This window comes from Nannobrachium achirus (genome assembly GCF_963921795.1).
Source record: "Nannobrachium achirus genome assembly, chromosome: 11".
Lineage (NCBI taxonomy): Eukaryota > Metazoa > Chordata > Actinopteri > Myctophiformes > Myctophidae > Nannobrachium > Nannobrachium achirus.
In genome coordinates this window covers 52,308,944-52,533,943 of record NC_137820.1, presented here as the reverse complement: position 1 = coordinate 52,533,943, position 225,000 = coordinate 52,308,944, and the positions used below count along the sequence as shown (strand labels likewise).

The following is a 225,000-nucleotide window of genomic DNA, read 5'->3' as shown; positions in this document are numbered from 1 at the left end:
TCATCAATGTGTCCGCCCTCTTCATCAAGCACCCCTGGCATAGTGTATCTAATTAAGGGGCAATGAATCACTTCCAGACAAATTATACGGATGAAAACCATCTGCGAGACTGAGTGTCATATTGGATAGGAATATGGTGCTTATTTTTGGAGGAGGTTGGAAGGAGAATCAGACAGGGAGAGCTCCATTTATCTCATCCATACTTTAATTTTAATTTTCTGTGCTTATGGTGCTTTTCTCGATAGATCCTGAACATCGGACTTCCATGGTTCTTTAGTTTGCTTCCCCTAGACTTGCACAAGCCCGTCTTTAAACACTTAACCCTTTCTAGAGACTGGTCAGACTCAAACAGAATCAAAGTTCTCCAGTTCACAGAGGGGCACAAAAACAACATAGGCCTACACAAGTTCAAAAGAAACAAAATGCACATAAACATGCATATGAGCAATGAGCATGGAATATGACAAAAGCATGGTTGTACAAGCATGTGTGCACTGTAAAATCTGGAGTAAACTCTATAAAAGTGTACAAATGTAACCAAATGTAACACTGAGGACTTTACTGTGCGGAATCACACTTGCTTAAGTACTCAGACGTCTCTGAGCAATAAGAGCCTAGGAACAACATCATTGATTTCTCTATTTCTGTACATTCCTATCGACCACACTGCTCTAAAGGGGAAATATGACACTGTTGGGACATCAAACTGATAGCATTGGGTTACATATCTGTCATCACAACGTTATATCACAGTAAACCCCTGTGTTGTACCTGCATTACGTCTGTCATTATTGTCATTAATGCAGACAGAGCCACTGATACCATATGTCCTACATTAAGTCCTAACCAATATCTGGCCATATTGTCAGGCTTTAGCTTGCACCGATTAGCCAGCTGCTTGCACATCTCGATACTGTGTATATGGATAGTATATCGATGCCACGTTCAATATAAGCCTTTAGGTAGCACATGATGGATAGTTGGAACACTGGATTAGTGATCCTATTCTCCAAATGCATGAGCACAGAATATGAATATAATGAGTAGACTTTCAGAGCATGATGCTCTCTGCAGGGATCCTAATAAATCGCATTGGTACTAATGAGTCCCTGTGACATACTAGCATCGTGTCCAGGGGCTGTACTTGTTAGAAGTCAAAAATGAGCACGCACATCTTACAAAAAACCTTCCGGGTGCTGAGTAAAAATACGTACAAGAGATCAAGAAGAAGGCCCGCACACCGACTGTAGCTCCCAGGGGGATTTTATTAGGCAACGTTTCGACCCGTAAAAGGGTTGAAACTTCTTGATCTCAGGGGCTGTACTTGTACATCATGGCTGGGGTATGTACTGTACTTGTACATCAAGCAGCCTCACGCTCCAGAAACTGGACCACATGGCTCGCTCGGGACCCTGTTCGTTGGTTGGACTAACGAGTTAATAATGAGGTTTGTGACTTTGCAGACTGTGTAAGACATCTCTTCCGTATTAACCAGGGGTGTAGTTGTCCCGATTTAAAATGAAGCAAACACGGAACTGAAAGTAACGATGATTGGCCGCTAGTTGTGCTGTTCTGGCACCAGAAGCAACATGTTCTCCATAGGATTCCATTCATTTCCCCTGAACTTTTACATTTGATTTTCTTACCTTAATAAACATTGTCATAAATACTTTATGGTTCCTGTCGCTAGTTTAAAGCCTCGTTTCAATCACCATGAAATGCGTTTTGTGAAAATATGGTCCATTTTATGTTATATTTGATGATAGCAGGCCCGGTCGATTCACACCGTCATAAGGAGCCTAACTAATTTCGGTTCGGCAGTGTCCAGACCCAAATATGGGTTTCCCCTCCCGCTTCGGAGGGGCGTCAACCGACTTTAGTCGGCTCCACGGTGCTGCCAAAATGTTGTGACCTCCCGACTTAATTTCGGTACTTAGCGGTGTCTTCTCATTCATTCAGCCCGGCTTCAAGTGCATATTCTCGGCTGTGAATCCAAGGAAACAGCGGTCGTTTGGTTTGGGAGGGAGACACGCCGACTTCCAAATGATTGTGGACGCCGTGTATTGAGTGTTTCATAGCGAATACAGACAGCAGCTGGGTCTCGCTCTGAGTGATGGCAGGCAGGCGTGCGCGTGACACACACACACACACACACACACACACACACACACACACACACACACACACACACCCACCGACCGTTTTAAAGAGAAAAGAAAAGCATAGACACAACTTTGCTAATGTTCCGTGTTGATAGGTTTTCCACGACGAGTTGTGACTGCGTGATGATATGCATGCAGCAAATGAGGTGGCCGCGGCACGTCTATAATGTGAGCTTGTAGATTAAATGTTTTCGAAGCGTTTGTGAGAGTGAGTGAGAGAGAGAGAGAAGAGACCCCGTGTCCCCGTCACTGGTGCTGCTGCCTGCTGGAGCTGCTACTCAATGGACTTCCAGTCATTCAGCTTGCAGCTCGAGGGTCAGTCAGATATGTATCCGCCCTGCAACGATCATGTATCGGCCAGTGGGCCACAAATTTCGTCATGCCATGGACCTCCAATATTTACAAGCGACTAAGGCACTAGCCGTTAAGAAAGTATGGATGAACTCCCCCCGAACCTAAATAATTTCGGGTCGGGGAGCCCTCCCGAACCGAAATTAGTTAGGTTCCTTATTAGAGTGTGAAACGACCCCTAGTATGCTGTAGGAGGGGCTTGTGATGAGATGTGAGTAGTGGAATGAGAGGCCAGTAGGGTGGCTAGGGTGGTACCAGGTCTTGAACCAGATGTGTTGTGCACTGTGCACTAACTACCAGCTGTGTCGTGGCTGTTTAGGAAGAGTCCATGCAGGGAATATTTGGGTGTGAGGGCCTGGGAGGTGTATTATAGAAGGGCTGGTTGAGAAAGGTGACAATATTAGCAATGTACCACAATATTGCATTATCCAGGGGTTTAGAGATGGATGACCGTTGAAATAATCTTTTCCCCACTTTCGCGTTCCCAGTCGTGTCTGGGCCTGGGGCCATGAGCCTAGACAACAGCATGGGATGCTTTCCCTTCACTTAGTCCATAAGCTGTTACACCTGAAGGATATTTAAATGGTGACAGGTTCATACGACAGTGAGATAATGGCTGGCTGGAAGCCACGTTCTCTCTTTTGTGTGTTTCTCGCTGTCTACAAGCATCTGTTTGAATGTGTCCCGCAGTCTCTCTGATGAAGAATCAGCTGAGAAACTATCGTATGTAAATCCATTCCCTAGGGACAACAGGCTGGTGCTCACCGATTGTCCATATATCCTATATTGCTTCTTCTTCTCACATCTCTGAGGACTGCTGGGAAATATATACGGTTCTGTCCTATTTCAAAGCAAGGCTGCATTATGATTTATCCTTGACGTACTGTAGGTTGCTGGCCTGACTTACTGTTTATATAACACTTTTCTTAAAGGTCCAGCGCAATGAGAATTTCACTGTATAATTTAACAAAGCACAATTATTATTATTTGTGAATTGAATAACGAACACCCTTCTAGAAACTCTCCCTCTGGTTGTCAACAGAATGAAACATATTTTGGAATCCAAACTACATTTACATATAAGATTGGTGGACAGTACTGTTTGCTGTCTGATTTTAATTACACAATAAAGTGACACTCATCATTTTAGCAATCAATATCCTTTCCTGACTGAGTTCAAATGAATGCACTGGATCCTTATAAGTCACTCACTTTGCTTGAACCACTTTTCTGTATGGTAAGCTATTGAAAAACAATGTGAGTACACTATAATGTTATGGCAGTACCCCAGTAAGTGTATAGTATATGTCAGTACATTTGAATATGAATACATTTCAATGTACCCACAACTTTCCAACGTCCCATAGTGCATTGCGCAGAAGGTGTGCGGCAGCTTACGGTGTCGCAGCCGAGTGTGATCTACAAGTTCACAATGGTTGCATCTGCGACGCGACATGAGCTTGTATGTCAGCTGTTCTCCGGAAGTGTCCCACAGATGATGCTACAGTAAATTCTCGCGGAAACAGGTGGATAGGCTACTACTTAGACCTGTCCCCCCCCCCCCCCCCCCCGTGCTGCTCCTCAAGTGCATCAGCTCAGAAACATCACCCAGCTATTGTATCATCCATAAAATGCAGAGGTACTGTAAGTCACGGATTGTAGCCTTGTGCTGAAATGTCTGTCTTGACTCTTGAGACATCTTTAACATCTTTGATGCATCAAAATAGACATCTCCACTTTTCTCAAGATGCACCCTAAAGGGCTGTCCATACTGTCTCCGACCCCCGACCTTTTCCTGCAGCTTTCCAAACTCAAATTCCGGTTAATGCTTTTCAGAAGTTCCGAGTGACGTCATTTTGTAGTTGAACCGGACCTTTCCGACTAAAAGTTTGGTGGTTGGAGACAGTATGGACAGCCCTTTGGATGGTAATAGACTTGCAATAGGCTTGCATTTTAATCCATATCATAACATGTTATATCTGCTGTAAACAAGACATTTCTTGGCTGTGTACACCAGGGGTCAGCAACCTTTTTGAAATGAAGTGCCATGTTTTTATTTTCTAGACAGTCAGTGTGCCATGTCAACATTTCTTTTTTTTTTATGACACCCCATCATAATTTGGACATATTTAGATTGTCAGGACCTTGTTATAACGATCATTAGACTCAGAGCAATAACCTACCTATCTCCCCGACATTCGCCCTAGTCAAAGTTCAGAATTCTAATAAATGTAGAATTGTGTGCAGGATGTAATTTGCTGCAAATTGGGTGACTCAATATTTGATTTTAAAATATAAATCTTCTCTCTCACATTTCTGCCAGTGATCACCCTCCCCTGTGCCAATGTTGGCACCCGTGCCTAAGGTTGCCTACCCCTGGTGTACACAAAGGTCCAGTTTACAGATGAATGGCATGAATCCTCTTGGGTTAAGATTTCCCTTCAGTATAAATGTCTAGCTCATATTTAATACAATAAACTTAAGTAAAATCTTTAGCAGGACAACTAAGGAGGTTTGTGATGGTAGCACAGCTCTCCTAACGAATATAGATTGCGACGGTGTAGCTACATGGGCCCAAAGTGCAAAAGCATTTCGTGCATCAGATTGAAGCTAATATAGTTTAATGTGGTTGGCTCAGTACAAACAAGGCACTGACAAAGAGTTCTGTCTCTTTGACCTCAGCCTCTCAAGCATTCTGTACATTGTGTATTATCTCTGAGAAGCGATTACACACTCATAGCGTTAGAGTATTTTGTGTTCTGTGGCGTGATCTATTATGGTTGACATGCTGTATCGATTGGCAGATCCATTGAGTACAGAGGCAAAGCATCTCTCTCCATTGTGATGGAGAGAGATGGCCACATCGTTGTTCGATGTTGCCATTTGTAGTAGCAGCACATGCAGTTGAAAGTAATTGCGTTATGTCCGATTCTTATCAATACAATGAATTCTCCATTGGACAGAAAGTGCTCTAGGGTTGATGGATGCAGAAGGGCAAAGGCTTTCTATTTATCAAACTCTGAATGTTTACGCACTATTACTGCAAATGGCACATTACGGATTACAATGGAAGCCAATCACTGACTTAACTTTGAGTTTGTGTCGTGTTTCACTGATTTGTTTTGGAATTGTATGATTTCATAATAGTTTGCCTCCAGGAGCGACGTTTTCATTGAATTATTGTCCTTGTCAAACCCAACCCAATTAGCTATTTTCTTTCAGTCTTTGACTCTTTTCTCTCTTTTTGCTATGCAACATTTTCTTTACCATATACAATGGAACACAAAATAGACAACAACTGTATTGTGCTGTGTGAAAGTCATAAACGCGTTCGCTGAGAGTGCTCCGAAAACATTCACCAGACCGTGGGGGGAGCATGACAATAACCTGGTAGCAGACATTTAATTTTTGGCGGAACAAATTAAAATGTTTGTCGGAATTAAAACAGTGAGCAGGGACACTCGACAGTAACAACGGATGTCGTGTAGGCTAATCCATTTACTGACAAATATAATTTCTCAGCTGTCTCAGAACGGCCAACCAGACACTCTTCAAAAACAGGGCTTAATTGAATTTGCCTGTGTCTGGTTTTCTGTGGTAATAATTGCCCTAACCACTGGAGAGACAGCTCAGTCAAGGTCCAGCCCCACAGACATGATATCTTTCTTTAACATCCCAGGGACCATACTTGAGCTGCTGGTTAGGTAAGCACATTGTGTTAAGACTAGAGTCCTTGCTCCATTTTCCATGCTCTTCCTATTCAGGACACTTTAGCTTGTTCATGCTACTAATGCTCTAGGACAAGGGTCTTCAACAGGGGGTCCGGGACCCCTAGGGGGTCCTCAGAGTTACTACAGGGGGTCCTCCAAATCTTTGTCTCTTTTTTGTTTTTTAATTAACCACTTGAACCTTAGTGTCAATATTCTGAGAACTGTGGCCAAACATATAGCAGATCTACAAGCTAAATCGGCTATTTTCGGCAAAGAAGTTCGGTGTAGGGGAAAAAGAGCAGACTAAGTACAGAGTGAAAGGTCAAGTTTATTATTAATAAACTTGACCTTTCACTCTGTACTTTACTTAAAGTATTGACGTTTCAAGTGGTTAAATATCTGAAAACACAAATTGACATGTATCCAAAATACGCTGATGATTGTGTTGTCAAACAATTAAACTATATTTAAGGTTGTGTGGGGTCTCTGCTTTATCTCTCTCTCTCTCTCTCAACTAAGGGGTCCTTGGACTGAAAACGTTGAAGACCCCTGCTCTATAGAACCATGTAAGAGAATATGCTTGTTTTGGATGGCTATTAGATGTTTCTATCAGTGTAACTTTCTCCATGTTGTGCAGTTTTGTAAGCCTAGAAGACAGTGTGGCGCCACTGCATTCAGTCAGTGAAAAACTCTCTCTTCTGTAGACCGAGCCACTTACCGGACTATGAAAATAGGCTCTGTTTCCATAGAGAGATGGTATAGTATGACGATTGATGGTGGATATACGAGGCTTCTGACTGATATGCTTTTCATAGGATTGTTGGGGTTTGTGCTGTAGGATTGTCATAGCATCTCCTGAAAGTTGATACTTTTTCAATGGAGATGAGCTAATGGTTCCCTTGTGTGTCTCTTAATTTGGAGACTTTGGTCATTTTGATAAGGTTGGCAAACATAGTTAATCCATAGACATGGAGACCCCTTGTACCCATATATGGAGATCCATTTACTGTATATGAAGATATGCTGTGAGAGCCCAAACATGCTACTCAGTTATTTGTTATGTGAAAGTCATATGATGTCTATGACGGGAAAATCCCAGTTGTCCGACGTCCCAGTTGGGCGAACAGACTGTAATTATTGTCCACGACATTGCGAGCGCCGCAGGCGCGAGTTCCCGCGAAGAGCGGGCCGCAGGGCGGCGGAGCGCCGCGCGAGTTACGAAGCCGTGGTGAATGCAATCGTTAAACGCATGAATGGGATGAAGATCGCTTGCTTTACAGTCTGTTCGCCCAACTGGAACGTCGGACAACTGGGACTAGCCCGTCTATGACATCTGGCATCATACCCTTATATGCCCATACATGGAGATCCCTGTCTGTAGAACCAGCCACACAGATGTGGGCTGTCTTGGCCATATGGATTCTGTTAGTGTGGTATGTGGCCGATGTGGCCTCCATATATGGGCATTCCCATATGAAGTCCTGTTAGGGCTTAATATTGATGACATCAGGGAACTCCATAATGGGCATAAAAGTGATTCTGTTAGTGTGACATCACAGTGAGCCAGAGCGTGAAGCCAGAGCGTGATGTCAGAGTGGCAACTGGCAAACCCATTCTGTTAAGAGTGGTTCCCCTGACATCACAGTGACATCGGAGCATGATGTCAGAGCGACAAACCCATAGAACCACAGTATAAGGCGTGACAGAGATACAGTACATACATACATGCATACGGACAAGCTGTGACTGTTTACATACTAATTATGTATTACTAGAGGTTCGCGGCGCTATGCGCCGCTCACATCTACGTCCCCTCGCCTCGTTGTTAACGTGAAAAGCTCATATGGCTAAAAAAAAAATTAAAAAAAAAAAGTTTTTTGAAAAAAAAAAAGTTTTTTGAAAAAAAAAAAAGTTTTTTGAAAAAAAAAAAGTTTTTCTGAAAAAAAAAATTTGTGGGGGGGGGGGGGGGGGGGGACTATTGTGGCGGAACTATTGTGCCGCAGCACGTTTCCGGTCGGACATATTTGACGGCCGGACGCACTTCCGGTTAAGAACTCCGCGAATTAAAAAGACTAACGTTACGTTGCTGTAATGGGATGTACATACATGAAGATTATGTAAATGTGATCGGGACTCGTGCCTAAATCATGGAATGTACTGGAATGTGGACAGTAGTGCTATTGACTATGCAAACGTGAGTACATCATTTGTTTAGCTAACTGTTAGCCTTGTGTTGACTTCCCTCTCCTACTCCGTGAGGCTGTCCTCTCTCTCTCTGTCAAGCGAATCAGCGGACGGCATAGGGTTATGGGCGGTATTCCGTGAGTTCTACCGACATACATCTGATCTACATCTGATCTAGCTATGAGTTGAAGTCGACGTGAAGTGGGCGTGAATGGGCTTGGAAGTGGGATGCGGCTCTAGGAGGTATGTAATAATAGATTATTGTATTATGTGTTAAAATGTATTAATAAGGAGTGTACAAATGGACCAGGATTTGCGTATAATTAGTATTGGTGTAATAATAATGACTTGTTATAATAGTAATCAAGTATCATTTAATAGAAAACATTGGCTTGTTCCCACTCTTACAGTGCTGAAAACAATGAAGCAACATGTCTGCAGGCTTTCGAATTTCATTGTCCAGTGTACTTGAAGCCACCAGCCCTGTTTTATAGTCAATATTTCCCATGGACAGGTCACACTGACAGATCCATGCAGACTGAATAATTACACCTGCCTGGACCACCGGAGGACATCTGTCCACGATTATGAATTGGACTCCTCTGCTGTAGTTCAAACTCCTTGACCAACGACCCCGCCCTATTAACCCCCTTACACTTTGATATGAACGTGGCCAGCCAGAGAATGTTAGAGAGGCAGGGGCTGAAATCTCTGAAAGGGCCTTTTGCTGAAAATATCAAAAATAGCAGACCTCCAGCTCACAACGCGTCGCGCTACGACGCGTTGTGAGCTTCGAGGTCGGCTATTTTTTCAAGTGAATACTGTTGATGTGGCGTACGGCAACAGAGAGGGCAATTCTTTCAACATAACATGCTGCATTCAAGTTCAGGAGAGTTTGGACAATTCTCTTGAACGCTGCCTTCAGGTATGGCATGGAATTTCTTTCACCATAATAAAAACTACATTCATGGTCTGGAGAGGTGCACTTTTTACAGATGGGTAAAAGGGCAGGGGCTCAAGCCCCCTTTGATGTCTATGTGTGCACGTGCACATTATTGGCTGTTGCAGGAGAGTAACCTGTAGCGTGATGTGATGTGATGTGATGTGAGTGGCAAAATAGGACTGGGGTTCCCAAACCTTTCTAAAGAGCCCCAGATAGCCATGGCATCTGGCTATTGTGAAAAGAAAAGAAAACAAAAGAGCAAAAATAGCTAATTTACAAGCTCACATGGCATCAACACACATTGTGAGGTTGTAGATCTGATATTTTTCAAACGCTTCAAAATAATGATGTGCCCAAATGATGTGCCCAAAATATGGTTAAACTGGCACAATAAACTCAAGAATAGAATTTGAACACACACACACACGCACACGCACGCACGCACGCACGCACGCACACACACACACACACACACACACACACACACACACACACACACACACACACACACACACACACACATCTGCTTAGGGAATTCCTTCAGATCAACGCCTCCGGACAGCCTGCCAGCAATGCCGGATGTGTCACTGGGTTGGGTGATCAATAGTGGCGACATCAGGGGTACGTGGCAGGCGGTACAACCTCCGTGAAGTTAGCACCCCATGAATACAAATTGTGTCAAAACATGAATACAAAAATGTTGTCATTCTTTAGTGCTGGATTTGTGCTGAATTGTGCCGTAAATCTTATACTGGTAATGTGTGCTGGTATCATAACACAATTGATGATTTAAACGGCACAAATTAGAGCACATCTTGCACTAAAGAACGAGACAATTTATTTTCCATTTGGAGCCAAAAAAATCAGGGGTGCAAGGCTCAGCAATCCTATAACTTAAAATATCTAAAAAATTATACCAGCACAAATTATGAAATTTATGGCACAATTCAGCACAAATCCAGCACTAAAACTATTCATGGGGTGCGCACTTCACGAAGGTGGCGGACAACACCTTGACGGGTGGCAAAGCTAAAACCAGTGAACTCACCTGCCTCCCTCTCCAATGAACTGTACACCTACTACTGCTGGTTCGAAACCAGTTCCAAGCGGGACCTTCAGCAGCAGCACCAGCAGAGGAGACCAGCCCTCTAACTATCTCGGAGTGCGCACAGCCAGAAGGCGGCGGGACCTGATGGGATTCCAGGCCGGGTCCTAAAAGCATGCGTAGACCGGCTGGCAGGTGTTTTTGCTGACATCTTCAAACTCTCCCTCTCCCAGGCTGTGGTCCCTGCAGTCTTCAAAATGTCAACATTATTGTGCCCATCCCCCAAAAGGCCAAAGTGACATGCTTGAACGACTGGAGACCTGTCTGTCACTCTCACTCCGATAGTCAACAAAAAATGCTTTGAGAAGCTGATGAGGGAATACATCTGACGCTATTGCCTTAGGCTCTCTACACCATCCTCTCGCACATGGAAAACAAGCTGCTGAAGGAAAAATATGTACTGTATGTAAGCTGTTCGTGGACTACAGCTCTGCATTCAACACTATTATCCCAGCAAAACATGACACAAAGCTCCGAGACCTAGGGCTTCAACCAGGCGTGTGCGAATGGACATTGAATGGACTGACATCAGGTGGTGAGAATGGGCCTTATCACATCAGACCCCCTGACCCTCAACACTGGAGCACCCCAGGGATGTGTGCTGAGCCTTCTCTTCTACTCCCTGTACACGTACAGAATGACTGCACAGCCACACATGACTCCAACACCATCATAAAGTACGTGGACGACACAACGTGACTATAGAGACGAGATCAACTCGCTGGCACTTTGGTGTCGACGTCGACAAGATTAACGAGCTGATCGTGGACAAGGCTCATGAGCCTTGTTCAGCAGCTTGGGGGCAGGCGGTGGAGTCAGGCAGGTCTGAGAACTTAATTTGGAGCCATGGAACACCGTCTCCTATGCGTGTTTGCGTGTGTAACTATGTATGTAACTTTGTTTGTAGCATGAGCTGTGCAATACCACTGGTGACCAAGTGGCGCTGTTGAGCAGCCCAAGCACACCTCATAATATGGGGTCGTGGTGGTCGCAGTTTGAGAGCTTAATGAAATGAACTGCTCACTTCAAACTGAGTTTGATTTTTTACTTACTTTTTACTCAAAATTATCATCATTATGATTATACCAGGAGGATTTTTTTATCCTTTCTAATAAGTGTAGGCCTACAGAAAGTGTACATTTTTAAATTATGTTTTTATGTGGCCACCTGTTCATTAACTTGGTTTTCACTGTACCACCCACTTGAAGTAAGCCACGCCATTGACGCCAACAGCTGTTGATAAGGGGAGGGGATGATGTTGTGTCACTATAAAGCGGTGTATTTTGATTTGGCTTTTTGACTCGAATTGTATTTGCATATGACTCCATAGACACATACAAAACAGGAAAAGTACAAAACTATGGCACCACCTCTTTAAGTAGCCATATAATAAGTGGGATAATTGTGAGTGCACTGGTCGTTGTTTTAAAATAACCCACAGATGAAGTCGAGGTGTTTAATGATCCTGTCAGGGGTTATTTTTCAACAACGACTGTCGACCATACTGACAATTATCCCTTGCTTATTATATTGCACTAGCTCTTCAGTGGAAATCATTTAGAGTTGCTCTGAAACAGTTGGTTTTCTGTTGTACATATGGTATGGGTGGTTGCCGAATTACAATTATGTATAGACAGGTACAGTTCTATTTTGTTATTTCTTTCTGTTCGTAGCTGTTAGAAAGTTAGTGTGGATCTGGTTGGTATAGGACCAGTTGTGTTTCGTTTGTATATTCGTTTTTGTGCCAGTCTATTAGCTCTAGCCCTTTTTTTCATTTACTTACAAGCTCTCATTCACATGTACTGGTATGTGTTCAGTTGATGTGCCAAGGCTTGTAACTTCTACTTTATTCCACCATTAAACATTTTAAAATGTTATTGATTGCTTGACTTATTTCCTTACCCCTAAACAAGTTATGGGTGACAACAACATAGGCCTACACGTACGCACGCACGCACGCACGCACGCACGCACGCACACACACACACACACACACACACAGTAAGACATTTTCTGGACCACACAACTCCTCCACATAACACCCATAAATGTGGTAGATTGAACGACACTGGTCTATATAGGGATACTTCAGGATATTTCAAGCTTGCAGGAGGAGATAGGATGACAATAACTATGGTCTCCTCAGTGTCTTTCAGAGGCCACTGGACCACATCACTCACCTTCAGATATATAGGACACATACGCATGTAGAAACACCTTGTCATCTTTATGTGCCTTGGACAACAGGCCGCCTCTTCATAATTTGATGTTGAGAGAGAGATGAAGATTTGCGATTAGAACACCAGATGCACTAACCTTGTCTCCAGCTGCCGTCCTGGAAATGACTTGGTGTATAGGCCAATATCCATTACCCTTTACCCAGACCAAAGTAGGCGTTAGAGATAAGGAGGAGAGCTGGATTTATCTGCTGGGAATAGCGTACATCTCAAAAATGCCACAACTGCCAATGATAATTTAGTTTTTCTAGTTATAGCAGCAGCCCCTGGGCAGTAAACACTGTCATTATGAGCCCCGGCAGCTTGGCTTAGATTTATTTAAAACATTTTATCTTTATTTTAACAGGAACTCCACTGAGATCAGAAATCTCCTTTATGAGAGAGACATGGCCACGGTATCAGCTGTATAAAACCATAACATATTAAAAGACCACATGATAAAATGCATATAATGAATCCTCAGTGCATGGCCCCACAAGAAAAAACGACCACATGCCTCTACCACCACATCCTGTATGGTGCCCTTAAAGTTAAATGAATAATTGTGTATATCTTTTGTAGATTATTCCATGCCTAAGGTGGTGACTCAGAGCGTGAACAGAGAAGGGTACAGAGGTAAGCGAGTTGGAAACCACCATCACTTTATAATTTAGACGCATTCGCATTATGCACCCAGATTGCCTGGTGCTAACAGCTGCCATTGCTGTTCTTTACTGGCATTGATTAGACCATCAGTTTGGCACGATGTCCTTTCAGCGCCAATATAGCAGGGAAGTGGGCAGTTGCCATATGGAGCCAGACCACTGTGGCAGGTCAGTAACACCACATGGCCTGTCTTGACCACTTCTACTACTTAAAATACATTTTGTTGACCCAACAGGGAAGGGGTCTATAGTCTATACTTGCCCCTCCCCCTTTCTCCCTCTCCTCGCTGAAAATAGCTAAAACTTTTGAGCGGTGGTGGTCACACCGTCTCCAATGCGTGACTGCGTGTGTAGGTAACTACATGTAACTTTGTAGCAAGAGCTGCAATACTGCTGGGTGACACACACACACACACACACACACAAACACACACACACACACACACACACACACACACACACACACACACACACACACACACACACACACACGCCCGGGGGTGCGCGATGAGGGATTGAATGTAGCCCCAGAAGTAATGTTGAAGAACCCAGACTGTGCCTGTTGGGCAGAATAGTCACCATCGATGTCCAGTTGTGCAATACCCGTTGTATCCGTCTGTCTGGCTGGCTCCAAATTTGGGCACTGTAGTGATGTCAGTCAGTGATGTCAGTTTGGCTTTGTTGATGTCAGTTGGGCATTGTTACTATGGTGGCGACACAGTTTAGTATCAGTGATGTCAGCATGCAGACAGACGGTTAGACGGACAGACATTTGGTAAATTAATAGTTAGATGAGAGTAATTTTACCCAAATCGAATATGAGAGGTGTAACTTGGTGGTTAACACAATATAACAACTCACTAACGTAAGAATCAAGAAGAGGGATTTGTCACTCACTTTTAACAGGTAGCCTACAGTATACAAACAGTGAAATATTGGATACGTTTACTCAAATGTTTTGTTCTTATGATCAACAAATACATATATTCAGTGAGTTGGAATATCAATTTTAAACTCTTGTTGAAAGGAAGACCCATCTGTTGTTCTCCTCAACAGATGGGTTGTCTTGAACAAATGCTGTATGCTTTGGTATGGATGGTTTACAAGGTTCAACTCGGACAGACAACAGTACATAGTAGGAAGGAATGAGGTCAGTCCGTAGTCTCCCCAGGCACGGCAGAGGGAGAGCAGAGCCAAGGATTGCATAGGCAATTGGCACTGGGTGGGAAAATGGGTTACAAAATCTGAAAAGGATTTTTATGGTGGGGAACCTTTAAGAAGTAGTGAAAATAGCTTAGATTTGCTGCTGTCACTAGATTGGGTCCCGGGCAAATGTCTAATTTCTCTTCTGGGTCTCGACCTAAAATGTTTGGCAACCAGAAAGAAGCGATCTGACTAAACAAAATGTGAAAGGCCGCCACAGGCATATTTGGCTTCCAAACAAAACAGACTGTGCACACACTGCACACAAAATGTGTTGGAAACTGAGCTACACTTTCTAACTACCTCTACCTGCCCAGTGCCCACTGTACCAAGAAAACAGATACACATGCATGCATCCACAGATTATACCAGCATTAACAAGTCTCTGTGAGGTTAATCAGTGTTTCCCAACACGGGCGCCGTGCTAAGCCAAAGCTCACAAGGGGGTGGGGATCGTTTTGCTTCAGTCAGCGTCATATAGACCTATGTGCAATTTGAGAGTGAAACAGGTTCTCCCTTTCCCATCCCTTTGGCCCATCCAATCTGGCCACCCCAGAGCATTATGATTGAATGCTCTCTGGTTGGTGTCAAGCATGCTTATTTGTCTTTTCTGGTCTGATGGGAAATTCAAAGAAATGTCAATTCCACGTTACTGTGACACTAAAAATATTAGAAATTTGAAACACTTTAATAAATGATGAATGTGTGAGATTAAGAAATTGAGGGCTACAAAAATGATTTTCTTTATGTAATGGAGGTTGGCGGTTTAACCCCTGTTGTGCAGGGATACAGGACTAATCTAGCCTACTAATAGTGAAATTACATCATGTGGTTGGATTTTAGTACTGCATGCTATAAAGCTAAAATTAATCTGTCATGATGTTGACAAACCCAGGCCTAATAGCCTGATTGTCTCACGTGTCTATTGCTCTGACTGGTGCCATCTTTACTGTAGGCTATTGATTGATTGAAGACTTTATCAGAAGTTTGCATAGGAAAAGGTACAGTTTCATGACAATACAGTTCACTGGTACAAGGTTAACTAAAAGGAGATCCTAGTAAGCTTTTCGGCCTATTTACACAGGAAACCTTTATGTATCTCATCATATAACATTGAATGACAGACGGATAGAACACAGTACTATGCAGAGGGTATCATTTCCACAAATGTGTCCTGTGTATGCTATATTTCGAAATCGGTCGATTATTTAATATATTAATCGGATTATTTATGGCACTTATTATTACCTATTATTACTATTGCCTTATTAATTAGATTTGAGGTTCTTTTAGACATGTTCTAACAAAAAGATTAGTCTACAGAGGACAACAAAGTTATTGCGACCGTAGGTCGCACTTACTATCAAAACCTGCACAAACTGTGAGTGAGTCCGTCAGTCTGTCAGTCTGTCTGTCACACCTCACACGTCACACTCTTGCCCTGCTCATATCTCCGCAACCGTTGCCCCGATCCATGCCACATTTTGCACACACGTTCCTCGCCTGCCAAACTACAACCTCCAAGGACCCCCGGAGCTCCAGGGACCCCCAGGTCCCTGGGGGACCCCCAGATGTAAAACATGACCAAATGTGCAAACATGACCAAATGACCACCCCAACGGGGCTGCTCACGGGGAATTCCCGGGGACCACCCACTCCTGGTGCTCCAGAACAGATGCAAAAGTGGTGGCGCCCCCAGTGGAGGACCTCCGGGAGAGCCGGGGCCGGTACCTATTCGTCCGTCAACGCAACGCGGAGACCCCACCCCTCATTTCTCACATGGCCCTCTTCTAGCGCCACCATGAGGCCGATTCTTGCAAAACACATTTTTGGACACTGCTCCTACAATTTTTGCCCTAAAATCACGCAAATCGGTACACAGTATGTCTACACTCATCCCATCAACATGAATCTCTCCCATATAGCGCCACCTCCAGGCCGATTTTTAAAAACACATTTTTGGACACTGCTCCTACAGATTTTGCCCTAAAATCACGAAAATCACTACACAGTATGTCTACACTCATGTCATCAACATGGATCAGGAAGATTTTGGCAAAACACATTTTTGCCCTATTTGTGGAGATAAGTGACCTACGGTCGCTTATCTCCCGATTAGGGAGTCTTACTGGTTAATCTCATAGGATTCACAAGCCTAAGCTTTCTTTTCATAATTTCAAAGTTTTCTTTTCCTTTTAGGTGGACAGTGAAAGACAGAAAATGTTCATAAAGGTGTCAAAAGAAATACATTTTTGCCCCTCTGGATTTAATATGGCTCTATAGCACAGAGGAAAGAACTTTGCCTAGAGAACCGAAGATTGGTGGTGCAAGACCAGTGAAAAGCATTTTCTGTCTTTCACTGTCTGTTTTGTATTGTCTTGTATGTCATGACTTTTGAATAAAGATTTATTAAAAAAATATATAAATAAAATAAAAAACTTGACCAAGTTGAAAAAATCCAACACATTTTCCTCCTCTGAGGAAATGGCACAGCGCAGAGGCTTCCCACCTATGTTTTCCACAAAGGAGGAAAGCGGTGGTGAAAAAAGAAAAGTGATAGCAACCTATTACCGGCCGAGCCGCACGTTTTTATGTATATATTGCAGGGTGGCGTAAATTGTGCGGAAGTTATTACGTGCAGAAATTTGCAAGAACATTAATTACTTACTTAAGTATGGCGGATTACAATAAGTGTTTTGCCATTGCATGGCAGGCACACTTAATAACTATTTGGAGCACAGTAGCCAACCCCTGCAAAATGAGAGTTCAACACCAAATGCACCCAAATGTTGTAAACAAATACAGATTAACGAATACACCAGTAAGACTCCCTAATCGGGAGATAAGCGACCGTTGGTCTCTTATCTCCACAAATAGGCCAAAAAAAGTTTTTTTCCAAAATCGGCCTGATGGTGGCACTATATGGGACAGATCCATGTTGATGAGATGAGTGTAGACATACTGTGTACCGATTTGCGTGATTTTAGGCCAAAATGTGTAGGAGCAGTGTCCAAAAATGTGTTTTAAAAAATCGGCCTGAAGGTGGCGCTAAATGGGACAGATCCATGTTGATGAGATGAGTGTAGACATACTGTGTACCGATTTGCGTGATTTTAGGCCAAAATGTGTAGGAGCAGTGTCCAAAAATGTGTTTTAAAAAATCGGCCTGAAGGTGGCGCTAAATGGGACAGATCCATGTTGATGAGATAAGTGTAGACATACTGTGTACCGACTTGCGTGATTTTAGGGCAAAATCTGTAGGAGCAGTGTCCAAAAATGTGTTTGAAAAAATCGGCCTGATGGTGGCGCTATATGGGACAGATCCATGTTGATGACATGAGTGTAGACATACTGTGTAGCGATTTGCGTGATTTTAGGGCAAAAATTGTAGGAGCAGTGTCCAAAAATGTGTTTGAAAAAATCGGCCTGAAGGTGGCGCTAAATGGGACAGATCCATGTTGATGAGATGAGTGTAGACATACTGTGTACCGATTTGCGTGATTTTAGGCCAAAATGTGTAGGAGCAGTGTCCAAAAATGTGTTTTCAAAAATCGGCCTGAAGGTGGCGCTAAATGGGACAGATCCATGTTGATGAGATAAGTGTAGACATACTGTGTAGCGATTTGCGTGATTTTAGGGCAAAAATTGTAGGAGCAGTGTCCAAAAATGTGTTTTGCAAGAATCGGCCTCATGGTGGCGCTAGAAGAGGGCCATGTGAGAATTGATTGATTGAGGTTGTGGTTTGGCAGGCAAGGAGTGTGTGTGCAAAATCTGGCATGGATCGGGGCAACGGTTGCGGAGATATGAGCAGGGCAAAAGTGTGACGTGTGACGTGTGACTGACAGACTGACGGAGGGACGGACGGACGGACGGACGGACGGAGGGACTTTCAAAGTATGATGTAGTAGGTCTATTGTTATTTCATTTTTACTAATCAACTATATTCACAATTATAGCAAAGCAATCCTTCTACAGAATCTACACATTGTCTGTCTGTCTGTCTCAATAATATGCACTCATCAACGGGCTGCTCTTTACATTATGATGCTCCTAAATATTGTCATGCACGCACCAGTTACAGTTACTTTTTCCATAACCCACACTCTTCACATATTTTGGAGCATACATCTTCAAACGGGTAAGGTCTAGTTATTGTTGATTGGTGAAAACAACTTGAGGTCTGCAACGTGTTTTTCACTTGAAAATGTGTTATTTCCAGTGTAATTTATTATTTGTGCTTGGCAAAAGCAACTCATTTGACTGCATCGTGTTTTTCATAAATGTTTTTATTTTCAATGAGAAACAAAGTTCAGCCTTTAAACTTCATGTTGTTTTGTTCTCTAGACGTGATACTTTATGCCTGTTTTACCATTGTTTATGTAACAGGGCTGCTAAGTTTTCTGAAAAACGTGGAGTGAGATGTGTGGGTATGAGCACAGCAAAAGTTTCATAACTTTTAATTAGAACAGAAATAAAACCACTTTTGGACAGAGAGATCATCCTTTTGAGAGAGCGATATCACTGTCCTCACCTTTTGTGATTGAGCCATTGTTTTATTATATCTCTGCCAGGACAGAATGGTCTGTTCTGCTCATACTCATTCTGTTCTTTTCCATGTCTCATATCTTCTGGTTGTGTCCAGTGCTATATACGTTATATTCTCTATGTCCGAAATAAACGTTTCATGTGATACTGCCTGGTGTCTCCGAACCATCACTCACCACCCTTAGTTAGAGGGAGACTCTTAGGACCACATGGAGGGTCAACTAAATTCACAACAGGTATACTTACATATTCATGGAAGTTAATCTCCCTATGTAAGCTACATACTGAGCCTAACTCCATGTGATCTTTAAAGAAGTAGTTCACCCCCCAAATTACCTTTTTTCTGTTGATTACTCACGCCATGGAGACTTGAGTTCAATAATATAAGTCCTAAGAAAGAAATTCTAATAAAGATTTGGGTCAAAGAAAGTTAGGAACATTGAGCAGATACAGTAACCCTTGTACCACTGGCTGGTAAATGTGAATCACATTCACACACAGAAGGCAGAGATCCAATACAAGGCACCGATCTGCTCATTAAGAGCATTTAAGGGTTCAGTGTCTTGCCCAAGGACACTTAGACACAAAGCCAAGAGGAGCCGGGGATGGAACATTTCGATTCACAACCCTTAGCTGCTCAACAGCAATTACTGTCTGTCTCAAAGATAAAATGGTGGACTGTCTGTTCTCCTTTAAAACAATTTAAACAACAGTTACAATATATATATTTTTTGTTTGTTTGTTGGGAAGAATTGAACTACACATATTCATCACCACCCATGCATGCACTGAACCGATCAGCGCCAAAGTTCTTGCACGCGTTGCCAGTAGGTCAAGATTAAACACACAGACGCACGCACAATACAGTGGCACATAAAATGGCATAAATTAAAAATTCTCCACTGTCATGTCAGTGTTCCACCATCGATCTTTTGATGATATCACAAACACCTTGCAGAAAGGAGGCAGTTAAAGCCAATAAAGGAAACCAAACCGGTAATTTCATCTAGCTTCATCGACCCCAGCAAACAACGGGACCCATGACATTATGACTATAAAACCTACTACAAATACAGAAAATGAACAGCACAAATAAAGATGACAATAAAACTACGTGTCAGGCAGCACAAAGGGGGGGTCACTGACATCATAGTGCGTGAGTGCTCACAGGGGTCAATACTAGGAAACCTACATAAGGCCAAAACTGTGAAATGAGGACATCAACTGTCCCTCTGTCACTGAGTGATCTTCTCTAGTGTGCACACAGCTCTGGTGAGTTACTACTACTGTAGGCTGTAGTCTCTTTGTTAGATCTGCTGATATATTGTATTTTTAAGTTAATTATTGACCCTCATTGACTGCGGGTGTTCCGATTTATATCTTCAGGCAGATTATCTTTTTTAATATCTTTGAAAAACAACAACTTTACAGTTTATTATTATTATTTGTATTATTGTTGTTGATGCCAAGATATAGGGCTCTGGCCTAAAACTGCTGATAGTAGTGCCTGTAACAAACTATAGTGAGACTGAAAATATAAAATGAAAAAACAAAATCATAGTTTAACAGAGAACAGGTCTCCTTGGTCACATAACTGTATATATTATTTTCTATTTAGTCCTTTAAGATAAAAAAAAATCTTTAACTTTTGTCGGTCAGTCATGTAGTTTGATTACATTGCTGTTGTAATTTCGGCAGACTTGTCTGAGGGAGAGCGATAATAGGAAAGAGCTTTAATTGCCTAAAAGTCTTTTGTCCCCTGCAGGGAACAATCATGGCCTTCATCAGCTGCTTTTTGCAGGTAGTTCTGCTATCAACTGTCCTCCAGCTCACAGCATCGCTACCTCCATGGGACAGGTACAGTACAGTGTGCCTTGTAGATCACTTATCACAAATATATTGTTGAAAACATATTGTTGCTTTGAATCAATAATGATTGATAGTAATGTTAGATCAAAACAAATGTCAATTCTTCTTAAAGATTGGTAGTCCTCCATTGACTGACTGATGAGACACTTAGTCATTCTAAATGAGTGTATTTGTTTTACCTTTTTTTGTTGCAAAGAATGATTTATTGTCTGTGATATGTTGCCCCTTGCATTCTGTCTTCTTGTATTGCCCTACTCCAAGGCAATGAGGGGGTTTGTCTTCTTTTCTATTGATCTATTGACTTTCAATGGCCTTGTAACTGCAGATCAGTGTGACTATAGGGACCAATTTCAACCCTATTTTGGGTTAATTTATCAAAAGAATGTTTTCAAAGATTTCAAAAAATCTAGCAATCAAGCAGTGTAACACAGTTTGAGCTTGTAGATTGCCTATTACGGAACATTTTTTGCATAGGGCTCAACTAGTTAACCAGACCATATAAAACATCTCTATGAAAATGCCCACATTCATTTGAGCATTTTCTGAAGTCTTTCTTGCCTGGAAAACCTGTGATGGTCGTGGTTTATTCTGCAGCTTCTCTCCTGACATTTACTACTACTGTTGATCAAATACAATGAATTACCTCTTCATCTACCTCACTTGGCGCTCTTACAGCTGGTTCTCAAATCTTTTCCAATAGTTTGGCTCACAACAGAAGTATAAATAGGGTTTAGTTTAGTTTAGTTTAGTTTAGTTTATTTGATCATCACATTTTACAGGTCATACATTCATATAATCAGTGTTACAGGTGATCAAAAGGAATAGGCTGAAGCTGAAAGCTTGTGAATGCCTATCCTACGTATTCATGAATTAAGACATTTATTAGTTATAAGAGGGTTAAAGCGATTAAACAGATTTCTATGCTATTTTTACCCACTTTGAGAACCACTGTCTTACAGAACAGTTTTCCGTCGCTTCCTGCATTTTTCTCTCGCTGACGTGTAGCGATTTTGGCACAAAATCCTCAAATTTCACTACTGTCCACATTTCTCTGTTTCATGTGTCCTTCTTCCCATGTCGCAACAGGAATCGAGATGATCTGGAGGGAGTAACAAGCAGTGAACCCAGCTATGTCAACACACAGTCCTTGATTGCTAGGAACTATGTGGATGCTCTAATTGAGGCAAAGCTGAGGTAGGTTGTTCTCTTCAGGGCTTAACCCTCCTTATACAACTTCAGTTATTTACACAAAAATATATTTTCTATTCTTTGTGAGTAAGTTCATACAGAACTCAAATATTCTGCGGCAAGGCAACATCATTTTTATTTGGGTAGAGGTCAATTCTTCACTGCGGATGATCTGTCTACACTGCAGTATCACTAGTGTCTAACTCTATCTATCTGTGTATCTATCTTCCAATCTATCTTTCCAGACAAACCAGGGTCCCTGGCCTTGAGAGACGGAGGCAGCTGGGAGACATTGAGTTCTCCAACAGATATGCTGAGTACTTAAGGTCCAAAGCAAAGCACAGCTCCATCTGTGCCTACCTCACACGCATGCAGAACGTTAAGAAAAGGTACGGGTGTTGTTTTGTTCTGTGCAACTACATGTGCCATCTGGCTTTGAGCACTCAGACAGGAGCAGACGTGTTTTGATGAGCTCTGGACTTATCTCCCTCAAGGACGGAGAATGAGTTGATAAAATAAGTGTACAAAGTTTTTACACATATTTTATTGTTTGCTTCAATTGGAGTATATTCTTCTGATCTGACCTGTGTTTCATAACTGTGGAACTGCCATGATCAATAAATGTGTGTTTGAGCATGCTGGTTTTCAATTACACAGACAAACTAGAAGCAGTGCTCTTCCGAGCACAGGTCTCCACCAGGCCACACAAATCGGCCTGTTATAGCGCCACCATGAGGCTGATTTGAAAAATGTGGGGCAGAGGTTCTGATTTGGTATCCAGGGAGTGTGTGTGCTCAGTTTGGCAGCGATCGGGCCAACGGCGCCGGAGATTAGCTGGTAACAACCAGGCCACACAAATCGGCCTGTTATAGCGCCACCATGAGGCTGATTTGAAAAATGTGGGGCAGAGGTTCTAGATTGCCATGCAGGGAGTGTGTGTGCTCACTTTGGCAGCGTCCGGGCCAACGGCGACTGAGATTAGGTGCTCACAAACTGCGAGGACGCACGCACGGACGCACGGACGGACGGACGGACGGACGGACGGACGGACGGACACACGGACGGACGGAGGGGAAAACATACTCTCCCTCAGCCTTCGGCTGGTGGAGACAACAAGAGAGCAAGTGCATCGATTCAATAAAGTGCCAGGTGCAGGACAGAAGCCAACAGCTAAAAAACTATAAAGTCTGCACACTGGATCATGCTCCAAAAGTTTTAAAATGTATTGGTTTCGTGCCTCAGCGGCCCTTGACGAAGGACCATTGAGGTGCGAAACGTCACCCGCTATATGGTGGAAACCAATACATTTAAAAACTCTTAGTGCATGTTCCAGTTTGCAGACTTTATTGTCTCCACCAGCCGAAGGCATGGGGGAGAGTATGTTTTCCCCTTCGTCCGTCCGTGTGCCCGTGCGTGCGTGCATCCGTGCGTCCTCGCAGTTTGTGACCACTTAATCTCAGTCGCCGTTGGCCTGGTCGCTGCCAAAGTGAGCACACACATTCCCTGGATGCCAATCTAGAACCTCTGCCCTAAGTTTTTCAAATGGGCCTTTTCTAGCGCCACCTAGTGGCCGATGTTCGCAAAACACATTTCTGTGCACTACTCTTACAGATTTTGTCCAAAAATCCTATAAATCGGTAGGCACTAGGCAGTATCTCGACAGTCATGTGATCGACACAGATCTGTCCGATTTTGCATATTCCATCCTGATTGGCTAAGATTGGCTTCCAAAGTTTGTAGGATTGAGCCGTTTTGAACCAAATGCTTCAAATCACAAATGCAAAGTGCAATTATAATGAAATCGCGCACACACGTTCCCACTAGGCCGAGGAAGAAATGCCACTTAATTTTTTTTAAATCAGCCTCATGGTGGCGCTATAACAGGCCGATTTGTGGTTTTACCTATAACTCCACCGATCAGTTTCAAACTTTGTAAGCGCACTCCCTAGAGGCTAATGATAAAACTTTGCCCTGCATTTTTAACATCAGCCTTTTATAGCGCCACCTTTGGGCCGACTTATGTAAAACACATTTTTGGATATTACTCCTTGAGATTTTATCCAAAAATCACGCAAATCGGTACACAGTATCTCTATAGTCATGTGATCAAGTCCGATCCGTCTGATATTTCATATTCCATCCTGATTGGCTAATATTAGCTTCCAAAGTTTGCAGGATTGCTCAGTTTTTTAACAAAATGCCTCAAATCATCAACGCATCTTGCGATTACCGTGAAATTTGCCACACATATTCCCACTAGGTCAAGGAACAAATGCTACCTTTTTCACATTGGCCTGTTATAGCGCCACCAGCAGGTAGACTTTAGCAAAACACATTTTTGGAACACAATGCTTCAAATCATGCATGCAGCGTCCGATTGCCATGAAAGATTTAAGGTGAAGAACATATGCCACCCTTTTTACATTGGCTTATTATACAGTAGCACCACCAGGACGCACGGCCTGGTGGAGACCTGTGTTCGGAAGAGCACTGCTTCTAGTTTTTTTTTTTTGGTTTTCAGTAACACGTAACACCAACAATGGTTGGTTGCCGAGTGCCTTGCTCAATGGAGCCAGCTTAGCAATAGCAGCTATACCTAAGATCAGCAACAAACTCAAACAAATTCAATCCTCTCTTTTTGTCTTTTACCAATTTGTATAATGATAAATGGTGCATTCATGCAGCGCCTTTAAGTGCAAAATGTATATTACATTCACACTGATCATGGAGGACACCATGAAAGGCACCAACCTGCTAATCAAGAGCCTTGCTAAGGGACATTTTAACACTAACCCAGGAGGAACCATGGATCAAACAGGGAATCTTCCATTTCCCAAGCAGCCGCACTACCTCCTGAGCTACTGCTGCCACTTGTACTTAGTTACACGCCAAGTCGCCCACCAAAAATAGCTTGTGAGCTTTCGATCAGCCCTTAACTCAAAATGTGTCCATACCCAACCAACCTATGTCTCTGTCTCTCCACAGCGGGTTAGGGGGGGACACAGAAAGGGTGAACGTGCTGTTGAACCAATACATGTGTCCCAATGTCTACTCCTGGACATCTGACTCACTGGGTGCCGAAGCCATGAATCTCTGAAGCCGCAGCAAGAAAACCTCTAGATGATTTTCATCATCACAGTTTCAAGCAAGCATGTTTTGAAGTATGTCACTTAAATGTATGGATTAGGAAAGGCCTGGGTGTGTATTTCACTCTGTAGAACCAGTAAAAGCACATCCTTCTAAAGATTAATGGGAGCATCATTTCCAAAAACACATGTCATGGTAATTGAAAGAAGACCTTTTTATGAATTGTGTATTTATGAAAATGTTTACTAAGTTAATAAAACCGTGTGTAAAGTCTGGTCAAATACCCATAGATTTGGAATTAATGTCTGCAACCAGGAGGGGAAATAGCGACACCTTTAATTAATGAGAACTGCATTTCATTTCATTATTTCCGCATTGCCTTAATTTTCAGCAGAGGATACTTATCGCCTGAAAGGGACACTAGGGTTCCTGTGGTTAATTATGTGCTGTACACAAACGTGCATGTTTTTGTTATTAGCAAAGACTACAACTGTTTTGAATACAATTGCTTATGGTAACATTGGAAAAAATAATAAATTATATTTTACAGAACAAGAATGAATGGCCGAGTCCTTTATTGAATTGCGAAGGCAACAGTTGTGTTGCCAAAGTCTTAATTTTTTTGTTATTTATTCATTGCCTTTTATCAAAATTAAACATAAAACAGCAGTAGGCCTACTGCCAATGAGCTAAATCATTCATATGGAAGTCTTCTTTGAAGATAAAGCTTACTTCACTGCAACAAAACAACATACGTTCGCACCTGTGCAAAGTGAACGGTGCTCATTTCGCATGGTATCAAACACGACACATGTGCATATCTCCTTGCATGGGCTGTTCTGTTTGTGACGTCCTCTCCATACATGGAGTTCCATGCTCATACGGACACTGATACGAACACTTATACGGACTCATACTGCACATACAAACAAAGCCAGAGGTAGGAGAGGTTAGCACCGCTCAAAAATACAGTTACATTTCCACATTATTGGCTTTGCATTTTTAATTAGGCTATTCAAAGTGAAAATGTGTGGACTGCTGCCATCAGGACCCGAGGAAGCTGCGGGGGAAATAGCTGTAAACAAAGCCTCTCCCACTGAAGCCAGTTACAGATAAACACTATGGAAAATAAAAAACTGTATGAAAATGGTTGGCATTTTTATTGTTGTTGTAAAATAGGCTATAGTCCCACAAACTTTGGAATCTAAGTATAGCCATTTGGTTTAGAATATTAAAAGCAGTATCATACATGTTCATCACATGAACCCAGAGCTCATGTGTAGTGATTTAATTGTGTGAGTTTCAGACAAAATCTGTAGGATAGTAGCAAAGAGGAGAAAATCTATCTTATCAGTGTGTTCTCAGAACATGTTTCTTTTAACAATCAATCAAACTGAAAACCGTTTTTTATGGACACATCAGTCGTCTTTCCGATATTATTACTTGCGCCAGCAGAGTGTGCAAGTAAGGGCCTTTAGCCATTAGCCATTGAGGAAGCATCGTTCTTGGTGATGTCACCACCAACAAGTGCGACCTGATGTAAATAACATGGAGCAAGTTGGCGCCTCGACAGAGTCTTATAATATTATATTATATTTATATTATATTATATATTATCATTAAAATCATTGTGATTTTCCAATGAATTGGAGGCCCACTTGCAATACTCTCATAGCCCACCGGTTGGGAATCGCTGCTCTAGCTAACACATACACAAACATTACATAATCTCTGCATTCCAGCCTGGTGGAGATTCTAAACTTGCTGTGGTGTAATGATGATTTCAATATGTTTGAAACTAGTGTGGGTGCAATAACAATGTTTTATTGTAGTACAATAATAGCACATTGACCTCCTATAAATGCAGGACAACAAGGAAGTCGTTGTCCTGCATTTATCGGAACTCAGTGTGCTATTTCCTCCTTGTCCTGCATTTATAGGAACCTCGATGCCCCTCCCACGTCCAAGCATCCAGACTCCACATTGTATTGGTGCATAAATAAATGTAACTTTGTTTGCACACATAAAACATTGTTAACTTATGTGAGTGCTACAGTACAGGACTATTCTCTTTATCAGATTTTTTTTTTGTCTACATTGCTCAGCACACCAACCGTTATGTGTTACTAAACAATAAGTACAAAGTATCTTGCAACTAAAGGTATGAGAGAAAGAATATGGATGGCGTATAGTCATCCAAAATTCCGCTGCACGACTGGTCTTCAACCAGCCAAAGTTCTCACGTCTCCCCCCTTCTCCGCTCCCTCCACTGCCTCCCAGTTGCGCCCGCACTGAATACAAAACACTGATGCTGACCTTCAAAGCAGACAAAGGTATGGCTCCTCCATACCTCCAAAACCTGATCAACCCCTACACCCCCACCCGTTCACTTAGATCAGCCAACACAGGGATGCTGACAGAACCCTCGCTAAAAACCCCAGGACAAAAATCCTCTCTTCCTAGACAGTTTGCCCTCCTGGCCCCCAAACTGTGGAGTTAACTCCCTGTCGCACTACAGACTCACTCCCTAGCTTCCGCTGTGGACTGAAGACTCACCTCTTCAGACTCCACCTAAACCCATAGCACTACTGTAACACTCCCCCTTCCCTCAATGACCATCAATGACCATACATGAAGCTAGATAGCATTTATTTTAGGTTTTAGAAGTTTTTTTACTAATTAGGTGTGTGGTCTACCTATGTTATTGTTTTTCTAGATTGATATTCCTATGCTTTTGTTATATTGTTATATTGTTGTTAATGTACTGACATATTATCTTGTGCTTATTATAGTGATGTATTACCTGCTTATTGTAAGTCGCTTTGGTTTAAAAGCGTCTGCTAAATGCTTAACCTGTAAACTGTCATAGTAACCCACCAGGGAGGGTCAGGGTTCAACATCTACTTCTTGCAACTTCTGACAGTGCAAGGAACTCCCAGTAGTTAACTGGGGTGGTTCCCTTCACTCTGCATGTTTAGATTATATGCAAGGCAAGCACATAATAACATAACATCATATTGTGTTATTGCAGGATAACATAGCATCAAACATGTGCCTTAGGGTTCACACAAGGTTTTAAGGATGATCGTCACATGTACATTTTTATTATCCTATGAATGGTTTTCTTGAAATGACATATTATGTGATATTCAACAGAATATATCAGTGCAACAGGTTATTAGCCAATCATTATAATAATTTATCAACCTTACGGGGCACGGTGGCATAGTGGTTAGCGCTTCGCCTCACGGCTAGAAGGTCCTGGGTTCGATTCCCGCCGGGGGATGCTGTGGGCGTGTTCCTCCCTCCGCGTCATCAGCGCCCACACCCTAGGTGGGGTTGGCGATAGGGCCTTTCTGTGTGGAGTTTGCATGTTCTCCCCGTGTCTCCTAGGATAGATGCCCTCACTAAAATATGCAGTAGTCCCAGTTTCTATACTACCTCCCCTTAGCCAGCCAGGTGCTCCCCAATTCCCCTGGTGCGGCAGGGGGAGAGCGGAAACCAGGACTACATGTTAGGTAGTTGGCACTGGGTGAGAAAATGGCTTGCAAAAACTGTGGGATAAAAATATAGGAAAAAAATAATTTATACATCCACCATTTGAAATATATTGATTAATGGGCATAATATACACTATTCTAGTTTTCAAATGTTCTAAAGCCTGAACCATCATAATTTCAATAACCATAAGCATGAATATAATTCATCATTGAGGTCTTATTTATTTCAACTGTTATCCTCATGGTTCTAAAGATGGAAGGGTATAGGGTCGTAAACGGTTCTTGATATAAGCAATATCATCATAATTAAGAATAACCACATCAAAACCAATAATAATCATCACCAAAACACATTAAGGCAGTTAAGAATTTACAAGCGTGGTCATAAGAACACATTATCAAACTGCAGTCTTCATTTTTGGCAGAACTTAACACAGACATTATCATGTCACTTCTCCGAAACAGATGTCTGTTGTTTATGAGGGGGGAAAGTCCACCATGGGCATAACTCCTACGGCCATAAAGCAATAGATAAGCTCAGATCACAAAGGTTGTCTCTTAAATCTTCCTGTGCCTTGTTAAGTCAAGTCTCCCACTTCTCTATGTGAATGACATAGATGGTCAAAAGACCGGCCCTTCTACCTTACTGCATTGATCTGACACATTGGACGGAACAATGGAAAGGATATATCCAGGGTTTACTTCTGGATATTGGCTGAGCTTTCTTCTTGTGTTTTTGCTTCAAAAGTCCACACAGGCACAAAGTAAGTCTATGGTTTGAAACTTGGCCATGTGGTTTGTAACATGGCATGATGAGTGTTGCTATGATGCACTGAAATGACATCTGTAACATGCTCTTCATTGTTAACCTAGCAGTTAGCACAGAATGAATTGAAGTGGCAATACCATTTAGTGAACTGAAGTGAACTTGTTGAGAGTCCTGAGAATCTACGTTTGATTCTGTCTCCTGTAATGTCTATGTCAGCGATTCTCAACCTGTGGGCCAGGACCCACTGGTGGACATTGCAAGTAGGTCCCCAAATAATTGGCAAAACACTACGATTTTAATGATAATATAACATTATTGTTTACAAAATAAAAATATATATCACTGTTGTTTTTTCGTAAATGAATTCCCTACTTACTCATGTGTGTGTGTGTGTGTGTGTGTGTGTGTGTGTGTGTGTGTGTGTGTGTGTGCGTGCGTGCGTGCGTGTGTGTGTGTGTGTGTGTGTGTGTGTTTTTTACTTGATATTTGTATTTTTATTACCAACAAATAGGTATTTTAATTATAAACCTTGACAGAACACAATCGATTGATATTGTGAAAACAAGCATAGGCTCCTCTGAAAATATATACAGCCCATCCATCTGACATGGCAGCCCATACTGTAGGTTGCTGTGTTGAATGGTCAGTGGTGGGTCCAGAAAAGGTTTGAGAACCTCTGGCCTATGCTATCGCTCTTCTTCCCCAACTTTCCTGTCTCTTTCTACTGTGTACATGAAGCTGAAAAGCCCCTCAAAAAAAAAAAAAAATCATAACTGTCCTACATTTGATGTTCAGTATGTAGCGGTCCTGGTCTGGTGAAGATACCAGAGAACAACACCATTGGACAAGTTGTTACCAGTATCAACATTATGGAAGGGGTGACTCTGACTCTCACAAGACCACAGGATCTATTTGAGATCAATGGCACTGATCTAGTTGCAAGAGTTGTGTTGGACTATGAGGTAAGCAAGGCAATATATGAATTAAGGCTACCCACATCCAATGATCAATTTATGTGTAGTAGAATTTCTACCTATACCACTATTGATGAAGTGATTAGACTGTTTTTTAGTTACCTACTGGGTATGCCAGGGTGGGCTACAAGAGTGAGCAATTGAAAACAACCATTATTAACCACTATTGTTTGATGTGCAAAGATAGTCAGAATGTATCTTATTCAAAATTATTCTATGCTTTTTAAAATTCTAATTAGCAATCTATAATAAAACATAAAAGCAGGGCTTGTTTTTACTGTCTGGCACTATCACTCAACCTTGAAAGAAAATGTGCCCGAGGTTGCCCACCCCTTGTTTATGCTGTGCAGTGCTCAATAAATTATTCTCATTTGTATACGATATTCAAAGTTTCAAACTTTACTCTATAGCTGACTTAAAGCAAACCAGGCATATATGTATTTGCATTCTTGTTTTGTTTATAGAACCCAGCATTAGCGAACCCAGTCATCAGTGTTTCCATTTTATGCAACAACACGGTAAGAAGGATTTTAATCACATCAAGCACTGATGTGTGGATCAAAGCACTTGGATATTATTCCACTGTGATTTGTTATGGTTGTAATAATTTGGGTAATATTATTAGATTACCAATATCCTAATGAGCAAAATGTCTGTCCGTCTGTGTACGTCTGTAGTTCACGTATCTGGAGAACCGTGGGATCGGAGTAATATACCTAGAGTGGAAAACGAAATCCCTGCCCATTCATTACAATGGACTTGCTCACCCAGTACATACTCCCATTTACTGCTTCTTCCACGTTTGGTTTGATGACGCGGAGGGGCCAAGCCCCCAGAACCACGATAGAGTATTGAAGAAGCCTTCGCCTGGTGGTCAAACCTGGGATAGCAGTTAAAAGGTTAACGCTAATGCTACGGCGTACCCGGCCTAGTGTACCTGCTCGGTGCTCAACGCTTCCCGCAAAATTGGCCTCCTTTTCAGTGCTAATCGAGGTATTTCCGACTGGTTGCTTAAAATACCACTGAGCAACTTGCATTGAAATCAATAGCTGTGGGCGGGGCAATCCGCCCTCTATTTATATATTATACCTGTATGGGAGGGGCCCCATCACACGTGCAGTATACCGTCGCATGCGTAATAGTGTCCGGCTCAGTGCTCAACGTCGTGCACAGGCTCATGAATCGAGGCCAGTGGTCAAAACCGTTTTCGCTCGTTCATGTAATGGGCCCCTGCTTGGTCAAGTAAAGTTGCATTACCAGAGTCAGCCACCAAGACAGCAGAGCTTCGATCAGAGCTCCCGGTTCTGGGGGCTTGGTCCAGAATCGCCGATCCAAACAAAATGCCCATATATAGGCATATGGAGATCCGGTTGTTCAGAACCAAGCCCCAAGATATTGACAAAACCCCTGTCCTGTTGAATATCCATATACGGGTATAAAGCGGACACAGACAGACGGGCTTAACTAGCTTGTTCTTGACTTTCGTTGTTCCCGTTGGGAACAGGCCTATTTTCACTGACCACTTAAGGTTAAGGAAGTGACTTTCAACTTTCAACATTCTTTGTTCCAGCGTCCACTAACCATTTATGTTGAGGTGACTGCTGTGAATGATAACCCTCCAACATTTAATCAAAGCGAGTACTCTCTCCCTGTCAAAGAAGTGAGTTCATCAGTTTTCAAATCTTCATGTACTTTGGATCACAATCCATCCAACCATCACATTGTAACAGTGTTTACTTGTCCCCACTTTTTAAAAGCTGTTGCCTAAAGACACAGTTGTTGGTACCTACACAGCCACAGATGCAGACCTGTCGCCGGGCTCTCCAATCTACTACCGTCTAACATCAGAGCCTGTAAGACCTGTTTTTGTTGTTTTTTTTTTCCTACTGTACCTGTATGCTCATAGTGTAACCACAGGTTTTTGCAGCCTACCACTGGGAAGATCTCAAAATGATTTGTACTCTGCATTTTCCACAGGAGGGGTTTACCATGCAATCACCCACCAGTGGCAACATTATTGTCACAAAAACCCTCGACTATGACATGATTAAAAAAGCGACACTGATGTTGTATGCTCAGGTGAGTAATGGACCCCAGACCACACTTCAACAGTCTCGATCTCACCTACAGTTTTATTGGGTCTTTCTTAACTTGATAATCTTTTGTTAATATTAATACTCCAACACTTAAGATTTACATTTTCTCAAATGTATTATTGAATTAATTAATCAATTACTTGATTATGTAATACAATTATAGTGGCTTAGATCAAAGCATTGCTTTCTGTTATATCGTAACTATGTATCTCACTTAAATTACAGGATTTTTTCTTTTTTTAATTCCCGAGTTAATTCATCATGGACTTGTTTGGTATTCAAATTCCTCTGGTAATATAAACCTTTATTGATCACCAGAGGGAAATGTAGGTGTTAGAGCAGCAACAACAGTAAGAGAACAACACAGAAGGGTTAGGTATATGGTTCAATAGCCAAACTAAAGTAAAACGTCTTTATAGAATACAGCTAGTTGTGGTGGCGTGCCTTTGATTTCACACTCAACCAAAGTATCTGATTGAGTCAGATGGTGGTTATAATAAGAAGAAAATAATACCAATAATACCAAGTTGTGTGTATTATTTTCCTTTCCTGTATAGGATACTTTATACACGGCCACAGCCACCATCCATGTCACCATCCAGGACATTGACAACCGACCTCCACGGTTCATACCGTGTGACCCATATGAAGGGGGCAAAATATGCTTGGGAACAGGCTACACAGGAAGTGTCAACTTAACCGAACAGGAGGTACATTCCTGTCCCAGCAAAACACCTCACATCTCATGACCACTTCTATAGCGTCACTGTCAGGTGGAATCCTTGTACTGTATGTTCAAAACCATTCAGCCTACTTGTCAGGAAAAGAAGAAAGGAAAAAAATAGAAAGAAAGAAATAAAGAAATAAAGAAATAAAGAAAGAAAGAAAGAAAGAAAGAAAGATGTGTTCCAATGGATCAAATTATTATTTACCCAAAGACACACTTAACTTTTACTTTGAAAGCTTTTCAAAAGTAGCAAAAATAACAGATCTAAAAGCTCACAATACATCGCAATGTGACATGCTGTGAACTTGTTGAAGTTGTAGGTTGACTATTTTTGCTACTTTTGTTGTACATTGAAGTACCGGTAGTAGGGCATACATTTACAAACAAACATAAAAAGTTTAATTATGGAGACAGTGACAATCTGCTTCTTTAGATATCTGACATCTTAAAATTTGTCAGGTATCAAATAAACTAAATGTAATTATGTATTAGCCATGGCAATTACCATGCAATAGAAAGATCTAGTATATTGATTGTGTACTAATTTGCACTCTAATCACGGTCATGTGAACTGTCCCCCAAAAATAATAAAAGCATCTCTGAACTAACTGCTGTCTGCAAGAGCACTGCTGATGTAATATGATAATGTAAAGTTTTGTATTACATCCGAAATCCATAAATACAATTGTAAACCATAAGCGTCTGTAGATGGCATTGACCATAGTCTGATTCTCTTTGCAGGAAGGTGCCTTACCTCTGGATCCAGGACCGCTTTATGCCATTGATGGCGACTCTGGGATAAAGGAAGAGATAGAGTACAAAATTCTAAGTGGTATGTTGCTGCTAGTACAGTACTTTCAGTTCTTTCTTCCCACTGCAGCGTAACATCTTGTAACGACTGATATTCTGTGCATGTTAACCAGGAAACGAAGCAGGCCTGTTTCGAATCGATACCAACAGTGGAAACATAACAATGACAAGAGCGGCAGACGTTGCAGGCCCAATTCAAATGACTGTGTTGGTAAATAAATTATACATTGATTCTACATGCATTCACCAGCCTGTCTTATCACCACTAACCATTATGAGTCAACGGAATCCCACAAAGAATAAAGAATTTATGCTGATTTATACTTTGTTATGCACCAGTGTCACGCACCAAAGATAGTAGATCTAGTAGATCTCATTATAAAAGAGAAGCACATCATTTGAAAACTAAAATCTTACACAGTATGTCTTCAAATTCCAGGCTACACAGAAGGTCAATGTCTTTCAATTTGCCACCACAACGGTCTCTATCAGTGTTCAGACTCTCAACAAGACTCTCAACCCACCGCGGTTTGAGAAAGACCAATACAGCTGTTTCATCCTTGGAGTGGGTACCATGGCTGTGGATCCAGACAATGACAACATTCCGCTCAGGATTCAGGCTAAGGATGCTGATTATGTCGGGGTAAAATACAACGGAATAGAAATACAACATCTTCCTTATTCTGGGTTGAACAGTCTGGAAACACGCGTGATAAATGAGAACTTCGATGTTCATTCTCACAACCACCTGATTTATGTTACAATGCTGTTTTATTTTGTTTCAGGGTGTGAATCCTGACATTAAGTATGACATTGTGGGAACTGGGAGTGCCGATTTCTCCTTGATAGAAGGCTACTTGTTCATGACAAAAGATCTCCCCTCTGGTGTTGTTACCTTCCAAGTGAGTTCACTGTCCACTTTGCATCATGCTAGTTTAACCACTTCCAAGCTGGCGTCCTTATCTTGGACATGACAATATAAGCCAAAATGTAAAACATATATCAGCTTGTGGATTGTCTATTTTCGTTTGAAACGTATGATTTCTTATTTCTAATCAAATCGGACTTAAAGGACCACTTCATACATTTTCAACCTATCTTATAATAGGTCTTCGCTAATACTCATTAAGAGATGGCCTTTTTCTGTCTTTTTTTATTTCATTAATGCAAGAACAATTAATTCTATTTCAGCATGCTAACTTTCCATGAGCATTAGTGAGGAGAGGGCCAATTATATGAAGATAAGGTTGAAAAGATCAACTATACGAAGATAAGAATGAAAATGTATGAAGTGCTCCTTTAAGTGGTTAAGTGTTTACCAGTGTTAACCCATTTCACTTCAGCTCTGAACTCAATTTCACGTTAAGGTGGAGGCAGCGGACCCAGCTACTGGAGAAACAGCTATAGCAGGACTTAGAATAGAAGTCACATCAGGTAGGATGGTAAAGCCTCAATTTATATTGCAATAGAATAAACTGGCATTGCCTGTTTTCCATTTATTTTCAAATAAATACAATGTTTATATTACTGTGATATAGGCTCATGCTCAAGCATGTTTCTAATAGAAAACTTGAATGCCAAAACATTGGTGACAAAGAACACGCAGCTTAAATGATAATCTATGATCACATGCAATATTCTTCTGCTTCCTTATCCATATTTGTCGGCCCCAATGCCTGCTTTGCTATTGCTGAGCCTGCTGATCATGTGTGTGTGACAAATGCTGGGCTGGTGAGGACAGCAAACAAGGAAACCAGGCATAGGCTGTGTCCAAAATCACTCACTCATTCACTACTTCCTGCTGCCTATATAGGGGGGACTAGATAGTGAACAAATCGAGAGAGAAAAAATTACAAATTCTGCATGCCAGAATAAGCATAATTTTTCTTTCAGCGCCACAGTATGTATGATGGTTGTACTGGTTGTACCGTACTTTTCACAATGCTTCCACCAAGAGCCGCTGATTTCCGCGTCCACGGCCGCAGACACGAAAAAAGCGGCCGCAGACGCGGGGCCGCGTCCGCAGATGGGACGCGGCCATGGACGCGAACGCGGAAATCAGCGGCAGTCTCTATAATGAGTAGGTGATTTTGGACACAGCCCTAGACTCAAAACCCCCTGTTCTCCTGCTAGGGATCCCTACCACGAGCGTCAGTCCTGGTACTACAGAATTAACACCTGGTACCACAGAAATAACGCCTGGTACTACACAACTAACTCCTGGTACTACAGAAATAACTCCTGGTACCACAGAAATAACTCCTGGTACTACACAACTAACTCCTGGTACTACGGAATTAACACCTGGTCCAACCGAAATAACTCCTGCTACCACTGACCTCCCAACTCCTGCTACCAGCCTACCCACTGCTAATACAGCCCATCCTCCCACAGGTAGACACACACATCCACCAAGGAGCTTCATGCTGCTTAGGCCACTGCTTCTAGTGCTGCAACTATTGATACTTTTTAGATTAAGCAACTATTTGAGAAATGTGCTTTTTAAATACAAATGTTAATGTATCAATGAATCGACACAAAGGAAACAAATGGAAAATGTATAACTAATCAGTTAGTCTGATTAACCACTTACATCCTATTTTATTATACGTGACAATACGTCACAATGCGCTGCCTAAGAAAGGACACATTTGAGCTTTTAATTTAGATGCTTACTGAATCACAAAGAAAACAATCTGAGTATTTTTTTTGTTTTCTTTTGTTAAACAACTGATTTAATCAATTACTTCAATTAAATGTTGCACCGCACATTTTTGGAATGTTGTCATGAAACAACCAAGTAACCCCAAATGTGTGTATCTCTTTATAAGAACAGAGAACATGTTATTCAAATTCTTTTATTTCTAAACCTAAAACAGGTAAACTGTCCTACGTTTATTAACTCATTAATACCAATTCTACAACTGTCTTCTAAATGCTAAGAGTTTTCTGAAAAACTTATGTTGCTTGATCAGTGGTTCTGGAACTTTTGTCAAATTGTAAATGTCAAGGTAAAAACTGTTACCTTAAAAACTATATATATTCATTTGACAAACTTTCAAGAATTTGTAATATGAGCAGATCTACAAACTCGTGCTAGGAGCTTGTATATCTGCTATATTTGGATAGCTAAGATCTAAAATGGTGGTGTTAATGGCTTAACCCTGCAGAAGGAGTGGTCAACCCGTCGGGTGGGTATGGACCAGAGGACATGGCTGCGCTGGGCGCCAGCCTGGCGGTGCTGCTGTTCATTAGCATGGTGGTCATTGGAGTCCTGGTCTGTCAACTCCAGAAGGGGAAGACAGCCTGGAAGAAGATCACTGAGGCCAGCCTCTTCCGAAGCTCTGTGAGTTCAACTATATCCATTCAGTCACATACCTCACCAACAGATTGAAACAATATTCTATTATAGAATGTGCTAGTACAAGTGCGAATCTAATCTTTTCTCTTGGCGTTCAGTCTCTGTTACATTTTTCTCCCTGCTCAGCACAATTAGACAACCATCATTAACCATTAAGAGCAGGGAGATATACAATAACACAACCCCCCCATGGCCATGGGGAACAGAACTAATTGCAGAGTCCACTGTGGTGGTGCTGGGGTGGCGGTGGGAGCATACCAACAGACCGGGGTCAGAGAGCTTAAATAACCCCCCCAATTGGTTGATTGCCACGTTTTAATAAAAAACATTATTAAAAATAAATGGAAAAAGCATATGAAAAAACACGGCCTGCTCATTTATCCAGGGTTACAAAAATGTTATAATAAATATTAAATAAATAAATACAGTCCTACTCAGGATAACTTCACATTTAGCGAGTTTGACTTCACATTGAGTACCGGTATTAGCCTTTTCTTGCTTTACTTCCAGCTGGGCCAGGGTTCAGGTGGCATGAAGGAGGGTGTTCAGTACACCAACGAGGGCTTCCAGAACGACGAGGATGCCGACAGTGCAGGCTCCCCTGCTCAAGAGGAGGGGACTGGGAAGGACGTCCCTCTGGAGGAGATCATTATGAAGTCCACAGCTCCCCTGCACTCTCTCCTGGACGACAACGTGAGCATGACAGACTCAGACAAAGCTGACAGCGAGAAGGAGGTCAAACCCATCCTGACCAAGGAGAGGCGCAACGAGGAGGGCTACAAATCTGTCTGGTTCAAGGAGGACATCGACCCTGATGCCAAGGACGAGGTGGTCATCATCCCAGATGGCAGAGAGCAAGATGGAGAAGAGGATGATGACGATGATGATGAGGAGGAGGAGTCCTTGAGCGATAGGGAGGACGATGATGAGGACAGCTCGTCCATGTCCATCCCAAAGGCTTCTATAGCAGATATGGACAGTGGAATCGAGGTGAAGATACAGGATCAAGCAGGGGATTCTGGGGATGACAATGGTTTTACAGTTGATCTCTGAACAAAAGTATAGGAAGAATACATTTATGAACCATAGGTATACTTCATTGACCGGGGTCCCCCAGGAGTCTATACTTGGCCCTCTATTATTCCCCTCCACTCCAAATCTTAGTAAAAAATAGCCAATCAGATCGTCTATTTTTGCTGAATTCTGGCCTATTATGACATAATGGCTAGGGTTCATGTGGTTGATTCATTTGATGATTAAAAACATTGCATATAACACTGCAGTCATCAGATGCATTAAAAATGGAGGATGACAAAAAACACAATAAAGCCCCAGGGATAATTTCCATTGTGGTCTTACAGTACTGTAATAATACAAATAATTTACAGTTACAAATAATTAAAGATATTGGTACCATATTGTCAACCATTTTTAAGTGAGCAGCAACATAATATACATTAGATGGTTCTTTTCTCCACTGTCAACGTGTTAAATCTTTTTTTTAAGATATGTAATTGTATAGAACTCATCAATTAAAGTTGAGCTTTTCTTAGTTTTAAAAGCAATAAACTTGCATTTCACTGCACGCACATGCAACCCATAGTTTATCTATAACCTACAGTAAAGAACCGCCCACTATAAAAAAACACAGATGATTATCAGCAAAGAAAAGGATCAGTCATCCCTCCATATAAACTGATTAATCACTAACTCCGTCCTAACTTGCTACAAGAGTGATACATTTCTATCTCTCTCCCCCCCTTTTAAAAGAAATAAAATAAAAGCCCAACATAGGATTGTTTTGAATCTACAGTATACTGTAGAGCAGGGATATGGTCTATGGGTTAGCCTAAATCTACAGTATACTGTAGATTTAGGTATACTGTAGATTTAGGGATATATATATTCTCACTGATTTGTAGATGGAATATATGCTTTATACTTTCTTACTCCACCATAAATCAAAATATAGGTCCGTTTTATTCCAGTGAAATTATTCGTAAAAAGAGAAAAGCGATTAAAATCTTTATCAAAAGCTAGTATTTTGTTATAGGTTTGGTAGTGAGGCTATCCATTCACTTACTTAAAATCTAATTGGAGCTTTAAGTGCAATATTTGTCTTCTTCTTTTTTGCCACGGTATGTTTTATATGGTAAGTGGGATGTACACTACTTTAACATTATATGTTTTATTAGTTATTAGTTGTGTTTTCATTGTTCATGATTTGTAAAATATTGTAACTACTATAAAATAATATGTACTGTAAATATATTATGAGTGCAAGGTCTTGTTTGAATAAAGAGCGTGACATGATTTGACTGAACAATCCTGATGCTTCACTGTGTCTCTAACGAGTTCAAAGTCTGTTGGATCATATCCTGCTGTACAGAAATAAACGGAGCCTGGCTAAGACAAGAGTAGTATTGTTCTAATCTAGAGACTGATTAATTAATAACACTGTCGGAGGTGGGTCAGGTAGCAATGTCCAGAAATTGTGCTTACATCAACGTTTCGAAAGGTTAATTTATGATAAAGCCTTGACGGGGAGTTTTTAATTAATAGGTGTGGAGACTTACATTTCCTATTCCACTGTTGGTCCTGCACCTGCTGTGCCAGTTACGTTGATTCTTTAGTATTGTTTTAGACACACTAGACACATCTATGGTGGAACATATCTGGGAATTTACCAGTTGTATATAAATATATCTAAATATCAAAAACGATGTATTATTGCGACCATAGGTCGCAGTTTAGTATGTGAACGCTCACAGCTTGACCATATCTCTGTCTGTCTGTCTGTCTGTCTGTCTGTCTGTCTGTATGTCTCTAACGCCTGACACTGTGGTTCCCCTGACACATCACTGTGATGTCACTGTGATGTCAGATCTTCAGAGCAGGGATATGGTCTATGGGTTAGCCGCTCTGACATTCATGCCCTGACGTCACTGTGATGTCAGGGGAACCACACTAACAGAATCCCTTTTATGGCCATACATGGAGATCCCTGATTTCATCAATATTAAGAAGAAGCCCATATCTAACAGGACTTCATATGGGAATGCCCATATATGGAGGCCACATCGGCCACATACCACACTAGAATCCATATATGGCCAAGACAGCCCATATCTGTGTGGCTGGTTCTACAGACAGGGATCTCCATGTATGGGCATAAAAGGGATTTTATGTATGATTTCAGATGTCATAGACATCATAGGACTTTCACATAACGAATAACTGAATAAGCATGTTTGGGCTCTCACAGCATATCTCCATATACAGTACATGGATCTCCATATATGGGTACCAGGGGTCTCCATATATGGGTAACTGGTCCGATATACATCACTGGCCAGATGGCCAAGACATCGCAAAGGGCGAGGGCGCATGTCGCCCTGAGGCGTCTTACTAGTTTATATATATTATAAAATATAATAAATGTCAATTTGGTAAAATATTTGATTATAGAAATAAAGTCTTCGGGTATTTCATACAAAATTGAAAATGTTAAATATAGCAAAACCCAATGGCATCTATTACTTGTTTGTGGTAAGAACCACTTTGTTACCAGAAGCAAGAGCTCTAAAAGTATGACAGACTTCTACTTGATGTCCTAAATGAATTAATCCATGCAGCAATGAGATGATAATGTGAAGGGCAGTCCTGTAGTTAATGTGTGGAAACTGTGGGCAATAGAGTGGGAAATTTAATATAAATTATGATCAGTAATTTCCTATATTATAGGATATTATAGCAATTAAATTAAATTATAGTAATTTCCTATATTATAGGAAATTACTGGTTATACTAATTACAATATTTACTGGCACCCAGGCAGCTCACAGCCAATTCATAAAACTATAGGAACAGATGACAAACTGGGCTCAAAAATGGTTCATGACTTATGTCATAGGTTATGTCACTCTACCTAGTCCTTTCTGGCTCTCTGGTCTACACTATTTCATAAAGTACAAATGCTGTACAAAACCCCAATTATTTTCACTTGTCTCATCCATATTTGTGTCTGACTGCATTTAGGCAATTGCAGCTCATGGCACTTTGTCTTGAAGTTTAATACTTCAATACTTAATATACTTCATTGACCACCAGTTACCAAAAGTAGCCTGCCTGCAAACGGCCAACTTGCCCAGGATAGGAATGCTAGGGTGGGTTCTTTTCACTGTAATCATATTACATGTGTAAAGCATGTACAGTTCACAGGTCAATTACCAATGTGTCACAATTGTTGGAATAAGCCACCCACACTGGGAAAAGGTAGACATGTTTTGTCATGGCAACAGTAGAGAGGCATAACAAATACTGATAATCAATCCAGGTTGTCAGTGCTGATCCTCCCACCATAAACAGCCTTCTGAAAGAACAAATAGATTGCTTTTAGAACCCAGTATCGCCGGTGATGTAAAGTAACTACATTTACTTGAGTACTGAACTTAAATGAGTAAATGTTTTATGTATTTGTACTTTACTTGAGTGTTTCAAATTTCCACAACTTTTACTTCTACTCCACTACATCTCAGATCCAAATATTGTACTTTTACTTCACTACATTTATTTGACAACTTTAGTTACTAGTTACTTTGCAGACATAAATTATTATATTATAAAACAAATGTTAACCACTTCAGCCCTATTTTATAAATAAGCTATTTAAAAAAAAGTATAGCTTTAGATAAACCTGAAAAAACAAGTATTTCTTTATTTGCGACCGTAGGTCGCAGTTTAGTATGTGAACCGTCACAGCTTGACTGTATCTCTGTCTGTCTGTCTTTCTATAACACCTGACACTGTGGTTCCCCTGACACATCACTGTGACATCACAGGTATCACAGGTGACATCACTAATAGAATCCCTTTTTATGCCCAAATATGGAGTTCCCTGATGGCATCAATATTAAGCCCATATCTAACAGGACTTCATATTGGAATGATGGAGGCCACATCGGCAACATACCACATTAACAGAATCCATATATGGCCAAGGCAGGGATCTCCATGTTGGGCATAAAAGGGTATGATGTCAGATGTCAAAGACATCATAGGACATTCACATAACGAATAACGGAGTAAGCGTTTGGGCTCTCACAGCCTATCTCCATATACAGTATGGATCTCCATATATGGGTACCAGGGGTCTCCATCACTGGCCAGGTCGCCCTGAGGCGTCTTACTAGTATATTATTGTTCAGACAAAACGTAGACCCAGGTGAAAATAAACAATCCTTTTGACATGAATCCATCAAAAAATAAAAAGGACAAGAGGAGTATCATATCACCATTAACCACTTATGCCATATTCAATTCAATTCAATTCAATTCAATTCAATTCAATTCAAAGGGCTTTATTGGCATGAGAAAACATACGTTTACATTGCCAAAGCAGAAGTGTACACAATACAATACAATCAGAACAAAATATGTACAGGTGAAAACAGTTTTCATGCATCACGGTAACGTGCAGGCATATTTTGTACTTTGTCATACGACGGTTTCGGAAAGCCAATATAGCTGATCTACAAGCTATTATATTTTAGCCTTAAAAAAGGCCCAAGTAATAAAGCAATGTAGAACCTCAGCACTGAGAGGCTGATCTTTAGACCACTAGAGTAGACCATCTCTCATCAGAGGTATTAACTTTATTCCTAGTAGGAATCGGATTAGAACATGGATCCTCTGAACTGAGAGTCCAATCACCAGTCAGCTAAACCATATGCCAATACAGATATTTTGAGAAGTTCTTTTGTATTTTAATGTTGAAAATGCATTACAACAATGTGGGAGGACTGAGATTTGAACATGGGACTTCTACACTGAGAGTCTGATCTTTATACAACTACACCATCTCTCACCATACTTGCCAACCCTCCTGTTTTAGTAAGAAGTCTCCTGTTATTTGACCATGTCTCCTGTTCCAGAATGTACCCCAAAACAGGAGATTATCACCCTTTTTCATATTTGTAAGTAGCCTTAGTAGTAGGTTTTTCTTTTGCTTTTACCATTTCTCATTTCACACTTTTTGTGTGATAAGTAGGCTAATGTGTCAAAGACCCACTGATTTGCAGCCACGGCCATTATACTGTAGTTCCTTGGCTATTTGATATGGGGGGGGGGGTATTTGATTGTTCTTTTTGTTGAAAGGTGTGAGATCTTGCTCTCTCTCTAAAATCAAGGCGAAACACCTGAAAAAAGTGAGTCCCATCAAGGCGAAACACCCGGAGGAAGAAAAACTCATGCAAATGAGGTCCAAGTCAGCCTAGAATCTCTCGATTACAGACAGATTGGCCTTCTAGAGGTCTGACTTGGACCTCATTTTCATGAGGTTTTTTTTCCTCCGGGTGTTTCGCCAGGTTTCGCCTTGATGGGACTCACTTTTCTCCGGGTGTTTCGCCTTGATGGGACTCACTTTAGAGATGAAACCACAAGCCGTAGGCTACGTTTAAATATGTATTAGTTGTCCCGGACAGCAGACAAGTTCTTTGAATGATGCCTTGACACCAATGATTAACAACATCATGCAACCATCATGGCGGTTGCAAAGAGTTGCGTTGGTGCGGTTGACCTTAGAACAGTTTTGTTGCAAGGAGTTGCATGGTGAATCATTAGTGAAAAATTCAATAAAACAGGAAAATATATATATATGTTAAAATTAAGTTCTTGGGGGAGGACCCTCAGACCCCATTTAGGGAATCTCCCCCCTACCCCCTTCAAAAAAATAGAAATAGAAATCTTATTGGTTCTGACATTCAGTTGTTGCCAACCCTGCATAATGGTCTAGTGGACTGATGATTGGTCTCTCAGTTCAGAGCAGCCATGTTCAAATCCCAGTCCTCCCATAGGACATTACTTGGACCTTTTCAAGGTTCAAATACAAAATAATTACTCAAGAGCACTCAAAAGTTAGTGAGAGATTGAGTAGTGGTCTAAAGATCAGACTCTCATTGTTGATGTTCCATGTACAAATCTCAATCCTCCTACATTGATGTTTTACATTGACATATTCATGGGTAAAGTACAAAATAATTACTCAAAAGCACCTGACATTTTTTCGGTTGGAGATGGTGTAGTGGTCTAAAGATCAGACTTTAGATGCAGAGGTTCTGTGTTCAAAACCCAGGCACCCTGCCAATTGCTGCTCTAATACTTGGATCTTTTCAAGGTTAAAATACAAGATAAGTACTCAAAAGCACCAGAACACATTTACAGTGAGAGGTGGCCTACTGGTCTAATACTCAGACTCTCAGTGAAGAGGTTCCATGTTCTAATCCCACTCAACCTACAGTGGAGTACATTGACCTTTTTAAGGCAAAAATTGTCTCAATTTTCTCAAATTCCCCCAGTGCTCTCACAGAATGTAGGTAAGAATTCTTTTCAGTAAAATTTTAGTTGGACAGAGTTCTTTCAGATATAACCCCTCACCTTTAGCTCTCAGGAAACAGGGGGAGGGAGACGCCTCCACAATGGTCCTCCGTGTACCTTGGGCATGGGACTTGAACCTGTCTGAAACCTGCCTGTAACAGGGACAACCGATCAAGCGACCATACCATTGAGCCAAGGCACCTTTGGGCCCTCAACAGGTATCTCCTGGTGCTTTTGAGTTGTTCTCTTCTATTGAAAAGGTCAAAGCACTACAGGAATGGATTTGAACATGTGACCTATGCATTTGGAGTCTGATGTTTAAACCACTACACCATCTCCCACAGCAGACTTTATCTGGTGCTTTGAATAGTTCTTTTGTATTTTAACCTTGAAAAGCAACAACAATGATCTGTACGAGAACTCTGATTTTTAGACCACTAGATGCATTTTCTAGTGCTTTTGACTAACTCTTTTGTATTTTAACCTTGAAAGAAATGTAAAAGTAAAACAGCAACATAGGAGGAGTGAGATTTGAACACAGAAGCTCTGCACCAAGAGTCGAATGTCTAGACCACTACACCATCTCTCAACATAGATAGCTCCTGGTGCTTTTTAGTTGTTCTCTTCTATTTTAGCCTTGAAAAGGTCAAAGCACTACAGGAATGGATTTGAACATGTGACCTCTGCATTTGAAGTCTGATGTTTAAACCACTACACCATCTCCCACAGCAGACTTTATCTGGTGCTTTGAATAGTAGTTTTGTATTTTAACCTTGAAAAGCAACAACAATGATCTGTACGAGAACTCTGATTTTTAGACCACTAGATGCATTTTCTAGTGCTTTTGACTAACTCTTTTGTATTTTAACCTTGAAAGAAATGTAAAAGTAAAACAGCAACATAGGAGGTGTGAGATTTGAAGATAGAAGCTCTGCACCAAGAGTCGAGTGTCTAGACCACTACACCATCTCTCTACATAGATGGCTCTTGGTGCTTTTGAGTAATTATTTTGTATTTTTAGCTTTTAAAGGTTCAAATACAAAAGGATTACTTAAGAGCACTCAAAAGGTAGTGAGAGATGGAGTAGTGGTCTTAAGATCAGACTCTCATTGCTGATGTTCCATGTACAAATCTCAATCCTCCTACATTGCTGTTTTACTTTGACATTTTCATGGGGTAGAGTACAAAATAATTACTCAAAAGCACCTGACATTTTGTAGGTTGGAGATGGTGTAGTGGTCTAACGATCAGACTGAGTACACCTGTGAGCAACTTGATCTGTGTTTGGAGAGCCTTCTGAAGCCAGGAAAATCAGTTTATTTTCGCCTAAAGACTTGATTTTTTTTCGAATAGCAGTTTGTTATCAGTGTTTCTTTAAATCCCCCAGCAGCTTGCTGTTTGGGGGATTTCTTCGTTGGGCCGTTTTGGTTCTTTTGAGGCAACAATGGAGGTCGGGCAGGGACAAGCACCAGAGGGACCGAATGAGAATGTGAAGGAAAGAAAAGGAGGATATGAAAAGGCTTTGACAATAGGAGTCGAGATACAAGGAAAGGATTCTGTTATGATGATGGAAATGTTGGCGGTGGTGAAGAAAGAATGTGGAATTGTTCTGGGGTGCAGGATTAAAGAGGGACGAAGATATGAGCTGACGATGAAGGACAACAAAGGCAAAGCAAGGCTGTTGGACGGATTGAAGGTAAAAAATAGTCGGATTATGGCAAAGGAACTATCAATGAATGAGTTGGTGGTGTCGTTTTTGAACCTGCCGACATACATTGAAGACAGTGCAATTTTAGAGAAGTTGGCCATATGGGGAGTGAGGCCTCTGTCCCCAATGAGAAGGAGGATGTGGCCTGGAACAAGTATTGCAGATGGCACGAGAATGCTCAAGGTACAGTTCACAGATAAAGTGAAATCATTGCCGTACTCTGCCCGATTCGAAACGCTGGAGGGGGTTGAACATTTCCGTGTCATCCATGACCGGCAGGTCAAAGTCTGTAGACTGTGCATCCAGCCTGGTCACATACTTAGGGACTGCCCAGACTTCAAATGCCATAACTGCGGGGGCCAGGGACACTACGCGAGAGAGTGTGGGCGCTGTGGAGGCTGCCGAGCATTGAAAGACAGCTGCATCTGCTATGCTGAAGAGAAAGGGGCTTCTGAGGCTTCTTTTGGTGAGGACAGCAGCGAAGAGGATGAGAAGATCGACGATGTGGAGAACAACGGCAATGAGGAGGGAAACGGTGACGAGGAGGGAAACGGCGATGAGGAGGGAAACGGCGATGAGGAGGAAAACGGCGGCAAGGAGGAAGACGGCGATGAGGGGGAAAGCAGCGAAAGGGGGGCTCAGGAGGAGATGGAGGAGCAGAGAGAGGACAAGGAACCGGAGCCTGGGGCACCAGCCCCAGAGAATGCTGTGGATGGAGATGGGCTTTCTAGTAGTGGAAGCCAGCTGCCCGCCGGGCAGGGCAGGGGCACTGCCAAGGATGGAGATGCTGCTGGAGTGGGAAAGGGCGATCCAAGCAGTAAGCCGGCGGGATACTGGTCGCAGTTCCTGCCGGATATCGGACATAAAGAAGTTGAAAGCGAGATGGCGTGGAGGTATGGAGAGAGTGGACAACAGGGTTTGGGGGGGAAAGGGGAAAAGGGGGCTGGGGAGGAGGGGTTGGCTCAGAGGTTGCGTGCAAAGAGGAAGGCAGAAAAAGACAAGGCATGGGAGAGCAGGGTCAAAGGGCCGCGGAGCGGGATGTAAAATGTGTGCATAATGTCTGGCTTTAATTTCTTTTTTTTGTTTGCTCTCATGGCCACTGTTACTTCTGTAAATGTAAACGAAATGTGGGAATTATAGACTTATTCAAGTCGTTAATGAGGAGAGATGTAGGGTTAATTTGCAAATATGGAGGGGAGGGAGTTAAACAGTTTTTTATGAGTGGGAACACATTTGTTGTTGAAGGAGAGGCAGGGGGCATTAAGTTTGACTGGTGAAGTGTTTGATTGCTGTTCAGAATTGTGTCCACTTGAGGGAGACACAGACCACGGGTTGATTTCAAGGGGTTTCTGGGTGTTTGGTTGCTGTAAGAATTATGTCCACTTGAGGGAGACAAATATCATGAGTGTTCTTTATTTTTTGTTTGTTCCCATGCTGCATAAATGTGATTGTGGACCTGTATATTGAAGATAAATAAAAAGATAAAAAAAAAAAAAAAAAAGATCAGACTTTAGATGCAGAGGTTCTGTGTTCAAAACCCAGGCACCCTGCCAATTGCTGCTCTAATACTTGGATCTTTTCAAGGTTAAAATACAAGATAAGTACTCAAAAGCACCAGAACACATTTACAGTGAGAGGTGGCCTACTGGTCTAATACTCAGACTCTCAGTGAAGAGGTTCCATGTTCTAATCCCACTCAACCTACAGTGGAGTACATTGACCTTTTTAAGGCAAAAATTGTCTCAATTTTCTCAAATTCCCCCAGTGCTCTCACAGAATGTAGGTAAGAATTCTTTTCAGTAAAATTTTAGTTGGACAGAGTTCTTTCAGATATAACCCCTCACCTTTAGCTCTCAGGAAACAGGGGGAGGGAGACCCCTCCACAATGGTCCTCCGTGTACCTTGGGCATGGGACTTGAACCTGTCTGAAACCTGCCTGTAACAGGGACAACCGATCAAGCGACCATACCATTGAGCCAAGGCACCTTTGGGCCCTCAACAGGTATCTCCTGGTGCTTTTGAGTTGTTCTCTTCTATTGAAAAGGTCAAAGCACTACAGGAATGGATTTGAACATGTGACCTATGCATTTGGAGTCTGATGTTTAAACCACTACACCATCTCCCACAGCAGACTTTATCTGGTGCTTTGAATAGTTCTTTTGTATTTTAACCTTGAAAAGCAACAACAATGATCTGTACGAGAACTCTGATTTTTAGACCACTAGATGCATTTTCTAGTGCTTTTGACTAACTCTTTTGTATTTTAACCTTGAAAGAAATGTAAAAGTAAAACAGCAACATAGGAGGAGTGAGATTTGAACACAGAAGCTCTGCACCAAGAGTCGAATGTCTAGACCACTACACCATCTCTCAACATAGATAGCTCCTGGTGCTTTTTAGTTGTTCTCTTCTATTTTAGCCTTGAAAAGGTCAAAGCACTACAGGAATGGATTTGAACATGTGACCTCTGCATTTGAAGTCTGATGTTTAAACCACTACACCATCTCCCACAGCAGACTTTATCTGGTGCTTTGAATAGTTCTTTTGTATTTTAACCTTGAAAAGCAACAACAATGATCTGTACGAGAACTCTGATTTTTAGACCACTAGATGCATTTTCTAGTGCTTTTGACTAACTCTTTTGTATTTTAACCTTGAAAGAAATGTAAAAGTAAAACAGCAACATAGGAGGTGTGAGATTTGAAGATAGAAGCTCTGCACCAAGAGTCGAGTGTCTAGACCACTACACCATCTCTCTACATAGATGGCTCTTGGTGCTTTTGAGTAATTATTTTGTATTTTTAGCTTTTAAAGGTTCAAATACAAAAGGATTACTTAAGAGCACTCAAAAGGTAGTGAGAGATGGAGTAGTGGTCTTAAGATCAGACTCTCATTGCTGATGTTCCATGTACAAATCTCAATCCTCCTACATTGCTGTTTTACTTTGACATTTTCATGGGGTAGAGTACAAAATAATTACTCAAAAGCACCTGACATTTTGTAGGTTGGAGATGGTGTAGTGGTCTAACGATCAGACTGAGTACACCTGTGAGCAACTTGATCTGTGTTTGGAGAGCCTTCTGAAGCCAGGAAAATCAGTTTATTTTCGCCTAAAGACTTGATTTTTTTTCGAATAGCAGTTTGTTATCAGTGTTTCTTTAAATCCCCCAGCAGCTTGCTGTTTGGGGGATTTCTTCGTTGGGCCGTTTTGGTTCTTTTGAGGCAACAATGGAGGTCGGGCAGGGACAAGCACCAGAGGGACCGAATGAGAATGTGAAGGAAAGAAAAGGAGGATATGAAAAGGCTTTGACAATAGGAGTCGAGATACAAGGAAAGGATTCTGTTACGATGATGGAAATGTTGGCGGTGGTGAAGAAAGAATGTGGAATTGTTCTGGGGTGCAGGATTAAAGAGGGACGAAGATATGAGCTGACGATGAAGGACAACAAAGGCAAAGCAAGGCTGTTGGACGGATTGAAGGTAAAAAATAGTCGGATTATGGCAAAGGAACTATCAATGAATGAGTTGGTGGTGTCGTTTTTGAACCTGCCGACATACATTGAAGACAGTGCAATTTTAGAGAAGTTGGCCATATGGGGAGTGAGGCCTCTGTCCCCAATGAGAAGGAGGATGTGGCCTGGAACAAGTATTGCAGATGGCACGAGAATGCTCAAGGTACAGTTCACAGATAAAGTGAAATCATTGCCGTACTCTGCCCGATTCGAAACGCTGGAGGGGGTTGAACATTTCCGTGTCATCCATGACCGGCAGGTCAAAGTCTGTAGACTGTGCATCCAGCCTGGTCACATACTTAGGGACTGCCCAGACTTCAAATGCCATAACTGCGGGGGCCAGGGACACTACGCGAGAGAGTGTGGGCGCTGTGGAGGCTGCCGAGCATTGAAAGACAGCTGCATCTGCTATGCTGAAGAGAAAGGGGCTTCTGAGGCTTCTTTTGGTGAGGACAGCAGCGAAGAGGATGAGAAGATCGACGATGTGGAGAACAACGGCAATGAGGAGGGAAACGGTGACGAGGAGGGAAACGGCGATGAGGAGGGAAACGGCGATGAGGAGGAAAACGGCGGCAAGGAGGAAGACGGCGATGAGGGGGAAAGCAGCGAAAGGGGGGCTCAGGAGGAGATGGAGGAGCAGAGAGAGGACAAGGAACCGGAGCCTGGGGCACCAGCCCCAGAGAATGCTGTGGATGGAGATGGGCTTTCTAGTAGTGGAAGCCAGCTGCCCGCCGGGCAGGGCAGGGGCACTGCCAAGGATGGAGATGCTGCTGGAGTGGGAAAGGGCGATCCAAGCAGTAAGCCGGCGGGATACTGGTCGCAGTTCCTGCCGGATATCGGACATAAAGAAGTTGAAAGCGAGATGGCGTGGAGGTATGGAGAGAGTGGACAACAGGGTTTGGGGGGGAAAGGGGAAAAGGGGGCTGGGGAGGAGGGGTTGGCTCAGAGGTTGCGTGCAAAGAGGAAGGCAGAAAAAGACAAGGCATGGGAGAGCAGGGTCAAAGGGCCGCGGAGCGGGATGTAAAATGTGTGCATAATGTCTGGCTTTAATTTCTTTTTTTTGTTTGCTCTCATGGCCACTGTTACTTCTGTAAATGTAAACGAAATGTGGGAATTATAGACTTATTCAAGTCGTTAATGAGGAGAGATGTAGGGTTAATTTGCAAATATGGAGGGGAGGGAGTTAAACAGTTTTTTATGAGTGGGAACACATTTGTTGTTGAAGGAGAGGCAGGGGGCATTAAGTTTGACTGGTGAAGTGTTTGATTGCTGTTCAGAATTGTGTCCACTTGAGACACAGACCACGGGTTGATTTCAAGGGGTTTCTGGGTGTTTGGTTGCTGTAAGAATTATGTCCACTTGAGGGAGACAAATATCATGAGTGTTCTTTATTTTTTGTTTGTTCCCATGCTGCATAAATGTGATTGTGGACCTGTATATTGAAGATAAATAAAAAGATAAAAAAAAAAAAAAAAAAGATCAGACTTTAGATGCAGAGGTTCTGTGTTCAAAACCCAGGCACCCTGCCAATTGCTGCTCTAATACTTGGATCTTTTCAAGGTTAAAATACAAGATAAGTACTCAAAAGCAGCTGCTCTAATACTTGGATCTTTTCAAGGTCAAGGTTAAAATACAAGATAAGTACTCAAAAGCAGCTGCTCTAATACTTGGATCTTTTCAAGGTTAAAATACAAGATAAGTACTCAAAAGCACCAGAACACATTTACAGTGAGAGGTGGCCTACTGGTCTAATACTCAGACTCTCAGTGAAGAGGTTCCATGTTCTAATCCCACTCAACCTACAGTGGAGTACATTGACCTTTTTAAGGCAAAAATTGTCTCAATTTTCTCAAATTCCCCCAGTGCTCTCACAGAATGTAGGTAAGAATTCTTTTCAGTAAAATTTTAGTTGGACAGAGTTCTTTCAGATATAACCCCTCACCTTTAGCTCTCAGGAAACAGGGGGAGGGAGACCCCTCCACAATGGTCCTCCGTGTACCTTGGGCATGGGACTTGAACCTGTCTGAAACCTGCCTGTAACAGGGACAACCGATCAAGCGACCATACCATTGAGCCAAGGCACCTTTGGGCCCTCAACAGGTATCTCCTGGTGCTTTTGAGTTGTTCTCTTCTATTGAAAAGGTCAAAGCACTACAGGAATGGATTTGAACATGTGACCTATGCATTTGGAGTCTGATGTTTAAACCACTACACCATCTCCCACAGCAGACTTTATCTGGTGCTTTGAATAGTTCTTTTGTATTTTAACCTTGAAAAGCAACAACAATGATCTGTACGAGAACTCTGATTTTTAGACCACTAGATGCATTTTCTAGTGCTTTTGACTAACTCTTTTGTATTTTAACCTTGAAAGAAATGTAAAAGTAAAACAGCAACATAGGAGGAGTGAGATTTGAACACAGAAGCTCTGCACCAAGAGTCAAATGTCTAGACCACTACACCATCTCTCAACATAGATAGCTCCTGGTGCTTTTTAGTTGTTCTCTTCTATTTTAGCCTTGAAAAGGTCAAAGCACTACAGGAATGGATTTGAACATGTGACCTCTGCATTTGAAGTCTGATGTTTAAACCACTACACCATCTCCCACAGCAGACTTTATCTGGTGCTTTGAATAGTTCTTTTGTATTTTAACCTTGAAAAGCAACAACAATGATCTGTACGAGAACTCTGATTTTTAGACCACTAGATGCATTTTCTAGTGCTTTTGACTAACTCTTTTGTATTTTAACCTTGAAAGAAATGTAAAAGTAAAACAGCAACATAGGAGGTGTGAGATTTGAAGATAGAAGCTCTGCACCAAGAGTCGAGTGTCTAGACCACTACACCATCTCTCTACATAGATGGCTCTTGGTGCTTTTGAGTAATTATTTTGTATTTTTAGCTTTTAAAGGTTCAAATACAAAAGGATTACTTAAGAGCACTCAAAAGGTAGTGAGAGATGGAGTAGTGGTCTTAAGATCAGACTCTCATTGCTGATGTTCCATGTACAAATCTCAATCCTCCTACATTGCTGTTTTACTTTGACATTTTCATGGGGTAGAGTACAAAATAATTACTCAAAAGCACCTGACATTTTGTAGGTTGGAGATGGTGTAGTGGTCTAACGATCAGACTGAGTACACCTGTGAGCAACTTGATCTGTGTTTGGAGAGCCTTCTGAAGCCAGGAAAATCAGTTTATTTTCGCCTAAAGACTTGATTTTTTTTCGAATAGCAGTTTGTTATCAGTGTTTCTTTAAATCCCCCAGCAGCTTGCTGTTTGGGGGATTTCTTCGTTGGGCCGTTTTGGTTCTTTTGAGGCAACAATGGAGGTCGGGCAGGGACAAGCACCCGAGGGACCGAATGAGAATGTGAAGGAAAGAAAAGGAGGATATGAAAAGGCTTTGACAATAGGAGTCGAGATACAAGGAAAGGATTCTGTTACGATGATGGAAATGTTGGCGGTGGTGAAGAAAGAATGTGGAATTGTTCTGGGGTGCAGGATTAAAGAGGGACGAAGATATGAGCTGACGATGAAGGACAACAAAGGCAAAGCAAGGCTGTTGGACGGATTGAAGGTAAAAAATAGTCGGATTATGGCAAAGGAACTATCAATGAATGAGTTGGTGGTGTCGTTTTTGAACCTGCCGACATACATTGAAGACAGTGCAATTTTAGAGAAGTTGGCCATATGGGGAGTGAGGCCTCTGTCCCCAATGAGAAGGAGGATGTGGCCTGGAACAAGTATTGCAGATGGCACGAGAATGCTCAAGGTACAGTTCACAGATAAAGTGAAATCATTGCCGTACTCTGCCCGATTCGAAACGCTGGAGGGGGTTGAACATTTCCGTGTCATCCATGACCGGCAGGTCAAAGTCTGTAGACTGTGCATCCAGCCTGGTCACATACTTAGGGACTGCCCAGACTTCAAATGCCATAACTGCGGGGGCCAGGGACACTACGCGAGAGAGTGTGGGCGCTGTGGAGGCTGCCGAGCATTGAAAGACAGCTGCATCTGCTATGCTGAAGAGAAAGGGGCTTCTGAGGCTTCTTTTGGTGAGGACAGCAGCGAAGAGGATGAGAAGATCGACGATGTGGAGAACAACGGCAATGAGGAGGGAAACGGTGACGAGGAGGGAAACGGCGATGAGGAGGGAAACGGCGATGAGGAGGAAAACGGCGGCAAGGAGGAAGACGGCGATGAGGGGGAAAGCAGCGAAAGGGGGGCTCAGGAGGAGATGGAGGAGCAGAGAGAGGACAAGGAACCGGAGCCTGGGGCACCAGCCCCAGAGAATGCTGTGGATGGAGATGGGCTTTCTAGTAGTGGAAGCCAGCTGCCCGCCGGGCAGGGCAGGGGCACTGCCAAGGATGGAGATGCTGCTGGAGTGGGAAAGGGCGATCCAAGCAGTAAGCCGGCGGGATACTGGTCGCAGTTCCTGCCGGATATCGGACATAAAGAAGTTGAAAGCGAGATGGCGTGGAGGTATGGAGAGAGTGGACAACAGGGTTTGGGGGGGAAAGGGGAAAAGGGGGCTGGGGAGGAGGGGTTGGCTCAGAGGTTGCGTGCAAAGAGGAAGGCAGAAAAAGACAAGGCATGGGAGAGCAGGGTCAAAGGGCCGCGGAGCGGGATGTAAAATGTGTGCATAATGTCTGGCTTTAATTTCTTTTTTTTGTTTGCTCTCATGGCCACTGTTACTTCTGTAAATGTAAACGAAATGTGGGAATTATAGACTTATTCAAGTCGTTAATGAGGAGAGATGTAGGGTTAATTTGCAAATATGGAGGGGAGGGAGTTAAACAGTTTTTTATGAGTGGGAACACATTTGTTGTTGAAGGAGAGGCAGGGGGCATTAAGTTTGACTGGTGAAGTGTTTGATTGCTGTTCAGAATTGTGTCCACTTGAGGGAGACACAGACCACGGGTTGATTTCAAGGGGTTTCTGGGTGTTTGGTTGCTGTAAGAATTATGTCCACTTGAGGGAGACAAATATCATGAGTGTTCTTTATTTTTTGTTTGTTCCCATGCTGCATAAATGTGATTGTGGACCTGTATATTGAAGATAAATAAAAAGATAAAAAAAAAAAAAAAAAAGATCAGACTTTAGATGCAGAGGTTCTGTGTTCAAAACCCAGGCACCCTGCCAATTGCTGCTCTAATACTTGGATCTTTTCAAGGTTAAAATACAAGATAAGTACTCAAAAGCACCAGAACACATTTACAGTGAGAGGTGGCCTACTGGTCTAATACTCAGACTCTCAGTGAAGAGGTTCCATGTTCTAATCCCACTCAACCTACAGTGGAGTACATTGACCTTTTTAAGGCAAAAATTGTCTCAATTTTCTCAAATTCCCCCAGTGCTCTCACAGAATGTAGGTAAGAATTCTTTTCAGTAAAATTTTAGTTGGACAGAGTTCTTTCAGATATAACCCCTCACCTTTAGCTCTCAGGAAACAGGGGGAGGGAGACGCCTCCACAATGGTCCTCCGTGTACCTTGGGCATGGGACTTGAACCTGTCTGAAACCTGCCTGTAACAGGGACAACCGATCAAGCGACCATACCATTGAGCCAAGGCACCTTTGGGCCCTCAACAGGTATCTCCTGGTGCTTTTGAGTTGTTCTCTTCTATTGAAAAGGTCAAAGCACTACAGGAATGGATTTGAACATGTGACCTATGCATTTGGAGTCTGATGTTTAAACCACTACACCATCTCCCACAGCAGACTTTATCTGGTGCTTTGAATAGTTCTTTTGTATTTTAACCTTGAAAAGCAACAACAATGATCTGTACGAGAACTCTGATTTTTAGACCACTAGATGCATTTTCTAGTGCTTTTGACTAACTCTTTTGTATTTTAACCTTGAAAGAAATGTAAAAGTAAAACAGCAACATAGGAGGAGTGAGATTTGAACACAGAAGCTCTGCACCAAGAGTCGAATGTCTAGACCACTACACCATCTCTCAACATAGATAGCTCCTGGTGCTTTTTAGTTGTTCTCTTCTATTTTAGCCTTGAAAAGGTCAAAGCACTACAGGAATGGATTTGAACATGTGACCTCTGCATTTGAAGTCTGATGTTTAAACCACTACACCATCTCCCACAGCAGACTTTATCTGGTGCTTTGAATAGTAGTTTTGTATTTTAACCTTGAAAAGCAACAACAATGATCTGTACGAGAACTCTGATTTTTAGACCACTAGATGCATTTTCTAGTGCTTTTGACTAACTCTTTTGTATTTTAACCTTGAAAGAAATGTAAAAGTAAAACAGCAACATAGGAGGTGTGAGATTTGAAGATAGAAGCTCTGCACCAAGAGTCGAGTGTCTAGACCACTACACCATCTCTCTACATAGATGGCTCTTGGTGCTTTTGAGTAATTATTTTGTATTTTTAGCTTTTAAAGGTTCAAATACAAAAGGATTACTTAAGAGCACTCAAAAGGTAGTGAGAGATGGAGTAGTGGTCTTAAGATCAGACTCTCATTGCTGATGTTCCATGTACAAATCTCAATCCTCCTACATTGCTGTTTTACTTTGACATTTTCATGGGGTAGAGTACAAAATAATTACTCAAAAGCACCTGACATTTTGTAGGTTGGAGATGGTGTAGTGGTCTAACGATCAGACTGAGTACACCTGTGAGCAACTTGATCTGTGTTTGGAGAGCCTTCTGAAGCCAGGAAAATCAGTTTATTTTCGCCTAAAGACTTGATTTTTTTTCGAATAGCAGTTTGTTATCAGTGTTTCTTTAAATCCCCCAGCAGCTTGCTGTTTGGGGGATTTCTTCGTTGGGCCGTTTTGGTTCTTTTGAGGCAACAATGGAGGTCGGGCAGGGACAAGCACCAGAGGGACCGAATGAGAATGTGAAGGAAAGAAAAGGAGGATATGAAAAGGCTTTGACAATAGGAGTCGAGATACAAGGAAAGGATTCTGTTATGATGATGGAAATGTTGGCGGTGGTGAAGAAAGAATGTGGAATTGTTCTGGGGTGCAGGATTAAAGAGGGACGAAGATATGAGCTGACGATGAAGGACAACAAAGGCAAAGCAAGGCTGTTGGACGGATTGAAGGTAAAAAATAGTCGGATTATGGCAAAGGAACTATCAATGAATGAGTTGGTGGTGTCGTTTTTGAACCTGCCGACATACATTGAAGACAGTGCAATTTTAGAGAAGTTGGCCATATGGGGAGTGAGGCCTCTGTCCCCAATGAGAAGGAGGATGTGGCCTGGAACAAGTATTGCAGATGGCACGAGAATGCTCAAGGTACAGTTCACAGATAAAGTGAAATCATTGCCGTACTCTGCCCGATTCGAAACGCTGGAGGGGGTTGAACATTTCCGTGTCATCCATGACCGGCAGGTCAAAGTCTGTAGACTGTGCATCCAGCCTGGTCACATACTTAGGGACTGCCCAGACTTCAAATGCCATAACTGCGGGGGCCAGGGACACTACGCGAGAGAGTGTGGGCGCTGTGGAGGCTGCCGAGCATTGAAAGACAGCTGCATCTGCTATGCTGAAGAGAAAGGGGCTTCTGAGGCTTCTTTTGGTGAGGACAGCAGCGAAGAGGATGAGAAGATCGACGATGTGGAGAACAACGGCAATGAGGAGGGAAACGGTGACGAGGAGGGAAACGGCGATGAGGAGGGAAACGGCGATGAGGAGGAAAACGGCGGCAAGGAGGAAGACGGCGATGAGGGGGAAAGCAGCGAAAGGGGGGCTCAGGAGGAGATGGAGGAGCAGAGAGAGGACAAGGAACCGGAGCCTGGGGCACCAGCCCCAGAGAATGCTGTGGATGGAGATGGGCTTTCTAGTAGTGGAAGCCAGCTGCCCGCCGGGCAGGGCAGGGGCACTGCCAAGGATGGAGATGCTGCTGGAGTGGGAAAGGGCGATCCAAGCAGTAAGCCGGCGGGATACTGGTCGCAGTTCCTGCCGGATATCGGACATAAAGAAGTTGAAAGCGAGATGGCGTGGAGGTATGGAGAGAGTGGACAACAGGGTTTGGGGGGGAAAGGGGAAAAGGGGGCTGGGGAGGAGGGGTTGGCTCAGAGGTTGCGTGCAAAGAGGAAGGCAGAAAAAGACAAGGCATGGGAGAGCAGGGTCAAAGGGCCGCGGAGCGGGATGTAAAATGTGTGCATAATGTCTGGCTTTAATTTCTTTTTTTTGTTTGCTCTCATGGCCACTGTTACTTCTGTAAATGTAAACGAAATGTGGGAATTATAGACTTATTCAAGTCGTTAATGAGGAGAGATGTAGGGTTAATTTGCAAATATGGAGGGGAGGGAGTTAAACAGTTTTTTATGAGTGGGAACACATTTGTTGTTGAAGGAGAGGCAGGGGGCATTAAGTTTGACTGGTGAAGTGTTTGATTGCTGTTCAGAATTGTGTCCACTTGAGGGAGACACAGACCACGGGTTGATTTCAAGGGGTTTCTGGGTGTTTGGTTGCTGTAAGAATTATGTCCACTTGAGGGAGACAAATATCATGAGTGTTCTTTATTTTTTGTTTGTTCCCATGCTGCATAAATGTGATTGTGGACCTGTATATTGAAGATAAATAAAAAGATAAAAAAAAAAAAAAAAAAGATCAGACTTTAGATGCAGAGGTTCTGTGTTCAAAACCCAGGCACCCTGCCAATTGCTGCTCTAATACTTGGATCTTTTCAAGGTTAAAATACAAGATAAGTACTCAAAAGCACCAGAACACATTTACAGTGAGAGGTGGCCTACTGGTCTAATACTCAGACTCTCAGTGAAGAGGTTCCATGTTCTAATCCCACTCAACCTACAGTGGAGTACATTGACCTTTTTAAGGCAAAAATTGTCTCAATTTTCTCAAATTCCCCCAGTGCTCTCACAGAATGTAGGTAAGAATTCTTTTCAGTAAAATTTTAGTTGGACAGAGTTCTTTCAGATATAACCCCTCACCTTTAGCTCTCAGGAAACAGGGGGAGGGAGACCCCTCCACAATGGTCCTCCGTGTACCTTGGGCATGGGACTTGAACCTGTCTGAAACCTGCCTGTAACAGGGACAACCGATCAAGCGACCATACCATTGAGCCAAGGCACCTTTGGGCCCTCAACAGGTATCTCCTGGTGCTTTTGAGTTGTTCTCTTCTATTGAAAAGGTCAAAGCACTACAGGAATGGATTTGAACATGTGACCTATGCATTTGGAGTCTGATGTTTAAACCACTACACCATCTCCCACAGCAGACTTTATCTGGTGCTTTGAATAGTTCTTTTGTATTTTAACCTTGAAAAGCAACAACAATGATCTGTACGAGAACTCTGATTTTTAGACCACTAGATGCATTTTCTAGTGCTTTTGACTAACTCTTTTGTATTTTAACCTTGAAAGAAATGTAAAAGTAAAACAGCAACATAGGAGGAGTGAGATTTGAACACAGAAGCTCTGCACCAAGAGTCGAATGTCTAGACCACTACACCATCTCTCAACATAGATAGCTCCTGGTGCTTTTTAGTTGTTCTCTTCTATTTTAGCCTTGAAAAGGTCAAAGCACTACAGGAATGGATTTGAACATGTGACCTCTGCATTTGAAGTCTGATGTTTAAACCACTACACCATCTCCCACAGCAGACTTTATCTGGTGCTTTGAATAGTTCTTTTGTATTTTAACCTTGAAAAGCAACAACAATGATCTGTACGAGAACTCTGATTTTTAGACCACTAGATGCATTTTCTAGTGCTTTTGACTAACTCTTTTGTATTTTAACCTTGAAAGAAATGTAAAAGTAAAACAGCAACATAGGAGGTGTGAGATTTGAAGATAGAAGCTCTGCACCAAGAGTCGAGTGTCTAGACCACTACACCATCTCTCTACATAGATGGCTCTTGGTGCTTTTGAGTAATTATTTTGTATTTTTAGCTTTTAAAGGTTCAAATACAAAAGGATTACTTAAGAGCACTCAAAAGGTAGTGAGAGATGGAGTAGTGGTCTTAAGATCAGACTCTCATTGCTGATGTTCCATGTACAAATCTCAATCCTCCTACATTGCTGTTTTACTTTGACATTTTCATGGGGTAGAGTACAAAATAATTACTCAAAAGCACCTGACATTTTGTAGGTTGGAGATGGTGTAGTGGTCTAACGATCAGACTGAGTACACCTGTGAGCAACTTGATCTGTGTTTGGAGAGCCTTCTGAAGCCAGGAAAATCAGTTTATTTTCGCCTAAAGACTTGATTTTTTTTCGAATAGCAGTTTGTTATCAGTGTTTCTTTAAATCCCCCAGCAGCTTGCTGTTTGGGGGATTTCTTCGTTGGGCCGTTTTGGTTCTTTTGAGGCAACAATGGAGGTCGGGCAGGGACAAGCACCAGAGGGACCGAATGAGAATGTGAAGGAAAGAAAAGGAGGATATGAAAAGGCTTTGACAATAGGAGTCGAGATACAAGGAAAGGATTCTGTTACGATGATGGAAATGTTGGCGGTGGTGAAGAAAGAATGTGGAATTGTTCTGGGGTGCAGGATTAAAGAGGGACGAAGATATGAGCTGACGATGAAGGACAACAAAGGCAAAGCAAGGCTGTTGGACGGATTGAAGGTAAAAAATAGTCGGATTATGGCAAAGGAACTATCAATGAATGAGTTGGTGGTGTCGTTTTTGAACCTGCCGACATACATTGAAGACAGTGCAATTTTAGAGAAGTTGGCCATATGGGGAGTGAGGCCTCTGTCCCCAATGAGAAGGAGGATGTGGCCTGGAACAAGTATTGCAGATGGCACGAGAATGCTCAAGGTACAGTTCACAGATAAAGTGAAATCATTGCCGTACTCTGCCCGATTCGAAACGCTGGAGGGGGTTGAACATTTCCGTGTCATCCATGACCGGCAGGTCAAAGTCTGTAGACTGTGCATCCAGCCTGGTCACATACTTAGGGACTGCCCAGACTTCAAATGCCATAACTGCGGGGGCCAGGGACACTACGCGAGAGAGTGTGGGCGCTGTGGAGGCTGCCGAGCATTGAAAGACAGCTGCATCTGCTATGCTGAAGAGAAAGGGGCTTCTGAGGCTTCTTTTGGTGAGGACAGCAGCGAAGAGGATGAGAAGATCGACGATGTGGAGAACAACGGCAATGAGGAGGGAAACGGTGACGAGGAGGGAAACGGCGATGAGGAGGGAAACGGCGATGAGGAGGAAAACGGCGGCAAGGAGGAAGACGGCGATGAGGGGGAAAGCAGCGAAAGGGGGGCTCAGGAGGAGATGGAGGAGCAGAGAGAGGACAAGGAACCGGAGCCTGGGGCACCAGCCCCAGAGAATGCTGTGGATGGAGATGGGCTTTCTAGTAGTGGAAGCCAGCTGCCCGCCGGGCAGGGCAGGGGCACTGCCAAGGATGGAGATGCTGCTGGAGTGGGAAAGGGCGATCCAAGCAGTAAGCCGGCGGGATACTGGTCGCAGTTCCTGCCGGATATCGGACATAAAGAAGTTGAAAGCGAGATGGCGTGGAGGTATGGAGAGAGTGGACAACAGGGTTTGGGGGGGAAAGGGGAAAAGGGGGCTGGGGAGGAGGGGTTGGCTCAGAGGTTGCGTGCAAAGAGGAAGGCAGAAAAAGACAAGGCATGGGAGAGCAGGGTCAAAGGGCCGCGGAGCGGGATGTAAAATGTGTGCATAATGTCTGGCTTTAATTTCTTTTTTTTGTTTGCTCTCATGGCCACTGTTACTTCTGTAAATGTAAACGAAATGTGGGAATTATAGACTTATTCAAGTCGTTAATGAGGAGAGATGTAGGGTTAATTTGCAAATATGGAGGGGAGGGAGTTAAACAGTTTTTTATGAGTGGGAACACATTTGTTGTTGAAGGAGAGGCAGGGGGCATTAAGTTTGACTGGTGAAGTGTTTGATTGCTGTTCAGAATTGTGTCCACTTGAGACACAGACCACGGGTTGATTTCAAGGGGTTTCTGGGTGTTTGGTTGCTGTAAGAATTATGTCCACTTGAGGGAGACAAATATCATGAGTGTTCTTTATTTTTTGTTTGTTCCCATGCTGCATAAATGTGATTGTGGACCTGTATATTGAAGATAAATAAAAAGATAAAAAAAAAAAAAAAAAAGATCAGACTTTAGATGCAGAGGTTCTGTGTTCAAAACCCAGGCACCCTGCCAATTGCTGCTCTAATACTTGGATCTTTTCAAGGTTAAAATACAAGATAAGTACTCAAAAGCAGCTGCTCTAATACTTGGATCTTTTCAAGGTCAAGGTTAAAATACAAGATAAGTACTCAAAAGCAGCTGCTCTAATACTTGGATCTTTTCAAGGTTAAAATACAAGATAAGTACTCAAAAGCACCAGAACACATTTACAGTGAGAGGTGGCCTACTGGTCTAATACTCAGACTCTCAGTGAAGAGGTTCCATGTTCTAATCCCACTCAACCTACAGTGGAGTACATTGACCTTTTTAAGGCAAAAATTGTCTCAATTTTCTCAAATTCCCCCAGTGCTCTCACAGAATGTAGGTAAGAATTCTTTTCAGTAAAATTTTAGTTGGACAGAGTTCTTTCAGATATAACCCCTCACCTTTAGCTCTCAGGAAACAGGGGGAGGGAGACCCCTCCACAATGGTCCTCCGTGTACCTTGGGCATGGGACTTGAACCTGTCTGAAACCTGCCTGTAACAGGGACAACCGATCAAGCGACCATACCATTGAGCCAAGGCACCTTTGGGCCCTCAACAGGTATCTCCTGGTGCTTTTGAGTTGTTCTCTTCTATTGAAAAGGTCAAAGCACTACAGGAATGGATTTGAACATGTGACCTATGCATTTGGAGTCTGATGTTTAAACCACTACACCATCTCCCACAGCAGACTTTATCTGGTGCTTTGAATAGTTCTTTTGTATTTTAACCTTGAAAAGCAACAACAATGATCTGTACGAGAACTCTGATTTTTAGACCACTAGATGCATTTTCTAGTGCTTTTGACTAACTCTTTTGTATTTTAACCTTGAAAGAAATGTAAAAGTAAAACAGCAACATAGGAGGAGTGAGATTTGAACACAGAAGCTCTGCACCAAGAGTCAAATGTCTAGACCACTACACCATCTCTCAACATAGATAGCTCCTGGTGCTTTTTAGTTGTTCTCTTCTATTTTAGCCTTGAAAAGGTCAAAGCACTACAGGAATGGATTTGAACATGTGACCTCTGCATTTGAAGTCTGATGTTTAAACCACTACACCATCTCCCACAGCAGACTTTATCTGGTGCTTTGAATAGTTCTTTTGTATTTTAACCTTGAAAAGCAACAACAATGATCTGTACGAGAACTCTGATTTTTAGACCACTAGATGCATTTTCTAGTGCTTTTGACTAACTCTTTTGTATTTTAACCTTGAAAGAAATGTAAAAGTAAAACAGCAACATAGGAGGTGTGAGATTTGAAGATAGAAGCTCTGCACCAAGAGTCGAGTGTCTAGACCACTACACCATCTCTCTACATAGATGGCTCTTGGTGCTTTTGAGTAATTATTTTGTATTTTTAGCTTTTAAAGGTTCAAATACAAAAGGATTACTTAAGAGCACTCAAAAGGTAGTGAGAGATGGAGTAGTGGTCTTAAGATCAGACTCTCATTGCTGATGTTCCATGTACAAATCTCAATCCTCCTACATTGCTGTTTTACTTTGACATTTTCATGGGGTAGAGTACAAAATAATTACTCAAAAGCACCTGACATTTTGTAGGTTGGAGATGGTGTAGTGGTCTAACGATCAGACTGAGTACACCTGTGAGCAACTTGATCTGTGTTTGGAGAGCCTTCTGAAGCCAGGAAAATCAGTTTATTTTCGCCTAAAGACTTGATTTTTTTTCGAATAGCAGTTTGTTATCAGTGTTTCTTTAAATCCCCCAGCAGCTTGCTGTTTGGGGGATTTCTTCGTTGGGCCGTTTTGGTTCTTTTGAGGCAACAATGGAGGTCGGGCAGGGACAAGCACCCGAGGGACCGAATGAGAATGTGAAGGAAAGAAAAGGAGGATATGAAAAGGCTTTGACAATAGGAGTCGAGATACAAGGAAAGGATTCTGTTACGATGATGGAAATGTTGGCGGTGGTGAAGAAAGAATGTGGAATTGTTCTGGGGTGCAGGATTAAAGAGGGACGAAGATATGAGCTGACGATGAAGGACAACAAAGGCAAAGCAAGGCTGTTGGACGGATTGAAGGTAAAAAATAGTCGGATTATGGCAAAGGAACTATCAATGAATGAGTTGGTGGTGTCGTTTTTGAACCTGCCGACATACATTGAAGACAGTGCAATTTTAGAGAAGTTGGCCATATGGGGAGTGAGGCCTCTGTCCCCAATGAGAAGGAGGATGTGGCCTGGAACAAGTATTGCAGATGGCACGAGAATGCTCAAGGTACAGTTCACAGATAAAGTGAAATCATTGCCGTACTCTGCCCGATTCGAAACGCTGGAGGGGGTTGAACATTTCCGTGTCATCCATGACCGGCAGGTCAAAGTCTGTAGACTGTGCATCCAGCCTGGTCACATACTTAGGGACTGCCCAGACTTCAAATGCCATAACTGCGGGGGCCAGGGACACTACGCGAGAGAGTGTGGGCGCTGTGGAGGCTGCCGAGCATTGAAAGACAGCTGCATCTGCTATGCTGAAGAGAAAGGGGCTTCTGAGGCTTCTTTTGGTGAGGACAGCAGCGAAGAGGATGAGAAGATCGACGATGTGGAGAACAACGGCAATGAGGAGGGAAACGGTGACGAGGAGGGAAACGGCGATGAGGAGGGAAACGGCGATGAGGAGGAAAACGGCGGCAAGGAGGAAGACGGCGATGAGGGGGAAAGCAGCGAAAGGGGGGCTCAGGAGGAGATGGAGGAGCAGAGAGAGGACAAGGAACCGGAGCCTGGGGCACCAGCCCCAGAGAATGCTGTGGATGGAGATGGGCTTTCTAGTAGTGGAAGCCAGCTGCCCGCCGGGCAGGGCAGGGGCACTGCCAAGGATGGAGATGCTGCTGGAGTGGGAAAGGGCGATCCAAGCAGTAAGCCGGCGGGATACTGGTCGCAGTTCCTGCCGGATATCGGACATAAAGAAGTTGAAAGCGAGATGGCGTGGAGGTATGGAGAGAGTGGACAACAGGGTTTGGGGGGGAAAGGGGAAAAGGGGGCTGGGGAGGAGGGGTTGGCTCAGAGGTTGCGTGCAAAGAGGAAGGCAGAAAAAGACAAGGCATGGGAGAGCAGGGTCAAAGGGCCGCGGAGCGGGATGTAAAATGTGTGCATAATGTCTGGCTTTAATTTCTTTTTTTTGTTTGCTCTCATGGCCACTGTTACTTCTGTAAATGTAAACGAAATGTGGGAATTATAGACTTATTCAAGTCGTTAATGAGGAGAGATGTAGGGTTAATTTGCAAATATGGAGGGGAGGGAGTTAAACAGTTTTTTATGAGTGGGAACACATTTGTTGTTGAAGGAGAGGCAGGGGGCATTAAGTTTGACTGGTGAAGTGTTTGATTGCTGTTCAGAATTGTGTCCACTTGAGGGAGACACAGACCACGGGTTGATTTCAAGGGGTTTCTGGGTGTTTGGTTGCTGTAAGAATTATGTCCACTTGAGGGAGACAAATATCATGAGTGTTCTTTATTTTTTGTTTGTTCCCATGCTGCATAAATGTGATTGTGGACCTGTATATTGAAGATAAATAAAAAGATAAAAAAAAAAAAAAAAAAGATCAGACTTTAGATGCAGAGGTTCTGTGTTCAAAACCCAGGCACCCTGCCAATTGCTGCTCTAATACTTGGATCTTTTCAAGGTTAAAATACAAGATAAGTACTCAAAAGCACCAGAACACATTTACAGTGAGAGGTGGCCTACTGGTCTAATACTCAGACTCTCAGTGAAGAGGTTCCATGTTCTAATCCCACTCAACCTACAGTGGAGTACATTGACCTTTTTAAGGCAAAAATTGTCTCAATTTTCTCAAATTCCCCCAGTGCTCTCACAGAATGTAGGTAAGAATTCTTTTCAGTAAAATTTTAGTTGGACAGAGTTCTTTCAGATATAACCCCTCACCTTTAGCTCTCAGGAAACAGGGGGAGGGAGACCCCTCCACAATGGTCCTCCGTGTACCTTGGGCATGGGACTTGAACCTGTCTGAAACCTGCCTGTAACAGGGACAACCGATCAAGCGACCATACCATTGAGCCAAGGCACCTTTGGGCCCTCAACAGGTATCTCCTGGTGCTTTTGAGTTGTTCTCTTCTATTGAAAAGGTCAAAGCACTACAGGAATGGATTTGAACATGTGACCTATGCATTTGGAGTCTGATGTTTAAACCACTACACCATCTCCCACAGCAGACTTTATCTGGTGCTTTGAATAGTTCTTTTGTATTTTAACCTTGAAAAGCAACAACAATGATCTGTACGAGAACTCTGATTTTTAGACCACTAGATGCATTTTCTAGTGCTTTTGACTAACTCTTTTGTATTTTAACCTTGAAAGAAATGTAAAAGTAAAACAGCAACATAGGAGGAGTGAGATTTGAACACAGAAGCTCTGCACCAAGAGTCGAATGTCTAGACCACTACACCATCTCTCAACATAGATAGCTCCTGGTGCTTTTTAGTTGTTCTCTTCTATTTTAGCCTTGAAAAGGTCAAAGCACTACAGGAATGGATTTGAACATGCGACCTCTGCATTTGAAGTCTGATGTTTAAACCACTACACCATCTCCCACAGCAGACTTTATCTGGTGCTTTGAATAGTTCTTTTGTATTTTAACCTTGAAAAGCAACAACAATGATCTGTACGAGAACTCTGATTTTTAGACCACTAGATGCATTTTCTAGTGCTTTTGACTAACTCTTTTGTATTTTAACCTTGAAAGAAATGTAAAAGTAAAACAGCAACATAGGAGGTGTGAGATTTGAAGATAGAAGCTCTGCACCAAGAGTCGAGTGTCTAGACCACTACACCATCTCTCTACATAGATGGCTCTTGGTGCTTTTGAGTAATTATTTTGTATTTTTAGCTTTTAAAGGTTCAAATACAAAAGGATTACTTAAGAGCACTCAAAAGGTAGTGAGAGATGGAGTAGTGGTCTTAAGATCAGACTCTCATTGCTGATGTTCCATGTACAAATCTCAATCCTCCTACATTGCTGTTTTACTTTGACATTTTCATGGGGTAGAGTACAAAATAATTACTCAAAAGCACCTGACATTTTGTAGGTTGGAGATGGTGTAGTGGTCTAACGATCAGACTGAGTACACCTGTGAGCAACTTGATCTGTGTTTGGAGAGCCTTCTGAAGCCAGGAAAATCAGTTTATTTTCGCCTAAAGACTTGATTTTTTTTCGAATAGCAGTTTGTTATCAGTGTTTCTTTAAATCCCCCAGCAGCTTGCTGTTTGGGGGATTTCTTCGTTGGGCCGTTTTGGTTCTTTTGAGGCAACAATGGAGGTCGGGCAGGGACAAGCACCAGAGGGACCGAATGAGAATGTGAAGGAAAGAAAAGGAGGATATGAAAAGGCTTTGACAATAGGAGTCGAGATACAAGGAAAGGATTCTGTTACGATGATGGAAATGTTGGCGGTGGTGAAGAAAGAATGTGGAATTGTTCTGGGGTGCAGGATTAAAGAGGGACGAAGATATGAGCTGACGATGAAGGACAACAAAGGCAAAGCAAGGCTGTTGGACGGATTGAAGGTAAAAAATAGTCGGATTATGGCAAAGGAACTATCAATGAATGAGTTGGTGGTGTCGTTTTTGAACCTGCCGACATACATTGAAGACAGTGCAATTTTAGAGAAGTTGGCCATATGGGGAGTGAGGCCTCTGTCCCCAATGAGAAGGAGGATGTGGCCTGGAACAAGTATTGCAGATGGCACGAGAATGCTCAAGGTACAGTTCACAGATAAAGTGAAATCATTGCCGTACTCTGCCCGATTCGAAACGCTGGAGGGGGTTGAACATTTCCGTGTCATCCATGACCGGCAGGTCAAAGTCTGTAGACTGTGCATCCAGCCTGGTCACATACTTAGGGACTGCCCAGACTTCAAATGCCATAACTGCGGGGGCCAGGGACACTACGCGAGAGAGTGTGGGCGCTGTGGAGGCTGCCGAGCATTGAAAGACAGCTGCATCTGCTATGCTGAAGAGAAAGGGGCTTCTGAGGCTTCTTTTGGTGAGGACAGCAGCGAAGAGGATGAGAAGATCGACGATGTGGAGAACAACGGCAATGAGGAGGGAAACGGTGACGAGGAGGGAAACGGCGATGAGGAGGGAAACGGCGATGAGGAGGAAAACGGCGGCAAGGAGGAAGACGGCGATGAGGGGGAAAGCAGCGAAAGGGGGGCTCAGGAGGAGATGGAGGAGCAGAGAGAGGACAAGGAACCGGAGCCTGGGGCACCAGCCCCAGAGAATGCTGTGGATGGAGATGGGCTTTCTAGTAGTGGAAGCCAGCTGCCCGCCGGGCAGGGCAGGGGCACTGCCAAGGATGGAGATGCTGCTGGAGTGGGAAAGGGCGATCCAAGCAGTAAGCCGGCGGGATACTGGTCGCAGTTCCTGCCGGATATCGGACATAAAGAAGTTGAAAGCGAGATGGCGTGGAGGTATGGAGAGAGTGGACAACAGGGTTTGGGGGGGAAAGGGGAAAAGGGGGCTGGGGAGGAGGGGTTGGCTCAGAGGTTGCGTGCAAAGAGGAAGGCAGAAAAAGACAAGGCATGGGAGAGCAGGGTCAAAGGGCCGCGGAGCGGGATGTAAAATGTGTGCATAATGTCTGGCTTTAATTTCTTTTTTTTGTTTGCTCTCATGGCCACTGTTACTTCTGTAAATGTAAACGAAATGTGGGAATTATAGACTTATTCAAGTCGTTAATGAGGAGAGATGTAGGGTTAATTTGCAAATATGGAGGGGAGGGAGTTAAACAGTTTTTTATGAGTGGGAACACATTTGTTGTTGAAGGAGAGGCAGGGGGCATTAAGTTTGACTGGTGAAGTGTTTGATTGCTGTTCAGAATTGTGTCCACTTGAGGGAGACACAGACCACGGGTTGATTTCAAGGGGTTTCTGGGTGTTTGGTTGCTGTAAGAATTATGTCCACTTGAGGGAGACAAATATCATGAGTGTTCTTTATTTTTTGTTTGTTCCCATGCTGCATAAATGTGATTGTGGACCTGTATATTGAAGATAAATAAAAAGATAAAAAAAAAAAAAAAAAAGATCAGACTTTAGATGCAGAGGTTCTGTGTTCAAAACCCAGGCACCCTGCCAATTGCTGCTCTAATACTTGGATCTTTTCAAGGTTAAAATACAAGATAAGTACTCAAAAGCACCAGAACACATTTACAGTGAGAGGTGGCCTACTGGTCTAATACTCAGACTCTCAGTGAAGAGGTTCCATGTTCTAATCCCACTCAACCTACAGTGGAGTACATTGACCTTTTTAAGGCAAATATTGTCTCAATTTTCTCAAATTCCCCCAGTGCTCTCACAGAATGTAGGTAAGAATTCTTTTCAGTAAAATTTTAGTTGGACAGAGTTCTTTCAGATATAACCCCTCACCTTTAGCTCTCAGGAAACAGGGGGAGGGAGACCCCTCCACAATGGTCCTCCGTGTACCTTGGGCATGGGACTTGAACCTGTCTGAAACCTGCCTGTAACAGGGACAACCGATCAAGCGACCATACCATTGAGCCAAGGCACCTTTGGGCCCTCAACAGGTATCTCCTGGTGCTTTTGAGTTGTTCTCTTCTATTGAAAAGGTCAAAGCACTACAGGAATGGATTTGAACATGTGACCTATGCATTTGGAGTCTGATGTTTAAACCACTACACCATCTCCCACAGCAGACTTTATCTGGTGCTTTGAATAGTTCTTTTGTATTTTAACCTTGAAAAGCAACAACAATGATCTGTACGAGAACTCTGATTTTTAGACCACTAGATGCATTTTCTAGTGCTTTTGACTAACTCTTTTGTATTTTAACCTTGAAAGAAATGTAAAAGTAAAACAGCAACATAGGAGGAGTGAGATTTGAACACAGAAGCTCTGCACCAAGAGTCGAATGTCTAGACCACTACACCATCTCTCAACATAGATAGCTCCTGGTGCTTTTTAGTTGTTCTCTTCTATTTTAGCCTTGAAAAGGTCAAAGCACTACAGGAATGGATTTGAACATGTGACCTCTGCATTTGAAGTCTGATGTTTAAACCACTACACCATCTCCCACAGCAGACTTTATCTGGTGCTTTGAATAGTTCTTTTGTATTTTAACCTTGAAAAGCAACAACAATGATCTGTACGAGAACTCTGATTTTTAGACCACTAGATGCATTTTCTAGTGCTTTTGACTAACTCTTTTGTATTTTAACCTTGAAAGAAATGTAAAAGTAAAACAGCAACATAGGAGGTGTGAGATTTGAAGATAGAAGCTCTGCACCAAGAGTCGAGTGTCTAGACCACTACACCATCTCTCTACATAGATGGCTCTTGGTGCTTTTGAGTAATTATTTTGTATTTTTAGCTTTTAAAGGTTCAAATACAAAAGGATTACTTAAGAGCACTCAAAAGGTAGTGAGAGATGGAGTAGTGGTCTTAAGATCAGACTCTCATTGCTGATGTTCCATGTACAAATCTCAATCCTCCTACATTGCTGTTTTACTTTGACATTTTCATGGGGTAGAGTACAAAATAATTACTCAAAAGCACCTGACATTTTGTAGGTTGGAGATGGTGTAGTGGTCTAAAGATTAGACTTTAGAAGCAGAGGTTCTGTGTTCAAAACCTAGTCACCTTACTAATTGCTTCTCTAATACTTGGATCTTTTCAAGGTTAAAATACAACATAACTGCTCAAACGCACCAGAAAAGATTTACAGTGAGAGGTGGCCTAATGGTCTAATGCTCAGACTCTCAGCTAAGAGGTTCCATGTTCAAATCCCACTCAACCTACAGTCCATCTCTGGAGTACATTGACCTTTTTAAGGCTAAAATTGTCTCAATTTTGGATCTTTTCAAGGTTAAAATACAACATAAAAGCACCAGAACAGATTTACAGTCAGAGGTGGCCTAATGGTCTAATGCTCAGACTCTCAGCTAAGAGGTTCCATGATCAAATCCCACTCAACCTACAGTCCAACTCTGGAGTACATTGACCTTTTTAAGGCTAAAATTGTCTCAATTTTCATCTTCCAGTGCTATAAAGGCACGATTTTTTTCTGTAAAATTTCTGTTGGACAGAGTTCTTTCAGATATAACCCCCCACCTTTAGCTCTCAGGAAACAGGGGGAGGGACACCCCTCCACGATGGTCCTCCATGTACCTTGGGCATGGGACTTGAACCTGTCTGAAACCTGCCTGAAGCAGGGACAACCGACCATACCATTGAGCCAAGGCACCTTTGGGCCCTCGACAGGTATCTTCTGGTGCTTTTGAGTTGTTCTCTTCTATTTTAGCCTTGAAAAGGTCAATGCACTACAGGAATGGTTTTGAACATGTGACCTCAGGATTTGGAGGCTGATGTTTAAACCACTACACCATCTCCCACAGCAGACCTTATTTGGTGCTTTTGAATACTTCTTTTGTATTTTAACCTTGAAAAGTAACAACAATGACTTGTACGAGAACTCGACTTTGAAAATGAGACCTCTGAACTGAGGGTCTGACCACTAGACGCATTTTCCAGTGCTTTTGACTAACTCTTTTATATTTTAACCTTGAAAGAAATGTAAGTAAGTAAAACAGCAACACAGGAGGAGAGAGATTTGAACACAGAAGCTCTGCTCTGAAAGTCTAATCTTTAGACCACTACACCATCTCTTAATATAGATAGCTCCTGGTGTTTTTTTAGTAATTCTTTAGTATTTTAGCCTTGAAAAAGGTCCAAGTAATAAAGCAATGTAGGAGGACTGAGATTTGAACTTGGAACCTCAGCACTGAGAGGCTGATCTTTTTTTTTTTAATCTTTTTATTTATCTTCAATATACAGGTCCACAATCACATTTATGCAGCATGGGAACAAACAAAAAATAAAGAACACTCATGATATTTGTCTCCCTCAAGTGGACATAATTCTTACAGCAACCAAACACCCAGAAACCCCTTGAAATCAACCCGTGGTCTGTGTCTCCCTCAAGTGGACACAATTCTGAACAGCAATCAAACACTTCACCAGTCAAACTTAATGCCCCCTGCCTCTCCTTCAACAACAAATGTGTTCCCACTCATAAAAAACTGTTTAACTCCCTCCCCTCCATATTTGCAAATTAACCCTACATCTCTCCTCATTAACGACTTGAATAAGTCTATAATTCCCACATTTCGTTTACATTTACAGAAGTAACAGTGGCCATGAGAGCAAACAAAAAAAAGAAATTAAAGCCAGACATTATGCACACATTTTACATCCCGCTCCGCGGCCCTTTGACCCTGCTCTCCCATGCCTTGTCTTTTTCTGCCTTCCTCTTTGCACGCAACCTCTGAGCCAACCCCTCCTCCCCAGCCCCCTTTTCCCCTTTCCCCCCCAAATCCTGTTGTCCCTTGCCATCACTCTCTCCATACCTCCACGCCATCTCGCTTTCAACTTCTTTATGTCCGATATCCGGCAGGAACTGCGACCAGTATCCCGCCGGCTTACTGCTTGGCTCGCCCTTTCCCACTCCAGCAGCATCTCCATCCTTGGCAGTGCCCCTGCCCTGCCCGGCGGGCAGCTGGCTTCCACTACTAGAAAGCCCATCTCCATCCACAGCATTCTCTGGGGCTGGTGCCCCAGGCTCCGGTTCCTTGTCCTCTCTCTGCATCTCCATCTCCTCCTGAGCCCCCCTTTCGCTGCTTTCCCCCTTATCGCCGTCTTCCTCCTTGCCGCCGTTTTCCTCCTCATCGCCGTTTCCCTCCTCATCGCCGTTTCCCTCCTCGTCACCGTTTCCCTCCTCATTGCCGTTGTTCTCCACATCGTCGATCTTCTCATCCTCTTCGCTGCTGTCCTCACCAAAAGAAGCCTCAGAAGCCCCTTTCTCTTCAGCGTAGCAGATGCAGCTGTCTTTCAATGCTCGGCAGCCTCCACAGCGCCCACACTCTCTCGCGTAGTGTCCCTGGCCCCCGCAGTTATGGCATTTGAAGTCTGGGCAGTCCCTAAGTATGTGACCAGGCTGGATGCACAGTCTACAGACTTTGACCTGCCGGTCATGGATGACACGGAAATGTTCAACCCCCTCCAGCGTTTCGAATCGGGCAGAGTACGGCAATGATTTCACTTTATCTGTGAACTGTACCTTGAGCATTCTCGTGCCATCTGCAATACTTGTTCCAGGCCACATCCTCCTTCTCATTGGGGACAGAGGCCTCACTCCCCATATGGCCAACTTCTCTAAAATTGCACTGTCTTCAATGTATGTCGGCAGGTTCAAAAACGACACCACCAACTCATTCATTGATAGTTCCTTTGCCATAATCCGACTATTTTTTACCTTCAATCCGTCCAACAGCCTTGCTTTGCCTTTGTTGTCCTTCATCGTCAGCTCATATCTTCGTCCCTCTTTAATCCTGCACCCCATAACAATTCCACATTCTTTCTTCACCACCGCCAACATTTCCATCATCGTAACAGAATCCTTTCCTTGTATCTCGACTCCTATTGTCAAAGCCTTTTCATATCCTCCTTTTCTTTCCTCCACATTCTCATTCGGTCCCTCTGGTGCTTGTCCCTGCCCGACCTCCATTGTTGCCTCAAAAGAACCAAAACGGCCCAACGAAGAAATCCCCCAAACAGCAAGCTGCTGGGGGATTTAAAGAAACACTGATAACAAACTGCTATTCGAAAAAGAATCAAGTCTTTAGGCGAAAATAAACTGATTTTCCTGGCTTCAGAAGGCTCTCCAAACACAGATCAAGTTGCTCACAGGTGTACTCAGTCTGATCTTTAGACCACTAGGGTAGACCATCTCTCATGAGAGGCATTAACTTTATTCCTAGTAGGAATCGGATTAGAACATGGATCCTCTGAACTGAGAGTCCAATCACCAGTCAGCTAAACCATATGCCAATACAGATATTATGAGAAGTTCTTTTGTATTTTAATGTTGAAAATGTATTACAACAATGTGGGAGGACTGAGATTTGAACATGGGACCTCCTCTGATAGTCTGATTTTTATACAACTACACCATCTCTCACCATACCTGCCAATCCTCCTGTTTTAGCAACAATAGGACATTACTTGGACCTTTTCAAGGTTCAAATACAAAATAATTACTCAAGATCACTCAAAAGTTAGTGAGAGATGGAGTAGTGGTCTAAAGATCAGACTCTCATTGCTGATGTTCCATGTACAAATCTCAATCCTCCTACATTGCTGTTTTACATTGACATTTTCATGGGTAAAGTACAAAATAATTACTCAAAAGCACCTGACATTTTTTCAGTTGGAGATGGTGTAGTGGTCTAAAGATCAGACTTTAGGTGCAGAGGTTCTGTGTTCAAAACCCAATCACCCTACTAATTGCTGCTCTATTACATGGATCTTTTCAAGGTTAAAATCAAGTTAAAAAGCACCAGAAGACATTTGCAGTGAGATATGGCCTAAGGCTCAGTTAAGAGGTTCCATGTTCAAATCCCACTCAACCTACAGTCTGTCTCTGGAGTATATTGCTTTTAACAAACATTAACCACTTCAGCCCTATTTTATAAATAAGCTATTTAAAAAAAAATATCGCTTTAGATAAACCTGAAAAAACAAGTATTTCTTTATTGCGACCGTAGATCGCAGTTTAGTATGTGAAACGTCACAGCTTGACCGTATCTCTGTCTGTCTGTCTTTCTATAACACCTGACACTGTGGTTCCCCCGACACATCACTGTGACATCACAGGTATCACAGGTGACATCACTAACAGAATCCCTTTTATGCACAAATATGGAGTTCCCTGATGGCATCAACATTAAGCCCATATCTAACAGGACTTCATATTGGAATGCCCATATATGGAGGCCACATCGGCAACATACCACACTAACAGAATCCATATATGGCCAAGACAGATGGCCAAGACAGCCCATATCTGTGTGGCTGGTTCTACAGACAGGGATCTCCATGTTGGGCATAAAAGGGTATGATGTCAGATGTCAACATCATAGGACATTCACGTAACGAATAACGGAGTAAGCGTTTGGGCTCTCACAGCCTATCTCCATGTACAGTATGGATCTCCATATATGGGTACCAGGGGTCTCCATCACTGGCCAGGTCGCCCTGAGGCGTCTTACTAGTATATTATTGTTCAGACAAAACGTAGACCCAGGTGAAAATAAACAATCCTTTTGACATGAATCCATCAAAAATAAAAAGGACAAGAGGAGTATCATATCACCATTAACCACTTATGCCATATTTTGTACTTTGTCATACGACGGTTTCGGAAAGCCAATATTGTAGATCAGCTATATTGGCTTTGCATCTGCTATTATTGAAACATTTGGAATGAAAAAGGTTTAGGAAAATGTGGCATACAATGCCCTGGTTTAAAGTGGTTCGATATATCAGGGACAGTATGTGCTTACTGTTGAGTGTTCATTTGACAGAAAATTCTGATTTTAGTGTTAGTCTTTTGAATAACACACCATTTAGTTTTAGTCCATTAGGCATCTCAAATTGTTTAGTCTTAGTCAACTAAATGTCATAATCTTATCATCTTATCATAGTCTCTTGAATAACACCATTTAGTTTTAGTCCTATCTTAGACTGTCGACTTAAAATACCAACATCCTATTCTTTTTTGAATAACACACCTTTCAGTTTTAGTCCTATCTTAGTCGACAAAATATCAAAATGTTAGTAATCTTAGTCAACAAAATTAAAACGGTTAACAGAGTCCAAAAAACAGGACAAAGTTGTATAGTACAATGAAATACCTTTAAAACAAAAGGAGGAAATGCTGCATCGTTCATTGGCTCTATAGACTGGTGCTCTGCTGGCACAACTAAAACATTTGATCAAAGAAAGCCAATTAGTACTGCTTGACTCCCAAGTGATGTGGACTGCAGATTTGCAAAAAAGGAATTCCAATGCACTTTAATGAAAAATATCTTATTTTATTTTGAGCAAGGTCTTCATCAGACCCTTATGAGACATTGTTCTATTAACAATTAAAAAAATAAAGATTCCAAAACCTTAGCCACACATTTGATTTGACACATGCCATCAATGTCACTTTATTTTAAAATGATGTTCCGATTGCCGGCACACTACTGTATGACAAATCCGGTAACTGCATTTAATTGTTTCCTGTGTAATTTGCTGCTTATGACTATTGAACCATAAACATGCAATAAACTAATTTAAAATAACCACTTTAATCGACACAAAAATGTTTCTTTCAAGATAGAGTACAACATTTTGACACCATCTCAAATCTAGATTACCGGATAGCTATCAAGCCTTATTGGTGTAACTTCATTTTAAATAGTCCAGTTAAAAATGAAGGGAATGAGTCAACTTTGTAGATTTTAAAACTGTGCAAAACACACTAGGAAGGTGGTTGTGAAGGTTGATACTACCAATACTGATACTTGATACTTCCAAGTTTAGTTGTTTTGATATGGAATGGCCCGATAGTGACTACATGCTGCCACCTACTGGATATAGTGCAAACTACTACTCTTATATCAGCATCATATGGTGTAAATTGTACAAAAATGGATCAGGGTATCTGGACTCTGTAGGTGTTAAGCAGACTGCATTGTCAATAACTGCAAAAAAGCGTAATAGTGTATATTCTTTACAACCATTATAGTAAACAACCTGATTTGTTTGTGATAAGGCATACTAGTTGAATTTGCATTGTTTTTGAATTTGTTGTATGTTCGCATAAAATAAATGTAACTGTTCCATGGCTCTTTCCTCTTTAAAGAATCAATAGTCATGTAAGCCCTAATAACCGGTGACAGAGACATCTTATCTTACACAAATAAAGGTCAACTGGCTACCGTTTTACAGGCCGTCAGTGAAGACTATGTGTGGTTTGACCAAGGAGAGGATGGGGTCCCTAGGGGCTCCAGCAAGACAGTAAGTTTCATCCACCATAAGACCCCCGGCTCGCAAGGTCCTCAGTGCCCCTGCACACATGTCCCTGGAGGACACTGTTAGCAAACTGGTGCTCATAGGGCTGTCTTCAAAACCAAACTTCTTCCTCATCTCACCAAATAGAGTGGCAAACCTCATAATGGAATCCTGGAAAGGAGGAGATGGTAATGGATTAGTTAACTGGAGGTAGAGGTATGAGGAATTTTACAAGTGCCATGACAGCTTGATATTAAACTACATTTTCATTAATCAAGTACTGTAATTAATTCTCTTATGACACACATAATGATCACATTCAACCAGCAAAATCTTGGTCAATCTGATCTCTGCCCATTAAGTCTATGCAAAAAGCCAATAGTTAATAAGCAATGGATTGTGATCCAGTCCAGAGAACAAAGATGTAATAGTAAATCATTTTGATATAATACACAGGACAAAGTGTGTAACCCCTGAGCTACAAATACCTAGAATACCAAGATTCAAAGAATGTTTCCTTCAACATTACTGAGAAGAACCATAAGGTTGGTAAGAAAGAACCACCGGTAAACTATACCATACCCTGGCAGCTTTGAGGTCGTGGATCTTTGCCTGGCTAAAGCCTTGTTGAGAGTCTTCATCTGAGAATCCAACAAGAGCATCTCCCGAGAACAGCACTCTGAGTTGTTCTGAGGAATGGTCCGCTGTGTGCTGGTTCAGCAACGCAGAAAGCATGCCTGTCCAATGTGACAAACTGGAGCCTTAACTTTAATATATACACCATCGGACCATAACAAAGTCACATGGATACATATCGTCGTTGTCGGATGGAAACCTTGTATGTCCAAAACCGTTTGTTTTGTATTTATCATTTTTATTTAAACTAGTGAAAACAGCCGATCTACAAGTGCGCTTGTAAATCAACCGTTTTCACTACTTTTGTGCGACGGCCTTGTGTGATGAAGCAGTGCTTTATTTTGCGAAAAAAGGAAAAATGTTGAAACTTGGAGATAAAAGGTTTCTGCCCGACAGTGGCGATATGCATCTCATTTAAACTACATTCATCATCAATATTTAATATTAATGGTCTTTTGTCAGGTGTCTGCTCTGAACAAAACACAAATAATTATTTCACATTACTAAATGCAACCAGACATGCAAGGTAAATAAAATACAATAAAATAGCCCTTCTTTGACCCCTTCAGAAATGAGATAGCAGGGAACAATCCTGACAAATCATACTCTGAGAAAATATTCTTGTTTGACTGTGCTGGCATGACGTTTATCATACAATTTAGGAATGAAGCCACGGCGTATAAAATTTGTCCTCTGGCCACATTTGCCCCCAGAGATGTACTTTGGACACCCGTTATAGGAAATTTTATTAAACATTATTTGTCAAACTGGAAAAGCTATTATATAACAATATGAGAGGTAGAGATAAAGTCACTGCTACAATCTCGAAACAAACAGTGTTGCCAGTTGAAATCATGTGGTCACATTCCACTGTGAACACGGCTGCGTTCAACTATTAAGAGTTTTTACCCTGCACCGTATGGTTCTGAGACCGGCTAATAACCGGTCTGTTTGATTTTCCATTTGCAGTTTGGCACTAAACGGTTTCAACCGTGTCCATTCCTAGATTTTCATCAGGGTTTCCTAACAATGCTCGGCCAAAGTGTTCCCATACGAGGGTAATGACGTAGGTATTCATTTCAATGATTGGTTTTAGGGCCTGTGGCGGAACAGCACTAATGATCTGAGAGTCAACACATAAAAGTATGTCTCCTAATCAAAAAGACATATTACCTGGGCACTTCAAAATGACTACCCAGATAAAAAAGATGGAGAACAGGGTGACTGACGTTTCGACGTTTAGTCTTCCTCAGAGTCCTCTGAGGAAGACTAAACGTCGAAACGTCAGTCACCCTGTCGCTCTAATAAATTAACGTGCAGACCAGTTGAGTGCTCCATCTTTTTTATCTGGGTAGTCATTTTTGAAGTGCCCAGGTAATATGTATTTTTGATACATTTCGTCCTTGTTGAGCACCAACGAGTCCTTCTACCTGACTGCTGGCTGAAGCGCGCAGACATCTCCTACTTGTATGTCTCCTAATGTTTGTCAGAATATTTACTACAAATACAGTGGAGGAGAGACAATAACACATTTTCAAATCAACAACTATTCATGTCACCTATAGACACTCAATAGCAGTCTATTCAGGTAAATAGAGGTTATGTGTGAAATACATATGTGGATTGCTACTCAGCCAAGCACTTCCATTCCTTGGAATATGTCAAATCATAATATTAATTACTTATGCCTTGAAATGTCCAAGTTAGATTTGATAATAACATGTTTTGGGTGATCTGCCAACCAGAGGCATGGACACAGTTTATTGCCAGACACTTGCTGAGGTATGTGGGCTGAGACGAATCTCTCTCTCCATCTCTGGGGGTTTGTCACACGCACACACCTGGGGCTCTGGCTGGGGGACTGTCTCACACACTCCTGGGGCTATTTGTTATTCCAAAAATCATAGTTTGTCCGCCACTGATGAATTTCATTATGGATAATAACACAATTACACACCTCTTTGCAATGCCCTCGACACATCTGTTGTGTCCGTGGACAGGAACAGGTTGACTCTATTTGATAGCAGAGTATCTATGGTGTCCTCTTTGCTGCAGAAACAAAATCTGCCAATCTCAAGACCTGTGAGAAAAGTTGGACATGCAAGCTTTGATCAGCGAAAACTGGTAGTTTTATATTAATCCAGCTTTCAGCAATTTTATTAGTAGGTCTATATGTGCAGTACACACCAATGAGAATATGGGTGCTAAATATTCTTTATACAACAGACTGGTCTGAAGATATACTTATGAAATACCATAATGCTTGGTGCTGGCAATGATCTGTGATTGATTCTCCTCACTGTCACTGGAAAGCATGATGACGTCAAACAGCTGTGTTTCCCGAGGATTCTTGTCCAACAGTTGCTTATTTACATTTTGTATTGCCTTGGGATAGTTAATTGTAATTAGTAGATAATAGTAAGAAAAAAATATTAATTCACAATTGCTCAGTCTCATGTAGTGGTGTCAGATTCATATTGTTATAGCCTAATACATGCTTATCAAATGCAATCTCTCAGATGAAACTGAAAATATACAATGTATAAGCTATTGTGAACATTCATAACATTCACACAACAATGCGAAGATTCCTTCTTGTTTTAAGATCATGTAAGGTGGCAAAACAGGTTTTGAAACAGAAAAACAGGCTCACTTGAATGAGAGGGAAGGCAGCACCCCTTCCAAAAGGTTCAGTGTTGCTCTGAATGTTTTGGTCTGACTCTGACCAGAATGCACGTGAAGTTATTGCAATGACCACAGCATTATCCGCATCTCTCTGTAGAAGAGAAAGGTTGTTTTTACAGGCGATTGTGTGTGTATGAATGTAGTCCAAGGCAAGCATATCGTCCCAGACAGTCAGGACAGCTGGCTCAATCTTACCTGGTCTACATGGGTATTTCGCACCATTGAAACCATATCGACTGCCCAGTTGTCTGGTTTAGTTGTAGTACTCCTGGAAGCCGCTGAAAAGAACTCGTCAAACAATTGCTTTACACGATTAGAGGCAGACCAGGACTTTGTCAAAATACATGATCTGTGCTTGGCTTAAAGGCATTGCTATTGTTAGAGCTGTCTGAAATGCAATGCAAACGATTCATTTCTAGCCTGTAAAACCTGCTTGTAAACGGATGTTCCTGAATTGAAGTTCCGGTGTTTTGTTACGCCGAAATGGGTGTCCTATCGAATACTGAGTCACCGCGGTAAGTATGGTAAGTCATTGGTTCAAAAAAGTGGGGTCTGTCTGGGGGACGCCCAGGGGTCCTTGAGGGAGTACCAGGGGGCCCCTCCTCAGCTAAAAGATATATGTCTAATGTAGTTATGAAACAAGTGGACTCTTGTGGGTTGTCTCGGACTGAAAGACCTGCAAAAACACTCTCTCCCCACTGCACTGCTGCTGCTGCTGCTGCAAGACGGATTGCTGCTGCTCACTGCTGACAGCATCATCACTCATCAGGCAGAGGAGCGCACACGCAACGTCAAGGTTGGCAGTTAGATACTAGTCTAGTTGTTCACTTTAATACTTTTTAAGATGAAATATTGTACTTTTAGCATTAGGTCAGTCAGTTCAATGTTCTAAAGTTCAATCAAGTCGATTTAGGTCACTTCATTCAAGGCGGTTGTGTAATGAATAGTGAATACCAATTAGAACTTAAAACGACTCAAGGTCTAATATGAGCTATTCTTTATACAGGCTTTATATTTACACAACAATTTAAAACGCCTGTTTTATATTAAACATTGATTTATTGGCCTTTGGAATTGGGAGAGACTGATAGACGCCATAACCCATTGTAAATGCATCTGTGGACAAAATATGTTTGATTTGATTAATATTCTGAAATATTTAAGGATGTATAATCTGTCATTAGGAAAGGCGCAGACTTAAGCAGTGGTGTAAAGTAACTGAGTACATTTACTCAAGTTCTGTCAGTAGCCTACTTAAGTTTTTAAAAAAAAGTTGACTTCCACCATCTGATTTTGTTGTATCAAACTAGCCTTGGATCAAGACCGCCATAGATATATTTAATCAATGTACAAAAATAAAAATCAGTTTCGATAGTCTTCTTGATCCAAGGCTAATATCAAACATACTTGAAAGGATCTCAAATCCTTCTTTGGTCCACCACAAATTTCAGATAGGTGGAGAATGTAGATACAAATGTAGAAAAAGAAAATAACAGATGCTGGATCACAAAACCTTCCATGGGCAAACTTTATTAAATATCAATTGAGTTTCAAGTTTGTTTTTGTTTAGTCTATTACAATTAACAAGTGGCTCACAGGATGGCATAGAAAAAAATACAAAAAGTAAAAAATTCAATGAGGTAAACAGCTTTGCAGTCTCATGGTTAAAACAGGTTAAACCTTTACATTCACGCTTTCAGCCCTTTTAAAACTTTGGTTTAGAAGCTTGGAAAACAAAAACAAATTACATCAAAAGACATTCTTAGTTGAAGGCGATGGGTTGGGGATGACTGTTATACAGAAGAAATAAATGTAGACCTATAACAACTTTACTTTTAGAGATGAAATGGAATGGATGTTGTGTTTTGTCAGTACGCCTATTATGTAGAGGCGGTTGGTTGAGACTTCTCAACTTCTCTGTACCTTGTTTTCATAATAGATTTGTGACATCTCAAACTTTTTTCTGGAAACAACAGCAACTCTTCCTTTGAAAGTACTCAATGTAATGAATACATGTGTGACATTAAGGCTTAATCTATACTTAAAAGTCTCACAACCCTTTTATCATTGGACTAAAATGACATTATATTCTTAAGTCAAGTCAACACTTTTTTCACTGGGAAATCTGTCATTTTAGTTGTACAGCTGAATAATTTCACAACTTTTTCAAAAAGTGTTTTTCAACAAAAATGTAATTCTTTACCAGCATCAACACTTTTTTCACTTGAAAATCTGTCATTTTAGTTGTGTGACGAAGGAGCATTAACACAACAAGAGGCAGATGTTTTCAGGGGCAAAGAAACACTATAGGATTGTTTGACACCATGCCTTCCTAGGCTGGGACTAAATTCAAAGTGGGTTTCCACTCATTTTCCAGGGCTTTCTGCTGAACGTTATGCAAAAACCTAAGGCTGTTGCTAACCTTGTGTTCATGTTTGGCACATTTAACAGCATTTAAGCTGACCCAAGACCAAACTACTTTGAAATGTAGAATGTGTGATGCTGTCCAAAGAAATGTGGCATTTGAATGTAACATTGCATATTTCGACAAACTTGACTTTGGGGCTTTTTCTAATTGTTTGAGTCTGATGGTAAATCTAGCCTATCCATTCCACGAAGCAGCTCTAATTTCAATGAAATATCAATGACCCCCTGCTGCATGTCACAAAACATGTACTATATTCAATGTTCAGGGTTCCCACTCCTTTTCACCAACGAAACTCCAGTTTTCCATGACCTGTTACCACACTTCAGTGACTGTATTTCTGTATTTATGAGTCACAACTGCTATAATAATGGAAACATTGGCTAAAACTTAAGGAATAACAATGTATACCTGATGGTGTAAGATAACTCTCATAAGCAATGATAAGCTTGCCAGTTAAAGCCTCCCTCATAGGTTCACCATGAGATCACTAAAACAACTGCTGTTTTAGCAGAAGAATTGGGAACAGTAATAATAGCACCATCCATATACCCTCTGACTAGCTGGTTGGTTTAGCCAAGTAGTCTCTTATGTAATGCATGATAATTAATAATTAATATAATTAATAATTAGCCATGATCATTTTGGGTCTCTTTAAAAAATAGCCTCGCGTAGCCAGACAAATCTGCCATTGCAGAGAAAAATTGCCCGCAGTGATATTGTCTGGCTATGCGACACTATTTCCAAAACTATAGATTGTCCAGGATTTTATGGACTGTGGGAACCCTTAACACTTAATTCATAATAATATGAGAGTGTCACATGTCTCTTGCCATTTGAAGCAACATATTGTCTGTCTGTCTGTCTCTCTCCCTCCCATAGGGGAATATATGTTTTAACAGGTGCTGTACATGGTGACTTTCTTGCTGATCTCCTCCAGCAGCTCCGTTACGGCCTTCTCCAGCTCCACGAGCTGGTTAGCCTTCACCTCCATGCTCTTCTGGTTGTCCTCATAGGACTTCTCCAGATCTGAACCAAACAGAACACAGAGTGATTAGAAGGACAATGTACACAGTAAAAATCGTGAGTTTGTTCAACCCCCAAAACAACAACAACAACAAAATGTCAAAATCCTTTTGACAGGTATCTACATATTATATGGTCATGTACAGATTATATGGTCATGTACAGTGTGGCGCAACGCTTTTTTTCTATTTTTTTCTTCTTTGTTGTTATTGGTATTGATGTGTTATTTATGTATTTGTTGTTTTGTTTGTTTTTTCTTAAAAAATCTGAACCATACTAACAGTGCCTAACCGTAATGAAATAAATAAATTGTAATTAGTTAAACCCATGCCTAAATGCCAGACTTCAGTCCTTTGCACTGTAGCCATGTAGTAGGACCCTTGCCCAGTGGCACTAACCTAAATCCAGGTATGTGTTTAAAAGGGTTGTGTAAGCATTCTGTTTGGTGTGGTTAAGCTCATGGCAAAAAAAAAGTCTTTGGGGATATCCCGCAGTCAGCCAATGACATTGTCCAATGTCCATGCTTGGGTCAGGATAATAACATGACCTCAGTGAGATGGCAGTGAGGTGTGAGTACAGTATGTTACCTTTAAGCAGCTTTAGCTTGTCACTGGCCTGTAGAAGCAGATCCTTGGCCTCCTGCTGCAGAGCCTCAGCTCTCTTCCTGGCATCAGCCAGGCCCCCTGCCTTCTGGGAGATCAAGACTTCTGCTCTTCTGTGGTTAACTTTGAGGTCTGTGTCCAGGTCCTGTATATTAATACATGAAAAAAGAATGAAGAACTGATTACAAACACAAATTAGTTCGATGGCACTTTAGCTCAGTGTTTCTCAAACTTTCACATTTCAAGATCTCCCCTTAACTCTGACAGTATACAAATGAAACCAAATGGACCTGTTAAGGTCCATTTGGTTTCATGTGTACACTGTCAGAGTTACAGACTTATATGGGTCAATTTAGACCCCCATAAAGGAACCCACAGAGTCCATGGAATCCACTTTGAGAACCACTTCTTTAGCCTATTATGATTGATTATGATAATGCTTATTGTTATTATCATACAATGCAAGATTATAATGACAAAGCGTGACAATGACAAAGCAGGTAGAACCTTCCTGTCTGCCTGACAATACCACTGCAGTCTCAACAATGAACAAATCAGATTGAACACAGACCTTTTTGATTTTCTCAGCCATCTTGGTGATGTTTTTTGCGTCTCGTTGGGTTTGCTCCACACTCAGCGAGGTGTTCTGGGCGCTCTCTCTCAGCAGTGACACATCTTGCTCCAGCCTCTGTAGCCTCTGGGTGGCGTTGTTCAACTTGAATTCAGAATCCGCTGTCTCAGACTCCACCTGTACACAACAGAGAGGTACAAGATAGTTTTAAAAGATCATGATTATGTGCCATGTTCTTCTTAATTTCTGTGTGTGTGTGTGTGTGTGTGTGTGTGTGTGTGTGTGTGTGTGTGTGTGTGTGTGTGTGTGTGTGTGTGTGTGTGTGTACTACTTTTTGTGACATACTGAGGACTCACAAGCATAGTAGAATTGGACCGGTTGATAGTACAATATGTTATTGTTGTTTAACATGGTATAGATATCATTCTCAGTGTTAAAAGTCAATGCCATGATGTTTTGATCTGATAACTAATGCACGAGACGAGAATCTGCCCCACTCCAGGGACAGAAAGATTGACCGGCGAAATGTCAAAGTGTCCCGGACACTGGATAATGAGAAACCAAAACATTCTACATCCTTGCTTCTGAGTTCACGAGACTCAGTCACAACACCATCTCATGATCCATTGTTATGTTTAATGGTCCAATCATAATGTGACTAATGTATTTTATGCTGTACACATTCAACTATATATGTGGAATCATTATGCTTTGTACTCAGAGAGCTTACGATGGGTGATTTTGCTCTACTGTACTTGGACAGTACTTTGAACTCTGACTAAACTTCAACACAAAAACGCATATTCTCCGGTGTGGTCTCATTCATTGTGTGGAGTATTTTATTATGATTGGGGAAAACTGTTTATCCATATGGAATATGATCCAAAATTCCATCAAATGGTCCATTCGATTGCCGGATTAGCTCCGAGGAGATATTGGTCTCTTCCGCTGCTAGAACCAGCCGGGGATATTATCAGACGTTTCCCCTGACTCCCACGGAAAGGACTATCTCCCACACGTTTTTTCCTCCTGCGCGAGGAGAAATTACCTTGGGACGCCCCGAGCACAGGGAGGCAGAAAACACCTGCCGAAATCTAAACAACCTTTTTACAAACGGAACAATTGCACCATTTTTGAGCTTGAAGCCTCTCTCCAAAGCTTGGGGAATGAACTGATAACAGCTTTAATGGCTAAGATAGACAATGAGGAAATGAAACCGGTTGTTTCTAGGTGCCCCACAATTGCACCATTTTTGCCCATATGGAGAAAGGAATTCGGATATGATGACTCTCTCCCACATCAACATATCGATAAAATCTCACAACGGTCTGAAGAAAGCCGAAATGGAGGCAGCCAGGGTTGGCTCTGGCACAGCGTTCCACACCAGGGACCGGACACAGACAGTTTCTCTCACAGAGACTTGAGAGGCGGGCTTCATTCTCACACACTGTCCTAATTCAACAGAACCCAGGTCATACGTTTATACCTGCTGTCTTAAGAGTCTAGCTAGCTCTTAACACAGCTGCGTTTTTATTGTTTAATGTTTTGTAGTCTATTGTTTTTGTCGCTTTTTGTTACATGTTTTGAGGACATAGCAGCCGTTTGGCCACGGAGATTGCTTGTCTAAGGTTGGGTTGGTATCAGTACGAGACTTCAATATAGATTTCATTTTATGCTCTAGAACGGCTGTTTCAAGAAGTTCTGAGAAGAAATCTTTTTATTTGGGGCCAGAACATATTTTGTTCTGAAGGAATGTCTCTTCGGCCAGTACGATAACCCAATACGGCTGATTAGAGCCACTTAATCACATAAGAAATAGCGTGGTTATTTTAATTAGGAGATTTCACTTTATGCTCTAGAACCGAACGTTCTGACGGAAATCTTCATGCTTTACGCTTACACGTCTTTGTTTTCGTCTCAGTCTTATCTTATTTTATTTTATTTAATTTCCGTCTCAGGCGACTCTGAGATGTTGAATACAGGAGCTTTTTATCTCAGCGCTCCTAAGAACATTTTTAAGAAACATGACCATTCAAGCTAAAAAAGCCCCCTGCTCCGAGAAGCAGTGTTTTTATCGTGTAAAACCTGGACCCACACGGATGAAAGGTTACAATCTAAACCCAGAACCTCTTTTTAACCCGGACCTCAAGTCATTCTGGAAGATCATCGGGGACTCCCAGTTATCAACACTGCCTAAAACTTTTCCTGGAACATGTCAATGGATATGTGCGGAGCTGTGGAGAAATCGGACATTATTTGCCACTGGATGTTCGAACCTCATCAGGAAGGAACAGAGGACGCAAGCAATGTTTTCAAGATGCTGAAGGGCTTGACAGAGCCCCCCCCCCCCCCCCCCCCCCCCCCCCCCCCCCAGCCGAACCTGGCTGGCCTTTCACTCACAACGCGATGGGACGCGTTGTGAGCTTGTCGATCTGCTACGTGACTTTCATGGATTACAATGTCCTGAAAAGAACAAACACTCTTGACCCTTGGGACGCCCCGAGATAATGGTACTATATATTTTGTTTACTTTTGACTAAGAACGACTTCTGGAAAGAAAAAAAAAAGAAAAATCAAGTTCTGACTGACAAACCTGTGTGTTAAATGTTTTTGATAATCTATCTCTGTCTAATCATCTCTAATCCAATTTTCCTCCCCTGGTTACATTTCGGTTTGTCTATTATGAAAGCAAGAAAATCAAACCAAGTATAAAGTGAGCGGTGCTACTTCTGTGTACAATATGGTACAATATGTGCTTGGCTTATGCTGCTTGCTTGCTGCTTGCCCGCGCTCGCTTGACCGATGCTTACATTTTGGTTTATTATTGTTTTATTTTGGAAAAAAACTATGAGGGGATTGCTGGAATTGTTTTTTATTTCATTTTTCTTATTTTTACCTTGAGAGGCCACGAGCCGATTCAGTTTCTGTGTGACCTTGCTCTCTCTCTCTTTCTCTCTCAAAAATGGGTTTCATTCGCTCTTGTTCTGTATAATCTACTGTTTACATTCTAATACAGGGCTTGATAACAATGTGCTGGGGTTATATTTGAATCTGTCTTATTTGAATCTGTCTTGGGTTTTTCTCCCTCTGTATTGTGTTCTAACTCACTTGCCTGGTTTGCAAAACTAGGAATTATTTACACATATGACTGTCTCTCCCTCTCTCTCTCAAAGGGGATCTCATTCGCTCTTGTTATGACTACACTCGTACTGATAACAACCAACGCTTGGGTTTATTTGAATGTTTCTATGTCTTAATAATTTTTTTCTTCCCATCAATGACAGGTGGGCTTTATTTTATTTTAGGGGACAGGACGGACTAATGACATGGCAGAACAGGTATAGTGGAACTAACTCCACTAACTCGCTACCAACTTAACTGACTGATTATCAGTGACTGACTGACTGACTGTTTTATTTCAATTTTATTTTAACCTGTTTAATTTCATGACTGTTTATTTTATTTTAACCAGTTTTCTCCTGTCCTCCTGTTTTGTCGTGAAAAACACTATTTCCTGTGTAACAACTGAACGTTGTTCTTTCAAACCACATCTTATGGACATGAACCAAAAACATTTACTTTTACCATTCTTAACACATAAACTGCAGTATGGGTTAAGGATGGAAGAGGCCTAGCCCTGCTTTACTCAACCTTTAATTTCTCATGTTGGTTTATTTTTGGTAATACTTTATCCTCTTTACTTGAGTAAAAGCAGGCTGAGACGGTTCCAAAAACAATTTAGATGGCTGGGCTCCATTCAAACCCGTTCAGTCAAATTCCACAATTATTACAACCCTACTGGGCTTATACGGGATTACACATTATGGAAAAAAAAAAAAATGACATTATGATTATGTTATGTATTTTTATTATTATTATTTTACTTCTTTAAAGTCTCTCTCTCTGGGACACTTTCAGTAGAGAGCCTTTCAGCAGGCCTCGCTAACTATTGTTTTGGGAAAACCTTATCTTGTTATGATACACTTCCCCCCTCACAGGCCTGGAAGCTCACTAACTCTGACAGTGAGCAGAATCACTGTCCATCCACAAGGTTTACTGTACCTCTGGACCATCTGTTTCTCATTTAACCATATTGCCTCCAAACATCAACAAAACAATTTTTGTCACACCCAATATTTTTGGCTGTGGCAAACGGGAGGGAATGTGTTTGGAGAATTAATATTTAGAATTAATATTTTTTCATTTAATTTTATTTCTTTCATATTTTCATTTTCTGAATTCATATTTCATTTTCTGATTTCATATTTTCATATTTCATTTTGTTTTCATTTCATCCCATTTAAATATATTTCATTTTGTGAAGTTGATTCCAATCAATACAGGGTTAATCTGTTTCCCCTAACAGAACAAACTGACACAACTTGTGTCCTCTTTTGGTGATGTATCTAAACATTTCAATTCAATTTCTATATATAAATACCTTATTGCCTTACATTATGGATTGATTTGTCCCTGTCTTTTCCCTTGTCTTACAGATAAAGATATTTTGAGATGATAATTGAGAATGAGTTGACAGACACATACTTCACTGCATGTCTGTCCAAAGTGGAAATGTCAAAAAGGATGATTGAAAAATCCATATGTATTTCGTGAGTATGAAACTGCATCACACACGTTTTCCCGCTGTAAAGTTTTCTTTAAGACCTTGACTCGGACAAAAGCCAGTAAGGAGGAATAGACAGTTGGCTTTAAGGCGGCTCCGGTTTGACACCTCACTATAAATGTCCCCAACCTGCAGGGACAATTAAGACCACTGATTACCTAAAGGTAACCTCGGAGGTGTACGAATTATGACCGCCAAACGGCTGATTTTCGGATGCTGTCTAAATACATTTTGAATGCTTTTGTCTTTAACCTAAATTATGGTAAAGAGTCAAGTTCGTCTTGTTTTGACTAAAATCGGCCCCAAATTGTAATAACCACCCGGGAGCGTGATGCTGATGTGTTTTTATCTTGCTTGACATGGATAATTTCCAATCAATCTTCGACACATTGAACCTTTGTAAAATACATATATATAATAATTAATAATTAAGACAATAAAAATCTTTTACCTCTACTTAAAAAACAAAAACAAAGTTCAATTATGATATTCTGATTTAAATACCTTTGGAAATATACAGTTCTTTTGACTCTACTCTTCAAAAACTATCGAAATGTTTTTGACTTAAATTGTTCAATTATTATGTTCTGTTTCTAATACCTTAAAAAAAAAGTTTAACCCATGTTTTCTTCCCTTGTTGTTTATGCTGCCTTGACATTTAACACTTCAAATGCTATCTCAGGAGGGAATTGATAGTACAATATGTTATTGTTGTTTAACATGGTATAGATATCATTCTCAGTGTTAAAAGTCAATGCCATGATGTTTTGATCTGATAACTAATGCACGAGACGAGAATCTGCCCCACTCCAGGGACAGAAAGATTGACCGGCGAAATGTCAAAGTGTCCCGGACACTGGATAATGAGAAACCAAAACATTCTACATCCTTGCTTCTGAGTTCACGAGACTCAGTCACAACACCATCTCATGATCCATTGTTATGTTTAATGGTCCAATCATAATGTGACTAATGTATTTTATGCTGTACACATTCAACTATATATGTGGAATCATTATGCTTTGTACTCAGAGAGCTTACGATGGGTGATTTTGCTCTACTGTACTTGGACAGTACTTTGAACTCTGACTAAACTTCAACACAAAAACGCATATTCTCCGGTGTGGTCTCATTCATTGTGTGGAGTATTTTATTATGATTGGGGAAAACTGTTTATCCATATGGAATATGATCCAAAATTCCATCACCGGTCCTCACAAAGTTTAGGGTTAGTGTTAGGGGTTAGGTTAATGTTCAGTGATTCCACAGTCTGTTGACACTTTTAAGAGAGGAAAGACATTCCTTTTTAACAAAGCATTTGTTTAGCTATAGTGTTTTACCTCCTAGAACCTAGATATTATGCTCATTAGATTTAAATGTTCTTCTTTCACTTCTTTTTTTTCTCTCAGAACTTTTTTAGATGTAATATTTCCAGCAAATATTTTTACCCTGTGTAGCACTTTGAGCTTTGTTTTAAATCTAAAGTGCAATATAAATAAAATGTATTACTCTTATTATTATTACTAGTCCTTACCCGTTCAAAGATATGAGCTCCGAAATTATGTGCAGTGTGTGTGTTATGGGGTGTGCACTGTGCACAGTATATGAGGGATGGAAAGTAACTTGTAACTGCTTGCATGATAATATGTAGGAGCATCAATGTAAGAAATACCCGTTTCGTTTAATGGCTACAGAGATACTGTGTACTGATCTGCATGATTTTTGGACAACATCTGTAACAGGGCCAGACAACACCCCCCCCCCCCCCCCCCCCCCCCCCCCACACACACACACACACACACACACACAGCTGGTTAAACATGTTGCCCCATGCTAGATGCAGAATAGATATGCCTCATGCTAGATGCAGAATAGATAGTAGATACACCATAAAAATGCTAATATACAGCATATGATTTGTGAAAGTGACAAACGGGCTTCACAGTTATGTCAGGTGTGTTCATATGCTAATGGTGATGCGATTTCAGATCAATTGCTCCAGCCACGCTGTGACAGACACTCAGACAGACAGACACTCACTCAGACATTCGGAAAATTATAGTATAGATGTTTTTGGGGGGAGGCGGAGGATTTAGTGCTATATGTATATTTACAAATTATATAGCCTACTATAATATGTTTCATATCGCCTTGGCATAGCCTACATCTATGCTTATTTGGGGGTATTTGTCCAGTCCTTAGTTAAGTTAGGCTATTTGATGCTACATTGCATGACGATTCTGCAATTTGGCCTATTTATATTTTTAAAAAACAGAATTAAACCCATTATAAAATGGATTAAAAAACAATAAAAAATATTATTATTTTGTACTTGTACTGTACATTTCAACTGTATTGACTATACTTGTACTGTTCTCCATTTTTGTCTAAGAAAACAATCAATCAATCAATCAATCAATCAATACTGTTCACTGGTGATTCTTCATATGGAGTAGTCATTAGGCATGAAGCCATTAAGTAAGCATAAAGTACTACAATTCAACCAATGTTTCAGTCAGTTGAAAATGTGTCATCTAGCCGCAAATTGATCTTTGGTTAATGGCAGCCTATTACTATGCAAAAGGTTATTCCAAGTTGACTTCCTCCTTGAGTTAATTATTTTGTGGATCGTACGTTTCACTTTGTGTGTATTAGGTGCGATTTCTGTTTTAATTCAAATTAAACAACTTTTTTTGTGGAGATACCGCCATACCACCATACCGTGGTAAACAGTGACTTATTACCGCAACGACAAAAAATCCGTAACGCCCCAGCCCTAATTTCGAGACGTAGCTTTTAACTCTAAACATTAGTAATTCACCTTACAGGTATAGGGTTAGGGCAAACTATTCCGCTTATTATCATATAATTGGCAATTGCAAAACACGGGATAAATGTTAACGATGCAGGACTGGTCCATCTCAGCCAGTTCTCAGTTCATTCAAGTCTTCACATTTGAAGTCATCTCGGCTGGAAGCTCAGAATGTGTTCTCGTCACAGAAAGACATGCAAGTCCTGCATCATTTGCACTATATGGGAAGCCTACACAATACGGGCCTAAGGAGAATAGGATAACCTTTTAATGTTCTAAACCAGGGGTTTTCAAAGTGGGTGACAGGGCACCCTGGGGTGCCGTGACAGCAGTCCAGGGGTGCGACGAGATCATTTGATAATATTTGGAATTTATTTGGACACTTGAAAAAATATTATTTAGCCCACCCTAACCCTAACCCTATAGGCTAGCCAGTGCGTACAAGCTTACACGCATTCTTTTATTCCAAAGCCCCTCTTCTGTGAAACATTTATTTGGGTCTTGAAACTAGCACGTGCATGCATGCATGCATACCACACACACACACACACACACACACACACACACACACACACACACACACACACACACACACACACACACACACACACACACACACACACACACACACACAGAATGTCAGCTAAATCACTGGTGTAATAATCAATATTAGCTTGAGCAATTGCACTGCAGATGTGGGATGGTCCATTATAGTTAACTAGTCCTTACCCGTTCAAAGATATGAGCTCCGAAATGATGTGCAGTGTGTGGGTTATGGGATGTGCACTGTGCACACAGTATATGAGGGATGGAAAGTAACTTTAACTGGTGCTTGCATGATAATATGTAGGAGCATCAATGTAAGAAATACCCGTTTCGTTTAATGGCTACAGAGATACTGTGTACCGATCTGCATGATTTTTGGACAACATAACACCCCCCCCCCCCCCCCCCCCCACACACACACACACACACACACACACACACACACACACACACGGTTAAACATTTTGCCTCATGCTAGATGCAGAATAGACATGCCTCATGCTAGATGCAGAATAGATAGTAGATACACCATAAAAATGCTAATATACAGCATATGATTTGTGAAAGTGACAAACGGGCTTCACAGTTATGTCAGGTGTGTTCATATGCTAATGGTGATGCGATTTCAGATCAATTGCTCCAGCCACTGAGGAGAAACGCTGTGACAGACACTCAGACAGACAGACAGACAGACAGACAGACACTCACTCAGACAGACATTCGGAAAATTATAGTATAGATGGGGTTAGAGGTTGACAATGAAGACAGTGACATTGTGAAATAAAAAGTATAGTATCCACTCACCGAGGAAAGAAGATTGTTGGTGTCCTTGATGTCTGCGTTGGCCTGTTGAATGGCCTCGCTGGCGGTGGCCTGGGCCTTCTGAGCCTCGTCCAGCGCTTGCTTCACCAGCTCTGCCATGTCCCTCACATCAGTCGCCTCTTTACTGTGGGACAGACACAGACATAGATGGTTGTAGCCTGACTATGTTGTCTGATTGCTACTGTTCTGCTCTCGAGGTGCTGACAAAATACTGCCAGCCTACGCAAAACAGCACATTTCACATGGGATGCACTGGCAGCTTGAGCTTTGTCAATCAACTGTCAATGATTCAACATAGAATGTGTGTATTATTTTGTGTCTAGTTGTCTACGTCTGTGAGTGCATCGTTGGGTATTTACAAGCATGGTTGAGTGTGTATCCATTATTTAGTGTGTATCACAGTGTTGATCATGGGTATAGCATCTGCTACAATAACTATAACCTGGCCAACAAAATATACATATTTTCCAAAATTACCTGGCTTTGCGTGCCTGCACTAGCAAGCTCTCGGCCCTCTGTATGTCATCAGCACTCTGGTTGAGTATGTTCTCCACGTGGCCCAGGTCTCCTACCCTCTCCCTAATCTCGTCTGTCAGGTTCTGCAGCTGGGCTGGCGTGGTGGGCATCTGCATGGCCAGAACCTCATTGGCCACAGTCTCAATACTCTCCAAGTCAGCTGCGTCCTCTAGAGGGCGCCACAGGACAAAGTCACAGTTCATTACTACCGGTACTTAATACTTCTGAACCACAGAGGGTCCTTGAGGTTATTTGAAGGGAGTTTCAGTTCAAATGGGGAGACGATTACTTGTTATGTTCAGTAGATGATGAGACACAATGAGAAAATGTATGAGAGCAAGGTTTTATGTTCTTTCAGGCTAGGTGTGGAGTTTTGTACCATATCTCACAATAGAAATGAGGTAACAGCGACATAAAGTCATCAAATGTGGGTACACTAAAGACAAGTCTAATAACTATTACAATACAACAATCAACAGCGCACACACACTACACAGGTAGGTTAGACAGTAGACTAATTTGGTGGATAAAAATTCAAATAAAAAAGTTATTATTTACCAATGTAAGCCAATCTACAGCAGCAAAATAGTAAGTAATAACCTCATTTAAACAGATTTTTTCATCCGTTGCATCATGCAACATATTTCTGTGACCAATAGGAGCAGGTGTGACAGAGAAGATAGTCTAAATGGTTAAGAACTAATGTGGGTGGAGGAGAACAAAGTTTCTATTCTCTGTTTAAAATGTGTCATTACGTACGTGTGAGGAAGTCTCGGATCTGTTTGATGAGGTTGCGGAGTTCCTCGTTGCTCTGATCCACCCTCTGCTTGGTCTGGTTGGTCTTCAGCAGCACCTCCTGGGCACTCAGCTTAGCCTCGTCAGCCTTCACCTTGGCCTCTGACACCTGCACACGTAAAGCATGGTGGTTAGCATCCACTGTAATTAGTGATGAATTCATTAGAGAGCTCCATGAACCTTAATGTTATTTATTCAAATTAATGAATTCGTATATGTTTTTAATTGTATATTTTTTTGGATTTGAGTTATACTTTTTCAAAAACTCACAAATTAACTAGCACGAACAGCAAAAATGAACAATATTAAATGTAGATTGATGTTGATGCCCAGGTTGTTTTCTTCATATATATGAAGAAATGAAGAAAATATATATAAAACTTTAAATGAAAAGAAACAAAGGTTAGAACACGGTGAAGCACAGTCTCAGGTGGTGTTCCATTTCTCACCATCTTTGAGAGCTTCTCCACTTCCTCCATGGCAGAGACGATCTCCTGGTCAAAGTCTGTGGCCTTCTGCCATGCGTTGTGGGCCATGGTGACTAGACCATCGCATCCTTCACCGCCACACTTCCTCTTTCCTTCAGAATCCAGGCAGCTCAGGCCTCCACACGGAGAATCTGAACAGGCCTCCAAGCCCGCTGGACTGCCACAGGTCTGGAGAACAGAGAACAGAGTAAGTGTTACACTACATTACTTAAAGAGGTCACAAATATGCACTCAGTGATTCGTGTATTGTAATAATTGTCATCAGTCTTTTTTTCTTTCTTTTCCTGTCAGAGCGATAACTGTTTTAATCAGATTAAACTTGACAGAAGAATTGCTGGTCAGATCAGGACCTGTGCTATTCTTTTCAACATTCAAAGGTACACAGTACACAGTCAAACCTTAGCCACGTGCCATATCTCTGTCTGCATTTCTAGTTGGTAATGGGAAAACTTCTGGTCAATGTCAAGATGTACTTAATAACAGTATGTGGAGCAATTGGAAGAGCTCTGAGGAATCCCCCAGCATTTCTCACAAATACCTTTCTGTCTCAGAAATATGTGTTATGCTGTGTGACATCTTATTCCTCACCTTCTCACTAAGTTCTGACAGGTCCAGGGTCTCCAGCTCTCCAGCGAGATCATCCAGTCTCTTTGCATGCTCCTTGTGTCTCCTGAGGAACTCTTCTTTGGTGTTGTTCATCTTGTCCTCTGTGGCTTGCCGTAGGGTGGCAGACATCTCCACAGGGCTTCCAGGGTCAGTGGTGGAGGCGTTGGCACGGGCTTCTGCAGCCTCAGATTGATGGTAGTATTTGGTCACGCTGTGTGTTGCTCCTGAGAACAGACCAAAGAAGACATGCATGCATGCATTATTTCTAAACTAAAGCCTGATTTATACTTTGTCGTATTATGGTGTCACATGCTAACAATGATTTGGAATAGTTTGACAGAAGAGATCAAACACAGTAAGAACATTTTACAATTTAAAAAAATACTCAAATAAAATATCCTGGCTAAATACAGCGAAACTTAGTCTTCATTACCATTATCATTTTTACTTATATTTGTTATTATTATTACTTTTATTATCATTTTCTTTTACTATTACTTTGTACCTATGTATTATCATTCTCTAGACGGTAAACGAGTACACTCTTATAACATATCTCTGTTTCTTGAATTGTTATCATATGAAATGGGTACTCTTATCAAGTCCTTTATTTCCATATACATTCTTGTTTTTAAATTACTTTTTTCTTCTTTTTCTTTCTTCTTCCATCTTTTTTTCTTTTCTTTTTTTCTCTCTTTTTTTATATGTTTTCTTTTATGAAAAAAAAAAAAAAAAAAAAAAAAAACTCTTAAAACTAATCAATGTCTTGATTAATGAATACGTAGGACAGGCATTCACAAGCTTTCAGCTTCAGCCTATTCCTTTTGATCACCTGTAACAATGATTTTATGAATGTATGACCTGTAAATGTGTGATGATCAAATAAACTAAACTAAACTAAACAAAATGTCAATTGTATATCTATAGAGGGTAAACTTTATGTTCTGAAAAGATTGTAATTTACAAGTACATTTCATTTAATGACTCTGCCCGCCATTTGTCTAAATGAATTACATATGGTCTTCCTTACCCCTGATATCGGAGTTCTTGATGAACTCGACTTGGTCCAGTAACTCTTTGACAGTACGCTCCAGTTTCTGTGCATCTTCCCTCAGAGCGTCCAGTTTGGTGTCAGTGCTGTTGTCCTCTTTGGTGATCTGGGACAACGTCTCCTCTGTATGGTTCAACTTGTTACTCATCTCAGACATCAGGTCACTGTGGACCAATGAGATATACTTGAAATAAACAATACAAATCACTGACTCTCTATTTTAGCCACTTTACCAGTTAAACCCTATATAATCTCTTCGCTTTGCAAAGAAGCAAAGAAAATTGCAAAGAATGTTCAAGATGACAACAACCAGAGCAGCCAAAACAGACACATGTTCGACAAAAATAACTGATCTATAAGCTTGCATCGTGACATGTTGTGAGCTTGTAAATCGGTTATTCTTTTTAACACGTTTTGAAAACATTCGCCTGTAATGATAAGCTGAAAAAAGGGATGTCAGGTTAAGTGTTATTTCCTGCCAGGGCCGCTGACTTACGTTGCCTGTTCCAGCAGCTCTTGGATCTCAGACAGTGGCTGAGTGGCCGGGTTCTGAGCTAGGATGGTTCGGACTTCCCCGGCACTCTGCTCCATGCTCTGGATGGTCTGCTTGTAGGGGCCAGTGATGCCGCTGGCCTTGATGGTGTTCACCTTACTGACCAGCCGGTGGGTTTGGTTAGTCAGCTGGCTCACAATGATGTCCCAAACGGCAAAGCACTCGTGGCAGCGTTGGCAATTCGGGAATGTTCCGGAGTAGCCGCGGGCGCAGACGTCACAGCGGGGCCCTGAGACGCTCTCCTTGCACACACAGTGGCCAGTGGCTTTGTCACACTGCGGCTCGGCGATGCCCCGATAGTCACAGTCACACGCTGGAAGGCAAACATTGTAAAAAAGAAGGGTTTTATAATTCAAAGTGAGGCGGTGGTTAGATGTAGGAAATGACATTGTAAACACACTTAGACTTTGTAAACGGGTCACAACGGAATGTGACCATAGACAATACTTTTTATAGACATAAGTGGCTTAATAGATGGCATTCTGGGAAGAAACCTCTTTTTATGATTTTATTACAGTGCATTCTTGCAGACTACACAATTTGCATACTGTATCTGCTTGCAGGTCTGAAAATGACTTTGTCATCTGGAGAGTGGATTCAAATGTTGTTTTGGACTTAAACATGCATTTTCCCTGCTTTCCAATGAGAGAAAAGTCTGAAGAAATTCCACATGTAATCCCTTCATCATACTAAAAGACACATCTCATAAACGTGCTGGAGCCTGGGGGTACTGGGATCAGACGAATATCATTTTAAAATCCAGAAATAGAATGGAGGATGGCACATTTAAACCTGAAGTCTGCGGTGAAGTCTAAGGATGGACACCTGATTAATATTAGCTGCATGCCAGTGTCTTGCACTGAAAATAGCAAATCTACCAGCTCGATTCCGGTATAAATCTAGCTCAAGACAATTACACCAGCACAGATTACTGGTTTAAATATTTTACCCAAGCCACAGAGTAAAAATTCACCACTAATTCCTGAAAGGACACAGACACACGTTACCTCCATGACCCTGCATGGGGGTCTGCTTCAGTGAATGGGTGGGATGGAGAGAGGAGGAGGAGGAATGGGATGAAAGAGGATGTTTGCTCAGTTCAAAGCCAGTGTGTGGAGTGTGGGTCAAACAAAAGACTCTACCCTGGGCCCCTGCGGTCTTAACAAACAAAACTCTGAGGAGCATTGGTGACAAGTGTCCATGACATGTGGTCATGTTTGCACATACAAGAGGTGCAGACCTTCTCACAGATACAGACAAAGGACAAACGGATAACTTAATCCATTCCTCATTTGAACAGGACACTGCTGTCTTAAAATGTAGTACTCATCTTAATATCAATGTATGTAAAGGTATAGGACATATTAAATAATGATCATCTTCAGCTAAATGATAAACATTTGGCTACTGATCTTTTTGCTGGCAAAATGTGCACATACACAAACATGCACACACAAAGAGAAGAGACTCAACTCCTTAGAGCAGGCATCAAGTGAAAATATGCAGTGAATTTGACCTCCAGGAACCCGCGCTAGGGTCCTGTTGTCTCCCTCAGGGTGTTCGCTTCGCTCATCATCATCGCTATCAGTCAGGCCCCTTCCTCGGCACACAAGGGCCCCAACAACTCCACCACTTCACCTGAATGTCCCCTTTCAGCGCAACCCCCGCCCCCACAAAACAAACCCCCCCCCCCCACTCTCCTCCAATTTGACAGATTAAAGCACAGGCTGTGTTTGCACTGTGGAAGAGCTTTTGACACACAGAATGACCACAGAGGCCAGGTGCAAAGGTGGGAGGGGGATCTGTGTTTATCCCTCTGCCTCTGTGCTTGACAGCCCAGCTAATGCCCTGAGAGCAGACTAAACACTGTGGCAAGGCAAACGTTACTGAGGTCAAGCACTATAATGAAGACCGGTTTACAGGTTTGATGGGTTAGGGTTTAACATTATCATCTATATAAACTGTGTGAATGAATGAATGACCTTTATTTCCATGCTTACGACCTATCACTTACAGCAGTGGTTCTCAATCTGTGGGTGTTATTTTAGGGGGTCCCCAGATGATTAATTTAATGTGCAACATTGTTTTCTTACTCAACCATAAACAAACCAACATAAAGTATAAGTGTATAGAGGGTTTATGCACCTTTCTAAAGTGACAATTTAAGGACTTTTTAATACCTCTAAAATGACAAATTAAACATTGGCCAAATTGTCAAATATCAGAGGCAGAAATTGTGAAAATAGCCGAGCTATATGCTCACAACGCCTCACATTGCGAGGCGTAGATCAGCTATTTTCACAACAGAACCGTGTTACACAAAATGTAATGCCTCAACTCTTAGTGCTCGTCAGAGTGTGGGGGTCCCCACTTAAAATATGAATTTTTTTTTTTTTGGGGGGGGGGGGGGGGGTCACAGCCAGAAAAGGTTGAGAACCACTGACTTACAGGACTACAAGACGCCAAAAACACTATTATAAAGCATTACATTCATTCATCGAAAATGTACAGTATGTATAACTGTTCTTAGAAATATCTAGTGAAAAGGAAAGTCTCCTTTGTCTTCTTGCCAAACTGAAATTACTTTAAGAACTTTGCTTTTAAATGTTTAATATTTCATGCTTACAAACATAGCATAGTAAGGAACTTTGAACTAGAAATGAAGTTTACAGCTATGTTTGTCTATGATCTTGGGAGTGGAAATACAGTACATTTTTAAAAATGACATGGTTTCCGCACGGCAAACCATCTGGTCTGCATTACAGCAGATAAGTAAGGGAAGGGAGAATTTCAGTCTCTCCGCAACGTCTATCTCCCATCTGGCTTCTATTGGACTGTCTGTGAGGTGGGAGGAGAGGGGGAGTGCAACATCCTTGCTGGTTGTGCAGCTGAAGTCTTTTACAAAGCTCCAAGACATGCAACACTGCTAATGGGGTGGTACTGAGCACTGTCAGTCCACACGCTACAGGCCATGTTGACCTCAGAACACCACAGTTTTGAGGTCAGTGCAGTTTTGAAGATAAAAGACGCTCTGACTTTAAAGACAGAAGACTGTCCTCAAGTGGGGAGTTTCGAACAGCCAGCATGCTTTGCCTGGCTTGCCTTGCCATGCCATACCATGTTGGGGAAAGTCAAATGCACGAAGAAGACACATTTGTGGCTGGTTGAGCAGAAAAACATTATAATGCTGTAATGTCTAGTAGAGTCATGTAATGTAAAAGTACATAACAACCCCCTACCACAATACATTTCTGTGGTTTTAAAATGGGGATGATTTAAATTGTGGTATATCATCAATGGTAGGAGAAAACTCAAATCCATAAAGTGTCCACCAGTTTCCCAGCATTGGAAACAGCAAGTTAACGAAATGAAACCAACACCAGGTCCTCCTCCATGAAGGTTTAGTGTCATGCTTGGCTGTTCCACCGCCACTCATTCAGAGTGGGTCACCACAGGTTGAGAGGAGGGAGGAAACTCGATATTGGGGGAGCAGTCGGGAGACTTCCTGCCCCATCCTGCCATTCCAAACAAACAGTCACGACTTCTGTCAACACAGGCCCCTCTGTCCTCCTCCAGAAAACACAAACCATTTCGTCTTACAACACTCCCTGTTACGAACCAAAAGTCTGGGAAATGTTCACCCTGGAATTTAAGGTTGTTACCGAACGGTTGGATAGATGCAACACTATCTTTAACATATGGGTGATAAGATGAAATTGTGTGAGAAAGGTCAAGTCTCATGCCCTTTAGAATGGGGCATAGAAACATGTGCTATTCTAATTCAAGTACCTGTCAAAATTCCAGTTGCTATATCACAAGACACTAATGTGCACAATGAAATTATCACTCTTTTTTTAGACTATTTATAATCACAATATCTCTAAATGTTTGGAGCTGACTGTTCATGAACTGATATGGAATCCATGCTAAAACTGTGATTTCACACAAACAAATCCACTGAAGAGCGGAGGCATCAACCACAGGCCTCTTGGAGGTAACAAACCCATTCAATCAATCTATAGCCACTTGTACTCATGTGGTTATTTCGGTAGCTGAATGTGGCCTTTGAGATAAATCAGCGAACCGCTCCACTCAGCTAGCCTTCAGATAGCCTTCAGAAAAGAACAGAGGGTCCTTTTTTTACAGCAGGCACTATGCTGGACACCCGTCTCTCATATACAGGAAACCCGCTATCAGAACAAAGGTGCATTGTGGGGGACAGCGTGATATTGGAAGGCTCAGACAGATCCCCTGCCTGGTCACCGTGGCAACGCAGCCAGCGGGTGAAGGAGCACATCTGGCCTCAATATCGCGACGAGCTGCAGATGACTGTCAGATGCCGGGAGTTTCGTCCTCAACAGCTGAAGCTGCCAGGCATTTTCCCACGATAGAGACTGACCGGAGAGGAGGGGAACCACTGCTGATAGGAAAGGTATCTCGCGTAGGCCGAAATGTTATCTGTTAACCATACGCATCCCATAATTATGGGGCAATCATTTGGTGAAAGTAGTAGCAGGTCTACAAGCTCACATGTCAACAAGTTGTGAGCTCGTAAGTATAGAGCCCTGGCAGACCCCAGTCAACTAAGTACAGAATATAGGGTTTGAGCAGTTCACTTTGAGATCCTGCATGCCTGCACAGTCGAGGGTTGCACGAGTCTGCCTGGAACCGAATACCTAGAGTCGAACCGAGAACCGAGATGTTTTGGGTCTAAAATATTTACGTTTACCTCGGGGAAGGGTCGGATAAGGTCCAATTGCCATGGGTCTCGGTCGGGGCATTCCGAAATGCATTTACCCACAAGGAACGTATTTTGAAATAGACATACGTGTTGTAATTACATTCTACAATCCATAGTGTCTTTTCTATGCGAGGGGTGTGTGTCCGAAACACACAGTGCACACACACACACACACACACACGCACACACATACACGTGTGTGACGCAACCGCAACCCTCCGCGGTGGAGGTTCGGTCCAAATACCCTCGGTTCCGTTTATGGACGGGTTTATTTTTTTAGACCCGTGCTACTCTACTGCAGAGGCACACACAGACAGAGTAATGGACAAACATGCACGCACGCACGCACGCACGTACACAAACACACACATACACACAACTCACCGTTGCATTTGACCTCAGGGTCTCCCCAGAACAGCTCTCTGCACTCCCTGCAGGTCCGACCTCCAAATCCTGGCATACAGGAACATTGACCACTTATCTGGAGAGCAGAAAATAAAAATAAAATACTTCAGAATTTACACAAAGGGAGGAACGCTAAGGAAAACACTAGACAAGGAAAAAGTTGCTTAACATACCAGTAAGACACTAAAGCCAGGCAAGCACTAAATGATGTGAGGGGTTAAACCTGTGACGATTTTCTTACAGGATGATGTGTTCTAAACACTAAGCCTTTGATGTTATAAACGCCATCATATGACCACGCCCCCTCCCCAGGGTCCCTTTTACTTTTCCGACAAGCCATACCTCATTACAGGACGTTCCAAAGGAGTGGGCGGGGTCACAGTCGCAGGCGTCGCAGCCCCTCTGGCTGGGTAAGTTCCAGTGGTCAGGGGCACACAGGTCACAGTACTGGCCGACCACGTTGGGAAGACACTGGCACTGCCCACTGCTGCGCTCACAGTGGCACTCGCCCACTGATGGGCAGGTGGCTGGGTTGGTGCCCAGGTGGTTGCATACACATCCTAAGTGGGCAGAATATATATTACAATGCAGGCAGGAATATGTTTCTATGTTGTTGTTTTTTTATTTTCAAAGTGTTTCATTGCAATGTGATGTGGCTTTGTACCCCAAAATATGCCATGGCGTCATCTGCATACTACAACCAAATAACTTACTTCTGCAGTTCTGCACAAGAGCATCTCCGTAGTATCCCAGCTTGCAGCTCTGACAGCCATGTCCCTCGGTGTGGTACAGGCAATTGAGACATTCCCCTGTGGTGGCATCGCAGGAGCCTGGGTCCAACATGTCGATGTTGTTGCTGCACTGACAAGGCTGGCAGTGCCCACCAATCTCATTGGGATTGCCATAGTAACCTGGGGAGCATTCATCACACCTTGCGCCTGCAGAAAGCAAGGAAAGAGAATCAAAGAAAGATACGTTTCATTTAATATATTGATTGGCCTTGTTGGGACCAGCAATGCTATCAAGCACTCCCTGCTGGGTCACAGTCACAGGCCCCCAAAAACATGCTGAATAGGCATACAATTCAATTCAAAGGAGCTTTATTGGCATGAGAAAACATGCTCACATGCACTAACATGCACTCCAACTCATAAACTCTGGGAGGAGCTCTAAATGTTTAGGGTGCTATATGTGGAATAAAGGTCTCCCTTTCACAAAGCAGCTTTGAATTTCCTGATGGAGTCATTGTCTGGTTCTCTTAAATACTTTTAAGAGTATCTATCTTAAGGCCACTTTTAACCGCACAGATTCGGCGACGATTCGGCGGCGGAAAGCGTCTGTTGCCGAACGGGAGCTCATCGTCAGGTTTTCGGCAGCGGGTCGGGAACCTTATCGACCGAAAACTGGAAAACTGGACTTGCTCAGTTTTGTTCAGTCGCCCCTCGCCGTCGGTAAGATTGAGGGAGTTGTAGAATAGTTTACTACTGCTCCAAAACCAAGCCAAAACAAGCCAGAGACATTTTCCCGTCGCATATTTTTACTAAATACCATATTCTCAATTTCAACTCTCAATTCCTATTCCAATCGGATCCAAAGCAAAGCTAGTAGTAGGCTAGTAATAGTCCATCAAGTGCCCTTGTTGTTGTTTTCTTTTTTTTCCTCCTCTGCACGGAGAACAGAGCTGCCTCCGGCCGGGTTAGGGTTGCCAGATTCTGTGAGTGAAATACGCGACCAGGTCTATGAAAATAAGCCCAAAAGCGCGACCAGTTTCACCTCTGAACTCTATTACATTAGTTATTTTATAAAATAATGTTGAAAGCAAGGCCAAATAAGCAACTACACTTCAGAAACAAGCCCAAACAAAAGCAACCCACATCTAGCAACATTATAGGAAAACAGGATCAACGTTGCTTATAAGGAGCAGACCTGGCACCACTGCCATACAGTAACTACAGTCGGCGTCGTCTGAAAAAAATAAAATAAAAAATAAGTGCTTAGTTTTTTGCAGTTCTTTGCAGTCTGTGTACAGTCAGAAGGAGTCTCCTGTAGGCTGTTTGGTGTGTAGACACCTTTACATTTCGCCAGACTACTAACTACACATAACCACTGACTACTACACATTGGCTCTCAACCCATTGGGAAGCCTAAATTCCTCAAGAGATACCGTAATTAGGAGTGAATAAATGAGATTAAGATGTAGGAAGGAATCAGGGCTATAATAATACAATACATACGAACCAGAAGAGTTGACGTGAGAAACAAGAGAGAAAGTGTATTAATGATTCCTTCCACACATCAAACATGTCACTCTCCACACACAGTATTACACCTCGCCCCATACTCTTTCAGTGGAAATAAAGAACAAAGGAGAAAGTACATTAATTATGCAGTTCAAACACAACAAAGACAGCAGGATCAGGTCTCACATCCTACCCATGCAGTAAAATTAACTACTACCTCTACATTTCCTGGCATAATAACACATCTCATCAAATGTAGCCCTATATCGCATTCCACGCTCAACCTCTGTGTGTTTACATCACAGAGGGAAACCACAAAGCCTCCATCAGAACCAACCTCACACTGCATATCCGTTTTCCAGAGCAAACAAGTTCCAGCGTGGCAAAGTGCTGCCAGATATGTAATCATACCCACGATGTGGATATTTAGACTAGAGGGGTGTTGGGTGAATGTGCTTAGCAGCTGTTTGATGCCACGCTTTCAGCTTTACCTCTGTAACCGGCGTTGCAGATGCAGAACACCTGGTCGTGGTAGGAGTCCATGCCGCGGTAGCAGCCTCCGGAAAACTGCCGTCCGCTTCCAGGGCCATCAGGACACATGCACGGGCGGCAGTGGTCACCAGAGCCCAGCACGGGGTCACCGTAATAACCGTCCAGGCACCTGTGAGAAGAGGATTGCATGAGTCATGATGCATAGAAGTAAAATGGCATTCCATTTAATAGGATGTTGAACTTTAATGGAACCTTACATTGTATTGCTACTTGGCCATAATATAAGTCTGAAATATTGTCAATCATCACATTTTAAGTTGTATACTTATTAGCGTATAAGTCAAAAGTCAGTAACCCACTGGGCATGTTACAGTGCAGATCGTTAGTTCTCAAGCAAATGACAAAACCCCTCAACCCATCGTCTGAGTGCATATGTTGACCGACCGTTCACAGTTGTGTCCTGTGGTGTACTCTCTGCAGGCCAGGCACAGTCCGCTGCGCGCGTCACACTCCTCGGTGTGACCGTTACAGGTGCAGGGCCTACAGTGGGGGAAGCCCCAGTATCCCGGGAGGCAGCGATCACATTGGCGGCCGTACGCCCCCGGAACGCACTCACACTGACCGGTGAACTCGTGGCAGAAGGGGTTCTGTGAGCCCTGGGGATCACACTCACAGGCTGTATGGGGAGAGGACAGAAGAATAGAGCGAGAGAGGAAGAAGAGAGAGGAGGTTAAGTTTAATGGGGAAATGATAGAATGCAATATAGAGTGCTACAATGTGTAATTATCTCAACCATGAATTGTGAAGCCATTGTGTGCTTTTTCAAACTTATAGTTGAGGTTCAAAAAATTTTAATTCATGAAGACTATCTTGTAGAACAAAATTTGTGAATATCATAAGCCTTTGAGCTGTCTACACGGTAGACAAAGCTTCATTCCAATTGTAATCACCTCTGCAGCCGCTGGGTCCAAACTGGTATGTAGAAGGAACACATGTGTCACAGTTCCTGCCCACCACGTTGGGACGACACTGGCACTGTCCACCGCTAGGGTCACATACAGTGCTGAGGGATCCTTGGGGGTCACACTGGCATGCTGGGAAATTGAGTCAAAATCAGTTAGAGAACGAAATTACACGATGACATTTTGGGCTAAACTATGTCACAGACTTCACGCAGATTAACCTCTGTCAATCTAATAACAATAAAAGCCTGGTTTAATTACAGAGCAACACAATTACATCAGCAGCAGCTTTATAATCCGTCCCATTGAAAACAGCACAATAGACCCCTATACCTGTCAAAAGAAGTGTGGAAAGCAAGATGGATGAAGAGCAAGAAGAGAGTGGGGGATAACTTTGGAGGAGTGACAGAGGGCCTGCAAGGTCATCGCAGAGGAAGGTTGTTTGAGGCAAGTGTGAGCAAGTTTATAGTAAAAAGAATAGTAAAAAATAGCTCATCACATTATCTTTGCTATTTTTCAAAATATTTTCTCCTAAACAATGCTCACCGGCATGTGTCTACAGGCACGACTATCTTGTGTGTCCTCCTGCATACTACACAAATGGTTCCTCTTTATAGTGTGTGAGTTCTGATGTTTTATCACCATAAACAGCCCCTAAAGCGTCATCCTACCCAACAGGTATTCACATGTAGCTTCTGTATTATGTGTTTGTGTCCTCATGGATATCACAGCTACTGTCTTACTCCAGTGTAGTTAACAATGCTAGGTGTCAGTGCATGTTAATGCATCACTATGATAACCGCTTAAAGGAGTAGTTCACCCCCAAAATGACTTTTTTTCTATTGATTACTCATGCCATGGAGAGTAGAGTTCAATAATATTTTTTGTTTTTTGTCGCATTCCTAAGACAAAAATGTGATAACAATAAATTTACCCCCATTGATTCCGGATGGTGACCCGTTTCGAAACGGGTCACCATCCGGAATCAATGGGGGTAAATTTACTCAAATCACATTTTTGTCTTAGGAATGCGACAAAAACCAAAAAATATTATTGAACTCTACTCTCCATGGCATGAGTAATCAATAGAAAAAAAGTCATTTTGGGGGTGAACTACTCCTTTAAGTTAACATGTACTTTGCTGCACGATAAATAGTGAAAATATACAATATACAAGCTCACAATATGTCGCATGGATATGCGTAACGGATTGATTTGAAAAGGAAAGTAAAAGGAAAGAAAAGTAAAGACTATGAATGGTTCCTGGAAATAGATTGATTCATTGATGAACAAATTAATTAATTAAATTCTTCAATGAACATTCATTCACCAGCATACCTGTAGGTTAAATGAGGACGCACAGGACATGAAACTCATGCAATCAAGGGTCTGTATTATGTGGTTTTAATTATAATTTAAACACAGCTTAAGTTGGTCTAGAAAGGAGACAAAAGGACTCCCTAACCACAAGAGTCTTTGTGATGGCTGTACAGTGATGCCAGATGAATGTGACTGATAAGGATATTCTCAGGAGAACCTCAAAACAAGCCCAAAGCGGCTAATTGAGATAACATGATCTGTGCGGCTGACGGTTTGAACCTGTCCTCTGAGCATTCCTAGACAGTGAATACATCTAATTGGGATTCCAGTAGCACAGTGAGCAGACACAGCAATTTGTTTACTTTACCTGCAGAGAGCGAGACATACCAAAATGAGCTTTAATTTCCTTCTAATGGTCATCTGTGTGCCCTTGAATTAATGAGAACATCTTAAAAGGTTCTATTCAATTCTATTGTATTCGTTTCTGGTGTGTTCTGTTCTACTCTAGTACCATCGCCAGTTCACAGATCTCTATAAGTCCAGTTAAATTACAAGAGGCTATAACACTCCCCTAATAAAACAAACTGCCTCAGGGAAACATCTTTTTCCTCAGTGTGACAAAGCAACGGGACAGATTTATGAGGCAGGCGGATCAAGAGGAAAGTTCCTTGCTGCATCTCAGGAAGAAGAACACACAGCAGTATGTAATCACACCTCAGGCCCTATGCGTGCCCATACATGAAGCACACATACACACAGAGACATGGCGTAAGGGACCCAGGGACCCAGAGTGATGAGTGACATCGGTCGGAAGCCTTTTTGTAAAGAAAGAGCGCATGCCTGAAGACACAGGAAGGGATGGTATGCAGTGGTGTAAAGTAATGAAGTACATTCACTTAAGTACTGTACTTAACATTTGGAGTTATTTGTACTTGTACTTTACTTGAGTATTTACAATTTCCAATACTTTCACATCTACTCCACTACATCTCGGATCCAAATATTTTACTTTTACTCTACTATATTCATTTGAAAGCTTTAGTTACTAATTCATTTGTAGATTGATTAAAACATACATTAACCACTTCAGCCCTATATACCGGTATATTTCGGCCAAAATAGCCGATCTACAAGCTCACAATGCGTCGCTACGCATTGTGAGCTTGTAGATCTGCTATTTATACATTTGAAATGGGACATTCTGCACAATGAGTACTTTATACTTTTGGTACTTTAAGTACATTTTGATGCCAATACTTTTGTACTTTTACTCAAGTACATTTTGAATTCCAGACTTTTACTAGTAACAGACTATTTCTACATTGCAGTACTGATACTTTTACTTGACTAAAGAATGTGAGTACTTTTCCCCCCATTGCCCTAAAGACAGGAGAAGGGGGCCTGGATGGTATTTAATGACATAAGAATGACTGGAGGGGATCATAACACAGACGTAGGAAACAAAAGGACGGAAACAGCTGATGATAACAGACGACTGGAGATGGAAATGGACAGGAGAGGAAAAACATAGGAGGAAGATTGACGTGACAGGTTGACAGGTCAGCGTTGGAATGACATTTCGTCAATTGCAAAACATGTCAACTGTAGTACAACTATTTGTTTATTGAAATGTTCTGATTTATTAGGAAGTAGCCTTTGCAGCAGAGGGAGACGGGGGAGTTAAACCCCCTCCCCCTATAAAGAACATTCATGGGGGCCCCGCAGTGAATCCTTGTACCCAGGGCCCAGAATTTGGTGCGACACCCCTGGGTTCTATCATAAAATGTCAACCAATTATGCTTGCTCCCACGACCCACGTGCAGTATAACAACATAGCACACACACCTTTGGCCCCCTGGTGCAGCAGCGCAGAGATGCTGAAGATGAAGTTGCGACAGATGTCGGTCATGGGGGTTTTGACCACGCTCTGGCTGTTCTCCAGACAGCGGTAACGCTGGAAGGTTTCCCACGCATTGCTGGAGTCTCCTCCCTCTGAGCCTGTGAAGATATCCAGGTTCCTGCAGTGGGGCATCAGGACGATCTGCATGGCAGGGGACATAACGGAGCAGACCATGTTAGCTCACGCTTTGGCGATAATGCATGTGGAGCACTGTTTCCCAAACAGTGGGTCGGGACCCATTTAAAAAATATATATATTATGGCCCAGGACAACACCATTTTCAGTTGCAGTCAGACTCTACCTCACCCCCTGCACTCCCCTCTTGTCCCTTCTTGTCACTTTTGTGGATATATTCTATATACTCTGTATGTTGGCTACTTACATCTACTCACATATGTTAAGTTACTTTGATAGACTTACACTGTTTGCTTGACCAAAATGCTTAGAATGATTACATATGTTTTAACTTGGTATTTTAGTTACTTTGAAGCACTACTTCTTTGCACTCTGCTTATGTGACAATTTAACCTGTCATTTATTGACACAGGTTCTTGCACTTGTCACTCTGGATAAGAACATCTGCTAAATGTCCAAGTTAAGCCCCGTTTTCACTGAGTCAAACTTCTGGAAGTTTTTTCCAAAATTACGGCAAATTTGAAATTCACGGCATGTGAAAACGGCCACTTATTTTGTCTTCCGTGAGTTTTGGTGTCCCAAACGTGACGGGAAAATACCTAGTAATTTTTGATGAAAGTACCGGGAGAGTACACATTTCCCCACAGTGAAAACGGCATACCGTGATTTTTACTTTTTTCGGACAAGCAGGTGCGTGCAAGGAGTCAATATTAACAGTTAAAGCATTGCATTTGGGATTGAAAGCTTCAGAATCCATATTGCATTCGAATGTTATGTAAGCCTGCCAAACACAGAATTATTTGTAGGCTATTCTATAGCCTATTTGTAATTAAGCTGTGTGGGTTTTGATACAAGTCCACTCTGGAGACAGGAGTACAGGACGCGATGCACTCGTAAAAGCTGGAATCTTTACCAACTCAGCCTATTTTTTGTCTGATTGGAACGCAATGCGCTCATTTGGCCTATGCTGTGATGAAAGTTGGAAGCTACCAACTCAAAGAGCGGCATCATTTAGTTAATAGTTTCTCGTCGTAAAGTGTTTTACTGAGTGAGCAGCGAGAGTGGATGACCAGCATCCATCGGTGACGCGTGAAGAAAAAAAAAACAAGCCCACAATCCCACATGTGCAACACGTTGCATAAGCGATCCTTTCTGAACCTTATGTGACACATAAGGTTCACATGTGTTGTTTCATGAAGAATATTTCTTGTAACTTGTTAAATCCATTGGTGAGAGAGAAAAGGAGAGACGAACGACGAGCTGCTGCTTTAGCAAGCGACCAAGCGTCCAGACAGTCAGTGCGCACTGGTTGCCATGTTTGCTAATTATAAGCGACTATGGTCTTGATTTCCGTAAAGTTGCTTGTATATATTGATCGTTTCTGGCTGCGTTTTATTTGTTGTGATCTTTTAGATCGGTAATTGTCAAGTAGCTGATGTGGCGATGCTTATAGTTTTAAATTGCTTGTGTGGCCTAGATAATATCACTTTTTGGGGCTTATTTTCGTACACCTGGTTGCTTATTTCTCTCGCAAAGTCTGGCAACACGGACTTATACCGCGACAATGCTGTAGTGAAAACGAGGTATTTTATTGCTATGCCAGCATTTTTGGTCATGTGAAAACACCCAAAAAACTAAACTCCCGGCAAGTTGAAAATGATTATGCTAATTATTTTGCAGGAAAAATTCCGGAACTGTAGTGAAAACATGCCTTTATACAAATGTAAATTGTAGGCCTACATATTGTTGGTTGTGAAGGGTGAGAGATACGGCCACTACACCATCTCAATTAGAAGTATTTGATGTGGAAAACACTGGGGGGAAATCATGTTGAGCGACACTAGTTGAGAGGCTTGTGTGACTAAATCTAAATAAGCCTCAAAAGTTAAGTCATTTTAACGGTGTGTGTACTCACAGAGTCGATCAGTGTGTACGGGGACTGCACGTCACTGGCAGCAGAGTACAGAGGAAGGCTGAGACGAAGGGTGTAGTTGAGACCCGTCTCAAAACACACAGGTCTGGGAAGAGCCACATAGCTGTGGAGAGACACAGAAAACCATTTAATTTAACACAGACACAAGTTTGACACTGTTTATACGCTAGGGCTACACAGTTGTGTTTATGTAATCTAAACACAGGTGGACGAAAAAGAGCCACTGTGTAGACTCATCATCACACAGTCAAACATTGACAAATATCTACTTGACAAGGCATTAGCTGGAGAGACAGAGAGACAGAGAGCACGTTCTCGTGTTCTCGTACCGTGAGCCAGGGTGGAGGGAGGTCATCTGGTTGTCGTCATCGGGCATGGTGTTGACACAGCGGCTGTCTGCCGTGATGGAGCCTGGACGCATCAATGTCATCAGCACCTCCTCCCACTGCTCTGGCAGCTGCAGACATGATGACACAACCAGTAGGTTACGTGTTAATTTAACTCTGAGTGTACAGATGTGTATTACCTGCTTATGGTAAATCGCTTTGGATTAAAAGCGTCTGTTAAATGCCTAAACTGTAAAATGTAAACTGTACAGATATAAGCAAACCCTTACATTGGTAAATTGGTAAACAACTATGAGGCGTTAGCAAATAAATTATAATCTCGGAATCGCAATGCATTTCCTCGTTTCCCCCGTTTCCTCGTCTCCCGCTGTTGTGCAGTAGCGCTCATTTGGGGAAACGAGGAAATGCAGTGAGATTCCAAGACAAGCTGGAGTAAAACACTTCTTTATTGAATAAAATCACACCCGTGTGAACTGAGCGGTGGTCGTGGAGGCTGCACAACAGCAAAACAAATATATATATATTGTGTGTGTGTGTGTGTGTGTGTGTGTGTGTGTGTGTGTGTGTGTGTGTGTGTGTGTGTGTGTGTGTGTGTGTGTGTGTGTGTGTGTGTGTGTGGGTGTCTGGCCTGGCCTGAACAACAGCGCCCCTCCCTTAACATGTGTGGTCACAAAAGGTACTGTAGGCTACATACAGACACGCATACAGACAGACAGACAGACAGACAGACAGACCCACACACACGGCCACGTATAGGAGCGTTGTGACCACCGCTCAAAAATATGGACTGACATATCCAGAGGAGGTTATGAATAGATAGAGAACACTTGGTCCAAGAAGGGAAGCACTTTATATTTTGGATTTGTGCATGTTTCGAGCGGTTACAGGACCAAACGGCCTCACCGGCCATACTCCCCCTCCTGCCTGTATAACTCTTGTAGAGAGAAACATCTTCAAAATAAAAGTTCTCAACAAGAGTTATAATTTATGGCTAATGGTGACGTAGTGAAGCACAGTAAACTATGGCCTCATGTGGCTTATTGCTTTTTTAAATGTGTTTAATAACAATTTCACAACAATCATTTCCCTGGGACTAATTTCCCTAAAAACTAAGGGCCTGAGACCTTAAACATACTGTATGTACTGGAGCGTCAATATTATAGAAGAGGCTTCATACCTGTGGCTCGTAGCGTATGATGATGTCATACTCCATGGAGTGGGGAATGTTGTCAATGATGAACTCGAGGTAGGCTCCCTCTGGCACGTTGACCAGTCCAGTACCAGTCCAGGTGGGATTACGGTCCTGTGGGTGTGGCCTTGGTACCAGCGTCACTCCCTGAAGGAGAGGAAGAGGAATCAATCAGCTTAGAATTTCAGACAGATAATAATGGAAATTGGGAAAATTATAATGTAAATATCGTCGTTGCCGGGTGGAAACCTTGTATGTCCAAAACCGCTTGTTTTGTATTTATCATTTTTAAAATGATTTAAATTAGTGAAAACAGCCGATCTACAAGCTTGTAGATCAGCTGTTTTCACTACTTTTGTGCGATGGCCTTGTGTGATGAAGCAGTGCTTTACTTTGCGGAAAGAATTACAAATGTGAAACTTGGGAGATACGAGGTTTCTGCCTGACAGTGACGATATATTCCATTATGTGTATAGCTGTAGCTATATGTTACGAAATGCTTTACAGCAGAATAATGAAAGTGGAATAACAGAATAAAACAACAATTATATTGAGTAAAAAAACACATCGCAGTGACCCTGACAACAAAATCCAACTATGGAGGAACTCTGCCCGAGGATCTGAAGCTGCACTCTGACTCATAATAAAAATTATGTCAAGGCGAAAACCATGCACTGCTTTCAAACTTATCAATATATACAACCCTAAAATTAAGTCTAAAACAAACAGTCAGTCAGTGCAAGGAGGCTGAAAGAAGTGTACTATGAAAAGGGAGAAACGGGGTATGGTAAATCATGAAGTTATAACTAAGGATTGCAAATGATTGGTAGATGAACCACTTATTTTGTTGCACAATGGTGTCACATGAAAATAGTCAGATCTACACGCTTTTAAAACAGGGAACTCACAGGTCCAAACTGGGCCAACTCTCCCTCGTAGGTGTAATGGTCCAGAGCGATAAAGTAGAAGCCTGATTGGACCTGGTCGCAGCGCCGGCCAAACATGTGGTCCCTGCACACACACTGACCCGTCTCCTGGGAACAACTGTGAAGAGAGAGAGAGATAAGATTTCCTCCTAGGCAAATCAATGGGTGACATTGTTTTAACCAAGGGCCATCCTTGGGCACGTCATTCTTTTAAATGTTAAACAGGTCCTGTCAACAACTACCTCAGAAGATGCCATTGAAAGAGTTGAAGTATGAACTCACTCATTGTTAACTGCTCCTCCCGCGTCACAGTCACATGGTCTACAGCCATCCATGTCGTTACTCAGACCCCAGTGCTGAGGCTATAGAACACACACACACACACAGACACACAACACACACGCAAACATGTATCGTTAAAAAAACACAGCCTTCAACGATGTCGTTATTGCCGGCCTCCCACCAAGATCCACTTTGAAAAGCTGTGGAAGGATGTTCTTTGAGGTTGGGATGGTTGCTGGGGTGGGGTGGGGTGGAGGGGTTTCATGACCAGAGATTTACAGCTGCAGGGGCGGGACGCTAGCAAGGACAGCCAGCAAACCACTTAGTGGTTGCACCAAGCTGAGGTAAAGCCACACGCCAGGAAAGATGTAATATAGTGTGTGTGTGTGTGCGTGTGCGTGTGTAATCTCTAACCATGGCAAATGAACCAGCTTTACTGTGTTACAATATACTCCTCCATACATATGGATACAATAGTTATTTAATAATACAAAATGAAATCTAACACTCACCAGACATTGGTCACAGTTCCTGCCGGTCACCAGACCTTTGCAGTAGCAGTCTCCTGTCTCTGAGTCACAGGGACTTCCACCCCCTCTGGTTCCCAAAGGATTGCAGGTGCAGGCTGGATGAAACAATGTCAACATTAGTTTCCAATAGGTTGCAATACATTTCAGGCTTACACAGTCATACAGATAAAAATTACAATGTGTCTCCTCACATACTTTGGCATGAAGCACCAAAGAAAATCTTGGACTTATCAATTATACATGAAGATTCCAAGGACATAGGAATATTTGTTATATCTGATCTGTTTCGTTTAGGCATCTGCAATCTTGTTCAAACAGAAATGTATTAACCTCTGGATTTTGCTGTGATTTTGTTGGTTGTGATTCAGGAATTTTGATTATCTGACACACTTATTCAAAACAACTTACAACAGACTACACACATTCATTCATGCACACTTACAACACTTAAGTGTACACTTAGTCATACGTGTATTCCCCCTTACCCTGACAGCCCAGCGGATGGCCACTCAGGCCGTAGAAGGCTGGTTTACACTGGTCGCAGCGCTCGCCCTCCACGTTGGGCTTACAGCGACACTGGCCAGCGATCAGCCCTCTGTGCACGTCAGTCATCCTGTCACAGACGCCGCCATTCTGAGAGCCCTCCGGGTCACAGTTACACCCTACAGACACACAGATTGACAAAGGGTTAGAGCTTTTAACACGGATAGGTGTGAAATATTGTAGTCTGATATGCTATAGTCACATTAAAAACCTACTTATCTATTCCAGTGGTACTCGACCTGTCGGTCGGGACTCCCATGGCGGTCCCCAAATTATTTAACTTAATGTGCAATTATCATTGTTTTCTCACTCAACAGTAAAATAACCAACATAAAGTTTAAGTGTATAGCACATTTCTAATGTGACAATTTAAGGACTTTTTAATACCTCTAAAATGACAAATTAAACATTGCCGATCTACATGCTCACAATACCTCTGCTTTTTTCACAATTGAACAGTGTTATACAAAATGTAATGCCTCAACTCTTAGTGCTCGTAGGGTGGGGGGTCCCCAGTTAAAATATGATTATTTTAGGGGTCGCGGCCCTTGAAAATACAGTATGAACCTGTCTGCCTGTCTGTGGGATAGGACTAAAATCAATGAGTCAATCAATCAATTAGTTAAGAGTATGGTAGGATTCATGGAGTGACAAAAATGTATTGACGAGACAAGGAAAACAAGGTAATGCCCACAATAAACAATAACTAACAAAGAGAACACTCTTGCTGTAGTTGAAAACAAAGGAAAGGAAATATCCAAGGCCCCTACAGAACGTTGCATCTAAACTCAGAAGCAGGAAACACTGTGCGCTCCATTTTAAAATACCTAAATATATATTTTCAAGGCAATCTTTAACGTCACAGGAAAATGCCAAGCGTTCATGTTCGTCCACACACAATAGACGCGGTAACGAATGGTAGTGAGAGCTAGCGAATCACAGAGCAAATGCTACAGGAGGCCAAAGCATGATGATCTGATAAGGATGGCAGGTATGATGGAATATTTACACATGGTGAAAAGTATAAATGCATGGGAGTAATGCAGAGGGCATTAACACAACTCATTCAACATATCGTCGATGTTGGGCAGAAACCTTGTATCTCCATGTTTTATCTGTTTATGTTTTTTCCCTACATGAATTCCCTTTTTCCATATGACTGACTGTGTCACTAAAAGGTAGCTACCGTATAATAGCAAATCTATAAGCTTGTAAAAACACTTTAGAAAATGTTCATCTAAAATAGAGATGCCAGGTCAAAAGTGGTTAATGTCTGTTTCTGGATTTTATAAATATTTAACCACTCAAAAGTATTAACAAAAGCTGTGGGCGCTGGGGGCGTGTTCCTCCACCCGCGTCATCAGCACCCACACCCTAGGTGGGGTTGGCTATATGGCCTTTCTGTGGTGAGTTTGCATGTTCTCCCCGTGTCTCCTTGGGCATAGGCCCTCACACAAAAACATGCAGTAGTCCTGGTTTCTATACTACCTCCCCCTAGCCAGCCGGGTGCTCCCCAATGTCCCCTGGCGTGGCAGGGGGAGAGCGGAAACCAGGACTACAGGTTAGGTAGTCACCGGGTGAGAAAAATGGGTTGCAAAAAAACGTGGGATAAAAAACATTTAAAAAAAAAAAAGAAGAAAATAAAAAGTATTAACAAGAGCTTGTGACTAAATAATAACTACATTGGATCCATTGAAACAGTCTTTCCCCCCCATTTCCAATGTTTTGGACATACAAGGTTTCCACCTGACAGCAGCAACCCCTAACCCAAAACAAAGTGGCGAGCGCCGCCGACACACACACACACACTCCCCTCACCACACATTTGACTGAGGCCCTCGAGGCCTCATTAAGCCCCTTGTGTTTCAACCAATGAAACGCCTGGGGGACGTGAGATGATATATGAGCGCAGCTCAGAGGCGCTGAGGTTAGGGTCGGGATTCACAGGAGAAAAAAAGCTGATAAACGCTTCAAAGCCCAGGTGTTCTCTCTCAACTCCTGACCACAGAGGACTCATCAAAGACTCAGACAGGAGAGGAAAAGAAAATATATGAGATAAGTGCTCAAAAATAAAAGGGTGTTAGTGGTGGGGAGATGAGAGGGTGTGGCTTGAACGGTGTATGAAAGACCTTTATTTCACTCATCATCCACTTCTGCGTGGTTAGACTTAGTATCTGATAATTCTTAGATTTTCATTTCATTTTGTTTAATGTATAGTAGCCCACACTGTTGTCTGTTGTTTGTCTGCAGGGTTTGTCAAAGACATCGTTTCTTTGATTGAATAAAGAAGAGATTTTTCTTTTATCACAAGTTCACAACGTGCATAAAGGCAGGCTGAGTAAGATCTTACACAGTACAATCCTCAAAGTTAAAATCCTTAATGTTAGTTTATCAAAGTGTAACTCTGAGAGTGTACAAATTACAGGTCAATTTGGTTACATTTGTTATACACTCTCAAGAATAAAGACTCTTAAGGCTACTAGAACATCTGCAGTGGTTGGATTTGGCCGCTGGTCACCCTACTCTTCCATTGGGATAATGTAGACTCTGGTGACTCTAGGACACCTAAAGGTTGACAAGTAGTACTGCCACGTGCAATATCTTCCGCAGCCAAGCAGGGACTGCCTCTTGGCCTAGCTGTAGAATTCGGTCTCTCGTGTTGTGTGAGAGACCTAGGTTCAAGTCACAGACTGCAGCTTTAACACTGAAGATTTGACAGTGTAGTAGGTTTTCCCTGGCATCATCAAAAGGTTTGAGCAACATTGTAGAAAACTAAATCACATCAGGCAAGAGCTGTGCACTGGGGGCCACTCACGTTCACAGACGTTGGGGTCCCTGATGTCCCTCTCGGGATGCTGGTAGTAGAAAGGCTTGCACTGTTCACAGTTGTGGCCCATGGTGTTGTTCTGGCAGTCGTCACAGACTCCACCGCTAATGTCGCCTGAATCCACGTACACCGCCATGTCAAAGTGGCAGGAGTGGGAGTGATGGTTACAGTTGCACACTATGGAGAGAAGAGAGAAAGACAGTGTGAGAGAGGGTGGCTGTGGGGTGGACAGGACAACAAAAAAACCTCTCATTCATTGTTTACAGCAGCCAGATGTTGTGCTGTAAACACGGCTAACAGGCAATGTAATTACTCTTGTTTGCTGAACAAATACACAAACCCTGGTGAGCTAAAAGGATTATCCGAGACAATTACACAAGAATCTCTCCTCAGTGACTCAAATCGTTGGATTTACGGAAGACAATTCAATGTCCTGGTTCAGGCCACGATAGGTGAACATTCAACAAAGATTCCTCAGATACAACATACAGTCATACAATGCATCATGTTGTGCGCATGTAGGTCAGTTATTTTCAGTATTTTTACGTACATGGGTGACGTGAATGTCTTTCTTATAAATAATTGGTACTGACTTTTGCAGGCGTTGGTGTTGCGTCCCTCAGCAGGTCTCCAGGGGAGGTCATGGTAGAAGTCCTGGCACTTCTCGCAGTTCAGTCCCATGGTGTTGTGGTTGCACATACAGTGACCGTGGACCTGAGAAAACACAGCACAAAGGTCACACACGTCTGAGTTGTGATCTTGACCAACTCAGTCAAGGAAACAATAGCTGATGGGAATTGCATGCCAAAAACACTTCCTGAAATAAACACATATTCATATCCCTGATCAAAATATAAAGCATAGCTGGAGAGCCCAGAAGAACAATGTCAGAGATATTTTCATTCCAGCCTCATCTGTGTACCGTACATCCCCTCTGAAAGGGAGCAGGAAATGTTTACATTGTCACCCTCATCACATCTGGTCTGTGTTAGTCTACGAGGACAATGGAGGCAATGACTCAGGGATGCTACCAAATGACCACATCTGTTAAACTAGCGTGGACAATGAATGGGTAATAAAAGAGACGCTAGCAGCCTGTATTCCAAATATATTTTGGAAAACACACAAATCATGGAAACAAAGCAACGCCTAACATCCTGGGTTTACATTTCTCTTTGGGATCATTTCATTTTTGGGAAACTTTGGCATGCTGATTTAAGGGGCTGCGGTCAGTAAAACAGAACTGTGTGTGTGTGTGTGTGTGTGTGTGTGTGTGTGTGTGTGTGTGTGTGTGTGTGTGTGTGTGTGCGTGTGCGCGTGCGTGCGTGCGTGCGTGCGTGCGTGTTAGATTATGCTGATTTACTAGTTTCTTTGATCATCAAAGTCCAGAATTCATTTAAAGTTTTTACTAAAATAAGGGTTTAGGTTGAAGTCTGTTGTATGCCGTAACAAGATGCCATAACGGTGTGATGAAAATGCGAGCCCGCCTGTACACCAGTACAAACGACACCAGTACAAACGATTCTGAAACATATTTACTGTACAGACCTTATTTATAAGCTTTATGGTCTGTGGAAAAGGGAGACTGAGTCAAAACAAACAGGGGATAACACAGACTAAACAGGAACTGCATTGTTTGCTTTTCTTCCTTTGCCAATACTCACTCACACATAAGTATGAATAAACAGACACACTTCCAGCTGTCTACACTGTAGACCGCCTGTGTTGTAGACTCTACAACACAGGCTCACAAATTAAAAACAATCTTGGATGATGACTAATGAGACCAATCGTATTTCCTGACAGAGGCCAAACACGCACGCACACGCACGCACAGCGCACACGCACACACACATGCACACACGCACACGCACACACACACACACACACACACACGCACACGCACACGCACACGCACACACACACACACACACGCACACACACACACACACACACACACATACACACACACACAGCTAAAGGCTGTGACACACCAAGCTCAAAAGGGTCGAGTATAAATTAAACGTTAATCTCCATGTCACCAAAGGACATACTGTCAGTGTAGCCCTTTGCCTTGTTAACTGTACCATGACTAAACAATAGAGACAAGCATCCACAGACTCACCATGCCCTCCACTGCTAGTGCCCCGTCAATGGGGGCACACTTGGAGGCGTGACCGTAGCAAAAGCAGTTCCCTCGGACCACCATATCATAGATGGCATAGTAGTACTTCTCCTTGATCTCCACCCGAGAGTCCAGCAGGTTGTCACCCAGTGTGTGGAGCCTGGTGAACTTCACCCTGAGGTTGGTGATTTTCAGCATGTCTAGAGAGAAAACGGCATTTGTTAGCAGTTGTGATCAGTGAGCTTTCAACCATTATACCAAAGAAACCTTTGATCTCCAAATGTCAACTTATTTTTATATTTATATAATGTAATGCCCTATTTCGTCATTCAAGAGTGTCAAGCAAGGGTAGTGAAAATAGCCGATCTACGAGCTCACAATGTGTGGCATCGCAAGTTTCATCACCTCCAAGATCATTTATGTTCTGTACAGAAAACAGAATAGAAACCTGGAACTTCTTGCCAATAAGCTTTACTTGTTACATTTCAAGGACATGCAGCTTCCTTAACTTGGTGTACAGAATTTGTCAAATGCAGATTACTGGGAGCCAGATTCAGATAAGTTGCACTCCTTTTCCTCTTTCAAAATCATTTGATGAAGCTTATTTATGAAGAGACAACACAGCAACCTGAAGTCACCAGTACATACTTTGGATTCTTGGGCTGTACGGGTCGTCAATGTGGAATGCAGGGTCCAAAACGCGGAAAATGACCTGAAACAAGAATAGCATGTCAGTATACTGACAACTGCACACTCAGCCTAAAAGTTACATAAAACTACAAATCAGAAATGACTCCTGGGAACTTCAAGGGTGAAAGCAAACGTACCTCTCCTTCAGTGGACGGCTCAATGTCAGAGTAATGTGAATCGCAAATGACATCGTCCACTTTCTGCATGGGACCCTGGGATATGGTACGGAAGGCTGACTCACAGTCGTAGGCTAAGTAGCGGTATACTTGCCAGTTCTTCCCGAAATCAGAAGACCGCTCAATCGCCATGGCAGCGGGTCGGAAGGTCTGTGGGGAGGGGAGAGAAAACATACTTGTCAGCAACTTAATGTCTCTTAAGGTCCATTTTTAAATGAACACTCATATTTGCACTGTATATATATATATATATATATATATATATATATATATATATATATATATATATATATATATATATTCACCCCCCCCCCCCAGTGAGAAAGTGAGAAAGCTAAGAGATAAGTGGCAAGCATTTGAAATCCACAGGCAATAACAGCAATGGAAAACATATTATCCTATGTTGTGCTGAAAAAGCAATACAAATGATGACATCTGTGTACACGTGATTGTATATCATTCCTCAGCCGGACACATCTGTGGAGCAGAACTAATCACTGTGTTCAATGCCAAATAAAGCAGTGACTACACATGAGAAAAACTGAGTTCCCCCAGCACACAAAATCTGAGCACTAACAGAGGCTTTGACCATTAATACACTATAGAGAACAAACTATTGTTATCCCCTGGTAGGCCTCCACATCACCCCAAAAATCTTTGGGATAGGATAGGATAGGATAGGATTGGATTGACTTAATTGTCAAGAAACGGTGACTGGACATGCTACAAGAGGTTTGTTCAAACGTTCAACAAACAGAGGCGTATCATTGTTGCTGTGTCTGGCTTAATGGTTAGGGTAACACAATAGGACAGTGGTTCTCAACCTTTTCAGGCCGCGACCCCCAGAAATAATCGTTTCTGAACTTGGGGAATGTAGGAGTTGAGTTTTGTTTGACTCGATTGCACAGATAATTATGGTGAAAATAGCAGACCTACAAGCTCACAACGGCACCTTGTACAATCTTACCTCTTTCTTATATTATTTGACAATTTGACCAAGGTTTTACCAGTTTTATACTAGTCAGTGCAATAGGAAATGAATGGTTTGACACAGTGCTGAGCATTTCAATCGTGTGTGCAAGCACAGCAGTTAGTAATCCAATATAAATGTGTTTGTTTGAGTAAACACAGGTGTTCGTTGACTTCAGTGCCAACTGAAATGTGTGGCACTGCCCCTTCATTGCTTATGTAATCTACTATAATCCAAAACAAAATTAGGAGTTTGAGTCAATACAGGTGTTGACGTCTAAACGCCCACTGGCATTTGTCCAGGTACAGCACAGATGTGGTCTTGTGTGTTCAAATATCGCTGATCATCTCGTGAAGACATAAAACATCCATTTGGCCAATACTGTAATTAAATGTCCCAGTCAAAGTGTGCCTGAGCACACAATAAAATCCTCACTATTAATTTATCAATTTGTAACGCAGTGAGTGTACAAATGTACTCGCTAAGTTTAATTAATATTGAGGCATTAAAAGTGTATCACATTCCTCAACTAAAAGCAGTGCTCAAAAGTCAGGTCTGCACGTATTTCTGACTGAATTACAGTCTTGTCTTTGCAGTTCAGTCTTCACTGCACACACTGTATTATACGTGAATGAATTTGCACAGCTGTTAAACTTCCACATGAACTTGATGACTTCAGTTGAGTTGAGCCTGGCAGGATTCTGTGCGTGACTTTGTACATTAAATGAATCTTCGCGCAGCTCTGCTCTTGCTGAGTAAGGCGATACGACCCAGACGTACAGAGATCATAACCTCAGACCGGTTTGCTTTCCCCCCCACACACACACACATTCCAAAAACTCACCCACAGCTGTATGTGTGTGTTGTGATCGTGTGTGGGAGAGTCAAACACATAGACAGAGAGAGAGAGAAAGAGAGGCACAAAGTGCGAAGCAGAGAAAGAAAGAGAATGAGAAAGAATAGACCTCCCAGGGAGAACTAGCTAATCTGAAGCTGGACCAAGCATCCTCTTACGCCCCCCCGGGACCCCCCTGCTGTGGGCCATCCGGCCCCTCGCGCCCCCCTACTGATGGGTGTCCAGACTGCTTCTCATTGGTTGCCTACCTTAAAGGTCATGATAAGGTGGGTGAAATGAAACTCTGCCTCCAGGTCCAACTGGATGGTCACATTCTCCCTGCCTGGGAATGAAAGGGAGCAGGAAGTAGAGGATTTAGTGTGGGCTTTGTAACAACATTGTAAAAAAATAAAGGTTATCCTCATTTTGCTTTGTGCATTTAACTTTCTATTGTTGCTACTTGTTGCACACCTTTTAACTTGTGAATAACTCTTTTTAAGTTACTATAAATCAGATAAATTGCGTAAAATGCTAACTTTAACAATATTCCAATATTCCATGAATTAAATGAACATTAAAGAGACAAAATGAGGACAGAGGGCGAACAGAAAGAAACAAGTGAGAGATGGAAAACAAGAGTAGAACATATGGGGCAAGCGAAGAGAGAGAGAGAGAGAGAGAGAGAGAGAGGGAGAGAGAGAGAGAGAGAGAGAGAGAGATATTGAATTTCAAGAGATAAAGTACTAAAAGGTGGGACATGGTCAAACTATACGGGGAGAGGAAGAGAAGAGAGAGAAATGAAAACATCAACAGCGAGCTGGGTTTTCACCAAGCCAAGAAAAACAAGCCTGATAAATCAGTTATCCACTCATGCTGCTTCACTGTCCCTGCTACACCGCAGGACAATGTAAACTGAAATATTTGTAATAATGAAATACAAAGTAATTGTACATTGTATTAGATAAAGTAGATATATTTCACAACTTGACTCTTATTGCTCCTCTGTTTTCATTTTGCTTTGTCAGCAGGGCTTTTACACAGCTATTAACAAATAATGAGCCACCAAATCTCTTTGTTCCAGTGGTGAGTCTAATGCTGATTTGAAACATCCTCACACGCCAAATAAAAAGCAACAAAGGAGATTGCTGTGTGCATGACTAATGTTCCATGGTGGGATGATATTGGTCTATATCCATCCTTGGATGAACTTTTAATTCCCACAGTAGTGAAGACATTTGTTCAGTTTGTCGAGTTGCAATTTTGAAAACTTCAGTTTCCAGTTGCCAGACAGTACAGAACTGGGGCCTACTAAGTCAGAGTTGGAAACGCTTCTACTACAGGGAAAAAAGGTTCTCCATGAATGAATGAAACATTCCTCTTCTCTATTCCTCATGTCTGTGTGTCTGGCAGCTAGTCCACTGAGAATTAACATCCCTCCTCTTCTTCCGGAGAAATCTTGCAACCGCTCTTTCCCACCCCCGCCCTCCCCCTAAAAGCACAGCAAAGACCTCTAAAATGAATTACTGGAAGACAAGTCATCCTGGATTAACATTTTTTGGGTTAGAAAAACAAAACAACTTCAAATTCATGTCTCTCTCAGTATGGCTCCTATATTTGATTTAGATGTCTTTATGGGATTCAGTGGGTCCGGTTTGATCCAGAAACATACCCGTAATTGCGTCTTTAAAGTAAGTAAGTCAAATTTATTTCCAAACCAGCATGACACACAGCAAAGTCCTGAGCATTAATTTAACTCTGACCCTTAAAAACGGACCCTTGAGGGTCCATTAGACTCTGAGTTAAATGTGTGAGTTTGCAATGTTTGCCATTTGCAGGGGTTTGCACTGCAGTGTAGATCAGTGGTTTCCAAACTTCTTAGCTCGAGACCCAAAAGACAAATTTGCTGTCTGCCCAGGACCCAAGCTAGCATTGTAAGCTTGTAGATTTGCTATTTTCAGGACTTCTTAAAAAATCTTCAAATGTATGAAGACATTTTCTAATTTAATTTATGACATTCTTTTGAAAATGTTTAATTTGTGTTACATAAAAAATGTGTGTGGGATTTATTGAAAATCTCTTGAAATAATAATTATAAACAAAATGTAGGGAACGAAAAATAAAGTGATATTTACTTGCAAACCACAAAGAAATGGGTCCCGGCCCACTGTTTGGGAAACAGCAGTGTAGATAAAATGCCCTGTTCCCGCCTGCCTCTTTGAGCATTAATAACGTTAATAATAGTGTTTTCTAGAGATTTACAAGCCGAGCTACATCCTCCTGACATCATAAAGCTAATCATTCCCAAGGGTCAGCCCTGTAATTCCAACGTTCACAGCCAGGTCATGGTGTCTGGCTGGTCAACCATTGCTGGGCTTTCCCTTTGATGTTATCTGTCCTATAGGCGGATTAGGACCTTTGGTTACGGGCCAAGTAATAGGAGGGGAGAGAGAGAACACGAAAAGGAGTGACATTTGATTGACCTCCTGAAATCTTAGACGGCATTTTCTTGTGTTCCCACCACAACTCACCGTTCTCTGACTGCCACCAGGTCTTCAGTCGGTTGGGACCATACGTGCTGACCACGCTCTCAATACGGTGGCTACTGCTGTGGTTCATTCGTCCGTCGACGTGGTCCCGGGAGTCACACATGAAGCATTTCTTCTCCTCCTGGAGAATGAGGGGGGACAGGGAGAGGACGAGAAAAGAGAAGGAGTATTGTCAAGAGGAATTCCTCTGATGCCGTGCTGATTTCTTCCAGTGAATGGAAGACGACGAGATAAGGATTGGACCTTGAAGAGCTCATTCATGGACATGTTGAGGAGGCTCCTCTGACACAAGTAACTTTTAAATGAAACACATTGTACTCTCCCTATAGTCTACACAGAACATAATATATTTACACACCCTATGGATTTTGATGTGGAGTTCTACCAGGGTAGTCTAATCTGGAGCAGACAATGGATGATTCATTTGCACTGTGTGTGTGTGTGTGTGTGTGTGTGTGTGTGTGTGTGTGTGTGTGTGTGTGTGTGTGTGTGTGTGTGTGTGTGTGTGTGTGTGTGTTGTGTGTGTGCATGCGTGAATCATTATTTATAAGGTTTCTTTAAAAAAAATCACACATTCCTGTCAGGATAAGCAACATAAATGGGTTAGGGGAAAATCCTCCATTAACATGTTTTTCGTTTCAGTGATAACGTTAGGTCAAATTAGAAATTAAGTTCTAAAATTAGAATACTCAAGCCATGCTTCAATTCATACTGATTTAATTTGAGGCTCTACAACACAGATCACTGAAAGGACCAAAGCCTCTCTGTGTATAACTTTCCAGTGCATTCTTGTGTTTTTGTATGAAGCAGATTAGTAACCGAATGGACTAAAGAAATACAACTAAGAAAATAATTTAGTGGGGGGAATTTTACATCTGGGTGCAATTTGTTTAAACCGTAAAAGGGAATTAATCAGAAGAACCGACAAACTGTACAATAAAAGTCTTTTGAAGTTCAGTCCTTAAACCTCTTGAGACGTTTGACTCTGTAAGAACTGTTCAAACATTTCAGCGACCACTTCCATGTTTGTCGGGCGAGAACAATAAACCCTCATGTGTAGAAGATGTTGACAAGACACAAATTCATTTGAAGAAAAGTCTTTTGTTGGTCACCATCAACCTCAACCAGTCTAATAGGGGTGCATTTTGCAGCAGAGGAAACAGTCTAGACAAGTCAGAGGGTCCTGAAACTCAAGAACAATTCTTTGCTCCACTCTTGCTGCACACTCCTACACTGACAAAGCATGCATGGGTTCAAGAAAAGTTTGGAATATATGTTTACTTTATTCATAAATTCCACCTGCAATGAGCTGGACTATAAACCTTTCATTGACTGTAATAATAAATTCATGCCAAAATGTCCACAACAAGAGGCAAGTAGGAAACTGTGACGATTTTTAAGTATAATTAGACTAATACTCCCTGGCTTTCCTGGAACTTTCCTATGGAATTTTGACCAAACATGGGCTGCTGAAATAGGTTAATTTGGAGTGGGCCTAATTGCTGTTATGCTCTATCACATGATCTGAGCCGAGTACACACTTGTGAAATAAAAAACCTTAGAAAGAAGCCTACCTTTCATTACATTATTGTAATTACACTGTTATAATAACAGTGTGATTAAAATAATAACAATGTAATAATAACTTATTATTACATTGTTAATTGAATCAGACAAAATCTCTGGGGGGAAGCTCTTGCTTCAAGGCAACAGCAGTACTGCACAACATTACCTGTAAGTGGCTGACAATGCAGAAGGGTTCAGGCTGGTGGACTCCGCACGTGGAGGTGCTGTGGAGCTGGTGGGATCTGCCGATGAGGAGGTCTCCAGTGGCCGGGTAGCAGCTGCCCTGTGTGCACTGACCCGGGTCTTCCTGCGCAAAGACGCACGACCCCGCCGCTACAAAAGTGGAGGTATTTCATTACTTTCCCCAGGCCCACAACATGTTAGATCATAAGTAGCATAGTAGTTTTATTTGCTAAACAACATAAATTCAGCTGCTAGCTTTGAACGTGTTTCATTGAGCCATACAGAATGCTGGTCAAACTGTGTTTCGGTTCCCCGCGGTTCAAAGAATCAATACCAAAACATCTGCCCTCTCATGTGGGTCCAACAACAAGCATTCCCACGGCCATGTTGTTTGATTTATATCAATGTCACATGGATTCATTCTCCATGGCTGCTAACAAGAACAATATGTTGTAGGCCTAGATCAGAGTGGTTCCAAAACGTTTTGGCTCAAGACCCCAAAGAGAGATTAGACATTTTCCCGGGTCCCAAACTAGTAAAAACAGCAGATCTACAAGCTCACGTTGCTTTGTGAGCTGTAGATCGGATATCTCAGCCCTTCACTACTTCTAAACAAACTTCTAAATATGGAATTTCTTATTCATGAAAATCTTTGAAATATTTTTAAAGTAGGCCTAGGAGGAAACAACACAAAGGGACCCATAAAAATGTGTCCGCGACCCACAAATGGGTCCCGACTCACTGTTTGGGGAACAGTGTTGTAGCATATTGCAAAATATTAGACCTATAAGGCAATACAGCTCCAAGAAAGACCAAACTATTTGTCTAATACGCCAAATAGAATAGCCAAAAGAAAACTAAAAACTAAAAGACACACAATTTCAGTGATACAAATAGTCCAATGCAAATAGGCCTAATACAAATCCTAATAAACAATTCAATATAGGCTACCATTAATTAACAGTCACATGGGAATGTAAAACTCTGTAAAAATGTAACCAAACAGAAACTTACATAGAACGGCGGCTATTAGAAGTAGTGTCATGTTTGTTGTTTGTAGGTATCCTCCACAACCGTGCTTCCTTTCTCCTCCGTGCGTTACCGTTACGTGTAGTCAGCTCCCACTGACTGACTGTCCCAAGCTCACCACACAGACACACTGATGCGAGAGCAGCTTTTCTGTCTTCTCCAGTTGTTGAGCCTGCATGCGCAGATTACGCACATTCTTTGCGCCCTCCCCCCAACGCAAGATCAACCATTTCTCTTGGAAATGTTTCCCGGCATCAGTCTCAAGAGCAGTGGTGGGAAAAGTATAGCCTACTCACATTTAATACTTGAATAAAACTAAGTATCATATCAATACTGCAATATAGAAATACTCTGTTACAAGTAAAAGACCATAATTCAAAATGTAGGATAAAAGTATGAAAGTGTTGGCCTCAAAATGTAGACCTAATTAAAATACCAAAAGTAAAAGTAGTCCTACAAAATGATTGAAAATAGCAGAATACAATGCTTTTTGTGAGCTTAGTTCAGCTATTTTCAAATAGCCTAGGTAGGCCTATAGGGCTAAAGTGGTTAATGTATGTTTTGTGATATTATAATTTATCTGCAAAGTAACCTAACTATAGTAACTAGTTTTAAAATAAATGTAGTGGAGTAAAAGTACAATATTTGGATCCAAGATGTAGTGTAGTATAAGTAAAAGTGTTGGAAATGGGCCTACTTGAGTAAAGTACAAATACCTCAAAAGTGTACTTACGTACAGTAGCCTACTTAAGTAAATGTACTTGGTTACTTTACACCACTGGACATCAGTTATGAGAGTCAATCAATCTATAACCTACACCAAAATGATTGCATCTGATTCATTTAGCCTCTCACTCTCACTCACTCACTATCTGTGTGGATGGTAAAGATTTATCTACAACAAAGAGCTGTAGTTCATTCACGAAAGCACACTTGATGAGATTTCAAAGGAATAGAGGTCAGTGTGTGACTGGTCGCACCAACCCCCCACACCTCTCCCTTCAGGAAACAAAAGACATTCCACCATGCCCCACCAGGGAGAGACCCCATGTCCCAGGGCTCAGGTAAACTCAGAAAATACAGGGGAGGGAAAGGGAACGCCTGCCTAAAGCCCTACTAATTTGCAAAACTCTGGTTAAATTTGGTAAAAGCAGGCTGCATGTTCCACAGTGAATTTTCCCTTCACCTCTAGTTTAAAGAGGGGACCATGCCCTGTTATTGAAGTGAATCAATTCCAAATTGCAGTGCTGTTTTCCTGTGCATGTGTTTGTAATGACAGATCAGCTTCAAAGACTGAACTTACACCTACATCATAGAACCGTGATGTGTGATTGTGTGTGCAAATAACTGGTGTGTGCGTGTGTGTGTGTGTGTGTGTGTGTGTGTGTGTGTGTGTGTGTGTGTGTGTGTGTGTGTGTGTGTGTGTGTGAGTGAGAGAGAGAGAGAGAGAGAGAGGGGGTGTTTGCAATAAGGGCGGAGGTCCTAACTTAATTAACTACAAACCACAGAGGGGGACTCTGAAGACTTGAACTAAAAAGATCTAAAACTAGAAGCAGTGCTCTTCCGAGCACAGGTCTCCACCAGGCCGTGCGTCCTGGTGGTGCTACTGTATAATAGGCCAATGTAAAAAGGGTGGCATATGTTCTTCACCTTAGATCTTTCATGGCAATCGGACGCTGCATGCATGATTTCAAGCATTGTGTTCCAAAAATGTGTTTTTCTAAAGTCTACCTGCTGGTGGCGCTATAACAGGACAATGTTAAAAAGGTAGCATTTGTTCCTTGACCTAGTGGGAATATGTGTGGCAAATGTCACGGTAATCGCAAGCTGCGTTGATGATTTGAGGCATTTTGTTCAAAAACGGAGCAATCCTGCAAACTTTGGAAGCTAATATTAGCCAATCAGGATGGAATGTGAAATATCAGACGGATTGGACTTGATCACATGACTATAGAGATACTGTGTACCGATTTGCATGATTTTTGGATAAAATCTCAAGGAGTAATATCCAAAAATGTGTTTTACATAAGTCAGGCCAAAGGTGGCGCTATAAAAGGCTGATGTGAAGAATGCAGGGCAAAGGTTTATCCTTAGCCTCTAGGGAGTGCGCTTACAAAGTTTGAAACTGATCGGTGGAGTTATAGGTAAAACCACAAATCGGGCTGTTATAGCGCCACCATGAGGCTGATTAAAAAAAAAATAAGTGGCATTTCTTCCTCGGCCTAGTGGGAACGTGTGTGCGCGATTTCATGATAATTGCACTTTGCGTTTGTGATTTGAGGCATTTTGTTCAAAACGGCTCAATCCCACAAACTTTGGAAGCCAATCTTAGCCAATCAGGATGGAATATGCAAAATCGGACAGATCCGTGTCGATCACATGACTGTCGAGATATTGCCTACCGATTTGTAGGATTTTTGGACAAAATCTGTAAGAGTAGTGCACAGAAATGTGTTTAGCAAACATCGGCCACTAGTTGGCGCTAGAAAAGGCCCATTTGAAAAATTTAGGGCAGAGGTTCTAGATTGGCATCCAGGGAATGTGTGTGCTCACTTTGGCAGCGACCGGGCCAACGGTGACTGAGATTTGGCGCTCACAAACTGCGAGGACGCACGGACGGACGGACGGACGGACGCACGGACGCACGCACGGACGGACACACGGACGGAGGGGAAAACATACTCTCCCCTCAGCCTTCGGCTGGTGGAGACAATGATTCATATCTGTGCACAGCCGGCCCATGTGTGTATAATTCAAACTACATCACATACAGCTGACAACTGTATAATTCAACAGCTGTAATTCACACTAATACATTTACAACCCCAACTATAAAACAATGTTGAATTGTTGTTTACACACAACAACCCCCCACCAAGCATTTTCATGCAAGCTCTGACATGAACCCTTTCAAATGTTACTATAAAGCAGCAGTACGTAATCTGACTCCTCCTAATCCATCTGACCACCAATGCCCCACAATCAAACCTAATGCTCAGTGACATGCAGATTACCCCCCCCCCCCCCCCCCCCCCCCACACACACACACACACACACACACACACACACACACACACACACGTAGGTGAGGCTAAAGTCACGTCTGGAGGGCAGGGTGGGAATTTGGAAACCCCCCCTCCCTAGTGTGAAGAAGTCACATTCTTGGGCATTAGTTAGCAAAATGTTGAGATGGAGATCACCATTCTAATAATACATTTTTGTATACTGTATGTATATTAGAGTTCTCAACGGGCCTGAAAATTAAGGCCCGGCCCTAACTGGGTCGGCCCGAGGCCCTAACCGTCCCGACTATTTGGCATACGTTTTAGGCCCTACCCTACCCTAAATGTCGGGTCGGGTTCGGGTATGGTCGGGTTCTCATTACTCTATCACAGAGTAATAGTAATAAAATAATATTTTCTTTTTTCATTGAGCCCGAGGCCCTACCCGGCCCGACTAATTATCATACATTTTAGGCCCTACCTTACCCTAAATGTTGGGTCGGGTTCAGGTATGTACGGGTTCTGGCAGAATTTGAGAACTCTAATGTATATTGTAATAATAATGTGTTTGTCACAAAATGTCAACTGGCCTTGTCTAACCACTGCCCTAGAACCATCTAACACCTGATGTTCTTGTTAGTCCTCAGTCCAATGGATGCATCTTTGTATGTTTACATGATGATCCACATCGATACACAATGTGACATAGCTCTGTTTAAAATAAAAAAACAAAAATCCACTGGCCCCCAAACTGTGGAATAAACTTCCTGTCGCACTTAGAACTACAGACTCACTCCCTAGCTTCCGCCGTGGACTGAAGACGCACCTCTTCAGACTCCACCTAAACCCATAGCACTACTGTAACACTCATTGACCATACATGAAATTAGCATTTTTTAGGGTTTTAGAAACGTTTTTTTACTGATTAGGTGCATGGTCTACCTATGTTATTGTTTTTTTTCTAGATTGATATTCCTATGCATTTGTTATATTGTTGTTGATGTACTGACATATTATCTTGTTTATTATAGTGATGTATTACCTGCTTATTGTAAATCACTTTGGATTAAAAGCTTCTGCTAAATGCCTAAACTGTAAACTGTTTACACAATGCTGTACCAATGCTGTTAATTATATTTTGACACTTGCTTTGGCAATGTAAACGTATGTCATCTCATGCCAATAAAGCTCCTTAGAATTGAAATTTGAATTGAGTGTGTGAATGTTGCCTCTGTTTAGCTCAGTGGGCCATCAAGGCGCCGATGCATACAAGGATAATTTACATTCAGGCTAGGGATTAATGAGTCTCCACTCTCTGAGGCCTTAGATTAAAACAGCATGGTCAGCTAAAACGGTTCAACTTGACCAGCAAAATATCCAAGAACATCCTGGATGTTATCATCTCATTTGAGGGCCGGATGTACACTCATACTGAAAGTGTTCCATATCAAACAAAAGAGGTCCAGCTTGTAGCTGTATGTTTTGCTGACAGTGGAACCACACATCTCACCATTAGCAGTTAAATGGAAAGTCCATTAAGCAGTGTGTTCCCACAGCTATATAGAGGGCAGTGAACTGGAAAACAAAGGCACATGCAGTGGAATTTAACAGGGTACTTTCCTCAGGCTAAAAGGGTTTAGCAAAGGTGGGAAATATTTCGTAAAAACACAGAATTTATGATGATAGATGGAAGCCTTTAGGTAATTTCTGAGTTACATCAAAGTGAGTACAATGTTATTCACAGTACACTTCACACACAGAAGTGATATGGACGGCCAGGAGAATTCCAAGGCAAATGAACAAATGCATGGTGAAATTCCAAGCCCATCAGGGGACCCATTCCTAGACTGAATGAAATGGAATCTTATTACATCCACTTCTATGATTACTTTAACCCATGGGTCTTTAACAGGGGGTCCGGGACCCCTAGGGGGTCCTCAGAGTTACTACAGGGGGTCCTCCGCATCTTTTAGTGATAGAAACTTCTTTTTTACATTAACCACTTGAACCCTAGCGTCCATATTCTGAGAACTTTAGCGAGGCGTTGTGATCTTGTAGATCGGCTATTTTTGGCAAAAAGCTTTGGCGTAGAGGGGAAAAAGAGCAGACTAAGTACAGTCAAAGGTCAAGTCTAAGTATTGACGGTTCAAGTGGTTAAATATCTGAAAACACAAATTGACATGAATCCAAAATATACACTGACGATTGTGCAGTCAAACAATGAAACTATATGGAATCTATGATAAGGTAGTGGTGGTCCCTGCTTCATCTCCCTCTCAACTAAGGTGTCCTTGGCCTGAAAACGGTGAAGACCCCTGCTTTAACCTTTTGATTAAAGGGGGCGATACAACTTTCATCACACAGCCAAATGTCAAAATGATCCAATTTAATATTAAATATTGCATACTTAAGTATGATAGCTGAAGACTGAAATAAAGGAACTCATAAATGTTATAAAGTAACAATCTGTAGCCTGTTAAAACATTCATAATTTGGCATGAAAGTAGACAGCGGTGGCTGCAACAATGAGGAAATCATGCCCCCTTGTGGTAACACTGAAAGATTACAGTCTGGATAATAGCTCAATCAAAATGATATTGGTTTAGAACAAAGAGTTAGGACGGATACATATATAATTATAACCCTGTCCAATATCAAATAAGAATAGAATGTGCCTTTGAAAGCAAAAATGATCCATTATGCCAAACAGGGGGAAAGAAATTCACAAAACTTCTAAAATTCAATGTGTGTTCAATGTTATATGCCTCTTTCACGTATACTAAGTAACAAGTTATCTTCTCTGGGATGGTTTTGCAATATTGAATACATCAAAAGCTTATCTTTGGTATAGTATGGAAAATGTTAACATGATTGGGAATTATTTCATTAATTACTTATTTTCTGAATTCCCCATATTGATTCTAGACACATTATCAGAAAATGCTGACTGAAATACAACACAATCAATATTGTGAATACAAAACATATTTTCTTATATTTGTCAGCTTTTGTCATGATTTCCTCTGACAAACGTACCATTAGAAACTGCAGCCAGTTCAAGATCTCCATGTGTGTAGAGTTTCTAACTCTACACACATTGAGCGTAGCCTTCTGCACGCTTGGCGATCTCCTTCCGCAGGGATTCCACCTCCAACAACATCATCGCAATCTGATTGACAAAGTTTTCTTTCTTCTTGAGTAAATCTTGGATCCCCTTTTCCAAATCTGGTAGACAAGACAAAGGAGGAAAGTAATCCATAAAATAGCCATTCTATACTTTTTAAGATTTTTTTTTTTTTTTTTTTAAGATTTTGAAAATGTTTGCCTATTGACACCAAGTTGAAAGTGGTTAAGTCTGTCTGTGGGCTTTATAATATTTAACAGATGAAAAGTATTAATAATTGTAACTACCGGTACATAGCAGGATCCATTGGAGCAGAGGCTCTCCATTTCCTGACATAAAAGGTTCCACCTAGATGATTACTAATACTAAAATAAATAATAATAACAATAGCTCAAAGCTTTTAAGATGTCTACCTTCAATCTTTTTAAGTTTATCCTCCACTTGTTTCTTTAATTTCTCTGCCTCCATCGTTATATTCTTCAGGCGTTCACTGGCCTCATCCTGAAGGGTCTGATTGCCGTTTTTCTCCTTCAAAATGTCAAGCAGGTTCTTCACATTTTCAAAGTCCTGTTGGAAAGAGATATCAAACATAAGCTGAATACTCAACGGTATCCCTTGTCGACAAGAAATGATTTTCAAGCTTAGCTTGTCGTTGTCATTCAGTAAGCGCTACCATCAAACTACAGAGTAAACATTTGGCTATACTTGTTTGTCGTGAGTTGTGAGGTGAAAATAGTCATTGATTGATTGATTGATTGATTGATTGATTGATTGATTGAAGTATTTATTAGGAGTTTGCAATAGAAAAAAGTACAGTTTCATGACAGTACAAATCACTGGTACAAGGTCAACTAAAAGGAGATCCTAGAAAGCCGAGGCTTATTTCCACAGGAACCACACTAAGTATAACATTGAAAGACAGACGGATAGAACATAGTACTTTATCTAGGTTATATCAGTTTCAAAAGCATAACATCAAATACAAAGGCAGAAAAAAAGGGTGGGGGGAGCATGGGGGCTTAGTCTATTTACAAGTCACGGGTAGCAGCCGCCTGAAGGTGACTTTTCATACCAATTTTGAAGGAGGCTAGGGATTTGCTCTCCTTTAAGGCTTGTGGAAGGGCGTTCCACAAGCGCCCTTCCACAATATCATGGTAATCATTATATAGAGACAAAAAGGTGTATTTGAAAGGGAGAATGAGAGCGGGTGCGTCGCTTACGGTCTGGGCGTCTGTAGCATCAGCCAACGCTGCATCTGCAACCTCTTTGGCCTCCTTGGCCTGCTCTCGATTCATCTCCGTCTTGTTCTTCAGAGCTTCAATCTCATCCAGCAAAGTCTTAGGTCTGCTGCCGTTCAGTTTGTTGTCAATGTCATCAAGCTTCTCCTTAGTCTATGGGACAGAATGGATGGAATCAACCCAAAACATTAAAATGTTTGGATGTGGATGGGTGGATGTCTGTCTCTCTGGATGAATGCATGGATGCAGGGTTTGATTTGTTTTTCTTAACCACTTGCGAACAACAAATCAAACCCTGCATCCAGTGTGAATAATTAGACAACCACTTTGAAAACAGAGACAATGTGCTGAAATACAATGTAAAAATGCATTTACTTCTTTGATTTGATCCTTCGTCATGTCGATGTCGTTACTGGCATCCTCCAGATCGTCGTTGGCCTCGCTCTGGATTTTCTCCGCGTCATAGATAGTGCGCCTGATCTCGGTCACATCAATGTCTTTGGTCCTGTCCCTAAAAAGAAAGTCAGCGACACATTACTTCAGTATTCCATATTATTGGTGAATGGTTAGTGAGCCTGCCTAGGACTCCAGAGGTCTCAGAGGTCCCAGGTACGATTCCAGCTCCAGCAATGTGTCGAAGTGTCCGTGAGCAAGACACCTAACCCCTAACTGCTCCCCTCCCACGTGCTCCTTGTGGACAGCACTCAGCTGGGTTAAGCTGAAACTGTCTCCCGTGGGAGAATATAGGTAATTATTATTATTATTATTATTCCAATATCTACTAAATGTCTTCATTACACAAGATTCGTCACAGAAATTCATTATCTCATTCATATCATATTAATACTATTTGCATTCTGTGTGGATGTGCTCATGACACAAACAGCAGTTTAAATGAATGCAAAATGATAAATGAATTACACAAAATAACACTCCCAGTGTGTAAAGGACCTTAAACATATAAGTTGTTGCGGAGAGACAAAACATTCTTACTTGAGATCCAGCGCTTTCTTCCTCAGGTCTTTAGCAATCTCAGCCTGTTCTTCCAGCTTCTTCAGGTCCACTTTGACGTCGGTGACGTTCACCAGCAGGTCTCTGATTTTGTTGATCATTGAACGGATCTCGTCTGGGGAACCCGGCAGCTGGATGGCCAGCACGGCTTTGGCCATCATCTCAATGTCCTCTGGTGGCACCATCTCATCTGGTTTTTAAATAAGATGCTAGTAATAAGTGACTGGGGCAACAGACTGTGATACTGTTTTCTGTGTTTTCTAACAATAGCTGATCACTTTAAAATTGCCCTGAAAAACCACTTACAGGCAGCAGCCGTTCGCAACTGGTAAAAAAACTAACCTAGCCCATCCCTACCCTCCCCTGCCCCTTCATTGTATATACTTACTGTTTGTTTAGACTCTTTTTTTTGTTCTCTCATTTTTCTTTTCTTTACATATCTACTGCATAGTACTGTGTTCTATTCGTCTGTCATTCAATGTTATATGAGATACTTCAATGGATTCCTGTGGAAATAAGCTTAGTCTTTTCATGGATCTCCTTTTAGTAGACCTTGTACCAGTGAACTGTACCGTCATGAAACTGTACCTTTTCCTATGCAAACTTCTAATAAAGTCTTCAATCAATCAATCAATCAATAGCATGCTATTACTCTACTCATTAAGAGAAAATTGTGAGTTGAAAGAGTTAAATAATGGATAAATAGGAAAAAAAAATCTTCAAGACACTGATTAATATACAGCAATATACAGTAGGTGTAAAGCAAAGATGAGATGAGACACCTTCATTAATCAAGCAAACCCTATATACCCCAGGGGTCTATACTCGGTTCCGTCCTTTAAACAACATCTCTTACAATGCAGTGCATTGTGAGCTTGTAGATCTGCTGTTTTCGTAGAATTTGGCCTACATATCTAGAAAGGGACGCTAGGGTTCATGTGGTTAAGGAGAGAGATTGCAGTTATGTCTGAAGCATTTCTTTCAGTAGACATCTTCCAGTTCATTAAGTGTCCCATAAAATAATGAGGAGTGTACGACCACATACCAACATCATGATTGAAATGGTTATGATACAAACCCCTCAGGTAGTCCTTGACACGTTTGATTAGCTCCTTGGTTTCATTCTTCTCTCTCTCAAACTTGTCCTTCTTGTCATTAATCCTGCCTTGAAGTTTGTCCGCAAGGTCCTTTGTGTCCAGGGCCATTTGTTTGGCATCGCTAATCTGAAAGACAAGCAAGTGGAGAGCTGGCAAGAAAAATCTACTTGCGTTGGCTCGCTAGTGTGTGTGTGTGTGTGTGTGTGTGTGTGTGTGCGTGCGTGCGTGCGTGCGTGCGTGCGTGCGTGCGTGCGTGCGTGCGTGCGTGCGTGCGTGCGTGCGTGTGCGCGTGTGCATGTGTGTGTGTGCGTGTGTGCGTGTGTGTGGGTGTGTGTGTGTGTTCTACTTCTGGAATCGATTTAGCAAACACCTACCTTATTCTTGGAGTCCTTCAGTTTGTTTAGGATATCACTAATACCATCCTCCCCTTTCTTTGCAGTCTCTGTAGCATTGAGGCTTGTAGGGAGGATTCCTTCACAGGTGGGACCGCCGCATATTCCCCAGATCCCCCAGAAGGTTCGACACAGGGCACCCCCACATTTTGACTTGGAACATTCCTCATGGTTTGGTGCTCCGCAGATCTAGATGTGAAGAATTGAAAAGTGTTCTCAACTGTGCTGTAAAATAAATCCATGCCTCTCCTCCTCATCTCTGGACCACGGTTCCCAAAGGGAAACAGATACTAGGGTGGGGCTCCTGTTCAGAGCAGAATGGTTCTACACCACTCACCTTTTCATTGAGATGTTTCACACTCAGGCCTTGGAACTTCTCTTCCAGTTGACTGGAGTTCCCTCTTCTCCCGCAGGTGGCAAGATTCTTCTTCACCTCCTGACGTGTGTCCATGGAATCCTCCAAGGCCTTGTTAGCATTCTTCACTTTCTTCTCATCTGCCATGAACTCTTTATGGACCTTCTTTATCTCATCCATTAGCTCTAAAGGAAGCATGGACCATATGTGCTGTATTTAGATCAAAGTATGGGGAAAGAACTTCAAAGAAGACAACAGTAATTCTAATTTGAGGCAGTGGTGGTACTTGTGGCTTAATTTCAGTTTTAGTGCATGTTGTTTTCTCCAAAAATATTCCATTTAAAAAAGGCAATTAAATGGTGGTATTTCACAGTGCAGGAGATCCAACAGTTCCTGACAACACATACAATAAGTAATGTTAGATTTCAAATGGCCAGACAACAAGGCACTCCCAGCGAGTTTGATATACCTTCAATTTCAGCTTCATCAACGTCTGGTTCTTCAGTGGGCATGTCCCTCAATTTATCCAACAGCTTCTTGAACTCGTTACGAATGTTATCGATGTCATTGTCCAGGAGAGGCGAGGGGTCAATCATGATTAAATTAGGGTCAATGCTGTCTTTGAGCCTCCTGTGTGGGTAGAACAATTCAACAAGAGACATTGAAGAGAAGATTTTAAATGCTTTGAATGAGTTACACAGTGAATGAAAAATGACCTCTAGTACTGTCATAGAGTCTATGTTTTAGCAAAGATGTGTAATTTTATTCTGCCTCTTGACCAGTTCCCACTTGAAAAAGATACTCTGTCTCAATGTGTTTTTACTGGTTAAATAAAGTTTAAAGAAAAAAAGAAATAATGAAGACGCCGACAGTTGAATGAAGCATACCCAATCTTCAGACACAACTTCTCCACACTGTCCATTTTGGGAAAAGACTTCCCTGTCAGGTTAACCATCCAATCCAGTTTATTGTGCAACTCCTCCATCCGTCGCCAGCGGTTCCTGTAGGCAGGTTCCACCTCGTCACCGTACCGAGGGATCAAAGTTTGCATCCTTTGAGCGGCACGCTGGACATCAGTGACATTTCCCAACCAGAGGTTGGAGCAAGGGTGGCAGGGAGCACAGGCCGGGAATTCTGAGTCGTACCCTGGGGCACACTCATCACAGAAGATGCCTGTCACGCCAATGCGACAAAGACACTCGCCAGTTTCGGGATCGCAAGACGGGCGTTCGGTTCCTTCCAAGTTGCAGTCACAAGCTGGGAGTATGATGGAGAAATAATAATTACTAGTGATGTTTACACACGCATGTCAGTGGACAAAGCCTGGCCTATTGCAAAACTGCTCTGTGTGTGCATGCGCGCACGTGTGTGTGTGTGTGTGTGTGTGTGTGTGTGTGTGTGTGTGTGTGTGTGTGTGTGTGTGTGTGTGTGTGTGTGTGTGTGTGTGTGTGTGTGTGTGTGAAAAAATATTCAAAGGTTCAGGTTCATGGCCAATCTGTGTGCGTTCAAGCTATGTCTGTTACACACACACGGACAGTGCTACGTACTCTGGTGTGCATGCTAGAGCGCAACATTGTGGCTTATGTAAGAATTAATAGTCACAACTTACATATACACTGCAGGTCAGGATTCCCAAAGTGATTTTCACCACATTCGTCACACTGTCTTCCTCCAAACTCAATACGGCATTGACACTGTCCACTCACCTAAAGACAGTTTGGCAATTTTCGGTAAGACAATTATCCTTCAGGTCAATACAGGCTACGGTTTAGCTTAAGTGGTTTCTTTAATATGCATGTTTTTCGAGCCTTAGCTGAAGCCCTACGACAAATAGTAAAATAACCGATCTACAAGCCCAGAACATGTCGGATTATGATTGCGAGCTTGTAGTTCAGCTTTTTTTTTTGTTGCATAAATGGTTTGAAAATGTTTGCCATTATAAATCTTTTGTACATATGACATCCCCGAAATAGGGCTGTCAGGATTAATGTGTAAACCTTGTCACATATGTTGTTGAGAGAGTTGGTAGGATCACAGTTGCAGGGCTGACACCCAGACGCCCCTGCAATGTTCCAGTATCCATCATCACACTCATCACAGAGCACGCCCACGGCACCCGTCCTGCAGGGGCACTGTCCAGTCTTTGGGTCACAGAAACATGGGCTCCTCAAGGGGCACTGAGTGACCTCCGTACCGCGACGGTCGCAGGAACACTCTGGTACACACACGTGCGCGCACACAAACGCACACGCACGCGCACACACACGCACACGCGCACGCACACGCGCACGCACACACACACACACACACACACACACACACACACACACACACACACACACACACACACACACACACACACACACACCTTTTTGTATCTGCTGTACTGTTTTCCCAATTGGTGGATAATGTTCATCCCCAGCAAGCACTACAATGTACCATGAAAGCATACCTTTTTACTATTTGGGGCACCCTCTAAATTAGATTGCACTGTACATGATATTTTTATTCACACATTTCTCCTTGATGACAGACATTGTGTTTGTTATTCAAATTCAAACTGTGTGGTAGGAGCGATGTGCAGGTTCAGGTAAGCTTCAGACGCATGGAATCGACTTGAGCTTGTGTACAATGGGTTGCTTATTGTGGGCTCGCTGAAAGCGAGACCAGTATGTTCTCCCAAATCTTTATCGTTATATAGTATAAGGTTATTCTCCTCAAAACTGGCCAACAGTACAAAGGCAGGGCCTTTAGCCAATGAGGGAGCAGTGTTCTTGGTGACATCAAGTGTGACCAGATATAAATACAGGGTTCCCACACATCTTTACCTTTTAATTTCCAAAACTTTTCCAAAACTTTTCAAGAATATTTAAGCCGATTTACAGGACTATATAACAATAATTCAGCTCAATAACGAGTCGCTTACTCCTATGTGCAATGCCCAAAGACAGGTAGTGTATGCCAGTGGTTCTCAACCTTTTCAGGCCGTGACCCCCGAAATAATCATATGTGAACTGGGGACCCCGGCACCCTAACGAGCACTAAGAGTAGAGGAATTTTGTATAACACTGTTTTATTGTGAAAATAGCAGATCTACATGCTCACAACGCCTCGCAACGCGTTTTCACAATTTCTGCCTCTAATATTTGACAATTTGGCCAATGTTTAATTTTGACATTTCAGAGGTATTAATAACAAAATCAATAACCAAAGACAATGCATAGCTATTTTTTCCAGGACCTTCCAGGACCCTTGATCAATTTCCAAAACTTTTCCAGTACTGGAAAAATATTTTTCTAATTTCAAAATATTTCCAGGAATTTCATGACAGTGGGAACCCTGTAAATAACAACAACACCCACATGAAATCTTTTGTAGTATTTGAAATATTTAACTTTAAGCACCCAATGCATTTCCAATGGGAAATGTGTCTGGAGAGACATTCCTGAGGGATTGAATGTAGGAGTCTCAGAAGTAATGTTGTAGTGCCTGTTGGGCAGGTCTTTATGCCCATATATGGTGTTCCATGTTGGAGTGCCCGTTGGGGAGATCTTTATGCCCATACATGGTGTTCCTTGTGAGCCCACACTGTTTCGTAGGAACAGTATTTTCTAGTTTTTATCAAGTTATGTGCAGCTGCGTCTGTCGCTCTCCCCTCCACTCGTTGAAAAACTGTGTCAACAGTTTCTAAAGATCCATTTGTATTTGGCAAGATTTCCACGGTGACCCAGACATGCTTGGTCACATGTGTTGGCCTGTCGCTGTCTATGGTGTTGAACCAATCAGTATAGAATAGATCAATGTGGATATTTTAATGTTCAGTGCAGGGGGGGTTACAACAGTGAAAGTGTGTGTGATTTAAAAGCTGTGGATTACCGGTAATATGCCTTTTCCTTATATTAACATGTTGGGCTTACCTATCTCAAGCAAGTTTCAAGTAACTGCCAGTAGAATCTCCTACCATAGAGTTAAAGCCATGCACTACCCATTGAGCTATAACAGCACCATGGTTAATTTGCTTTTCCCAAGTAAAACAGGAAAAGAAACAACCCTAAAATAACCTCTCTGAAAGCCTCAATGGTTCATCGGCTAATATTGTCAGTCTTGTCATCATCACCCATACCTTTGCAGTCTTGAGCCAGAGCGTCGCCATAGTAGCCAGGCATGCAGTCCTCACAGCGAGCTCCAGTGGTGTTGTGGAGGCAGCGGAGACACTCGCCGGTCATGCTGTCACATGCACCGTGCTCCCCGGGATCTATGTTGTTGTTGCAGGGACACTCCTCACAGCGGGCTCCTGGTACCGTCAGGTTGCCATAGAAACCAGTCACGCATTTGTCACAGCGGGAGTCTGTGAGGTGGACCAGAGGCGGAGAAACGTTCTCATGTCAAGGAAAAGATAAGAGAGGGGTAAAACATTTCTCAATGTTTCTGAAAACAGACGATCTACAAGCTCACAATATGTTGCACCGTGACACAACATGTTGTGAGCTTACACAGTAGGTCGGCTGTTTTCAAATAGATGAAAAATAAAATAGGGCTTAAGTGTTCCTCATTTTGCTGGGGACCCACTGGAACCCTCAAGGGCCCCACTTTGAGAACCACAGGTTTAAATGATGGTTCACAGGCCATCCTGTAAAGAAGTGGTTTCAAACATTTTCATGTCAAGGATCCCCAAATATACTGTATACAGTATGTATCTGGCCACGGACTCCCAATTGAAAATACTTTGTGTTGTTAAAATCTTTCAATCTGTCAAGCTCAGTTGTGAGCTAATAGATCTGCTACTGTACTTTCAAATTGCTGGAGTATAAAATATGAAGTGATTTAAATTCTATATTAAATTGAGTTGGGGACCTTCTGGAACCCCATCAAGGACCACTTTGAGAACCATTGCTGTAAACTAAATGTAGAGAGGATAGATGATTACCAGTGTGTCCGGGTAGACAGTTGCAGGTCAGACCGGGTGATCCTAGGTTCTTGCTGCAAGAGCTGGCAAAGAATAGCCCACTGTTTTTTGTGTCTGGACACAGGCAAGGCTCACAAGGCACTCTGGAGACTGGGTCACCATAGTAATTCTCCTCACACCTGGAGGCAAGGGTTTGTAGTGAGCTTCATACTGACACATATAATACAAGGACAACAAGACTTGACAAGTACAATGTGACATTGTGCATCGTTACCCACACTGCTATGTTTCACATGTTTCATAATAGTGCATCACAGTGATTTACAAGCTTTTTGTACAAGCTTATGGATCAGGGCCCACTTGAAATCTCAGTGTGGTTCACCCATCTGACCACTTATCATGGCAGCCAAATTGGTGCATTCTCAGAGCATGTTTATTTTAACAAATCAAATTGAATCAGATTTTGATAAACATACAGTGCATGCTCATCGTGTTCCGGCTTAGATCAAGGGAACCAACAAAATATACTTTTTTTTTAAAGATTTGTTTTGGGGCTTTTATGCCTTTATTGATAGGAAAGTAGACTGACAGGAACTGGAGAGATGGGGAGTGACACGCAGCAAAGGTCTTCAGGATCGGGACTCAAACCTGCGACACGCTGTCAGGCATTAGAGCCTATGTGGTATGTGCCTGGACCGCTAAGCCAGCAGGCGCCCCCAAAATATACTTTTTAAGTTATTAAAATGAATGTATCTGTATCACACTGATGAGACATCTTTCAAGGCTTTAATAATATATATCATGACATTACTTTAATTAAAATCGTAGCGTTTTGCCAACGATTTGGGGTAATTGTCATTATGCCGCTGGACGACAGGTTGGTTCTGAAAAGACAGATGTGTAATCTAATGTCTTTTAGATGTTATAAAGCATCATTTCATACTCATTCTTTAGCACATGACTGTGTTTATGTAACAAAATGTTACCAAAAACAAGTGTGTACCTCTCACAGTTGGCCCCGGTGGAGTGCCCCCTACAGTTCAGACAGGCTCCGGTCTCCTGGTCGCACAGTTCGGCCTGGCCGTTGCAGTCACAGGGCCGACACAGAGGGAAGCCCCAGTAACCCGGCTGGCAGCGCTCACAGCGGCGGCCAGCAACCTCCCTACGACATGGACACTGACCTCTGACCTGGTCACACAGCTCCGACACAGAACCACGCGAGTCGCAATCACAAGCTGGACGGAGGAGAGAATAGCAGCACACGGAATGGATGGAGGTTTTATCCGAACCCCTGGAAAGACCTAACAAATCCTGTGACCATTTCCGTCTTACACTAATCCACATCATACCCACAATATTTAACATGTACAGTACAACGCTTCTAAGTAACAGTGGGGTACAAACTGTAGGTCGGGACTCAAACTAGGTCATGGGAGATATCTATTGGATCGCAGAATTGTGTGGTAGAGCAACATTAGAATGGCTTTGTAATTACATTGAGCCATGTAATGAATACTTTTTTGTTAACTATTCACTTTTAAACGTAAGTCACTTCTATGCTTTTAAACATAATTTGTTAATAATCCTATGCTGCTACTGGTATGTGTTAACTGCATTTGTGTATGCACTTTTAAGAGAAGGTTGCTTGTGGATTGAAAAACCTTGAGGGAAAATACTAGTTTGACTGAAGAAAACCTCACATTATCCCTTTCTTTAGCTTATAATGATTAAAAAGTTAACATATAAAAACATGCTGTTGTCAGCAGTCAAACAATAATAGCCATTTCATTAATGATTTGGTTGGATCACAACAAGCTCTGATCAATATTTCTACCCCTGCTCTGAAACCATTTGATATCTCAGCTTTCATATAAGGGTAAATAACAGATATAACTCTACTGTAGGCATGGAGCATATTAGAGGTCATGGTAACATACGTTCGCAGCCATCGGGTCCAAAGCCGTAGGTCAGCGGGGCACAGGTGTCGCAGCATCTGCCAATCACATTGGGCTTGCAGTCACACAAACCTCCAAATTTACTACAGGACGGCCCAACCGAGCCCTGGACATTACACCTGCAAGCTGAGAACACAAAACACATACGTAGTCACTGATGCATGGATAACCACGAGCACATAGAGAAGATCATGCGGTGACGGAATTGTACAATGAGTGACAAAAGCAGGGGTCTTCAACGTTTTCAGGCCAAGGACCCCAATGTTGAGAGAGAGATGAAGCGGGGACCCCCACAACCTTTTCATAGATTCCATATAGTTTCATTGTTTGACAGCACAATCATTAGTGTATTTTGGATTCATTTTAATGTGTGTTTTCAGATATTTAACCACTTGAACCGTCAATAATTAGTCTCTCGATTACAGACTTCAAGTGAAAAGAGCAAACAAACTTTTCCTTGACGATGGCTAGCCAGATTGCTACTAATAAACTTGACCTTTCACTATGTACTTAGTCTGCTCTTTTTCCCCTCTACACCAAAGCTCTTTGCCGAGAATAGCCGATCTACAAGCTCACAAAGCCTCGCAGCGCGAGGTGTTGTGAGCTTGTAGATCTGCAATTTTTGGCTAAAGTTCTCAGAATAAGGATGCAGGGTTCAAGTTTCTATCACACAAAGATTTGGAGGACCCCATGTAGTAACTCTGAGGACCCCCTAGGGGTCCCGGACCACCTGTTGAAGACCCTTGGACTAAAGGATGATTTGTTACTTCTTGGTTGGAGGTTTGGTTTCTCCAAAGAACCGCTACTCACCCACGGCTCCGTTGTAGATACGGGCTGACATGCTGCCAACCAGGGTCTCACACACTTCAGGCAGAGTCACCTGCTCAGTCAGGTCAGCTGACAGTCCCAGACAACGGAACCGCCGGAACGAGTCCAGGTCATTCTGAGAACAGAAGTCCTCCACTGACTCTAGACTGGGGATTAGGCCCATCTGTGAAGCAAGGATAGGAGTGAGGATGAGAGCATGGCTTGTGAACTTTGGGCATGAAACTGCCCTTGATTGGGTTTCCTCAACATTTAATGTAATATTCTGTAATTTAGTTACTTTTTATTATAATGTTAAATTCAGAAGAGGATGTAGAAATGTCTAAATAATGACTTACAGAGTCAATCAGGATGTGAGAGCTGGAATCAGGGTTTGGCTCTTTGTTGAACATGATGTCCACAAAGTAGCGTCCTCCTGAATTCAGACAGATGGCTGTATCCAGTACTGCCCCCCTAGGAGTACATGTATTCAATTTGTAACCAAGAGAACAAATCAATTGTAATTTGGGAACAAGAACAATATATAAATTCCACATACAGTACTTGACAGCTTGAACATTAGGTAATCAGTATCAGTTCATGGATTCAAGGATCCGCCTTTAAACAATTCATCACCATTCAAGCAAGTTTATAAAATTGTATTGTCATTGATTACAAACCATAGATCATCTGGAAACAGACGATCTATTGTGAGCTTACACAGTAGGTCGTCTGTTTTCAAATAGATGAAAAATAGAATAGGGCTTTATAAATGTTCCTCATTTTGCTGGGGAACCAATGGAACCCTCCAGGGCCCCACCTTGAGAATCACAGCTTTAAATGATGGTAGGCCATCCTGTAAAGTGGTTTCAAACATTTGCATGTCAAGGATCCCCAAATATATATGTATTTGGCCACGGACTCCCTTTTGAAAATACTTTGTGCCAGCCAGGAACCCCCATAAGATTTGTGTTGTTAAAATCTTTCAAGCTCAGTTGTGAGCTATAGATCTGCTACTGTACTTTCAAATTGCTGAAGTATAAAATATAAAGTGATTTAAATTCTATATTAACCCGTTTAGACCTGAGGCTGATTTGCCTTCTAAATCCTCAACTAAGTTTTCTAGAAAACTGTAGGTTACTGGAGTAACTCTGGTTTTCTGATAATATGAGCGAGGTGACTTGCTATGGGAGAGTGCCCTCTGGTGTTCACGCCAGAGGGTGCTCTCCCATAGTGAGTGAAGATTAGAAATAAAACTTCAAATATTTATTCAATTTTCTTTTTTAAAAAGAATTGCTATATAGTGTACAAACTGTAGCAACAACGACCCCAAAACCGATGCATACCCCACTTTTAGAGAAGATTTTATTTTGGATCGGTTCGGGAGGTCACAAAATCTCGGCAGCACCGAACAGCCAAATTAATGACGATATATATTGTCATTGATTACAAACCATAATTTTCAATGTCAGATAAAGAATAAAGCCAGTAATATCACCTGGCTATAATATTATCAAAATCATACATTATCAGTAATAATAATAATACAACACAATATCCATACTGAAGACCAAGACAACATGTCTTCTTTCTGAGATTAAATTATACAAATCTAGGAAATGTTAAGTGACACATGTTTTTTTTGTTTACATTAAAGCAGGACAGAGTCAGGTTTCTAACCTGGCATTCCCTGGTAGGGAGAGAGTTTTGGTTCCTGTTGGGTCAACAGGACAGTGGTTGTCACCCGGCGACAAAGCGAAGATGGTGATGGTGGCTATCCAGTCATCTGGGGACTGAGAAGGTACACTGTGAGCTACTGCAGTCAGGTGATATGAAGTGATATGCAGCATGTCAAGACGCTTGGCATCCCTAACCCTAACACCTAGGGGCCCTATTATGATCCAGGTCTTATGCCTTATGCCTTAACTTCTTTACCTTTTTTTCACTATTTTGAAAAAGATTTTTAAATACTTCAAATGCTGATCTACATCTGCACATTGTGAACTTGCAGATCAGCTATTTGAAATATTTAAAGAACAAAAACAAAATAGTAAAAAAAGGCAAAGAAGTTAAGGCATAAGGCATAAGACCTGGATCATAATAGGGCCCTCTAGACTCTTATTATCTACTCGTTATAAAACAGGCCAAAAATATTGTATGACTATGCACATACTGTCAAGTAAGTGAGGTTGTTTAATATCCTCGTGGTTGGTGGTCCTTACCTCAGGCTCATAACGAATAACTAGCTGATAAGCAATGGATTTGGGTATGTTGTCAACAGTGAACCGTAGTCCCGCCCTATCCAGGGCCCTGACGAATCCCGGTCCCGTCCAGGTGATTGGCCTGTCTGCTGTCCTCTGCCTGGGGACAATCTGCAATGCTGATCCAGGGTCCAGAGGAATGGTCATCTGCTACATGTAGTAGGCAAGAAAGGACTTAGAAATGATGCACTGTGTCATCGATATGAAGGCCAATTTATCTGTGTCTTTGAACTGTGCAACTTGACCACATGAACTACAGTAGTACCAACCCTATTCTGGGGAGAAAATTCTGCAACATTAGCAGATCTACAGGCCTGCTGCAGATCTAATATTTTTGACAAAGGGGTTGGTGCAGAGGGAGAAAAGCATGGGGCCAAGTATAGACCCCTGGGCGATTCTAGTCAACAAAGTATATAGGGATTAAGTGGTTAATCAAAAGATTATTTATTCACTCATCGCATTCTACCTGTTCTTGTCTCCTCCACCTTGCATGTCTTCTGGTCCTCCGCAACAACACCATACGGCCATTGCTGTACTTGACATCATAGCCCTGCTCCCTGAAGTGCTGCTCACAGTCAGGCAGAAGTCCAGGCTTTACCTAAGAGATTCACATTCAAACAAACATATTCATTCAGTTATTGGAGCAGAGCTGATACAAACGAAGCCAACTCCTCATCAAGGTGGTCCATTTCAGTTTGCTATTTATCTTTATCAAACCATGAGGTGTTACTGTCATGTCAAAACTAATTCTGAACAAGTCTCATAATGTATGGACTACATGACCACAAAAAGCTTAAAATAATGATAAAATAATCATTTTGGCCGTTGTCAGGCTGACTTTATTTATATCCCTCTTCTATTCTTTTATATGGAATCCATATAAAAGAATAGAAGAGGGATGTAAACAAAGTCAGCCTGACAATGGCCAAAATGATTATTTTATCATTATTTTAAGCTTTTTGTGGTCATTTTTGAAAAGAAACACATAAGCTTATTTATTTTTTATATTTTCGAAACATTTCTATTTTAGCATCCGTTTTTCAAGAAAAAGTTGACTAAAACTCCTTTAAATTGCCACTTTATAAATGTGCAGACCCTGTGTACACTTATACTGTATGTTGGTTTGTTTACCGTTGAGTGAGAAAAAGAATTACATTAAGCTAATCATCTGGGGACCCCACAAAATAATTTGGGGACCCCACTTGGGGTCCCGACCCCAAGTTTGGGAACCACTGCTCTATTACCATGTACCAGTAGGCTACCATGAGCTAGTTCCAAGTAACAGTACCATGCTCTGTTACTAGTGCCATGGTAAAGTTACAGTAACATGTACCAGTACCACCATGTTATAGTACGATGCACCACTGCACAAGTACCATGCTCTATTACCCAGCACCAGTATCATGCTCTAGTCTAGTACCATGGACAGTATCATTCAGTACCATGTTATAGTACATGAAACAGGATAATGTAATAGTGGCTCCTCAAACTGTGTATCCTTAATCACTAACCAACCAACTCCTCAAGCCACTGGTTTCCAAGGTATAGAAGGGGTCATAGGTCATGCATGACACACACCTGGGATGCAGCGAATTCATTCCTGTTCATAACATGGACGTCATATGGGTCCACTGGTTCTTGATTCCCTTGATTCACTGGATTCTCTGGAGGCTCCGAGTAGGGAGTCGGCAACCTTTTGAACATGAAGTTACATGCCTTTACATTTTTGCTAGTCAGTGTACCACATCAACATTACATTGAATTATGACACCACATCAAAATGAAATGAATCCAACACAGTGTGCCAGAGATTACCCTCCCCCGTGCCAATGGTGGCACCCATCCCATACCTAAGGTGACCTACCGATGCTCTAGATGATCTGGATTCTCTGGGTCCTCTGGGCGCTCTGGATACTCTGGACGCAGTGGATTCTCTGGATACTCTGGGCGCTCTGGATTCTCTGGATACTCTGTGCGCTCTGGATACTCTGTGCGCTCTGGATACTCTGGGCGCTCTGGATTCTCTGGATACTCTGTGCGCTGTGGATCCTCAGGACGCTGTGGATTCTCTGGATACTCTGGACGCTCTGGATTCTCTGGATACTCTGTGCGCTCTGGATACTCTGTGCGCTCTGGATACTCTGGGCGCTCTGGATTCTCTGGATACTCTGGGCGCTCGGGATATTCTGGATACTCTGGGCGCTGTGGATCCTCGGGACGCTGTGGATTCTCTGGGTGCTCTGGATACTCTGGAGTTGGACGCAGTGGATACTCTGGATACTCTGGAGTCGGACGCAGTGGATACTCTGGATACTCTGGGCGCTCTGTATTCTCTGGATACTCTGGGCGCTCAGGATACTCTGGGTACTCTGGGCGCTCTGGATTCTCTGGATATTCTGGGCGCTCAGGATACTCTGGGTACTCTGGGCGCTCTGGATTCTCTGGATACTCTGGGCGCTCAGGATACTCTGGGTACTCTGGGCGCTCTGGATTCTCTGGATATTCTCGGGGGCGCTCGGGATACTCTGGGTATTCTGGGCGCTCTGGATTCTCTGGATATTCTCGGGGGCGCTCGGGATACTCTGGGTATTCTGGGCGCTCTGTAACCTCTGGACTCTGTGGATCCTCTCGGGGCCGTGGAACTTTTGGGCGCTCTGTAACCTCTGGGAGCTGTGATTCTTCTGGGCGCTCTGGATCCTCGGGACGCTGTGGATTCTCTGGATACTCTGGGTGCTCTGGATCCTCGGGAATCTCGGGAACCTCGGGATCCTCCGGACGCTGTGGATTCTCTGGATACTCTGGGCGCTCCGGATACTCTGGGACCTCTTGAGGGTCTGCTGTACTCTCAATTCTTGGTTGTTGAATTCGTGGAGAAGCAAACTCCGCCTCATACAGGAAGTAGTCCAGGGCAGGCAGGAAATGGCCACGTGTTGGTTCAGAACACCTCCTTCCCACCATGTTGGGCAAGCACTGACACTGTCCGTCATCTGGAGAACACCTGCGGAAATATATCAAAGAGTAGTGGCCACGTCAATTAACAGTGTTTTTACAGTATATGTAGAGTATATGTTTATATCAAGTCTACTTTTGTTGACACAAAAGTAGACGATTCACAGCGTCTGAGTTTTCAGTCTGGGTGTGTGGCCCTAATGGGAATCAAACTGCCATTAGAATGGAGACACACATGACAAACTGTTTCTTTCATGCCCTTTACGTAAATTATACCGGGTGTATGCACGACTAGTATATAGTGAGAAAAAAATAAATCAAAAAAGGAAAGGTGGAAAGCAAATGTAATAATGCATAAGTATGAAATATATAAGGTTGAACTTGCACCTGCACTTTGCATTTTTGTTCAATAACCAAGACTTTCAAAAACAATATAAACATTTTGTCATGCTGTTTAATCGACCATTTCATGGTTTTAATTGGCATCCACGTGCTATTAAATAATTGCATTGTATCTCTATTTAGATGATGTGATAGGACACACCAGGGGGCGCTGTGTGTTCTACATAAGGCAGGTGCTTAGGTGAAGTGAAGTCAAGTCTCCATATCTAGTTGGAGACTCCAGTTTCTCAACTCTACAACGGGTCGTGCAGTAAATTATTTTTTTCCATTTTGTGTATAATAAATAGTGAAAATAGATGCTTTTGTGTACTTTTGGGTTCTTTTGGGCAAAGCGATGTAACACATTGTGAGTTTGTCGCTATGAACTGTATTTCAGCTATTTTCACTTTTTAACATAATCTTCACTAGGGTTGCCTGGTTGAATAGGATTAAGGTGTACAGTACATACATGGTGCCATGTGCGCCTCCCACATCACAGTCACAAGGGGTGCATCTGTGCGCAGTGTTCCCCAAACCCCAGAACCCAGGCTAGAGGAGAACAAAGTGACAAACAGAAAACCAGTCATCAAAATGGTTAAAGGAAAGCCACAATAGTCTTATTGTTACACCTGCTAATACAAGTTCTTCTTATCTTAAAGTACAAAGATGGTAAATAGCTAGTTATTCCTAATAATAATAATAATACAGTTATTTGTATAGCACTTATAAAACATTGTTACAAAGTGCTTCACGCATAAAAGATCAAAACAAAAGCACACAAATTGTGCGATAAACTAAAAAAAATGAAGGATAAAAGTGTACACAAAACAGGATAAGAACTGTAAAGTGAGTTTTATGATAACAGAAAAAGAATAGTAATCCAAGAGTGGAATATCCAACTCAAGTCAAAGTACTTTTACATCAGTAGAAGCAAGGTTACTTGTGTTGGAAGCTACCAAAAAATAAAATAATAGTTAAAATGGCAGTTCTACAAGCTCACATCATGTCGCAATGTAACACGCTGTGAGCTTATAGATCAGTTATTTTCACTATTCACCATGATGAAGTATATACAGTAGGGCAGGGATCTTCAATGTTTTCAGGCCAAGGACCCCTTAGCTGAGAAAGAGATGATGCAGGGACCCCCAGATTCCATATAGTTTCATCGTTTGACAGTACAATCATCAGTGTATTTTGGATTCATGTCAATTTGTGTTATCTATCAGATATGTAACCACTTGAACCGTCAATACTTATTAATCTTGACCTTTCACTCTGTACCTTTTCCCCCTCTACACCAAACCTCTTTACCAAAAATAGCCGATCTACAAGCTCACAACGAGCTTGTAGATCTGCAATTTTTGGCTAAAGTTCTCAGAATATGGACGTTAGGGTTCAAGTGGTTAATATAAAAAAAGAGAAAAAAGTTTCTATCAAAAAAAGATTTGAAGGACCCCCTGTCGTAACTCTGAGGACTCCCTCGGGGTCCCGGACCCTCTGTTGAAGACCCCTGCAGTAGGGTGTAGGTGGTAACTACTCGTTACATTCTTCTACCCCAAGAGAGACCTACCAAACATCTGTCACAGAAGGGTCCAGTCGCCAGACGGTCACAAACACACTCCCCTGTCTCTTGATCACATGCATGAGTACTCTGGATGCTCCCCAAAAGGTTACATCTGCACTCTAAAGCCAGAACACAAGCACATGTGATAGAGCACAAGACACAAATGGAACCAAATGTCATTAAAGCTACAATCCGTAGGGTTGTCGATTCGTATGTCAATTGTTTCCCTCTCCAATGGAGAGAAATTGCAATAATGTCCAAAATAAACTACAGTAAAATGGTGGCACATCATTGTATATGTCCAAATTCCCATCATCCAATTGTTAACTAGTCATGTCCTATCCACAACCAGAGCGAGAAATGTATTTTCAAAGGAAAAGTAGGGAAACCACCACCGTATGGTGGCACCATACCCTATAGATATTCTAGCGATATTGTATTGACATACTCCTAAAATACAGATTGGTTAAAGTAATGTTTTATTTGTAACAATAAATCCAGGATAGGGTGAATTGGTAAACACAGAGCTATTTCAAAGAGCATTTACCAATATTACTTTTGCCACATACTGTAGTCACAAAACCAAAAGAGGTGTGCTCTTTGGAGCACAGGTCTCCCGCCAGGCCGGGTTGCCTACCCAGGGCCCACAAACTCTCACTCACATACATCTTGAATCACATGACCCCAGAGATAATGTGCACTGCTCTGTGTGAGTTCTGGTAAAAATCTGTTGGAGTAGTAGCAAAAAGTGTGTTTTGAAGAAAAGTCACTATGGCAGAACATGTAATCTGGCTAAAACAGGGCCTATAAGTTGCACCATGACCCAAGAAATCAAGGGAAAAGAGATGTTGATTGTACGACCTATGGTTCAAGAGTTATAGGCCAAAACGTGAAGTGTGTTGTAGCGCCACCATGAGTAGATAAAAAAAAAAAAAAAAAAAAAAATAGGATGGATGTTCTTCCTTAACTTAGTGGGAGTTTCCCAGCAATAGGCCACTGCATTCATGACGTGTGGCATTTTGTGCTAAACAGCCACCCCCACAAACTTTTGGAATGGAATGTGACAGATACGTCGTGATTACATGACTACAGAGATGTGTACCAATTTGGGTAGTAGTAGTAGCAAAAACTGTGTTTTACAAAGAAAACGCAAGATGGTGATAAACTTGTCAGGGGTAAATGGGTGTGGCTTATTTAAGGATTTCCGTAATAATCCACATTATGACATACGGTCCAAGAGATATAGGCCAAAAAAATTAAATAGGCCTATATAACGTTTCACAGCAATGCGATGCAGCATTTATTACAAGCCATTCCTGCAAACTTTGGAAGCTAATCTTAGCCAATCAATATAGTCACCCCTTTGGCCTGGCAGAGACAACAAGTGACAAAAAACGTGAGACTTTCAGACGTTTTTACTGTATATGCAAAACTTAATTCCCATCCTTACTTTGGCAGCCAGCAGGGTCCTCTTGCCGGAGCCCAAAAAATCCATATTTACAGCGGTCACACCGCTCTCCCTCCACGTTCTCCTTGCAGACACACTGACCCGTCACAGGGTCACACAAACCGCTGTCTTTAGAGCCCATAGGATCGCAGTCACAGGCTGTCGTAGAGGGAAAATTCATGTTGAATTTTTACACCTTTAAAGAGGCATGAAACCCTATGCTGATTTTGTTTTCCAGTTCAGGTTCAAACCCACAGCAGATTAAAAACATCAGACTAGTAAGCAATGCCGTGGCTAATAACATGAATAATGGGTGGGTGTGTTACATTTATATGTGCCCAGATCCATCGGTGTGCCAATGTTCAGGCAAAGACAACTCTCTCTTGGCTCCTCATAAATCATTGTACTGTTGGACCAAGGAGGTGGAAAAAGAGGATCGGAAATTTGGCAATAGTCAACAAAGACGTCATTGCACATTGACACACCTAAATCTAACATTCTAATTTGATAAAGTATCGCAATACAGTAAGTTTTAACCTGAACTGGAAAACAAACTTCAAAGTCAGCATAGGTTTCACCCCTCTTTAATGACGTTCATGAGACAGTATGCATTCACTTCAATCCAAGAAAGAAAGAAAGAAAGAAAGAAAGAAATCAACGTCTTGGAAACTTACGGATGCACCCACTGGGGTCCTCCACAGAACTCTGGGGGTCTTGGTAGAGATAAGGGCGGCACTGCTCGCACTGTGGCCCCGCGCGGTCATGCTGACAGTTGTCGCACACTCCACCACTCACCTTGCCAGAGGCCTCATAGCGTGCTATGTCGAAGTGACATGTTTCGGAATGGCCGTGACAGTTACATCCTTGAAAGATCAACAAAGACAAACAATAGTATATTGTGAAACAGAATAATTTCATTGATTGTGTTTCAAGATAGTTGGTACATGCCAGACAGGGTAGAGAGATGATAGGGCAGGGAGGCTAATAGTCTTACTTCTGCAGATGTTGGGACCATGTTCTCCGCCTGGCCTCCAGGGGGCATCGTTGTGAAAGTCCTGACATATCTCACAGTTGTCTCCCATTGTGTTGTGTTGGCACAAACAGCGACCATGGACCTATAGAAAAACAATAGTCGATTCATATTCACAGATGGCTTAAAACATTATCACAATTACCCCAAGAGAGACATAAACATTTCTGCAGCATTTACTTTAGTATCTTGCCTCTATATTATTAGAATCAAGATGTTATCAGAAACCCGTAAACTACAGTAGGCTATTTTTGTCTAAATACTATATAGGTGAAATTAATATTTCTGTGTGTTGTGACACTAATATCAGCCAATGAAACTATCAAAATGTCTGTGTTACCATGTGGCATAGTCCTGGAGGGGTGGTTATAATATACGCAGAAGTTAGTTGAGGGAAAAAAAATGGTTCCATGGGTACTGCATAGTACTGTACATTTACAGGTCACAAACAAAAGCATGGTCACACATGTGGTTGATAGTCACACATAAACTCTCATTAACACATTGGCCGCCATTTTAACATTGACTGTATGGCTCTCCTGCCATTTTGTTTAATAAAAAAATTGATATATTTTTTTTATATTGATATTTTTCCTAAATTCTGTATTTTTTCGACAATGTCATACAGAACCTCAAATGAAACAGGACAAACTCTAGTCTCACCGAAAAATAAAATAAATAAATAAAAAGCTTTTTTTTCTATAGTTGCAGCCATCTCAAAATAGCCATTTTTGACCAAAATCCAGCTATAATTGAAAGAACTGGAGATATTGACCTTTTTGTGATTGATGGCTTTTCGAGCGAATAACTCAGTTGATATTTGTATTTATGGCGTCAGGCACTTATCAGATAAGTGTACTAATGTAATTATGTAATAGGAATTATTTTTAGAATTTTCTGTTTAGAAAAATGCAGAGAAAAATATTTTTATATGCTATGTCTGACCAAAAACAGCAAGTTCACATTGATATACTATTACTGCTACAGTATTCTACAAGTCTGCTACAAGTCACTTGGGGGCGCTGTCTCTCTGTTTCTGTGTGTAAATGCTAGTTGCGCTCTGTAGGCCTACAGGTGCACACACACACATTGACATCAAAGGGGGCATGAGTCTTTACAACCAGTAAGACTCCCTAATCGGGAGATAAACGACCGCTTATCTCCACAAATATCACAACCTCCACCTCTCACGTCATACGGGTAGCCATAGGTAACTATGAATCTCCATATATGGAGATAACCTACGCATCACACAAAGTCTGACCTCACCAGCCCATACTTGGGCATGGACGACTTATATCTCCATATACGGAGATGGCCATATATGGAGATACGATGACATCACAGAGTCCACAGCTGATGATGTGGCGTGATGTCATACAATACACAAACAAGCCCTATATAAAGGGGCAATTCTCACCAGGGAAGAGAGCATTGCCTGGAATGTTGAATCTCCATATATTGAGATAACCTACGCATCACACAAAGTCTGACCTCACCAGCCCATACTTGGGCATGGACGACTTATATCTCCATATACGGAGATGGCCATATATGGAGATACGATGACATCACAGAGTCCACAGCTGATGATGTGGCGTGATGTCATACAATAAACAAACAAGCCCTATATACTGATGCGATACGATGACATCACAGAGTCCACAGCTGATGATGTGGCGTGATGTCATACAATAAACAAACAAGCCCTATATACTGATGCGGAGATATGAGCAGGGCAAAGGTGTGACGTGTGACGTGTGACCGACCGACGGACGGCCGGTGGAGGTTTTCATAGTAAACTGCTCCCTGACGGTCGCAATAACACTTCTAGAATACACCTCTAGAATGGATTGCTATGACATTTGTTCAACAAGGTGATCAGCAATCTCTCAACACGTCGCTCTGCGACACTTTGAGAGCTTGTAGAGCTTGTAGATCTGCTATTTTCACATTCTAGCACATGTTAGAAAATGTCTCCCCCTGCCCCTAAAAAATCCTCTGCACTGCCCTGGCAAGAGCAGGGCAGACGCAGTTTGCTAACGAGGCGAGGCTGTAGTTGATGGATGCTTGTTGGCTGTAGTTGATGCTTGTTTTGGTGGAGCGTGGGCCAGGGACCCCCACGCCCACCTGGTTCCCTAAGTGTTGGCTGGAGACCAGGGGACCCCCTTTGTGAGACCCCATCGACAGGGACCACTTGTCCCTGCAACTGGATCATGTGAACTTTATGTAACAAATGATCGGCTTATTGATTGATTTTACAATGTTATGTAACTCCGCACTGCTCTGGGAGGTCGGCGAAGCGTTGGACCCGCGGACCCCTTATTGGTTCCGTTAGAAAGGCGACCAGGGACCCCCACCTTTGCAAAGGCGATCATGGCTTGTTTGTGGACAAAAGTTTGTGGACTAAATACCATTACAAAACTAATATTATAGCCTGGATATATGGATTATAACCCAGGGTGTGGATTCAAATCAACCATCATCATTATCAGGTACGTTTTAGAAGCATTTATATGGCGAATTGGCGATAATTGTGTGTTTTGTGTCTTGAGAGAGAGAGAGAGAGAGAGAGGCAGATCTCACTGATAGCACTGTTTTTTTATGGGACTGAACACCATCAGGGGGTCCAACAGGGACCACTGAAACAGAGATATAGTGGTCCTGGAGGGAAACACACACACACACACACACACACACACACACACACACACACACACACACACACACACACACACACACACACACACACACACACACACACACACACACACACACAGCTGTTCTCACACTTTTTTTTCTTCTCTTTTTTTTTCTGGCAGCCAGCCTTTTGAGCTCAAATGCGTCTTTTGCCAGTTCACTGTGGGTTATGGGGAGATTTATACATTTGTATTGCAATTTATACATTATTACAGTATTTTTTTCAAACACACTTACTTTGATGTGTGATATTTTAGGTTCCCTTTAAGATAAAAGGCTCAGACTTTGTGACGGGCTGTGGAAGAATGTAATTAAACATTACATTATATAAAAGCAAATTCTCGGGACTATCGGGCCTGGCGGGGAACGACATTGGGATTTTCTCGGGACTATCGGGGGAGGCGGGGAATGAGTTAAGTAAACTACAGCCTATGACAGCCAAGTGGGGACAACCACATATACTCTGCTCTTGGTTGACGCCCGGTCAAAGTTCACCAAAGTTGAGCTCCACACGATGGAGAAGAAACCCTTAAGCTTGATAAATCTTTCCATATTTCATGCCCCACTTTGTCGTACAGAGTGTCACGCAAAAATAAAAAGTATAAAAAGTAACTGAGAATTGTGACAAATTATTTTTCCATTTCCGGAAAAGTAATGTTTTTTTGTAAATGTTTCTGCCTGACAGCGAAAAAATACTCCATCGCACAAGGATGACACTTGCCAAAAACAACACATGTACAAGCTAACAATGACATGTTCACTTGTAGAGCTGTTCCTTTTGGCAATCGACAGTAGATGGGGTCTCACCATCCCAGGCTCATTGAAGACATCCCCTCTGCTACCGCCCACGGGCATGCACTGACTGGCATGTCCGTTGCAGAAGCAGCTGCCGCGGACCACCATGTCATAGAGGGCATAGTAGTACTTGTCCTCTGGGTTCCTGCGCTTGCGGACGTCACCCAGGGTGAACAGTCGCGTGAAGTTGATCCGTATGTTGGTCATGGTGATCAGTTCTGTTGATGACAGGAAAGGTAATCGCTTTGCGGCTGTTTCATGACACTTTTGAAAAAAGGAGGGCCCAGATAGATTGCTATAGATCTAGTATAGCAATGATTACTATGTGAATATAGGACAATTTAACACTCATTTGAACATATACAAAAATCACTTACACCCCCTTTAAAGAGGGGGTGCCATGATTTTCTCTCCCTCTAAAACATGATTATCAGGTATTATGATTATACTAGGAGGAAGATTTTTTCAAAAAAAAGTATACAGAAAGAGTTAAAATTGGGTTTTTATGTGGCCACACCCCCCAGTTCATTAAGTATGCATGGATGTCATGGTGGGTGGTGACCCAGCTAAGTTAGCCACACCCCACAGTGTTGGGTGAATGGTAATTAGGGGAGGAGTTGATTCTGTGATGTAATTGTATCTGTGTTTTTTAACTGACACTTTTGACCACAAGGTGGCAGCCTCCAAGAGAAAACAAACAAATACCAAGAGAATACATAATTGCTCATAAAAACCACACCAGGGGGTCTAATGAAGTACTTTCAACCTCCTAGACACATGAAAAACAGAAAAAGTACAAAACTATGGCACACCTCTTTAATGCAAAACTCAATAAACCTCTTAACAAAAAGAGAAGATATTATTCATGGTAATGCAGCATATTGAAAATGGAAAAATACGGAATCAAACCTTGAATATGCGGTGCATATGGGTTGTCTATGTCAAAGGTAGGATCCAAGGCCTTCAGCACAACCTGGTGTGGAAATAAACGAATATATGCTTTTTGTCATAATAAGTTCAGAGTGTGTGTGTGTGTGTGTGTGTGTGTGTGTGTGTGTGTGTGTGTGTGTGTGTGTGTGTGTGTGTGTGTGTGTGTGTGTGTGTGCGCGTGTGTGTGTGTGTGATTAATCACCTCTCCATCAGTTGAGGGATCAGACCCGGAGTATCTGGAGTCACAGACAACGTCGTCCACGCTGTCACCAGGCTTGTCAGACACCCCGGGGAAATGAAGAGCACAGTCCTCTGCAAAATAACGAAATACTTTCCATGTCCGCCCATGGTCTTTGGACCTCTCCACTAGCATAGCAGCTGGACGAAAACTCTACAGGGGAGAAGAATGGGGAATAGTGTCACATATTTAAACAAAGCAATCAAAATCGATCAGCTTTTATTCACTTTCTAATCATAAGTATCATTACTGAAACTGTGGAATCATCGCAATACATTTGAGCTTGTGCTATAGCGTGATATATGGGCAGATTTATAGCCATGGGCCACTTGCCTACGACCACAGCACACCAGTGCCAATAACACTGCATTAGGCATACAGTAGTACTTCATACACTATTGTCAGTAAGCAAGGCTTCAGTGGGTCCTGTGACTGAAACTCTATACAATCACACTGACTGGATGGACAGAGGATTTTGTGAATAAAAACCTTTGACAATATTACCTTAAAAGTGAGAACAAGGTGACTGAACTGGAACAGGGTCTCCAGGTCCAATTTTATGCTGACTCTGTGAACTCCTGTAAAGGATAAGGACATTACTTTTCAAGATGAAACCCTGATACTGTAGTCAATGATGTCGTCTGTGCAAGAATACATCTACAGAAGTAAATTGCTTGTTGTTCCTAATGAGTGTAAATATACTTTATATCAATCTATATTTCTTGAAGTTTCGTTTTCTTGAAACTATTAGGTTTAGATATATCAAACGTGACCACAAAATCTACTGCTGTTTGGGGTGCCTGCGGGCATACCACATAGTCTAGTACATAGAGGGGGTTCTCATGCACCCCCCGGAAATACATTTCTAATCAGTTTTTCCTTGTTGGAAAAAATGTGCTGAAAATGATTAGCTATGTTAAAAAGTTGTCAAAATGTCCCTACTATCCCAAAACCCCCCTTTTGTATATTTCTCTGGTGAAATTGGGTAAAGCCAAATATTAATTCACTAAAATTACATAAATAGACATGGAAGTCTGAAATTGGGCATGGAGTATCCTGACACATAGGGGTAAGTAAGAGAATAGGACTTTGGGGCGTGCTACTATTGTATTTGTAAATATGAACAGCATCATCCCCAGAAACACACAAAAATATACTGTCCGATTGACAAACAACAGCAAAGTTCTGCACTATACCTCAAATCAGAGAAAATTGGATATTTAGTCGGTAGCTTTCCAGAAGCCCTAGAAGTATCATGCAACCCCCGGATATATATTTCTAATCAATGTTTCCTTATTGGAAAAAATATGCTGAAAATGATGAGCTATGTTAAAAAGTTGTCAAGATGTCCCATCTACCATGTTTATGCAAATTAGTGCCGCCATTATTGAAAAGTCAACTGTCACTATGTCTCAGCCAATATTGCACTAAAATGAACAAATAAGGTGTCTAGACCTATGTTTTGAGGGTCAAGGATCTCATTGAAACTATTCATAAAGTGGCCACACCTTGTTGGTGTGAAAATCAGTCCCCCCATTACAATATAATCACATTTCCACCAAGAGATACAGTATAACTTTACAAATAAGGTGTCTAGACAGATGCAGAGTGTTTTAACCAAGCTACTGTAGCTACACACATGCACGTGCGCACACACACACACACACACACACACACACACACACACACACACACACACACACACACACACACACACACACACACACACACACACACACACACACACACACACACACAAGCCTGCCCTATGCAAAACAAAGTTCACACAGTCAACCAATGACATATAGTAGGGGACCACATTAGTGGTCTACAGATGCACTACAGGGGTCTACAGATGCACTGCAGTGGTATACAGATGCACCACAGGGGTCTACAGATGCACTACAGAAGCACTACAGGGGTCTACAGATGCACTACAGTCGTCTACAGATGCACAACAGGGGTCTACATATGCACTAGAGTCGTCTACAGATGCACTACATGGGTCTATAGATGCACTAGAGTCGTCTACAGATGCACTACAGGGGTCTATAGATGCACTAGAGTCGTCTACAGATGCACTACAGGGGTCTACAGATGCACTACAGGGGTCTACAGATGCACTACAGGGTTCTAAAGATGCACTACAGGGGTCTACAGATGCACTACAGGGGTCTACAGATGCACTACAGGGGTCTAAAGATGCACTAGAGTCGTCTACAGATGCATTACAGGGTCTACAGATGCACTGCAGTGGTATACAGATGCACTACAGGGGTCTACAGATGCACTACATGGGTCTACAGATGCACTAGAGACGTCTACAGATGCATTACAGGGGTCTACAGATGCACTAGAGTCTTCTACAGATGCATTACAGGGGTCTACAGATGCACTACAGTGGTTTACAGATCACACCAGTGGTCTATAGACCTCTGTAGTGCATCTGTAGACCCCTGTAGTGCATCTGTAGACCCCTGCAGTGCATCTGTAGACCCCTGCAATGCATCCGTAGACGACTCTACTGCATCTGTAGACCCCTGTAGTGTATCTGTAGACCCCTGTAGTGCATCTGTAGACCCCTGTGCATCCTTATACCATTGCAGTGCATCTGTAGACCCCTGTAAAGCATCTGTAGACGACTCTACTGCAGTTGTAGACCCCTGTAGTGCATCTGTAGACTATACTAATGTGGTCCCCCACTAAATGTGTCATTGGTTGACTGTGTGTGTGTGTGTGTGTGTGTGTGTGTGTGTGTGTGTGTGTGTGTGTGTGTGTGTGTGTGTGTGTGTGCGTGCGTGCGTGCGTGCGTGCGTGCGTGCGTGCGTGCGTGCGTGCGTGCGTGCGTGCGTGCGTGCGTGCGTGCGTGCGTGCGTGCGTGCGTGCGTGCGTGCGTGCGTGCGTGCGTGCGTGCGCGCGCGCGCGTGTGTGTGTGCATGTGCATGTGTGTTGCTACATACAGTAGCTTGGTTAAAACACTCTGCATCTGTCTAGACACCATATTTGTAAAGTTATACAGTATCTCTTACTTGGTGGAAATGTGATTATATTGTAATGGCGGGACTGATTTTCACACCAACAAGATGTGGCTACTTTAAGAATAGTTTCAATGAGATCCTTGACCCTCAAATCATAGGTCTAGACACCTTATTTGTTCATTTTAGTGCAATATTGGCTGAGACATAGTGACAGTTGATTTTTCAATAATGGCGGCACTAATTTGCATAAAATGGTAGATGGGACATCTTGACAACTTTTTAACATAGCTCATCATTTTCAGCATATTTTTTCCAATAAGGAAACATTGATTAGAAATATATATCCAGGGATTGCATGATACTTCTAGGGCTTCTGGAAAGCTACTGAAATATCCAATTTTCTCTGATTTGAGGTATAGTGCAGAACTTTGGCTACAGAACGAGTAATTCTCAAGATAGAAAGGTCATCTTGGGCTCGAATTGAAGCTTAGGGATAGGGGAAGTTTTCTAAAGACAAATGAGGCAGTGATATTCACCATAAAGTGCTGGAAATTAATCATCCTTGCTGTTGTTTGTCAATCGGACAGTATATTTTTGCGTGTTTCTGGGGATGATGCTGTTCATATTTACAAATACAATAGTAGCACGCCCCAAAATCCTATTCTCTTACTTACCCCTATGTGTCAGGATACTCCATGCCCAATTTCAGACTTCCATGTCTATTTATGTAATTTTAGTGAATTAATATTTGGCTTTACCCAATTTCACCAGAGAAATATACAAAAGGGGGGTTTTGAGATAGTAGGGACATTTTGACAACTTTTTAACATAGCTAATCATTTTCAGCACATTTTTTCCAACAAGGAAAAACTGATTAGAAATGTATTTCCGGGGGGTGCATGAGAACCCCCTCTATGTACTAGACTAACATGGACTCTGAGCCTGACAGAGTGTTGTGGGTTTGAATCCCGGTCCCGACGACCTCTACTGCTAGTATTGTAATGCATGAAGCAATACCGTATACAGTACATACTGTAAGCTATATTGGTTCTTCAGTTCTATGCTAGAGACTGCATAATAATACATGTGCCAACATCTTGGGTTATAGGCCTACAGGCTCTGTCTCAGGTTATACAGTAGGATCTGCCAATTATAGCCAACATCTAGCATGTAGCCAAATAAATAGCCTTCATTACATCTACGTATGGTAGGCTACTACAGTACAGTATGTAGGCTGAGCAGCACCATTCTCTGACTGCCACCATTTCATCCTGCGCTCGGGGTCAAATGCCGTGATGACGTTCTCGACGCGGTGGCTGTCTGGGTTGGTGTCACTGTATGGCAGCCTGGAGTCACACGTGAAGCACTTCTGTTCATCCTGAGGAGCATAAAACAAACACACACTTGACACAATGGTTTACCATACAAATTAGCCTCACACCCACGACCACCAGGATGGCAAATTTGCTTTGGAATAATTGGCTTACAATAAGCAGCAAACAACCACACACTTTACTGTATGAGAACAATGATTGGGTATAACGAAACAAACCCAGACTTGTGTAGCCACTAGTCAAATAGAATTAATCACAGTTCAGTGCACGTGAAAGCTCCTCCATGTGCTGCTATCCAAGCATGTGAAGACTTGTAGGCTCATACACAGTATGCTACAGTGCAGTAAATCCTGCTAATGCAATAGGAACTGTAGACCATTGGTTCTCAAAGTGAGGGAGTTCCAGGGGGTCCCCAGCTAAATGATAGTTAGGAACTAACTGGACCCCTGGGTCTGTAACTCTGAGACTGTACAAATGAAACCAAATGGACCTGGTTCCATTTTACACTCTTTGAGTTAAATTAACATTGATTTTACAATATAGATTGGGGTCTCAATCGAAATGCCATAAATGGGGGTGCGTAGCTTAAAAGGCATGTCAAACTGTGTGGGTCCTTGAAATTAAAATGGTTGAGAATCACTGCTAGGGGTCCCTGGCATATCTTTTCAATTGGGGGTCTGCGGGCTAATAAGTGTCAATTTGGGGGTCCTTGACATGAACAGGTTTGAGAAGCCCCCCATACTTTTGCCAAAACCCCCCAAAAAACATACCAGTAGGATAATGTACAAGGCTAAACCTGGATGAAGGGAGGAAATAAATAGGGGAACCGCTGTCGCGTGTGCGGATCATTTGATACTCAACTTTATTTGATCTATAGGCTAGGCCTGCTACTTAGCCCCTTATGGGACTGTATTTTTACCTCTTTTTTTGTATTTTGATGTCAAAATACAAAAAATGGAGGTACCCATGGGGCTACCTGCTACTGTAGGCTACTACAGCCTCGTAGATCTTCGGTGAAGGATGGAAACCTCTATGATGGCATTGGAAACCGGTAGGCTATATGATATCACTGACTTTGACGGGCTGGCAAGAGACAGGGAGAGTGGAGCGGAGAAAGGGGAAGAACGGCAAGGTGGAAAAAGTACTCACATTTCGTAGGCTAGGGCTAGGCTTGGTAGCCATAATAGAGTGCTTTTATTTTGGGACGTTTCCAAAATAAAAGCGCTCTACAAGAGTTATATGTATGGCTAGCTAGGCTAGTGGAGTAAAGTACAATATTTGGATCCGAGACGTATGGTGTGAAAGTAAAAGTATTGGAAATTGGATTGGAAATAGCCTACTCAAGTAAGTAACAAATAACTCAAAATTGTACTTAAGTACAGTAGTAAATGTACTTAGTTACTTTACGTCACTGAGGAAGGGAATGCAGAAAGAATCGCCAAGAGAGCTGGAAAGCATAAATGAGTCCCCCCAAGCGCTGTGAGGGGAAAAGCCAACGTAATGACCTATAAATGAGGCGGATCAAGACTTGTCCAGGGCGAGACAGTGAAATGTCAATCAAAGCCTCGAGGAACTGTTGTAAGAAAGGCTTTATTTTAATCACCTTGTCCTCGCAGTCGCAGCTTAGAGCATTCTATGGCAGTTTGTTGTTTATTTTTAATATTTATACAGGATATCGCCGTGAAATTGACTGTAGCCTACAGTGTAGACCGACACCTTTGCAAGCATGTTATCTTTACACCGGAGACACCTGTCTTCTTTTTCAAAACATGCTCGGCAGATTTGCATAGTTTTGAAGTACAGGAATTCAAAAAGGAACCCTTTGAAGTATTACACAACTACCAAACAATAGCATTTGTTGTCTCCACCAGCCGAAGGCATGGGGGAGAGTATGTTTTCGCCCCTGTCCTCCGTGCGTGCGTGCGTGCGTCCGTCCGTCCCTCCAGTTTGTTACCAGCTAATCTCCGGTGCTGTTGGCCCAGTCGCTGACTCGCTGCCAAAATGAGCACACACACACTCCCTGGATGGATGCCAATTCAGAACCTCTGCCCCACATTTTTCAAATGGCCCTGTTCTAGCGCCACCTTGAGGCCACCAATGTTTGCAAAACACATTTCTGTACACTACTCTTTAATAGAGATTTTGTCCACAAATCCTACAAATCGGTAGACAGTATCTCTGCAGTCATGTGATCATCATGGATATGTCCGGTTTTCCATATTCCATCCAAAGTTTGCAAGATTGCTCCGTTTTGAACAAAATGCCTCAAATCATGAACACAGTGTGCAATCTTGATGAAATTGGGCGCGCACATTCCCACTAGAAGAGGAAGAAATGCCACTTCAAATTTCTCAAATCAGCCTCATGATGGCGCTATAACAGGGCAATTTGTGTTTTTACCTTTAACTCCACCAATAAGTGGAAAACTTTGTATGCGTACTCCCTAGAGCAGGGATGTCAAAGTCAAATACACAGAGGGCCAAAAACAAAATTTGCTACAAGTCGAGGGCCGGACTGGTTCAATATTTATTTTAAACTCACAATGTGTTTGTCGCAGATCGCGGCAATGCGTTGTAAGCATGCAGAGTTTATTTATTTTGATGGGGAAATTACTTTCTTCTCATTGATCTGTACAGCGTTGCTTGTGTTGCTTTGCTTCGACGTGACAATGTGGAGGACAGCACGAGTCACGGCCGCATACACAACACATGAAAGCGCTAATTACATCCTCCATTCTAAATCCAAATTTCCCTTTTTGGTTTGTGATTGGTTGTCTTCAGCTGTCTGTCTAAGGAATGCATGAAATGTGGTTTGTGGTTGGCTGGCCTTATCTGTACATTTAGCATGTTGTGTTACGCTGTTTTGCGTGCGGCTGCGACCTGCGGGCCGGTTCCAATAGTTATTAAATATCATCCCGGGGGCCATAGATAATTCATTCGCGGGCCGGATCTGGCCCCCGGGCCTTGACTTTGACATATTTGCCCTAGAGGCTAAGGATAAACCTTTGCCCTGCATTTTTCACATTTGCCTTTTATAGCGCCACCAGGAGTACAAGTACAACTTATGTAAAACACATTCTTTGCTTTCCGACATGCCTCCATTCAGACACTAACCCTATCTCTTACCCTAACCTTAACCTCTATTATGCCACTCCGACAATAAGAAGTCACTGTCGGAATGGAGACATGTCTGAATGGAGACATGTTCCCTGCTATTACTCCATCAGATTTTCTCCAACAATCATGCAAATCAGTACACAGAATCTCTATAGTCATGTGATCAAGTCCGATCCGTCTGATATTTCATTTTCCATCCTAATTGGCTTATATTGCTCCGTTTTTGAACAAAATGCCTCAAATCATCAACGCAGCTTGTGATTACCGTGAAATTTGCCACACATATTCCACTGCGTCAAGGAAAAAATGCTACCCTTTTCACATTGGCCTGTTATAGCGCCACCAGCAGGTAGACTTTAGGAAAACACATTTTTGGAACACATTGCCTCAAATCATGCATGCAGTGTCCGACTGCCATGAAAGGTCTAAGATTGGTGAAGAACACATGCCACGCTTTTTACATTGGCCTATTATAGCACCACCAGGACGCCTGGCCTGGATTTTGAATGTTTTTTATTTTTTTGTTTGCTATTTTTGTCTCCACCAGCCGAAGGCAGGGAGAGACTATGTTTTCACCTCCGTCCGTCCGTCCGTCCGTCCGTCCGTCCGTCCGTCCGTCCGTTCGTCCATCCGTCCACAAAGTTTGTTACGAGCTAATCTCCGGAGGCGTTGGCCCGGTTGCTGCCAAACTGAGCACACACACTCCCTGGATGCCAATTCAGAACCTCTGCCCCACATTTTTCACATGGGCCTGTTCTAGCCCCACCAGGAGGCCAATTTGTGCAAAACTACCTTTTGGCCAGTACGCCTACAGATAAAAATCACGCAAATCGGTAGACAGTATCTCTACAGTCATGCGATCGACATGGATCTGTCTGATTGTCCATATTCCATCCTGATTGGCTGAGATTGGCTTTCAAAGTTTGTAAGATTGGTCAGTTTTTAACAAAATGCCTCAAATCACGAACACAGCGTGCAATTTTTGTGAAATTGTGCACTCACATTCCCACTAGGCAGAGGAAGAAATGCCACTTCAAACTTTTCAAATCAGCCTCATGGTGGCGCTATAACAGGCCGCCTGGCCTGGTGGAGACCTGTGCTCGGAAGAGCACTGCTTCTAGTTCAACATGAAATCAGACAAATTATAACAAGCAGTGTTCTTCCGAGCACAGTTCTCCAGGTCAGGTAGGTTATTGTGGCCTCCTGGTGGCGCTATAATAGGCAAATGTGAAAAGGGTGCCATGTCATCTGCGGCCTGTCATGATTTGAGGCATTTTGTACAAAAAATGTGTTTTTCAAAAATGTAGCTGCTGATGGCGCTATAACAGACCAAAAATCGCAAGCTGCGTTTATGATTTGAGGCATTTTGTTCCAAACGGACCAGTCCTTCAAACTTTGGAAGCCTATTTAGCCAGTTAGGATGGCATATAAAATATCGGACAGATCACATGACTATAGAGATACTGTGTAGGCTACTGATTTGCGTGATTTTTGGAACAAATCTGAATGAGTAATATCAAAAATGTTGTTTTACAAGTCGGCCTCCTGGTGGTGCTATAAAAAGCAGATGTGAAAAATGCAGGGCAAAGATTTTTCCTTGGCCTCTAGGGAGTGAGCATAGGCCTACAAGGTTTTACACTGATCGGTGGTAAAAACACAAACCGGCCTGTCATAGCGCCACCATGAGGCTGATTTGAACATTTTGAAGTGGCATTTCTTCCTCAGCCTAGTGGGAATGTGTGTGCGTGGCATGTGATTTGAGGCATTTTTTTCAAAAGGGAGCACTCTTGCAAATTTTGGAAGCCAATCTTAGCCAATCAGGATGGAATATGATAAATCTGAAAGACCCTTTTTTATTGACTATAGAGATACTATGTACCGATTTGCGTGATTTTTGGACAAAATCTGTAGGAGTACTGTCCAAATATTTGTTTTGCACAAATCCACCTCCTGGTGGCGCTATAACAGGCCCATGCGAAGAATTGGGGGCAGAGGTTCTGCTCTGGCACCCAAGGGACTATGCATGCACAGTTTCACTGCCATCGTGCCAACAGTGCCGGAGATTAGCTGTCCACAGACGGAAGGACACGCACGCACGTGGACGGACGGATGGACAGGGGCAAAAACATAGTCTCGGCCATGCCTTTCGGCCTGGCGGAGACAATAAGTGTGGGCCAGAACTACACAGTACATTTCTGCTCCATGTTCACCAGAATCAATCCTCTGTTTATATGTAACCCCTGACCTCCAGGTATCCAATGATGCAGTAGTTCTGGGGTCCATCCAGGCCACAGGTGGATGAGGCTGAGAGCTGAGCACCACGGCCCACCATCAAGTCACCGAGCTGTGGGTTGCAGGAACTCCCCTCACACTCGTCCTGCATTAGGGCCCCAGGTGCCATCATAACTACACAGAGGATGAAGAGGGGGAAAAGGTTGTGTAATGACAGCATGTCATCACTGCATGGATGAGAAGGAATAATGTAGCAATGGGAAGCAGGTATGTACTGTATGCTGTGTGTGTGCGCTGCGCACCTGTCTGTCAGTACTGGACTGTTATGTATAGCTTTTCAATGTCTTTGCTTCCATATCGGCAAGAGAATCTCCTCTATACTTTCTATACTTGGTGAATACAGGAAGCACGTATACAGTATAGTGTCAGGAGGAGTCACAGTCAAGTGTACTTGTTTGATTTGTTTTCAAAGCACTGAGCTAAGTATAAATGATGAGCTTTTGGGTAAAATACTGTTCTTCATAAACTGACAAAATGCTATACCCCTCAGTCCTACTCATGTACCCACCATAATCAAACTTTCATTAAAGACTACAGCATATACTCCTTGAGCTTTGAATGCTTCTGATTACATTCAGACACTGTAATCATAACATGGCTAGGTTCTTAAAAAGAATCTAGCATTTCAAGCTTAATTGCACATCTTATGATTTTAAGTTGTTCTGCATCCTTTGAGTTTTGAAAACTTACAGTAGGCCTAAATAAGCCTAAAGTGAACGAAATAACTACTGGCGTGAAACTGAACCACTTTAAGATCTAGTGTCTACGATAACCAGTCGCCTGCACAGTTGCTGTGTAGAGTTAGATACAGTAGGTAGTAGGTACTGTAGCCTATATCTTTATATGTACTCGCTATTCATTCTGAGGTGTATTTTATGTTGTAGCACAGCTTCAACACATGTCAAACTTGACACATGAAAACAGAACAAATGGCTACTGTAAAAGGTCCATTTAAGGATATTGGTGAAAACAGGCAAATAGAACAGAACTCTGGAAAGCAGCAAGTGCCAGCAAGTGGAAATATTCTCCTGCGATGCTGAGCAAGTGTTCACACGTCTCCAAAGGAGAGGATTCGTCAGCTAGGATGGCAAAGAGTCAGCCTTGTGCCAAACAAAAACTCGACAATTTAATCCTTCCCGTGTCAGAACAAATAGCAAGGGAAGATATCTGCTTTGCGGACTCCGTGGCGTGCTATTTGCCTGTCACCAAACCATGCTATGCCAGCAGGAGATGAATGACTTGAACTCACTCAAAAGTAGGAGGAGAGAGACCATCTTTGGGGTCAGCTGCTGGGGGGGGGGGGGGTAGACAGAGAGACAGAGTGAGAGATTAAATCCTGCACAGCTCATTGAACTGCACTTATTTGTGGCACATCACCTTTTTTACACATGCATGCATGCACACACGCACGCACGCGCGTGTGCGCACACACACACACACACACACACACACACACACACACACACACACACACACACACACACACACACACACACACACACACGCACACACACACACACACACACAGACATACAACTTTATTTGTATAGCACTTTTCACTTTTCTGCAGTCCACAAAGTACTGTGCTGCAACGACAATAACAGTAATAGTAATAGTAGAGAAATAAAAGTATTCAAGAAGCGAAGAAATAAAAGCATGACATTTTGGCAATGTCTCTCGGGTTGGGTTAAAATATTACATCTCTGTGTCACCTGAAGGTGGCATGTGGGGAGGGATAGGACCCAAAATTGAGCTTTGGGGGACACCACAGTCTAATGGGGCTGGGGATGATATTGACTCACCTACAGTATGCCATATACTGTATAGACACACACACCATCTGAAAACTAATGTTCTTTGACTTTGTTTTATTCCTGATCATTTATTAATTCATTGATTTGATTAATAATGTTTTCTCGCTTACTTATTTTTCTTTATTTTAACCCCAGCATGCCTATTCTTGGGGGAACATTTGGGCCTTTTGAGCTGCTTGTATATCGGCTACTTTTGGTGAACTGAAGGGATTGGTGTAGTCGATGAAAAAAGCAGATGAAAAAAGTGATACAGTTGTAACTAAAGTCTGTTTCTCTATGAATTGAGGGTTTAAGTGGTTAATATTTTCTTTTATCTGTCTCTTTTCTACAAAAGAGTTCGCTGCCTGCAATGTTGCTCCTTGCTGTGACAATAAATCACTGTGAACCCTGAAGGACATGGCCAAGGATCACCAGTTCCAAGGTAAAGCAGTGATTCCTACTGATTATTGTCTGTGACATTAAAGGTGTTCCCTTAATAACCCTTGATGACATATTTATAACTGGACAGTAAATACATCCTGATAAGTGTGCGTAACAATTTTATGGTGCAGTTGCAGTTGTTGGTTCTGTGACTGCAAATATCTGTGTTACCAAAAGAAATTGACACATAAGGATCCTTGATCCTTATGTGTCAATTTCTTTTCATTCAACCTTTATTTATTCTCGAAAAGACATTGAGGTTGCCCTCATTTGCAGTGCCATCGAGATGTCTATATAATGTCTGAATCTTCTCGATGTGTATTACTCACTGAGCCCACCTTATTTGTCCGCTTAAGAGTCCATCTGAGCTACTCTACTGTCTCAATAAACAAAGAAGCATTTCTCTTTCTGCTACACAGTAAAATCCTCAGTGTCAAATGAAGTCTGAGAACCCGTAAGGGAGGGTCCATAAAGGTTCCATTTGTTCATTCTTGGAGTTACAGTACCAACCTGTAAGGGTCCATTTGGTCCCTAATGGTCCATGTGTACACTCAGAGTTACACATGTATAAATCAACACTGAGGATTTTAATGCATAGATGAAAAAATGTTATCTAAGTAATCCTGTTTAATTCAGATTCATGGTTTACATGCATGCTGGATGCTAAGGTTACAAAAATAATAGGTGTAGGGGGCGTGAGCCAGCCATTTACAGCGCACACCAAGAATTTTAAATGGATTCTCCACTGGCAGCTATTCAAAACCGCAGATCTGCAGACACGCGCTTTGTGGTGGCCATATTTCCCTGACAGCACACCCCACAAAGTGCCTAACAAAACTAATGTGTTGTTCTGACTCAATGCTACTGCTCTTTTAGAATGGACTGCATGTTTAGATGCTGTTACTGTATGTAAATAATGTAAGCTACAATGTAACTTACATTGTAACTAGGGATGGTCCGATCAGGTTTTTTGGAACCGATCACCGAGCACCGATCACAAAAGTTTGATCACCCGATCCCGATCAATCACCGATCCGATCAAGTTATTATTTATATTTTCTAAATGTTAATGTTTTAACTTTATTTCATTCATTCACTCATGAATTCATTTATATATTTGCCTTATAGTTATTTACCAGCATTACTATGTATTTATTATCATAGCAGTAACTAATTATTCCTTCAGCACTGTGGAAATCAATACCCCAAAATGGCCTCAAGTGGGCATACTGAACGGCTGGTTGATCAGATGCACCGATCCGATCGGATCGGTGAATTTACCTTTTGATCTAAACCACCGATTATCGCCGATCATGCTTTGATCGGCCCGATCCGATCCATTGCCGATTGATCGGTAACATCTCTAATTGTAACTAAAGTCTAAAGTCTAGCTCGAAATGTCACAGCTTTCTTTAGTGCAATAAAGTATCTGTCGCATTAGAGCCCTCAATGTGCGAGCGTTTATTTATTTTCTCTTCATACCCCACTAAGCACGCCGTCTAAAAGTGGTCTAATAGTGGTATAGATTTGAACGTTTTTTTTGTTGTCTAAACTTAAACTAGACGACTAATAGACGTCTAATAGTCGTCTAAATGCAGACCGTCTAAATGCAGACCGTCTATATTTAGACGACTATTAGACGTCTATTAGTCGTCTAGTCTAAGTTTAGACGACAAAAAAACGTTCAAATCTATACCACTATTAAACCACTTTTAGACGGCGTGCTTTACGGTTTGTCGATCAGCACATGTGCATGTTGTTTGCCTTCTTTTACAATGTAACTAAAGCATGACCCTACAATAAAACCTGTGTATCTCACAAACGTAGTCCCACCTACCAGTGCTTTTAAATATCAAAAATAAAGCTTTCAACAAACACACAATGCGACACAATTATGAGCTTAGAGCTGCTTTTCTCTTAATTTGAAATAGGGCAGTAGGCCTAATAGAGTTGTTAAGGTGTTGCCTGTTAAGATCCAATAGGCCTATAAACTACTAGAGTGTGTGTGTGTGTGTGTGTGTGTGTGTGTGTGTGTGTGTGTGTGTGTGTGTGTGTGTGTGTGTGTGTGTGTGTGTGTGTGTGTGTGTGTGTGTGTGTGTGTAGTGATGTGTGCCATGCATGAGTCATGTGAGGTACACTGTAATTTGATGATGGGCCACCATTCACGTATTGTGTGTTCCATACTCTGCTCTATTGTGTGATATGCACGGTGCTTTTGGTGAGATAGTATGCCCCAGGCAGTGCAGGAATGTACGATTATGAGCGGCAGAACTCTGCATGGAAGTGGTATCCCTGGAGGGATTGATGAACTTCAGTGGGAATGCGTGGGCCCCACCAGTAATTGTATGGGGATTTACAGTGTGAAGCCTCAACTCGAAAGCTATATAGCCTTTGAAAACTCGGCGGAAACCTGCAAAATGGACTGTTGCATGCTTAAGTAATTTATGTACAAATAATTTGCAATTTACAATTTATCAGAACGACTTACAAGTGCAAGAGTAATTGGCATGAACCTAATCAAAAAACAAATGGTCATGTACTGTAAGTAGAGTGCAATGAAAAACAATGTAGTGCTTCAAAGTAACTAAGATACCAGGTAAACATTAAACCTATAGTACCATCTCATCTGTCTAACCAACATGCAGTCTAAATAACATTAATCTAAAATATGAATAATGCATTCATGCTGGGTGTGTTATGTATGATATGTAGGCCTATCTTGTTATATCGAGTTTGGTGCCACTGCAATAATGCACTCCAATTTGTCTTTGAATTCATGCAAAATGTTTAGATAAGAAAAGGGAAGATCTTGTGTCGTGTTTCATCCTAGCTTATCCACTATATAATCCAACTAAACAAAGTCTTGACTAGATGAGACTTGACTGGGTGCCTCAAGTGAGGACACAGTGCCATTAGAATGAAGCCAACGTACAAACAACTGTGCATTATACACACTGTAAATTTACAGTGAAATATGAACCGTATTCTGCTGTATTAAGTGTCATACTGTAAACTGCAATGAAGAGAGAATGCCATTATTTAGAAGAATTTACTGTAAACAGCTGAGTCTTGGGAAGGTGAAATGTAAGTGTGGGAACAAATTGTAGGTTAAGTACAGTATCTGTGTGTGGGGATACTATTAATTATGTAGATTAAAAAATTACATTATCTTATTGTGGTGGTTTTATGACAAATTGCCTAATTGAGGACATTAATTACATTTCTGTCACTGCAGGGTGCATGGGAGCTGCATCGAGGTTTCACATACCTCTTTGGTGTGAAAACGTTCCAGCAGTAGTTATTTTCTTCTGGTTCCAGCAACTGACGATTAATTGATGATCCCACAACAGTCGTGGTGAGTTGCACTACAAAGGCAGAAGTACAAGACTGCTTATCTTGGTTTGCTTCTGGCTGATAAACGTTTCAGACTTTCTGCATCTTCATATGACAGAACATAACTGTAAGATATCCCTGGCTTTAAATGGATCTTTTACCCCACTAGATTTCAAATGTTACTTTCCAGTACACCGTTAGTGCCTGTTATATCGATTTGAAAGGGGGCGCATAAAACATTATGCCATAAAATGCAAGAGCATGCCAGTTAATTCAGATCAAGCAGTCAGAATCAATATATAACTCCAACAATAACTGTTTTAACATACATAACATTTGGAGGTAAAATAATGATCTGATAAATAAACGAAATAAACTGTAGTACTTCATTCATTCATAGTGAATGAAAATGTTACTTCTTTCATTAATTGCAAAACTGCAAGTCTACCAGGCTGTTTAACTCAATAAACAGATCATAACCGGACAGCGTCAATAAACGCAAACAGATAATTAGCCCACATCTAATAATTACAGTAGCCCACATCATTGATTACAGTTACTAGCAGTTTCATGAAATAAGTCTATCTCATTCAGGATGGAGTTGACCTATACCAGTGTACCACCAGCAGAAAGTTGTACCAGACTCACAAACATAGTTGAGCACAGTTCTCAATCTGCAAAAAAAAAAGTCTGTCTTTGGTACACAGTAAATTCATCAGTGTTATTTTAACAAAATTAACCAAATGTGTACAAATGGTAACAAATGGATCCAGGTATGTTTGGTTCCAATTGTACACTCCCTGGGTTAAATGAACTGTGGAGTTTACAGTGTGTTTAGTGAATTATCTAAGGCTGCAACTATCGATTAGCTTTAGCAATTATTGAGTTGATAACTTATTTGATTAATTGATTTAAACAATTTGTTTATGGCATAATTGTTTTTGTTTTGTTTTTAATTTATCAGCAAATCAAGGTGAAATAATTTAAAAATAGTAATTAATTAACTAGTTAAGCCTTATTTTATACTTTGTCGTACAGGTGTTCGTACAGCGGTGTTGTGCAGAAATTGTGAAAGATCTACAGGCTCACAATGCATCACATTGCTTGTGAGCTTGTATCTGCTATTTTTGCTATTTTTGAAATGTTATTTAATTTAGAAATCGATTATATCATTTAATGAGTGCAGACCCAACAGAAGCCGTTGCTTACCTGTCTGTGCTGCAGCCTCACTGCACGCCCAAATACATAATGACTGGAAAAGACACAGCATGTTGAAGAGCACACCTGAGCTGAAAACGTAGCCTCCAGCTGTATGTGTGTGTGTGTGTGTGTGTGTGTGTGTGTGTGTGTGTGTGTGTGTGTGTGTGTGTGTGTGTGGGTGCATGTGCGTGCGAGTGCGTGTGCGTGTGAATACATTCATGCAAGAACAAGAACAAAAAAAGAGAGTGAGAAAGAGAGAGAAGGAGGGATTATGTTTCTTTCCATAGTGTGATGGCGTAAAGGGGTGTTTTATCTTCACAAAGGCATGGACTACATACAGTAGAAGTGTAACTGTGAGTTGTGTGCTCTTAGAGTCTTCACTGACAATCATATAACAATAATAATACCAACAACAATACAATTACTTTTGAATAGTACATTTAAAACGTTAATAGTGTTTTCTTTGGAACAGAACTTTCATTCTTTTCTTACTGGAACTTAAAGGATGACACTACCGGTAGGCCTATTATACACTAGGGCATTAACGACTTGTGAAAAACGACTCAGCAAAAAGTTGAGTTGAATTCGACTTTATCGTTTGATGACGTCATCACATCACACACGACCCCCCAATTATTTTGGGGGGGTCCCCAGATGATTAACTTAATGTGAAACATTGTTTTCTCACTCAACTGTAAACAAACCAACATAAAGTTTAAGTGTATAGAGGGTATCTTCACATTTCTAAAGTGCCAATTTAAGGACTTTTTAATACCTCTAAAATGGCAAATTAAACATTGTCCAAATTGTCAAATATATAGAGGCAAAATTGTAAAAATAGCCGATCTACATGCTCACAACGCCTCATGTAGATCTGCTATTATATATTACTAGAAGCTGCCCAGCGTCTAGTCGGCGACCTGGCCAACTCGGAACAATGTAAATAGGGAATGAATGCCCCGCCCTTTAATGCAAACCCCATTATACCTGTTTTCATAGGACCCGTTTTGACCATCTGTCTGCCTGTGTCCATTTATGCCCATATATGGAGATATCTGTATCTGTCTGTCTGTCTGTCGGCGTCCATTTTATGTCCATATATGGAGATCACTGCAGTTATAGTTCTGGGTCCATTTTATGCCCATATATGGAGATATCTGTCTATCTGCGTCCATTTTATGCCCATATATGGAGTATCTGTCTGTGCCTCCAACTGTGTTGCAGACACAGTGCCGGTTCCCCCTTTAATGCAAACCTCATTATACCTGTTGTCATAGGACCCGTTTTGAACATCTGTTTGCCTGTGTCCATTTATGCCCATATATGGAGATATCTGTATCTGTCTGTCTGCGTCCATTTTATGCCCATATATGGAGATCTTTGACCATCTGTTTGCCTCTGTCCATTTATGTCCATATATGGAGATATCTGTATCTGTCTGTCTGCAAACCTGTTGTCATAGGACCCGTTTTGAACATCTGTTTGCCTGTGTCCATTTATGCCCATATATGGAGATATCTGTATCTGTCTGTCTGCGTCCATTTTATGCCCATATATGGAGATCTTTGACCATCTGTTTGCCTCTGTCCATTTATGTCCATATATGGAGATATCTGTATCTGTCTGTCTGCAATCCATTTTATGCCCATATATGGGGGCATTCATTTTATGCCCATATATGGAGAACGCGCGTGCCCGTGGGACGAACGGTTCTCGAGATACGCGGATTACATACATACATACACACTCATCTGTATCTGTCTGTCTGCGTCCATTTTATGCCCATATATGGAGATCTTTGACCATCTGTTTGCCTCTGTCCATTTATGTCCATATATGGAGATATCTGTATCTGTCTGTCTGCAATCCATTTTATGCCCATATATGGGGGCATTCATTTTATGCCCATATATGGAGAACGCGCGTGCCCGTGGGACGAACGGTTCTCGAGATACGCGGATTACATACATACATACACACTCACAGAGATTTTTTGTTGACTCATGTGGCGTACGGGCATTCATTTTATGCCCATATATGGAGAACGCGCGTGCCCGTGGGACGAACGGTTCTCGAGATACGCGGATTACCTACATACATACACACTCACAGAGATTTTTTGTTGACTCATGTGGCGTACGTGATGTCAGAGCCTTTTATGAAGTGATGTCACAATGAGTCAGAGCTTTCGCCGATTTCCTCAGAAACAGCCTGATGTCAACAATCAACCCCGCATAAGGAGATTCCGAACGTTTCGCGCCGGTTTGGGAAAACCGCGCGTCGGGTCGGGTCGAGACCCGGCACTGCACTCCGTGCCGCGGCGGGGAACGCGCGTGCCGAATCTGAAGCCGGTGGGACGAACGGTTCTCGAGATACGCGGATTACAAACACACACACACGCACGCAGAGACTTCTCGCATTTATAGATAGATTAATAGAAATATAATATATATTTTTTTTTCAACTTAGACTTTCGACTTTCTCTGGTGGCAGTCGACTTGTGTAATGAAGTCGACCGAGTCGACTTGTCGACTTTTTTAATGCCCTACTATACACCAATGACTGGATTTCTTTTTAACCAAATAGCAAGTGTAAATAGTATATATGTTACAGTATGTTTGGGTAACTCAGGACGGTAAGAGTAAGAGCGCTTGTTTTGTCGTTCACCACACACTAATCACCACCAGATGGCGACGCAGCCATTCAATAGTGAAGGCGCTGACGTCACTCGTTTGCGACTCTCTTTCTTTATTTACTAGCCTAGCCTAGCCTAGCCTAGCCTAGCCTAGCTTAGCCATTAGCTCCATTGTAGTCACTTGGACAGGGCGTTTATCGTGGGCTTGCCCAGGCCTTACGGCCTGGGCATAAATATAACGATTGCATTCACCACGGCTTCGTAACTCGCGCGGCCCTGGCCCGCTCTTCGCGGCCACTCGCGCGAAGAGCAGGACCAAGGTCCGCTGGCCTTCACGCCGCTTGCAATGTCGTGGACAATCGAGCGGCACCGCCTGGAGGACGTTGTTGTGGCGACCGCTTGCTCCGCCCTGTGCGGCACCACGAGTGCTCCGTTTCTCGACCGTCCTGTTTCTCTAACAAACCGTGACATATACACCACTCAGTTGGTCATCATCCAATTTAGAACAAGACCTACAGTATATGCCAAACTTTTTGCACATGTACATCTGAGGATGCTCTTTTCTTTTACTGTTGCTCTTTTTGCCTTTTGCACTCCTTTTTAGATTATTATTATTATTATTTTTAGATGTGGTTTGCTGTTATTATATTGTTTTTTTGATATACGACTGCATTGACTGAAGGATGCCAAACAAAAAACTAATTTTACTCTTATGTACCTGTACAAAAGACGTAACAATAAAGTACAACCTTGAACCTTGAACCTTGAACAGTATGAATCATTAAACCACTTCTGCATTAAGATATGCATATAGGCATACATGATCACAATTTGTATTTGTATGTAATCTGTGTGATTCACACAGACAATTAGTAAGTACAGAATGGAAAGAGACAGACATGAGCACACCAGTGAATTAAAGCACCCTAACCTGATGCTTAGGACTCCATCTAGTGTTGGATTAGTTCACCAAAGGAAATCAAAGAGGAAATTCTACATGCCTGATCCTGTGACACTTCTCATCAAATTAAGAAAAAACACTTGCATGCACATGTTCAAAATAAATAGTAAGCTACACATTTTCCTTGCGATGTACTGAGAGGAGGCTGGCTTTATGCAAGCTGCTTCTTTTATGCCTGATGAAGGTCTGAAGAGACCGAAACGTTGCTGAATAAAGTTATCGATTGTAAGTGAAGACAGTGTGCGGGACTCCTTCTCTCCTCTCAGTATCTATTTGCAAATTATCACATGCATCACAGGGTTTACATTGTTGTATCATTTTAAATGTCTAATTTCAGTCCATTTCAAAGTTCGTTATCGGTGCGGTGGTGTCATCCTGTTGGGTGTTATACCCAGTCCATTTTCCCATTTCTCCAGGAATAACCTGAGTTTGTGGGTAAATCTCTCCATCATATATATTTCCTCCACAATGCACAGCCACTGCTCACAAGATGGCGGGTCACTTTGATACCACAATCTTGTGAATTGCTTTTTTGCTGGCTGCCAGCAGCACCTTGACCAGATACATATCTTCTCCTTGCGTGTTTTCCTGTGTCAAGTTTGCACCTACATTTTTAAGACGTGGCTGGCTAGTGGCTACGCTACACAAACCCTAAAATTGTAGATTATTAATACTATCATAATTACTATATCACAATTATATGATCTGTTTAGAATTGTTGGTTGGCCTTACAGTTATCCTCCAGGAATATAATGTTCTCCATAGCATAATTTATTGCAAAGCTTTTGTCCACAAACCCCAGAAACCACTTCAAGATAAAGGCCATGGTCCAAGCCATCCCCTATTGCTCTCGCTTCCATGTGGCAACCCATCACTCCACCTGGCCTCAACAGTCTTCCCTCCTGGCATCCCAATGGTGGGGTGATCTCCTCAGCCATATTTCCTGCTCCATTGACCTCCCCAACATGTGCACACCTTTCATGTTGCTAAAACAAATATCCTGCTCAACAAATCTTACCATGCAATGCATTAAGCAAAAATATCTTCTCACACAACCCCCTGTATTTTGTGAGCTGCTGGCCAGTTATCTGCATTGGAAGTAAAGCCTACTCCTTCGCAAATTAGACTTTATTGATGATAATAGAGAGACAGCCAGTCAAGGTGGTGCTCAGCACTAAGGGATGAGACCAAAAAAGGCCTGTCGGGAGCAACGTCTCCAACAGCGATAACAGCTGAAGCTAGGCTGGAGGAATGTCACTGATTGAGCTGGCACAGGGGAGGAGAGGCTGCCCTGGCAGTTCATGTGTGACACTGTCAACATGCTATCGGTGCCTCAGTTCTCAGGGCAACCGGGGAGACCTGGTGGTGTTCCCAGCATGGCATTGACTGAAGCAGGTGAAGCGTGAGGCTGGGCCGTCTGCTCAGGGGAGGCCTAGCACTGCATGGGGCCCCTCCTCCTCAGGACAGATGCAATGAGGGGCGCCTGGGAACACGATTATAAAAAGGTTCTTAATAACACATGTTTTTAATGCTTTCCTTTGTAGCTTACATTCATGTCAAAGGTGTTGCCTTTAATTTCCCGGCTAGCTTTCCAGCTCCATACGTCTTGTCCAAATTAAGTAAGAAATACATTAAAAATAGTCAAGTTCGATCAATAATACCCAATTTGACCACTAGGTAGAAGCAGAGACCACCGTGCTCTGCAGCAGATTGTTTGAAAGTCTCTCAGAGCCAGGAGCTGGTCTATCATCCACTCCAGCCAGGAGCTGATCCTCGCCTCTCAGACAGCTTATCTTCCATACACTATCCTGTGAAAGAAAAGGCATTCAACTAAAGTGTTCAACCAGGATCTTATTCAAGGATTTTTATTTGTCCACAGACATTAAAAAGGAGGGAAAATTCAATGAAATATTGAATGTGAAACGTAGAATTTGTCATTTACAATTTCTGATACGGCCCGGATTATATAAGTTGACATCCCATATGATATATATATGATGAAAACATGAACAAAAATGGTATTTGGATTTGTGCTGAATTGAGATATTTTAAGTTGTAAGTTTGCTGAGCCTTGCCACCCCCATTTCTTTGGCTCCAAATCAGAAAAAAGGGTCTCATTCTTTAGTGCTGGATGTGCTCTAATTTGTGCAGTTGAAATCATCAATTGTGTTTTTAAATATATTTATGGATATAAATATTGATATGGTTATGAATTAGCAGATTTAGCAGCAGTACAGTGGTCTGCCCTACAGAGGGCGGTGTAGAGCTACAGTACAGTGGTGGTGTGTAGAATATCTATAAAATGACACCAGCCCAAATGATAAAATGTACAGCACAATTCAGCACAAATCCAGCACTAAAGAATGACACCATTTTTATTCATGTTTTCATCATATGGGGTGCCAACTTCACGGAGGTCTTCAAATAGGGTGTGCGCAACGCAGACGACCCGAGGGAGTGCAGTGCCTGGCATTGAAGTTGGTCGGATAGGCGGTTTTCTAGAATCAATTGATCCCACTGACACGCCCATATATAGGAATATAGGCTACTGAGATCCGGATGTCTGTAACTGCCGATCTGACCGGATGCCAGTATGGACATGCTATACATGGGGCCGAAAGACTTTAAACTTGGCATGTGCCACTTGGGAAGTTGTCGCATTAGCAGATCTCCAAAATGTTGCGACATTTTGGCTAAATGTATTGATAAAACCGCAAATCCCCATATATGGAGTACCCTGATGTCCAATGTCAGAGAACTGACAGCATATAGACTGGATTCCATGTTTAGGCATAGGCCTACCTGACACAGAACTCCATGTATGGGCATTACAGGGACACAGAGAGACAGGTACAGAAATCTCCATATATGGGAATGAAGGAACACACACACAGACAGATGATATTTATACTAGTACTTGCCCGTTCGAACATATGTGCTCCAAATTATGTGCAGTTTGGATTATGGGGTGTGCACAGTATTATGAGGGATTGAATGTAGGAGGTTCAGAAATAATGTTGGAGACCCAGACCTATCAATAATGTCAGTCATCTCCAAATTTTGGCACTGTTTCAGTATGGGGCTGTTACCATGGCAGCGGTATCAGTGATGTCTGTCATCTCCAAATTTGGGCACTGTTTCAGCATGGGGCTGTTACCACAGCGGTGACGCATGCGCAGTACAGGCGGAGGTATCAGCGATGTCAGTTATCTCCAATTTTGGGCACTGTTTAGTATCAGTGATGTCAGCATGTGTGTGTATCAGACAGACATCGGATAGACAGACAATATGTCGTTTATTAGTAGGATAGCACATTTCCAGACATATAGTCACACAGTGCTTTACAGAGCAGGGTAAAAGAGCAACATGATAAGCATTTGGGGAAAACTAAACAACAAATAACAAAAGATCAACAAATAAAATAGCACAGTAGGCATAACAATTTAAAATAGACACATGCAGGTACAGATGGGTACAACGGGTGGAGAAATACATTTTCAACTTGCATCGTTCACGAGTACCAGGTCTAGTACTCTTAAGTCAACTTATAGCGCCACATATCATATCCAATATGCCTAGGCATCAACTGTGCTTTTGTAGAGATGCAAAGGTTAATATTATAGGTTTGCCACTGTCCACTTGACCGCACAAATGAATTATATTACTTAAAAAAAGAAAATAGATTCCAAGTCATTTAAAGCTATATATGGCAATTATTTAGTGTTATTGATGCATTATATATATATATATTAACTCCCAGTTTGATTCAATGGCTTTTAAGCGGGGAAAAAATTAATTAATTTGAAGAGTGGTTGAATAGGTTGGCATCAGTGGCCAACAGCGCTGCAGTGAGAAACTGAAGATGACAGAATGCATCAGAGCAAAACACATGGAAGGCTGTATCCCACTGTGTGATATTCAACAGCAAGGGTCACTGGAGGTATGACTGCAAGCAAACGGCACCATCTGCCACACACCTAGCTAAATCTCCTAGGCCTAGCAGGGTGAAACAGGGAAGTGAGTTTGTTTAATCCTCCCTTCTAATAGTCTGTGCTATCTCCGTTCCAAAATATTATTCCTGGATTTTCACCTGATCTGAAAAAGACTTCATGGTATATTATAATTGTGATAATTTAGGATATAGTTGCTTTACTGAAGTGACAGTAATGATTTAGGCTAGGTGTCAGCATAAGAGCATAACAGCATTTTTTCTTTTTCTTATATTTGATTTACTGTCTTGCATTTTTTTTAATGGTAAAGAGATGTGTCTGCATGCAGATGATAAAAAAATAATAAGGTTATTGGCAGAGAATAAAGAATCCTTGAAGTCATAACTGAGGTGAATATTGTGTACTTGTATAAACTTTGGACTTGAGTTGATAAGCCAATTTATTAAAGATAACTAGGGCAATGCCCGTGCATTGATTGCACTAGAGCAGGGGTGCCCAAAAGGTAGATCGTGATCTACCAGTAGATCACCAAGGGTGTGCAGGTAGACCACATGACATGCCTCAAAAAATATATCATTGAAATATAAAAAGAACATGTCAATATGACATCAAGAAGGGCCTGTCAGCTCCCTTCATGGCTTCTAAAGTAGGCAAACCTCCAATGCAATACTTTGTTCAAGAGTCAGTAGCATTACAAAGAACCCCAAAACCTATACAGAATGGGATGAAGACATTTCCCCCAGTATTTCCCATTTATTTCCCCCTTACAGTAAGTGTGTTTGTCTAAACTGTAACGCCAGTGCTGCTATTCCAAAGCCTCCCTCAGGCCCTCAGCTAAAACATTTTGGATGGGTAGATCATGTTGAGCTAGTCATTTTAAAAGTAGATCTCATGTCAAAAAAGTGTGGCCACCCCTGCACTAGAGCTTGAGCAGGTTCAGAATGGGCTGGTTCTGGAGAACCACTTCTTTGACTTCACACCCAACACTGCACTTCCTTGGGTCCTTCCTTAGCAATACACACACCATTGGGCCCCTTTTCCGTCAAAAGAACTATATGGTTCTAGAACTGATTCTTGTAAACGTGGTGCTTTCACGAAACCGGCAGCAATCTTTTGGTTCCAGTTCCGAACCAACTCATTTTCAGTGGAATCACTCTGAACTGGTTCAATATTAGGCGGGAAAAAATAACTGAACCGGTTCAACCCCGGTGGAAAAGGGTGAAGTGGATTGGATGAATGGTATGGAAAATCTATAGATACTTGATGCTTGTGACACTAGGTGGTGCTCAAAGCAAAGTGAAGGCATGCGAACTGATCTTTCAAAGATTTCTCAAGCAGTCTCATAACATAATGTAACTTAATTCTCTTTAGCTCATATATTACTTTTTTTTTACAGCACATAACAATAATAATATTAGTATTAATAATAATATAATGATGATGATGATGATAGTAATATTGTGAACACAGGCTTCTAATCTTTTCTATTACATTGCACCTAAATTCCATCCACGTTCATCCATCATCTATTAATTGACAATGGGTGAAGTTTCATTGTAATGTTATACACATGGTATAACATTACAATGAAACTTCACCCTTTTTCAAGCATAGCTCCACATATTTGTCTTAGGAACTTGTCATTATTAATGTCCACTAATAGTACCTGCTTGAAACAGAACAGTGGTTGTGGTTTGAATGGATTACATAGAATAGATCCATCTACTGTATTACTCCACCAGCACTATTGTATCTGGGTGCCACTTCATCAGCGGCAAAGTTCCCCTTTCATTTGTGGGAGGAAGGTGATACAGGCAATGTAACAGGCAGTGTCTGGTCTTTTAAGCACATCCGAGGGTTATCAAATGTCTTACCTTCATTCAGTTGGACCTTTGATGTACAGTAAGCAGCTGAGTACACAGTGCTTCAGGTTTTTAAGCAGAACAGAAGGTCATAATGGTCACAAATAAATAAATAAATAAATAAATAAAAGGTTTTCTCAGCCCCAGTGGCTACAATACATGTCACCAGGGAAGCGGTTTATTTTGGGGGACAGTGTATTACCTCCTTCCACTGAGAGCATCCTGGTGGTCCGGCTGTGAGAAGCCAGCGCTGTGAGCCCAGCTGTTGTATGGGTGGTCCTGGAGCGAGACAAGCAAAAGAGGGCAAAGGAACTGCCTGGCAGGAGGCTTGAGTGGCATCAGCAGCAGACATCTGCCAGTCCTATGGGTTGGCCGGTGGCTGGGCTCCGTGCTGGTTGAGTCACATGCTCGACATTGTCTGACAGTGTTTAGCTTGGTGTAAACACACAGCTGGAAGCAAAAGGCTTAGGGACCGAGCTCTACAGAGGTGTGGTTAGTGCAGATTTGAGCAATGTAGCGCAAGTGCGAAGAGGCTTTCTACACAGTAAAATCCTCAATATCAAATTGAACTCTTAAAATGTACAAATGGAGTACAACCATTTGGTTACATTTTGTATAGTCTCAAGAATTACAAATTCATCATTTAATACTGATGATTTTACTGTGTAAGAGAAGTGATGTTCATGAGAGATCCTAGAGTGTAACATTTTGAGTGTAAGGTGTTGGCTATAGTGGAAATGATTTTAATTATATTTATTGTATATCTAGAATTTGTCTTTATCCCCTTATTCTATCTGAAGATGTTTTATGTTTTATTTAAGCCAAATAATCAACACAGAATGGTTGTTTGTATCTACCGGTATGAATGATAGGAACCACCGTTTATCCAAAGATGTATTCATAGCGCTAAATATTCATGCTTTCTGACTGGAACTATATTTTCAAACTTAAAGCCTCAAATAGCAGTACTTTCGTAGAGGAGAAATGCACATTCAAATCCAATCCAAGCTACATGCATAGACAAGACTCAACATAGCCTGAGTGTATGTTTTCGCCCTACCACTTTCAAAGTTAGGATATGATCATTCATATACACGTCGTATTCAGTATATTTATAATAATCTGTTACAAATGAGGTTACAAATCTGCTTTGGCAACAGCCTCCCAAATTGTTTGCGCACTACACTGCAAAATCCTGAATGTCAATGTAACTCACTCATGTCTCATCGAGTTACATGAACCTTTTCACTGTTGCTATTTTCCCAGAGTCCAGGAAATTATCTATGAATAGATACAGTAATGAGGCTGTGCTTCTCCGCAACATAAGGGTCCATTTCTACACTTTTTAACCACTGTTAGTTGCGTCCTTCTTCTGGGAATGTCATAACAGGAAAACATTTGACAAAATGGTGAAAATAAATGCATCACAACACAACGCAAAGAGATTTGGTGTAGAGGTAAAAAATTGGGAGGGCCAAGTATACTGTAGATCCCTGGGGGACACCGGTCAATAAAGTCTATAATGTTTAAGTGGTTAAATTAACACTCAAGATTCTACACAGCATATCCTCATTCAAGGTGATGACACACAACTGAGACCGTGCTCTGTCTATGTCCTATTGATTTGGGCACTGCTTTTATTACAGAAACAGGATAGTTCTCTTACATAATACTTTTGGGGACTGCACGTATTCTTTCTTACTGACTGCTGGGCCTTCGGAGTCGTTAAGAGATTTATTTAAGCTGATCAATAAGCTGTTTCATTATGTCCTCATTATTGTCATTGGCACTCTGTTGTTTCAGATCATGAATTATTGACGGTTGTTTGCCAGACAGCAGACACATGCACATGTTTACTTTCGCACGCACCGCACACACGTAAACACACTCACACATTCTTTTTCTCGTTGTCGATCAATATTTCCCTGTGAATACAAGGTGGCAGGCTATGTGAAGCTAAATGTCAGACTATTTTTTGCCTACCTAACAGTCGAAAGGCTGCAGTGCAGGTGCGGGACGTACCAGTCAGTGGATGACCGGATAGTGCATCAACTACATAATGTAATAGCAACCTCCTTTGGTTTGAGTCTGGTTAGAGACCGATGTTGCATGTCCTTCCTCCAGTGTCTGCCCTCAGTTTCCTATTTCTCTACTATCCTGTCTAAATAAAGAATATAACTGAATATAACTTTGTACCTGGAATGGTCATACTAGAGCAGGGCCTCTCAAACCTTTTTAGGCCGTGAATAAACATATTTGAACTGGGGACCCCCACCCTGATAAGCACTTGGAATTGTAAGTATTACATTTAATGTGACTCGGTTCCACAGATAAATATTGTGAGAGCAGATCTACATGCTCACGACGCATCGCGTTGCGAGGCGTTGTGAGCATGTCGATTTTCACAAAGTTCGCCTCTTGCTTACTTAATATTTGACAGTTTGGCCAGTTTGGTTTTAAAACGGTCTTGAAAGTCCTTAAATTGTCACTTCATAAATGTGCAGATACCCTGTATACACTTATGTTGGTTTGTTTACCGTTGAGTGAGACATTTCTTTTTACATTAAGCTAATCTCCTGGGGACCCCACAAAATAATTTGAGGACCCCACTTGGGGTCCCGACCCCAAGTTTGAGAACCACGGCACTAGAGCAAAACGCCCATGAGCAAGGCACTTAAATGTCATATACCTGTATGGTAAGGAAGGATATTCTGAATTAGCATAATTGCTGTGATACAAAGTAATGGCAGCTATTTTATTAGATGCTTCATTTGTCCTTAATAAAATAAGCTATCCATCCACAGTAAATGGGAATGAAGTGTGCTTCATGGGAGTATGGCACCTAGAGTTGCGTGCAAGTGTTCATTTAACCCAGTGAAAATGTGCCCTTCTAGTCTTAACACAACATGATACTCTGAAAAAATAATAAAGTATTGGAAATGTGTTGAATATCATAGGATGGAAACCTCTTATGTCCAAAACTTACTTTTCAAAAAATGGAAAAAAGAACCTGTGTTCCAATGGATCCAATGTAGTTATTGTTTAGTTACAAGCTCTTGTTAATACTTTGCATTGGTTCAATATTCATAAAACCCATAGACAATTAACTACTTTAGCTGTCACTCTCAAAATTGTTCAAAAAAATAGCAGATCTACAAGCTCACGACACGTTGCAATGGGACGCTTTGTGAGCTTGTTGATTGGCTATTTTTGTCACTTTTGTGTAGTATGACGAGGTAGGGCACGATAATAAAGTTTAAATTTGGAGATAAGAGGTTTCACCCCGACAGCGACGATATGAAACATTTTAAAAGCATGAAACCTCACAGTAGGGGACATGACCTCTTTTGTATTCTCTCGCAGACTGAAAGGCGTGGTTACAGAGCAGAAGTACATGGACGCGTGCACAAAAAGGCACACAGTAAAATCCTCTGAGTTGATTTAACTCTGAGAATGTACGATTGTAACCAAACGGGTCCATTTGGTTCCATTCGCACACCCTCAGAGTTACAAATGGATAAATGAACACAGAGGAGTTTACTGTGTCATCGCATAAGGCATTCTCGGGGGCATTACAATCCCATAGCACATGAAACATGTTCTCGTTTCACTAAAGCACGGTGCAGATTACACTTTCATTCCAAGTTATTGTGGAGTGTGCACACAGCTTAGAGACTGATATGATTTTCCTTCCCATGTTTGTTGCTCTTGGGAGCCGCAAAATACAGGATCAGAGCAAATCCCCCGGCTTCAAAAGAAAACCAACTAGATCTGAAATTTACACAATTAATTCCTAAAAGATGCCCCAAGAAAATGTAAGCCTCTTAGCTGTTGATATTTGTCCAGGAAGGTTATCTGTGATTAAATATAGGGGCTGTGCTGTAAAGAAACTGAATGTCTTCCTGTTTGTCAGAGCAGCAATTTTAAGCTGTGAACTTAAGTCCCTTATATTACAGAAGGCTATAATCATTTCTTTGACAACACAACAGAAGAGTGACTCGAGTGAAGATAAAAGGCAATATTTTGTATTTTTATGCTCGATTAAATGGTCATGGTTTAGGATGACTCTGTACAAGGCTTACTGCACTCTTTGGTTTGTGTTCCTGCAAGGCCTGTGGAAATTATACATTTTGCTTAGGCCTGGATCTTACAGGCCACCTGTGGGAATTATATTTGTATTCTAAGTTATTCTGATGGGGGTGGGGGGGGTGTCATGAATCAGGCCAGTCCATTCATTTCACATAATAGATATAATTCAATGAAATGAAAAATAATTACTTAAGTAAAAACTGAGAGTGGTTTCTTACATATTCATAAAACTAGCCTTTAATGAGTAATTTGCGTTTCGTGCAGAAATGCACTACAAAGATTACATCTTTATGAACATAGAAAAATGCAGTCTAAAATTGTTTATTCATTTTACTAAATAATAGTCTGTGGCCTATGTGGTCTTTTCCTTTTTTAATAGTCTTCTAATTTGTTAGAAATCCCAGGCCATGGCAGAAAGGCATCCCACAAATAGGCTACTGCACGGTCAAAATAAATAAAAGTCTGCCACCCTTCAAATGTCCCTCAAATCTTTCACGTTCATCATCATACCTTTCTTGAGTTCGTGGAGCGTTAAATCTTTACAAATATCTAATTGTGTCTGGCTTCTTAGTTTACTGTCCCTGGTCATTGCCTCTGCTCTCTGCAACATAGTTTGATGTAATCCGTTTAAATGTGCTGCAGAGCCCATGTTTGATCCAGGGCCATTGTGCAAGTGTCCGAAAGTGCCATAGTTTGAATAGCCAGGAATAAACGGAGAAGTATAATAGAGGTGTCTTGATAGAGCCGCGCTGTGAGGGAATTGGTTCCGCGATGAAGACGTTATGTGCGCTGGGCCTGTTCCCACGATATGTGAAGTTTCACTAGATCCTTTGCATTTGTCCGAAGAAGTTGCAATCTCAGCGAGTGACCACAATTTTGGTTTTGGAGCTGGGTTTTGTGAGTGTATGACAGAGGTGGTGTTGGAAACATCACTGGTGCGCTTCGATGCTGGACTTGGTGCACGGTCTGACTCTTGAACTCTGTGGATCCCAGGTTGTACGTTTTGGGAAGACGCACCGGTGACGGGCCCTGACGTTTGGGACATTCTCTTGTCCCCCCGGTCCTTAAAATCCGGATCAGTTAAGCCCCGTTCCATGTCACCGCTGCTGCAGTTGTCCTCATTGTATTTCTCGCAAGGGTTTGTTGGATGTTGTCCAGCTACAGAAAAGAGTAGGCCAAGAAGATTAGCATATTTTAAGGTCAAAAGATGCACCGAAACAAATAAGCACAGTCAAGCACACACACAGCCTATGCTCGGACATGCTCATAAGATGCCGCTAATAAGCCAATAAGATATATGTGACGAATAAAACAAAATAAAATAAGCTACTATAAAATAGTTGACAAACACTAATAATAACAATGTGTAACTCAAATTAAAAAAGCAAAGCAGATTTAGCAAAAATACAAAAATAATATATAAGTTAATAAATAATTTACGCACCAGACCCATTCTTAGATGCTAGCTCGTTGGCTGACTTGATCGGCTCATCTTCCTCGTCGTTCCTCTCAAGGTCAATATTGTCATCTTCCTCCTCATCCTCACTTCTGTTCCTGGGCGTCCACGTCATTTTATTCTCCTTCTTCAGACGCCTCCGGGCGTTGGCGAACCATGTGGACACCTGGGTCAGGGTCATTTTGGTGATGATGGCCAGCATGATCTTCTCTCCTTTGGTGGGATAGGGGTTTTTACGGTGCTCGTTGAGCCAGGCTTTGAGGGTGGCCGTGGCGTCCCTGGTCGCATTTTTACGGTATGCAGGGTCTCCATACGGATAAGGTCCCAGGGCCCCTCCAAATGGATGATAGTCTATGGCTCCGGTTATCCCCGTGGAGGGGTCATATGCAGAGCCCTGGAAAAGTGAACAAGTGGATTTTATGTTATCAGAACATCATAATGTCCGTCTTCAGAGTCCACTATAGGCTACAGGAGTGTGAAATAATGAATTACACAATTTTCTAGCAAAATAGCTACAGACATAAGTGCTAAATGGGGTCCTTACTGGATATGTTTTATACACTTTCAATAAATGAATGCGTAGACGTTCATTAACTTAAATCAGATTTAAGGTCTATAGGAAGAGTTTTACATATGTGTTGCTGTAAAACAAATGATTTTCTGTCTGTAAGTCTCTCAAAATGTGTTGCAATTTGGTGTCACACTATACTTCATATAAGTAAGAAAGAAAGAAAGAAAGAAAGAAAGAAAGAAAGAAAGAATAAAATGAATTAAGATTGTGACCAGATTTTTGTAAAACGGCCTGGGTAAAGTTAGAAATGGTTACCAAATTAAATGATTGCCACATCTAAATTTGCACAGCTCAACAATAACAGATGGCACCTGTCTTCCTGTGCGCTTCGTCTGCACGTACTTAGTTGGATAGCAAACATAATGATAGTCTACACCAGTGGTTCCCAAACTTTTTTGCCCGAAATTGCCAACTAGTGAAAATAGCAGATCTACAAGCTCACAACAAGAGGCTTTGCGCTGTGTTGTGAACTTGTAGATCTGCTATTTTCACTACTTCTTATGGCATTTGTTTTCAAATTTTATGTAATTTCTTTGATTCTTCTTTGATTTCTTCATGAAATTACTGAAAAATCAATGAATTTTGTTTTTAATTCATGAAAAAAAAAAGCTTTAAAAAATATATATATTTTCAATAATAATTTAAAAAGTAAATTAGGAAACAAAAAAAAACAAAGGGACCCATACAAATGTGTCGGTGTCCACGACCCACACATGGGTCCAGAGATCCAGTGCATGGGAACCTGTGTATTAGGCTACACACAACTCCATTTCAGCCAACATGTGGTAACTTTGCTACTTACCACGAACGAGTTCAAAGTTGCTGCCGCCCGGGGCTCTCCGCCGTACGGGAGGTGAGAGTTGAAGCCGGGAGAAGAGCTGCTGAACGGCGCTGATCCCGCGTACGGCGCGAAGGCTGACCTGGAGGACGAGCGACCCAGTTCCTCTGTCCTTGGTCCTAGAATCACACCGGAGCCGAAGGACGGGCAAGAATGAAGAGCCAGCGAGACCGACGGCTGGAACAGAAAGCCCTGAGGATACGACATGACGACGGGAAAAAAGTGGGGGGAAAAGTGTGCCAGTTGGACTGTGCGCTTTGCTCGGGAGACGCGCACAGAACAAAACGAGGAAAATTATATAAAATTCACATCTGGAGATGCTAATTTCCCCACAAAGGAGCGCGTTTTTTTTTAGGAGTTACGTTTCATCCCGTAACATTGCGAGCCGTTCAGTGTGTTGTTGTTGTGTCTTTTAACTGCACTGAGTTGTGAGAGTTGTGTGTGGTGCTTTTGCCGCGACAGACCAGAGAGTGCCTATCAGCTGTGCGTGCCGGATCCTGCACAAGTGCACATTGAGAAGTGTGCGTGCACCCAACCCAACGCGCCCCTTGCTGAAAGGGGGAAGGAAATCGGTGGGAATGGCAACTCATTGTATGATTGTCAGCTCCACCCCATAAACACAAGTGCGTACCAGATATGCGCGAGCGCCCATACACACACTGACACACACATGCGCGCGCGCGCATACACAAACACACGCACGCACGCACGCACACACACACACACACACACACACACACACACACACTTCTGAAGCAGGTGTTTGCTCAGGGCATTAAGGTGTTAAAAGAGTTAGGCAGAGGGGTGTGGAGTGATTTCAGAAAGTTTTTTTATAAATGGTAATAACTGTTTGCTTGAATGATAGGCTAGAGGATTCATATTCATTCTATATCTTCCATGTAAGGACATTAGGACAAGTCCCATGGCAATACATGACCTATCCTGTAACTAGGCCTGCCCTACTGTATCTCAACTGTAAGCTTTTTGCATTCAGTGTCACTTCTATGTTCATGATGTCACACAATACCTCCCTGTGAATGCCCTAATGTTATTGTGTTATCATTTCACTGTGAGAAACTCTGTGCCAGATGCATGTGATTTCTGGTTCATAGTTTTTTTTAATGAATTGTGTGATTGTGTAAAAAGGATTTCATCAATGAACCTGCTTTATACCAGGCATACTATAGTTTACTACTTCACAGGAGTGTCCATGTCTCTAATCTCAGTGAATACCCACAGCTAATCTTGTTTGCAGTTACTATTCTTAGGCCAGTGGGTTACCTTTCAGTGTGAGTGACTGTGAACAAGGCGTTGCAGACTGTCTGTGACAATAAATGAAGTAGATAGCCCTACAGTAGGTTTTTTGTTTGCTTTTGTTTAGTTTTTTGGTTCCACTTTATGATGATGGCACAGTCCTGCAAAGCACTGCAAGTCTTTGGATAATAACATCTCGATTTATATTCCAGGAGGAGAACAGTGGGCTACAGTATATGGCAGACGTTTCCAGGTAAGAATGGAACATTGTACTCTCGGTCACAAGATGGCTTGTGTTGAGAGCTTAATTTAAGTTTCAATTTCTGTCCAAATGGTTATTTCAATATCAATTTAAGGAACCTGTTTAATAGGGCCTGTCTGCCTCAATGACCATGGTAGCTGTCAGAAATGATACAAGAAAAATGTATAGGCCCATTCAAAACATCACAGAATATTGGGTTTTTTACTGGGATTATATTGTTTTCTTTTAAGTAATGTAAAACCCACACAGTAGACATTTTCTGCATGAAAAGAGCTTGGAATAATATTCTTTTTTGTAACGACAGCACTTATCCGAGCTGTGTGCAGGAGAGAGCTGGAGAGACTACCTTGAAGTGTAGGCTATAGCCTGGGCTATAACCTCAGCTGCTAAACGAATATTGATTTGGCATAATGAAGCCTGAGTAATAGGAAAACGTTCTCCTTAAGGAGTCTCACTAAGCACATCACGAGCATGAATGCATTTATGGCAGCAGGGTGAAATGATGCAGGAGAGATGAGCAGACTGTTTCTGAATCACTGCCGTTTTTTAAGCTGCATTTTCACGCTTTTTTAAGCATCATTCATTAAAGCTCTCCACTGTTGGCAGGGGCGATTTCACCTCTTATTATACTTCACCGTTGACTGTTATGTAGACTCAAGAAGGGCTTTCTCTCAGGGCTGGATGCAAAATATTGCATGGATTATCAGCAGTCTGAAGCAATGGTGGGAATCTCAAATGATTTCACCAGCTCGGCTGCTCGGGGACCCCAACAAGCACGCCCACAGTCTGACACTGTGGTGCGTTTTATGATATCGAAAAGTTATGTTAACGATTTGCATGTACAAAGTTGAATATTCAGGGAAGTGTACAGTTCAGCTCCCACGTATTCTCAGTGGTACTCGCTCTTTTGTTAAGATTTTCACATGAAAGGATCGCTCGTTTGTTTTCCCCTCCAATATTCCATAAATTAGCTTAGCCTGCAGGGCAAATGTCCAGAGGTTACTTAAAGACGGTGTTTAATTAATTGGAAAATACTCATTTTAATAGTTATTATCCCAAGTATGAAATGTCTGCTATCCATGCTCAAACATAATTGCCACCCTTGGGATTTCCATATTAAGTGTTAGAAATGCTGGGACGTTTCCTATGTGAGTGAAAAGGCTTGGCCAACAGATTCAGATGACAGTGGTAAGAAAATAGCAAATGAGATAGCCTACGGCTTGTATTTACTATTGTAACTGGTGATTTACAGCATTTTGAGTAGCTTTTCGATTATTTGTAGACTCTTGGAAAAAATATTCCTGGTTGTATCCGTGTCACGAGTAAATTCACTACTAGCCCCCATAAGTTACACATAACCATGAAAGGAAACCAAGCGGTGCATGTAGGGGGCTTATTGTGTCTAAAAAGACATATTTAGCCACTTGCACGCATGCCCCCAACCACTGAAATCAAATTAGCTGAATTGGCTAAAACGATAGAAAGAAGTAAATGAAAACATTCTAACACTCTTCTTTTCTCTAATTACTAAAATATGAACCCTTGTTGTAAAAAAACTAAGTTGTAATCAAATAATATTTACTCTTGTGTACAGGTAACATGAACCATGATGTCCCGGGATGACCCTCTTGTGACCCTACCGCCTCAACAGACTGAGGATGGAATCTCTACGTCTCTGAGTCATACCACTGAACCCTGTCTCTCCCACAGTGACGTGACAAAAGATGCTGATGCGAACGGTGTGGATCCAATTCAAGATGAGGAAGTGACACAATACCAGCAAGTACTGAGTATAGTCCAGAAGCCAACACGAGGCAGGGAACTGTTGTGTGCAATAGATGACTCCACTCCAGAAGTCCAGAATGTGCCTCGTCTTGTGTGGTATCAAGAACACAGCCAAGACTGTCAACAATCTTCACACCAACAGAATCAGAATTTGCAACCCCACATGGATCAAAGTTCTACTCGGGACCAAGACCTAGCCGTTCCTCAGGAAGAGGCCTGTGAGACCTTCTTAGCTCCATGCATGCCCTTCACCACCACAATCCAGGGTCTGACGTCTGGTGCAGCTTGTGAGGATGAAGCTTGGGAGGCAGGTGGCTGGGCCCCAGCCCGCATGATCACTCAGGCAGATGAGGTGAGTAAAGAGACAATGCCTGATGGGAAATAATATGCACACCACCCTACCCTCTCTAATCTATATTCATGGGTTTCAACTGTTCCACTCCACTCCAATGTTGGCGATGCCAAATGTCTTCTCTTCCACAACCTCTTTGTTTTCACAACTCACAGGTAGCCCTTTCTTCTTCATCTTTGCCGGCTTTGTTCTTTGTTTAAGCGATATCTCTGATCAAGTTCAAAGCCCAGCTATCCTGTCAGCCCCCCTATCTGCTCTATTTTTCTGCTTCATCAAAACCATTTTCCAACTCAACTGTTCTGTATTTTTCTCTATTTTCATATTTTACTGGGGTATGTAGGTTTAGAGTCAGAATTATGCATTCATGTCTTGCTTCCACATGTCACATCTCTGGTTTGTGATTAACTGAACACTTTCAATAGAGTATTTTTGTTCATCTTGAACTATTCTAACTGTTATCATTTCCCAGTGTTCTGGATATCAGGAAGATAAGTTATATCATGGAAATATATTTTTTAAATGACTATAGGTTTATTATTATACAGTATGTGTGAGAAAATGTATTTGAATATTTTCATTTTTATTATAGGAACAGACCATGAACATATACTGTATATAGAACAAAATTAGAAATTACTTAATATAAATTGTACATATCCGAGATATATATATATATATATATATATATATATATTAGGGGTGTAACGATACATTTTAATAGCGATTCGATACATATCACGATGCATGGTTGACGATACGATACATGGACGATATTGGTTCATTCATGGCGATACGATACGATTCGATTCAATGATTTCAAATCGATATAGTAACTATTTAGCAAAGAAATGAAATATGTGTGAAAGGTGTGGATAGTGCAGGTTTTTAAGGGAAACATGTATTACTATGGATATAAACACAGTGATTATCTGCCAAATACATGGACATTGTATATTGACAATCCTTTACCTTGACATGAACCCAGAGATTACACACATTTATCGATAGACCAGTGTAGCAATATGGAAAGGAAAAGTAATTAAACCCCCCCTTTTCATTTTTTCTTCTTAATATTGCTAAATACAATGCACAAGTAGGTAGTATCGATACAATCGATTCTTTGCACTGCCGATTCGATACGATACAAAATAAAACAATACGATTCGATTTTAGCTGTTTTAATTTTGATATACTTCGATTTTTTAAGTTAAAAACGATATTTCGATACAGTTACTATATTGTTACACCCCTAATATATATATATATATATATATAGAGAGAGATATATAGATAGATAGGTATATATATATATATATATATATATATATATTTATATAGGGGTGAGATGCTGTGGGCTCGGTTGGGCTCGGCGAGCCCAGACTTATTTAGCTGCACGTGCGCGCGCCTCGCCGCCTCACGTGCAAGCACACGCACGTCACGAATTTAGAGGGGCACCACTTCTAAAATCCATATCACACCACTGTATATATATACTATATATATATATAGGAATGAAATGAATGTATGTGCAAATGATTGAAAGAACTCTTGAGCACCAAGCACATCAGCACGTAAAAACTGTATTTATTTATTTACAAATCTGCAAGGCTTAAAAGCCATAGTGGAAGATTCGGTGGGGGTAAACACGCGAGAATTTAACTCTCTTCCAGCGCTCCTGCGATAGATTCCATTACCCGCCCTTGTGTGTACATGTTCAGTGATCCGAGCCGCCTCCAAATAAGTTTCCTCAGAACCCTCTCCTGACACGCAGCGGAGGAGCACTTAAACCAAATTGACTTCACCGATCTGAATTATGAAGATACTGATATCATGCATAAAGTTATTTACCCCTCAGAAGGATTCGAATAAGTAATTCCCTCAGATCGCGATACGGGGGGAACTAATATGAATGCAAATAGGATTAGGCTACTGCATTAGTGTCTGATAAACAATTTACAGGCCTGAGTGTTCACTGGGGGATACGCGCTCTCTCTCCCCCATGCATGGGGAATGGGGGAAGATGCCAATCCAGGCAATAGAGAGAGGGACTTTATTCCTCTGCTCCTCCCAGCAAAATAAAAAAATAAATCTTATCATGATTACCCACTACTTAAGCCCTAGTCGATCTAAAAGCTCACAACACATCGCATCACAACGCGTTGTACGTGTTGTATATATTTATGAAAATCAACATTTTTGAACATTTTGGATTATTCTCTTTTTTTCCCCCTCGAAATGGCCATGTATGACATGCCCAAAATATGGATGCCAGGTTGAAAGTGGTTACAAGCTACGGCCATCATTAGCATACCCCAAAGCTACAGTATAGCTTAACACCCTAACTACATAGTCATTACCCGACATGTAAACAAGCAATTGTCAACCTGTAAAAGAACCAAACATGACCTTTAGGGTAGGGTTTGTGCACTGTTCATTTTTCGGATCTGATTTGTATGTGTGTGGGAGACTCACTAGTACGTTAATACAACAACCAACAGAAACCTGCCATTTGTATTGTAAAGCTGCACTCCATACATTTTTAGTGAATGAAACATTAGTTTAGAGTATGTAAATACAATATAACTAAGCACTTTTTAGATCCTATGGTCGGGTAGGACCACTACTGGTTGACAAGAGGTATTGCATGAAATTCATAAGGAAACTTCTCACATTCCCAAACAAGCAGCTCTGTCATATCTCAACACTAGACTATAACAGTTATGGATTGCAGCTTTAAGTACAAGCCAGGTATGTTCTTTCACTCATACTTTGAGTGTATATTCACTTTATATTGTGGAAATACAGGAATACACTTTATATTGTGGAAATACAGTTGAGTATAGGGTGCACCAGCAAGTTGCCTTAATTGATTCATTCCTTTTCATTTGGACATATGATACATCTCACACCTGTCCCTATACCACATGGTAATTCACTTGTGTGTATGTGCTTGTTAATGGCACATACGTATATGGCACTAACACAGAAGGGTGCTCCTTTGATGATACCTATTGTGATAGTCACCACCACCAATTAAAGTCCCCTCCATGTCATGTAAAGACCCCTCCACACTCTCACACACACACACACACACACACACACACACACACACACACACACACACACACACACACACACACACACACACACACACACACACACACACACACACACACACACACACACACACACACACTGACAAATGGTGGATAATTTGGACTGGACATGCATGCCGATGTTTGACAATGGTTGTGTCCATGGACATACCGGTACCTGATGACACAGTGCCTAAATCACTGTTGTCCGGCAACAGTTGTCATCAGCACAAATCACTGTTGTAGTTTCTGTGTGATGTCAGACCAGAACCTGATCAGTGAAAGAGAGAGGGAGGGAGAGATGGAGTTTGCTTGTATATATGTATAGGGCATTAACGAAAAAGTCGACAAGTCGACTCAGTCGACTTCATTACACAAGTCGTACACAAGTCGACTCCCACCAGAGAAAGTCGAAAGTCGAAAAAAATAATAATAATCTATTGCGAGTCGTTGTGAGCATGTAGATCTGCTATTTTAACAATTTCTGCCTCTATATATTTGACAATTTGGACAATGTTTAATTTGCCATTTTAGAGGTATTAAAAAGTCCTTAAATTGTTACTTTAGAAATGTGAAGATACCCTCTATGCACTTAAACTTTATGTTGGTTTGTTTACAGGTGAGTGACAAAACAATGTTTCACATTAAGTTAATCATCTGGGGACCCCCCAAAATAATTGGGGGGTCGTGTGTGATGTGATGACGTCATCAAACGATATAGTCGACTTCAACTCAACTTTTTACTGAGTTGAGTTGAAAAATCACAATGTGCAGTATATCATCATCATTCTTACGGATCCAGAGAATGTCATTCTCTGGATCACGTTGATGGGGATACGTGAATGGAGTTCCATGGTACACTTATATTGATGCTGTGGCAGAAACGCAACGCAAAGATCGGCCAGTCCTTGTATGTGTATCGGCAACAGACCACGGTCTGAAGTCAATCAGTCGGACGGTGCCAGTCTGCCAGAGTTATGCCGGTACACTGTCAGTACAATAAGCAATGCTCCGCAAGTTGAGAATCTGCTTGCATATATTTCTTATTACATGAATTATGTTTTAATTTTTTCACACTTGTTTTGACAATGTAAACGTATGTTTACCATGCCAATAATGCCCCTTTGAATTGAAATCGAAATTGATTTGTGTGTGTGTGTGTGTGTGTGTGTGTGTGTGTGTGTGTGTGTGTGTGTGTGTGTGTGTGTGTGTGTGTGTGTGTGTGTGTGTGTGTGTGTGTGTGCTTGTGTGTGGCTGCGTGCGTGGCTGCGTGCGTGGCTGCATGCGTGCGTGTGTGTGTGTGTGTGTGTGCGTGCGTGCGTGCGTGCGTGCGTGCGTGCGTGCGTGCGTGCGTGCGTGCGTGCGTGCGTGCGTGCGTGCGTGCGACCGTGCGTGTGTGTGTTTTGCAACAATAATGGCTAGAGAGCTATAATTAGCTCTCTGGGGACATCAGTTCTCAACAGTTAAAGGACAATCAGAGCTCTAGATGTTAAACTGCCTCTGCTGTCTGTTGCCAACTGGGGCCTAATTGTCCTCAACAGGCCCAGGCAGCCAATTCATTTTGTAATACCCACACGATAAAGATGAACACTACTTTCAGGGGAGGCAGACGGACATTTTGTTGAGTTGTAAACACTCTCTCATATGCTAATTTGGTGGCACCCTAAAGCCATTTGAGAGACACGAGCCCAGATTGAAACTGATAAGTCGTAGCTTGTATCACAAACAGAGCTTACTGGGAGGGTTTGTGTGTTTGTTTTGCGACTATTCCTGGGATATCACCTTCATTCGAGTCAAACAATAAATCAGGTATGGAGGTTTTGCTCGTTCCTGTATTGCGTCATACCATATTTTTATCACCATGTGTGAAAGAATGATAATGATACAATGGTGTGCTGCTAACTAAAGATTATATGCCCTGAAAATATGCACATTCTGTATACTGTATACGTGTACACATGCCATTAAAATGAATGGAAAGCATAATGATATGATGGTGTTTTCACTAATCACCCTCAGCTCATGAAGTGAATACTGTATACAGTATCTGCATGCCAATCAGTGTGTGTGCGTGGCAGTGTGTGCGTGCGTATGTGTGTCAATGAAAGGATAAACAATATATATTTTTGCTTTAAAAAAGGAAAAGCTAAAATATACAACCTTGAGAACCGTACTGTATACTGTATGTATACTAATGATCATCATAATGACAGTTGATTCAGAAAAATAAATGGTAACATGCACATGGGAGGTAGATGATTGTCAGTAGTAAGATTGTTAAGGGGAACACACACCGGACGCGGAGGCGGCGCGGAAGCGGCACGTCAAAACGTACGGCCCCATTATTTTCAATGAAGTAACCCTCACCGGTAGTGTCAGACGCGCGGGCACGGGTCTGTCGCCTCGCCTGCCGCGCCGATACGCCACTGTTCTATTTTTCCAGCGTTGCCGCGCGGTGAACATGTTCTCCCATGGTTCTCCCCACCGGGGGAAATGGATGTGCTGTGTGGCAGCGCGCCGCATCCAGTTGGGGTTACTGCGCGGCACTTCACGTGCGTCGATACCGTGACGCGACGCTGCGCAGCCGCCCGCGTCCAGTGTGTGCTCCCCTTTAGTGCTTTGACCTCATGATGTAAGCCCAAAATCCCCCCAACTCCCCCCCACACACACACACACCTACAACAGTCTAACTAAAGCAAACATGCCTCAAAAACAAGTGCATGTGGGTAAATACATCAAGTGTGATATGATTTGGCATGATTATATCATATTTTTTGCCGTAATCTCTCTCTCTATATATAAATGGGTTCATATACTGTATATTATGTTTTTTGCTCTGTCAGCTTCGACGACCACCACTGGCCCAACAGGAACAAATACTGTCACCACCGGCGCTAAAACTGAAGCATGCAGACCTGGCTACCCCTGTGCCCACGTTGCTGTCCACAGACCCAAGTCCCTGCTCCTCCAATGACGGAGGAGACATGACCTGCTCTGACCTCATGTCTCTGAAGAGTGACACAGTATCCCTGGCCAGCGATCCATCCTTCTCCAGGAAAGTGAGTGAACCATGTCTCTCACTGACATTAGCAATTAGCTTAAAAACCCATTTAGGCCTAGAATTAGAAGGATTCAAAAGACACTTATAGAATCGGGTCAAAATTCTAATGTTCACGACTTTTCAAAAATAGCAGATCTACAAGCTCGCAGCGCGGCACTCGGTGCCGCGCTGTGAGCTTGTATATCTGCTATTTTTCAATAGTTAAAGCATAAAATAATGATACACAAAATGTGTACCCGTTCTAAATGGGTTAAAGGGATATTTTACTTAACTGCAGAACATTTTCATTTATTAGTGGACATAGGGGACTCCTAGGATTTTATTAAGGGTCAACTGCCAAGATTGGCTGCTCTGGAGAACTGCACAATGACACAAGTATGAACAAAATCTAAAAGATTAATAGCATTAGCAACCAACTTAACCAATCACCTCCCAGACACTGGTGGTTAAATCAGTAAAACAAATGTAAAGAAAGTGTGGGTATGTAAGTGTTAATAACAGCAACATACAAAGTGATACCCACTTTACCACACCATGTATGCCTTTATCATAGAGACCTGCTTTTATTAAATATGCTTTACAGTACTATGAGAACCTATATTATATACATTCTCATTTATCATTTATTTATTTCTCATATTAAAAGTGGTGGCAGGCAGTTTTCATTTGATATTGAATTTGAAAACTGAAAAAAAAAAAAAAAAAAAGTACGTACAATAACAAAAGGTGTAGTCAGGCTTTTTGGAGGCACAGTAGATTTCTTTTTTTTACCTTTCAATGTCGCTCAAGGTCAATGGTCATGTTGCCAAATAAAAGACTGTATGTGACTTCCAATTTGTTGAAACGCGAGGCGTTGTGAGCTTCTAGATCTGCAATTTTTGGCTAAAGTTCTCAGAATATGGACGCTAGGGTTCAAGTGGTTAATATAAAAAAGGAGAAAAAAAAATCACTGAAAGATTTGGAGGACCCCCTGTAGTGACTCCTGGGACCCCATAGGGGTCCCAGACCCCCTGTTGAAGACCTCTGTCTTAAGGTAGCTCTCCACAATACCAATTTTGGCGGTGGTATCTATTGTTGTGTCGGGTTTTAAGTTGTAGGGAAGCGTCGTACCGACAGCAGCAGGGTGGTGGAGAGGGGGGGGATTAAAGGCTCCGTAGAGAAGCAGACCTCTCGTCTGCAAGCCTAGATAAGCCAGATAAGAGACATTGCCTGTCACACATTTGAACTATACCTCGTTTTCAACTCTCAATTCCTATACCGATCAACAACAACAACAACAACAACTCCAAAGCAAAGCAGTACTACGACTAGCGAAAAAATGTTTTCTTCTATGGTCCAAGCTCTTTGGGGACTGCAGGCTCCTAAAGACTACTGCCGCCTCCTGGTGTGGAGGGTTATTGTCTCCACCAGGCCGAAGAGCATTTTAGATCACGATAAAAATGATGAGCAATGAAGATGCTATATAATATAGTAGCCTGTATAGACAAGTTGACTTGCCACCTCAAAAATCAACCTTGTCCTTGATCAAATCTTTTGCTCCTCAGTAACTCATGACTTACAGAATACATTTTGTGTAAGTCCATTGGTCTAACTCTAACTGAAGCTCTCAGACAAAAAAAAGACCCCCATCTTGTCAAGATGAACCCCCTGAACTGAACAACACAGATACTCCCCTCTTAACAAAACATTCATGTTCCTCTGCGGGGCTATCGAGATTCATTATCACAGAGAAAGGACCGCATTCTCGAGGGGGTCAGGCAGGGAATATGGAACCCCAGTGAATGAGCGTCAAGGCTGTAAGCGTAATCATAATTTCCTTGACCTCTTGCGACCCACAGAGGCTTTGACAACGTGGGGCACGGTACAGAACAGGCGGCTTCTTTCACACTGGCTCTCCGCTCCAAAATGGCTTTTTCATTTCTCAAACAATCATATGGCAGAGACTCTGAATGGAAGGGCAGATTACATAAGCCGGAGGTTCTTGGGGTGGGATAAGTGCTTTTGCTGCAGAAACGCGGCATCTTAGTCACATTTTTGACAAAGCCTGCCATGTCTTTGCATCCTCACTGTACTGTGTCTCTCAGGCTAAAAGTCTTATTGTAATAAATCAATTTACAAAACTCCTTTTTTAGGTGAATGCTTTTTCATTAGTTACCGCAAGAGCCATTAGCGGCATCACTTCTATATTAGGCTACTATTATTATTGTGGGCTCGCCTGAAAGGCGAGAACACTATGTTATCTTCATTATTTATTTACCAAGTTCCGCCACGACAGTACAAAGGCAGGGCCCTTAGCCAATGAGGTGAAATTGAGGTGCGGAAAATCTGGGAGAGGTGTTAGCTGGAGTATTGGTTGAGCTTCACATGACAGTTAGCACGCTGTAGAATATGGTCACGAGCGAGCCCACACTGTTGCGTAGGAACAGTATTTCTAGTTATCTTATGTTGTTTTATGATACACACAGGCTGTTACATTCTATAATTTGCAAAAGGCCTACACAAGTTTCTTTATAAACAGCAAATAACCCTTTTTAACCCTTAATCATCATCAGTCACATATTTACTTTAGCATCATAAATATCAACTGGAATCAAGACGAGTACAGCTAAATGTGTCAGTTTCAAAATATTGAACCAAATAAATCTGTTGGAATGGGATTAAGAAGTGGAGTGTGCTCTTAAGTGGTATAGCTTAGTCCCGCCTCAGTGAAGGAGACTCCATCAACCGTCATTAGAGAGTATGAAGAAACTTCTCACTTGCATCTCTTAATACGTTTTCTCTTCGTCTCACTAGACTGTTTAGGAACATTTAATTTTCAGACGGAATTACTGGGTCTTGACTGCAGGCAGGGCTGCCGTTTGATTGGAGAAGAGTAATTAAAGAGGAAGTCCTGTCCTCATGGGTTTCTGGCTCGTTACAATAACTCATTTATCGCTGGAGGTGTTCCCTCTGTAAATGCCTTAGACATGGAAATTGACTACAAAGACTCAGAGATTATAGAACAGACACTAACTGGTACAACATCCTCTACTTTAATCTTTGAGAATTGCCCTTTTCTCATTAATGTCGCTAATAACCTTAATCAAAAGAGCTGAAAGCACAGTGATAGATAAGACGGCTTATCAAATTGATTGGCTGATCAAGGGATTGTCTATTGAGGTGCTTGATGAAACATAAACTTTGGGGAACAAAGATTAGGCTTACGTTGTCTAGTAAAGTACTCATACGTTATTGTCTTTCTTTTTGTTTCTAATTGAAACTGGTGGCTACAGATGAATAATTAAGGAGCTAGGTGATTGATGTTATCTCTGCTTGACGTGATTATGAGTAAGGCTTAAAATAATTATTTTGATTGAAGGGTTAAAGGGCTTCATTAAACGACTAACGATGCGGAAAAATTACGTCATTGGATAGCCTATCATCGCTGTTATTCAACTCAGGCTATTGTCTCTGTCTTTAATTGTGCGCCTCTTTCTTCTTCAAGCCACTCTTCAGTCCCAGCTATTCTACAAACTCTGTCCTTTTAAGTTGCATCTCTTATGCTGGCTCAATGCACCATGTAACATTTCACTGCTGCCAGTTTGACGGAGTGGCCCGTAAACGCCACCAATTAGGATGGGAGATCGTTCTACAAAAGGGACACCCCTGAATGGCCATAAGAGGTTGGATACCCCCAAACACCAACGCCCTCCCCTCGGCTCGCCTCCTCGGTAGCTGTCAGTGGGCTCTGAAGAGGGGGGTTCATTGTGTAGGAGGCGATGGAGAAGAGGGAGAGATGAGAAAGGGAAGGGAAAGCGAACCGTCCGTGTTTTGACAGGATGAATAGACGGAGGAGTTGAAGTGTCGGGGCAGGCTGGGAGAGGGCTTTGTTATGCTAAGAGATGGACACTTTGTTCCAGAGGGCAGAAGAGCCCATTCATGTCCCCTCAACACGGAATAAGTTGATTTTATTATCTTGTTGCCTTCCTTCTATAGCCAAGGTTGTGAAAGGGGTATTGGATGGCGCAGGGTGGTGGTTAGGGGGTAAGAGGGCAGAGGTCACCACGAGTGGGTTAGCTCTGCATTCCACTGTATTGTGAATATCCCCCTGTCTGCTGAGAATGGCCTAATGATGCCATTATAAACTATCACCCTGAAAACTCACTTAACATAGTTGTGCATTTTGTGTAGTGATGCTTTACAAACCTTTTAGTCAAGACAAATGCTTTGGGTTTAGCTTTAACGACCACAGTGCTCATCCCACATGTTGTTTGTTTAGATTTCAGTCAAGAGAGAACTAGCCTAGTGTAAGTGCTTTCAAACGTTGTGTCACTATAAGCCCTAAATTGACTTTTATTAGGATTTGGACCCCCATTTCAAATTACTCTGTCTATAGTCCCTGATATCAAAAGGAATTTTGGTTTAAAGGAGTAGGTCACCCCCAAAATGACCTTTTTTTCTATTGATTACTCACGCCATGGAGACTTGAGTTCAATAATATTTTTGTTGCAATCCTAAGACAAAAAAATGATTATAGTAAACTTACCCTGATGGTTCCCCCATCCAGTGCCATGCATTTGGGTCCCCATCCAGTGCCATGTATTCGGGTCCCCAGCCGGATAATGGGGGTAAATTTACTATAATCAAATCTCTTGTTTTAGGAATGCGAAAAAATACATAAAATATTATTGAACTCAAGTCTCTATGGCATGAGTAATCAGTAAGTCATTTGGGGGGTGAACTACTCCTTTAAATAACATTTCAGACTCACTTCACCCTCCTCCTCTCTCGCTCTCCAGGGAATACTTTCCCCTCTTCTCGACAAAGCATTGCTATTGTGCCCATTTCACACAGTGAGTAGGTGTCCATCATAACACTGGGGGTCTCACTGTGCGGGGAGAGGAAGAGCAAAGGAGGTAGTGGCAAAGCTGGGTGAAACAGTTGTCTTTCCAAATCATTCTCAGGGTTTGTTTTAACCAGCATAGTACTAGTTTTGTCTGGTGGGATTTCCTCCACCAGACAAAACATGGAGTACTAGAAAGTTTAGAGACCACCGTGTTGTGTAAAAAAAACAAATTCTAGGAATTACTTGTAAATTCTGTTTGACCCATGCCTGCGCAGAGTGCCTTCCAGAGAAAGCCAAGGACTAAACCCACATCACTTACACTCCTAGAGCTCTTCAGTGTTTCCCTGCAGTAAATCACTAACTTTACCAAGAAAGGTCCAGGGGTCCAAAATACAGAGGCACCAAACTTGTCGGTCGTGTCCAAATCCTCCATATGTCTCACTGTGAGCCCTCCCCAACAGAAGCTCCGTGGACTATCTGTTTCCTGTTTTCCATCGCTGAGAGAAATCACACAAAAAATGCTAATTGTGAAACAGGGAAGTGCTTGAAACGAAGGAACCGGGAGACAATGACTGTGAGGAGGATACATGAAAAGGATTTATTCATGTATCCAGTGGAGAAAATGAAAGCATAAATCAGACAATCGAGCACTCCTCATTAACAAGTTTAGAGAAGACCTTTGCAATCTGCTAAGACTGACAATAGATGGTAAATAAAGATGTCAGGTTGGGAGATGAAAGGAGCCGCATCTTCTGAAGTGTGTTTTAGAGAGCCTTTTGAGAATTCCCACCGTCTTTTTAGGATTTTAATTGATTCATTATGTATTACCCCTTACCTCTCCTTTGGGGAGGTTCATGCTCAAGTCTTCGAAAATCTTATATAATGACTCACGGTAAAGAACAATTACATGACAAGAGGTTCTGTGCTAGCCATTTCATTAAGATTATCAGACTGTTGTTTGGTGCCCAAAACATACAGCGCCATCGCCATGTGCCATATCAAAATGGGGGAATTATTGAATGGCTGATTTAGAAAAGAGATTATCACCCTCATCCAGTGGTTCTCAAACACGTGACACACTTTGATACAAAGTTAGCATCGACCGTGAGACAATTACAATACAGTCTTCTATATGGAAGTTGTTTTTTGAGCTCGTCAGAACCGTTCGTGTATACCGGTTTTGTGTGCTGAAAGGTATGACTCTCTCCCTTTGAGGTGGTCCATTGATAACTTTAACTCTTGTTGTGTTGATGCAGAGCGGAGAGGGCCAGGATGACGACACCACAAGTGTTGCCACGTCTTCTGTCACGGTAAGATAACACAATGGGAATGCTATGTCTCTGTTACTGTAGAAATGTATGGGGATGGAATAGTGAGGGGCGGGGGGATTACAGTATATTGACAGGAATGTATGTTTTTCAGTATGTACGTTTATGTGTGTGTGTGCATCTGTAGGTGTGTGAAAGTTTGCGTGTGGTCTGGTGGGTTTATGGCGTGTGTGTGTGTGTGTGTGTGTGTGTGTGTGTGTGTGTGTGTGTGTGTGTGTGTACTAATGGATACAGTATGTGTGTTTACGTGTGTGAGAATGCGTGTGCCGCCAAATGTGCCTGTGTCTGCACGGGACGTACACACACACACACACACACACACACACACACACACACACACACACACACACACACACACACACACACACACACACACACACACACACACACACACACACACACACACACACACACACACGCATTAACGCGCGATTCCAACTCCCAGCAGTCACAATGTGTTAGCACCAGGAGCGCAGGAGGGCCATCAGTAAACACACAAACCAGGATGAAATGGAGCCTCTCCCCCCCCCACACGCTGTTCCCATGGCGATAGCCCATAATCACTGCCGTCCTCCCGCATGGCAGGACACAGAGCCGTTTGCTTATTGGCTGTGACAGCCTCCTACGACTGGCTGACTGGAGGCAGCAGGGGGCCGAGAGGAGGCTCTTGGAGCCGGTGGGGGACCTGCGATATTCTAACAACTAGAAGAAAGATGAGGAGGAAGAGAGAGATAGAGAGAGAAGGTGTGTGTGTGTGTGTGTGTGTGTGTGTGTGTGTGTGTGTGTGTGTGTGTGTGTGTGTGTGTGTGTGTGTGTGTGTGTGTGTGTGTGTGTGTGTGTGTGACAAATGTCCCCACAAGTATAATAGAATTTGACAAATAGAATTGTGAAGAGGACTATTTTCCTGCATGGTCCTTATAAGGGAAATGGGCATTTTAGAGGTTAGGTTTAGGTTAGGGTTGGTATGCCTGATTTATGTTTAGTTGCGTGCCGGTTTTGCACACTGAAAATAGACGATCTACAAGCTCACAATGTGCTGTGCTGCGACACGTTTATGTTTGGAACTGGGAAACATGAAGTTATTGAGTGGTACCCATGATGCAACACTTAAATATCAGAAAAGACGAAACCTAGTTGAATAATGGAATATGTATAGCAATAAGTCATATACTGTAAAACAAAACAATTGGCATCTGTGTCACGTAACCACTTTAACCATATTTCTTTATTCAAAAATAGCAGACTTTTTCAGAAAACCTAGAAGACATTTTTGGTATTTAAAGGGTTAATATACTCCCAAATAACACTCTTAACAGTAGCAGACCTATGCTCTGATGCGACGCCTTACGAACGTCTAGCTGACGGAAACATCACAGAAGTTCATCACAGCGATGAACGCACAGCCAGACAGAATGTGACAGGCTTTTATTTACTTTTAATATGAAGGCACCCAGTGACCTTATTCATTTACACTATTTCCCTTCTTCTTTCAGCCCTTTATCATCTCTCTTCCTCTCTCCCACTGTCTGTTTTCCCCCTCTCTGTGAGTGTGTGTGCGCGTGCGTGCGTGTATGTGTGTGTATGTGCGCGCACATGGAATGTGCATGTTTGTGTGTATGTGTGTGTACTGTATGCGTATGTACGTGTGTTGTCAGGCTGAAGGACAGCCTCCCCCTGCGAGTGGTTGAGGCTGTGTAATTAACATGGAGGTATCAGGTAAACAGCCAGGGATGGCCTGGCAGGCCTCTGATTAAAGGCATTGGGTGGCGCTTCACAGCATCCTGCTGGCCAATAAACACCACTAATGGCATCAGGAACCCCGTGCCGGGGCCCCGGGCCCCGGGCGCCACACCTAGAGGACATCCAGGACGAAAGTTGATTTGTGAATAATGCTAGCTCATGTTGCAAATATTAGTGTAATCTGTATAGTGCGAGCACAAGGTGTTGGGGAAAGGTTACTCACTGTTCTCAGTGGCTGGAACTAGCTCAGGGCCATGTGGCGAGATATTTATTCAAGGGTATTTCCTCAGAATGCTGTGATGTACAGTAGCCTACAATAGCAGTTCCAGTAATATACTGTAGCTAGCTAGCTCTTTGCTTCTCACAATGTCTCCTGCCCTGAGGAATATTGGGGAAAATAAAAACCTGATGTATACTTAACAATTGGGATGCCTTAGTTTTGTTATAATGTAGATTAACGCCATGTATCTTTCCAATTGTTTTTATCTGATTTTCGGTGGCGGCGTACACACGCGGCGGCCCTTGTTCACGGCCGTTCAACGTCTTGTCTTGTCTTTCACAAGGAGAAGAAAAAATACAACCGCCGCGATGCATGAGCTAGATATAGTCAGTCCACTGAACATGGCGCCGTCTTGACCCAACGAGCAATGGGGATAAACAAAGGGAGGAAAAGCCATTTTACTGAGCACAGATAGAATGGATGTGAATGAGGAAATTAAGTCAAGCAGGAGCTGCTTTCGCAAAGCATCATGGGATATCAAGTTTTTTCGCTCACCAGCGTCCGCCGCAGCACCTGTTTACCTGGTTACCATGGTAACCAGCTAACGTCCCTGTACGTGATAACGGGGCCGTGGCGCTGCACCGCGGTAATTCTTATCACGTTCCTGGACGTTTTTGGCATCCAAAGTGTTTGTAAAACTGTGTCGCACAAGAGAGACGAGGTAGAGATGGTTTGGACTCTGTCCAAGGGATTAGTGGGTACATTGGGAGAAGGATGCTGATGATGGAGGCAAGGCAAGAGGAGAAGGGGGAGGGCAAAGAGATTCATGGATGCATTGACAGAGGATATGCAATGCATGGAGTGGCTGGAGTGACCAAGGAAGATTTAGAAAACCTCACGATGCGAGGAACATAAAGTTTAAGTGTATAGGGGGTATCTGCACATTTCTAAAGTGACAATTTAAGGACTTTTTTAATACCTCTAAAATGACAAATTAAACATTGGCAGAAATTGGAAAGAAAATAGCCGATCTACATGCTCACAACGCCTCGGAACGCGAGGCGTTGTGAGCATGTAGATCTGCCATTTTCACAATAGAACCTTGTTATACAAAATGTAATGCCTCAACTCTTAGTGCTCGTAGGGTGGGGGTCCCCAGTTAAAACATGATTATTTTGGGGGTCCCGACCCACAGGTTGAGAACCCCTGTCCTATGGTAGTCACCCTTGCTTATCTTCTCTCCTCCCACCTCTTCTCTCCTGCATCTACAGTCCTTGTTCCACAGGGTGCAGATGGACCCCATGGAGAAGGCCTGGCTCCGGAGCTCCGTCCTGGGAAACAGCGCCGCACAGCGCCAGCTCCTCGCCCAGGACCCAAGTCTGGCCTTAAAGAAGGTACATGTACAGGCTGAAACTACTGTAGATCCCTTCACTAAATAAAGACTATATATACACGTCAAACTACTGTGCTATATACTAAACCAGTGGTTCTCAAACTTGGGGTCCCCAAATTATTTTGTGGGGTCCCCAGATGATTAGCTTAATGTAATTTTTTTTCTCACTCAATGGTAAACAAACCAACACACAGTATAAGTGTATAGATGGTATATGCACATTTCTAAAGTGACAATTTAAGGACTTTCAAGACCGTTTTAATACCAAGTAAGCAAGAGGCAAACATTGTGAAAATAGCCGATCTGCATGCTCACAACGCCTCGCAACGCGAGCCTCTATTGATTATTGCACATACAAAGTCACAACGCGAGGCGTTGTGAGCAACTGAGCATGTAGATCTATTTTCACAATATTTATCTGTGGAACCGAGTCACATTAAATGTTATACCTACAATTCCAAGTGCTTGTCAGGGTGGGGGTCCTCAGTTCAATATGTTTATTTTGGGGGTCACGGCCTAACAAGGTTTGAGAACCCCTGTACTAAACGGTATACACATTCATTTATCAGTAATAACAGCAGAGGGAAGGCTGGTTCCCAATATCGGTTATGAACAGGTTGTTGTAGTCATCTAATGGTGTATTTACTATGAAGCTGTGCACCAAAAACAGCAGGTCTACAAGCTCACAACTGTAGATTTGTTGTGTGCACTGCAGACAATGCACCCGCTGCAAGCCCATCTCCACATACCTACAGTATATTATACACATGCGCAACAAATGCATAAACTCACACACCCACATGCATGGACGTGCACGGCTGCGCGCAAACAAACACGCACGCACACACGCACGCACACACACAGCCTCTATGGCACATACAAAGTGCCTGTACTGACACTCCGCAGTGCTTTAGAATCAGATAAGAGGCCCTGCGTTGATGAAGAGTTGATGAGGATCTAGGCAGGCCATTGAGATGGGACAAAACTGGACAGCAAAGGTTATCCTGAGCCCTTATCGGTCAATCACATTTAGCTTTGTCACTTTGTTATGAATTGAACTGGTTGACCAGACCTCTGCAAACATGCCTAGGCCGTCATGTCATCACTTTTTCCAGACATCACTTCCTTTGTAGACCAATTCCACCTCTAGGAAAGCGGTTAGATTGAGGGGATGATATCGCTGACCTTGTTTTTGATGATGTTCGGATTTAGGGAAGAAAAGAAAAAGGATAGACAAAAGATTAGCTTGTGGTTTATTGGTTATTGAGCCGTTGGTTGTATTGTTGGGTTTGATTATTATTAGACACTATGCCACGATGTGATTGGATTCAAATCCAGCACTTTTAAAACATTTGTACCCATACGTGTACCGATACGTGGTAAAATTGTCCATTTCTACACCCGAGTGAAGTCAACACTCTCTTTACTGTGAGGGTATTGTGATTATGTGGTACACATAGTAACTGAGTCTCTGATTTTACTATTATTATTGATTGGTTCTATAACTCCAGGTTATCATCCCTGGTATCATATCGTCGCTGTCGGGTGAAAAATAAGATGAGAAAAAAATATATATACAAGGTTTCTGACCAACAGCAATACAATATTTTATGGCAAGTCCTTTAATGGGTTATGTAATCAATATGGCCTCACTCAGCTTGTTACCGTACCCACTAGGGTGACGGAGCACTCCCAAACCCTCATAGATCTCATTGTAACCACAGACAAATCCAAAGTCACCGCTAGCGGGGGTATTGTATGCGGTCTTAGTGATCATTACATGATCTACTGTACGCGTAAAATACACAAACCCAAGGCTAGTGGCCACAAAACAGTTGTAGCTAGAAGCCTCAAAAACTACTCCAGTGAGGCTTTAAATCACACTCTAGCGAATACAGACTTTTCCACTGAACTGCAGTGTACAAATGTCGAAGGAGCATGGTGTGGTTTTAAAACCAAATTGACCGATGCTCTAGACAACGTGGCCCCCTTGCAAACCACCAGGGTTAAAGCCCGCCAAGAGCCATGGTATAACTCAGATATTACCGAATCAGCTAAACTCAGAGACAAAAAGTACGATGAAAAACGTAAGTGCTGCAAAAAGCTTAGAAAAAAATTCAACCATGACCTCCAAATCCAAATCAAATATCTCACTGCTCAGTGTAAGAAGCTCAGAAACCAGACAATCGCCCTAATTAGATCCGCCAAAAAAGACTACATCGACGTCAAAATTGACGAATACAAAAACAAACCACGAGACCTATGGAAGTTGCTTAACAACCAATTAGGCTTAAAACCTAAAACCATATGCCACAGCATAAACATCAAAACGGACGCCGCTCTCATTTCTGACAAATGTGAAGTGGCTACCCATCTTAACAAAACCTTTACCACCATGGCCCATTCACTGGTTGAAAGACTGGTCGCCCCATCTGGGAGGTATGGTGTAAAATTTGTTAAGAAATTCTACAATAAACTGGGCGTCAGAAAAGACAGTTTTAAACTTGCCACAGTGACAACTGATGAAGTGTTTAAAAAACTGAGCGCCCTACCTCAACACAAGGCCACTGGCCTTGATAAAATTCCAGCTAGATTTCTCAGAGATTCAGCCGCCACCATTGCACCGATCATTACCCACATAATTAACCTTTCCATCGAACAGGGTCATGTCCCACAGGACTTCAAACTAGCAAAAGTAACCCCCCTGCATAAAAAAGGTAGCAAACTAGACCCTGGAAACTACCGTCCCGTTTCCATTCTTAGCTCCATATCCAAAGTCATGGAGAAAATAGTCTACGAACAGATAGCAAGATATCTCGATGAGAATAATCTGATTTACGAGTTCCAATCTGGATTCAGAAAATCTCATTCCACTGACACATGCCTTCTGTATTTGACTGACCAAATCAAACGCAAAGCGGATGACGGCAAATATAGCGGCATGGTCATGATGGACCTCCAGAAGGCATTTGACACCGTAAATCATTCTATTCTGATTGAGAAACTAAAAGCCATCTGAGTCCATCCTCTTTGGATCAAATCATAACCTCAAAAAAGTCGATAACTTCACAATCAAAGTGGGTGACAAGGTCATAACACGAAAAAACGAAATCTCTTACTTAGGATGTATCCTTGAAGCTAATCTTTCCAGTGAAAAGATGACTTCTAAAGTAATAAATAAAATCAACCAACGGACTCGTTTCCTACAGAGGATCGCCCCAATGGTCAATTTCAACACACTGAAGACCATAGCTGGTGCAATAATCCAGCCCCTCTTTGACTACGGAGTCCACGTATGGTATCGTGACGCCCCACAAGCCCTAAAAACTAAACTCCAAACAGCCCAAAATAAACTAATTAGGGTCCTACTTCACCTTCCCTATCAGACTCACCTCACCGCTACTCACCAGTTAAGAGTGGGGTGGCTCAGAGTAGATGACAGAGTACAGCAACTTGCAATGGGCCTGGTGTACAAGATACACTACACCACTATGATACCCAAGTACCTGTCAAAATACTTTATAAACATTAAGGATGTCCATAATTACAACACCAGAGGCAGCGCCACAGATCACTTTCAACCCAGAGTCAAAACCAACAAAGGGTCAAACTCCTTTTTCTGCTATACCACCAAAATGTGGAAAGCCTTACCGAAGGTCATAAAGGAGTGTGGATCACTAGCATCCTTTAAAATTGCCCTGAAGAATCACTTACAGGCAGCAGCCATTCGCAACTGGTAAAAAACTAACCTAGCCCAACCCTACCCTCCCCTGCCCCTTCTTTGTATATACTGTTTATTTAGACTTACTGTTTTCTTTTTTCTTTTTCTTTACATATCTACTGCATAGTACTGTGTTCTATTTGTCTGTCATTCAATGTTATATGAGATACTTCAATGGTTTCCAGTGGAAATAAGCTTAGTCTTTTCATGGATCTCCTTTTAGTAGACCTTGTACCAGTGAACTGTACCGTCATGAAACTGTACCTTTTCCTATGCAAACTTCTAATAAAGTCTTCAATCAATCAATCAATGGTCTATTTGTAATTGTTGATGCTTTACGAATGTAGTTCTCATCTTTTGCTTGCCCTTTCTTGGTTTTTGCACTCCTAAGGATTTTGTCACTGTAAGTATGTCTTCCTGTTCTTACGCTCAAGGTTCATCTTGCGGTCTGTGTCACTGAAATAGCAATTCCAACATATTACTCAAAAACTACTAAAAGTAGTCCTATCAAATGGGGGTCCATGGCATAAGGCATTTAAAACTGGGAGTCCTTGAAATGAAAAGGGTGGAGAATCACTTATACACACCAAGCTCAACGATACCTCTTATACTTCCCTAATCTGCCAACAGGTTGGTGTTAATTCCACCTCCACTGGCCTGCTGATGACCGGTCAGATCAATCCCTCACCACCGAAAACACAACATACGTAACACACCAGAGAGTTGAGCAGTTAGGGGGACAAAAACAATGGACTTAAGGAATTAAAATGCTTAACAGCAGTAAACACGATGTTAGTAATCTATAGAAATAAATGAAGGGGAATGAGGAGAAGAGATGTGAAGGGTGTGTGCGTTTGTGCGTGCGTGCGTGCGTGCGTGCGTGTGTGTGAAGGGGGGGTATCAGTACTTCCATAAGGGAAAGTAATGATCCTATTAGTTTGGGATAAGCGGATGCTGCGGCACAAGCAGCAGGTGATGATGAGGAGGATGGATTAGATAGACACAACACTTCATCCAGAACAAAGGAAAGATAGGATACATGTCCAGAGGAGGCGCTATAGATCATAGGCAGATCATATACATTAGGCCCACTTGTATCTCTGGGACCCCAATCTACACTGTCAATGTATGGGAGAGTACAAATGTGAACACTCTGAGTTACAGACCCAAATTATTTGGCACATGATTCCCTGTTGAAGATGTTGAATGCATAGACATAAAAAGGTAGATGCCTCCTCCGGCTCTGGGGCATTGGTAAAAGAGGACTGGCAAGCTTCCGGAATTCTGAAGGACGCTTCCTTGTCACAGAATGGGATGCTCGCGATAAGGGACTCCCTCTTTCCCACTGCAGGGGGCAGCACTTCCGCCAGTTCAGCACTTCCGCCAGTCCTGTTTTACTAGTCACGCCAATGAACTGCAGCGGCGGATGAGGTATCTAGCTTTTTATATTTGTGGTTGAATAAAGCAGCACACAGAGAAAAACTCAATGGCGCCCTGTGTAAAAGGCAATGGCACTATGGCAGCGCCCTGGAGAGGGCCATGGAATAAAGGTGAATATACCTTGTTGACCAGAGTCCACCAAGAATCTATACTTGTTGTATTGGACCCTTCTTTTTTCCCTACCAAAACGGAAAAATGGCCAAACTACTATTATATACTGTATAAATAACACAACACATTGCATCTGCTCTGCCGTTGGCTCTACACGGTTCTCATTCATACAAGAAGGAAGTTGGAAAATCAAAAGAAAGTGGGATTTTAGGGAGGTGGGCCTTAAAGAGACAGAGAGATTTGTTTGTTTCATACAGGCTGAAATAAGGGGCTGCATAAATTGCCAGTATAGGATAAATGTGGATTTATTTATTTTTGTGTGAATTATGCAAAGCTATATTCTACTGGAAACCCAGGATACAAATAGAATAGCTGGAAAAGAGCATAATGGATCTCTTTTAATGTGAGCGTTAGGGTTAAAAGTAACATTGTTATTTACATATTCCTTCCCATCTGGAAAATCTATTACTTTCTAACACAGCAATAATGTTTCTGTTTGCCATCTTTGCTAACCAGTTCTCATCTGTAAATTACAGAATTATTCTGTGCATTGCCGCACTCTGATAAAAGTGTTCTGTCAGACTAGAATATACCCCAAAGACACTCCAAATAAACAAACAAACAAACAAAACTCATTGACCAGCAGTTAGCTTAGATAAAACAATATCTTTGTCTCCCAGCACATAATACTCAGCTGTATCTGCTGAAAAATGTTAAGAATTGATATCTTTGAAATGATTTTAACAGTGGTGCAGCGCAGCCAGTACCCTAGTGGATTACCTTTGTTTATTTATCTGTCTTTAATCTCCTATACTGAACAAGGTTCCTTATAAACAGTATATAATGTTGTCTTCATATGTGACAGCTTTAATAGTAATAATGATGATGATGATGATAATATAATATAATAATTGAATACCCCTTTCCACCTGTTAATCTGATCATCTGACGACCCTGTGGAATCTACACCATGCTGTATGCAAAGGGGGTAAGTGGTCTTTCTGTCTTATTCTCTTTTGGTTATGTTCATACTGATCATCTAAATGCAGGAAAGCAACAGCAAGTACAACACTGTTTCACCTCATGTATGATTTATTTTTATACTTTGCGCGTCATGTCGCACGTGCCTCGACTAAGTATAAATCTGACTTCAGCCTCCCCATCTTGCTTACAGTTATAGAGACTTGCTGGTGTCAGATATTAGGATGTCTATTCAGGCGTTGAAACTGTGGAAAGTTAATACAAAATGTAAATGGGATTCACACGGGATGTCTAATTTTCTGGCATGTTTGTCTGCGTAAACCTAACAACAATACTTTGCAAGGCATGTAAGCTGTCTCTCCAAACAGCTTGACAGGTTTGTGCAGCCAAACGCTTTACTGTCTACTCACACTATGCTAAACACTGTCCTACGCACACAATGTCGTTTTTCAGTCCAGACAGTGTTGTGTTATTTTTGACATCCACCTTTTTTTTCTTCTCCTCTCTCTGTCTCTCTCCAGGCGTTGGTATTGAGTTAATATTAGCGGTTGGACGCTAAGGCAGGGGAAGTAGAGTCCATGCTAATTATTGAATTGTGTGATTTCAGCTGTTGATGTGTCCGAATAGCCCAGACGATGGCTTGGGAATGTGTAATGATATTGTAATTACATGGTAATTAATATTTGAGCAAACACTCACCCCTCTCTCGGCCAGAGGGGAGGTGCATAGTTTTCCTGTTCTCCTCACCAGATTGAAAGTACAGATAATTTCTCCACGGAAACAGCTACAGTATGAAACATTATGTTCTCTTGTGTATTAGGTGTGTGTGTGTGTGTGTGTGTGTGTGTGTGTGTGTGTGTGTGTGTGTGTGTGTGTGTGTGTGTGTGTGTGTGTGTGTGTGTGTGTTTGGAGAGCTGATTTCACACTTTGGGATTGAGCATCGTGAAATTAGTGAATGGGGGGCGAAGTTCTATTGTCCTAATTCAGGCAACACACCAAGATGGGGAGTTTACAAATCTGTATGGCGTCAGCTCACAGTATTTTCCCTATTGATCCAAGCAATTTATTTATTTATTTATGGGAGCCATTTGAGAACCGTTTACCCAAGTCCCCAACATATGGTCTTTAGATTCATTGTTAAGTGAAAGTCTGATTTTACACGCAGGGAAAGAGGTGGCATTTCAAACCAGCCCATATGGTAGTACTGTCTCAGGCTGGCTTTGAAAAACTCCCGACTGAAGCCAGAACAGAATTTCACACGGGCATTGAGTGAGGCGACATAGTGGCTCTAAGCTTCCTATTCAAGAGCTCTTGCAAAAAAGGGACCCCTCCATATGGCCTCTCCTAATGCGCTGCCTCCAGTTTTGTGTAGCCCCCCTATTAGCTGCATGGACCTCCCCATGCAGAAATAACAACATCAATGGAGTAACCCTCGCACCACTTGAGAGTATTACACTCCTTTTCATGCTTCACTTGATCAAAACGGAAGGAGTGAAATTTATGCCTTTTTGATGTGCGTTTCCCCGCTGCTTTTAGAAGGAGCAGCGCTAACTCATTCTGCCTGTCACTCGTACCACCCACTAAAGGGCCAACAGATGCCCGTCGCACGGAGGCCGACTGTTGGTTGGCTGTTGCCAGTTTGTGCCAGGTCACTGTCAATATGCCCCCCTGGACGGTGGGGGAGATCTACTTGCTAGCATGTGTCATTCTCTGAATTCATGGACACTTGACATGGCTTCCCCATTGAGACAGACAGGACATAATGTCTGCTGTAATTGTATTACAAGGACAGCTTGTGACTCATAATATATGAGCCACTTGGATTAATTTACCTAATACTTTTTGAGCTGTGCTAACCGCTCCTACATCTGGCTTTGTCTGTGTGTACGTATGTCTCGTGCCTGTATACACGTATGTCCCTCCCCATTGGCCAAGCTTTGCGGGACGCTTAATGAAATTAACTAATAAATAGCACTTTGTTGATGTGTACATTTCAGCTATGTCACAATAACCACGTAAAGCTGAGGTAATGAAACATCGGCTGAAAGTAAATGACAAATATGTGAACTCACTGAAGCATCAATGAATAGGTAAGTGACTACATAGCACTTACACGTTCTCATATAGCTATGCCGTCAAGTTTGGATCAGACGCAGGTGGCGCTGGGGGGGTGGGGGGGCAAACAGTCTCGCTGAGCGACGGAAGACGGCAACGGGTGAGGCAGAGTTCACTTAGCACCTTCTAATGAAAAACGCTGCCGTTAAAACAGCTTGGCAGCCACAAATCCCCCCTCCTCCTCCTCCTCCCCTCTCCCAGAGCTCCGTGGTCAGTCTGCATTAGCAACACCAACATAGGGGCAGCCTGCCCAAACAACTTCCATTACTATTCCTGGAACGACCCCATGTTTAGTTTTTTTTTTCTTTTTTCTCCACCCCGCTCATGCTCTGCTAGATTTTCAGAAGCACAGTTGTTGGGCTAAATGCGAACAAAATCAGTGCAACGTAATTAAATGGGAGCACAGGCAGAAAACAGTGTCCTATTTGTTTTATCTAATTTACAGTAGCGCGACATGAGTAGTGACACAGTGTGAGGGAGGAAGCGTGGTTTGGGGGAAAAAGACAGGAGAGATTGGATTGGCCATGTTTCCTTTCACCCCCCCCCCCCCCCCCCCTCCCTCCCCCCATTTTCTTTTTATAATAATAATAAAATAAAAATGAGATGGTGAGGGGGGCCTTATGGAGGCACAGACTGAGCCAGTTTTCACAGGCACGCTGTTAAAAGATACAAAGAATCAGTTGACGGGACACAGAGATTATGGTTACTTATGGTTACTATAGTTCCCTTGGCTCTGAAAAGGGGCCATCTTAATCTTGAAAGGCAGATTACAACAAGGCTGGTGTTTACTCAAGGCTCAGTTTAAATCCAGGCCAAATCTGGACAGAATAGGGCCAAAGGTGTCAATGGAATGAATGTGTCATAGAACCTGCCACATCAAAGTGTAACTTCAGTCTACTTTGATCAGGCGATGTGCCAGGATTGGAATAAGTAATGTCCTGGTCCCAGAACAAATATGTCCATTTGAATCATAAGAATAGATGCAGAAACTGTGTAGCTGCATTTGAAGTGCATTGTCGTCGACCTACAGTAGACTGCTTCATGCTTCACACCCTTTGTTTTCTATGATTCTTTATCGTCTATGAAGATATGGAGAGTTTGATATCCAAATGACATGTCTACTATTTGAAAAAGAAAAAAGCAGATGCCTACTGTGAATCCTTAACACAAGCACCTCATTAAGGAATTCTATTCTATTCTGTTCTAAGACCATCATTTACTGTACATTATAGCAATACTTTTGACAAATAGATGATCGTGAACATAATTTACTTTAATGAATATACCGTTTTACAGGTTTGCAATTGAATCGTCATTGTTGTTGTTGTTGACTTCAGTAATGCTTTCTCTTTTTATAAACATGTCTCTTCCAATCTCTTGGAAATCCAGTTTGTAAGTATACAGTACCATTGGTAGCTGCCAACAGAACTAGTGTTCCAGTGATAGTGTTTAGGATGGTTTCTTCCCTGTGATCATAGTAGTTTGACAGAGATAGCTACATACTGTAAAGCTACAATCCTAAGGTTCTATATGTCTCTGTGCCTGAAATATGACAGATTATCATTGTCATTTTAACTATGATCTTGGTTGTGGCCTTGACCTTTGACCTTTCCCACCCAAGCATGGACTATTTCTTTGGGGCAGCCTACTGATAATCCACACAACGTTTCATAAAAAAACATCCTTCTGTTCTCCTTGCCATGTGTGAATGCAGGTAGCATAATAATTGTTTTCATGGGGTGGAGGTTGTTTGCTTTTTGCAGCTTCAACAAGCCGTCAAAAGTATGCGATACTGGTAACTATTTCTGCTTTGACACAAGCACAAGCCTTCACCAAGCCATGAAGTGCACTGTCTAAATGATTCATTATCATATTAAATTAAGTAACCTTCCAACTGACCTCTTAAGAGATTCAACACAACAATGACATAATTTCCGTATTCCTCCCACAGAATGTATCAATGCATATTCACTTTACTAGCAACAGCACATGGGGAAATAACCCACCTGGAATTTGAAGGGGTTACAGAATTATATTGTGGCCTCTTCTCCTCCACACATTAGAACTTATGCAGATTGATTGAAATACATTAACTAATGTGATTAGCGACACGATTTAATACAACACAATGGCAATGGGATAACTGTCCTTGAATGTGGCTCTTTAGTGGGGAATTAACTGGTACTGGGTTGAAATGAAGCCCATATTAATACAAAGCATTCACTGTCTGGTTGCACACAACCAAGTCTTTTAAGCCTAATTAAGCATGAATTTAGTTCAAAGTAAGGCTTTATTCAAATTAGTCTAAAAGCCGTTGCCTGCTGCCTGTCTCTCTTTCTCTCTGACTGTCTATCTTCCCCCATTCAATACCGTACCCCTAAAGGTGCTTGCACACTGCACAATTATGGCCGTCTTATAAGATCATGACATGTCACACTGTGCAATGTGATTACCACCTTGTCAGACTGTGAGAGGTGAATTGAGTCTACCTGTCACACTGTGCCAGAAAACTATGATCTACATCCGCTAACATACAATGTTTTACCTTGAGAAAACTAAATTCAAAAAGGAGGACATTTTGAATACAACATGAGTTGGCAATTTTCCAAATGGAGCTGATAATATCTACATTTTAACATAACTTTCTGCACATAGACTAGCAGATAGTGATTTGTTCCCCATGATTTAACACATCAAACTGGTAATTGCCAAAACAAATCTCTGCTTGTATTGTCTGTTTGTACTAGCTGTACTGGCATTGACTAGTATTGTCAAGATGCCAAGACGCAGCCAAAAGCTCTGATGCCATGTTCACACTAGCAATGATAAAGCTACAAATGGACCAAATATGGTCAGCCACATTGCTGCCATCTCTCCATTACGTTTTTCAGAGAGGGGAGCGTACCACCACAGCCTAGGCGCGTACCACTACGCTCTAATGCGTGCCACCGTACAGGAGTCTCTGCCTAAATGATAAGGGTAGTGTTAAATAGCATAGGGAACTGGTCAATAGCAAGAATTTGTTTTTCTTTTATTTACGGAACAGAGCAGGAATTGTGGGTTAGAGCAAAGTGGAATGGAAGTGATGAAACAAAAACATAGGTTGTTTGATGCTACACAGCATCAATGGAGCGCTGAAAGAAAGTTGAGGCCTACTCAACTTTCATTTGTAGCGCATCAGGCGTCACTTTGTAGCTTCGTGTCGCTGGCTTCCATTGAAAGGCCTGTCACTTTGTCGCTGCTAGTGTGAATGCAGCACTGCTAGAACGCCCTGTCACTCTGAATGACCCAAGACGCTAAGACTTCCATGCAAAGTTTTGCAATATTTTAAAGCTGTGTTTCCCAATCAATGGGTCGGGAGTTTTTGGGTTGCAGACCCAACACGTCTCCCCGCATGAGGGAAATCCAGTTGCAGCACTGCAGTATGAAACACAGGACAGATACAGGTAGAAGTACAGAGGTACATCTAAGTTTCAAGAGTACAAAACAATAAGAAAGGATAAACAGGCAGTGACATGCAGGTATTATAAATAAGGTACAAAAGAAACTTTTCAGGTTTTGCCTGACTCTCT

The 225,000-nt window shown here is 42.0% G+C and overlaps 5 protein-coding genes across 5 annotated transcripts; 1 reads left to right on the top strand and 4 right to left on the bottom strand.

Moving 5' to 3' along the window:
• Window positions 1-30,366: 30,366 nt before the first annotated feature.
• Window positions 30,367-38,518, top strand: LOC308294439 (uncharacterized protein; the record flags this gene model as incomplete). Its single annotated transcript, XM_080737172.1, has 6 exons — window positions 30,367-30,459; window positions 32,229-32,324; window positions 33,125-33,277; window positions 34,036-34,126; window positions 37,275-37,450; window positions 37,976-38,518. 6 exons carry the CDS (start codon window positions 30,367-30,369, stop codon window positions 38,516-38,518), a joined length of 1,152 nt encoding a protein of 383 aa, XP_080593298.1.
• A 37,677-nt stretch (window positions 38,519-76,195) lies between these two features.
• Window positions 76,196-80,818, bottom strand: LOC308294696 (cytosolic 5'-nucleotidase 1A). Its single transcript, XM_080737488.1, has 6 exons — window positions 80,584-80,818; window positions 80,357-80,479; window positions 79,959-80,088; window positions 79,661-79,783; window positions 77,650-77,804; window positions 76,196-77,238 (listed from the first exon to the last, which is right to left on the bottom strand). Exons 1-6 carry the CDS (start codon window positions 80,617-80,619, stop codon window positions 76,999-77,001), a joined length of 807 nt encoding a protein of 268 aa, XP_080593614.1. The 5' UTR covers window positions 80,620-80,818; the 3' UTR covers window positions 76,196-76,998.
• Window positions 80,819-83,708: 2,890 nt separating this feature from the next.
• lamb1a (laminin, beta 1a) lies at window positions 83,709-128,895 on the bottom strand (the record flags this gene model as incomplete). The annotated part of the gene is made up of 33 exons (XM_080737171.1): window positions 83,709-83,842; window positions 84,427-84,586; window positions 85,013-85,189; window positions 93,799-93,940; window positions 94,294-94,501; window positions 95,092-95,236; window positions 95,577-95,783; window positions 96,204-96,445; window positions 97,252-97,436; window positions 97,769-98,138; window positions 102,951-103,047; window positions 103,314-103,531; window positions 103,685-103,909; window positions 105,703-105,872; window positions 106,148-106,379; window positions 106,654-106,797; window positions 109,831-110,026; window positions 111,936-112,056; window positions 112,283-112,410; window positions 113,478-113,636; window positions 114,398-114,533; window positions 114,698-114,777; window positions 115,210-115,322; window positions 115,713-115,889; window positions 118,586-118,774; window positions 119,191-119,311; window positions 120,723-120,922; window positions 121,371-121,434; window positions 121,550-121,738; window positions 123,663-123,736; window positions 125,922-126,060; window positions 127,672-127,812; window positions 128,836-128,895. The coding sequence occupies 33 exons, from the start codon at window positions 128,893-128,895 to the stop codon at window positions 83,709-83,711; spliced, it is 5,343 nt and encodes a 1,780-aa protein (XP_080593297.1).
• A 5,912-nt stretch (window positions 128,896-134,807) lies between these two features.
• On the bottom strand, window positions 134,808-181,917 carry lamb4 (laminin, beta 4; the record flags this gene model as incomplete). Its single annotated transcript, XM_080737170.1, has 35 exons — window positions 134,808-134,944; window positions 135,257-135,410; window positions 136,064-136,234; window positions 136,457-136,592; window positions 137,075-137,282; window positions 138,171-138,315; window positions 138,564-138,770; window positions 138,919-139,121; window positions 139,406-139,566; window positions 139,824-140,193; window positions 140,546-140,642; window positions 140,934-141,151; window positions 143,060-143,284; window positions 143,864-144,021; window positions 144,846-145,077; window positions 145,780-145,923; window positions 146,608-146,788; window positions 146,961-147,075; window positions 148,282-148,394; window positions 148,824-149,012; window positions 149,329-149,460; window positions 150,441-150,555; window positions 150,727-151,860; window positions 152,662-152,741; window positions 153,763-153,875; window positions 155,207-155,362; window positions 155,878-156,066; window positions 156,198-156,318; window positions 159,741-159,946; window positions 160,638-160,701; window positions 160,861-161,049; window positions 161,401-161,474; window positions 165,120-165,252; window positions 170,570-170,730; window positions 181,860-181,917. The coding sequence occupies 35 exons, from the start codon at window positions 181,915-181,917 to the stop codon at window positions 134,808-134,810; spliced, it is 6,489 nt and encodes a 2,162-aa protein (XP_080593296.1).
• Window positions 181,918-182,411: 494 nt separating this feature from the next.
• irx5b (iroquois homeobox 5b) lies at window positions 182,412-193,952 on the bottom strand (the record flags this gene model as incomplete). Its single annotated transcript, XM_080737169.1, has 5 exons — window positions 182,412-182,462; window positions 186,994-187,070; window positions 191,391-192,038; window positions 192,325-192,730; window positions 193,710-193,952. 5 exons carry the CDS (start codon window positions 193,950-193,952, stop codon window positions 182,412-182,414), a joined length of 1,425 nt encoding a protein of 474 aa, XP_080593295.1.
• Window positions 193,953-225,000: the final 31,048 nt, after the last annotated feature.

Coding starts and splice junctions, on each gene's coding strand:
- LOC308294696 (XM_080737488.1), bottom strand. CDS start 80,619: ATGGTTTCAATGGTGCGAAATACCCATGTAGACCAG. Junction 80,480..80,583: donor GAAATACCCATGTAGACCAG/GTAAGATTGAGC, acceptor TCTCTTCTACAG/AGAGATGCGGATAATGCTGT. Junction 80,089..80,356: donor CTGCCTTCCCTCTCATTCAA/GTGAGCCTGTTT, acceptor AACTATCCCAAG/GCAATACAAAATGTAAATAA.